Source organism: Chrysemys picta, chromosome 5 (genome assembly GCF_011386835.1).
Source record: "Chrysemys picta bellii isolate R12L10 chromosome 5, ASM1138683v2, whole genome shotgun sequence".
In the NCBI taxonomy this organism is placed as follows: domain Eukaryota; kingdom Metazoa; phylum Chordata; order Testudines; family Emydidae; genus Chrysemys; species Chrysemys picta.
In genome coordinates this window covers 50,642,167-50,930,524 of record NC_088795.1, presented here as the reverse complement: position 1 = coordinate 50,930,524, position 288,358 = coordinate 50,642,167, and the positions used below count along the sequence as shown (strand labels likewise).

The window sequence follows — 288,358 nt, the reverse complement described above, 5'->3', positions numbered from 1 at the left end:
GCCCATTGTTCCTAACATGGTAGCTACAAAAAGACTTTGAACTTTGCTTTTCATTTGCTTTGTAGAACTGTTCGGAATGCAGTAATGAAAATGAGTAGCTGCAAATGAGTAGCACTTCATCTATAGAAAGTAGATAAGTGGGCTATAATCTTTGTGGTCTTTTATACCCTTGGGCTCCATAAAAACAGTGCTTTATTGATTGTCCAGTATTCCCTTTTCACAGATGCCATATCATACAACCAGACATGCCAACTGTAATTCACTTTTACATTATTGTTGCCTAGTATTTTGTGCAATATTTTGTACTTTCACTGTCATGGGGAAAATAACGAGTGTCTGTTTAACTGTAGAAAGTCTGGTAATTGCAATTTTCTGTTTGCAAATAACAGTAAAAAAATTATCTAGGGAATAATATTATGTCCCATTCAACTGAATTATCCATCAATGTCTTTATACAGACTAAAGATAAAATAAATAACGCGGCCAGCTACATTAAGCTAACAGCTCTTCTAATACTTCAGGAATAATGTTAGGAATTATTTAATGTGACTTGGAGCATTTAATTAGGTCACTTCACAACCCAATGAATGAGATTACTGGCTATATTTCACAGGCATAGTCATGTGCCTAGTTAGCTATTAAACATTATTTTTAACTCACCATAACATTCAAGGCTTCATGGGTTTATTCTCACCTATCAGAAAATTCCACTTCCTTGTAGTAATGTATTGCATACTGAGTCTACTGTTTTGCATTAGACTGTCACAGAACCATAAAGCTTAAATGTTTTAAGTTTGCTAAGCCTTTTTTAAGAAAAAAAACTTTTCCCTGCTATGAAATTCTTACTTTAATTAAAAATTCCCACAATGTTTTTGCTATTAAAGCATAACATATTAGCAAGTGTGTCTGTTCAATAAATGCAGGACATGGTTCTTCATTATAGCACACATAATGACTCCTCCCTTAATTAAAAACTCTGCTTTTTTAATACATCAACTCATTAATGTTTTACTTGCAACTCCAGTATTACAAATAGATAACTTTTCAGAATGTTTGCATTCCTGCTTTTTAATTATTTAAATTAAATTCAAGTGTATTTAGTCTAAAATTACTTATTAGTATTCTAAAGTCATGTGGAAACTCATAAATAGGAGAACAGCAATGTTAGAAGTATTTATCATGTGATTATTTATTTTAAAAAGTGTAAATGACTCACAAATATCTGAACATGTTAACGGAAAATAACTAAAAATAAAATCACAATCATTAAAGTGAACTACATATTAAAAAAAAAAAGAAGCCATCTTTGCATTGTCGTAATTCAAAGATCTTTGAATCAAATTGATGTCATACTCATGTTCTTCCCATTAATTTAAGTGTTCATAAAAGAATGGAAATTTGAATTTGTGTCATTTTGTTTCAAAATCTAGTATACTGAATTTTCAAGGTCTGGTATAGTCTGGTATATAAGACTCCAGCTGTGTCCCTCATTTTGCGCTGTTCTTCTAGAACCTGTCAGCACTTGCTGGCATCATCAAAACAATTTATTTCTTTATAGTCTCTGTCCTCAAGCCTCTTACAGCTGAAATAACTGAATAAATACAGACCTGTAGATGTTTTCTGATGCATAAGTCCCATTCTTATTCCACTTAAAACTAGCCTAAAGGGGTTTGCAGCAAGTATGTTAGACTTTACCTAAGGTTTTAATAGTAAAAGAACATCCATATGTCATTTTCCAAAAGCAGATAAGGCACTCAGCTGCATTCTTTAATGCAAATCCCTCTAAAACCTTATATGCTATTAGTTGTCTGCTAGTTATTTGATGAAAGAGAAAATTAACTTTTCAAAGAACAAGGCAAAAATAGCAACTGAGTCTATTACACCAATCAATCCAATATTCTGCACAATGAGATAGTGTTTCTTTCTACTCATTATGCTTAGCAAAAGCAATCAACAGAAGCCTGAAATGATAATTCTACAGAAATGAGATCTGACTAAAAGTAGAGATCGGCAGGTATTGAAATAATCAACTTATTTCTGTAAATGTTGTACAGTGCAAGTGTTGAGTTATTTGGCTGAGCACTGTGGACTGATTCTCTTCTTATGTTGGTATAAATCAGGAGTAATTCCACTGATAATAAATTGGTACTACTGTAAAAGTGATGTAACTGGGATGAGGCTCAAACCCAGAATGTTCAGTCATAACAAATTCCAAAGTGAAAATGAAGGGTCTGATTTTCCCACCCCCCTTTACAATAATGGTATTTGAGTGTCACTTCAGTGCATGCAGTCACTTGGGGGCAAATCACCAATGTAAATGAGAGGAGAATCGGGCTGTAAAAGTATGTTAGGTTGGTTCATATATACTGTAGTTAATATTTTCAGAAATATTAAATTATCAGGTAACTGTAGTACTGTGGCATCCAAGGTGTTGTAATATCACACTACACTTAAAATGCAAAATCAATATGATATCTCATTTACCACTGTTTGGTATTGTTTACTAAATTATTACTTTATCACAATCAGTTTTATCTCTGTGAGACATTTGTATGTACTTGGTCACATGCTGGCAAGTTTCACGAGGGTCAGAACCAACCAGCCTGTTGTCTCAGCATGTTCAAAGCTAATTTGATCAATAACACATCTACTTCTAGCACGTCACATACCATCTGCTAAATATAGAGTGGGACGGAAGGATTCATCAGAGAGAAAAGGCAAGAGGCTAAAGCTGTAGTGTATGCAACTGTTGTCAGGTATAGGATAACTTGTTTTCTGTGTACTTCATCTTTAACCAGAGAGCAACTTCCCCTACACTCCCTAGTTGCAAAGAGATGCCATTTTGTGTACAGGTGCATCCTGCTAAGGAGAAGAAATTTATGCTATTTCCTCTTTCACAGAGACATTACTTTTGTTCTTTCTTGGCTTTTGTTTTTCTCATAAAATGCTTCTACTCAGTAAAGTGATTCTGTTTAAAAAAAAGGGGGTTTAATGTATGTGTGTTGGTGACTCCATATGAAATACGTCCATGAGAAGATGTTTTGTCTGATGGCCAAACTCAGCATGGAATCTGAAAGTCAAGCTGAATCCTTTCCTTTTTGCACATCATCAATAACACAGATTCTGTAGGCCAAATTATGTCCTTAGTTATACCTGCACAACACTGTCTTCAAATGATTCTGTATGAAATCTCACTACCTCAGTATAGTTATACTGATGTGACTGATCCTTGAAATAGAATGTAGAAAACAATTTTGTTAATACACAAGAAAGAATAGAGTTAAAATGACTTCTTAGCTCTGCAGACCAAAACAGCAAAATAGTAAGCAACATTTCACTTTGTCAGTAGAGTGGTCAGACCTGCATCTGAAAACACAGGGAGATTTGATTAATAAGAATGAGCCATTTGCACACAGTCACATTTCACAGTAGCACTTCACTTCAATATAAGAAAGGTCATTCTGCCTGAATATGTATGGGTGTTCTTTATATATTGGAAAAATATATATATAGTGAGAACTATGTTGATGAAACTAGGATTTAAAACAGTAAAGCGCTCAAAGAGGTCTCCTCCTTTAAAAAGACGGAAACCAATAGGGAAAAAGATAAAATTACTGCTTATGAAAAAATATGGGAGGATTACTTGCTTAATGAAAAAGAGGAACAATTTAGATCATAGTTTCAAGTATTTTGGGACAAATGCTGTAGAAGAGGTTGGCAAGGAAATAATCAGATATTTTATTGCTTGTGAGAAGTGTAATTTACAGTACTGAAAAAATCATGCTTTTCACATGAACCAGGTGAGATGGAGCATAAGAATTTAACAAAAATGCTCAAAAAGGATTAAATGCCAAAAAAAACTTTATAGCTGAAAGGTATGTGTTTCATCTAAGAAACCAAATAGAGAGGGAAAATGTTTCTGAATACATAGCCAGTCATTAAAATTTCCATTACTTGCAATTTTGATAACATTTTGCTAGAAATCTTAGAGGTTTCACTGATTTTGGAAGAAGATGCAATGAATCCATGGGCTTTTGAATCATGTTTAATCACAGGAACTCACTAAAGGAGGAGAGTTCACAATTCAAAAATGCTCTGCAATTAGCAACTCTGCAAATGAGATTCCCACAAGAACAAGGTCTCAATCTAGAGAGAGAGAGATGGCTCACCATGCCCTAGATGACATCAGTAAACTGCGTGGGTCTGTGTTGTCTTTGCCTGGGGACATCAACCAGTAGCCTACTAGCAGATCTAACAATCGCTAATGTGACACTGGTGACATTCTGTTTCATTTTCTCTCTCTCTCTCTCTCTCTCTCTCTCTCTTCAGGTTCCTTTTTCTCACAAGCTCACCCACATCCCTCCTCAACTTTTATTCCAAAGTGATCCCATTAAGCATTATAATTAAAATAGTTTATAAGCAATAAGTACACTATTTTAAAAGATGTATATAACTAACCAGAACAATCACATGATCATATTGTTACATTCTACTTCCTATTTTCTCTCCAAATTTTTTGTTGTCATAATTTTTCATGTAATGTCAATGGTGGCTGTTTGAAATTGCTCAGAATATTGGAAGTAGTCCTGGCAGAGATTAGTCAGCAGAGTGCAGAAGGAGGTCAGTGGTGCAGAATAAATTCAGCTCTTTACAAAAATGCAGGAATAAAAGAATGTTTTCCATAATATTTATAGAGGACCAAAAATGTACAATACATCAAGGTATGGCCTCTGCCACAAAGGGTTTTTAATCTGAGAGAGATTAATGATGCAATACATATCTAGAGAGAGTCTATGCTTATCTTTCTTCATATATATGTTGTACAGTACATGTATAGTTTAATATAATGTGATAAATAGTTTATTTTGCATATTTCAATGTTTCAGTAGCACTAATCCCAATTATTCATCTTCATGGTGATGACTTCTAACATTCCAAATCTTTTTATACAGCTGTCATTTTAAAAAAGAGAGAAAGAGAAAAGGGAGAAAAATAAGGGACAGATAAATGCTCCCCTCACCCAACTGTACAATTTCCCTAGACCCCAAAATTACAATGATTTGAGGTGCAGGATGGGTAACAATTAAGTTCTGCACCCGTGACAGGTTTAAGGTCAGATAGTTTGTGACCCTTTAGGGCCTAGAAATAGGAACTTTATACCATTGGAATGGGAAAAAGATACCCAACCTAAGAATAGAATATGCATCACTTGCTTCTCAGACTGACAAGTTCTGAGAATTTTTCTGTTCCATTCAGGTGCTGACATCATGCCTATCACTTTAGTATGTAATACCTCCCACAGGCAATATGATTAGAACCTATTGGGCCATAAAAATATACACAGAAAAGTTGTTTAAGGTATTCTTATAAGTTTCTAAAACGAATAACTAGAGCTGTTTGAAAATTGGGATGTGTTTTTTTTTTTTCCCCAAAAAAGTCATTTTTTTAAAAAAATTGACATTTTTTGAAAAAAAAGAAAAAAGAAAATACACTTGGTTTTACCAACTCTATAAATTAGTCATAATTTTCTTGCCATTGGAGGTTTGTACAACTAAACTCAGAGTAACTAATCTACATGGCTTTACAAGAGGAAGAATACGAAAAATAATATCAATATATAAAAACTCACTAAAATATTTCTACCTTTTTTTCTGTAACATATGTGGCCTATACAGAATACATGATGTGGTGGTGCAGTATAAAAAATATACAAACTCTCATCTTGGCTGGCTTGTATAAATGTAATGGGGAATTTCAAACAAGTTCACATAAAGCTTTTATACCCTACAATGTACATGTTCTTCCTGGTACAATGTGCCTTCTTAAAGTTTCTATAAGTTCCAGAGAAATTCCATCTCTATAGTGGGAAAATTCATTATCTGGTAGAATCTTACAAATCAGTTTGTGTGTGTGTGTGTAAACACACACACGGAATGAGAGTTTCTGACAAGTCAGATTTTATCAGAAAACAGGACTCTGCCAAACTATGTATACTGTGTTAGTATACCATACTAAAGGCGTATGAATAAAAAAAAGTGTTCCTTTGAATAACATTTGCTATTTTGCTCATTTATTACTTGGGAATTATTACAAGCTCTGTGATTAACCGCAGTTAAAAGGAATAGCTTCATTGGAAATGTTAAACATTTTTAGATTTATGTTGTCTGTTAGAAACCAAATAATTATACCCATAGCTTCCTCTCATTCTGATTCCTTGTCTCCAGCTCTACAAAAATCACAAAAAAATAAGATTATGAAGGGTCTGCCTAATCTCCATTCTCTCACTGAAGTATGTAGTTTGAAAGTGATGTTTCTGCAGTTCCACAGCTCCCTAACCAACCATCTTTTCTTCTTCTTCCTGGCTCCTCTATAATAGAAGTACACATTTTTCCAGTAGTGCACTTCTGAATCATTCAGTACATCCATATTCTCACTGAAGAAGAATTTTGACTGTAAAAAATATAATTGAAGCCAAAGACCAAATCCAGCCCTCCTACCCCTTTCTGCTGATATGGGTTCTGGACAGATATGTGTGTGAGGGAGAAAAAAAAATCCCCCTTTGTTACCGGTTGCGACATAGGAAGGATGTCTGTACATCCTAGCAATTCATAGCTACCCAAACAGCCCTTTGAGCTACTGCAAAGCCGAGTTACTCTGAGACGGCTTTGCTTAGGCTAGGGACTGCATTAGGGGCATGCTTGCTTCAAGACTGGCGAGGAGGTTAATTCAAGATGACTAATTGCTATCGCCACGCCTGTGCAACCTGCTGAGCTGCATCAAGCTCAGTGCAGCCCAAGAATGGGGTTCTTATGTTTCTACTCTAAAGTTTGTTTCTGATTTTAGCATGAATCAATAGTTAGCCTGCTGGATTCTAAAGCTGACAGTCTGAGGTCAGTCATTTCAAAGCTATATAGTAGTGGGTTTTTTTCTGGATGCTTCAGGAATATGCTTTTTCAGTTAATACATATTATAATTTACTTCCTTTGTACGAAAGCTGAAGGAAGCTTGTCTTTATGGAGAGTTGCATTTTAAAGCAATTGGGAAAGCCAACTGGCAGCCTGTTCATAGTAGCCATTCCAATTTGCTAGGCCAGCAGCCAGCTGTGTCAGATTTGTCTTTCAGGGGATTAATGTTCTATAAATAGTTGATCCTGGGGCAGGTAATTGAAAAAAGTTGACTTGCTTTGGTTTTTGGACTTTGGGCTCCTGTTCTGGTTTTAACAGCCTATAGAAGCAGGGCCAGCGCTTCCATTTAGGCGACCCAGGTGGTGGCCTAGGGTGCCAGGATTTGGGGGGTGGCATTTTGCCGCCCTTGGCGGCAATTCGGCAGTGGGGAGTCCTTCCGCGCTCCGGGTCTTCGGTAGCAATTCTGCGGCGGGTCGTTCACTCGCTCCGGGACCCGCCACCGAAGTGCCCCGAGGACCGGGAGCGCAGAAGGACCCCCCGGCCGCAGAATTGCCAACAACGACCGGGAGCGTGGAAGGACCCCGCCTAGGGCGCCAAAAACCCTGGCACCGTTCCCGTATAGAAGACAAGCTGGCCTTACAAATATCACATTTTTGGTTAAAGATTTGAACAGATATGACAATTGAGCATTGGGTAGTGGGCTAGAGTCTTGAATGTGGTACAATCGCTTTGCATCACCTCCAATGCACTTTGGCCATAAAGCTTGTACAAACAGTGGAAAGACCAGTGCAAATGCTGCCTTACACTGACATAGAAACAATATAAGAGCTCATATGCCAGACACTGTTCTTGTTGCCAGCAGAGCAGAGGATAGGGGGACATGGTTGAGATACACGTACATTATGCTTTGCTGATCCTGCACTATATTTTTTATTACTTTCCCTTATGTTATAATGTAAGTTAGAACTGTGTCATGCTGTCTATAGTGGTTCACAACTGTGAGCGCTTGCCTCAGAGCAGATTGTCAAAAAGTAGAGCAGAGACCCCAAACTGGTGGTCTGTTCTATAATTAGATTTTACCAAGTCAGTAACAAATGTGAACTCCTGGATCACTGTACCAGTCTTACCTTGGAGTCACAGACAGACTGGAGTGCCCAAGGGCACTAGCTTGCCACACAGGCAAGCTGGATTTAGTGATAAATGGTCACTTGCATCAAAGATCACAAAACAGTCAGGTTTCTCCCAGTCCCAAGAGATCAGGCACTTACCCAGGCTTTAGATCTAACACCAAAGAGAATGCTGGTAGCCAATCCTATAGTAAACGAACTAAGGATTTATTAACTAGGAAATTAATTATTTACAGGTTAAAACAGGCAACATATAAGCATAACTGAGTTACAGTCTGTGGTTCCAAAGTGACAGAGATATAGTAATCTGTCCACTGAATTTCTTTTAGGGCTAAGCCAGGGTAACCTTGGGGAATCTCTGCTTTTATTTCTTGGCTTCAGCCCTTTTGAGAGTCCAAACAACAAAGGGCAAACTATTTCTTCTTGTGAGTATCTTTATATGTCCTTCCCACCCAGAATTACGAGTCCTCCTGCATGTAATGTCCTCGTGGGTGCAAGGGCAACAAACAGAAGGTTGGGGGTTTTTTTGTTTGCTTTTCTTTGATTGTTTTGGTTCTACATTGTCCCATTTAGTTTTGATACCCCTCCTTGATGGGCAGAGGGAACCATTCCTCCTGCCTGATCTCACAAGTTCAGAGCAGGCATTTTTACAATTATAAAGCAAAACTTTGATATTACTCTATGGCATGGAATGTAGACATTACAAGTAAGATTAATGCATGCAGCAATTTGCAACCATTTCATAAACTATAAACACTAAATGCATCCTTAGAAATCTAACATCTATCTTGAACAATACTGACCTACAGGTGAGCTAGTATGGTTTCAGGCTCTGAATTTGTCAGTGCTCAGCTGATACCTACAGACTTGACAAAAGCTGGCAGAGGTCTTCCAGCCTCACAAAGAGCCCTCAATCTACTTTAACATAGAACTGCACCAGGATCAGGACACTGCAAGGGGGAGCTTTAACCAACCTTTGTACCTGAATTACACACTGATTATTTTAGTTAGACCTAAGAACCTGGGCCCATGTGTTCTGTGTCCTAGAGATGCTGGAGATCTGTATACATTGCAGCTGGAAGATATAATTTCCAGGTTAAGGAAACATACTCGCTCTACCACTGATCTAGCTAGCACACTAAAAATAAGTGTAGCTGAGGTGGCACGAGCTATGGGATGTATTAGCTGTGCAAGTATGTACCACGGCTCTCAGATGGGATTGTACTTGAGATGACTAGCTGCACACTTCTATTTTTACCACATTAATTCGATTGGAGTTAGCATGGGTATGTCTTCTCAAGCTAGAAATTACACCTTCCAGTTCCCATGTGGATGTACCCTAACTGTCATGTCTCATTATTGACCACTGAAAGCTGAAAAGAGCTGCATGGAAGAATGTGTTGAATTACTTGAATACATATGAAAAAGTTAAATTTGCTGGTTTGCTGAATATCGCAGTTTCAGCAATTGTGGTCAAAATCCTATAATTTTGGAAGAGGAAAGATATAAAATAGATGATGAAATAGATAGCAAACACAAAGTAAAAAGTTTCAGAGTGGTAGCCGTGTTAGTCTGTATCAGCAAAAAGAACGAGGAGTACTTGTGGCATCTTAGAGACTAACAAATTTATTTGAGCATAAGCTTTTGTGGGCTAAAACCCACTTCATCGGATGCATGCAGTGGAAAATGAAGTAGGAAGATATATATACACAGAGGACATGAAAAAATGGGTGTTGCCAAACTAACTATAATGAGTAATCAGTTAAGGTAGGCTATTATCAGCAGGAGAGAAAAAACAACAACAACAACAACACTGATAATCAGGATGGCCTATTTCCAACAGTTGACAAGAAGGTATGAGTAACAGTAGGGGAAAAAATTAGCATGGGGAAATAGGTTTTACTTTGTGTAATGACCCATCCACTCCCAATCTTTATTCAAGCCTAATTTAATGGTGTCCAGTTTGCAAATTAATTCCAATACTGCAGTTTTTCATCAGAGTCTGTTTCTGAAGTTTTTTTGTTGGAGTATTGCGACTTTGAGGTATGTAATCGAGTGACATGGGAGGTTGAAGTGTTCTCCAACTGGTTTTTGAATGTTATAATTCTTGATGTCTGAGCTGTGTCCATTTATTCTTTTGCGTAGAGACTGTCCGGTTTGGCCAATGTACATGGCAGTGGGACATTGCTGGCACATGATGGAATATATCACATTGGTAGATGTGCAGGTGAACGAGCCTCTGATAGGGTGGCTGATGTGATTAGGTCCAATGATGGTGTCCCCTGAATAGATATGTGGACAGAGTTGGCAACAGGCTTTTTTTGCAAGGATAGGTTCCTGGGTTAGTGGTTTTTTTGTGTGGTGTGTGGTTGCTGGTGAGTATTTGCTTCAGCTTTTGCTTACTGTCTGTAAGTGAGGACTGGCCTTTCTCCCAAGATCTGTGAGAGTGAGGGATCGTCCTTTAGGATAGGTTGTAGATCCTTGATTTACACACACACACAAAGTAAAAAGCAATTCCAAAACCGTATCTCTAAAACAAAAGGAGCAAGAAACATAAACAGTAATTATAGTGATGTATTCTTTCTTTCCCTTCACCCAACTATCAGCAGGTTGTCTCATTCTGGCTGCAATCCATGGTGAGGGATTGTCACCATGTGCCCTGGGCGTCTCATAATGCTTTGTGGGTATAGATCCTAGTCTGTGATGCTCATAACCATCCTAAAAGCATGCAGGTGGCACCTGGAGTGTCTTTGTCCTAAACCGCCCTAGTTTAGCGGTTCTGACCCCAGTAGTTTGTCTACAGCCCCACTCAGCTTCCACCAGCCTTGGTTACAACTAGCAAGGTGACCTCAACACACTCCCGGTCCTGAATTTTCCCAAAACCATGTGTTCTGTAATGTCCAGCTCCTTCTGGACAGTTCAGAGAAATTATAAGGTCTGTTTGTTCCTCCAAGGGCATCATCTTATTAACTTAAGTGGGGGTAAATACACTGTTTCATTTTAATATTGCACTGAGTTTGTTTATAGTTAAAAATAAACCTATGTCCTATTGTTAATACATTTGTTTAATTAATGCCAGGTAAAAAGAATAATGTTAGAAATGGTGAGAAGCAAATAAACATGAAAACACATATAAAAGTCTAAAACATAATCTAGGAAGGTATAGGCTTTGTTTAAGATGTTTATCGCACCTATTCTCAGTTCCCAGAGACATCAAACTCCAACTTTGTTGAGGGACCTGTCTTTCTCGGTTTTCAAGATATCTGTTCCCTTATGTCTGTCTAGTGATGAATGCCAAAGATACTTCTGTTTTTGCTTATATTTTCCTAAGTTCAATGACCTTGCTTCAAGAGGCAGGATGATCCGATGTTGTTCTTCCCTTACTGCAGGCTTCCCATCCTCTTGTATATAAACAAAGCTTTGATAATTTTGATTGCACCATGCTTAATTTAATAGGACTGATAAATATCTGCCTTTTCTCCTGTTTCTCCTTTTTTTGCTACAGACTTTAAAGCATAATATCAAGTATCCACACAATGTTTAATATCATTGTTAAAGGTATGTATTATCACCAGCATGTCATTAGCTTTCTGAACAGACCTCACTCTGTGTATGCTTATAATACAGTAATATTGTATTAAATCTGATGATTCAATTGCTCATCACTTGAGGTTCAGCCCCCCTGTCTGTATAGACCAATACATCCTTGCAATATATTCTTCTGAAAAGTAAAACCCAGATCATGCTTCTCTCTCCTGCTGGGGCATGGACACCATGCTTCTTCTCCCTGACTTGTTAGTATGCGGTTTGTCTTCACCTCTTGTTAGCTTGATGTCTGTTTATGTGATATTGTCTTTCCAAGTACTTTGGAAGTAACTCCCAGGTGGGGAAAACATGGTCCTTTGTCTAATGCAGACCTGTTAACCAACTCCCCCGAAATGCATAGTTTATACACTTTTATCTCAATTCTAGAATATATTCATAACTCTCAATACATACCATGTACATACATCACACAAGAATGTTAATCAGTTATTTATTTTTTAAATGATCCCTCACAAGGCATATTCTATACAAAGATTATTACAGTAATATGTAGGCTGTGAATACAGGGGTGCTTAGTGTCACAGAGGTACATAATATTTTAAGGCATTGTTGAGTCAGTCCCACATAAACTCCCTTTTCACCTTTTCTTTTCTTTAAGCCTGGGGACTTCAAAGAGTAGCAAATAGGTAGAGGGAGTGGAACTGATATGCTTATTAATATACTTAGGTTTAGATCATCCCTTTCCATGGAAAGCCTTTCAGGAGGATGATTCTGAAGGAGGAATAATCTGTGTCCCTGGAAAAATTTTGCCTGAATTCTTCCATTGGCAAATTTGCTTCCCTGTAGTAAAAGTGGGATGATTGTTGTTCCGTGACTTGACAGGTCTCATGGTGGGCATCTGCATTAAGATCATATGTCTCCACATTACATCTATTGAGTGCTCCCCTTTAGCAACATGGCTTTAATGTTAGGATCTTTCTTGTGGCTGCCTTGATTATCTCCTTTAGCATTGATTCAGCAGTCAGTTCTTAATCAGGAAAGCCCTGATGCACATGCTTAAATTTTGTAAGGTGTTTAAGTGCTTTGCTGAATGGAATGAACTTAAGTGTGTGCTTAAATGCTTTCTTTTAAAGAGGAATTTTGCAGCATGTATTTATGTATCACATAAACAGACCCATCTGCAGAAAAGTATTCATTTTTCCTGTGGATTTTCTGTAGGATTGATAGGAGGATGAGGGGCATGGTCCCTGTCCCAAAGAGTATAGAATCCAAGTATAAACTCTATTTGAAAGAACATTAGTGACCAGACCTAGCTATATTTTTCCCTATTAGACAATATAAAAATAATATTGTAGGTAAATAAGGGCTCATTCATGGCTATGCCATAAGACATCTAATTGGGGCAGCATATAGATGTGCTGCCTCTTGGAACCGACTGTAAAGCAAATTATGATAGAGAATAACAATTATTGTTCTCTCCTTATTCACATGCACAGTTAGGGGAATGTAGCAGCTCTGCATAGCTGTTTCCTCTGCACTGTATGGCATAGGTAACCAACATTTGTATGAAAGGAAGTAACTTGCCTTCCGCTTTTTCCCCAGTGCCAGTGGCCAGGAGAGGTCATAATCTGGCCCTTTTATTTTTTTATGTGAAAAATAAAACTGACCACACTTACTTTTCTATATATCCCAATGTACATAGCTAAGTGATGATCACTTTCATTTGTTCTGTCTGCTACTTGACTATCAGATTAAAAGAGCACCCTACTGTCCTTTCAGACAGCCAGTCATCTTTGATGACTAGATTTGAAACCTCAGAAACTGGCCCCAAATGTACAATGGTGCTTTCATCTTCTTTCCACAAATATATTGAGCCTGAGAAGAACTGATCCCTGAAAATGGTTATCGCTTTGATTATTTTCTCCTATGTTTGCCATCTCCCACTCCTTTTTATTTTGCAGCATATTTAAATGATGCTGTTTAATGTGACCATATGGTCTGATTCTGAGCTCACTTATGCTAGTGTAAAGCAGAAGTGATGATGTGAAGTAATTAGAGTTATACTGAATGAAAATCTGTGTAATTGAGACCACAATTAGAGCTTTACTGATTGCATTTCAGATGAATGGGGGATGTGTAGCATGCTTGAAGTCTGTCACTATAAGGATATGAGATACAGTAGCTCAGGGTGTAAAATACCCAAGGACATTTGTGTGTCCCATTAAACTGTATCATGAATTCATGATAGTAAGACAATCTTGAAAAACAAACAAAACCAGACCCTAGGCTACTGAAACTGGGAAGCCTTAGGTCATCTTATCAAGATGCAGCCAGATACAGTACTGTGTGAGGCAGTCAGTAAGGCTGTCAGTCTTCTTAATGTTATACTGAAAAGAGCTGTTCATGCAAGAGGTGAATGTCTGTAAAACAGTCAGTATGATGACAGTTAAGAACCAAAAATTCATTGGAAAGATGCCAATGGGTATCATCATTGCCTGCGTGAACCCATTCTTTATATAATATAGACAGACTGGGAGAATGCAAGATGAGGGACCCTTGGCTCTTTGCAAATATTGAAAGTTAACTCATTGTGGTGGGGGGAGAGGGGACTCCCCACATAGTGGCTGCAGTCTGTGGCATCAGCCCCACCTAATGGTTATGGGGTAGGGGAACCCAGGTCTTCCCACTCTACTGGGTTCTGACCCAAGGGTTTTCTTGAGCACCGTAAAGAATTAGTTCACTACATGTGGCTCAGTTAATGCTCTTCCCTGACCCTCTTCCTACCTTTTCTTGGAGCTTTTCTTAGCTGGCTCTTGTCCCCAGAGATCTGGTCCATTGGTCTCAGCAGGGTCGAGAGTCCTGCCTCCACGCAGCAGATCTCCCCTGGCATAGTCCCTCTGCAGCAGCAAGTGCAGGTTGCTTGGTCACAATTTCTCTCTGTGCCCACCATCCAGTTGTGCTAAAGACTCCCTTTTAAGCCCCTCCTCTAGCTGGAGCTTGCCCAGCAGGACTGTCAGGGAAGGGCTTCCCGAGCCTAGGGTTATTCTTTGCATGGTGTCAAGTATCAGGGGGTAGCCATGTTAGTCTGTAGCCACAAAAACAACAAGAGTCCAGTGGTACCTTAAAGACTAACAGATTTATTTGGGCATAAGCTTTTGTGGGTAAAAAAACTCAGTTCTTCAGATGCCTGGAGTGAAAGTTACAGATGCAGGCATTCTACAATGACACATGAAGAGAAGGGAGTACCTCACAAGTGGAGAACGAGTGTTGATAGGACCAATTCAATCAGGGTGGATGTAGTCCACTCTCAATAGTAGATGAGGCAATGTCAAATCCAGGAGAGGCAAAGCTGCTTTTGTAATAAGCCAGCCACTCCCAGTCCCTATTCAAGCCCAAATTAATGGTGTTAAATTTGCAAATGAATTTTAGTTCTGCTGTTTCTCTTTGAAGTCTGTTTCTGAAGTTTTTTGTTCAAGAATAGTTACTTTTAAATCTGTCATAGACTGTAGGGAGATTGACGTGTTCACCTACTGGCTTTTGTATGTTACCATTCCTGATGTCTGATTTGTGTCCATTTATTCTTTTACGTAGGGACTGTCTGGTTTGGCCAATGTACATGGCAGAGGGGTATTGCTGGCACATGATGGCATTGGTAGTCGTGCAGGTGAATGAGCCCTTGCTGGTGTAGCTGATGTGGTTGGGTCCTCTGATGGTGTCACTAGAGTAGATATGGGGACAGAGTAGGCAACGAGGTTTGCTACAGGGATTGGTTCCTTGGTTGGTGTTTCTGTGGTGTGGTGTGTAGTTGCTGGTGAGTATTTGCTTCAGGTTGGGGGATTGTCTGTAAGCGGGGACTGGCCTGTCTCCCAAAGTCTGCGAGAGTGAGGGATCGTTTTCCAAGATAGGTTGTAGATTGTTGATAATGCGCTGGAGAGGTTTTAGCTGGGGTTATATGTGATGGCCAGTGGTGTTCTGTTATTTTCTTTGTTGTATTAGGTGATTTCTGGATACCCGTCTTGCTCTGTCAATCTGTTTCCTCACGTCTCCAGGTGGGTATTGTAGTTTTAAGAATGCTTGATAAAGGTTTGTAAGTGTTTGTCTCTGTCTGAAGGATTGGAACAAATTCGGTTGTATACAACTGGTTGTTTACAACCGAATTTGCTCCAATCCTGGTTCTCCACTTGTGAGGTACTCCCAACTCTTCATGTGTCATTATATAATGCCTACATCTGTAACTTTCACTCCATGCATCTGAAGAAGTGAGTTGTTTTTTACCCACGAAATCTTATGCCCAAATAAATCTGTTAGTCTTTAAGGTGCCACCAGACTCCTTGTTGTTGTTTTTTTACGATTATTCTTGCATCCTTAATTTTCCAGTATGCTGTCTAGTCACCTCATCACACTAATTTACAGAGGCAAGTTCAGAAGTTGTTGATACAAAAAATTAAAAAAAGTGTTGCAAGAAATGAATATTCATACAGAGAGAGACTTGTTGCCTGATTGTTCCTGGCTCCCATACAGGCATGGTATCACTGTCTTTGCAAAAGAAAAGGGGACGGGGCATGGCTTATACTCTGTTTTGGTGATACAGGGTTCTATTCCCTGGGAGCGCTTTCTCATATAATCAACTGATACATTTGTAAGAATTTAAAGAATTAATCCTGGGTAACATTTTACTATTGTCATCAGTGAATGCAGTTTTTCACTATGAACACAATAAAACAGTTCTATGTTCCATGGGCTGTATCTTGGTTTATTCCCTGGGATAATTTTCACCATTTAACACAGATTGTTTTTTCATGCAGAAATTTAGCTGGGGAAAAAAATGACTTCAAACTTTAGCAGACAACAGAAAAAAATCACAATCAAACTACAAGATGTTAAATGTTTTAACAAAAACAAGGAAATCCATGTATCAAGTTTTGATTTGGCTGGTAATGACTTTATCACCCCATCTTAATCTCTTCAGTAATTTCTTACACTGCAATGAATGCTTTGGTTATACCATACAGCCTGTTTGTAATTCTGATGGAGATAGTTTAGATGGCTTGCAAGATGATCTCTTATGTCATCAGTATGAATCCATCTTACGTTTGCAATGAATGAAGTTGTTTACATTTGATACGTTGGGAATGTTGTTCTAGTGAAATATGTTCTTAGTTTTGCTCCTGATCTTAGTCCAGATATCACACTAACAAAAGTATACTTGTAGACAGTAGTCTTGTTTGATAAGTAAACAAAGAGTTTGAGAGTTGAAATGCCTTAAGGGACCTTCTTCCCCCTCAAGGTGGACTGTCAAATTATGTTCTCCTTTCCCCCTGCATTATGCAAAGAAGAGAAGAATTTGGACCATTTGCTCCAATTGAGATTTAAGGCACCTTGTCAGGGCAATGTGGAAATGCTTGCACTGCCACCGTCTATGATGTATTAATTCTGTGATTGAACTGAGGCTTGGCTGTCCATTTAGTTAAGCATCTTTCTAGTTCCATATCTTAAACTGACAGTTGTTTAAATCTTGAAAATATTTCATTTACAGTTCTTGTTCTGTGCACATGTTTAAATATGCTGGCCAAGATCCAAGATGGGCTCATAGCAAGACCGTATTAGGAGAGGCAGGGAACAGCTTCTAGCAACCTTTATACTTCCCAAATGATTGGCCAGCTCTGGTCTAGGTCTGTGACTGAAGTAAGATAGAGTCATTTTGGAGCTTCTTTAACTTACACCCACAGCCCCCAGAGGGCCATTCTGGCAGCTGGAGATCTTCAGAGCACGGGGGTGGTTTGGCCTTAGATATCCCCCCTGCACCAGGGGAATCCTTATATTGGGGACAGATTCTCTGGCTTGATAACTGCTTTGCACCGCCAAAGTGGGTCCCTGAATTGTACCTTCCCATAAGATCACTAAGCTATTATACATGTACTACAATTCACACATAAATGCACTCCAGTGTTCAGTTCATAACACTGAGGACCACATTTTCAAAAATAGTGATCTGATGTTCAGACACTACAAATCTGTGAAGCACATCATTGTTTTGGGTGGTTGTATTTACAAAAGTGTCTTTTGTATGAACAGTTACCCAATTTAGGTGCCCTATCATGCTGATTATGCATACAATCAAGCGTGCATGTTTATTCACAGATTTTGTGCCTTGATTAATTAAAATTTGAACAAGAATGTTTTACAACTGGAAGAGTGAATAACCTTAGCAGGATATTAATGGTGCTCCCACAACACTGTCGTATTGGCAGCATAATTATTTGTGGTTTATTTGTGGTTGTATTAAAAGGTGCTCTGGAATGTTTTACATGAAAGTGTTCCAGCATTTGGCTGGCTCTCATAAAGTTGCCAATGACATAAACATGGGGGGGGGGAGCCACAATATTTCAAAGAATACTCCATGTTACATATGTTATATGACTTTCTTATTCACAGCTGTGATTTATTAAAAAAATAAATTGTGGAGAAACTCATTTTCATTATAGCTCATTTATCATCTGAAAACCCATTTTAATTTTTTGCAAAGTATTCTAGAAGCTCTACCAAAAAAAAAAAAAAAAAACATAATTAGATATACAAGGCTTCACAACACAGTTACTTTATACTGCAACTGGCTGGCTCAGCTTTCCACCTACCTCAGGCTTTTCATTACACTATCATAAACTATCACACACTGAACTGTGGGTGGTAATTGATTCTTCCACTTTTTCAAGTATCAAAAGTGATTTGCATAGATCTAATATGGATCTAAAGGAACTATTCATTGCTTATATCATTGCATACCAGCAGATATAATTCACTATTAAAATAGTAATTTAATTTTTTGATTAAAGATAGATTGATAGAATACTGGAAATGATCAAATTCTATATAAATTTGATAAATCTCTATTTAAGGTAGAACACTGAGGTTCTCCTTACTGAGCAGTACTGATTTATACCTTTACAGCTGGATTTGGTGGTTTGTAATGATAATACTGGTGAATATTTCCTAGGTTATTCTGAATCAAACTTCAGCATAAGGCCTTTTAAATAGGTCTCTGCTCATAATACTATTGAATGTATGTTAACAAGTTGAATCTAGTTTAGGATAAAATTATGTGAACGGTTTACAAGATCAGACTCCAAATGAGTTTTCTAAATTATTTTTCAATTTGGTATGTAGGATTTTAGTTACACACCTTACAATCAATCCAGTGGAATGTTCACATGTATAAAAAGTGTTTACAATCTCAGATCTTTAAATTATAAGCACTTTGGAATAGGGAATTTCTCTTTCTCTTGTACTGAACAGTGCTGAGCACATTGTCAATACCAAATATATAATACATAATGACCAAGATTTTTTAAAAGTGAATGACTAAAGTACCATATATGGTACCTATATATGTGACCTGACCTTCAAAAATGCTCAGTGGCTAGCATCTGTCCTTTCAAAATCAGGCCATTTATTTAGGAGCCTAAATATGAATTTAAGTACCTGCTCTTGAATATCTGGGTCAATAATCAGTAATGGAGTTGCTAAGGAATGGAGGTCAATGAGGTACAGTGGTGCAGCATAGTAGCTTTTCTCCTTCAGAAGCATATGATTACAAGCAGGTTTGGTGACAAATTTAAATGAGTTTATTTATCTCAGTATACATTTTATTGAATGTTCAAAACATCACAATATTTACCAAACTTGGCTCTGGAGAAAGCTATTCAGGGAAGTATCATGGTTTATTATTGCAGCAAGTTATGACTGATATGGCATTGATTGATCTGTTTAGAGAAGTACACAAAAGGCAACGACATTCGACATCTAGTTTCTAAGCCATGATTCTTTAGTACTCAGGAGTACTAAATTTATATACACAATAATATGGTCTCTTCTCCCACCAATTCAATGGGATTTAACCATACAATCAGGGCCAGATTCTTCAGTTCACTAAGGCCATTTTGCACTGTTCAAAGTGGCCTTACAGCTGTTGAGATTCAAAGCAGAGAATTCTGATTTCATGGATGGAACCTCTGTTAGTGTGTAGAACTGGAGGAAGTGGCACAACCATATTCTATGCAATTCTTCCACCATATGGGGGGAGGAGGGTGCATATCAGCTGGATGGTATTGAGATATGGGATAGGGTGGAACTAAACTATAGGTGAAAGTGACTTTATACCAGAAGCATAAGTTGGAGAAAGACCTTTCCAGTTCTTAACTATACCAGGACTGAGCAGCTCTGAATCAGAGAGCCGTAACCAGCTTCCTATATCCATCACTCTCTACTGAAGCCAGATGAACTTGATAATCAGACGCAAAATGTTTCTTTTGGATCATCCCTAAATATATAAATGAGAGGTATCTCTAGAACTGCTTATCTGTCTCACAACTGAAGAAACATTTTAAAATTGTAACCAATATACATATGGCCTGTGGTGGGAGAATAGGGCTCTTTGTCCCTTTAATGTACTCTTCAGGATGTCAAGACAGTATTAAAATTAATTCAGTTAACTTAAACAGTTTTTGGTATCTATTAATAAATAAATACATGATTTGCTTTTTTGAACATCAAGATGAAAGAATGCTATGTCTCAGCTAAGACATCAAAGCCTTGAAATAAGTATGGAGAAGAAATAGAACACTAATTCTTATTGAAAGCAATGGTATTCCTAGGAGAAGCGGTTCTTCTAAACCAGCGGTGGGCAAATTATGGCCCGCGGGCCGGATCCAGCCCGCCAGTTGTTTTAATCCGGCCCTCAGGGTCCCGCTGGGGAGTGGGGTCTGGAGCTTGCCATACTCCAGCCGGGGAGCAGGGTCAGGAGCAGGGTCAGGGGGTGCTCCTAGAAGCACCGGCATATCCTCCACTCTAGCTCCTATGCATAAGGGCAGCCAGGGGGATCCGCTACATCTGCTGCCTCTGCCCCAAGCACTGCCCCCGCAACTCCCCTTGGCCGGGAACCGCAGTGCATGGGAGCTGCAGGAGTGGGGCCTGCGGATGGGGCAGTGCGCAGCACTGGCTACCCCTCCACATAGGAGCTGGAGGGGGGACATGCTGCTGCTTCCAGAAGCTGCTTGAGGTAAGTGCTGTTCGCAGCCTGCTCCCCTGAGCCACCCCCTATCCCCCAAACCTCTGCCCCAGCCCTGATTCCCCTCCTACCCTCCAAACCCTTGGTCCTAGCCCAGAGCACCCTCCTGCACCCCAAGCCCCTCATCCTCAGCCCCACCTCAGAGCCTGCACCTTCAGCTGGAGCCCTCACCCCCCATTCCCCAATCCCCTGCCTCAACCCTGATCCCCCTTCCCACCCTCCGAACTTCTCATTTCTGACACCACCCCGGAGCCCACATCCCCAGCCAGAACCCTCACCCCCTCCTGCACACCCAGTCAGAGCCCTCATCCTCTCCCGCACCCCAACCCCAGTTTCATGAGCATTCATGGCCCGCCATACAACTTCTATACTCAGATGTGGCCTTCGGACCAAAAAGTTTACCCACTCTTGTTCTAAACCATATGTTGTTGACATTAGCTTGAACAAAGGAGAAACCCATTGCTGAAAATCTGAGAAATGTAATTTGAAATGTTTGTTTATAATTCAAATATATAGGAAATAATTTGACCCATTTGCTGGTATGTTGCACGTGCCTATTTCAAGGCAGATAAAGATTGTTGAACTGTGCTAGAATATCTTGTAACATTTCACTAGAGTATAAAATATAATGAAAGTACTTTAAACAAAAATATCAGCTCAGGATCTATTTTGTTAATTTGCATGAAATTATAGATTGTTTTTAAATTTATTTGGCATCTGCACCAGCATTAGAGTTTCTAATGCTGCTATGATAGATGAATGCCTACTGTAATGGATACTTATTGCTGCTCCCGAATAAAACCCACTGGAAAATAACTGATGTGATGAACAATGCAAGTACAAAATGGTAAATTTGCACCTGTATCCGGCTACAGGATGATAGGAGCCATAAACAACACAGTTTTGACATTAACTACCTGATTTGTATTTGTAATCAGACAGTTGGATTATTACTTTGGTCATGCTTTATATTGTTTTTATCCATATATGGCTTATAAGGGGTTAATAAATTATTAATAGCTGTTATAAGCTGTTGCAGACATGAGTAGTATGTGTTATAGATGGTTATATACTCATTTAGAAGTGATATAGATGTTTACAAGCTACAATTATAAATAATCTGTTGACCTGTTGGTTAACCAATTTATATGAATTCCATTTATTAAAACATCTATTCATTATTTGTTAACCTTTTAGAAACCATTCAAAGTGGAATCTTATTATGGAGTGTGACCATTAAAATTTATCATTTGTAACTGACCAGATATATTTAGAGATATTTATAGATAAACAGATATATTTAGAGTTTAGGTTTGGACCTTATGCAATGTTTGTATACTCTCTTTGGGACTGGGTGAGAATTCCATCTTTTTCATTATGTATGTGTTTATATTATAATATAGTGGGAATATATGTAGCTTATGTAGTTGAGTGCAAAAATGCTGTCATAGATATTCAATTCATATATAGGATATATATACAGCAGTGCCTGTCCCAAGTTAAAACAAAACAAAAAACCCACACACTGAATTCTATAAACAACTGAACTCTGTCAATCTTACATGGAGACAAAGCAAAAGGGCATTTCAGTAATCTAAATGGAGTGAAACAAAAGCAAAAACAGGGCAACATCAGCAACAAAGAAGCTAGGGTGACCAGATTACAAGGGTAAAATATCGGGACGGGGGCGGGGCCAAAAAAGGGGGCGGGGCCAAAAAAGGGGGCGGGGCCAAAAAATTAAGGGGCCTGGGGCATTAGCAGGCCCCGCGCGCTGCCCTCCCCGCGGAGCCTCCCACCCCCTGGCCCGCCACGGACATATGCGGGGCAGCGCGGAGCGGGCAGGAGCCGGGTGGGTGGCAGGGGCCGAATCCCCGCTGCTGCCAGGGAGCCCCGCGCCTCTCCCTCCCGCTCGCGGCTGTGGCTCCCTCCCGACGCGACGCGCCCCCCCCGCTGCCCCGGGAACATGCGGCGCGCGTCCCCCGCGCCTAGTCTCCCTCCCGCCGGGAAGGAGCAGCTGGATGTGCGCCGCATGTGCGCGGGGCAAGCGGGGGGGGGGGGGGGGGGGCGCGTCCGGCCAGGAAGGAGCCGCGGCCCTGAGCGGGACGGAGAGGCGCGGGGCTCCCCAGCAGCAGCGGGGATTCAGCCCGCGCCACCCACCCACCCCCCGCCCGCTCCGCGCTGCCCCGGCCCGGACCCACCGCGCTGCCCCGCGGGCTGCAGGGCTGGAGCAGCCTCCAGGCTGCACTCCCGGCCCCGGGTGAGGCAGCCCGCGGGAAAAGAAGCCCTCTGGCGCGGCGGGGGGGCTCACAGCTGAGCCCCCCTGTCTCCCTCCCTTGCCCGCCCCCCTTTGCCCGCCCAGTGCCCGGGTGCTGGAGCTGACTTACCAGCTCCAGGATCCAGGCACCGCCGCCGCCAGTCCCTCCCTCCAGGCTTGCACCGCCATGCTGCAAGCCTGGGAGGGAGGAGGAATGCTGGGGAAGAGGCGGGGCCAGGGCGGGGATTTGAGGAGGGAGCCAATGGGGGGAGAAGGGGGCGGAGCCGGAGCGGAAGGGAAAATTTCTTCTTTGTCCCGCGTCCCGACCAAACATCGGTCGGGACGCGGGACAAAGAAGCAAATATCGGGACAGTCCCGATAAAATCGGGACGTCTGGTCACCCTAAAAGAAGCAGCAATACACAATAGAGTAGTCTAGTAGGAAGAGAATAATGTATTTTGTCGTATCAGGAATTCATTGATTGATATGCTCCATTAATTAAATAACCAATGGAACTGAAGCAGTGATGGGTAACTTTATGTATAATTATTTAAGTTCCAAAAGAGGAGCTGGTAGGTACTGAGCATTTTTTCAAAATAAAGTGGCTAGATCTTCTAAAATACTCACTTAGAATCTCTAATAGTGGCAGGGATGGGGGGTGGGCAGGGGGGAAGAGGGATCAAGAGAGAGAGAGAGCATTTTTGATATAGGCTATAAGATAAAATGGAGTCCGTAAAAGACCAAATAATGAAACAACTCCTCCCTTTCTTTTTCTATCCCCCTTTTTCTCCCTGCCAAGATTAAATTAGAGAAAAGTGAGTTATGCAGCCCATGTTCTAATACTTGTCAAACCTTTTATCTGTTTTTTCAAAAACTCATTAGATAGACAAAAATGATAATTAATAAGAGAAGTTAAAGATGTGTAAATTAAGTTATTAAAAATTAGATATCTGCTTAGCACTTCAGTAGAAATGTAGGCAGCAGTAACAAATCTATATTGTTTGATAAAAGTAGATAATTATTTCACAACTAATTACTCATGTAACATTTGGGGCTAGAAACTTGCTACCTAGATATTTGGTAGCTAAGGAGGTGTACTTTTTCTCTTCAGCTTTTAATATGTTGAATTTCTCTATATTCTGTCACAGGAGCCAAAAAGAAATGGTATGATTTGATATTGAAATGATATGCAACATAAATGACGTATGTAGTACCATTAAGCTAAGCCATGGCTCTGTGTTTGTAACCTTTGTTCTTCATTCCCCTTGCCAACTACTCCTGTTTAGTTTCCCCTTGTCTCATTTCATAATCTCATTGATTTATATGGACCTACTTACATACATATATCCTTGCAGATTGGGCCCTTAGACTGCAAAATCTGGAGGGTACAGATGCGCTTTTTTATTTTTAAAGGTTGTACAGTGCCTACAATTTGTTTATTCAATGAAAATAATGGTAATAGTGTTGATTTGTGGTAGCAAACACTGTAATTCTCAAAGTCATTGGAGGTTTTATTCATTAATATTTTCAAAGCACTTTGAGGTCCTTGGATAGAAGATGTTATAGAAGCATAAAATATTTGCTAGGGTTTATGAATCATCTGAATTAACCTGTTTCTATATATGGCTATGTCTTTTAAAAAATACAGTTGAAATTTGCAGTTTTGACTGTTTTACTTTGAGATTTTGGGTTTCTTATGTACCTGAAGCTCAAACCAAAACTTATAGTGTGAAATAAAACATGGATTGAAACATCAAAAAAATCATATTCACATGAAATCCTGTGTAGCAAAACCTCCAAGTTTCATCTCTCTCTAAAAAGAAGTCAAAATATAGCTAAACTTCAGTCACTGTAGCCAAAGCAAAGTCAGTGTCAGGTATTTTTCTGTAGGAATACTTGAAGGCTATATGAGACTCATACTTTCCTACATGAGAAGGGTCTCTGGGGAAGGGAAGGATGAAGTGAGGCAAATCTCTGCTCTCAAACCTGCATGGCGAAATCTGCAAATCTGAACCTATTTATTCTTCTATCCTTATATGCATCTTTATTAAGCCAATTATCTTCATTTTAATTTCTAAACATGCCTTTTAATACAATACTTAGCCCTTGTATAATCTCTTTCATATCTAAATCAGATTGTGGTGATTAAGTAACAATCCCCTTTTCACACATGGGAAACCTGAGGCACAAAGAAGTGAAGTGACTTGCTCAAAGTAACATAGCAAATCAATAGAAAAGTCAGAAATACAGCTAGGTCCCTGAGTCCAGTTTATCCTCTGTTGATTGAGATCCTCATAGATAAAAAGAGTGAGATGTCTGAGATGAAAACTGTATGTGCATTTGGGAATATTTTCCCCCCAACGGAATGGAAGGTGTAAATGAATATGTATTTGTTTAAAATAAGATTTCAGTGAGGGGGGAGAGGACCTTGCTTTAAGAATAGGAAAACATTCTAAGTCAAGAATCAGGTTTCAGAGTGGTAGCCATGTTAGTCTGTATCAGTAAAAAGAATGAGGAGTACTTGTGGCACCTTAGAGGCTAACACATTTATTTGGGCATAAGCTTTCGTGGGCTATAACCCACTTCATCAGATGCATGGAGTGGAAAATACAGTAGGAAGATGTATATATACAGAGAACATGAAAATACCAACCAATACCTTACCAACTCTAATGAGACAAATCATTTAAAGCGGGCTATTATCAGCAGGAGGAGAAATCACTGTTGTAGTGGTAATCAGGATGGCTCATTTCAAACAGTTGACAAGAAGGTGTGAGTAACAGTAGGGGGGGGAATTAGCATAGGGAAATTGTTTTTAGTATGTGTAATGACCCATTCACTCCCAGTCTTCATTCAGACCTAGTTTGATGGTGTCCAGTTTGCGAATTAATTCCAGTTCTGCAGTTTCTCATTGGAGTCTGTTTTAAAGTTTTGTTGTTGAAGAACTGCCATTTTTAGGTCTGTAACTGAGTGTCCATGGAGGTTGAAGAGTTCTCCCACTGGTTTTTGAATGTTATAATTCTTGACATCTGATTTGTGTCCATTTATTCTTTTGCGTAAAGACTGTCCGGTTTGGCCAATGTACAAGGCAGAGGGGCATTGCTGGCACATGATGGCATATATCACATTGGTAGATGTGCAGATGAACGAGCCCCTGATGGTGTGGCTGATGTGATTAGGTCCTATGATGGGTGTCCCTTGCATAGATATGTGGGCAGAGTTGGCAACAGGGTTTGTAGCAAGCATAGGTTCCTGGGTTAGTGTTTTTGTTGTGTGGTGTGTGATTGCTGGTAAGTATTTACTTCAGGAGTGATAGCTCAGTGGTTTGAGCATTGGCCTGCTAAACCCAGGGTTGTGAATTCAATCCTTGAGGGGGCTAGTTAGGGATCTGGGGCAAAAATCTGTCTGGCTTTGAGCATGGGATTTGACTAGATGACCTCCTGAGGTCCCTTCCATACCTGATATTCTATGATTCAAGTTGTGGGAGTTGTCTGTAAGCAAGGTCTGGCCTGTCTCCCAAGGTGAGTGAGGGCTCATCCTTCTGGATAGGTTGTAGATCCTTGATGATGCACTGCAGAGGTTTTAGTTGGGGGCTGATGGTGATGGCTAGTGGCATTCTGTTACTTTCTTTGTTGGGCCTGTCCTGTAGTAGCTGACTTCTGGGTACTCTTCTGGCTCTGTCAATCTGTTTATTCACTTCCGCAGGTGGGTATTATAGTTTTAAGAATGCTTGATAGAGATCCTGTAGGTGTTTGTCTCTGAGGGATTGGAGCAAATGCGGTTGTCAAGAAGTTAGTTCTAAGCAATGGCATCAGTAACTTCACATCTTTATTTAAAATTCTCTGTTCATACTCCTGAAGAGTTAGTGAAAAGTACAAACTTGTAGGCATCTTCACTCAGTTATACTAGTTTTCACCAAAATAAAGCCAGTAATGAAAATTCCTGATCCCCTTTTCCACCTTTCCTGATTTCACTCAGATTTACTCTTGGAAATAAAAGAATCCACGAAGTTTCCAGGTTCTACACTAAGGAAAGTACAGTATCTGACAGATCCACTCACCACAAATGTGAACCTGAATGGCTGCTTTCTGATTGATTGGACCATAGGGGCTAGATCCACAAAGTAATTTAGGCACCTAACTGCCAGTTTAGGGGCATAAATTCAACATTAGGCACCACGAAGATCCTCAAAATCCCTACTCATCTTCCAATTTACCCTGGAGGTGACTAAATTCCCTAGGCACCTTAGTTTCTGTTGGTCGGCATGGGCAAAAACTAAGCCTACATCCAGATGCCACTGAACTGGTTGTCACCCTAGCTCATGCCTTAACCCTAGAGGGATTTGCAAGCTGGACATTCCCCCACATCCTTGCCTGCAGGCCAGATCTGCTAGGTTGTCTCAGAGCATGCCTACTAGATTGGCCCTCATACTAAAGACAGAGGGGAAAACAGATTTAGAATTTTCTGAGCTAAGGCATGTGCATGTATGTCCCAATAGCCCAGTGGCTGGAGCACTTACCTGGGATGTAGGAAAACTGGATTCTAGTCTCTGTGCCTATTAATATTTATGTATGTATACAATGTGGAATGACTTCACCAGGAGAAATCGAGAGAACCCTACTCCAGAATATGAAATTGCATGTTGGCTAGAGCACTGAGCTGAAAAATGGGAGACCTACTTTCAAATCCTGTTCTGCATGCCAGGGTTCACAGGTGAGGGGTAGAATGTAGGCTATGTCCCTTTCCTTGGCATTTCCTATTCAGTGTGTTGGCTTCTGTGAATTCCATTTTTAAGCAACCAAGGGTATGTCTACACTACAAAATTAAATCGATTTTATAGAAATCATTTTTTAGAAATCTATTTTATACAATCAATCGTGTATGTCCCCACTAAGCGCAGTAGGTTGGTGGAATGCATCCTCAATACCGTGGCTAGCCTCGACTCACGGAGCGGTGCACTGTGGGTAGCTATCCCACAGTTCCCACAGTCTCCGCTGCCCACTGGAATTCTGGGTTAAGCTCCCAATGCCTAATGGCGCAAAAACATTGTTGTGGGTGATTTGGGGTACTTGTCATCATTAGCTCCTCCCTCCATGAAAGCAACGGCAGACAATCATTTTATGCCTTTTTTTCCATGCAGAAGCCATACCACAGCAAGCATGGAGCCCAATCAGATCAGCTCACCGTCACTGCTGCTGTTGTGTCCTGGGTACTGCTGGCAGCAGACGATGCAGTAGGTCTGCAAACCACCGTCATCCACCACTTCCGCTGCAACTCTTCTCTCCTGCTGTTGTAAATAAGTTCAGTCTCAATTGAGTAAATGATGACTGAGCTCAATAGAGTAAATGAGCTCAGTCATCCACCGCTTCTGCTGCAACTGTGCTCTCCTGGTGCCATGAATCCACCTCGCAGGTCCTCTCATAATTCGGTATAAATATCTATTCTCGTGGCATCCGTCTTCATCCATCACTTCCACTGCAACTCTGCTCTCCTGCTCTCCTGCAGATGCCATACCACGGCAAGCATGGAGCCCACTCAGCTCACTGCTGCTGTTGTGAGCATTGTAAACACTTCGCACATTATCCTGCAGTTTGTGCAGAACCAGAACCTGCAAAAGCAGGCGAGGAGGCGACGACAGCACAATCATAATAGTGATGAGGACATGGACACAGACTTCTTTCAAAGCATGGGCCCTGGCGATTTGGACATCATGGTGGTAATGGGGCAGGTTCATGCCATGGAATGCCGATTCTGGGCCCAGGAAACAAGCACAGAGTGGTGAGACCGCATAGCGTTGGAGGTCTGGGATGATTCCCAGTGGCTGTGAAACTTTCGCATGTGTAAGGGCACTTTCATGGAACTTTGTGACTTGCTTTCCCCTTCCCTGAAGTGCAAGAATACCAAGATGAGAGCAGCCCTCACAGTTGAGAAGCGAGTGGCGATAGCCCTCTGGAAGCTTGCAATGCCTGACAGCTACCGGTCAGCCGGGAATCAATTTGGAGTGGGTAAATCTTCTGTGGGGGCTGCTGTGATCCAAGTAGCCAACACAATCACTGAGCTGCTGCTATGAAGGGTAGTGACTCTGGGAAATATGCAGGTCATAGTGGATGGCTTTGCTGCAATGGGATTCCCTAACCGTGGTGGGGCAATAGACAGAATGCATATCCCTATCTTGGGACCGGACCACCTTGGCAGCCAGTACATAAACGTTTCAGCAGGAAAGGTACATGACTCTCGCATCTTCAGGAACGCTGGTCTGTTTGAACAGCTACAGGAAGGGACTTTCTTCCCAGACCAGAAAATAACTGTTGGGGATGTTGAAATGCCTATAGTTATCCTTGGGGATCCAGCCTACCCCTTAATGCCATGGCTCATGAAGCCATACACAGGCTGGACAGTAGTAAGGAGCTGTTCAACTATAGGCTGAGCAAATGCAGAATGGTGGTAGAATGTGCATTTGGATGTTTAAAAGCAGCCTGGTGCAGTTTACTGACTCGGTTAGACCTCAGCTAAACCAATATTCCAATTGTTATTGCCGCTTGCTGTGTGCTCCACAATATCTTTGAGAGTAAGGGGGAGATGTTTATGGCAGGGTGGGAGGTTGAGGCAAATCACCTGGACAGTGATTATGTGCAGCCAGACACCAGGGCAATTAGAAGAGCACAACAGGGCGAGCTGTGCATCAGAGAAGCTTTGAAAACCAGTTTCATGACTGGCCAGGCTACGGTGTAACATTCTGTTTGTTTCCCCTTGATGAAAACCTGCCCCCTTGGTTCACTCTACTTCCCTGTAAGCCAACCGCCCTCCCCCCTTCGATCACCTCTTGCAGAGGCAATAAAGTCATTATTGTTTCAAAATCATGCATTCTTTATTAATTCATCACACAAATAGGGGGATAACTGCCAAGGTAGCCTGGGAGGGGTGGGGGGGGAGGAGGGAAGCACCAGGTGGGGTGGTGGAGGAGGGAAGGACAAGGCCACACTGCACTTTAACACGTATTGAATGCCAGCCTTCTATTGCTTGGGCAGCCCTAAGGGGTGGCGTGGTTGTGTGCCTGGAGCCCCCCTCCCCCCTCCCGCGTTCTTGGGCATCTGGGTGAGGAGACTATGGAACTTTGGGAGGAGGGCGGGTGGTTACACAGGGACTGCAGCGGCGGTCTTTGCTCCTGCTGACTTTCCTGCAGCTCCCCCAGATGCTGGAGCATATCAGTTTGATCCCCTAGTAGCCTCAGCATTGCATCCTGCCTCCTCTAATCGCGCTGCCACCACCTCTCATCTCGCTCGTCCCTCCTGTCTTAGTGTTCATTTTCTGCTTTCCTGGACTCTGACATTGTTTGCCTCCACACATTCTGCTGAGCTCTTTCAGTGTGGGAGGACTACATGAGCTCAGAGAATTTTTCATCGTGAGTGCATTTTTTTTCACCTTCTTATCTGTGCTAGCCTCTGGGATGGAGATGATAGAGGGAGCGTTGAAACATTTGCAGCTGCAGGAGGAAAAAAAAAGGAGAGTAATATTTAAAAAGACACATTTTAGAGAGCAATGGGTAGACTCTTTCACGGTGAACCTAGCTGTTAACATTACAAAGCACATGTGCTTTCGGTACAAAGTCGCATTTTGCCTCTTATATTGAGGGCCTGCTGGTTTGGTCGAGAGATCACACATGCAGGGCCGGGCAACAGAATTCGGCTTGCAGGCAGCCATGGTAAGCCACAGTCTTTCAGCATCTTCAACCTTCATAACATGTGGGAATGGTTTCAAACAGCAGCACCCTCCTTTCCCATAACAAGCACCCGTTGGGTTGGCCATTTAAAAGGAGGGGCTGTACTGGCCGCGAATGCATCCCAAGTCTTCTGGGCAAATTAATCATTAAACATGCTTGCTTTTAAACCATGCATTCTATTTACAAAGGTACACTCACCAGACGTGCCTTCTCTGGTTTCATGGTCCATGAACCTGCCTTGGGTGGGTTGGGAGGGTATTGGCTCCAGGGTGATAAACAGTTCCTGGCTGTTGGGGAGAATGGTTTCTCCACTTGCATGCTGTTGCATGCTGTGCGCTATCTTCCTCCTCCACCTCCTCATCTTTCTCGTCCCCAAAATCTTCATCCCTGTTGCATGAAACTCCCTCCTTGCAGGTGTCCACGGACAGGGGTAATAGCAGCCCCCCCCGCCCCCCCGAATTGCATGCAGCTCATCATAAAAGCAGCATGTCCGGAGCTTTGACCTGGAGTGGCTGTTTGCCTCTTTGGTTTTTGGTAGGCTTGCCTGAGCTCCTTAATTTTCATGCGGCACTGCTGCAGGTCCCTGTTGTAGCCTCTGTCCATCATGCCCTTGGAGATTTTTTTCAAATATTTTGGCATTTCATCTTTTGGAATGGAGTTCTGATAGCACGGATTCTTCTCCCCAAACAGCGGTCAGATCCATTACTTCCCGTTCAGTCCATGCTGGAGCTCTTTTGCCAATCTGGGACTACATGGTCACCTCTGCTGATGAGCTTGCCATGCTGGCCAAACAGGAAATGAAATTCAAAAGTTCCCGGGGCTTTTCCTGTCTACCTGACTAGCACATCTGAGTTGAAATTGCTGTCCAGAGCGGTCACGATGGAGCAATCTGGGATAGCTTCCAGAGGTTAATACCGTCGAATTGCATCCACACTACCCCAAATTCGACCCGGCGATGTCGATTTCAGCGCTAATCCCCTCGTCGGGGAGGAGTACAGAAATCGATTTTAAGAGCCCTTTAAGTCGACAAAAATGGCTTCGTCGTGTGGACGGATGCAGGGTTAAATCAATCTAATGCTGCTAAATTATAGTGTAGACCTAAACTCGTAGTGTAGATCAGGGCTAATTCTCCCCATGCAATGTCCTGGGAGATTGGGTAACTAATTCAGGCTGAGGATTCCAAAGGGAGGCAAGGTGCTTAAAAGGAAGGTGTTGCTATGCTTCGCTCCCTTTGTGGATCTAGTTGTAGGTAATCAATATACAATAATGTTCCAGGTTTTAAAACCGAAAGATTTTACTAATGAAACCAGACTTCTTTAAAATCAAATCTTATAAAATCAGTGTATGCTGAGAAAAGTACTTATTTTTGGTATTGTGTTTGGGGGGGAAATGTTAACCTTTAATTAGGCTCATAATTATATCTAAGAGACAAACTCATCTCTCAGTTCCACCAATGAAACCGAGACAGAGCTTGAGTTTGGGTCTATGATGAGGCCAATAAAGATGATATTTAGTGTTAAAAACACATTATCAACACTGATTAGATTTTAATCAGCTAATCAATTCTGCTAACCGTGTCATTTGAGGACTCCTATGAGCTGATTTTAAAAACAAAAACTGATAAATCTTATGGTACTTCCAATGTTACTTTACTCCCTCTGAGATGTTCTTTCCGTGTAGTAGTTTCTCCTCAGCATTTGTATTTATCATATTATTTTACAACAAAAATTTAACTGAACAATCACTACTTTTGGAGAAAGATCAGGTCATCTTATTTTTAGTTTTATGGAGTTTGAGACCCATTTTCACATGGCAATATATTTTCAGCATATTCATTACAAATTCTTAATTCCCTTCCCCCTCGACAAAATTTGTCTCCTTTCAAATGATCTCAACATTAAATTGAAGCCCAGTGAAATCTAATAGTCTGGTTCTGAACCTGGGAGACATTTAAAGAGAAATTGGAAACTCTAATGATCTGCTAACTTTCCTTCATTTACGTTACATTTGCAAATTTAACATACCATACCGTTAATTTTCTGTCTGCTGCTTTAATGTTGGCTGTTCATTATCAGTAGCATTAAACTGCTGTCTAGCTGCATCAATATACAGTTAAAATTTCCTAAATGAGCACAAATGAAGTAAATCAGTTTATTTTACCTGATATTTATGTTGCAATCAAAATTCTCAGAAGCGGTTCATTGCATATTTTCCCAGAGACGTTTATAACAATAAGATCAAATAAAATGACCCATGTATGAACAAGTCATATCCATCACTAAAGTAAACCCATTGAAGTTAGTGGATTTCTACTGAAGATGAATTTGGTTCAATATCCTTTAATTTATTTTTATACTTTGCATGATTTTTTCTGATGAATGCAATCTGATCAAGTTATTGAGTTTAGCCTTCTTTTCTTTGTTTTTACTTTATTTCACAAGTGGCATCATGTAAAATATGATGTACAGTTTTTCTACTTAGAGTTTCTTCCATTTTGAAAGAGAATTGCAGTGGTATATCCCCTATTTTAAACAGGGGATATTTTTTAAACCAGCAGAATATTTAAAAACAAACTTATTAAAGGTTGTGATCCTGAAAATACTTATGCTTGCCTTCAGTGGGACTACTCAAGTTCTTAAAGTTAAGCATGTGCATAAGTGTTTACATGATCAATAGATAAATGCATCCATTGTATGTTTTATGAGCAAAAGGAGCAACTGTCCTCCTCTGTGCAGAGCAGCCACAAAGGGTAAACTTTGCCAGTAAGGTATGCAAGCAGAGCTATTTACTAGACAACAGTGCAATGTTTCAGAGTAGCAGCCGTGTTAGTCTGTATCCGCAAAAAGAAGAACAGGAGGACTTGTGGCACCTTAGAGACTAACAAATATATTAGAGCATAAGCTTTCGTGGACTATAGCCCACTTCTTCGGATGCATATAGAATGGAACATATATTGAGGAGATATATATACACACATACAGAGAGCATAAACAGGTGGGAGTTGTCTTACCACCTCTGAGAGGCCAATTAATTAAGAGAAAAAAACTTTTGAAGTGATAATCAAGCTAGCCCAGCACAGACAGACAGTTAGATAACAAGTGTGAGAATACTTACAAGGGGAGATAGATTTCAATGTTTGTAATGGCCCAACCATTCCCAGTCCTTATTTAAACCGGAGTTGATTGTGTCTAGTTTGCATATTTGTTAGTCTCTAAGGTGCCACAAGTCCTCCTGTTCTTCTTAGTGCAATGTTGGAGGTCAAGATCCTGAGGTGTTCCCCTCCCCCCCCCCCCCCCCCCGTTTCAGGGAGTTCACAGTGATCCAGCTCTTACAGCTGAAGTTACAGACAGGTAGACAAGCCTAACTGTAGTGACGTAGAGAGGGGAAAATATGAAAAAAAAATCTCAAAATCATTTTAATCTACTCTGGGACCACAAACACTAAATCATAATTGTATGGCTATTCCACAGTTTCACTCTAAGACAAAGTTAAGGTTGTTTGGGTGTTTAAACTATGCATTTCCATGATTTGTGACAATTAAAGTGTAACCTTAACTCTGAACTTCCTGGATTTGTAATGCTTGGTTAATTGGGATAGTTACAGCATCTCCATAATGTGTTGAACTTTAAGTTACTGATACATACTATCCAACTTTATATAATTACTTATTAATTAGTGCCTAAAGTACAAAAGATATTATGAATAAAAGTTTATGTGCATCTGTCAAATGCAACCAATGCACATTTGCTCATTCAATTGGGTAACTGTGTAAATACCACTTTGCTATACAAATATGAGGACTATACAAGTAAGATGATCTGGCTATCTTAAATACCCACATATACACATGCTGAAAATTTTAGTTCTGAAGACACTAGGACATGTTAATGGATATCTGTTAAATAGCTGTTTACTCTCCTATTATTTGTATTCTGCTGTTTGAAACAGAAAAATACTTGGAGAATTTGAAATGGCAAAGTCGAGAAGTAAAGTAAAGCTGAAGTGGCTCTACTGAAATCACTGGAAGAAACTGAAAGCAGAATCTTACTCTAGGTTTTTATTTTTACTATTCACGGACTTGTAAATCTGCAGTTGCAGCCCATTTATTTCCAAATGCTTCTATTTCAACATAATAGTTTTAACGATATTAGAGAGAGAAGCTGGGTGAGGTAAATATCTTTTATTGGACCAGCTTTCCAGCTAGCCAGAGCTCTTTTTGTCCTTCTATGTCAACATTACATTTGTACTAATCCATACATGAATTGCTGGAGTAATATTTTAATTTCTACCTTTCTTTTTTGCTTCCATAGTTTTACATAAGAAATTGTACATTGCCTCACACATCAACACTGCATGCTTGAAAATATCAGAGAAATTACTATTACCCAACAACCCTGGCTGTTGGAAAAATGATTTTCCTGGTACTGGAAATTGTATCAAACATGAAATATACTGTGATCTTATACCAGTGGTGGAATAACTCTGCATTATTTAATAGCATAACTGAAAGCAGATGTAAGTATTTTTTTTTAAATCCTAGTGATGGAAAAGTAAATTATTAACAAATAACAATTCCTCCTTAAGGATTAAGGAACTCACAAAGATCACTTAAAATTAGAAGCAGATACACTGCTTGTGAAATGTCTTAGCAAATAAAAGATGAAGTTTATTTCTACTTAAGTATTTATAAGGTGCCAATTACCAGCAGATACCAGTCTACTAACGAAACTTTAATGATCTTACAAAATATTAATGCCAGGAGAATAACTTTGTGCATCCTATATACATCAGCAAATGTGGTTGCACTGAGATTTATTTATTGAATGCCATATTTTTCTAGCAGCAAGTTAATATATCCTATGACTGGGACAATGACATTAAGAGAAAACAATATAATTTTCTCAAGAGCCAAATTATTATCTCAGTAATACAAGTATAAATTAAGATCAAAGTGGAGTTACTCTGTGTTAACAAAAATATAACTTAAAGCAGAATTTGGCCAGAACATTTTAAATCCTTGTCCTGCAATCTGACCCAGTGGGGCAAAGCCCTCCACTGATGTGTGAAGTCCTCTTAGCTCTACTGGGAATTTGAGTGGGCATAAGGGTCTGTCTATGTAGATCACATTGACAGACCAGGAGCTTAGTTTGTACCACTATTTTATTAAGATTGTCAAAACTCAGACAGTTAAAAGTTTGGGTTCCATTCTGTTAAGAAACTTTTAGTACTTCATCCAAAGGTTAAGTAATATATCTGTAAATTGTCACTAGAAATCTCAGGAACAGACTTCCGATGAGAAGTACTTCCTGATTCTTGATAAGCCAGAAATATCTCAAAAACGACCACGTCTTATACTTATTCCACTGGTCTTTGGGATATTCTATGTGAACCTTTCTCAGTCTTTCCCATTGAAGCAACTATATAATAAATAATTAAATATACATTGAGCCAGAGAGAGATCATGGGGATGCCTCTATAGTACAGTGGTTATGGTACTCACCACTCACTTGAGTGGTGGGAAAACTCCTCCTCATCAGGTGCTTGAGGGAATTGAATCAGGGTCTCCCATATCCTGGATAAGTTCCTTAGGTTATTGGGGGCAAAGCCATCTCCTCCTTTCCCTCTCAAACCTGGCCATTTTGTGCAGTCAGCTAAGTGTTGCCACTCCTGTAAGAAACAGCTTAGTTGCCTGTCTCCAGAAGAGGGTTCCCAACTATGGAGATAGGTGCTTCCCTTCAGCCTTTACTTAGGCACTGTTATGAGGCTTGGGGGACAATCCAAACCAGTGAGCGGTCGTCACCCTGTGCCCTATAACTCTGTGAACCTCACAATGCTTTTCTGTTGTTGCTCGCAACCTGAGATGCTCACAATCAGCCTATAAACCTGCAGGTCACACCCTGAGTGTCTGTGAGCTAGACAGTCCTGATTCAGCAGCTCTGACCCCAACTGTACTTATTAGCTTGATGGATCTGTTTATGTGATATGTAAATATATTCTCATTGTCTTTCCAAGTTCTTTGGAAGTAATTCCCAGGTGGGGAAGCACAGTCCTTTGTCTGATGCAGATCCGTTCATCAACTCCCCCTGGCATGCCTGTTCCAACTGGAGTCTAGTCACAATTCCAGCACTTATCCACAACTCTCAACACCCTTTGTGCACATACACCATGACATCCCACAAGGCACACTTCGTACAAAGACTACCATAATACTTTGTAGTGTGTGAATACAGGGGTGCTTAGGGTCACAGAGACCTGACTCCTTGAGAGGTGGGAGTGGCTTAGGACATGCCTTTCACCTCAGCATCTGGTATTGGCCAGCTTCAATGGCTTCTTTTACTGTACTGGCTTTTTTTTTTTTGGTATCTCAGTCTTAAGCGCTCATCTCTCCACAGGCATTATATAGGAAGTCTGTTTGCCTAACTCAAGATTTATTAATTCCACTGCTTGGGTGGGTAGGAGCCTAAAATTGGCTTCTGAACATTGCAGCATCCTAAATTGCTTTGTAGATTTGGACCAGAGAGACTAAGTGACTTGCCCAAGTTCACACAGTCAGTCTGTGGCACGGCAGAATATTGAGCCCACATTTCCTGAGTCTCAGAGTAGTACCCTAACCACTGGACCATCCTTTTTTTCTCTAACTGCAGAAACTCTTTAGTTTCAACAACTTCATAAGCCCTAGTATTTAAAAAGCGAGTGTCTTTTTTTTCTCTGATTTCTTTTTTCTTTTTTTCCCCAGTAAGTGAAAAGTCTTTGGTTCTTTTTTATTTGTAGGAGATTTTTTTTCAACTGAATCTATTGCTGCTTGATTTCAAGCTTTACAGCTCAACAGCAGCTGCCTGGCAATGCAATTAGCAATATTTTCCTTCACTCCCATGTTGGCTAAATTTTAGTTATAGAAGTTAGAAATCAAAAAAGCTTGTTGCATCATCTAATCTTATCTAGTGCATCTCTAACAGTCCTGTGAGTTACCTGAACAGATATATTTCCAGTTCAGCACTCAAAACCTCAGGTAAGTGTTTCAGCACTGGAGATGCTCTTTGCCTAATGTGGTGTGTGTGTGTGTGTGTGTGCGCGCGCGTGTAAGGCAGCACGATGGAATCTACATAAGCCTTGATAAATCTGCAGAAAACAATTCCATGATGTCATGATTGTTAATTGAATGTGTAAGAGAGCATATTGCATTAATTGTACCATAGAGGCAGGATGTGCTCAAAATGGAAATGTCATGTTTTTGCATAACATACTTAGAAGTTATTTCTTTCCATATGTCCAGTAACACTCCTGCCTCTCTGCCTGTAATTTTATTTATATAAATGTGTTGATTAAGGTTCAGTTTTGAACAACAAAGTTCATATTCAGAGATGAGCATCCTTGGAATTAGTGCTTGTAACCAAAAGTTCAGCTTCCTGTTACTGTCTCTTTTGGAGGCTAATGCCTAAAACTCCCAGCAAAATCTAGCAGCTGATATGAGTGAAGCCACAAAAGCATTTTGTTTATTTTTTCTAGTTTGTTATAAAATCAGTTCTAATGTCAGAGCTTTCTACAAGGTTTCAGATATCAAAGGGAGACTGGCTTCTAAATAGACTGATATACAGTAGAACCTGACACTTACAAACACCAGAGTTACAACTAACTGATGAACCACATATCTAATTTTGAGCTGAAAGTACGCAATAAGGCAGCAGCAGAGACAAAAAATAAATAAATAAAAATAAAGCAAATACAGTACAGTACTGTGTTTAAACACAAACTACAAAATACAGAAAGGGAACGCTCTAAAATATTTGACAAGGTTAGGAAACTATTTCTGTGCTTGTTTCATTTAAATTAAGATGGTTTAAAGCAGCATTTTTCTTCAGTATAGTAATGTTTCAAAGTTGTATTGAGTCAATGTTGAGTTGTAAACTTTTGACAGAGTAACCATGTTTTGTTCAGAGTTGCAAATATTTCAGAGTTACAAACAACCTCCATTCCCGAGATGCTCGTAACTTTGAGGTTCTACTGTACTTCATGTGCAGTATAATCATGACCGATTCAAAGTTTTGTTTCAATATGAAAATTATAGTTGGTGTCCAATGTAGAGATTTTGTTTTGTACTGACAGATTCGTGGAGAAGTAATTTCTAGAATGTGGGTTGAGTTGGCTTAGTTTCATACTCTATTCTAGTTTCCAGTGATCTCTGAACTTTGCCTTTTATGATCTGACAGTATCACCAAGTAGCATGTCCCTGTTGCTTACGCTAGAGAACTTAAGTGTGTTTTGTGGTAGATGAGCTGCCTGTCCCTGCTCTTTAGAAAGACTGTTTAAACATCATCTTAGTGGGAAATGAGCTCATCTGGGATTCCTGCTGCTCTCAGTTATCCACACAGGTTTCAATTTAATCTTTTGCAGATATTAAGCTATGTTCTCACAACAAATGCCAATACAGCTTGCTTGAGATTTTTTTTGTCAAATATTGGACTCTTACAGTTTTATCTTTGAGAGAACCCTGTGTTTGAATGCTTGGCAAAGTGAAAAGGAAAACATATACATAATTTTATTTTGATGTTGGCATGTCTGCTGTAACACATCTCCAATCCAACCCTACATTTGTTAATTAGGCTGAGAGTGATGGATAGCTCTCTCATGAGCCACTTGTGGACCACCTAGGTTTATGACTGACTGACAAATTTCCTTAACCTTAGGACAGCCCAGTATAAAAATCTATTTCTTACTTTTATTTATTTTCATTCCTATCATTCATTACCAAATGAGCACTTTCTTCTCTCTTCCCCTACCTGTGAACATTTACAATATTATGATCTATTTTAGTCTCAACAGTCTAAAAGCAACTGGCCAGATTTAAGCTTGGTATAAATCCAGAAAAATCAAAGGAAATGCACCAGGAGTGAATTTAACCAACTGATATTTTTTACTATGAGCATGTACCTCTTTGGTATTCAACCGATCACTGTTCTCAATTTTTAATAAAGAGATGTACACAATATCATATTTTTGTAAGGATTTCACATGCCTCAACGTTATTTGCATAATTAAATACTGCTTGCCTTTATGGGTCAATCAAGGATGGAAAAGCCAGACCCTGCTTTTCTAGAGCTGCACTCCAAGCTCTAGTTATATGTGATTGGTTGGTTCTAAAGGAATCCACATTCTCTGTAGTATATAATTGAGTTACCCGAAAAAGTGTTTTAAAATAATGTCTAAGTATATCCACACAAGTCAGTAAGCTGCCCTCACCAAACATTTTTCTTTAAGGGCTGATGTGCTCTTTGCTTTTAAACATCACAAAGCTGGCTCTTTTGGTTTTTAATTGTCCTCTTCTTCTAGGGTCAGTGTTTCAAAATGTCTTTCTTTTAAACTCAGAAAAATAAAAGACTTTTATTGGCTTAAAATGGTACTTTCTTGGAGTCTAATAGCTTACGTTTCTCTTATAAACACATGCATTGAAATCTATTGGCCCAGCTCCCTGGCCTCCCAAGTTCCCAGGACTACCCAACTCCCTGAGATCATTTCCAAAAAAATATGTTGAAATTTCAATCTTACAAAAAAAATTAACTTTTTGATTTTTCATTCTACTTTGGGACTTTCCCCCCTCACATTTCTAAATCTTTCTTTGGTTGGAAATTCCATTTCCTGGCCAGCTCTTCCTAAAAGGCTATTTCAGAAAAGATCTTTTATACTATTTTTAAGCAACTCTGACCAGACGCACCATGTGCTCATACCCTACACACTATTGTATTAATCTTTGTACAAAATATGCCTGCTGAGCTATCATTTGAAAACTAATAACTCCATTGGTCAATAATATCATGATGACACATGTGTAGCATCATTATATGTAAAGTTATGAACATAAGCTGAAATCATGACTGAAGCATGTTTACCAGATAAGACTGGGGAAGTGGATAAACTAGTGTGACTGATGTGTGGCTGGTAGGCTGCAACTATACGGAGAAAACCAGGGTATTATCTGTGTGCTGGAAGGCTGTTTGTGAACAGCCCAGGTGGGAGATATAGCAGCAAAGCATTTTGAGGCACCCAAGGTTGCAGGGCAGGGTGACACAGCCCCTCACTGGTCTGGATTGCACCCCAGAATGTTATACCAACATAAATGAGTTCTCAACCAACCCTTAAACTATAAGTTTTTAATAAAAATAACCTCATATTTAAAAAAAAACTATAAGGAATTGTATGTATTCTAGGATAAAATAGAACAAAAGATTTCTGTCAATTGGAAAGTCCTTTCTGTTGGGAAGCCACTATGATGTGGTAGGTATTATCCTAGCAATGGCTTTGCAGCCAAAATGTTAAGGCTTGTTCTCTCTTTCAGCTATCCAAGAATAAATGAGATGAATTACTATTTAAACCAGAGTTGTCAGTATTGTTGTTTGTCTGTAGGTGTGCACAGAATACAGGTGTTATTCTGATGATGCCTTCACGGTTTTACAGAGGATTATTTTAGTTTGTTTGATATATGCTTATTTCCATAAAGAACACAGTTACTGGTTTGTCCTACACACTATTTTTATATTGTTTAGCTGTTTTATTGTAGGAACTTGAAAAAATGCATATAATTTGCATACTTATTTCTTTTTTGGATCAGCATGTATTATTACTAACTGTAATCACTTCCTGAGCTCCATCCTCTGAGTCCCATCCTCTCTGCAAATCTAGCATTCGAGAAACTCCCAGACCAGTTCCTCTATTCTACTCTGTTTAACCTTGAAACAGACTTTTATAAAACTGTTTCTATTTATTTAATTTCAAAGGTAAGAGAGAAAGATAATCTGAGAGAAACAATGCAGACATATAGATATATGCAGAAGGAGAGGTGGTGGGGATAGCAGTCGAATGTTCTCCAGCAACCTCTGCCAAACCAGTCTGAAATAGACATGTTCAATTGGCCTGCAGGACATGTGGCAAGATTTATCCATTTTTGACAGCAAAATCGGACAAATGTCTGGTTTTTCTGGGCTACTTCCTATCACAATCTGGAGAAGGGCTCTGATGTCCAGGAGTCCACCGGCTCCTTGGGGTATTCGGCCACTGTCAATCTCAGCAGCTTCTCTCTGGACTCGGTCTCCTCTGGGGGCAGGGCACTACTTGGTTTGGTCACAGGGCCAGAGATCTACAGCAGGCAAGAGGCATCTGTCTCCTCCCCTGGCTCCCCTTCAACTGAGCTGGAGGTCCCACCTCCTATACTTCCTGTCCCTCCTCTCATCTTCTAGTGCAGAGAGTAGTCCCTCTGCCTTCTGATTTAGAGAGAAGCTACTCCGACTCACTGCAGTATCATACAAATGTATACATAAACATCAGAGATAGGCCCTTGAATAGACTCCATGAGTCCTCTGGGATAGTTCTTGTGGTAAACAGATAGCAGGAGAGTTTCCTGACAAACCATGTGCAGGGTTGTCTATTTTCTATTTTTCAGTAAGGCAGAGATGGTGCAATGTGATTACAAACTACAAAATACAATAGAGTTTTACTAAACTATTTTAGAAGCCTAGTTTCAGAGCTACTGAAATGACTATGCCACCTGCAGTAAGGTCTATCCTCCAACCGCCTGAAGGATTTCCAAGTAATTTAGATAATCTCACTGTTCTTCAGGACATAATTTGTTTTATGGCCACTGGGGTGAATAAATTTCAATTTTCAAATGAATAACCTGTATTAGTGCCAATGAGCAAAGACTGTACACATCAACCTATTAGCCATGATCAGCAGTGCCACAACTGAAGATAAGAAGCTTGTTGTAAATGCACACAGAATGTAGAATGATTACTCATTGATTCTTTCAGTGTAGCAATAAGGACTTCTGCCCCTTCCCCCACCCCTCCCAAAAAACACACCCTTGAATATTCCCTCCCAAGTAATAAAACTGTTTTTGACATATGTGTAAAATAATCATATTTTGGTGAATCCCTTAAATAATTCCACATGGGTTGCTCCCTTACAAATTATGAGTTTCTAAAGCCACACTCAAGCAAGTATTCTTCCTAAGCCACTGTGTTGTTTTTAATTTATCTGTCATATGTGGGACTTTGTAGTGGTTACGTCAACTGAAAGAAAAGAAAAAAGAGTTTGTGGCATCATCTACAGATGAATGTGTATATATTTTAAAAAACTAGCCATATTTGTATATATTTATTTAGTATAACTTGTTCTTTGCAATTTTTTGGTTTATACTTTCTATTGTTTATATAAAGCTTATTGGATGTTCAGTAATTTGAAAATTATGCGTGTGTTTAGGAAGTGAGTACAGTATCCACTATTTGGGTGGATTACCCATTATTTCCCAGGAGGCACCACTGTTAAAATAGCAGTTCAAGTAATCTAGATCACCAGTGTAAGGAGCTCTGAGTTCATCGGGGAGGCCCACATTTGCAGAATGACCCAGGACGTGAGGAGTTAAAGCACACCCCACAATTCTTGTGTTTGTTCCCTTCGAGGCAGCAGATGGGATTATGTAAACTTACTGGAAAAATCAGATAAACTAGCAATGCTGATATTTTAAAACCTTATATAAGGGTGAGCTGGGAATAAAACAGGCCAATTAGACACATGCAGCCACATTGTAACTCTTACGGATATAGTTATATTAGAAATGAACTCGGCCATATATACTTTCTTAAAGTGTTTTTACTAATGTCCTGCCCTGCTGTGCATGACAGATTGCTTTTAAGATATCCATAATTTATAACTGATACAGGGGAGAATTAATGTTGAAAACAAATTATGAAAATTATATATGCAATATATCCTTGAAAAACAAACTCTGCAGTTTTCAGATTGACCCCTCCGTCTCAGACAATACAGGTGAATAAGCATGGCCTTTTGAAAAAGGGACATATGCTTACCTGTGTGATTTCAATAGTGTTCTACATGGATGCAGAACTATGCTTCTGAGCTACATGATGTAGGATCAGCCTATTGGGTAATAAGTGAATGTTTCCTGAGAAATATCCATTGTGTGCAGCCACCTTTAAGAGAACTTATTAAATTGCAATAGAAAAAAAAATCAACCAAACTGTATTTATGCAAAGCAAGAAATAAAGTCCTTAGCTTTGTCTATGTCTATTTTCCTTGACTTCTGGCAAATCCCAGAGATAATTTATAGTCTCTATCCCCACCAGATTGACACATCTGCTGCTCCACTGCAGAAAGGGATGTGAACCCGTCAAAGTTTAGAGGGAGAAATGCTATTGATAGAGGTACAAGTATTTAAAAATAAGAGTTACCATTGGTTCAGTTAGCCTCATCTTCAGGATATTCTCTGAAAAATTCTTTTTCCACTTTCTCTTATACCTAACAGATTAACTCTCCAAAGTCAAAATATGAAAAAAACAAACAAATAAAAAAGAAGAAATATTATGTGGGATAGAAAAATTCTTTCAAACCAACATTAGCTTTGAAAAGCTAACATTTTGTTTCTCTAACATGCTAGAAGTTGGTTGGTGATTTCATTTTTATGTTTTTTCTTAAAGAAAGAGTCAATGAAAAGTACAAAAAAGGAAATGACTTACAACTTGCATGTTTCTAAATACTACACACTTCATGGGATCTCCAGCTTCACAGGATCTCGAACAGAACTATGGAATTATGTTAATTTACAACTTGTCAAAGCTGCAAGACTAGACAATATAAAATTAGGCAATACTACATAGACATAACATATTAGGGTGGGGGAAACCATCATAAATTAGGAGAAGACACTCATGGATAGGGAGAGGAGGAAAGGAGGGGCCAATTGGGGGGTGGAGAAAGAAAGGAGGGCTTATACAGAATGGAGGTCTGGCATTCTTTGAGCCATCTCAACATTTTTATCCAAATGTATCTAAAAGCAGGGTCCCAATTTCTTCAGATTAATATAATCGCTCTATACAGTGATAAACTAGTCTTTCTTTGCTGCTAACTCAAACATAAGTTCTGGGCATAAGCCTTTCATTTTTTGTAAAATCATGTACTTGGTGATCATTAAACCCCTCAAAAATGAAGGTCTTTTGGGATGAGTTAAACATAGCTTATCAGGTAAAGAACCTAATATATATAATTTTGGCTGAGGTTTGGCTTCTGAAGCTGAACACTATTTTAACTCTTGTGTCTACCACTTCCCACAGCTGCCTGACAGTAGGACAATCCCATAGCATATACATCCATGTTCCTTTTTCATTGTTAAACAGTCAACAAACATGAAACCCCTGCAGTGTCTAATATATTTTGAATACATATTTTGGATTATATCAAGCATAGCCTGAGATCCCCAGAAGCATTTTTAACATTAGACAATATGCTCGGCCACCGGGATTCTTTTAAGGGCTGTGATAAATCCCCATCCCAAATGTCTATAAAGAACTGAAACGGTAGCCCTGGTCATTGATCAAGGACTAGAGGTTTTGTTTGTTTAAAGTTAATAAGATACTAAACAATGATGATCTAGTGGACAACATTTATGGAAATTTCCAAAAAGTTTAATCAGGACTCACATAAACCTTTACTGTGGGAAATAATGTGATGAGAGGGAAAGTCTAACATGATGGGTAAAAATCTAGATTGATGAATAGATGGGATTAAAAATTTGCTAGGAAACAGAAAGCAGAGCAACATTGGATACTGAAGAGATATTTATAATAACGGATCAGTATTCGCATGAGTATTATTATTCAATATATGATATGAAGGAAAAAGTGGACAAGCTGTTGTTGAAATTGGCTGACAATACTGACAGTAGTTGTTCCAGTTAGTAAACACTACAAAGGATTGTAAGAAACTCCAGATAGACAGAAACACATTGGGGATTTGGGTGGCACAATGTCAGATGAAATTCAATTTGGATAAGTGTCAGGCAATGCACATTGGTAGAAATAGTCTAAACTTCCTGCTGATAGGCTCTAAGCTTGTAGAATTTACAGAGGGGAAATGCTTGGTGTAACTGTAAGGAGTTCAGTAAAACCCATAGTACAGAAGTATAAACAAATAAAAAATACAGATAGTATGCTTGACTGTATTTAAAAAAGCATGGATTCCCTTATATTATATGCATCTTTATTTAGCCTCCAAAATCTTCCTTAATGGTTTTCACTGTGAAAAGGATTCCACAGCAAAGATAAAAGATATGTTTTTCAAAAAGTCCCTAAAAGACTTAAGAGACTTTCACATTTTACCATGCTTTCCCACATACCACCTGTAAGAGTGCTGTGGGACCAATATGTTTGGCCTAGCTTTGGGAGCCGATAGAGTTGGGGAATCAATTTCTCTGCTATCCCACCCAGTCCATGCACTTTCCCTTTATTCAGATCTCAGACCTATAGATAGTCCCCCAGGATGAGTCCCCTAACTTTTTCAGATGAGAGAAAAGGAAGGAGAGAGAGCCAAGAACAGAGGGTTCATCTCTTAGGGAAATGATCTGGTACATTATTTTTTGTTGAGTATATGGGGCAACATAAAAGGATGGAAAAATCAGTTTTTACTATGCTCATCATAATCTTAAATATCTCATTCAAGTCACTTCTAACTTGCTTTCCGTGGTGCATAATCATAGTTGTTTTGTTTACATATTATGGGAGAGTTACTGTGACAGTACCTCTAAATCACTTTTGTAGTCCTTCTCCCCCAGCCGCACAGGTGTTACTTGGGAAAGGCATATTATCTTCCCTATGGAAGCCTTTTCAAAGAGGGAAACCTTTAAGGAAAATATTAGTGGGAGAAAAGTATCAGAGGGGTAGCTGTGTTAGTCTGAATCTGTAAAAAGCAAAAGAGGGTCCTTTGGCACCTTTAAGACTAACAGAAGTATTGGGAGCATAAGCTTTCGTGGGTAAGAACCTCACTTCTTCAGATGCAAAAAGTGAGGTTCTTACCCACGAAAGCTTATGCTCCCAATACTTCTGTTAGTCTTAAAGGTGCCACAGGACCATCTGTTGCTTATTAGTGGGAGAGTCCTTACTGGAGCAGCTCCTGAGCATGTGAGGTGTTTCTGTCCCACAGGTTTTTTTCTCAGGAAGCAATTATACATCCTTCTCTTACGTGCTTAATAGACAATAACTTACTTAGTATTAAGTACCACATACAGTGTCAGTGCTACAAAAACAAATAATTTTCATCATCTGGGTTAAAATTTAGTTATTTTATTGCCATTTGGGGAAAATGGCAAAACTAAACTGGCAAAGGGTAATATTTTTCTTCCTTTCCACAAAGTTAGTAAAAATGTAACTTAATGTTTCTGTATAATTGTATTCCAGAGCCAAACTGTTTAAAAATATGCATCATTCCTTGCTGTAGTTATAGTCCTACCTCCTTTATGACAACCAGGAAAACCATCTACTGTTCATCAACTACACAAATGTTATTTATAGTTTCATAACTCATTTTTGTTTTTATGCTGATTTTACAGAAAACAAAAACTTGCACAGCTGCTCTTTGGAAGATAAAAAGAATTAAAATTGCTGTAGCAGACTTGTGAGCTGAAATGTTTTCAGATGTTTAGCAAATCAAATTGCATGGGGAAAGGGCAGGTTTTATTTGCTGTGGATTGCTTGCCTCTAGAAATATTGTATCCTGTATTTATTCTTAATTGATTAGCTCTTCTTCACAAGAAGCATATTTCCCACTGGAAAGAGCCCTGGAATCCAAATATAGGATTTTTTTACATACCATAAGCACCAGGAAGGGTGTATACAATGGGGACTCTAACAAGGCAATGATTCAAACAAGGCACTCATAACGCTATGAATCATAGGAATCATAATGCTATGCTTTCTCCTACCTCTACAACCCACCTTCTAGTATGGTGTCTCACCCAGATACATACAGCTATCCTCAGATCAAGAAAGAGAAGTCTAGTTTATTTTTACAGTGGCCTTTGCATAGTCACACCTGAGGTGATGAAGGTGCCAGTGCTCTAAGTGTCCAGAACCTTCTGTACAGCAGTGCCCATTGGTGCCACTTGCATTCTGGAGGGTTTTGAGGATATAAAAGAGGAAGTGGTCCCAAACACTCCTCGGTTCCTTGATTAACTGGTGAAGGGGCAGTGAGCTTGGGTCACACATAGTGTCCTCAATGCTTTCTTCAATAGATTTTTTTTTGTTTCCCTCTTTTTCTGCCCTTTTGAGGCAAATTTTGTTCATGGTTTGTCAGGTTTTTTTTTTTTTTTTTTTTTTTTAAGTACAGGAGGAGATGCCTGTCCAATATGGGCTTTGTTTGAACCTCCGGGAGGTGATATTGCCACCTCACACATGGGGAGAGGTTCCTCAGGTCCAGTGGACTAAGCTGCCAGCTTTGAAGAGTGTCCCTGTTTTGTACCCTAAAGGAGGGAGGGGCCCCAATGGACACTGCTTGGAAGCTTATGGCACAAATGAATTCATCCTGCAAGTATGAATATGCAGAAGCTTATCTATTCTGGTTACAGGTAAGCAACCTTCCCAAGCCTGATGAGTATAAGCCTGTCTGGGTGTTCAGTATGCAAAGCGGTCAACTGGAAATTATTATCACATATGGAATCAAGTATTGTTTCAGTCAGCATGAGTTGCCATGGCAAAAATAAATGGGAGGGGGGAGTGGAGAGGAAGGAAAATGTGGCTATGAGAGGTGAGAAAAGCAGAGGAATGGGGAGAAAAATAAAAAAGTCTTAAGCTTGTTATATATTTTCTCTGCTTCTAGCAGACCTCTTTCCAAATTGTACTTGTCGGGACTAAGTTCCCTACTTACTCTATGCAGAGTTTTACCTTAAAAGAATAGTGAAATAGCAATGTTTTTTGTTCGGCTATCCTGAAAGGTGGAATGGAGACAATGGATATGGTTTAATCAGGCAGCAACTTTATTATTAGATGTCTGGAACTACCCAGCAGATAAAAGTGTACAGTGCAGGTAACTCCATGTTCATTTCAATATCTACCCAGGGGCTTCTGCCAACCCCTTCTTATTCTATCCTTGTCCTTGCCAAAACATTACTAGGACCTTAGCATCCTACTTTCCTGAAATGAGGTTAAGGTGGGCTACAAAGGAAGTGGAGGGATTGGCTCCCTGACATAGACTCATAGACTCTAAGGTCAGAAGGGACCATTATGATCATCTAGTCTGACCTCACGCATGATGCGGGCCACAAAACCTGACCCACCCACTCCTGGAAGAATTCTGTCCCTTGACTTAGCTGTAGAACTCCCAAATCATTATTTAAAGACTTCTAGTCGCTCAGAATCCTCCAGCAAGCGACCCCTGCCCCATGCTGCGGAGGAAGGCAAAAAACCTCCAGGGCCTCTGCCAATCTACCCCGGAGGAAAATTCCTTCCCGACCCCAAATATGGCGATCAGCTGATCCCCGAGCATTGTGGGCAAGATTCTCTAGCCAGACCTTCTGGAAAAATTCTCTGTAGTAACTTTTAATATCCCATCATTGACCATTGTTATCGACCTATTGACTAAAATCACTGTATCCCATCAAACCATCTCCTCCATAAACTTATCAAGCTTGATCTTAAAGCCAGAGAGGTCTTTCGCCCCCACTGTGTCCCTCGGAAGGCTATTCCAAAACTTCACCCCTCTGATGGTTAGAAACCTTCGTCTAATTTCAAGCCTAAACTTCCCGACGGCCAGTTTATATCCATTCGTTCTGGTGTCCACATTAGTACTGAGCTGAAATAATTCCTCTCCCTCCCTGATATTTATCCCTCTGGTATATTTAAAGAGAGCAATCTTATCCCCCCTCAGCCTTCTTTTGGTTAAGGTAAACTGGAATGCGTTACCTAGGGAGGTGGTGGAATCTCCTTCCTTGGAGGTTTTTAAGGCCCGGCTTGACAAAGCCCTGGCTGGGATGATTTAGTTGGGAATTGGTCCTGCTTTGAGCAGGGGGTTGGACTAGATGACATCTTGAGGTCCCTTCCAACCCTGATATTCTATGATTCTAAACAAACTGAGCTCCTCGAGTCTCCTTTCATACGACAGATTTTCCATTCCTCGGATCATCCTAGTGGGCCTTCTCTGTACCCGTTCCAGTTTGATTTCATCCTTTTTAAACATGGGAGACCAGAACTGTACACAGTACTCCAAATGAGGTCTCACCAGTGCCTTGTATAACGGAACCAGCACCTCCCTATCCCTACTAGAAATACCTTGCCTAATGCATCCCAGGACCGCATTAGCTTTTTTCACGGCCAGGTCACATTGCCGACTCATAGTCATCCTGCGATCAACCAGGACTCCGAGGTCCTTCTCCTTTTTCCGTTACTTCCAACCGATGCGTCCCCAGTTTATAACTAAAATTCTTGTTAGTTATCCCTAAATGCATAACCTTACACTTCTCACTATTAAATTTCATCTTATTACTATTACTCCAGTTTACCAGGTCATCTAAACCTCCCTGCAGGATATCCCGATCCTTCTCCGAATTAGCAATACCTCCCAACTTTGTGTCATCAGCAAACTTTATCAGCCCACTCCTACATTTGGTTCCGAGGTCAGTAATGAATAGATTAAATAAAATCGGACCCAAAACTGAACCTTGAGGAACTCCACTGGTAACCTCCCTCCAGCCTGACAGTTCACCTTTTAGAACGACCCGCTGCAGTCTCCCCTTTAACCAGTTACTTATCCACCTCTGGATTTTCATATCGATCCCCATCTTTTCCAATTTAACCAATAATTTCTCATGCGGTACCGTAGCAAACGCTTTACTGAAATCGAGGTATATTAGATCCACTGCATTTCCTTTATCTAAGAAATCTGTTACTTTCTCAAAGAAGGAGATCAGGTTGGTTTGGCACGATCTACCTTTCGTAAAACCGTGTTGTAATTTGTCCCAATTGGCATTGACCTCAAGGTCCTTAACTACTTTCTCCTTCAAAAATTTTTCCAAGACCTTGCGTATTACAGATGTTAGACTAACAGGCCTGTAGTTACGCGGGTCACTTTTTTTCCCCTTCTTGAAAATAGATACCACATTAGCTATTCTCCAATCAAACGTTACCACCCCCGAGTTTATGGATTCATTAAAAATTATCGCTAACGGGCTTGCAATTTCCCGCGCCAGTTCTTTTAATATTCTCGGATGAAGATAATCCGGTCCGCCCGATTTAGTCCCGTTAAGCTGTTTAAGTTTGGCTTCTACCTCAGATACGGTAATGTCAATCCCCACTCCATTATTCCCATCCATCTCCCTTCTACTATTCCTCGGCCTTTCATTAGCCTCATTAAATACCGATGCAAAATATTCATTTAGATATTGTGCCATGCCTAGATTATCCTTAATCTCCACTCCATCTACAGTCTTAAGCGGTCCTATTTCTTCTTTCTTTGTTTTCTTCCTATTTATATGGCTATAAAAGCTCTTACTATTGGTTTTAATTCCCCTCGCAAGGTCCAACTCCACTCGGCTTTTGGCTTTTCTCACTCCATCTCTACATGCTCTGACCTCAATAAGGTAGGTTTCTTTGCTGATCCCCCCCCAACTTCCACTCCCTGTATGCTTTCTGTTTTTTCTTAATGACATGCTAGTCATTGGAGCCCCAACCCCTGCCCTCTCCCACTCCCCTGCCCCCGTTCCACTCTTTTTACAAACACCTCCTTTAAGTCATTTACCAAGCCATTTATCTGGTCACTGTGTCATGGAGTATCTGCCCTGGACATCTGTCCACACTTATGTAATGAATTGCGACATAATAGTCTAATTCCCTTCCTTACTCACCATAAAAACTCCCCCCTGAACCTGCTGTGGGGAAGGCGAAAAACCCCACTCCACCTTGGCCAATCTGGTGGTGAGGGAAAAATTCCTTCTGTGCCCCTTAAGAAAGGTGCAGCTGATGGAGTGCCCACAGCAAGTCCTGACCAATTCTGGTATTTTACCATTTCCAAGGGGAGGGAGAGTGGGTGCTGCTCTGCCTGGTCCAAGGAACATAGGGCTTCTCCCATCAGGCTCGCCACTTATCAACTCTCCAGCTTTTCCAATCCCTAGGGGATAAGTCAGCATCACCACGCTGATCCACTCTATGTTTGCAGCAGCTTCTGTGACGCTCTCTCACACCCCAACCATAAAGTGCTATATCCCGTTCCATGGCAAGCCAGACAACGCTCCCCCTCCCTTAAATTGTGGTGCAGTCATTATAGTGGGTAATGGGGAAGAGTTGTTATTTATTCTAACAAAAGCTTTGCATTTAAGGAATTTAGTAGACCAGCTATCATTTGGTGGAATTAATCTGAAAAGTTTTTGGGTCTTGTGAGCTGAGAGGAATTACTCAAATTAAGGTAATTGACAACTTAATAAAAGGACATCTAGCAATTATGTAACACTTTACATTTTCAAAGCATTGTGCAATTAATAACTGACTCTGAACTAGGCACATATTAATATACCCATTTTACAGATGAGAGCACTGAGGCAGAGAAATAAGCGACTTGCATAAATCTACAAAGAGAGTCAGTGGCAAAGCCAAGACTGGAACTGGGGGAATTCCTCGCTCCTATTCCCAGGCTCAGTTGTCTGGATCAACTGCTTCAAAACTAAATTTATGTTTTGAGGGAGAGGGAATTATCTGATGGAAAAGTTTGTGAGTGAAAACAAAACAACTTACTGGAGAGTTAAAGGGAAGGGGGGGACAGGAAGCAAATTTGGTATTGTGGGTGACATACAAAAAGACTGGCTTTGATTCAAAAATGGTTTCTGAGTTCATTATGGAAGTAGGCCCATTTTCTCTTCATATTCTCAAGTGCACTCACTTCCATGATTTTTTTGGTGCCAGGGTGATGGGTACTGTTTCAGCCATCTCTTTTCACAAATTGATTTACTGGAGGACATTCTGTTTCATGAGATGCACCTAGCCTGCAAATCACATCTGAAGAAGAGGAGGAGGACAACATAGATTCCAGCATTCTGTATATGAGAATATCCTTCTAGTGATCTATGACTACAGGGGTGAAATAGATGTCAATTTTACCCTAAAGACATGAATCAAAGATTGCCAACACATAATATACACGTTAAAATATACCTCCTGATTCTGTAACATAACTACAATTTAGCTAGGTTTTCTCCCAATGTGGGTGTAGCAATACTTCTTTCAGTTTTCAAATTCACTTCACATCCTCCTCAGCAAGAGGTGAAAATACCAGATAATTGGGAGTGTTGGGTTCATCCTCATTAACACAACTGACTTTTCAAGAGACCATTTGAAATAAATACAGGATGGTAACTAAACTTGCAATTAGATTCTTGGTGACAGAGGTGAGAATAACATCTGCTTCTCTACATTTATGATTGCTTAAGTGTAGCAGTGAAGCATATTATCACTGCAAGTTCATAATTCTGTCTGCTGCTGCTTACAAAGACAAATATCCTTCCACTGTTGTACAGCTTGGCATGGGATAGTGCAACATGTGCCATTTTCTAGTGTAGGAAAAAAATCAATTTTTTTAGATTTAATAGCAGCTATGTTTTTGTTGTCAAATTTATTATTCCTAGGACAATGTTATTTATTGCAGCATATTGGTTTAGTTATTGTTTGAGTAGGGTTTTTTCCCCACCTCTGAACTTGGGTCTGTGTATTTTGGACATTGATGAAAGTAGGAAAGTGCCCACAGATTTTCCAATATCATTGTTCCTATTTGTTTAGGATGGCTGGATTTAAGCAGCTTTGAACAACAAAACATAGACCTATTTCTACATAAAAAATACTTCATTAAGGTTACATGCATGTAGCAGTGGTTAGAGTGCATATTACCTTTCCAGGATGTTAGAATTAAACAAACCAGACTGAAACATACAAAACCCAGGAATGGAATTTGTTGGGATTAGCCTCTAATAATTAATCCATTGTTGAGAAGCATTGGGTATAGTTTACATTTAATATTAGTATAAGTCAGTCATCAGGTTAAATGCAAGGTGCCTTTGTCCAGTTCATTAATTCACGTGGTTTAATGTTTTAGTGTTCTTGGTTTATAGGCGCTAGACAGGGCGAGGACTGGGAAACTCTGTGCAATGTTCTATAAGTCCTCTGTTTCATAATTTGAACATTGTTCTACTTAATGTAAACTAAATGTCCTTCACAGATCTTCAGATCAAACCTTATTCTGATGTATACAGCTTCATAATGAATATAATATTGTTTTAAAGAAAATGTGAGATAATATATATGGTAACAGGAAGCAGAGGCACACATGCATTTTATGAACACAGGTTTACTGAAAAACACAGTTGGAAACTGTGCCTTCCTTTGTAAACTGAGAAGAGCGTTTTGTTCTTTACTTGTTTTTCCTAGTCATTTCATGCAGCAACACATTTTCAATCACAAGTGGAACATACTGTAGAAAACCTTGCCTTGCCTTTTCTTGAGAAATTGGGCTAACATTCTCTCCTTTCTCTGAAAATTCCATTCCTCCTTGCTTTTTGGTATTTCAGGTGGTTATCCATTTTGCATTCCATATCACTGAACATCTTGTCTCTGGCCCTCTTTCTCTTATCTTGCTGATTGAGAGTCTTGCTGATCCACAAGAGTCCTGAGTATGAGTATCGGGGCCGTGGTTGCCGTGGAAGTGTTTGACAAGACAATTAAATAGATTTATTTTGGGGGGGGGACATCCCTCCTCTTTACATTCTGCTTCTAGACAAGTCCACAGTTTGAAATGTTTATGAATCTGACTTGCCTTCATTCATTCTATGCTGCCCTATTCAGAAGCTCCTTGTAAGAATTTCAGATTTCCTCTATTTAAAAAAAAAAAAAAAAAGTAATGCAAGGCCTGGGTGGGAAAAAGTAAAAGCCCATTAGTAGCAAGACTGTTACCAGTTTTGGTTTTAATAGTATTACAGACTGGGGAAGCCTGGCAGGATGTGAACATTTTGGAGATCCCAGACAAGAAGATATATCAGATTTCCCAGGATACTGATGAAATCCCATATAGCTATGCCAAAAGAATTGTGGTTGTTGCTAAGCCTGTAACCCTTTAATAATGTTTTAAAGAATATTTTCACAGATAATTAGAATCACTAGTTGTATCTTTGATTCCACTCCCCCCATACAAACTCCTTGTTGGATTCTATATTGAATCACATGTGGTGGTAATGAGGAGGAGGAGGAGCAAATGTCATTTATTCTGTCCTCAGTTGAAGCTAGACTCTTCCCTTTGATAGAATAGCCTCCCTTACAGTATTATTATTGGCCATAACCTGGAAATCCCTCCCTCTTAAGCTATAATTTCTCCCATGATAATAATAAAAGATGGCAGGGGGTGCTTAATAGGCTGCAGATCCGATACCTGGCCTTGCGTTACTCCCTCTCCAGGTTGTTCCCCAGGTCTGTCCCCCACCAGGTGCTTAGAAAACTCAACCAGGATGCCTGCTAGTGCATTTGGCCTCATTGGCTGATCCTGGGCTTCCAAGATCATGGAGCTGCCCCCTCTTCTGCTGTGGTCTTCTCTGGTGCTGTTTCCATATCCTCTTCCTCCAGTATAAACATCATACTGTCTGTGTTCAGATATGTCATCATGCAGGGCAGTGGGTTCAGTGCTCTGGGTGGTAGTGAGCACTCAGTCAAACACCTCGTAGGAGAGGCTTTTAGAGGGGTGTTGTGAGACCTATTATAACTTTTTGGTAGAGGGTATTTAGGTGCTTAATGCACTCCCTAAATTGCACACCAGGCTGTTGATGCCCACCTCCACTAAAATCTTCAAGATGATCCCATATATGTGGATATTTCAGATGCTTTTGCTAAAATCATGACCCTTGTTTTGTTCACACCAGAGGTAAACCAGAATCCTGGTGTGATCCTCCAGCCAGCTAGCAGCCCACTTGGTGATGGGCATCTGGCTGTCTGACAGAGCTGGGCTAACCTGTGCAGAAACTAGAGCAGGCCACATGGAAATGAAGGGTCAAACACTGAGCAAGGATATATAAATCAGGTGGTAGCTTCCAGTACACAGAGTGTTATTAGGAAGTGAGTAGGAAGAAGGGTCAGAAGATACAGGGAATGGCACAGGAGAACTATCTAAATATGAACCTAGATACCCAGGCTTTTGCTACATTCACACTGTAGAGTGGGCATATATGGAAGTGCTCACAGAACAACACATATTTTGCCCCATAACCCTAGCTAAGGATACCAACTAAGGTTCAACTGGTGCCTAGATGCATTTCAGGGCTTTCAGTGTGGGGGAATGTGGATAGAGGGGTTTGGCTACAACACCTGGCAAGCCTGAGTATAGACATACTTTAAGTATGTGGAGAGTAGGAAAATAAACCTCTTTGAGTCATACAGTGAAATATTCCTATGGCCCACAAAGTACATAAACACATGCTTAACTTAGTTGTTACATTGACTTGTTAGGAGCTACTCACATATTTATAGGTAGTATGTACAAAATGTCTTGTTGGAATGGGGTTATGGTTCAGAGGTTCGTTTTGTGTAGGATCCAACGGGGCTTACATGAACTGCCTTGAAAATTTCAGGAGCAGAAGTGTTTTTTTCTGGCATGTCCATTCTCTTTATAAGGCTGCCTTCTTTTCTTAACATCAGATTGAACATAAGCATCCTTATTTATATGTTCTCATTTTCTCTATTTGTTCCCCCTATTTCCTTCAGTCTTTTAGGATCCCAGGACCCTTTAATGGTCAAAATACCTTTAGCAGAATATAGTTTGTTCTAAAAGGATAAACTACAGGTTTAGATGATTTGAAAACTATCCAAACTGCTTTCTTATGTCAGTGTCTCTCAATAAGATAGGGCCTTTGTTATAAGCTATTTCTAGCTGTTGTGGCTCCTGTCTGCCCTATGGTCTTTAGAATGTGCCCAAGCCTCCTCAGCTCTTAGACAATGATCTAATGCATCCAAGCTTTGTAGTGCACTTCTAATGCATGTTAAATACTGCAGAGTTGAGGATACTTAGGAAGATGTCAGTAAACAGAAACAGTGACAGTGCCCAAGGCACTCTGCATAAGAGGTAGGTAAATTATTCCAAACCAAAAGGTCCTATAGTAGAGAGCCTGTATAACTTGTCTTTAAAAAAATTAGACTGAGCCAGAACCTCAATTTCTCTGTGGCAGCTTTGCACCACTCTGGTTGTACTAAAAGGGAAATCCTTGGATGCTGTAATGTGCCTGATGGAGGCAGAGCGGTTGAGGAAAAGGGAATCTAGCCAGGCCATCCATCCATTTCAGCAATCCTAATCTGTTCTAAGAGATCAGAGTGCTGTTGAGCTAACCAAGCACTGGGGAGTGCAAATGATACCTTTGCACACAGTTCCCATCCTAACCTGCAATTTACTCTACAAATCTTTACTTTAGAAGCAACTTTCCTGTACAGACGTTCTTGGCTCATATTGTAGAATTTTAGAATAGAAATGTAATTCTCTGTAGAATTCTATATGAAATGGTTCCAAAATTCTTTAAAAGATTACTATTTTCTGTTAAATTTTGTAGAGCTTTTGTATATGTTAACTCATGGCATCAATAGAACTATTTGCATAACTAAGAACTATAAATGTGTGAAAGGGTTTGCAAGATTGCTCCAAAATGCATTTAATAAAGTAATTAACCCTAATTACTAAAATTTGAGCACTGTAACTGTCAAGGAAGTATTTACATAGTTACATAATTATTAAAATTATAATTAAATAGGATAATAGGATCATAGTACTTGGAACTTGGAAAACCCAGTAAATTCAAACCATTTTGCCTACAAGGGCAAGATGCTTTTCCTCGCTGCTCCTCACACCACAAAGGTTGTACTGTATCACATTTTACTGATTTAGTAGACAAAAGTCTAAAAAGCAGCAACCTTTCTAAGTGTTTTCTTTTTGAATTTAAACAGTTACCTGAAAAAAAGGTGTTAAATTGAACATAGTAATCAATATTAATTCCCAACTATTTTTTTAAAAGATACTACACAGAATAGCATTTTTCCCCTTACAGTTATATTGTACCACAAATTGTTAAAGTGCTATAGTACATAAAAAGGAATAAGTAGACAGAAGCTGATAATGTTTTGAATTCTGAATTCAAAAGCATTTGCAATATTCTATCCACATTTTTAGTTATGTGTTAATATTTTTTCTTTGGTTAAATGTCACAAAATTTAAAAGATTAAAAAGTACTTTAAACTTGTTATACATTTTTCTGATATTTAGCATATCCCTGTCATGCAAAGTATGTTTATATGAAGTATAGTAGTTATAAATACAATAAGAGAACAGGATGTGGTTGCCAAAATCTGGTAAAGAAATGGGATATATTAAAATTTAAAATGTATTCAAATGATTGATTTGGATAGCTTTTGTTAAGTATTGAAAACAGTGGGTCAGATTCTGATCTCAATTTTAAATCCAGAAGAATACCTTTAAAATAGGGTTGTTCCAGATTTACATCATTTTAAATTACAGATTAATATGTTCCAGTATTTCAAAGCACATTAAAATACAAGGGATGAATACAACCCCTAATTAATTAATAATTACTAGGTGAATATGTTTTCATAATAAAACACATTGGTGATTATACCAATAGACTTTATCCCTGTCTTACAAAGATCTCTACAAACCAAGAGCAGCTCTGCATTCCAGTGGCCCAATCCAATTTGTCATTGTCTTTCCATTGACTTCAGTAGAATTTGTATCAGGACCCATGAACCTATTCTTGTAGTGTGAAGAGGAGAGAGCAAACTGCTTCCAGAAACAGCTGGCTATCTACTGCCACCCAATCCCATTCCTAGCATGTAGATTCTGTTGGGGTGCCCTACAACACAATTTAACTTCTGTTCAGATTCACAACATTTGTGACTAAATTTGAAATTAAATTCAAGCATCTCTTGATTGACTAATCTTATTCTGAATCCCAGTTGTTTCCAAAGATGATTTTCTGTTAGGTGATATTAGTGGCACAACTGACATGACCTTTGTGACACAACAGATTCAGGAGAAGTGCAGAGAGCAACACCAGGAACTGTTCATGGCATTCATCGATCTAACCAAGGCCTTTGATTCTATCAATTGTGATGCCCTATAGAAGGTGCTGTGTAGATTTGGCTGTCCACAGAAATTCATTTCCATTATCAGACTACTACATTGTATCAAACAGGGCTGTGTCATTGCTCCAGTACTCTTCTCCATTTACCTTGCTATGATCCTGATTCTGATCCGTGACCGCCTTCCAGATGGAATTGGTATTGAGTATTGTTTGGATGGTCAACTCCTCAATCTCCAGACAAAATTCAAGATCACGGGAATTGGCATCACTGACCATCAGAATGCAGATGACTGATTTATTCTCACACACACAGAGGCCGACCTGCAAAGTACCCTAAATCGTTTTGCAGATGCCTATCACAGCCTGGGTCTCTCTGTCAACATCAGGAAAACCAAGGTTCCCTATCAGCACAAACTATTCTTCATACTCCACAAATCACCATCATTGGAGAACCCTTGGAAAATGTGGACCATTTTCCATACCTTGTCAGACACTTCTCCCAAACAGCCAGCACTGACACAGAAATTGAATACAGGATCCGCTATGCCAGCACATCCTTTGGAAGACTACTCAAACAAATCTTCAATTGTAGTTATCTGCAAACATCCACCAAGATCTTGGTTTACAAGGCAGTTGTCATCCCCACCCTTCTCTATGGATGTGAGACCTGGGTAACCTACAAATAACATCTCAAGCAGCTGGAGTGGTTTCAACAGCACTGCCTCAAGAGGATTCTCAGGATCAGCTGTGAAGACTGACACACTAACATCAGCGTTCTCTCTGCAGCCGACATCAGCAGTATAGAAGTGCAGGGCATGAAACACCAACTCTGCTAGGCTGGCCACTGTGTACGTATGCCTGACACTCGCTTCCCGAAGCAAGTACTCTTCTCTCAGTTAAGTCAGGGAAGAAGGGTTCACGGAGGGCAGCAGAAGCACTCCAAAGACCTACTGAAAGTACACCTTAAAAAGGAAGGCATCAACCCAACAAACTGAGAGGACTCAGCGCAGAACAGAACACAGTGGCGCCACACCATACACCAAGCCACAGCTCACTTTGAGGAGAACAGACGTACTCATGAGACAGAAAAGTGACAAAGGAGGAAAGAAAAGGCAGAACAGTCCAGCCAACAACTATGTCTCCTCCAAGATTACACCTGTCACTGCTGTGAGAAAACTGGCGGGGCACAAATTGGGCTCCTCAGCCACGAATTGGGCTCCTCAGGGCACGAACCCCCTTGGCAGACGTCATTCTCGCATCAATGGATAGCCAAAGTCTGATATTAATATTAATATTACTATAGTGAATGAAAACACAATTAAAATATTAATCTCTTCAGGTGGCTATTGAAAAGTGATGAATTCATGCTGTGTAGGATGTAGGCTCTTGCAGGATTTTGCTGAATTTCTAGGAGAGGAGATATAGATCCACCAAACTTTCTGATTAATAATTTTTTCCTGGTTGTTTTTCTAGTCATTAACAATGCATTATTCACAAACTTTTTAGTTCTGTATGAATTCTCCAGTTCCTGAGTTCAGTTCATCTAGAGAAATAGGTAAGATCTTTAGTTTAGGTTAGGGTATAATGATAACTGTAGTCTTTTCTGGGAACACAAATAGTTTCAAAAAGTCAGTGGAAAAGTAGGACAGTGTATATTTGTGGTGTTCCCCTTTACTCCCTTGGAAACAATTTTCATGTAATTTTATTTGTTCTTTCAATGTATAAAATATGTAAGAACCTCACTGCTTGCTGTTTATCAGCTGTCTGTCTGTAGACCTTGACAGCTTGCATTTAGGGGAAAAAAATCTAACCCAAACAAACAAAAAACTGTTTTGTCTCTGATAAGACAGATGGGTCACTTTTGACCTTTTCACAGTTCTCATTAGGATCTGTTCTTCTATCCTTGGTGGCATCTCCAAGGCAGAGTATCTTATCAAAAATCCACTCTGTTTCAAAATAACTCAGAACTGGTGGGCCAGTTTTTGTTTTTTTAATCAAAACATACAGTCTACGATTTACCACTTTCCCCTCAAATTGAAATTGATCTGAAAGATTTTTTCTCTTTGACAATATAACAATATATGATTTATAAGACATAAAGCAGGCACCATTACTTGCTAGCCTCCATTAAACATATTATTTGTATTCTGATACAATGGAAATTTATAGTTATATTAAGTATTTGTTCTTACATTTCTTGTCTTAGATAATATTACCTTACATCTTACCATATCATTTAATCTTGCTTATTATTATTGTTCACATTTTGGGTAGGGAGGGATTTTAGTATTACAGTATCAAAGCATTATATTTAACTCCATATGTAGTGGTAAACAACGTATTGTATATGCACAACCACACTTGAGCAACTTTTGCTGTGAGAATAATCATCACATGTAAAAGCTCAAGTACATCAGTGAATTAATCTTTTTCCATCACAATTTCTATATTTGGCAAATTTAAAATATTGGAAGATAGGTTTACTGGAGGAGGTGGGGAGGAAGGGGAAATGTTTCTATCCTATACCAGTGCTGCAGGTCCTGATTCTTGGCTCTGACCAACGAGCACCTGGCGCATCCCTGTATGGTGCAGATAGAAAGTGGCTTTAAGCCATATTTGCAGTGCCTTAATCCTGGGGTTGCTCTGTGATGGACAGATCTGTAGTGAAAGGCTCCTCTATTTAAAGCCAGACACCAATGGCCCCAAGAGATTGTTGACACTCAGAGACACTGCTGCATGGAGGATGGCTTCCAGGGAAGTCCCTATACTGGGATGATCCTCCTGGGGACCGTTAGGTCTGCTTTGTGCCATCTTTGCAGAGACATAGCAGTGCTGTGCAGCTCTATTGCAGGGGAGAAGCTGGCCCACAGTGTCACTCATCTTCCTTTTGGTGACAAACTAAAAGTACTGGTGGCTATGCCAGAAAGGAATAAAGGGGTCATGAGACTGAAAAAAAATGCTTTTGAAGGCCAAAGGGGACAGATTTCCTTAATATACTGTACCCCACAGCAGGAGGACAATTTGAATGAATAGTGTGGAATAGTAAGGAGTGATTCTGAAAGATGCTGAGCACCTTCTGAGAGGTGCTTGTGCCTTTATTGTCTATTGTCATCAGTTGAAGTGAGGGCGCTGAACATCACAGGGCCATTAATCCTCAAGCAGTAGGCAAGTTAAGAGAGAATTATAATACTTACCTTATCCTTGTGTGATATTAGGAATAGAAAGATATCCTCATGAGGCATCTGGCCTGCCTTAACTGGCTTGGAATGCCTCACTAAAACATTTTGATTTAATAATTTCAAGTCTAGATTTTGCAAAGCAGAATCTGCCTTTTGTAGTGTCAACTTAACCTTCCTTGAAATCAAGGTCACTATTAACCTTATGCAGTACGTAGGGTAGTCTCAGTTTGAAACTTCTGTGCTTTTCTTAAGATTGTTTCAAGACTTAGCCTAATTATCATTTCTGTAACTGAAGAAGATGTTTTCAAAAGAATTAATAATGCTAAAATGACCTGTCTTACAAGTGATACAAAATGAGATAATTCCTAAAATGGATAAAAGAACAGCAGTTTTTTACAGAATGAATGGCAGTGGCACAGTATAAAGAAGCAGGTAGTGGTGACCCTTTCTCTAAACCTTTTGCCCTGAAAATGAAAGCAGATCCCCAATTATCTTTCTGCCTCAGCATAAGCAGTAAGTATGTCAGAGCTTTAGGACATGAGAAGGATTCTGATTTTTTTCTCTCTTCACACTAGATTTACTCATTTTCCAATTTAAATTATCATAAGAGGCTAGAAGAAGGCATATATTTAAGTTTCAACTACCAAATTTGAAAAAAAAAGAAATGCAGTTGTAATTCATTGGTCTTGCTTTTGACATTTTAAAAGGACCAACAAAATGAAGCTAGTGCTGAATAACTTCTGTCACATTTTCCTTTTATAATTTTTTATGTGGCACCATTGAGGAGGATCTGCTGCTTGCTGCAGTGTCTGACCTAACCCAGATGTTAACATGTAAGACATAAGTACTTTATGAACACATTTGTCATCTTTGCTAATGTATTGGAAGAGCAATGCAATATGTTTTTTTTTTAAAGGTGGCTGCTATTTTTTAGCTGGTATATTACACTGATCTAATCATCATGCTTTTCTGTACATCAATAGACTGGGGAATTGTGCATTAAGTGATTATAATAATTTATTTTTAAAAGCAAACAAAGAAAATCAACAGATAAATAACCATGCAGGATTGTTTTTGAGTTTCAGCTGAATAACAAATACGTTTTTAAAATTTAGGGTTTATATTTTTCCAATGTGCATAAATACTATGCCCAAAGGGGCTTTAAAAACATATTAAATGTTTTGTATCAAGTTTAAGTGCATACTTAACTGTAATATTTGCAGTGCAGAAAACAAAAAAAAATCAATTTCTGTCTTAAATACCTTCATGCAGGGGCATTCCAACATAAAGTAAAATATGCACTCATCAGTAAAGAAAAGTTCTATTCTGAAAAGTAACTCTAAAGATGGCAATATGGGGCTGCATGTTTATAGGCTCACAATAATACTCTGTTCAGATTTGCATAATTTACAAATAAAATGTTTGTTTGTTTTAACTGCCAGAACTGAAAATAAATCTGGGATCCAAGAGTTAAGCTGGGTTCTTTCTTTCTCATATATTATCATCTTTAATAACAGTCCTTTGAGACAATTACTGAAATTATGTACTCATTTACACTTATGCAACCACATTATGTCCTCCCCAACTCTTGTGTGTTCCCATTATGAGTTGTGGATTGGCATAGATGAAATTGATTGAAATTTGTAAGCAATTGTGGTGTTCATGCACAAGAAGGAATGCAATTCTACTCTTTCTTCCACAGCTGTGTTATCTCTGCACAGCTAACAAGAGTGAAAAAGCAATTTGTGTCACTGACCATACCATGCCTAAAGTGGGGGGAACGTTGTCCAGGCTTCCTGAGGGAAGGCAGCAGTGCTTTATGGTGAGAGGAGGGTGAAAATGAGGTCAGAAACTGCTGCAAATGGTGAATGGTGGTCAGCTTTGTGGCGCTGACTCACCCCCTGGGAATGTGAGGGCGCAAGGCTGTAAAGGTGCAAGCCCTGGGTGTTGCCTCACAGAAGGAATTTAAACAATGAGGAGTCTGGTGGCACCTTAAAGACTATCAGATTTATTTGGGCATAAGCTTTTGTGGGTAAAAAATCCACTTCAGATGCATGGAGTGAAAATTACAGATGCAGGCATTACTATAGAGACTGGGAGTGGCTGGCTCACTACAAAAGCAACTTTCCCTCTCTTGGTATTGACACCTCCTCATCGATTATTGGGAGTGGACCACATCCACCCTGATTGAATTGGCCCATCAACATTGGTTCTCCACTTGTAAGGTAACTCCCTTCTCTTCATGTGTCAGTATATTTATGCCTGCATCTGTAATTTTCTGAAGAAGTGGGTTTTTTACCCACAAAAGCCTATGTCCAAATAAATCTGTTAGTCTTTAAGGTGCCACTGGACTACTTGTTGTTTTATGTGGATACAGACTAACACGGCTACCTCTCTGATACAAAAGGAACATAGGGAATGTCTATGCTATGAAATTAGGTTGAACTTATTTAAGTGGACATTTAGCCTCCGATTTTACAAAGTTGATGCTGTATATCCCCACTATGCACATTGCGTCGGCGGAGCGCATCCTCATTACCCTGGCTAGCATCGAGTCCTGGAGCGATGCACTGTGGGCAGCTATCCCACAGTTCCTGCTGCCGATTGGAATTCTGGGTTAGGCTCTCAATGCCTGATGGGACAAAAACATTTTTGCGAGTTGCTTTGGGTGCATATTGTCAGCCTCCCATGACGCACTTGTCTCCTCCCTCCCTGAAAGCAACAGTAAACAATCATTTTCATGCCTAAGCCTGGTTTATCTGTGAAGACGCCATAGCACAGCAAGCATGGACCCTGCTCAGCTGTACACTGTTGTGAGCATCGCAAACAACTTGCGCATCATGCTGCGGTATTTGCAGAGCCTAGCCAGGAGCCGACCAACAGAAGAATGTGACGCCATGCAAATAGCTGAGCTGGAAGCTATGGAATGGAGCAATTTGCACATGCTGGTGGTGGCAGCTGCGCTTGTTGACCCAGTGGAACACCACTTCTGGGCCTGGGAAATAAGCACAGATTCGTGGGACTGCATCGTGATGCAGGTATGGAATGAGGAGCAGTAGCTGCATAACTTGAATGCATAAGGCCACTTTCATGGAACTTTGTGAATTGCTTTCTCCAGCTCTGAAATGTATAAATACCAAAATGAGACCTGTTCTGACAGTTGAGAAGCGAGTGGCAATAGCCCTGTGGAAACTTGCAATGCCAGATTGCTACCGGGGAATCAGTTTGGAGTGGGTAAATCTGCCATGGGGGATGCTGTGATCCAAGTAGCCAGGACAATCAATTCACTTCCACTAAGAAGGGTCCTGACTCTGGGAAACATGCAGGACATAGTGCATGGCTTTGCCGTGATGGGGTTCCCTAACTATGGTGGGATAATAGGTGGAATGCACATCCCTATCTTGGCACTAGACCACCTTGCCAAAGAGTACGTAAACTGCAAGAGGTACTTCCAATGATGTTGCAAGCACTAGTGGATCACAAGAGCCATTTCATCTACATCAATATGGGATGGTTGGGAAAGGTACATGACACGTGCATCTTTAGGAATTCTGGTCTCTTCAGAAAGCTGCAAGAAGGGACTTTTTTCCCCAGACCGAAAATTTACCATTGATGATGTTGAAATGCAAATAGGTATCCATGGAGACCCAGCATGCCCCTTGCTTCCATGGCTCATGAAGCCATATAGAGGCAGCCTGGACAGAAGTAAGGAGCAGTTCAACCATAGGCTGAGCAAATACAGAATGGTGGTAGAATGTGCCTTTGGATGTTTAAAGGGGCACTGGTGCAGTTTATTCACTAGGTTTGACCTCAATGAAAGCAATATTCCAATTGCTGTTGCTGCTTGCTGTGTGCTTCATAATATCTGTGAAAGTAAGGGGGGAAAGTTTGTGGCAGGGTGGGGTGGTTGAGGCAGATTGCCTGGAAGCCCATTTTGAGCAGCCAGACACCAGGACAATAAGAAGAGAACATCGAGGCACACTGCATCTCCGAGAGGCTTTGAAAACCAGTTTCCTGAATAATCCAACACTGATGTGGCAGTTGTGTGTGTTGTTCCTTACCAAGCTGCCCCCTTTTTTGCATATACTGCCCTGTAAACTAAACCCCCACCATCCACAGTGTGCACAGTGAATAAAGAGCCTTTTGTCCTCAATTCATGCATTTTTATTGTGCTAATGAACACTGAACAAAGACAGCAATGAATAGCAAAGATAACCCGGGTGTAAGGGCCTGAAAACATGGGGGGGGGGAAAGAGGGGGAAAGGGGCAAGGACATGTAGCTTACTACAATTGCACTGTCTAGCAATCAAAGATGTGGGAATGAGAGTCTTCTGCTCCATGAACCATCCCCTGGAATTGAGTTCAAGGGATAATAGAGCTTCCTTCCCCCACCCCCCGCCCCGCATTCTAGGACATATGGGAGAGGAGGATATAGAACTTGGTGATGAGGGGAGCTGGTTCATCATTGGGTGCAGCGGGACTCTAAGGTCTAGCTTTCTTTCCTGCACCTCAACATGTCTATTTGCTCCCCCATAAGCCACAACATCTCCTCTCGCGTGTTACGCTCTTGTTCCCTGCATGCTTTCCTGCCCTCTTGGTTGGTGAGCATGCTCTTCGACAGTGTAAGCCTCTATGCATTCAACTGGACTCTGTCAGTCTTGGAGGAATGCATCAAATCACAGAACATGTCTTCCCTTGTCGGTTTTTTTTTTTTGCCTTCTAATCAGTCGAGGTTGCAGCTGCAAGAAAAAACATACATTGTTGAAAACAGAAGGTTAACTATTGCAATTAATGAAACACTTCACAGCAATAAATACATGTATAGAAATGGTTACCCATTCATTTATAATAGGTAACATAGCTCTGAACATTTCTATGCAGCATGCTCTCTTGAAAATAACGTGCATCAAAACTACTTGCTTTGTCATCACCATTTCTATATAGTACAGAGAACACACATGCTTAGTCTGAAATTTGAAAATGTTATGATGGGTTGCTTTTAATATAATATGAAAGTTTTAAATAATTTAACTATGCTTTCACATTTTTTCTTTCAGTGTTATAGAATATTTTTTAATTAGGACTAATGATGAGTTACTGTTTTCTTCAGGTAAATTGAATATTGAGCTAAGTCACAAATGGTTTCACATCAGGGTACATCAAAATACTTAGTTCATTTCTGTGATCTCCTTATATGCAAACCAATAACATGGACTGTGCCATCTTGACTAGCACTTAACAAACATTTTAACTTTAATGTTGAAATCTACTTAGTTGTCTTTACAAAGGTGCTGCTGCAGTTAAAAAATAACAAACAAAAAAGTCAGGTTCAAGGCCCCATTGTGCGAGGAACATATATGAAGAAATGGCTCCTGCTCTAAAGAGATTGTAATATGCTTAATAATTGTTGTTCCTACACTCCTCTATGGATGCAAAACCTGGGTGACCTATCAACAGCACCTCAAGAGTTTGGAGAGGTACCACCAACAATGTCTCCAGAAGATCTTTTGCATCAAGTGGCAAGATCGCTGCACTAATGCCAGCATCCTTGTTGAAGCCAATATCACCATCATTGAAGCAATTATCCTCATGCAATAACTTCCCTGGGGTGGACATTGTGTGCAGATTCCAGACTCTTGCCTCAGAAAACAAGTCCTGTACTCTCAGCTCACCCATGGTCAGAGATCCTGTGGTGGTCAAAGCAAATGCTGCAAGTGTATCTTCAGAAAACTGATGTGGTCATCACAAACTGGGAAGAGCAAGCCACCAACTGATCCCAATGATGCCATATCCTCCAGCAGACAGTGGCCCGCTTTGAGGAAAGCACCTTGCCCTCAAAGCTGAAAAGAGAGAGAGGGGGAAGGAAAAATAAATAACTTTCTCCCAGCAGGCCATTGGCCTGCCACAAAATGTCTGTACCTACTGCAGGCAGATTTTCAGTTCCATAATTGGACTCATATCAGGACCCATATGTAAATCTGTGGTAGATATCATCCTCGAATCGAGGGATCGTCAATCAATCAATGTATATCACTAAGCTTCAACATCAATTTTAGATGGCATCCTTGTCTGTATTCTCTGTTTTTAAAACTAATGTTCTTACTCTCATAAGATACGTAAACAGATGCATAATAGAACTGCACTATGATGGAAAAGTTCTTCTGAGGCCTTCCCCAAACCTGACAAAGCTTTTGTCAGATGAAAGATATTTAAAAATGGCATTGATTTTGTTGTTTGCTGTTTTTGAATTTATAGACCAGAAACTGATTTCACAAAACATTGTACATGCTAATGAATGTGCTTACATAGAAACAGTCTGTCAATCTAAGGATTGGGATGGAGGAAGTTTTCACATCTGCTAGCTATCCTCCATTGAATTAAATAAGTGATTGTGGAAATAGAGTATATAGTGATATAAACCTGGATGGGGGCCAATAGCAGGTAACAGCAATTTTGAACAATGTTAGTGAATGGCACTAAAGTATAATTTTTCAGCTCTTTATTTTCAGGGTCATGCAGAAAAATTATAAGCAATTAAGATGGAAATTAACTTTATTTATTTTAAAATAGACATCTGGTTATTTTGATTTAAAGTGTATAGAAATGGGAATTTCCAGAATGAGTAACAATAATTTTTTTGTAATTAAATGACAATGGAATTGTAAATTGTAACTGAGTAATGTTCTGCAACTAAGCAATAAATACCATAACAAAACAGAGACATTTATGGAAAACAAATATGTGAAAGACAGATGGTGTATTACAGAAGCTGTAAATGACTTTCTGTATCTGATTGATGTGCCCTACTCAGTGAAGACCACACATTCCTAAATGATCACTAGAAGACCATTGATTGGAAATCCTAAGGTACATGATTAGAATGAAGCATCTTACATTTGGCTTCTTTGTCACTGAAAAAATGAAGCTGACTGAACATTTCCACCAAATCCACTTTGCACTTAAATTCAAAATTTGAGATCAGTCTCATTTGCAAACCTCAGCCTGTGATTGCAAAAATATTCAGAAATATGGACTAAAGTTCATACAGCTGGGGAGCTTTCAAAAACTCTTTTTCCTCAGCTATCCCCCTTGTTCCCCACAAACAGCCATCCCTACACTTAAGTCCCTGGACTTCTTTCTTAACTTATGTGACTTCAGAGGAACACAGTATCCTGCTAGTCCCTTCCTCTCCATTTTAGAGCTGAGTGACTTCTAACTAGAATCTTTACTCTTTGCTCTTCATGAAGCGCAGCAGCAGGGAAACTCAAAAATCAATGCACACTTATGAAAAGTGGTGCACAAAGATTATCAACCAAATTATTGTACAGAATCAATTTGTAAACTGAACCGTGCAGAATTCACACAGATTTAACTGCAGCAAAAGAACACTGTGAATAATTAGTAGTCAACTCAATGGCAGAACCATTTCATCCATATATCTTATTCATGTGGTCCCATCCAGAAAATCCCTTAAGAAGACACTGACACTAAAAACAGCATATGTGCATCTTTCTACCAGTTGGTTAAAGCAACCTATCAGCAAAAGTAGTTTGTGATAATTTAGCATAGTTCAACATAGCCATGAAACTATGCAGGTTCTTATGGCCCTAATTCAGGCAAATTTATTTAAGCCCACTCTGAAGTCAATTTCTATCATTCAAGCATGTGCTTGAGTCCCATTGAGTCCAGTGAACATGTGCTCAAAGTTAATCATGTGCTTATGTCCTTTACTGAATTAGAGCCTATACTGGTGCACATCGCCGTAATATCTGTGCTTGACCCAACCGTACCTGCTGAATCATCACATTGTATATGATGATGACCCATTTGAGTATAAACTGCTCCATATCATGCCTGTTGAGCAGGACCTAGAAGGTAGCATTACATTACCACCAATCGCTCCTGACAAAGCCTTTGATAGGGTTACCGGATACTTTGAATGGTGTTTTCTTAATGACAGTAGAGCATCATTGGGATAAATCCTCCATACTACACTCTTCTATGAGTAGTGCTATGAAATGCAGTTTAAATTCATTCAGAAGAATTTGCATTTCAGGATGTTTAAATAATGTTTTTAGATAAAAGTCAGTCCCCTCCTCCCGCCCAGAATTTTCAAGTGAATAAGCTTCACTAGAATGAATATGTACAAAAAGTGAACCTTATGTTCAAATGCTCAAATGTATTCACCAAAAACAAAATGTTGTAGTGCATAACTAACTAAGAGGTTTGAAATTTTTGAGCTGCAACTTTTACACTTTTGTGCTGTTGTTGGATAAGTGAGGGAATAGAAAACACAATATGTAACTAGCACAGAGTGAATATGAATATACAAATCGAGTTGTTCAAAAACAATCAGAAGACTAAGAATTATACATTAAGAAAATGTATATGTTTACTCATTCTCTTTTGTCTGTTGAGCCTTGATAAAATGTAAAATCTCAGGCCAGATTTGCATTGATTAATGAGCTGCATAACAGAACCACTGCCCATGAATGTCTTTGGAATTGGATATTGGCACATTTTAAATCAGTATCTAGTGTCAGGCAAAAGTGTGTCTTGGCCCCTACACCCTTTTATCAGGCAACTGATTTTATAATACAGCATTCCGTCAGATCCATAGGCATTAAAATTGGTGATCTCTTGCTCTCAGACCTTGACTATATGGATGACGTTCTTCTAGTACATGTTTTGCAAGGCACTCCAGGAAATAGAGGAGTTGTCTAAAGTTGGCCTCCATGTTTCATGGGCAAAGACAAAGTTGCAAAATCTAGAATCAGGTCCACCCACGAATAATGAAACTGTCAAAGCAGTCTCCAAACTTTGCTATTTGAGTTCTATACTTATCAGTTTCTCCAGTTCTAACATAGAGGTTCTCCACCAGACTGGCATTGCAGCCTCTGCCATAGTTCATTTACAATGAATATGGAATTAACATCATCTCGACACAACAACCAAGTTCATGATCTATTTGAGCTATATTCTCTCCATATTGCTGTCCAGTTGTGAAACATGGGTACTATGCCGCTCAGACTGGGCAAAGCTGGAGGCTTTCCACACAAAATGCCAACATTGTATATTGAGCATAAAGTGGAATGACTTAATTTGTAATGCAGATGCTTATAGTCACTCTGGTCTACAGACTACAGGGGCCATTGTCCACAGATGGTGTTTTATGCTTTTTAATATGTCACTAGAAAGCCACAAGACTTTCCACTGAACCCCATCCTCAAGGTAGCTTGTGACATCTGGGATAAAATATCACCAACCTAGGGTGGAGGAGACCCAGAGGCAGGCCCCATATCACATGGGTGCATTAAGTCAGTTCCAACATTGGACTCTCAGCCCATCAAGCCCTTGTGTCTGCACAGGAACACACCAAATGGCAAACAATCGCTATGGCCCACCATTCAACTAAGCATTGAAGAAGAGAAGATTTGCCTTCAAGATTCTTTGTGAAATTCCTAGATGGCACAAAACCAGCATAACTTCTTTCTCCTTCATCATCATTCATTCTCCCTAACATAAGGGACATAAATAGGTATGGCTTGGGAAACAGGGGCTATATCTCTGTTGTGCATTGGTGGTAGCTGAATAACACAATGGCCTCCAAGTAGCTGAGCCAATTGGTCTAGTTTAGAAAACATAGGTGCAAATCCTGCCCCAGGATCAGGAGTTACAGCTGACCTCTCTATGGCCCTTGGAATTTCTTCAGCTTCTCCCAGTGGATTCTGGGTCCAGCAAAGATTCTGAGTCAAGATTGGATCCAGCATATTTTGAAAAGAACATTTCAAAATAATACCAACCAAGTATTCCTTAGAGGTAAATGTTATTTCTCAATTGCTTCACTAGCTTATGGTGCCTCAATGGGAGAATAATACAAATTTCTCACAGGACATTGGAAAAACTAACAATGATATAGAGACCTTCCTTGACTTTTGAATGCTGACATAGTGTGTTTGGAAAAATCAATAACATGTGTCCAGGATATCAGTATGATATCCTCTGCTACTCTTTGGGAAGAAGGAGCATGTGCTTGATACCTAAAAAGCAAAGAATAATTTCATATAACAGGCAGGGAATGACTTTGTCTTGATTTAATCTCCAGCTGCCCAGATAATATATTGCATTAATTAAAATCCTATTTTTAAACTCTTTTTTTTTACTCTCTCCTATTTATAAAAAACCCTTCAAAGTGAAATTGAAATGTTTCTTCATTGATTTTTTTCTTCTTCCAGTGCACGCACACTGGTTTGCTAATGTAAGTTTGCTTATGGCAAGTAGCACTGACTTTTTTTCCTTTTATTTTAAGAAATAAATGACATTGAAACACTTGTTTTCAGGAACAAAATTACAGTATTTTCAAAGGGATCTAATAAAAAGAAAAAGTAGGCCACATTTTTGGGCTGTCAGCATAGTCAGTTTCTCCTTAAATACCCATTTAAGGCTTTGATCCTGCAAACACTATACTTCAATATTAAAGTCAATGAGACTACTCACATGTATAAAGTTAAGCATGTGCTTAACTGTTTCTGGATTTGGGGTCTATAAACCTGATCCTGTCACCCTTAATCACACTGAGTAGTGCTTTATTACTTCATTTTTCACCATTACAATGTGTGAAATCCTGGTCCCATTAAAGTCAATAGCAAAACTCCTATTAACTTCAATGGAGCAGGATTTCACCTTTAAAATCAATAGGTCTACTCGCCCGTTTAAAATTAAGACAGTGTCTAATTACTACTTTAACAAGAAAACAAACTTTGTGGATGGGGGATGCAGCAGATGAGATATATCTGGACTTTGGGAAGGCTTTTGATATTGTCTCCCCTGACTCTCATAAACAAAGTAGAGAAATACAGACTAGATGAGCCAACCATCAGGTGTGTGCACAACTGGTTGGAAAAACCATGATCAGAGAGTTATTATCAATGGTTCACAGTCAAGTGGAAGGACATATCAAGTGAGGTCCCTCAGGGATCTCTCCTAGGTCTGGTTCTATTCAATATCTTCATAATGGATTTGAATAATGGCGTAGAGAGTATACTTACCAAGTTTGTGGATGATACCAAGATGGGAGGGGTTGAAAGTGCTTTCCAGGATAGGATTAGAATTAATAATCTTGACAAACTGGAGAAATGGTCTGAATGAACTAGGAAAACATTCAATAAAGACAAATACAAAGTGCAACGCTTGTGAAGGAATAACCAATTGCACAAATACAAAATGGGAAATGACTGCTTCAGAAAGGATCCGGGGGTTATAGTGGATCACATGGTAAAACTAAACCAACAATGTAATACGGTGATTTAAAAAAAGCAAACATCATCTTGGGATTTATTAGCAGGAGTGTTGTAAGCAAGACACAAGAAGTAATGTTTTTATTCTACCCAGCACTGACAAGGCCTTAACTAGAGTATTATGTTCAGTTTTGAGCACCACACTTTGCAAAAGATGTGGTCAAATTGAAGAACATCCAGAGGAGAGCAACAAAAATAAGTACAGGTCTAGAAAACATGACCTACCAGGAAAGATTGAAAAAATGGGTTTGTTTAGTCAGAAGAAGAGAAGACTGAAGGGAAACATGGTAAGTCTTCAAGTATGTTAAAGCTTGTTATAAAGAAGATGGTGATAAATTGTTCTCCTTAACTACTGAGAGCAGGAAAAGAAATAATAGGCTTAAATTGTAGTAAGGGAGATTTAGATTAGACATTAGGAAAAACTTCCTAACTGTCAGGGTAGTTAAGCACTGGAACAAGATACCTAGGGAGATTGTGGAATCTCCGTCATTGGAGGATTTTAAGAACTGGTGTGATGGGGCAAAGCGGCCCCACACTGGTACCGCAGGGGTTAACCCTTCCTTCCTAGCAGAGGAAGCCATGCCCCAGAAGCTCTGCTGGGCATGGTCCAACTGGAGAACAGGTATAAAAGCCTGCAGAGCTGTTCAGTCGGGGCTGCCCGCCGAAGGAGAAGGAGGCACGCCACCAGCTCCCAAGGAGGGACAGCTGGCGCACCAGGATCCAGAGGCCAGGCAAGCCAGGACGCATGCTGATGCCCAGGTGGAGTACATCTCAGGAGGGGAACAGACCAGAGGACCCCCGAAGCGGAGAACTGGCATTTATGGTAGGAAGTGACACAGGGGAACATTAGAGGTAAACGGCGTTAGAGCTGCACAGATGCTCAGCATGTTGCAGGCGGATCCCCGCCCAGCTAGTGGCAAGGGGAACTTGCCACTACCAGGGCCCTGGGTCGGGACCCGGTGGAGAGGGCGGGCCTGTGTCCCCCTACCACCATCCCCACACATACACCAAGGAAATCCTACGGACTCTGTCCTCTAGGCCACACTACCCTGTCTGAGAGGGGGATTATGTGGATGCTGGCCATTGGGCCACACTGCCCAGATACTTGGGGCGAGTTACATGGACTCTGGCCACTAGGCTGCACTATCCTGCTTGTGAGGGGTATTGTATGGACTTTGGCCATTAGGCAACACTGCTCCAATGCAGGGAGCAATTTATATTGACCCTGGTCATTGGGCCACACCACCCAGACGTTTGGGGTGAGTTACCTGACTCTAGCCGCTAGGCCCACTACCCTGACCAAGGGGTGATTGTGTGGAAGGAGGCCATTAGGCCGCAAATGGCCACAACAGGAGTGGCGAGGTTTGGACACCCCATCCCACTCCTGCCACAAAGGAGCGGTGCAGTGCCAGGCCTGCCACAACAGGCTAGACCCCTGTGATGGATGTTCTAGATACTACTCCAAAATGAATGTGTCAGAATAGCAACCAATTACTTTCCTTTAAGCCTTTTTTAGTTAGGCACATTTATTTTATTTGATGATAAAGAGATGGGAGGTACAGTCTCTGGCAAGAGATCATTAACATTTTAAATATCTCTTCTTCTGCTGGTTTATTTTTATTTTAATTATTGTCCCAAAAGAGGCTAGAAGAGCAGTCTATTTTTATAACTACATTTTAGTCTACATTTAGAGTAGAGAATAGGATCTCCTTGTTATTTGGCTTTTACCAGTTGTTTGGTAGGAAAAGCTAGGAGATAAGTATAAAATGTGACATGGCGTCATTTAGTATTTCAATTTTTAACCTAGATTCTCTAAGGTAATAACTTTATATTGATCTACAAGTAACGGTGTTAAGGTTAGATAAAGCTTGAAAAATACTTGTTACCAGGCCTACTTCTGAAATTATAGCTCCTTAAGATTATGCACCTATTTTATTATAACGCTATTTCCGTTTTGAAGTAAGAATACACATATTTTCTTTGGTTTTTCAACATACATCCATTTTACACAGCCTATGTTTTCAATTGATCCTTGAAGTTCTTTGGTTTTATGTTAAAATACTGGGTTTAAATTCTCTAAATTATAATAATAAAGTTCTAATTTTTAACTCAAATTAAGCCAAAAAGTGGGAAAATCAAGAGAGATCTCTATAGTTCCATGTAGGATATTAGGCATTTTTTAACACATTTATACCAGTGTTTAATCACCCTGACAGTTAGAAAGTTTTTCCTAAAGTCTGACGTAACCCTCCCTTGCTGCAATTTAAGCCCATTGCTTCTTGTCCAATCCTCAGAGGTTAAGAAGAACAATTCTTCTCCCTCCTCCTTGAAAAAAACCTTTTATGTACTTGAAAACTGTTATCATGTCCCCCTCAGTCTTCTTTTCCAGACTAAACAAACCCATTTTTTTTTCAAATCTTCCCTCATAGATCACGTTTTCTAGACCTTTAATCATTTTGTTGCTCTTCTCTGGACTTTCTCCAATTTGTCCACATCTTTCCTGAAACGTGGCACCCAGAACCAGACATAATACTCCAGTTGAGGCCTAATCAGCGCAGAGTAGAGTAGAAGAATTACTTCTCGTGTCTTGCTTACAACACTCCTGCTAATACATCCCAGAATGAAGTTCGCTTTTTTTGCAGCAGTGTTACACTGTTGACTCATATTTAGCTTGTGGTCCACTATGACCTCCAGATCCCTTTCAGCAGTACTCCTTCCTAGGCTGTCATTTCCCATTTTGTGTGTGTGCAACTGATTGTTCCTTCCTAAATGGAGTTCCTTGCATTTGTTCTTATTGACTTTCATCCTATTTACTTCAGACCATTTCTCCAGTTTGCCCAGATCATTCTGAATTTTAATCCTATCTTCCAAAACTCTTGCAAACTCCTCCCAGCTTGGTATCATCTGCAAACTTTATAAGTGTACTATCTATGCCATTATCAAAATCATCAGTGAAGACATTGAACAAAACTGGACCCAGAGCCGGGACCCCACATGTTATGCTCTTCCAGCATGACTGTGAACCACTGATAACTACTCTCTGGAAATGGTTTTCCAACCAGTTTTGCACCCACTTTATAGTAGCTCCATCTAGGTTGCATTTCCCTAGTTTGTTTATGAAGCACCTTCTGAATTGCCAAGCATGGTACTGTAGGTGCTCCCTGCCTCAGTCCACCAGTGGTGGCCATGAACTAGGCATCAGTCTAACCTGAGCTCAATAACACACTCAGACTGTGGCAGTCTGAATATTTAAGTACAATACAGAACAAAACTCCACAGCAAACACCTATTTGCAGTGCAGAGACTGAGGCTGAAGCTTTGACATTGGCCTATCACTAAGGAGCTTTTCTCTGTCTCGGTCTCAATCTGAACTGCTCTAAGAAGCAGGCAAGTTTTCTTAACTGGCCAGCTGGCTCTTGATTGGTCAGTGTCTCTTCCTGGCTCTTCAAGGGCTCTGGAAGACTGTTTTGATGGTAACCTGGATTTTCCTTGAGCAGGGGGTGTCAGGGTGCAGAGAAGGGCTGACAGACCCTATCACAGGATGCTTAAGTTTATTTCAGAGCAATCCTTGGTCTCAACCGAGGAAAGAGCATGTTCTTCAAGCCCTATTAATAACAATGGGACTACATACCAGTAGTAATTCCATTTAAGTCAGTAGAGTTATACCATTGTAAGAGTGGTATGTGAGAAGAAAATTAGGCCCAAACAGTTCTGGTTCTTAGTCCCCTTTTTATTTTGAAATAAAGTTTACATTTCATTAAAAGACAAAGCAAGGTGATTTTCAGCTATCTTTGAGCAGAAAGGACTTGTGAATGCAAGGGATAGCAGTTGCATATCTGATGTGGGAATTCTCTATTACTGTTGCTTGGTAAATATGCCCTTAATCTAAATGCAGTATCTACCCAATTCTAGTTAGGTTTGCTGATTACAAATCCATTTGGGAAATAAAAATTCATAACACATAGAGGTTCTGTATCTGCTGATGCCTTAGCTTATGTTTATACCCATAGTACTAATTGGTCCCTCCATCATTGTGATGGACAGGAATGTTTACTTCAATCAGTACAGTGATGTAAGCACATTATCCACAAGTTGAGCATTATGTTCTATGAACTTTCTTTCCAAGCTGAAACTCCTTCCCCATACTAACTTCCCCTAATTGTTCAATTTTGCAGTCTATGATTTTACTTCTGATGAAGATGCTCTAGAATCCTGCATCCTCACTGCTGTGACCATAACTTATAATCAGTTTTCATTATTTGTTAGCTTGTTACTATTCTCTTTATATTCTTATCTGTACCCCTCATCAAGTTATCTGAATAGACCAGTGCATCAGTATTAGGACAGAGAGAGCATTAAACAAGTCTTGCCACCAAGGACCTTTGTACAGAGTAGACATCAGATCTTGTTCACCCAGGTCAAGATTCTGTCTCTGCTCAGCTGTTTTATGCTACTCCAGTCCAGAGATATAAAACTTCTAGAAAATGGTGGCTTCTTAACCTCTTTCATTAGGCTCTACACCACCCCATTCCTAGTCATAGGCAGCCTGTCTGGCTAAAAAGGGTCATGACCCCCTGTGCTCTGGCTATTTTCACTGCAAGAATGGTGCCTCAGGGCATGGCAAGTGACAATTAATGTCAGTCAGACTTTAGCTGATCAAAATTACATAGCGGACAGAACTGGTACCTAATCAGCCTCAGAATCTTGGGACTGCTTAAGTGCCATACAGCCACCTGTGCACCCTTCCTCAAATCACATTGTATTAAGTAGAGCATAGATGCAGTTCAGACTCTGACACCTGAGACCAAAGACCATTCAAGGCTTTCACAAACAGCAGTTCTAGCCTTGCTAAGTTGGTAGTAAGGGAAGAGACGAAGGGGGATTCTTGGGCTTGGTCTATACTTAAAAGCTAGGTTGACGTAGCTACATCATTCAGGCATGTGAATAACACACAGGTGGCATATTATATTGACCTAATTACCAGTGTAGATGCAGCTATGTTGAAAGAAAAGTGCTTCCATCAATGTAACTATCATTGTTTGGGAAGTTTATTCCTACACTGACCGGCAGGAAAAAAGCCCTTCCATTGGTATAGGTACAGTACAGGGATATGCTGGCATAGTTACGGCGACATAGCTATGCTCTTATAGTCTCCTTAGTATAGACCTACACTTGGTTTCCTCCTCCACACCAACCATTGGAACTGGCTATACAGATGAGAATGCTTGCTAAACCATTTCAAATGATATAGCTTAGGTTGCTTTGGCATGCTTCCTGTGGCATTGTGTTTATCTTGGGAAAATGGGCTGATTCATTGTTGCCCTGCAGCTGTATAAAGCAAGTGGTAAAATGCTACCCTTTTGATTTGGCACATTTTACCCCCACGTTGCGGTCTTTTCTCAATGGTGAAAATGGTGACAAAGTTCAAGTTAATTATGAATCTAACACATCATTGTCTCTGTACAGGACTCTTTTCTATACATTATTCCCACTTTTCAATATGCTGATAAATAAATCAGCTATCCTTCCCTAAAAACCTCAGCTCCAAAAGGTCTTTACTACAACTCTCCCTCTACTCTGATACTGAGCAGATTCTCTGTTTGTTCTATTATGTGTACCTTTCTGCTTTCCTTTCCACAGATCTTCTATGTGTAGGATACTCTAAACTGGACAAAACATAATTTCAGTGCACTTCACTTTTCAACATCCACTTACCCAACCTATTTTTTCAATCATAACTTTTTGACCTTTTGTTTCAACAGAGTTTTGTACCCAACTTTGAATTTCACCATTAATAATTCTTACAAGTTCTATGCCTCCGCCTTAAAGTCCAAAGAGATTATATCTGCAGCTACATCCTGTCAGTTTTCATTGTCACTTCTCACCAGTTCTGATAGATCATTATAGAATTTTATTCTGATAATTCACATGATCAAACAAAAGCAGAAATGATGAGCCAGAAAAATTGCTCAATCCATTGTTAATGTTGTTGATGTTTTTGTCACTTTGAAGATATGCATTGCTAAGATTTATGTCAATAAAAGAACACACTATTTTTCAAACTCTAAATAATCAAATGGTATTTACTGCAGAATACCATATTCATTACTGTGTATGAATTGTGAATTGCTTGCTTACATTGTGATTAGAGAAAGAACCATTCTGATCCTGAATTAAGATATGTAATTTACCAAACAAATATTATGCATGCATTCAAGTATCTAAATAATTAAATATAGCTATAGTTTTTAAAATATTGAAAACTGATTTTTTTCTTATATATGACTATGTGAATATCCATGGTGAGTCCCTTCAAATGTCTCACTTGATCATCATGAATGTGAACATATTGAACTTGACTTAACAAGTGCCACCATGCCACAATGTTCCATCTATACAGATCTGAATTAAAAGCAAATATTACCTCGAGGCATATGTGTTCTATAAATCCTACATGACCATGACACACATGTCAGAATTTAACTTCTGCAACGCTGCCACCTTCCTTGACATGTTCAGTGGTTCTTCTGATTCTCTACTTGGTTAACTATACAACTCTGACTTCTAACATTTTATTCAGAGCAGATGTCATACAATGAATAACATAGTACCTCATTTGCATTCGCCTTTATTCCAGAAATATTTTACAGTTACAGTTGATGACATTTCATTATTTCTGTATTGTGCTGTCATCCAGAAACTTGCCTTTTGGCACAGCCCAAAAATCTTTAAATGAAAATCTCTGGCTTAGCTATCTTTTTTTGTGCATGTAAAATATTCATATTGTAAGGTAATTTCACATGGGTTTACTTTGTATCTTCTATGGAGGTAAAATGCCACATTTATTCTGCTATTAAAAAAAAAGACACTAATTATAATGTTAATGTAAGCTACAGAACCTTGCAGCAATTCAGCACTCTCTTATCTCAGAGACTCCTTAATCAGTGAAATACTATAGAAGGCTCTATTTATTATTGAAAACGGAGGCACTTATATTGCTCTACTTCCATGCATATATCTCCTGTTGAGATCAATGGAAGCTGAGTGCACAGTTCTAGGGCAGTATACAGCCCTTTGGAAGCATCTCTGTTTAATCCAAAACTCCAACATCTGTTATAAACAAAAGGCTAAAGCCCTTAAAAATGTTAGGTCAGTCTATTTACAATCTCATTATATTTCAATATCAGCTGTGAAAAATAACTATGACTGAATTTTTTTTTTAAATTACACATTTTCTTTTAGCTTCTGTAAAGACTGGTGTAAAGACATGGTGAAAATGCTTAGTGGGGCTTTATTAACATGAAAAGATATTCAAATCCTTATACTGGTACTGAAAGGACATTGAAAAAAATCACTTGAATATCAAACAAGAACCTTAACAACAAAAGCTAAGATGGATGCACACAAGATCCCAGCACTTGCTCCTCATCTAGCTCAGATGTCATGCTTCATTATGTGCTAGGTAGTGTGCAGTGGTTTATTGTACTTGAAAGTATGTTGATCACATCAAAGGGACAGTGGTTCTTGTTTGCACAGTCATGGAGGTCATGTAAAATGATATATGACTCAAAGCACTGCTTTGCAGTGCTGCCCTGCTCATTACACAGGGTGGGTTGCTAGGCTCTTCACTCTTGTCCTCCTCTGTACTGAGCAAGATTTTGCCTAATATATGGGGGTAACTGATTTTTTCCTCTTGTTTTTGTAGTGTACAAATATGATGATTTGTTGTGAAAACTGGATGATATTTTAAAATAAAATTAATTTTAAAAACATCTTAATTATGTTCCATTCTACTTTATCTCCATGTTTTCCTTCTTGCACTATTATCCTGAGGGCCTGTAAACATAAAATCCAAATCTTAGCCATGGAAACAATTCCCTGATATATCGTGAATTTTCTGTTTTTGAAGTGAAAACTGTTACTAATTTCCCTAAATAATTAGGAGGGGGAGATAATCTCACACTTTCAATCATATTTTTTCTTTCTTTCTTTGATGTCCTCATTTGGTGTATTGGGGAGTGAAAAGAAAGCAGATAAACAGTTATTGTTTGTTTGTTTTCAGATAAGCAAGGAACAAATCCTGCCCCCAGTTCTGTGAGTGCACAGGCTCCAAAAGTGGCAGAATCAGTTGAGCTGCATTGCATGCAATGGGCGTGGCAGAATAGTTGGGCGAATAGTCATGCTGGGGCAAAGTGACAATAATTTCATAATGCAAAATAGACACTGTTGGCAATATTTTTAGGTTTGCAAAATACTCATACAAAACTCAAAAGTAAAAACAAAATACCAACAAATAAACAAAAACAAAAAGTTGCTGATGTCTCTACTGCCAGCTTCTGAATCAAAAGTAAGGAGACTGCTCTGAATGAGTTTATCATGAAACACTGAAGGAGGATCATTAACATTCACTCTGAACAAAAGAACATCTTTGATCATGTCAACATTCATTCAACCTTTTTTTTCCTGTCAAAATATTATTAATCACATTGAATTCTTGTTCCACTGGCCTTTACGTTCTTGGTGAACACAGTACTAATTCTAACTGGTTTAGCAATGCATCTTGAAAGGCTATTTTGTAGTTACTTGAAAGAGAGAGAGAGAGAGAGAGAGCATTTTAATTGATGAAAGGAAAACCTGGACATTTCAAATATTCCAAAAAAGTTCTCAGGTCACTGAGACTAGAGCTGATGGAAAACTGTTCCATCTGAAAATTTTCTATCAGAAATGCTGATGGAAATGAATTGAACCATTCTGCAGGAAGTGTGGTTTCTGTTAAAACTTTTCATGGAAACATGGTAGGTTTCCTGTCAACTTGCTGACCTGTTTGACTCCTTGGCAGCTTGCCTGAACTGAGGAGTTTTAGACCCGGGACTCCCTGTGTTCCCCAGCCCCAAACCCCTTTCCCCTCACTCCTTTCCTCCCTTCCCAACATTTCATGGATACTTTATTTTCTTTTTGGAATTAGTTTGAGTGCCTTCTGAATTTCCTGCTGTAACTCATTTTACATTTCCCCAAAGCAATCTCCCCACAAACAGAGACAGATGTTAGCAACATGCCTATATTTCATTTTCAGATTGCTGCCTAGGGCAGCTTCTGTACCTACAATGCTTGGTTGTTGCACAAGTTCATAGGAAACAGCCTGCTCCATTGAAGTCACCCAGCTTATATGAATACTTGCTGACTACAAACCCTCTTGGATAATTCATTTAGTGCCTAAGTGTTAGGCATTTTCAATATTGTTTTCCAAAAAGGCATGGGTGCCATGTGGTGAATGTCAAGGCATTGAGTTTTTTGGGGCCCAATCGACCAAAATATAAGTAGTCTACCTTAAGAAAAACTGTTTTGGGGGAGGGGCTAGAATCTCAGAAATCCCTTTGTCAAATGCCCCCAAATTTGGATCACTAACTCTACCATACACCCATGCCACATACCACATTTAAAGGCAATCTGAGTAACTATGCAGATTTTAGAACACTTAGATGTGTAATATTTTATACAGAAATGGTTTCTCAGCCTGAACTCTAATGGAGTTGGTACTCCCCTATAATACAGTTTATTAAAGGGACAATTTGTGTCTGCTTGAAAGAGAGACTTGTATACAAAACGAAAAAAGTAGTTTTGCCCACCCTTGGATTGGTAACCTGAGTCTGTCCAGCTCTTACAGAACTAACAGCTTTGAGATTTCACAGAGATAGATAAAGCTTTATACAGAGCTGTATAAAGGGTCCTTGCTCAGCTCCATAATTAATATAATCCTTCCTCTGGGAGAGGCTTGTTTTATAAAGAGTTCATCCTTCATTTTGAATTCTTCCTCCAAGCAGATATAGCTTCTTTCCAAAGAGGAGCCAGAAGCATGTAAGAACAGGTACAAGTGGAAAAGAAAGAACAAATGCCAGTATACTGTTCAGTCTTCATATTCTTAAATTATAAAGTAAATGGGAAGGGGGGGGGCAACATAACTTTTTTAATCAGAGTTGTCTGTGCTTCACAATGATAAAGTTCTTGTAAATATTGTTTTATAGAACAAACTTATTTTGTACACAGGTGTGTCTTCCTAACTCCTTTTTTTGCATAGTAAAAAGCATTTCCATTTCCATTGCATCTTTCATCTCAAGAAAGAGCTTTATAAACAATTATCACATCCAGTTTGTAGGTGTAGAAACTGAGGAACAAAATGATTGAAAGGTGCATATTGAGCCAAAAGAAGAGTAAGGAATCAAACACAGGAGTCTTGTCTCTCTTTGTTCCCTGCTCTACCCATTCAGTAATACTTCCTCACTCTTAAACTGAAATGGTGTGTTAATCTGCCCTAAGCCTTAGGGTAAACAACCTTAAGGACAGTATAATTCTTCATGAAACTGCAGAATCAAGATCTACAACTTAGAAGTGAAAGGGTATGTAGAAATATGGGAGGTGAGTGTGGCTTAAAGCTGGTGTTTGAATCTTAAGTAAGAATTTCATAATTTTTCAATATGTGCTGTAAGAACCTAAATTTTCAACCACAGTTTTGTATTAATTTTTTTTTTCTGCTGAGATTAATTTACACATCACTAGCTAAAGGACAGATATTCTTTGGGGTAAATAATGTAACATTCATTTTAAAAATATTTACAAATATATAGTTGGTGGTGTAGAAAAAGACCCCAAAGAACTATTAACTTGATAGATCATAATGGCTATTTAAAGATTATAGTCTGTTGTGTAAATTATGCACAGTGTACAATATGAGTTGTTAAATGTACTCTATTGGGAATTTACTTTTAGTCCTAAAAATCATATGAAAGTAAAATTAACAGTCTGATTTAAAACCACAAAAGACAGGAAATGTAGAGTTTAAGCTGGAAAAAGTAGTCTAACTGCCCCTGATTAAGGGAGATTCTACAATCCTTCTACTTCATGTTCGCAGAGGAAGAAAAAACATTAGTCAAATGCATTCAATTGACCTTCACTTTGAGTCTAATTATGGCCTTAGGTCTATGCATCTTTTTTGTCTCTTTTTTTAAGTTTGACAGCGGTAAGTCAGTTCAGCACTGTCCTCTGCAATTGAAAGGAAATGGTTGATCTTAAAACAAAACAAAAAATATTTTGAAGAGCATTAGTGACTGATGCTACGTTTGTCCTGGTGTGTAAAACAAAGGACAAAGGGCCAACCCCCTCGCCAGGTTTCAGAACCCAGGCTCCATCTAAGTGTGAACATCTGCACTGCTATTTTTTCACACTCTAGTGTGAGCTCAAGTCAATTGACCGGGCTCTGAGAATAGATTTTTAGGGTCTTTTTTGAAAGTTAGATGTACCTACTATTTCAGATAGTTCTTTATTTGTCTCTAGGGCTAACAGAAAAGAGCAGGATACTTTCTCAGCTCCTGCACTGTTTTATTCTTGTTCTGCAATCTTTCTTTCTATCTTTGAGGGATCAATTCAACTCCTACTGATGTCAAATAAAAGACTCCTATTGATTTCAATGGGAGTTGAATTGGAGTTGGTCAGAAAAATGTAAGCATCTCAATACAATCTTTCCTTCACCCATCACACCAATAATTGAGGAAGCTATCACATTTGAAAAGGACCTTTTCTCTAGCAGTGAGTACTAACTTGAGACTATGTGCCATGGTAGCCACCAGGTTTTCCCATAAATACAGAAGAGGAGGTATTTGAATAAGAAAGGCAGTGGTCTTGCTTACTAATGTAAAATCTTTCCTGGGCTGATACTCTAGAATACTCTATCTCTAGTCAAATTCCTCCTGAAGACCAATTTTGCTGACATGTCTACAAGAAATAGGTCAGACACTTATTTCATTTTTGCTTAGAAACACATGTACAGATATTCCACTATTTTGTGACTGGCCTTTACTGAGTAATCATAGAATCTTGTTGCTCTAATTCCTGTCCTTTCTCTCTCTCCCCCCACGCACTTCCTGCAGTAGGTTTGTTACTTTTCTCCTGTTGCCTCTGAAATAAGACTAAGAACTTCAGGTCAGGGATTATGGCTTCTTAGGTACTAATGACTTGTGTTATGGGTCATTGAGGTTCCTTTGTGTTGCAGAGCATATGTGCAAAAGGATGTTAGGTGTCCAGGTTCATCTTTCTAGGCCACGTGATCTAAATGAGGAACTTGGTCTAGAGGTTTCCTATATGTAAACATGCAGGGACTTGAGAGTCGAAAATGGACACAGACTTTAAGCGCTCAAACTTGCATGAAGACTTGTAGAAACAGAGATATGCAGACAGCTGCTTCTGGGGACAGGAAAAAAAGGTGCTTTTCTGAGGTTTATGCAAGAGGGAGGGAACTGTGTGAAATTTGTTACACCCTGTTCAAAGAAAACAGACTTGCACATATTTTATAAATAAACAAATTTTGCAAAGAAAATAGCTGAATCTTCAGCACCCATTTCTGCTTGCAAGGCCCTGAATCCTGCTATCTCTCAGCAAAGGAACAACAACAATAATCAGTTCAGAGATTCCGTGCCCAGAAGGCACCATTGTAATCATCTACTTTGACCTCTTGTACATAATACAGGCCATAGAACTTCCCCAAAGTAATTCTGAGAGCATACATTTTAGAAGAATATCTAGTCTTGATTTAAAAATTATCAATGATGGAGAATCCACAACCACTCTAGATACATTTTTCCAAATGTTAATTACCCTCAGTCAAAATTTTAAACCTTATTTCCAGTCCGAGTTTCTCTAGCTTCCACTTCCACACAAAATTACTCAAGATAATTAAGTCCAATGCTGACGGTGAAGAGTTACAAAGGGGCCTTACTAAACTGGGTGACTGGGCAACAAAATGGCAGATGAAATTCAGTTATGATAAATACAAACTACTGCACATTGGAAAACAATCCCAACTAAACATACAAAATGATAGGGTCTAAATTAGCTGTTACCACTCAATAAACAGATATTGGAGTCATTGTGGATAACTCTCTGAAAACATCTGCTCACTGTGCAATGGCAGTCAAAAAAGCTAACAGAATATTAGGACCATTAGGAAAAGGATAGATAATAAGACAGAAAATATCATAATACCACTATATAAATCAATGGTATGCCCACACCTTGAATACTGCATGCAGTTCTTGTCATCCCACCTCAAAAAAGATATATTATGGAAAAAGTCCAGAGAAGGTCAACATAAATGAATAGGGGTATGGAATGGCTTCCATATGAATAGAGATTAAAAAGACTGGGACAATTCATCTTGGAAAGCAGATGATTCAGGGGGAATATGATAGAGACTATAAAGTCATGAATAGTGTGGAAAAAGTAGCAAAGGAAGTATTGTTTACCCCTTCACATAAGAGAAGAACCAGGGGTAACACATTGAAATTAATAGGCAGCAAGTTTAAAACAAACATAAGGAAGTACTTCTTCACAAAGTGCATAGTCAGTCTGTGGAACTCATTGCCAGTAGATGTCATGAAGGCCAAAATTATAACTGGGATCCAAAAAGAATTTGATAAGTTCATGGAGGATAGATCCATCAACAGCTATTAGCCACGATGGTCAGGGATGCCACCCCATGATCTGGGTATCCCTAAGCCTGTGACTGCCAGAATAATTGTACAGTTCTGTTCATTCCTCCTGAATCATCTGGCTTTGGCCACTGTCAGAAAACAGGATACTAGGTTAGATGGACCATTGTGACTGACCTTATCCAGTATGGCCATTCTTATGTTCTTAAACTTTACGGTGAAGCACAGAGAGAGAGTAGATTTGGACATACTACTGTTCTACTTATTCTAGTACATTTCTTCCATCAGTTTTAGAAAAAAATGGCTGTGATTCTTTACCATTCTCACATCACAAAGGACATGCATGCTGTTGTTTCTACAAGTTGATTGGGAGGCACAATTCCCCTGACCTATTTTCCCCATAAATTACAGTCATACACAGAGCTCAAACCATTAAGGTCTCCAACACAGCATACATTACACCTGGAACTAGGAGTTAGCACAGTCTTTGAGGGGTAGATGTAACATACCCCATGTAAAGCGCAGTATTATGTGGGTGGGTAAATTCTTCCCTTGATGTTTCCAAATGGTCTTCAGGTGTAGTCTCATTTTCAATGTACTTCAGCAATCCTATCTGGATATAGCTTGAATAATTGTGATATGAACCACATCTCAAAGTAACAATCATCCTTTAGCAGTAAAATGCAGCTGGGAAAAAGCATTTCTGGTTTGATGCAATCAGGTCATCCTGAAGTCAATGAGGATCCAAAAGTACCATTAGTGTGCCAACTTATGTACAACAGGCAGTCATATTTCTCCATTCAAAGGGGCATTATCCTTTCCACTCTCTCATCTGATTATTTCCCCTGTCACTTCTATCCTAACTGGATTCATCTGACAACAAGCTTGTGTGGCAGTTGGTGTCTTGTCTAACACAAGGTACCTCAAAATCAAAATTCATGAATCTATGAGGTAAAGAGCCAGCATCTGTAGCTGAGACATACATCCTCTGTGGATCAGGCACAGAGAGGGACCCATAATACATACTTCCCAGTGAGTTACATTTGCTCTCCTTGAAGCCTCAGTCATGATCAGGTTCTGGGAAAGGTTCTCAGATAGTAAAGGGGTGTAAACGGGGGGGAAGGATCATGTAAATACCTATATAGATTTAGATATAAAGTATTGTTGGATGATGTATTATATAAAAGTGATATTGTAAGTCCTGTAATACCTTTAATGTGAAGAGTTCAAACGAGTTCTTAAATGTTACATGAGAAATACACCTATAAAGTAAGTAGGAGGCATTATTCCCATTTTAAATAGGAGTAAACAGAGCCACAACTTGCCTAATGTCATACAGTGAATCAGAATCCAGGAGATCAGCCTTGTAGTGTAACTGCTACCAGGAACTGCTTCTTGCTATCAGCACTATAGTGTGCAATGCACGTATGGCTGTATGTTTTGAATCTTAGATTTAGTACGCATTGGTGTATCTCGTAATAGTAGCCTTTCACAATATACTGATCTCAGTTTCATCTTTAAATTTTAAAATATATCATTATATACACAACCAGGGCCGGCTCTGGCTTTTTGGCCACCTCAAGCAAAAAAAAAAAAAAAAAAAAACGGGGCGGCCAGAACGGCAAAGCAAACAAACAAACAAACAAAAAAACCTGCGGCGGGTGCAGGCGGACTGGCTGAGGGGGTGGGGTGAGGGAGAGGGAGCAGGCTGGACGGGCTGGAGAGAGAGAGAGAGAAGGGGGCAGCCAGGGCTACAGCGGGGGCACTGCCACGCGGCCCTTCCAAGTGTGCCGCCTCCTGCCGCGAGGGCTCCGCTCCGGTTGGTGGGGAGGGAAGGAAAAGGACTGCCCTGGTTCTCCGCACCGCCACCCCCTACAGGGTGGCCGGAGCGGAACAAGAAAAAAAAACAAAAACAAGCAAACAAAAAAAGCGGCCGTGCCGCCCTAGGATTGGGCGGAATGCCGCCTCCAACAATCTGCCGCCCCAAGCACCAGCTTGCTCAGCTGGTGCCTGGAGCCAGCCCTGTACACAGCAAATAACAGAATTCTGTGTAAAAACATAGTGCATTCTGCAACTTTTACTGAACACATATTCCAATCTACCCTTTCCAATTAAATTGGGAGTGGAAAAGTTTAGTTCGTATTTCTTTTCAGTCATTTACCTAAATTAATAGCCTTTACAAATAAAAGTAAGTTTGGATTCATTATTCCTCTGCCTTGTGCAGCCTTGTGTAATACATGATCAAAAAAGTTTTTCATTGAAGTGTTGACAGTGCTTTATATTAGCTGTACATAAAACCTCTGTGGTTATTATACAAAAAGAAAAGACAAATGACAGCTGGTGTCAACACTAAACAGCTTAGGGCAAACTATTTTCTCAATACCTATGTAATTTAATTGAAATGCAATATTTCATGAATATTAGAAAGTGAGGCTTTATTAGAAATGGCAAGGAAAAGTGAATGCATGACTGTTTAGAGTAACAAGCAGCACAAATTTATTCATTCAGTACATCAATGAATTATTTAAAACTCAGCTTAAGAGCAAGGTCACAGAATAATTTTGGCAAGTACACACTTTTGCATGATGCATTTCCATAATTCCTCTGCATCTATAAAGTTAATCATAGCTTTAGTATATAAGCCTTCTTCATGTAGTAAATAGATCTAGAAAAAGGGTTCAAATTAAAATCTAGGAATAAACCAAATTATTCACACTACATACAGGACACACCATTGGGGTAATTTAGAACAGATATATAATCAATCGCATTACCAACTCATACAAATATTTCATTAACTAATAGCACCTCTTTAATATAACTTTATGTATAAAAACACATGATTGGCCTGGAAAGATTTCATTAAATTTGCAAAATTAAATCTGTTATCCTAAGTCCTTTCAAGAGGAGAAACTTTATGCTTTGAAGAGTGAGAACTAACTAAGCAAATTCCTGACCCCTTTGGGAAGGAAGATGTTGAGTTGCTAGGCTGCTGGAAGCATTCCAGGAAATTTGAGCTGAATTTAGAAAATGGAAATTGGAGCTTAGTTGTTTTAGAACCAGACTGAGTCATAACACTCCAGTGGACTGCTAAAAATATTCAAGAGCAAGCTAAATATGTGTATATTTTAATGCATTTTCACTCATATTATATGGCTAAAATATAGTGAATGCTGCTTCATATTAATTAAATAACACTCCTGCCTCATGCCATATCTCTATGCCCCATTCATTATCCAAAGTAGAGGTTATGAATTGGGGGAGGGTGAAAATCTTCATGGGCAACCATATTCATGACCAACACACACACGAACTCCAGGGTAGTCTAGATTGTAATAATTCTGATAGATGGCTAGTTTAAAAACCCTGGGTTGTTGTAAGTTGATTGTTACAGACATTTTTGATATTGTAGGATGTGCCTACCACTGCTAATATATGAGGCATTACTTGTTGAGCTGTAATGGATATTGCAGCAAAGGAATTTGAGTAGTCATGAATGAAACTCAAAAGGGTTGGACACAGGACCAGCTCTTGGTAAAAATGACAGATTGGGTACTGTGATACTCATTGTTGGCATATGTTTCTAAGTGACCACATGCCAGCTGGGATTGCTGAAGTACACTGCACGTTGATCACTCACCCTATGCTGGCTCCACATCTACTGAGAAAAGCCAAAGTAATCTGAGGAGAAATGGGTTAATTACATTTTCAAACATGAAGATTTGTATTTGAAGGATAGGATTGGCCTACTTTATTTCCTTATAGTTGGCCCATCTCTGCTACTGAATAGTTCTGTTTGGTCCATATTCATTTTGAACTAGATTTAATTTTTCGTAGAGATATTTTGAGCCTGCAATGCCAAGTGATTTTAAAGTTATTCTTTTCATAGTTTAATTCTGTACAGTACATTCTACGCACTTTCTTTTCAATGTTTTTTTCTTTAGAATATTTTCCCTATAGAAGAGTGCTGTTGAAGTTATAATTTCAAATAGAAGCCCCTTAATTTTTCCCACTACTTGGTGATATTCTGGGTGGAATTCCAAGAATATGTGCTATTTTCTAAAATAATATTTCAAAGAGTGGAGGGGAACACTAATGTCCTTTCCAGAATTTCCTAGTCTCTCCACAAAGCATGTCGCAGTATACATAGTATTTGGTAAGTTATTCCTGAACATGTTTATAGCTGATGCATATAGATATCATGCACAATCACTACACTATCATCAGATGCAATTGAATTGTAAATCCTTTTGGGATTCCCTGAGTATAAAAACAAATTTGATTTTATTCTGTTCTTAATACAATTTTTACTATCTATAAATGCATCATCACTTCTTACAGCAATTAGTTTGTATATAGAATGAATTAACACCCTTACTTTTTCTAAGCTACGAAGTAATTGTCCTTTTGAAATGTCAGAAACACAACTGTATCCATCAGGCTTTATGGGTGGGCTAGTGAAATGCATCCTATGACTAAAACTATTTAGCATGTACATATTATATAATGAGCTGTGATGCATTTCTGTAACATGCTTGTTGACTCACCACCTGGAAGTAAATGAGGTTATCCTAAACAAAAAGCCAACAAACCCATAATAACATACACCCTTCTACAGTTGGAAACCTATGCATTTTGTTTTTCAAAACTTTTTGTTTGTTTGTTTGATCTTTGACTCAGGTTTATATAAGTCTTAATTTCCTTCGCCCCTCCCCCCAATCTGCTTTGCTCATCCAATAGTGAGTAATGTGGCATGTGTTTGAATTTTAAGTGTGAGGTTTATACTGTTCATATATTACTTACAGTAGGTTGCATTGAGTCTGTAACACTTCAGTTAAGGATTTTATAAAATAATAAAATAAAAAGTATTATGAATGAACAAAGTACCTGCTATTAATAACTTTTCTGCAGATACTTCCATGGTCTGAGATACAATAGTATTGACAGAGGTAATATCAATATAAAAATTTCTTTTTAATACTTGCTTATGAAAAACTCACATTAATACTCTAAAATAAAGATCATCTTTCCCAAACCCAGTGGAACAAAAATTGGGTAATTCTAGATCCACCTTAAACTATATTACATAGCCTGCCTTGTTCAATGACTTTAAAAAAATATAATTTAGAACTTTATGAGAGGACAGCAAACATCTTTTGTTTGCCTTCAGCTTAATAGTTTGTTGCTGACTTTCTCTTTTCATTTAGCTGTAAGTACAAAGAAGCTGTCACTCTGATGTGACATTTTGACTCCAGATGTTAGAAAAACATCAGTAAATTATGCCTACCATACATACAAAATCATTGCTATCTCAAGCTATCTGATGTCTCCAGAGAAAGGCTATTTTAACTCTATTGCTGCCAATGGGAAATATATATGCAGAAACAGATTTCTGCAAACTCTGAGTATGTTGCAACTGTAATACCTTGCTTGGTATTACAAGCATGTGGTAAAGGAGGTGAAGATAATCAATACACATGTCTTATCATTCTAGAATTACCACTTGGGTGTACTTACCTGAGAGTATCTTATCCTCAGCCAATTGGTCTGATTTTGTGCTCTTGAAGGTCCCTGTTGAAGTAGTTCAAATAATATATAATGGTGCCAGGCAGGCAAGATGCCTATTCTGCCTGCCCATACACTAAAGACTAAAAGAACACAAACCTTGCTAAAGTAGTGAAGTCTATTTTTAGGATGTGTTTTTTTGTTTGTTTGTTTGTTTTTTGCTTTTTCTTAAAAATGATCACAAAACACCTCACAACCTATGGCCCAAATCATCTGTCCTCCATTTGTTCATGGACACAGATCATCTACTTAAATACCCACATAAAGGAGACCTCCTTAGCAAGAACCAGCACCTTCCTCAATGAATGTTGCAGTCAATTGTCTTGGTGGAACTGTTTCTCTTCCTCTTCAGGCTCTGCAGATTCATGATGTGTTAGAGCAATGGGATGGAAATGAGCTGGGCAAGGAAGCGGAGTGATTGGGTTGGGAACAGGTGGTTTTGCATCACCCAGTGCTCCAGACCTGAACCTTAGGTAATAAAGGTAATATAGCCATGTGCTATTTTCCTTTCAACACAACTCTCCTGATGCTTACCCTAGGGCAGCTGCATCCACAGAGACTCCTTGATAGCATAGCTCTGATTAAGTGCTGCTGGGCATGGCTAAGAAATGGGGAGCCACTGGGGCCCAGGATCAGTGTATTTGTCTTTGACCTCCTGAGGAACACTGGGTTCTCCAAGGTCTGGGCACAGGTTCCATGGCCATTTTTATAGAAGGAAAAAACTTCACTTCACTCCTGACAGGGGAATCTCCATCAGAAGATACCGGTAGAGTTTCCTGCCCAAAAAGAGGGATCTCACTGTTTTCCCCAAAGGAAGAAAAAAAATCTTTGCCTTGTCCAGACATCTTTGGGACAGGTAGCAGCAATCAGCTGGTGAACAATATATGGCACAATGTTGTTTGGGAGAGAGAATACTGGCCAAGGGCATTGGGGCAAAACACTATACTTTCTCACAGGAAACTTCTATGTAAATGTAGTTTACACAGGACCTTGCAGTTTAAAGTCTCATTTGAGGATGCACACACAGAAAATTGTAAGGAATGTTTTCTACATTAGAAAAGTGACTTGACCTTGAGTTACCTGAACATGTGATTTCAGAATATGCAAATGTGATATGGTTCTCATAATATTAATATTTCAAACATGATACTGAGGATAGCAAGTCTTGTGTATGTATGTCAATAACTTGTGCATTTATATAAGTAAAACAAATATGGATTCATAACCATATAGAAATGCTTAGGCATATGCATGTGGCTTTTGTTATGGTCTCTGAAATATTCTGAGCCTTCTAAGCCCAAACCCTTCTCAAGCATACAGCAGACCGATCTTATGGTGAGAAAAAACACACCAATAACAGAAACAGAACCCTAGGCATGGTAAATGAAAAGGTGCTTGCTTGGTAATGTTTTTTTGAAGCGAAACCTATACAATATATTTTTGTGACTTTGCTCAGTATTTAAAGCATTCGTCAAAACCTTTGGTAACTAAAATTGGAAGATGCAAAGGAAAGAAAAATGAGAATGTGAAGGGGCATTCACCCCACACTTGCCCTGAAAGGATGAAGCCAGATTGAGAAGAGGATAATTAACCCCACAGGCCACAGCTGAGAGGATTTAGGTGGCTAAGCAATCTCCTGACTGTGAGAGGGAGCCCAGCTGGGGAAGAATGAGCTGGGCTGAACTTATAAAAACAGAAAATTGTCAGGCGAAGGGGGCTGTTTGGGAAGTCACTTCCTGGGAGAAGGGAAGAGTGTTTGGAGGCTAGAGGGTCAGATGACCAACAGTTACTCTCTGTGTGGGTGTAGTTAGGAGGCTGGCAAACCCAGAGAAGGTGGTGTGCTACAAGGTAGGGTTAGGTAGTAAGGTTTAAAAGGGAACAGACCTTGACTACTGATTAGAGGGTCTCTCAGCCAGAACCTGGGGTAGAAGGCAGGTCCAGGTTCCCCTGCCAGCCACTGAAGGAATGGCACTATGTAGCAATGAATGGGAAGGCTACCCATGATTGCTAAAGGATCACTTTGGTATCCCAGAAGGAGAAATTGTGTATAGTGACCTAGCTGGAAGGCTGAGTCATGAAGAGGAAGTAACTTGTGGACTAAGAGATGGACTGCAGACCCAGAAAGAGAGGGGCAAAGAGGAGACACAAAGGGGTATTAACCTTGTGAGTTGTTCCCCAGAGTGACTAGGAGGAGGCCCCAGCCTAGCGGTGAGTGGAGCACCCCCTCATACACCTATCCGTTCTTTCAATATATAGTTCCCATAGCAATGTATGTGAATGAGGCAGTGATATAAGCTATCTACATAAAGATTCCCAAGCATCTGTTGTTCAGATATTCTGTATAAAAGAAAAATGTTCATATCTCAAAAAAATAAAAGTTCATTTTGGTAGGATGAAGGACTGTCTGTCTCCTGTCTTAAACTATTTTTTTTCACTTGTACTTCAAAGGCCCTGAATCACAATGCCTTTGCCTGCAGTGATGTTTTCCCATAGTTTTCTTTCCAGTGATTCTTAAAGCATGATAATGATACTCTTTCAGTCAGCAAGATTTGGGATTGTCATTAGAGTGACATGCTTCCTGCCCTTTGATCTGAACTTGAATCCCCAATAGGTATGGTCCTGTTCTACCACTAGACCACAGGTCTGGCTGACTAACATTCACTTTAGTCTCAATAACCCAAATGGGAAAATTGTGTCTTTAAACATTGCCTACATTATATAAGACTACTGCGCTAATAAAGACTAAAAAGAGTTCAGTTAATATGTACTTCAATGTAACTGGAGTTACTTGCTTAATTACCATTAATGCTAAGAGAGGGGGTTGTGTAAATTCGCTCTTATCGATATAAGAATATTAAAAAGACAGTTATAGAGGCTCTCAGCTGGTATTTGAATGACCTTGATATGTATATTTTCAAGTTACAGTGACTCTTTGATGGCTGTTGTGCTATATACTAAATTGAGACAAGCTTCAGAGAGGTAAATTGTATAGAGATGTGTAAATAATTGATTGCTCAGTTTGCTGTGCAAACCACAAATCTTTCTTTGGATCAGCCCCATATGGACCCCCCCAATGGAAAACAAATCAGAAACAGCTTAGTTTCAGTTTGAACAAAAAGTCTGAAACATTTTGTTTAGATTGTGGGCATTTTTAGTAAAAGCAACAGAAATCTGGAAATACTATTCACAAAATTGAAGGGGGTGAGGGGTTGTCCCCCTTATAACCAATAGCCCTTTTGTTGGATTGCTCTCCTACAATGTGGGAAAGTGGGTTCACATCCTCTTTATACCTCATTTGGAGCATGGAATTGAACTTGGGCCTCCTGCATTGCAGTCAAGTGCCCCATCCACTGGCTTATAGGGTATTCTGGGGGTAGATCTCTCTCTTGTTTCAACTGTTCCATGTTGTAAAAATACTGAAATACTTATTGGGCTCGGGAGAGGAGAGAGACTCTAGAGCCTGGTAGTTAGGTCACTCATCTAGGATGGAGAGAGTCCAGTCTCTGATTCAATGCATAGTTAATTAGCTACACAAAGTAAAACAACTTCAACAGAGAAATTGACACCCACCCCAGAAAATTCCATTGCCCGGTGATTAGGTTACTCACCTGCAATGTGAGAGAGCCAAGTCCCTAATCTGTTAGGTAGAACGGGAAGTTGAACCTGTCTCCATCCCAGATGAGTGCTCTAACCATGACACCATTGGCTATAAAGGAGGCACTTCCTCCTCTTCAGTTTTGTGATTGGCACCTCAGTCCCCTTGTGAATCTACACTGAGGGGAAAAAAATAGGCCAAAACAATTTGGTGAATGTAAATAGTTTTGGATGACCCACAACTGCATTTTTTGTCTATTAGTATTCATAAAGCAAAGACTATCCACCAACTTACTTATCAAGAAAACAAAACAAGCCAGAACCTGGAAAAAAAACACAATGGAATTGTGAGCTCTCACTCACCTTTTATAAAATTAAACAAAATTTCCAGTCCTATTTTGCCCAAAGAAATAATGTCTTTGCCCAAAGAAATTGTAAAAGAAATAATGAAAAAGTTTCCCTTATATCAGTCTATTTTTTGTGTACAAGGTAATACTCTATGAGATATTGTACTCTTATGTTTTATCATTTCCATTAAAATCTTGGGCCTTGGTTTGTCCAATAATTTGTGTCTTTATCAGCTGAAGTAGTACTTTGACTCAGTAATAAACCACTGGAATTTCAAATACAAAATCCTCATTAGTATGGTTAAACTAAAGCTACTCAGTAGAATGTGTGTTATATAGAGCTAATTATGGTACTCAGTAGAATTATTTTCTATTTTCTTTGTTAGAAAGGAGAATGCTTGCAAAGAGCAGGAAACTTCACCTGTAACCTTGAATAAGTTTTCTAAAAAATCGTTTTGTCCAAGGCATTATAAATGTATGCTGCCTAAAGTATTGTAGATCAGTCAGCATGATATTTATGTGTATTGTGTGTGTGTGTGTGTGTGTGTGTGTGATGTGAGTGTGTGTGTGTGTGTATATATATATATATATATATATAAAAAAATCAATAATAATGCCATTCTATCCGACGACTAAAAGAAATCTGATCAACTTCTCCAAAGGATTTTAGGGTGTTCAGGGAAAAGTCTATTACCTGGCTTTGTTAGAAGGGAAAATGTGGTATGCTTCTGCCGATTATAAAATCACATTTAAACTAATGATTTAAAAATATGTTTGCTAAAGTGAATCCCATAAGTTTAGATGTTTTTAGGGATCAGGTGCAATAAATGGCATCATAGGTGTAGTGTAACAAAACTTCTGTCTTTGAAACAATTTTGAACCTTTTGTCCCCCTCAAGTGTAGCTTTAACAAGTGGTCATATTTTTTTTGGTGAAGGCTAGTGTGCTTCAAGCACAAAGCCCAGCTCAAACAGGTGGGCTGGGGGCTAGTGTGCTTCAAGAAAGATGATATGCTGCTGAAGACGGTGTGGAGCAACTCTTAAGCTGCTCTGTAGCCATTATTGCAGTCATGAGACTCTAGGGGACTTCATAGCCTCAATACACCTTCAGGGTGTTGTGGGGGGGCTCACAGGATTTGCAAAGAATTTGATTCTCTGAGTCACAGATGACCCATTTCTGCCTGACTCTTGAATGCAGGCAACCAGGAAGTCCAAAGAGTTGTTTCTCCTTAATCCTTGTCCACTCTCTTTGAAAGAGTAATGGAAGCACAACTGTTCAGCTAACAAGGGATTTGTCAGAGGTGCAAAGGCAGAGAAAGATTTTTTTTTCCCTTTGGGTTTCATTGTTATGGGGCTCTTAACTTGGCCTCCTATTTTGTGCATACCAACTTGTGAAGACAAATAATTGTGTACCTCATTTGTGGGGAAAGAAATTGACAAGTCCTCATTCGGCCATCTGACCATTATTTCCAAGCCCACATTAGAGGTACAAAGATGAAGGCAGCTCTTAAAAATTAGCGTTAAAATAAGTTATCACAAGAAAAGACATTTCAGGTTTGACCATTTCTTCTAGAGTCCATGTCAGCAGATAGATATGAATGTATTTTTCAATAACAAGAACAGCTTTTACCTACTCTGTTTGAAAGGATTTTGTATTTGCAGAATTAATAACTTATTCTGGCTGTAATTTAATAGAGTAAAACCTAGTGAACTATAACATGAAGTCAAAACCACAGAAAATGTATCTGAGAGCAACAGTATGGTCAGGCTGAGTCTGTGTGTGTGGATGTTACAGTCCTTTAAACTGATCTAGAATGATTGATCCTGAGAATCTGCTTGAAGCATCCATCAATTTCAGTTTTCCAGTTAGCTGGAGAAGTCAACTGTATTCTGTTTCTTTGAATAAGTCCAGTGGATTGACTGAATTCATGGACCATTAAGTTCTAAAGAAACTGCTTTTCTTACCCCCAAAATTAGGCTGGGCATAATAGGGAAACTATTTTCCCTCTAGTGCAAATAGGTTTAATGTACCTATGCTCCTGTCTAAAATATTTTGCTGACATCAAAATGTAAATATGATTGACTGGCCTAGCTAGTATCTAAAATGTTCAGGGATATATTCTGAAAACATTGCATGGGAGATTCATGCACTACACAAGTGTGTATTGATTCAGGTTTTGTGTAGGGAAGAGCAGTGTTCTGATTATTTACACTTGTCACTTTCAGTCAATGAATACTTAATCCTCTGTAACACAATCTGCTGCCATTTAAAGAGGTTATTTATGACTTTCATGACTGCTTAGAGACATTAGATCAAGGATTCTGACTCCCCTTTTTATGCTCTCAGAATTCTCAGAGAGCAGGATGTGGAGAAGGTTTTCATTCAGAACACAACTTTTGGACACTGGTGGCCTCTGATTTACCTGTTGCAAGGAGATGTGTCTTAAGGGCTATTAGTTATTGGCAGAATCTGTACAATAGAAATGACAACATAATTGCAGAAGGGACACACATGGTATTTTTTAACCATCCTATAGCACTACTATTTAATTCCATGGGAGGTTCAAAGAGTTTATAAAAAGCTTATTGTCTTCTGTTTAATTTCTGTAGGATTTTTTCCCTAAAGTGAACTATCAGCACATAGAATGTGGATTACAAAAGTAATGCTTTAAGTTATTTATTTAGCGTTTCTGAATTCTACAGATGGTCATTTGTATGTAGTCATGAAATTTGCACGAATACTTGTCAGATTATATGTTATGTACAAAAACAGTTGATTAAAAATTCAATTTCTGTTCTGTGGAAAATTCCAGTGTTTTGGCATTTTTTGTATCTGCAGTCAGAACAAACTGTAGAAATATCAAAATATTTTGTAGAATGAAAAGTTCTGAATTTTTATTTGGAAATGTTGAAATGTATAATTGTGATATATTTGATCAAAACAAAACATGACATTTCTGAATCAAAATAATTAATTTCAATTTGTTGACCTGAAACATTCATTTTTGTGTTGTGTTGATCTCGGCATCTGTCTGAACTGTCACAGTGCCAAATAAGAATTGTCATTCCAGGTCATGCCTCCATTCTCCCCTGTGTACCTTGCTCCTCTCAGGATTACATTTCCAGTGAGGCACCATGGTTTCTTAATCACCACGTTGTCCCATGGGAGTCTAATGGGAGGTAGGAGGGACCTGGAGCTACAACTACAACTCCCATGAGCCATCTCAATACCATAATACTTAATCCTGCCTTGAGTGCGAGATCCCTTCCAGTTCTATGATTCTACTCAAGTGAACACAGGTTCAACCCAAAATATTTTGTTGTGATTTTTCAGGTAAAGAAACAAAATGTTTTGATTTCATTTTCCCAAAGGAAAATTCTGCTGACATTTATCTTAAGATAGATTTTTCAATCTCATCTCATTTTCCAATTAGAAAATGTTTCATTGCAACATTTTTAATTAGCCCTATTCACTGACTTTGTTCTGTGCTTATTCATATATGTTTTTGACATCACTACAAATAGCAAATCATTTTTGATATATGTATTGAAACTTGCTGGGTTCATTTAGGTTTTCACAAGTACCCAGAAATTTGTGGAATACTTGTGACTTATGAATAACACAATACCTATGTATAGTGAACCAAACTTAGCACTTCTATGCACACAAATATTTACACTTCAGATCCTTTGCTATTTGATCCTATCCAGTTTTAAACAGCTTTTCTGTAACTAAGAGTTTTTCCACGATGTAAACACACAGTTCAAATGTGTGCATCATCACTGCTCTGCAGAAATGTGTGAGAAACTATTCTTTAGTCATAACTAAACCTACCCCTTTTTTATGCTGGCAAATGCAAAGTATATTAAAATTAGTACCATTGTGTTTGGAGGAATAGTCTATAAGAATTTGTATGTGCATTAGAAGTATAGCAGCTTTTTACTGAAAGACCAGTCAAGATTGAATCTTCTTTTCTCTAAGTTTTACTTCACTCTCTCCAATACACTGAGCGACAAGATGTTCAGCCATTGAAACATGAGATAAGCATGATATGTTGTCATAATACTGTATGCCCTCATGGTAGCTCCTGAAAGAAGTGCTGGGGAGTGTGTGTGGAGCTGGGGATTAGCTAGAAAGAGTTGTATTAAAGCAACCATCTGGCACAACCTGTCACTCCTGGGTGCCTCAAGGCAGGAGTGATTTGCCATACCAAACATCGCTATCCGCATTTCTTCAGCACTGCGTTTATCAAGACTGGTAGTAATCTCCCTGCTGAAATTTCCTCTCTGCTCAGGTTCAGCAGGGAATGATGGGGGATGCTTCCTCTCTGGGTATATGCACTTGGGCAAGAAGGGAGGGGGTGCTGCTCTCAGTAAATCAAAGTAAATGCTGGTGTCCTAGCCTTTAACCTATTTCTGCGCCTGCTTATCATAGGGCATTGAGGTAGGAGGGGATTTTCCATAGTAACTGTCCTTGCTGACCCCTGCTTTTGATAGAGAAGCATTGGGGTAGGAGGCACCATCATTACTGGTACCTGAGTTCAGCAGGAATTCACCATGATAGTAGGAGGGAGATTGTGATGATGTTGACTCCTGCCTGATGCTGGCCATTGGTGCATCAAGGGAGGGAGGTTGTGCCACAAACTTCAAAGGTGGAGCATAATTTCTCAATCTGAAGGCACAGAACTCCTGTTTAGCATAATACGTCAACCATATCTACCACAGGGAACCCATCAACTGGCTTTGTGGAAAGGAACAGACAAAGCTGAGTTTAGTGCATTGGCCAATGCTCCAGCTGACAAACAAGAGAGAAACATAGGAAAGAGAATTGGTCAGGCAACAAAATCAGAAGAAAACAAAAAAAAGACTGAAAATAATCTAAGGCTGCCTGAGGCAACAATTACCTTCTTAAAAAATGTTTCTGAGAGTGGGATAGAATAGTGAGACAAATGATGAAATTAATATAATTATGAAGCAAGGCTTAGGAGATTGTCAAGGTTTTAAATTAATTTTTCTTTGAAGTTTTATTTTTAAATGAACATAAAACGCAGTAAATATAGTCAGCAGAGTAAAAGGCAGAAATGATACATTAGATATATTTGGTAAAAATGCTGATAAGATAAAATGATGGAAAGAATAAGATGAAAAGGATGGGGAAGATGAGCAGGAAAAGAGTAAAAATACCAGGAAAGAGAAGAGAGAATTTCAAGAAGAGAAGTAGTGTAGGAGTGAGGTTTTAGCCTAACCACCTTTGGCCAAACCACCTTTAGTTTCCTTTTAAAATAGTTAAGGCAAACTTGATAAGGAATCATTTTAGTTTAATTCAGAATTAAGAGACCATAGCAGAATGTGGAATAAAGACCACCTTTCCCCTACCCTCACCCTTACTTTTTAAAAAGGCTACTATGAATCATCTTCACATGAGAGAACGGTTTTGCTGCACCCCTCTTAGAAGCCAATCTAGAATAAGGGGAATGTGTTATTTAAAATTGGTTGGAAAGTGGGATGGCGGGGTGATGATTTCAAATATTAACACACAACTCATTTGAACAGTGGAGTTTGTTTAATTCTGTGTTTGATAAAGTTTTAGCTCTCTAGAAATACTCTTTAGAAAATAGCACCTTAGGCCTTGATCTTCCATCAGAGGCACACAAGTAGAGTCACCACCCTGCACTTTAAACAGTGGGGGAGCGGGGTTGTCTGGCTGGCTGGGAGAAGAGGGCAATGCTTTCTGGCTTGGGGGAGGAGGGGAGACGTAAAACTGCTGGAAAAGCAGTCAGCGTGGTGGATGACTCACCACCTAGAAATGAGGGGTTTAAAAAGGTCAGCCTGGGCCTGGACCCTCCCCTCATTCACTCGGAACAGCCTGGGCAAACAGAGGCTCTGGTGCATGACTTGCTGCAGGACCACGTGCAGTCAAACGGTGAGCGGGCACTGGGACGTGTGGGGAGGAGGCAGCCAAACTAATGGCTTGTGCTTCCTTGTGGTAGATGTTCAGTGCAGGTACTCCATACATTAAAGCACAAAGAACAGATAAATGGCTTAGAAAGAGGAGAGCTGCTTGGTAATTAAGTGAATTGGGGGCAGTTGGGGACTCCTCTGATTCGTACAGCAGGGAGCCAACCCCCATCATTATAGTCCGCCTTAACCCCTCCTACGAGAGGGGGGGGGGGTCGATAAGGTCCTGGCAAGGAAGTTGCTGGAGGGACCTGGATGAAAAGGGGGGGAGCTGGTGGAACCCCACACCCACCCAGAATTGACTGGAATTGGAAGGTCCCAGCAGTGCAACTGCTGGAGGGATGTGAACAGAAAGGTGGCAGGGGGACTGAAAAAGCGCACACACCCCAGTGAATTTCGGGGGGGTTTCACCTGCACTGCACATTTTATCTGCCGGGTTAGTCCTAGACATCTAATAATAAAGTTGCAGCCTGATTAAACCCCTATCTAATGTCTCCTGTCATTCTTTCAGCATAGCCAGATAATTCCTAAGTCAGTAAGGCTACTCATTCCTTTTATTTGGATCCAGTTGCAGGACTGGGGCCTTAAAATTTAAATATAGAAGACTTGTGGTGCTGATGCTTCTTTTTTGAAGGATATCTTTGGGTTCAATAATACCATTAGTGTGATTCTTAAGTATTTTAAAACCAGAGGGTTTTAAAATGAAGCTAATACCAAGCTTAAAAAAAAGTACTTTAGAGATGTGCCAAATTTTCTTCTAAGTAGAATAAAGACTAAGCAGACCAACTCTGAGATCTGAAAACAAAGCAGGCTTTCCTACCCTTTCACTTTTACCCAGGGAACAATTGGCATATCTATTCCCTTCATAACACACAACAGTTCACAAGTCAGGATGTGATGTTGCATACCTTGTAAAATTGAAAACTGCATGCTTTAAAAAAATATTTGAAGAATTCATTATGAGTTCTCAACATAATTAGAAAAAATACAACAGCTGAAATGAGATTGGGGAAACAATTCTCACTGCACAGATGTTAATTTTCCTTTGAAAAACAAAAATTGATATTCTGACGATCTTTGATGGATTTGAGTCATAAGAAAAGTAGAAATTCCCATCCCAGAGTTTGTTCTTGAATCAGTAATGTGTAGCTAAAATTTCTTGCTATCTCAGAAAATAGTCTCTTTAATTATTTGAAGACTAATAGGAGATACTACATCTAGGCATTTTATTATTGCTATTTCAGATGAGGCTTGGACGAGGTTAAAGAAAAATACAAGAAGATACCGAAAGACAAAAAAAGAGTGGCAAATCTCTTCCTGCACTATACTAGAAGGAGTGGGTTAGGAAAGGGCAAAATGACAATATACTTCTGTCTGAACAGTATAATATCTTAAGGGTGAAGAAGCAGCAAGGTGTGAGCTACAAAGGTCTGCCCAAATGTCAGCAGTCCAAATAAATATTATGAGAAATTAGTGTGACATGATCTACTGAGGAGAAATGTGGAAACATTGAGGTAAAGGTCCTGTGGCTATGAGTCTGCTAATGTTTTATGGAATATTCGTTTATAGGGAGTCCATAATCACTTTCACAACATTGGAAAGTAAAGCTTCTTTATGATACCCATTCTCAATTTCTTCTATTCATTAATTTGAATGCTTTACAAGAAAATAACACCTCTGAGATTGCTAAATGATTCTCTTTCCTTTTTATTGAGGTACTGAGAGATTGTGACTTGCCCAAAGTCACACACAAATCTACGGTAGAGATAGGAATCAGTTCAGGGGCCAGGTCCTGGCTCCATTCCAGATAAATCAGTTCCAGCAACAAAAACAGGTGGATTTGGCATAACTGGGTGTTGTGTGATTTTTTTTTTTGGTGGGGGGGAGGGGGAATTCCCTGGCAGAAGGGGAAGCCTTCACGTAGTATAGAGACAGTATATCCAGCTCTATGCCACTATACAAGCTCAGCAGGTGTGGTGTGGCTGGAACACTGCTATTCTTTGAGAATTTTTGGCTACCAAAGCAACTCTTTTGGAAGTGATCTTACTACCCTATAATGCTTTTCAGAACTACATTGGCTCCTGGTAGGCCAAGGTTCAGCAATAAGTCACATTTTGTGGTCTCCCCTCCCACTAAGTTTCATCATGCTCAGAAGCCCACAGGTTATGGTCCTAGATCTTCTGATTCCCATTTCTATTCTTTACACACAAACCATTCTTTCTCCAACTTTACTTTATCTCTACTTCTCCCTCCACTTTATTTTCTTATGTGGGCCTTTTATGTGTTCCTAGTTTATTCAGTTACATTGCTTGGGTGGTGTTTCCATGATCCCTAATGTTACTTATAAAGCCTTTTAATATTTAATATTAATAAGATAAACAAGCTATAATTCCATGTCTAACCTTAAAAAATATCATTGAAATAAATTTATGAATTTTATTTCTGGCCATAGTGGAAGTTCTTAGGCTACCCTGACGGGACTGAGGTTTTTTGCTTGTTATTGTGCTTATCTGTTATGGTTACAAGCACTCAAAAATCATTACATAAATCAGTCTTCCTTTTGTAAAGAGTGTTTATGCAACAATGCTCTGCTAAACCACAAAATATTTGTTTTTTCTGTAGAAACCACTAGTCATAACATGCAGATTTCACAAAAGAAGCCCAATGTTTTATTCTTTAATAATGCAATGCAGAACCATAATTAGATGTGAAAAGTCCAAATGCAGTTTTCTCTTTATCATGTTTGTGTCCACCAGATCAAAAAGAAGGAGGCCAAATATGTGTCTAAATGTCAGATTCCCATTCAGCATCACAGCCCCAAAACCAGTAGGAGTGAACATGCCCATCAAAGAATAGATTCTTTAAAAGAAGCAGGATAAATACAATTAGGAAGGAGTGTTTTTAATGTGAAGTCGTCATGATATTATTTTAATTGTTTACACCAATGGCTTCCTGCCCTATGTTATGGATAAATGTACAAATGCTGTTCTCCCTCTTGCAGAAAAGCTCTTAGAATACCATCAGGAGGCATTGTTTCTCTGTCCATTTATTAAAGTAAGGAGTAAACAAAGCTTTTACCATTGCAAAAGGTCGAAATATTGGCATCTAATGGAGTTTAGGACCTTCCAAATCTAGCATTGAGCTCTTCTCTTCCTGCTGGTCAGTGGAACAGTTTTCCCCCTTATACAAAACAAGATAAACCCCAAAAGGTAACATTTTTTTATTATCCCATGTACTGTTTATGAAAAATTATTAAACAGCATTTTGCATAATACAGATGTACTCCTTGTCATAAAGAGTTTACAGTGTAAAATAGACAAAGAAAACCAACTATCATTCAGGAAAAGCATAGTGAAAAGAAGTTACTGATGAAGAGAGGAAATTCTGGAGAGTGTGTTTTAAGGAAGAATTGGGAAGAAAGACAGAGGATTGAGGGATAGAAAGTGGGAGTCTCTTCAAAAACAAGGAGGTGCATAGCAGAACATAGAAGAAATGGAGAAATATGGGAAATTGGTGAGCAATTGGAGGCATATGGGAAATGAGTTAGAATATAAGAGAAAACATAGACATAGATGAGCTTGTGTGTGCACAAAGAGCCTGAATATGATTTGGAAAGGATGAGGTTGGGGGGAAGAAGAAAGGATTAAAGGAAGGCTGGGACAAAGCTGAAGCAACAGTAGAAGAAAATTAGTAACAGCAGTAGTAGTATTTCAGTAGTGCCAATAGGCTCCAACAAAGACCAAGGGCTCATTCTTTCCAAGAATTAATACCAAAAAACATAGTAAGAAATAGTCAAAAATTGCAATCTAAACAAACAATACAAAGGATGGGAGAAATAAAGTGTTGTTTCTATTTTACCAATGGGAAATTGAGGCCCGAAGAAATTGTGACTTTCCGAAAACCGGGAGTGGAACCTAAATATTTTGTGAACTGGAGGTCTGAGTGATGAGCATAGGGGAGGCTAGAAAGGTCATATTAGAATGGGCAAAGGTTTTATACAGTGGCATAGGGAGGCAACAATGGATTTATCGCTATTCTCCAATGGTAATAGTTGAAAGTTGTAGCTAAATGGCGGGCAGCTGTTGTGGTTTCTGTTAAGCTAACACTTTGACTTAACCCATTTAGATCTATAGCCTAAAAGATATTTCCTTTCATATCCCATTTTGCAGCTTATTTAATTACTATTTTTAATGCTAAACACAAATGGCACCATTTTCAGTCTACTTTAACTAATTTACTAAAACTGTTTCCTCCTTCCTTTCTAATCTGTTTAGTTTCCTGATTCTTTCCCCCTTTTATCTGTTTTCTTCTTTTAGATATCTATCTTCCAACTTTCCTTTATCCTGAAACTGAGAGTGTATGCTATACCCCAAATGCTCTGCTTCATTTCCTGTAGCATCCCCTTACTCTAACTCTACTGCCACAAGCAACAGAGGGTCCTGTGGCACCTTTAAGACTAACAGAAGTATTGGGAGCATAAGCTTTCATGGGTAAGAACCTCACTTCTTCAGATGCAAGTGAGGTATTTACCCACGAAAGCTTATGCTCCCAATACTTCTGTTAGTCTTAAAGGTGCCACAGGACCCTCTGAAGCTTTTTACAGATTCAGACTAACACTACCCCTCTGATACTCTACTGCCACAGTTATTTTCAGCCAACCTCAACTTTGTCTCTGAATTTGTGCACACAATTTTCCATGCAGTCATGTGCATACACAAAGTAAATAGTTACACTTGAATATTTAAACAACTGATGCAACCATATGCATGTATTGTAAGATTAGAGGCTGGTTAATAAAGCTTTGTCTCAGGCTAACACTCCAGTTGTCAGACTGTTATTCTGCTTGTATATTGTAAACTACATAGTGTGGACCAAATTCTGCTCTTAATTATACTGCTGCAACCCTATTCACTTTAATAATTTGGCCCTCTGTGCCTCTAGTGTGAATTAATTTATTATGAGTTGGTGTGATCATTCTAAAAATAATAATAATAATACTTTGTGAATGCAACTACCAGGGAAGTGGGAGACTGACAAAACAAGAGAGAGAACCTTAAATTTTACTACTTTAAGGAATAATTTAAATTGTACTTTTAAGTTTTTGTTATCTGCAGTTAGAGTGAAGATATTAGAGAGGCAAAAAAAGCCTGCCTTGTTCTGAAAGTGCAGAATAAGTAATCGCATAAACTGAACTCTGAAAGATGATGTTGTACCATTCAGCCTTGGTCGCAGTGCACCACTTTCAGTGCCATCCAGAGTGGAAAGGATCAATGCAGAATGAGTAACACAAAAGCGTTTGACTAGCAAATATAAGATATGCCTTCACCATAATGTTTTTTCTTCTCCTTCAAGGTGGAAAAGCATGTTAAACTTCAGTATTAGATTGCCAGAAAATGGAGGCTTAAGGCTCTGTTTTAATTTGTGGCATGTAAATGTACAGTAAACAATAAACTACTAAATGATAGACTCTCCCTGTAAGGGCCCAGTACAACTCTTCTAAAGTCAATTGGGAGTTGGAGAGCGCTTATAAGTAGGCTTCACAGAATTCAATTGTTATATAATTTTGATGGCTAAGACTGCTGTCTATTTAAAACCTTTTTATTGATAAATTTATATTTTCACATTTTGTATGAAATTATGGGTTTTGAGCTCTTTATTTTTTTCATTCAAATCTTCACAGTTGCGGGAGATTATGAAGGGGTCAGACAATTCTTTAAGGACTCTGAGGTTCATAAATGTAAAGTGTTGTAACTATTAAAACACAAATTGCCAAAATCATATATCAAAATGTACATAGTAATTATCCTTAAATCAAACTCTTATGTTCTCAAGTTACTTCTATCTTTCTTTCCCGATCTGTAAATTTTGATTTATTGATTGAAATATTTCTTGTTGGTTTGTGTGTATGTGATGAAATCAACATTTATCAACTATTACTGACACAAATCTAATTCTTCCAAGCTAATTTATATGAATAATAAAAATCCACAATGTTATGTCATATGAAAAACATTGAATTGATGAAGTAAAGCTGCCCAGTACTGAGAGCTACATTCTTTCTTTCATTATTTCTTCCTTCCTGAGAGAGCGAGAGAGAATAGTTTGGAAGCTGTACTCATGATTTCTAAACCCAAATATTAAAAAATGGTTAGGCCCTAAAAAAATGTTGAGATTAGGTTAAAAATCATAAGATTTAAAAAAAAATACATTTAGTTTCCTTTTTTTAACCTTCTGGCTTTTAAATTTTAGGGTACACATGGGTCACATTTTCAATTTTTTCTCCACAATTATGAGGGCTAGAAACTTACCTAAAAAAGAAAATGAAAGCTGAGATTTTCACTCATCCATCTGACTCCAGGAGCCACCAAAGTGAGGATCATGATGATATTTCAAATATTAACACTGTATTTATTTACTCAAACATCTGTTGCAATTTGCATATTAGTTTTGTTGTAGCTGAACCCACAGTTGCAGAATTTTTCATACTTTAACCATAGTTCAATTGACTCAGCAAGTTTAAGGTCCCAAGTAGTTTTTATTAAGAGGAAAAGCACCCTTGACAGTAGACCAATAAAACTAATAATTCATGTTTACAACACTATACTAAGTAATGTTCTCTTGTGATTTTTTATTATAATTTAGTGACAAAAATATTTATGAAAATTCATGCAACACATGTTATATATTTGTTCGTGTATGCACCCCCCTATACTTTTGTAAACCCCCCCCCCACCAAATGGTGTGTGGGAGGATGCATGCCACTCTCACCTCACAACTGTCACACAGCATCAGAACCAGGATGTAGAGCAAAACTCCTATGACTCTATCCAGTCCTTAATTCATTAGATCCCAGTTCCCTACCCACATCCATAGCTAGCAAGAGACTTGCTACTTGGTCATGTGCTCTATAAAGTCAGGATAATGCCACCTTGGTTATAGATACTTTTAATCCTGTATACTTTTAGATTCCATCATACTACGTTATTGTCCCCATTTTACAGAAGACTGAGGATCAGAAGGACATGTCTGGTGGGTACTGTGGCCTAATGGTTTAGGCTCACGATTCAACTTCTGTTTGTGATACTAATTTCCTTTGAGATTTGGGGTGAGCCACATGCTGTGGGAATTGCCAGGTTTGTAAATGAAGGGAAGAGATACCTTTCTGATTTAGGAACTGGACCGGGACAATAGGGACAAGTCAGTTCCCAGCTCAAATGTAGATACCTTGAGCAAGTCATTTAACCTTTTTGTAACCTCAATTCTTTTTTTTTCAAATGAAATAATACTTTCCTCCCTCTCAGGGGTTTTGTATGAAGTTTGGCAGTCACTTATTTGTTAAGGTGAGATACAGGGAAGAAGAAGGCTGCAAGAGTCTCATTACTAAGGCATAGGAAAGGCTTATGCTGCAGCAGCAGATTTTGTACATGAACAATTGAATGGGCGGGGGGAAGGGTTAAGGAGCGGGGGTAAAGAGAAGAGAGAATCTGTGAATATTCAACATGGATTGTGAATCTGGGTGTCAGGTAGGAGCTGAGGGAAGAGGGTATGGTTTTGTTGGGAGACAGAAGTAAGGAAATGAAGTTTTTTACCATAATAAATGTGAGTTACTGTCAGACATTGCGCATGAGGTATCAAGTAGTCTGAGATCTGAATGGAAAATCAGAGGCTGGGGCTGGAGAGAGATGTTGAGGGGGAAGTCGTGTGGAGACATTGGGTAGATAAGGTCATCCAATGATAAAATATGAAAAGGAAGGAAGGAAGGGGGATAGACCAAGGACCAAATCTTGAGGAAACATAGGAGAGCATAGTCATGAAAGATAAAGGAGAGTGAATGCATATAGAAGATTTATTGTTTGAGTTAAATAAAAAAATGAATAGCACTCTAAATATACCCTGTACTCTTAAAATATATTACAGTCCCTACTGAGGAAATTTCATGTTATAGTCAAACATGTTGCACTCAAGGTTTCATTACAGCTGTATAGTTCAGATAAAGAGATCAACAGTTGAAATTTAATTTAAAAGAAAATCTTTATAGTACAGTTCGATCCCATACCACCCAGTTTTTAAGTGTAAACAGCAGAAGTTCAACGATCAGACTCAATACTTTCTACCACTCTCATATCCCCAAATCTAATCCTGGTTTCCGTATAAATTCTGCAGCTATTCCAATCGTGAAAGGCTTCGACAGGTGCTGTATTCTGAACTGTTTCTCTCAGATTTAGGGTATAACTTTAAATTCACCTAAAAGGTTCCACTCAGTTGGAAAGGGCTCTCAAGAGTCCAAAATATACATTCCACAATTCTGTTGTGAGGTGTTTGTCTAAGTTCTGATTTTCTGGTGGTTACTGCAATCCAACAATTTAGCAACAAAGAATTGTAAACAATTTGAAAAAATAATAAAATAGGAGAATGGGTGAGAAACCTGAAGGTCAGTTTCTGAATACAGTCAGCTTCATCATAATGTGCATAACTATTCATCTAATGCTATAGATCAATGCTAGGAGTCTGCATTTCTGATTATTCTCTTATGTTGGCAAATTACCTGTCATGCCATAAGTAACATAAGAGGAAACGGGATCTGATGTGATAATTTTATAATGATGAATGAAAGGGCAATCTGAAGAACCTGCATATATCAAAACATATGGATTTGCAAATTGTGAAAGAGAAAATGGAGAATTAAACCTAGGGTCTTCATAATACTTTAAGCCAAACATATCATCTCAAGAATTCGTAATGGAAAAGGTTATTTGCAATGTGTATAGTGTTTCTAAAAGTGATAGCATTTTTTTCTTCAAAGAAAATATCTCAATAACATCTTATTGTTGAAATATTAATCAAGAAATTGTACCGTATTACCTTGATGATGCATTAAATCTAGGCAGCCTGTATATTAATGGTGCAGATAATGTTTTCTAAATGTCTTTCCATGACATTTTAAAATTAATCTGCAAAACAATATTTTTGTTGCTGTTAAGCAAAGATGAAATAAAATGTTTTAATTGATTACTTGGTCTGGCAATAACAATACAAGCAAAGAGTCTGCCACAGAGAACACATCTATCAACATCCAAAACTCTGGCCAAAAACATAAAGCAAAATGTAAAATGGGTTGTCAACTAGCTACTCTTATTCTGAAAATAAAATGGTCTTTAAAAGTCTTCAAAATGGAAGCCAAAATTAAACTACATAATTGACTGGATGGGGGACTATGACACAGTCCATTATGATATTATGAACCATTAGGTTAATCTTGAAATATTAATATAAGTACTTAGAATTTTATAAAGCTTTTTTGAAACCTTATTCTAAAAGTTCTTTGCTTGCTATACCTCCTTTCACCTACTACCTGTATGTCTTTTATCTCAGGTTTTAAATATGATCTTTTTATAACTTCCAACGACTGAATGAACCCTTGTGACATGAAAATATATAAGAAAAATAACTGACGACTAGATGCATGATGCATCAATGTATTCCAGATGTGTTTGTGTGTTCTGAGCAGCATAACCCATGCTAGGAAACAGAGTGCCTCTGGTATGCTGGAGCTGTCATATGGTATATAGCTGGTGTAGCCTGCCAGTGCCTTCCCCTCCACTTGATTCCAGGATATGTGGGTCCTGCCAGAGCATATTGCATTCTGCCTACGATCAGCTCCTTAGGGACCATAACCAGCTAGCTTAAATGAGAGCTGCCTCTAAGGTATTCTAACCTTGCAAATCCATCTGGAGAATCAGTCATCATAAATTTCTTTTTACCTTTTTATTGAGCATATGTGCTTGATTTAAGAAAATATTTCAGAAACACCATCCGGTCTTTATTTGAAGATTTCAGAATTTGAAAATACCTCTTACTAGCCTATTCCAGTGGCTAATCACCCTCACTGTTAAGTGTGTGCATCATTTATACTTTGAGTTTGTCTGGCAACAGTTTCCAGCCATTGGTTCCTGGTTCTTTCTCCACTAAATTAAAAACATCTAGATTTTATTGAGCTAGTGTATATTTTGAGAGATTATGGTGAGAGGCATGTTTGGCTTCTAATAAGAATTGGACCACAACTAACAGTATACACTTTTCTATTGCTAACTGCCTATACACTTAGTAAAAACTGATTTTAAAGATTCTGTACTAGTGCCATCTGTGATTCCTACTTCTGGCCAGCAGGCAGAAGAAAATAGGCTTAAAATGGAGCCAAAGGTAAATAGGGTTCAAACTCAATAACTTTGGGTTACAAGGAGAGCCTTAGCCTTTGAAATATACAACATAAAGAACAGTCTTCAACTATTTATAGTACTCTATTATAAATTTTATAATTTATCAATATGTTCTATGATTACTATTATTTTTTCCTTAGGACACACCACTATATAATCTCCTATATATGTGTGAGTGTATATGCATAAAAATTTAGGAGATTATCTATAACAATGTAGTATAGTTCTAAAACAGCCAAACCACTGCAGGGAAGGGTGACCATTTTTTCTTGTAAGTCTATAATATAGTTTTGATTTTCAGGATATCTTTGAACTTCAGCAAAAAATAATTTAGTTAATTATTTCATATATGTTTCAAGTGGCTGAGTACTGCTGATTGGCTAAGCAATGACGGAGGCACAGCATAATAGTCTAAAAATAACAAATTTGTAAACAAGGAGGGATTGGAGTTGTTAGTGTGGCAATCTATATATATTTAAGTCTTTTTAAACTTAGAAATCAATCCCTCAAGACATCTGAGCAAAAACAATCAGGGGCATATCTAATTTGCTGTTCACTATCACCCCTTAGAGATCTTTCATAGCAATACTATTTCCCAAATTTCTTCCTAGCACTGAAAATGTGTTTCAGAGCTATTTGTATTGGCTTGTCTTCAAAGTTAAATCTAATTTTGTTAACTGCTTATGTTTCTGATCTATCTAGATCTATTTGTATAATTCTTTCTACAACTCTTTCCAGATTAGTATCAATTGCAAATGTCATTAATACGCTGATAACTCCATGTTCGAGGACGTTAGTATAGATGTTAAAAAAGACCGAAATTGACACTGATCCTCCAAGAAACCCAGCAGACACCTTTGCCCAGCTTGCTATTTATAATTTTTCTTTGTTATATCTTTTAGCTAGTTTTTCAATCCACATGACAATATACCTATCCAAGCCAATTTGAATTAATTATCAATCATTGCAAAGTGTCTGCACTGCAACATTATCAAGACATTCTTCGCAGAAACAGTCCCTCAAGCAGACTACAAAAAATAAACATACAGGCCCAAGTTTATCTTAGAAGATTATGAATAACATTGTAAACTGCAATGATACACTCTGGTATTGCCCCCTAGATTTTCAAAACATCTGCAATATACTGTATGCTATAGGCAATCAGAGCATGCTAGCCTCATTCCACCTGCTTTCTTGATACAGTTTTAATTACATTAATTCTTCATTTAAAAACTGCATTGTGTGTTTTTTGACATGAACAGCTTTTTCATGTGTGAGTTCACTTAGATAATACTGAGCGTTTGTGGGTCTTCAATTATTCATGTACTGCACCTTTGTTTTGTAGATGATCATTAACATAATGAAAAAGCAATGGAATATGAAGGGAGTTTAAAACACAATACTTAGCAGAACATTCCTTTTTGAATGCAGTGTGCAAACATTAACTAGTTCTCAGAGCACCCCTACGGAAAGGAAGTAAAATATAGTGATCTCATTTAACACATGGGAAACTGAGGTTTGGAGTAGTTAAGTGACAAGCCTAAGGCCATAGAGTGAATCATTTCCTAAGCTCGGGTGTTCTCTCTAAACTGGCTACTAACCCAGGCTTTCTCTGCTTTGTTGAGGATTTCCATGAAGAGAAATGGATAAATACTAGTTATCTGAGGTTAGCATCTTAGAATCTTTTGTTTCTTTCCATTTATGCAGTGCATAGTCAGTAGTAGAAGGGCCATATTACCATGAAAGAGGACAGAGGGTAAAGGAAAAACAGAAGAGCAAGATTACTAGATTTTATGGCCCTCCTTTCAATTTACCCACTGCATAGTTTTCTCTCTCACATTCATAGTATCTATAAACTGTGTTCTAAATGGCTAAGAAAACAGACCCACAACCCTATTCATTTCCTGAGATCTGAGAGAACTTTCTTGGCAACTTCTGTAGGTCTCAAGTCTTCCCAAGGTTTGAAGGCTACGTTGCCCTTTCTGGGTATCCAGAGGAGGAGGATGCAGTGTGCTAGTAGATCTAAAAATAGCATTCATTTAAGTAGCTCAGCTCTCTTCTCCTGAATTTGTAGTACTGAGAAGAGTACCAGATGGCAATTAGAGAGAAATATTGAACTACTAAGGCAGGCTTAACTTTGTTTCTTCATTTCAAAATAAGTGCCACTCATAACCAGATTGTGCTCTCAGTCCATACAGTTACCATTTTTTGTGATATTTCCTGCGTCTATAATGAGGAGTACAGCTAGGATTTCTAATATATCTAGGCCCAGAATGAACTTTATAAATGCACACACTGTACTGCTCATGATTCAACATGCTACATGAGATTTCTCAGTTTCTGCTGGAATACAGTATGACATTCTGAAGTCAAGAGGACTGGGAGGTACTAGATGAATGGGCAAGTAAAGCAAATATGGATCCAATATCAGGTGGGGGATGAAGGCAGGAAAGGTATCATCCTAGAAATTACCATTAAATAAATGTATCATCAATCCCCGGCAAAAGAATGAAATAAGTATCCAAAAAGTGTAAACATCCTGGCCTAAATTTTCAGATGAGTCTATAGCCATGTCTTTGGCCAGTGCAGCTATGCCAGCAGAGTCTCCACTGAGCACAAACTGGTAGAAGGAGTTCCAAATGGCATTAACTATATCAATAGAGGCACTCTTCTGCCAGCAGCTACAGTGGGAGTTTGTAAAGCAAAATCAATCGAGACAAAGCAACTAGTTATTTTTTTATTGAACTGTAACACTTAATTGCTTGGGCCCATATCCTGTAAAGACTTGTGCATGTGCTTAACTATACTCACTGCAAATAATCCCATTGACTTCAACTAAATCAATGGGATTACTTGCTGTGTATAAAGTTAGGACAGAGACCTCGTCATCCTATTTGTTTGTGCAACAAGCAATCCCACCAGTGACTCAGATTCTTATTTGGGCATCTGGGCACCATTGTCACAAATATTAAATTATATTAATAACGGGTGACAAACATAGCAGATACAATATAGCTGAAGGATTTGATATAGTGTCATAAAACTTCAATCTAATTTCAATTAATCTTGTCTTGCATATGAGCAATATCACATAGACTGAAAACGGGCTGAGGGGGGCCATAAGTCAAGGTAAATGGAAAAACAATAAGTCCTCAAACTGAACACATCTACTGGAGTTCAAGAGACTGTTAGGCTCAATCTTTTATGAACATACTCTTTCATTATCCAGAAATAGGGTAAACAGTATGCAAATTTCATGTCCCTGCTCCAAAGCACAGAAGTATTAGAGCATTTCGAATGAAAGGTCTGAAGGATTTTTTTTTTTTAACCTGGGTGAAACAATGTATTTTCTTTGGCCTCATTCTTAAAAATGACTGAACAATTTTGGCTGCTATGTTCAAAAAGAAAAAAAGAAAAAAAAATCAGGCTGAGGCAGACACCCAGGATTGGCAGAAAAGGATCCTGAGAGGCATATCTCCCATACCCACAATTTTGGAAACAATGCAGAAATTAATATTTCCTACATACCTTCATCGATAATAGGAAAGATTTTTTTTTTCATTTTAACACTACTATCCTTTTGTTCAATACTGTGCATTAACATGTAGGGTTTTTTTTAATTGTAATAGGAAAGATGTTTTATACAATAATTGGTAGCTCAAACACAGTTAATTTGGCAAAATTGAATTGTGCTGAAGGGAAGTTCTGGTTCTGAAATTTACAGTTCCTGTTTAAAAAAACAATCCCTTAAAACATAGATTGTGATCACACTGTTAATAAATAGGTTTGTGGGATGGTTTTATCAAATAATGTGAACAGAAAAGAAGCACTGGATGCTGGAATCCTATCACATTATAGAGAAGATCATTGCAATAAAATTAAAATGAGCACTTTCTATAGTACAGCTGGCTAAGCATAGTACAGTATATAGCTTTTGGAATCTGTAATACTGTAGCATCTGCTTCTTTTGCTGTGTTCTTTTTATTTTTATTTTTTTCAGACAATTATCTCAAGTATTTTATTTGATAAGGTAGATCTGCAAGACGGGGGAGGGGGGGCGAAATGGCTAGAATGTTGTCAGGCTTACTAAAGCAGATTTTTTTGCACAGCAATCCACTGACTGTAAGAAATACCCCAGAAATTGTGCATAGTGTGTTGCAGAAAACACATCAAAATATTTACTTTTTTGTCCTTTGTTCCCCAGTCAGGCTGTTTTCTTTATAGTGGGGTACTTCGTATTTAAAAAATAAAAAGATATTACTTCTCCTAGGTGTGTTGGAGTAACTCTCAAATGACTGGAACTATTCAGATGCTAAGTTTGTTGCTTTTAATCATTTTTTTGAATTTTAGGGGAAGATACTTACTTGAGAGGGGCAAGTACCCGCGGCTACTGAGTATAAGGGTATCTCTGCTGTTGGTGGCTTTGTGAATCTAGCCCTTCATTTCCTTTGCTTTTATTTATTTATTTTTAAAGACGTTTAAAAATGCCCAAAATCAAAATGAAAATTTGGACTTTTTCTGACCTTTTCTGAATTTTACTGCCTTTCAGAATTTTCCAAAAATCCTGGGGGAAAAAATGTTTTAGTTCATGTTGAACTTACTTTTTTTCCAATTTTTGGAACTGCCAGAAAACCAAAAAATCAGTTGTTCACACAGTTCTATTTCTAACCCTCACTATAGAAGGTTGACGTTAGAGAGATTATATTAGTGTCTCTGATTCATATTGAAGCTATCCATAATCCAAAAATAATGCAGGGAACTGAACTGTAAGCAGATGAATGGATTTAACAAGTGCTACAAGGTGGTAATTTACAACAAGGTAACAAGTCTGAACACACACCTGTAAACCCAACCAATCCTTGTACCCACCATCATCCTGGAGTACTCTTTTTAGATACTGTAACCTGTAGCCACTCTAATTCCTATGGAATTCAATGGATCCCTCATCAAAAATCCTATAGAAAAATAATTGTTCTCTGTTAAATTCTATAGAATTTATGAACCAATCTGTGGTTCTATGAATTAATTCTGTAGCAGACATAATATATTCTAGAATTTTTTTAAATGCCTAGAAAGGATGTAATTATCAATTAATCCTATTGGTTTTTAGAATTTTGAAGGACCCCGGTTGATTTTCCCTGTTAAATTATATAGAAATTTCCCCTCAGGTTTACATTAAATTCAATAGGAAATGAAATCACAGAGTGGGCATAGTGATCAGGCCTATAAAAGAGCATGCCAAGACAAATGTCTGCAAATACAAGGGAAGTTTTGTATGTAGATGTGCTACAGGATAAAGCCTTAACTTTAGAGTTGAGACGCCAATGTGGCATTGGGATCTGTTTGAGTGTCAGGGTGCACCTATTTGTTCCTCACTGCAGGACTAAGATTTACTAGTGCAAGAAATTCAAACTAACACAGAAGACGAAATCTGAAAGTAGCCCAAAGTAACTTTATTTTTCTTATATTGCTAGTCAGTGTTGTGCAGGGATGATAATACTCTCTGTCAGCAAGAGAACAGTAGCTTTGAACATCTTCATCAGCTATATGATCTTTGATTCTTTTTCCAGTACAGCTTTCCATTAAAATTTCATTATCTTAAGCAATATATTTACTTCCATGCTCCAGCCATTCTTTCTCATTTTATCAGGTGGGAGTAAAAAAAACGCAGAAAGCCTGCAACATCAGAAAATAAGTTATTAACTCAGACTGTGATGGGCTATCTTTCTGTATTTCCTACAGAGACATGTACAACCAAAGCAGAATTAATCTTGAGCTCCTAAAGTATTCTACCTTTTCCTAATTTCTGCAGATTTGCTTCTTACAGGTCTGTCACATCTTATGCGCATTTAACATGTGCAATTTCAGCTTTACGCGGTCGGCAAAAAAAAAAAAAGGAGAAAAATAACCATTTTAATACTGTACTTGCAGTGTGGGCGATTTCGCCCGCCATTCAACTCAATGTAATTTTGACTATATGCGGTTTTCACTTTATGCACTAACCGCGGAATGGAACCCCTGTTGTTGACCGAGACAGGAAACTAAAGCAAAAGTGGCCCAGATATTTCGGTCCTAAGTTCATCCCCTACCCGTATCTATCACCGGGGCTTTGTATAAAAGACTTCACAAAACAAGGTACAACAAGGTTTTATTTAAGGGGAGAATATGGCAAGGACCCCAAAGGCAAAATAAACAGAGCAAAATAACCAACAAGACAGGCTGTAACAATAGGGAACAGTACAAGTAGACTCACAAGATCACATTACCATCTCTAGCAGCCTTCTGCCTCTTAGTCTGGCGCAGCACAACAGGTCACCGGATCCCCTGGATGGAAGTGGAGACCTGAAGTAGGGATGATCGAGCTTCTTCAGGTAAACTGACGAGTCCTACTCACCCTCTACCCTTTACCTGCGTCGTCGTGAGTGTAGTATGCGAATCTCCTAGATGATGTAGTGAGTGCATGCAAGTGAGAAGTCCCCTAATCAGAAGAACCCATGTGGGGTGAATGGCCTACCCTTGATTGTCTGCTCTGCACTCTGCCACTCAGACGGGCAGCTCCGATCTGATCAGAACACCGCCTTATATAGACTTCCAGTTACTGGGCAGATTATATGATTGACAGCTCTCTTGTTGCCGCCGAAACCAGAAAAAGGGCGCCAAACTAGGGTGGGGAAGGAGCAAGAAGGCTCACAAAGATGGACGCCTAGTTGTCCTTAAGAGGATCCAATATGGCCACCAGATTATTTTGCCTCTACACTGTGTAAGATGAGACTCGCCTGTATTCCCTTTCAGCAATACACTTAGAAATGGTTTTGCTGAGACAAGAATGTTAGAGCTGAAATTAGACTTGGAAAAGGTAGACTGAGATGAGTGGATGAAAACTGATTGAAATCAGCTCAGAGGCAAAGTGGAGGGTTAAAGTGAGGCCTGGTCTACACTACGAGTTTAGGTCAACTTTAGCAGCATTAAATCGAATTAAGCCTGGACACGTCCACATGACGAAGCCCTTTCTTTTGACTTAAAGGGCCCTTTAAACTGATTTCTTTACTCCACCTCCGACGAGGGGATTAGCGCTAAAATCAGCCTTTGCGGGTCGGATTTGGGGTAGTGTGGATGGAATTTGACGTTATTGGCCTCCGGGAGGTATCCCACAGTGCTTCATTGTGACCGCTCTGGACAGCGCTTTCAACTCAGAGGCACTGACCAGTGTGACAAGGTTCCTCCTCTATCTTGGTGAGTCCTGCACTTATTGGCAGATTTTCTTGCCTCAGAGATTCACCATGTGGGTTGGGGAACAGCCCAGAGACCTTCCCCTCTGGAAGAACCCACAGTCCAGGTCAATTGGGAGGTTTGGGGGGAACCCGGGCCCACCCTCTACTACGGGTTCCAGCCCAGGGCCCTGTGGACTGCAGCTGTCTATAGTGCCTCCTGTAACAGCTGCATGACAGCTACAACTCCCTGGGCTACTTCCCCATGGCCTCCTCCAAATACCTTCCTTATTCTCACCACAGGACCTTCCTCCTGGTGTCTGATAATGCTTGTGCTCCTCAGTCCTCCAGCAGCACACCCTCTCACTCTCAGCTTCTTGCGCCTCTTGCTCCCAGCTCCTCACACTCCCAACACAAATTGAAGTGAGCTCCTTTTAAAACCCAGGTGTCCTGATTAGCCTGCCTTAATTGATTCTAGCAGCTTCTTCTTAATTGGCTCCATGTGTTCTAATTAGCCTGCCTGCCTTAACTGGTTCTAGCAGGTTCCTGATTACTCTAGTGCAGCCCCTGCTTTGGTCACTCAGGGAACCGAAAACTGCTCATCCAGTGACCAGTATATTTGCCCTCTACCAGACTCCTGTACCCCACTGGTCTGGGTCTGTCACATCAGGTAGACAGGAAAAGCCCCGCGAACTTTTGAATTTCATTTCCTGTTTGCCCAGCATGGAGAGCACAGGTGACCACGCAGAGCTCATCAGTACAGGTAACCATGATGAAGTCCCAGGATTGCAAAAGAGCTCCAGCATGGACCGAATGGGAGGTACGGGATCTGCTCGCCATATGGGGAGACGAATCAGTGGTAGCTAAACTCCGTAGCAGTAAACGAAATGGCAAAATATTAGAAAAAGTCTCAAAGGCCATGAAGGACAGAGGCCATAACAGGGATGCACAGCAGTGCCGCGTGAAAATTAAGGAGCTAAGGCAAGCCTACCACAAAGTCAGAGAGGCAAACGGAAGGTCTGGGGCAGAGCCACAAACATGCCGCTTCTACGTGGAGCTGCATGCCATTCTAGGGGGTGCAGCCACCACTACCCCAACCGTGTGCTTTGACTCCATCAATGGAGAATCATGCAACAGGGAAGCGGGTTTGGGGTACGCGGAAGATGATGATGATGAAGACAATAAAGATAGCTCACAGCAAGGAAGCGGAGAAACCGGTTTCCCCAACAGCCAGAATATGTTTATCACCCTGGACCTGGAACCAGTAACCCCCGAACTCACCCAAGGCGTGCTCCCAGACCCTGAGGGCACACAAGGGACCTCTGGTGAGTGTACCTTTGTAAATATTACACATGGTTTAAAAGAAAGTGTGTTTAATGATTAATGATTAATTTGCCCTGGCAATTGCGGCCAGTACAGCTACTGGAAAAGTATATTAACGTGTATGGGGATGGAGTGAAAATCCTTCAGGGACATCTCCAGAAAGCTCTCCTTCATGTACTACCAAAGCCTTTGCAAAAGGTTTCTGGGGAGGGCTGCCTTATCCCGTCCGCCATGGTAGGACACTTTACCATGCCAGGCCAGTAGCACGTAATCTGGAATCATTGCATAACAAAGCATGGCAGCGTATGGTCCTGGTGTTTGCTGGCATGCAGACAACATCCATTCCTTATCTCTCTTTGTTATCCTCAGGAGAGTGATATCATTCACGGTCACCTGGTTGAAATGGGGTGATTTTATTAAGGGGACATTCAGAGGTGCCCGTTCCTGCTCAGCTGAACAAAAATGTTCCCCGCTGTTAGCCATGCGGTGAGGGGGGAGGGGTGAAGTGATCATCCCAGAGAATTGGGTGTGTGTGTTGGGGGGGGGGTAGTTGGGTTTGTGCTGTATGTTAACCCGGAAACCGCAGCCCCTCCTTTTGCATTGCAAACCCATTTTAAATGGCCAACCCAACGGGTCCTTGGTATGGGAAATGAGGGCGCTGCTGTTTGAAACCATTCCCACATATTATGAAGGTTAAAAAATCCAAAAGACTGTGGCTTACCATGGCTGCCTGCAAGCCGAATTCTGTTGCCTGGCACTGCGTGAGTGATCTCTCACACCAAACCGGCAGGCCCTCAATATAAGAGGAAAAATGCGACTTTGTAACAAAAGCACATGTGCTGTGTAATGTGAACAGCAAAATTTAACATGAAAGAGTGTACCCATTGTTCTCTAAAATGTGTCTTTTTTAACCACCTTTCCCTTCTCCTCCACCAGCTGCAAATGTTTCTCCTTCGCAGAGGCTAGTGAAGATTAGAAGGAGAAAACGGCGGACTCAGGATGATATGTTCTCGGAGCTCCAGATGTCCTCCCACGCTGACAGAGCACAGCAGAATTCATGGAGGCAGTCAATGTCAGAGTGCAAAAAAGCACAATATGAACAAAAGGAGACGTGGCTGGCTGAAGAGAGCAAGTGGCGGGCTGAAGAGGATAGGTGGCATCAGCTTGCTGACAGAAGGCAGGAGTCGATGCTCTGGCTGCTGGAGCATCAAACTGAAATGCTCCAGCGTATGGTTGAGCTGCAGGAAAGGCAGCAGGAGCAGAGACCGCCGCTACAGCCCCTGTGTAACCAACAGCCCTCCTCCCCAAGTTCCATAGCCTCCTCACCCAGATGCCCAAGAACACGGTGGGGGGGCCTCCGGTCACCCAGCCACTCTACCCCAGATGATTGCCCAAGCATCAGAAGGCTGGCCTTCAATAAGAGTTAAAGTTTTAAACTGTAGTGTGTCCTTGTCCTTCCCTCCTCCTCCACCCCTCCTGGGCTACCTTGGCAGTTACCCCCCTAGTTGTGTGATGAATTAATAAAGAATGCATGAATATGAAGTAACAATGACTTTATTGCCTCTGCAAGCGGTGCTCGAAGGGGGGAGGGGAGGGTGGTTAGCTTACAGGGAAGTAAAGTGAACCGGGGTGGGGTGGGGTTGGGAGGGCTCATCAAGGAGAAACAAACAGAAGTTTCACACCGTAGCCTGGCCAGTCACAAAACTCGTTTTCAAAGCTTCTCTGATGCGTGCCGCACCCTGCTGTACTCTTCTAACTGCCCTGATGTCTGGCTGCGCATAATCAGCGGCCAGGCAATTTGCCTCAACCTCCCACCCCGCCATAAATGTTTCCCCATTACTCTCACAGATATTTGCAAGGCAAGCAGCAATAACAATTGGAATATTGCCTTCTCTGAGGTCTATCCGAGTCAGTAAACTGCGCCAGCGCGCTTTTAAATGTCCAAATGCACATTCCACCACCATTTGGCACTTGCTCAGCCTATAGTTGAACAGGTCCTGACTCCTGTCCAGGCTGCCTGTGTACGGCTTCATGAGCCACGGCATTAAGGGGTAGGCTGGGTCCCCAAGGATAACGATAGGCATTTCAACATCCCCAACAGTTATTTTCTGGTCCGGGAAGAAAGTCCCTTCCTCCAGCTTTTGAAACAGACCAGAGTTCCTGAAGACTCGAGCATCATGTACCTTTCCCGGCCATCCCACGTTGATGTTAGTGAAATGTCCCTTGTGATCCACCAGGGCTTGCAGCAGCATTGAAAAGTACCCCTTGCGGTTTATGTACTTGGTGGCTTGGTGCTCCGGTGCCAAGATAGGGATATGGGTTCCGTCTGTCGCCCCACCACAGTTTGGGAATCCAATTGCAGCAAAGCCATCCACTATGACCTGCATATTTCCCAGAATCACTACCCTTGATATCAGCAGATCTTTGATTGCATTGGCTACTTGGATCACAGCAGCCCCCACAGTAGATTTGCCCACTCCAAATTGATTCCCGACTGACCGGTAACTGTCTGGCATTGCAAGCTTCCACAGGGCTATCGCCACTTGCTTCTCAACTGTGAGGGCTGCTCTCATCCTGATATTCTGGCGATTCAGGGCAGGGGAAAGCAAGTCACAAAGTTCATGAAAGTGCCCTTACGCATGCGAAAGTTTCGCAGCCACTGGGAATCGTCCCACACCTGCAACACGATGCAGTCCCACTAGTCTGTTCTTGTTTCCTGGGCCCAGAATCAGCGTTCCACGCCATGAACCTCCCCCAGTAACACCATGATTTGCACATTGCTGGGTCCTGTACTTTGTGAGAGGTCGTGTCCATGTCAATTTCTTCATCACTCTCATCGCCGCGCTGCAATCGCCTCCTCGCCTGGTTTTGCTTTGGCATGTTCTGCCTCTGCCTATACTCCAGGACAATGTGCGTGGTGTTCATAGTGCTCATAATTGCTGCGGTGATCTGAGCGGGCTCCATGATCCCAGTGCTCTGGCGTCTGGGCTGAAAAAAGGCACAAAACTATTGTCTGACAGAGGGAGGGAGGGGTGAGTGACAACATGGGTTACAGGTACAGGGAATTAAAATCAACAAAGGTGGCTGTGCATCAGGGAGAAACACAAACAACTGTCACACAGAATGCCCCCCCCCCAAAGATTGAACTCAAAACCCTGCTTTTAGCAGGCCGTTGATTTCACGGAGGGAGGGGGAAGCAAATGAATATAGATCAAATCTGGTCCATCTATTTTTTACATCTTAAGCTGGCAGCAGATGGTGCAGCATGACTGATAGCCATCGGCATCTTCTGGGCGCTTGGCAGAAAATGATGTACTACAACTGCTGACCATCATCGTCAAGATGGTTCAATAGGCCAGGAGACAAAACATGTCTGCCCAGGTGCCTCTGATTGAACTCACTGAGGAATACGACCATGATGGATACCAGTCGTAATACACCATCCACCGCCAAAAGGCAAGGAGCTGCTGCTGTGTAGCAATGCAGCCCCACGTCTGCCAGCACCCAGATAGCCGATGATGGCTACCAGTCATACTGCACTGTCTACTGCCAAAAGGCAATTAGCTCCTGCTGTGTAGCAATGCAGTACCACGTCTGCCGGTACCCAGATGACATATGGTGACGGTGAGCTGAGCTGAATGGGCTCCATGCTTGCCGTGGTATGTTGTCTGCACAGGTAACCCAGGCAAAAAGCCGCGAATCGATTGTCTGCCGTTGCTCTGACGGAAGGGGAGGGGCCTGACAACATGTACCCAGAATCCCCCGCGACACTGTTTTTGCATCATCAGGCATTGGGATCTCAACCCAGAATTCCAATGGGCGGCGGAGACTGCGGGAACTGTGGGATAGCTACCCACAGTGCAATGCTCCAGAAATCGACGCTAGCCTCGGTACTGTGGACGCGGTCCGCCGACTGCTTCTATAAATTCGACCTAATTTCATAGTGTAGACGTACCCTGAGAGCTTATGTTCATTCCAGTAAAGTTGATGTGGTTCAGCAAAGGACTATGGCCATATCAAAGATAAGAGTAAGAAATCAGAGGTATTATGGGGTCTCAGCAACTGAGTGATAGAACAAAACTGTTCAAGAGAAAGTTAATTTGTGTGTGTGGGTGGGGAGGAAATGAGAACCAAAATGAATGACAATTAGAACATATTCAAATAGTCTCCAAGGAGAGAGCTCTTAAAGATTTAAGGCCTTGCTTTTGCAGTAATGGCATTAGATGGATATTAGGGAAAAGATTAACCTCTTGAAAATGAAAGTGAAGAATGGGATAGACAAGGTAAATAAATTGCAAAATTATCAGTCAGACCAGGATTATCTGTGCCACAATAAATGTATCCTTATATCTTGTTATCCAGAAGCTGTAAGTGGAAACTTGAGTAAAATGAATTCAGAAAAAAATGTTCTACTATCTTTGTTTGACAAACAAAATATGTGAGGTCTAAATAAGGCCATAAGAGAAAAATCTCCATTAATCTATGTGATATTTCTCTATGAATCGTTGAACTATCTGCATTTTATTCAGAATCAAACTGTCTTTTAAAGAATCCCTATCCAAAGTGCCAAAGTAATTGTATTTTTTTCGTTTGTCTTAACTACTCTGTTTTTAGTAAAATAGAGTGGGCCAGAATTCCCCTTCCATGAATAAAATCACTTTTTTAAAAATACTTTCCATCCTAAATTGGGACAAAGTAAAAAATATGCATTTTTTTTTGTGGAAGGGCATTCCCAGAAAAAAAAAGTTTCATTCTTGCTCAACTATCTCTTATTACAACTTTCTCTCCCTACTTATCCCTCCAAAAAACCAGAAATAAACCATAAAACATAGATATGCCATGAAATATTTTTTTCAATGGAGAATATACTTTTCTTCTTTTAAGAAGCTCCTCTCCATTCATATTTAAAAATCAATAGCTTTTGTCAGAACCTAAATCAAGTAAGTTGTATTATGCATAAATGATTGGGGGTTGCTAGAAGCCACAAGTGTTAATGAATGGGTCATGAAAAGTTATCTTTATTCACATAAGATATTGATGTGATAAATTTCAAAAATCTCTACCACGTGTGCAAATATAACAATAACTGGACTAATTACAAAATAGCATGTAGTTACAAAACTGTTTTGGGATCCAGTTTCACAAGGTTTGTGGGTTCATACACAGATCTGACCACAATAGGTAGGTTATTACCAATTTTCCCATTACTGGTCACTTCAGTGTCCCTGGGATATCATTCATCAATAGAACTCCTACTGAATGGCAGCAGAGAGTCAGAACTGACTCCAGACAAGAGAAACAGCCTGCTACTGAAAACAGTTGATGGTTGCAACTGGATATCTCCCTTTCTTCTTCTACTGAACAAACCATTAAAACACTGACCTAGAACTTGCATTATGCAGTACCAACTACAATAATCATCTGATTCCAATCCAAATTATGTGACCTGCCATTTGGAGAGGCTATAAAGAATCTGATAATGATTGCAAACTCCTTGAGGTCAAACCTCATGTTTCCTCTGTTCCGAACATAGTCAATGCTGAACAAATAATAATGGTACATGTTGCTATACATAAGAAGGGGTGAAAGGAGATAATTTAAGGCATTGGTTAAGCATTTGTTTCTTATTCTTGCTTTACTTTTATCCGTGGAAAAAAGTGTCCTTTGAAAAATATAAAATAGATTGTGTTCATAATAGTGCCTTTTTATCCATGGTATCCCAAAGTCCTGTGCAAAATTGAAAACTGCTTGTGCTATGTCTGTAAAGCATTTTTCAACTACTGCTGAGCTCATAGTTCTAGGCATTAAAACTTGTTTTAAGGGATCTGGGGAAAGTATTTTTAAGGCTTACTAGGGTTATCCTCTATGTTTCAAGTGCTAGCGTGGAATTTTTTAACTTTCTTTTGAACAGCCTTCAGAAAGGTGTTTTGAAGACACCTTGGTTTAAAATTTACCCCGTATGACCATACCTCTGACACTACAGTAGCATTTCTAGTCTACTTCATACTTCAGTTCCATAGTGTTATATCTGAATATAAATTTATAATCAACTATAGTTCAGCTATAATAGATCAGATATGAATAGTAGGTCTGGTCAAAAAAAAATCTGTGGAACAAAAATTTTGAGGCTTCTGAATTTTTCATTCCAATGCAAAATGAAAATGAGACTTCTAGAAAATTTTCATGAAAAGAGAACAACTCACCCCAAAATATCCAATAGCCTGGTGGTAGGGCACAACCCAGGTTCAAATTTCTGCTCTGTTTGATTCCAAGCAGGTGCTAGAAAGTGGGTCTCTCTCCTATAACCTATGATTGCAAATAGTCCAGTTGCCCATGTTAGATGGTGGCCATTAACAATTGCCTCAGAAGTGTGCAACACCTCTATTAGGCACAGACATTGTGTGGTTGTCTTGCACACTGAAACTTAGTTGATAGAATCTATCAATTTTTGTTATACCTACTGTAACTGCAGATGTTATGCACATAGATCTTAATCCTTTTTTTAAAATTGTGTTAACTGACTTGCTTCAGTAATCTTTTAAATCAATTTCAGTTTTTGTAGGAAAAAGTAAAAACACAACTTTTTTCTTTATCTATACAATAGGACAGGGGTTGGCAACCTCTGGTACGCGGCTCACCAGGGTAAGCACCCTGGCGGGCCGGGCCAGTTTGTTTACCTGCCGCGTCGGCAGGTTCGGCCAATCACAGCTCCCACTGGCCGCGGTTCGCCGCTCCGGGCCAATGGGGGCGGTGGGAAGCCACGGCCAGCACATCCCTCGTCCCGCGCCTCTTCCCGCAGCCCCCATTGGCCTGGGACGGTGAACTGCAGCCAGTGGGAGCCGCGATCGGCCGAACCTGCCGACGCAGCAGGTAAACAAACTGGCCCGGCCTGCCAGGGTGCTTACCCTGGTGCACCATGTGCCAGAGGCTGCTGACCCCTGCAATAGGATAACTATCCTGGAATCTTGTCCATCACTCTGAACCCTAGAATGTCTGTTAAGATAGCATAAAGCTATAGAAACTGCTACAAGCATGGCTGAAAGCTTTTTGTTGAGAATATCACCAGATTGATTCATCATCAGGTTTTGTAATCTGTCTGCACCCACTCAACCATTTTGTCTTTACGAGTTACATCCTGCAGTGTATAGCTAGAGTAAAGCATGCAGCTATGTCATGCAAAGAGTCCTAGACCATGGTAATATCAGAGCTAACTCAATCACAACTTTTCCTCTACTAATTTACACACACAAACTTAATTGGTTGTATGAAGGAGACTGCAGAGATGGTGGACTACTTGGCCCAACTGCATCAGCACCCACACAAATCAACACAACTCTCCCAGCACAACCTCTCCTAGAAAATCAATACAACCATCAGACATCAATCTGAAGCCTTGAATGTCTGAGTAAGTGTTGGGGGCGGGAGGGGAAATGGAAACAGCTACAAGAATGGTTGAGACTTTTTGCTTAGAATATCACTGGCATTTGCAATCTGTTACCATCCAATTTTTTAAGTTCTCAGCCATTTTGGGCTATGTGAATTTATGAACTAAACTCATGCTGTTTCAACGACTAGTTACTGCTAAAACTGTTGCCTTTTTATTTCATTGTGTACTTTCTTGTTGTATTATGGGAGAAGATAAATAGGGTGTCTGTAATTCCTTCTTTGTACCATTCATTATTTTATATACCTCTGTGTCAACTCTTATTCTAAACTACATAGCTGTAATCTCTTTAAGGAATGGAGAATTTGCTTATGTTTTTTTTCCCTATGTAGCTGTTTCTGCTCACTCATCTGCCAGAAAAAGACTGTGTTTTCCTTAAAAATGTGATAGTAAACACCATCTAATATTTTAGATAAGTGATCTATGAAGTATGAAGTGCTCTGGACTCAGGAAATTCAGTTTATGCTGTCAGTGATCTTTGGATGTGAAGGCAGAAAAGAGAATCATCATCAGAGAGGAGGGATGGTTGAGTGATTCTTTCAAATGCCAGACAATGTCTTTTTGTATAAAAGGCTCCTCTCCAGGAAGCTGGCAAAGGATGATAAGTAAAGTTTCCAGTAAAGACAGTGGACTTTGTCACATTTGATTATAAAAATGTAGGGAGACTTACATTATTACTTCACTATCCTGGAAAATTAATTCTTTTACTAGACTATGGAAAGCCATTTTAGAGGAAGATGAGGTTGCTGCTTCAGTGCTCAAGCTTCTGTCTATTAGTGAAAGATGTACAATAAACTTATACAGAGGAAAAAATGTTTATTAATTTCCTCTTTCTGGGTGAAGCGTATTCTAGATACATGGCAAATTAATGCCTCCTGAAATAATTTACAGTGTTGTCAGTGATCCTAACTTTTACTATATCCTATGCACTATATCCTTTCATGTCTCTTCCCCTCTATTGTTTTCTTTATTCCTTAGTTGCATTTTGTGTTTAAATTATGTTGCAAACTCTTTGGGTAAGGAACCAAACTTGCTATGTGCTTTTATATACAAGACAATGGGGACATGATCTTTGACTGGATCTCTTTGGGTACTAGCAATTTTTCTTTAAAGTAGATAACTCCAGTTTTAATTTAGTTTCCCTTTGAGGGTCTGGCTGGGTTTGAAGGGAAACTCAGGGCATAATACTGCAATTACTACTGAAGTGGAATTTCCACAGATTTCTTTGGGTGTTTCGTGTGTCCAGAATGAGGGCCTCAAAGTGAAAATCTAGATGTGGAAACCTATTACAGAGCTGCCCGGGGGGGGGGCCCATGAGAGTTTTTTGGAGCCCCTGGAGCGGGGTCCTTCACTCGCTCCCAGGGCCCATGAAAACTCTTGCGGGGCCCGGGCCCCCGGAGCTTCATCCGCTCCGGGTCTTTGGCGGCAGTTTGGCGGCGGGGGGTCCTTCTGCTCCGGGATCTGCCGCCGAAGTGCCCTGAAGACCCGTGGCGGGAGGGTCCTTCCACCCCGGGACCCGCCACCGAAATGCCGGGTCTTGGGCGGCAGGGGCCCCTGCCGCCGAAGACCCCAGGCCTCCTGAATCCTCTGGGCGGCCCTGACCTATTAGGATCAAAATCAAAGAAATTTTGCAGAGCTCTTATGTAGTTACAAACAGGAAAAGGAAATGTGTAAATATAACCCTATTTTCACTGAAAGGACATAATCTGGAATCATATCAAATCTGGTTTTATAACCCTTAAATAACCCCCTCTGATTTGGACCTAAAATACTTTCTTAGTGTCCCTTTAATTTTGCTGAAAAATGTTTGGTCTGTTTATTCAAATCACACTTTCTGTGCAGATGAACCATCAGTGGGTTAATGCTTACCTCTCTATAAGTTATTGGGTAGCCAGTTTTGGGGAAGTATTTGAATTTCCTGTTGGCAGATCAGAATACCTCCAATACTGATATTGTCAGTCTAGTTTCTGGAGGTGGAATATGGATATGTACATTCTGCAACTTTCACTCATCATGGAACGTTTCACATGCAATGAGAAGCAAAGCAGAGTTAGCCATGTGAGAATCTCTTCAGCTTTCTCTCTCTGCTTCACTGCTTCTTGTCTCAGCCCATGTAAGTGATACCTTCTTTTTGAACATCAAGACTTGAGTGATCAGATAATAAAGGGTAACTGTTAATCAAATGACTGTGCAAAGAAAACAACAAACTTCCATCAAATATTATTTTAAACAGATTTATTGTTATACTCATTTATTTTCTATTCTGAAGTAGAGACATATAGATTTTCCAGGTTTAAAACACGCTTGCATTTTTTTAAGCTGAAAAAGTATTAACAGTTTGTTTTTAACAGTCAGAATAAAGAGATGCTACAATAGTATTTTTTAAAGATTGTTTAAGAACAACCTGAATATCAAACAAAACAAAAATAAACCAACTTTTAGAAATTATAAAATCTGCTGAATGACTCAAGGATAAAAAGCATTTTAAAATTGACTTTTAGGTCATCCTTTCTTTGTTTTGATTTTTGAAGGTGCTTGAAATTCATAGTTTGCTAGTTCTCATTCCACTTGATGTCCCAGCATGTACTAAGGTGGTGTTGCAATACCTACTGTTAGACCCGCAATAGAGGTCTCCCTGTGGGATGGGGAGCAGGCAGATATCAGACACACTGTTGGTATATAATATTCTAAATGCTCTTTATTGATTACAAAACAAACCTTACTCACTCCACATTCACACCCCAAACATACTATATCAGAATCTAATGGTGAGAATGGTCCTAAATGGCAATCGAGATGCCTTCTGATCATAAGATTCTGGGAGCCAGCAAAAACCACATCTATATCCACATGGGGCTCTGGATCAATAAACGACTCCTTTTGCAGAAATCATAGTCCATTTATACTCCATTCCGTCTGGTCATCGGTTCTTTGCCTTTGTTTACTAGGCCTTCTACTCACACAATTCCAAAGAGACAATCCTGGGCAGGCTGCCATGATCCAAGGTGTGCCATTTCCTCCAATTCTGATACGATTGTATATCAGTCCAGCTGGTGTTTCTTTTTCTGCTGATTCTCCATATTTTTCTCTGAACTTAACAAATTGTTTTTGCACGAATAGTTCTAGATGTTAAGTTCTTGCTTTGGTTGCCAATTTGCAATGCATGTATTCATGTCAAGCACGCGTCGTTCATATCAGTCCTCAATGATCTAAACATATTACATGGATATATGAATCACAATGTATATTGAGATATATATATTTCCCAACATCCCCCCTCCCGATACAATAATTAACGGCATTAATCATGTATCACTTTATAATTTCGCAAGCAATTCAATTTTATGTATCACTTGCTCCAAAACTTCTTGTTGCTTTCTTATTTGGCAATATAAACATAGCATAATAAAGGTTAACAAAATCATTAATGCAAATAATATGACAATGGGAAGTAGCATTAAATTTAGAAAAGCTATGAGACTGGGAGACCATCCTTTAAAAATATCATACCAATGAGAAATTGCCAATTCTTCTTCTCCTCCTTTCCCCAATTTTAATATTTGACCATTGTGTATCAAAATGTTATTTTTTCCCAGCTGAGCAGTCTTAGATACATCTTTTGCATATTGCCTGGTTTTTATTGTTTTCATCAATCAATTTTTTCCGTTGTTCCCAATGTATCCCCAAATCAAAGGATCAGTTCACATCTTTTGATTCCCAAACAATTTCCTTTTTTAAGAATAGAGGATCTTGGTAAATAATTCCATTAATAATGACTTCTGTTACATTATATTTACATGACTCAATTGCTCCTTTTTCTGTCATACTTCCCCAAAACACATGTTTTTCAGTGGTTACCACACAAATATACCTGTTGCCTAAATCAAACGTTCTTGTGCCATTAGAGGCTAAATATTGCATGGTACATTGTCCGCTTAAATGCTTCAAATGACATCCCTCTAGGGACCAAGTTAGTTTTGGGCACACCCATTTACTTCATCCCCACTCTCCACAGTGGTTCGTTAATTCTACTAATTTATACCCCCCCTTTTTCTTGAATCAAGTGCGTCCCATTTATTTTTATTTGCCATAACTCTTCATTAATATTTTTGCAACACCCAGGCCATTACTGCTTTTCTTTGCTTCCCTCCTGCAATTTGTTGATTCCATATATATATATGTTTCCCTCCTGCAATTTGTTGATTCCATACATATATTCCATATATTGCCCATTACTTAACAGATTAACCATTCTTTCTATTTATTGGATCCCATAAGTTTGCATTTGTACACATCATATTGCTAGTACAGTTTTATTGTCAATCTCAGACACACCAAATAGATTTACATTTAGAGACCTTTTCAAGGTTTGGGTTTGTTTCAATTGGAATTCCACACTTCTTATTCCTTGTTCCGATAATGCACCAAACTTTTGTGTCACGTCTGTATAGGCCCCAAAACCTTACCCAAAGCTGACATTTTCCTTGTAATGTCTCAATATCCAATAAGTTTAAAGCTCCAGCACCAATACTACCTATGACATATTCCCCATACCTCTCATTTCGTATAGTCCCATCTCCCCATTGTTGTTGCCATGCATGAAATAGAGGCAAGGTGTGTGGCATACACTCTGGGTGTAGTGCAGTTATGTTTACCTGTGCTCCTTCCAACCAGATTGTTTTATCCACAATAGTTAGGGCTTCGATTACTTCTCATGTCCTATATGGGTGCTCGTCTGCCATGATTCTTGGTGTAATCTTGTTTACTGGTATCTCATTAATAAACATAAAAGACCATATCCACGAAAATATATTCCACCATTAATTTTCCTAAAGTAACTCAATCTTCTTATTATGAAGGATTTTCCATTACACCATATTCCCATAATTTAAGAGCCACTAACTCATTCCATCCCACAAGGGTATTAGCCAATTCTTGTTCATTAGTCACATCTAGGGTGACTACATCAAATCCCAAAAGGTACAGTTCAGAATACTCGTATTCAGATTGTTCTCATCATAACTAAACCTAAACACTAGGTGATCTTTTCCCCTTAGTATGTACAAATACCTCCATTGATCTTCCAAATCTGTTGGCTTTAGATATTTCCATATCACATTTTTGCCATTTTCCCACCATATTTCAAATTTTACCTCAAAAGGTTTTTCTTTACATCTGGTTTTGTTTGGTCCTGTTTTTTCCATTCTGTCCCACAAATAGTCAAATGTATTATTCCATACCTCCAACCTAGAGGTGCTCCCATATGTATATCCATGTACCCCTACATTTCCCCAAATATTCAAAAAACATAAAAGCCAAAAACCATATTTCCACCCATTTTGAATTATGAAAATCCTCAATATTGAATCCATGGCCATTATTCCATAGGAATAATGTCCAATGCTTCTGGCCATATTAGTCTAAATACTTACTCTAACCCCTTCTATCTTTGCTCTAGCTCTGATATTATTTTTTTTCTTCCTAAAATATAATGCACCCAACTTCTACTAAGCACAAAATGTAAAGCAAAGTAAACATAAGCAATAAATCAATTACAAAAATTGTAGCACTGTATCCAAACTCCAAATCCAAGGTCCATACAGGATAATCTCCGGTGTAATTGGGCATTCCTTTCCCTCTGTAAGATAAACTAAAAGAAAAAGAAAGGAACATTATATAATCTTTAGGCCATAATTTCAATTGTGATGTGTGGACCCGCTTTCCCTTTTCCCCTTATTAATCTGCACTACAGTAGGTGAAATTTTATTAATGATGGAAAATGGTCGAACCCATGTAGACTCCAGGACATATTTTCAATATTAATTTCAAATACATTACTCTATCTCCAATTTTCTATAATTTACTGTCCTGAGCCACATGAGAATCCATATAGTTGCTTGTTTTTTTCAGTGGCATCAGTCAGTTTAAATTCCATTTTCTTAAATTGCATCGGTAACTCTCTTACCCACTGGGTAACTGATACCACCTCTTCTTCTTCTGGGTACAATAAAGGGCTCTACAATCTGATTGGCCTTCCAAAGAGAATTTGATAAGGCTGGTAGCCAGTACTCAATCGATCATTACTTTGGATTGCCACCAACACCATTGGCAATTTATCATCCCAATCTTTGCCAATTTTTTTGCACTACTTTGCGTAGAGCTTGCTTAATAGTTTGATCCATCCTTTCTACTGTCTCTGGCGATTGAGGATGATAGGGGATATGTAGTTATTGCTTTATTCCTAAAGCTTTTAATAAACTTTTAATTACTTCTCCTACAAAATGTGGCCCATTATCTGAATCAATTACTTTTGGAGTTCCATATCTACTAAACACTACTTCCCACAACTTTTTAGCAGTGGTCTCTGCAGTATGATTTCTGGAGGGAATCTCCTCCACCCATCCAGAAAAGGAATCTGCTATCACTAATAAATATTGATTCCCCCTTTGGGTCTTAGACAATTTATCAGTATAATCAACCTGTATTCTACTCCCCACAATTCTTTGCAACAAGGGTCCCGAATTCGGTGGTCTATTCCTGTCTGCTGCACACCTTATGCAGTTTTTAACAAAGTTTTCTATGTCCTATCGCACCTTAGGCCATATTCCAGCATGCTTTACCTTAAAGAGAGTATTCTCTGTTCCTTGGTGGGCCATAGAGTTACACAGGTTAATAATTTCTTCTCTTTGAAGTTTTTCAGGTACCCACTTTACCTCTTCTCTTTTCTTATTCACCTCATAGCCATCTTGTATATTCCAGTTTCCCCATCTTTCCTCAGGTTTAACCTCCTGTTTATGGCTTGAGCACTAGTAACTACTGTCCGAGACCAATACAGGTTCGAATGAGGATTCGAGTGGAAGAGGAAAATTGAGACAGAGGCAGATTGTAATTCAAAACATGTGGCCGTTTATTAATGGGGGATGAATCACAACTTGGGCTGGGGAGGAGCACCTATACCAACTAACAGTACAAATTCAATTGGAATGGGAATAAGTAACCAACCAAAAATATCACCAGAGCAGTAATATAAAAGAGTCTATGTACACTTAACAACAAGGAATCAGATAATTTACAACCAACTATTTACTGAAAAACCAGAACAAACATACAAAACTGAGTAAACTGTAACAATTCGTCCTCTATACATTATACATGAGACTTGGTACCAAGTAATAAAGAAAAAAGGCCTAACAAACAGAATATCTACAAAAATTAATATGTACATACCACACTCCAGGCGCAGCTGACCAGCAGTACAGACACCAGGGACATGATGAGATGTAACTCGAGATGACACGACACGAGCCGGCTAAATCCGGAGGAGATCCTGGCTGAAAGGTGATCAGGCCTTCCAGCTAACACGTGGACACTCCAGCTGTTTTATGCGAGGGACATTGTTTTGTTCAAAGACCCTTGCTCGTGCTAGCATCTAATTGGTTCCCCGCTCCTACATCAACCAGGCTCCGAGCTGGTGCCTTCTACGTAAACAGACACTGCACCCGGCACGCTAAGCTTATGCACACGGCATGCTGGAATTGTAGCACACGGTACCAATGTGACCCACAATTGACCAGGCGGAAGGTTCGAGAATGGTCACATGGCCCCAATGTGTTGCACACAACACCAAGGCGCTGCACACGGCATCAAGGTGCTGCACACGGCACCGATGTGACCTTCTGACCGACAATTGGCCATCCAGATGCCATGACAGAGCATAGGGCTGTGACAACTACCATAACTCCCAAAGGTTCCTTTGCTGCTAATTTAGCTAAAGCATCCAATTTATCATTCCAATATTTTTCATTCCCTTCTCACTTTTGATGACCTTTAATATGTCTTACTCTTAATTTTCCTGGGTGTTTTTTCAACTAATCATAGATAGATTTCCAGTTCTCCTTTTGGACCATTTTTTTCCCTCTCAGCTCTTTCCCAAGGATTCTTTTTTCAAACCCCAATCCAGTATAACAGTCCTTGTACCACAAAGTCTGACGTCATATAGACATAAAGACAGTCTGCAACATTATTTTTCTGTTTAAGCAGATCACTAAGAGCTCTGATCTCTGCTCCCTGAGCTGAAGTCATACTCATAGAACCAGAAATAGTTTCCCCATCAATTTTTACAGTAGCACATCCCATATATTACTTAGACTTCTAATGGTATGAACTACCATCTGTAAATCAAACCTCTTTTTCTCGGAGGCTTAACACTTCATCTATGGGGGGTGCTTCTTCAACTAATTTCGGTTTGGTTTCTGGAAGTGGGCATTCATGCTCCTCTCCTTCCGTCAGGAGGGCATATGGTAACATCATTGCTTGTTTGTTATTCTCATAAGTAACATCTCTGCTAGTTAACATCAAGGTCCATTGGGCCATCTGTGGGGTCCCATGTGGAGCGGATAAAGCACACGACCAATGTGGTTGCAAGCTGAATCCGAATCCTGTTTATTACAAGCTTTCTTTTATAGTTTTTCTCAACATTACATAGCACAATTAGGCTATAATCACACATCTACAGATTGGACAAGAAGGAGAATCATGTGTTTATCACATGTATAGCCCCACACCGATTGGTTTAACCGTTCCTTACATAAGGCCATGATTTATCACCTTATTTACCTCATCTTATATAATCCCTAGACCACCAGGGGGCCTTACATAAGGCCATGATTTATTACCTTGTTTACCTCATCTTATATAATCCCTAGACCACCAGGGGGGCCTTACATAAGGCCATGATTTATTACCTTGCAAGTGTCCCATCGTGACCCTTACCTCCTCATGGAACTTTCCATTAGGTTGGTGTAGGGATGATACATCCCCACACCTCCCCCCTTTTTCTTAAATAAGGAACTTTTTAAGAAACGTAATATTACGTAAATGCCCACGAAAACCATTGGGGTGTAAATAAGGATAGCCAATAAGACATGTTTTAAAGGGATCTGATGGGGTGGCCATGGACAAGCAAAAAGGGCTTTTTGGCCAGTTTGGTTTGCCCAGGTGACCCAAACATTTTGTCGTGGGTTAACAAAAGGTACAGAGTTTGGACATACAAAGACCCCTGCTCCTATAATAAGAAGTCCGAACAAATAGAAGTACAGCATTATCAGGTGTCTTGGCTGTGAAAAACAACAAGTGCAGGTTCGGTGTCGTGGGGTCGTCGTCCGGCTTCTGCGTGGCGGCGTCGGGCTCTTTAGCAATTTGTGTCTTGAGCCACGGCCGGAGGGATCTTATCCGGTGGTTTTTTCCTATATGTCCTTTCAAAGTTAGATAAGCCTGGCTCCGCCATTCTTTCCAACCTATTCCGCAACTGCTCACCCTGCCCCGGGAACTCCGCCCAGAACTCTGGGGTACAAACATCATTGGTGACAGGAAAGCCGGGCTGGTTCAGGGCTCGCAATGTGTGGGACTGCGGGGGATGGCTCTTACCGGCCAAATGGGACAACTGATTCAGCAGGTCCTGTAGCTGAAGGCCCTGTTTGTACATTTCCGCCCGAAATTCTTGTAACTTATCCCCTTCTGGGCTCGAGACCTCCATTTTATCCGCGGGGTTGTCCGGTAACGGGAAGATACTAGGATCAGCTTCAGGTGCACTGGGGATGAGTGGTATGATAGTGTCCTTACCCCCAAAGAACTCACGGGCTCCCACCGGCAACACATAAGGCGGCTCCTCTTTTGCCCGAAAGAGGTCATTAATGGCCGACTGGACCTTGGCTTCTGCCGCAAGCGTCTCTATCAGTTTTTTAGATTTGCACCATATTTGGCTTAATGATACGGCCTCCTTGTTACCATGAGAGACTGACTCCCAGAGGTCAGAGCCTAGACTTTCCCAGACTGCCTTATCAAAGACAGTATTAGGAATAACAAAAAACCCGCGTCTTTGCCCCCATTTCAACGAACGGGACAACACGTCAGAGGGAAGCTTCTCTCCCCGCTTTTCAGCGATGCGTAATAAAAAATTATGCACCATCTCCTCTTCTGCAGACAAAGCAGAGCCCATTTTATTAAATGCAGCTGCTCACCTGTGAGCTCACGAACGTCTCTCTCGGACGACCAGGAGCCGGTATCCTCCAGTACCTCCTGCCACGGCTGCCACCTCCGCCTTTTCTCACCGAACGCTTCAGTCGGCTGTGAGCTCATGAACGTCTCTCTCGGACGACCAGGAGCCGGTATCCTCCGGTACCTCCTGCCGCGGCTGCCACCTCCGCCTTTTCTCACCGAACGCTTCAGTCGGCTGCCTCGATGTCCAAGCCGAATCACGTCGGGGTCACCATTTGTGGGGTCCCATGCGGAGCGGATAAAGCACACGACCAATGTGGTTGCAAGCTGAATCCGAATCCTGTTTATTACAAGCTTTCTTTTATAGTTTTTCTCAACATTACATAACACAATTAGGCTATAATCACACATCTTACGGATTGGACAAGAAGGAGAATCATGTGTTTATCACATGTATAGCCCCACACCGATTGGTTTAACCATTCCTTACATAAGGCCATGATTTATCACCTTGTTTACCTCATCTTATATAATCCCTAGACCACCAGGGGGCCTTACATAAGGCCATGATTTATTACCTTGCAAGTGTCCCATCGTGACCCTTACCTCCTCATGGAACTTTCCATTAGGTTGGTGTAGGGATGATACATCCCCACAGCCATCCTGGTATTTGATACTCCTTTCCCCTACAGTTTACCTGATAAAATATACTTCAGGGGAGAGTGAGGTTTTTGTATTATAGTAGGGGCTGTGTCAGTAGTCAAAGCAAAAGTTTCGATGGCTCATACAGCAGCTAAACATTCTCTTTCACAGATCCCAAACTGCTACTCCATAAGGGCTAATCTTCTAGATGTGTATGCTACTGGTATTCACTTCCTGTCAATTTTCTGCATTAGTACTGCCACTAGACCCTGTTGGGTAGCTGCCAACTTAATCACAAACGGCTTGTTTATTTCAGGGAATTTCAGTGTCCTCCCCCACACTAATATGTTGTCTACATATAAGGTGACATTCTCCCAATCCTCTTTGGATAATTGATCCAGCATTTGCACCACATGTTGGTGCACAATAGCTGGAATGCAGTGTAGGCACTGGGGAATTCTTTTAAATCAGTACTGCTGTCTCTTAAAAGTAAACACAAAGTGGGTCCAAGAATTGGGATGCAATGGGATGGCGAAAAAACAATTTGCTAAATCTATGACAGAGAACCATTTATGGCCCCCAGGTATTCTTGCCATCACTTGAGGTAGATCTGCCACTATTGGTGCCATGTGGGGGTAGCTTTATTAATTTGTCTAAAATCCACTGTCAATCTCCAATCTTCTGAGGCTTTTAATATGGGCCAAATTGGGCTATTGTATGCGGAATTCCCCTTTTTAATCACTCCCTGTTCTAATGATTCAATTTTTTTTTAAATTCCTGCCCCTGCCTACACAGGATATTTATATTGTCTCTATGGTGGCATTTCTTCCCTCATGATTTTAATACATGATTTGATTTTACCACATTCTGCCTTATTCTTAATCCATACATCAGGAAACTCCTTTACCCACACATTCCGTTGATTGAGTACAATCTCCTCCACTGCTCCTGTAGCATATATTCTTGGAATGTACCTGCTGTCAGGATGCTTTCCATCCAGCAGGGCACACACCAAAGAACTCCATTAGTTAAATCCAAAACAAAGGATTCCTCCTCAAAAACGGAGTTCCCAGTGTTACTGACTCGGCCACCTGATCTGAAGCATTTGTTCTTTACAAGAAAAATCCCCCCACTCTCTCTTTGAAATAGCTATTTCTATTGGAGGATACCTTTTTCCTGTCACTCCTTCCCCAATAAAGGAGGCTGCTGTAATGATATCTGACACATTTCGAGTCAAATCACAACTTTTCTTTACACCAGCCTCACTATCCAATAGGGCATCTTTGGATCCATTATCTCCTACAATGACAGTTGTCCTAGGCCTCCCATTTGAATCCCATCTTAATCTAGTTACCGTCTCCCATTCCTGAGGGCCCATTTCCAGTCTGAGCAACTTGTTATCAGGGCTTCCCTTTAGAGCAGGTTTCTCTGAATCCTCAGCTTGCATAGCTGCAATATTTTTCTGCTCCTTTCTTCTTCCATCCTTTGCATTTTTTTGATCAGTTCATCAGTACGTCTCCCATTCCATTTGTCCATATCTACTCCCCTCAATTTCAAATACCTCCACGCGATATTCTAAATCATATTTACTCCCTTCTGGGGCTCATTTTGATTATTCCACCCTCTACCTCCTTGGGATAGGGTGTTTTGTCCTCTATCTGGGCCTCTTCCCATCTCTCAGTATCCTGATTTATAAGCACTCTCATTTGAATATGTTATTGCTTCAACAAAAGGTACTCTGAGTTTCAATCCTTTTACCTGGCTTCCCCCTTTCATCATTCATTGGCATACTATCCAGTGCATCCAATTAATTCCTTATCTTGGGCTGCTTGGTTCACCAAATGAATAGACATCGTTAATAAATTTCTGTCCAATCCTTCAAACACATCATTCCAAAATTCCCTCTGATTCAAACCAACTGCCATCAAAGAATCAACTGTGACATGTCTGGCAATCTCTGCCCTGGGATTAGTCACCGGTTGTATTTCCAGGGCTTTGGGACAGAGCCTGGAGCTGGAGCGCGGAGCACCTCCGGAGCAGTGGAGCTGCAGGTTTTTGCCTGGAGCTGGAGCAGAGGCAGAACACAGTTCCAAAGCCCTGTTTATTTCTCCAGCCAATAATCCCAATGTTATTCTCCTTAACAGGTAATCCCTGGGTGAATCTCCGGGCGTCATGTAATCTGTACTGGATAACACCTATCTCTTTCCCTAACAACATAATAAATCATGGTATCATTTGGTGTGCTTCTGCATTTTTCACTCAATCTACTACCTGTCTAATCTCACCAGTGATAGCTGCCCTAATTAAATATAAATCAATCTCATAGGTTAAATTCTCTGTTCCTCCTAACGCTGCCCACTATACTAGCCATGTAGCTAAATTTTTCATATTCACTGGGCCTAATGACTTTACCATCAACTGTAAATCTGATGAACTCACAGGGATTATTTGTGCCTGCTCTGACTGTATCTCCCCCGCTGCATCCTTAGTGGTTGATCTCCATTCTAGCACTGCTACAGATTTTTCTGGCTTAGGTTCTTCCAGCCAGTTTCTTCTTTCTTCCCTCAATTTAGTATAAAGCCCCTCTCAAGGTTGGTCAAATTCCCTTCTCTCTTGACCCCCTCGCAGATCATCTCCATACCAAATATCATTGGAATCCAAATTTCTGTTTGACACACAACCGCAACTTGCAGCTCCTGTATTTTCACTTGCTTTTTCAATGCTCTATAGTTTTCTGGCATGAACTGTGAGAAACGCTTGTGATCTCCTCTTCCTTTTCCTTAGCCAAATCACAAATTAACTCTAATTCCTAACATTTGATGATCTAATTTATCTTTGTTTTAATCTTTTCCAATCCATCATTCTTTTATCCAATTCCCTATTTTGTTTCCCCATTTGTTATAACTGAGTTTGCATTATCTGTGCCTGCCTTACTTCCCGCTGCAAATTTTCCTGGCAAGTTTTAAAAGTCTCTTGTAATATTTGTAACTCTGCACAGACTTCCTCCTTACATGCAATTGCCTTTTTTACAGCTTGCCACAACTATACTATGGCCATTTGTTTTTTTATTGGCCTTAGGTTTGTACAGCTGTACATATTTCTCAAATATAGTTTCTAAGGTATCAAATATTATTACATACAGTTCCACTGCACCTTCCAGCCAAGGGCATGTCCCAAATTCAATAATCTCCTTCTCTAACAGAGAAGGGGCTTTAAGTTGAGTCCACTGTGGTGCCTCTTCCACCCCTTTACTTCTTTTGTTAAACAGTGTTTTAAACATTACAATAACACCACATGGTATCTCCCCACACATTTTTATTTTTCCTCACTAATTTCACAAATAAGGAGTCACCCTTATTAGTCTTAAATAAGGACTCCCCCGACTCTATGAGACTCTGTCTTGAAATCCAGCATTCCTTAATATCTCTCCCTGCTCTGCATTCTCCACCACATGTTAGACCTGCAATAGAGGTCTCCCTACAGGATGGGGAGCAGGCAGATACTGGACACAGTGTTGGTATATAATACTCAATGCTCTTTATTGATTACAAAACAAATCTTACTCACTCCACTTTCACACCCCAAACATACTAACCCCCCAAAAGGTCAGAATGTTCCCGATGGTCAGTCAAGATCATAAGATTTGGGGATCAAACCACATCTATATCCACACGGGGGCTCTGGATCAATAAACAACTCCTATTTGCAGAAATCATAGGCAACCATTTATACCAGTCCATTCTATCATGTCATCGGTTCTTTGCCTTTGTTTACCAGGCCTTCTACCCAAACAATTCCAAAGAGACAATCCTGGGCAGGCCGCCATGATTCAAGGCATGCCGTTTCCTCAAATTCTTATACAATTTTATATCAGTCTAGCTGGTGGTGTTTCCTTTTCTGCTCATTCTCCATATTTTTCTCAGAACATAAGATTGTTTCACTAATAGTTCTTGACCTTCATTTCTTGCTTCGTTTGCCAACTTGCAATGCATGTATTCATGTCAAGCATGTGTCATTCATACCAGGCCTCAATGACCTATAACATATTACATAGATATATGAATCAGTGTGCGTGTGTGTGTGTATATATATATATATATCCAAACATTACCACAGAGCTTAAGCACAGCATGCAGCCAGTCTTCAGGGCCAGGCTCAGGCAGGTTCCATTTTGTTGTCAGTTTGTGGCACCATTGAAAACAGACTTTTCCCTGTATGTATTCAATTGTAAGAGCTGGAATAAATAAAACCAGGGTCCATCTTTTATACAAGTTATCTCCCCACTTCTCATCTACACACACAAAAATGTCTCCCCTCCAAAAGCAAACAATTTTGATAATTTGTATGAAAGGTCAGATACTATTGTGGGTAGGAATCCATATAAATAAGCACCAAGATAAACTTCACAGTGTTAGAGTCTGGATGGAGTTTTATCTTGAATCCATTTTGTTAATGTCAGTGGAATCCAATTTAATTAGGACCCATAAGACTGTCAACTTTTGTACCAGTTTTAAGTGTTTTATAATGTTGTGGACTACTGTCCATGAAGCACTGGGCCAAGGTCACAAAGTCATGTAACACAGACCACCAAACAGACATCAGATGATAAAGACTTCTTTTTTATCATATTATAAAATCAGTCAATATTATCTCAGTTTCCAGTTGGTTGTAGAAGATATAATTTTGAATATTTAATAGCAGAACCAAAGTTGTGGGCAAGGTTGGCATACTTGATTGATATGTGTTATCTGTTGTTGCACTGGTGATTCAACAGCCTCTTATCTCTGGTTTCTATTTCCCTTTTGGGTCCTTTCTTTACAATTTGTTAGCCTGTTTAACTTCACCCAGTACTTGCTGAATTCTTTCCAAACTTCCCAGGCTTATATTCTACATCTTTATTTTTCCCTTTTGTGTCTTCACTTCAGTCCTAATTGCAAATATAACTAAACACTATCACTATTGCTTATGCTTCCCTAGTGGTACATCTCCAATCTGCATTAGTGAAATCAAATTCCAAGCAAAGTTATCTGCATGCTTTCAACTCCATTTACCATTATGAACAGAAGTTGTTCTCAATCTGTTGACCTGTAGAGACCTTCCTGGTTTCATGGAAGGTATAGGATGGGGAAATCGGGAAAAGGCAGGTAGCTCACAGAGATCTCGCTTCTTATGAACTGATATGCAGAATGTCAAAATAGGAGGTTTGCTTTTGTAAAGAAATGTACCAATACCATGTTTACAAACTTGAGCTACAAGTGGAGTAATGGCAATATATGCCTTCCCCACCCCCTCTTTTTTTTTTTCTTGATTTATTTATTCATTTGTGTCTTTTTTTTTTTTTTTTGGTTGAATTGTGGAGATGGGGCTGAAACAAACCCTACATCCAAACTCTACAAAACTGTATGGGAGTAAAAGCATTAAAAATGTGTTTCTGAAACAAACTTGGAAATAACCTGTATTGGTAATGGGTCCTGAATCCAAATGCCTTGAATATCTAGGTGTTGAAAATTCATATAGCACTGCTGAATTTTGCAGCTTGACCTCATCTTCACTTTCTTTATTTCCTCAATTTAATTTATACTCAGTATTGTTTGCCTTTCTATGTACAGCACTTAAAGTATATAAGCATTGCTTCTATTGTTAATACAATATTATAGTATTGGTGCCCATTAATTGAAATCAATATATAGTCATTAATATTTAGTTATAAATTTAGTTATAATTTTTTTCTGATTAAAATATTACTTCACAATATTAACCTAGGTTTTATATTGTGGCCAGTATATATTTTTCAATGGCTGGGGACCACTGTTAGAAAATTGTTGTAGGCATATTACTATTTAATTCTAATATTCCCTCTGCCTTATATACAATATAGTCTCTTAAACATGAAATCATCATAATTATCTGTCTCCTCCCCGCAACCTCCGGCGTTCCATAATTAAGGATCAGAGATTAGCTTAATCTCTTAAGGATTTTTTTTAAATCCCCCAAACTAATGTTTTGAATATAATAATAAAATAAACTATTTCCTTGCCCTTTTAATTTGGAAGCATTCTTTCTTCAGTGTGCAGATGCAAATTTACTAAAGATTCATCTTAATTGTTTTTAAACACAACTATAGAATGCCCTATGCCAATCTAGTTGAGAATCTTAATGTCAACCAGTTGGGCAGTAATGGTTTCATCAAGAAGTCCACCAAGATTCAGTTTAGATAAAAACACTATTATGTATTGTTTATTTCCAGTGGTCTGGTTTATATTCCCCCCACCAGCTCCTGTCCATACGCATTCCACCAAAAGCATTCCCTAAAAGAGGCAGGCCCAGAGCAATCCTCTGCCACTGCCTTTTCTTCACCTCTTTAATATAGATTACCTATAATATTTTTATCATTAAATAGACATTTTCATTAGCTTTCTGTAATCTCTGAATAGTGTTGATCCTCTTTCTTTAATGTTTCCAATATTCCCCTTGTAGCTGTTCCTGTGTCTCATTTTTTTTCTTTCAAATGTAATTGCCATTGTTTCTGCCCCATCATCTGAATTTACTTTAATTAGTGAATAACCTTAAACAGAAAAAGGTTTTCTTCTGCAATTTTAGGTAGGATTACATTTTGGCCTATTCTACGTCCCCCACTTAATGTTTTCCATTGAGCTTATTAGCTAAACTGAGTAAATTGTTTTTCATTAAATAAGAACTAAAGTAAACCTTCTCCTAAAGCTCATATGGAACTAAACCAAGCAAGATTCAAAGCCTATGAGAACAATTAAAACATAAAACATTTCAATACCAACATTTATTTTAATGCAGCAGTTTACCTTTACATTTGCAACAAAATGTAAGTAAAATGTAACACAGCCAGTTTCCTACCATCAACTTTTGCATTGTTTTGCATTGTTTGCTCAGTCAATGTATGGATTGTTCAGGATTTGGTTTTGTGCTCTGAGGCAACAGTAAAATTACCACGTTATTTCATTCTGAGAACCATTTTTTGGTGGGACGGTGTTGGGGGCATGGAATTTTGTATCTATGTACCTTCTCACCTATGTAAGTGAGAAGCTTTGAACAAAAATATAACACTCAAATATATTACAAGACCTGAATTTTACAATTTTTATAGGTTAGGAAAGTGGTTCTGTCTACAAATGATGGGGATTTTTCATTTAATATACTTTCTGATGAAAAATTGCTTTCCTCAAAATGGAAATTTCCACCAGAAATGTTGGCTTTTGATAATATTTGGGAGGGGTAATAGAAAACTGACAACTCCGTAACTGACTTTTTTGCTTTCCAGCAGCTGAAATCTAAACGAAAAAAAGAGTTTATTTAAATGTTTTGGTTTTGAGAGTTCTTTGAGGTTTTTTTGTAGAGAAAACAAACTCTTAAAGAACAATGTTGCTGAAAACAGAACATTTTAATTTGATCAGTCATTTTAATGGAAACAATATTTCCTGACAATTTCTAGTCCTTGCATATAAAGGACCCTGTATGTACTAACTTGCAAAAGTAAAGAAGGCTTTCTCAGACAGGCCAGGGCACTTGCTCTGGTATGCATGCTCTGAACTGCTGCTCCAAAAAGAGCAATATGCACCTCTGTATTTGGTATGATACTGATTATAGTAACTACATGGGAGGGAACCTGAGTGCTATTCTACCAGTCCAACAAACCATTTACCTTCTGGGATCATTAGGCACATGATAGGGAAATATTTCCCCATCACTTCTTTCAAGTCTTGTTGGTATTTTGCCCTATTGCTCCCTGGGGCTTAGGGGCAAAGGAGCAAGAGAAACATTCTTTATGCCTGTTCCCTGATTGACTATCTATATAACAAACAGCAGGATTTGGCCCACGGTCCAAGTTTTCCAATATAGCTCTGTTGTTGCACTTCAGTTCTGACTTTAAGGGATGCCCATTATATAGACATTATATATTTTTTTTCTTGGATACTCTGTTGAAATCCAGTACTTTTTTACTTATGACCAAAGAAGAAATAGAACATATGGTAAAAGTACTGATGTGTGAAAAAGTTAATTGACTACTCTGCCACTTCATCTAGCAACCATTTGCGTTTATCACTTATTTACAGCATGTTAAGGAGAATTGGATGCAGAGTGTCCTACCTAAAGTGACTTTGGACATACTTTTACATTCTTTCTTCATCCATACCAGCATATGGGTGACTTTCTATATTTACGTTTGGACCACATTGACCACACATGTAAACATGCATTAAAGGGCAAGTAGCTAAAGGGGGGTGGGGGAGCCACAAAATAATCTTTATCTGTAATGTACTCTGAGTCTTCAAATCTGATACTTACAAATAAAATTAATAGATAAGTATGAAAATGGACATTACTTATGATGAACATGCTTGCTTCATTAAAAAAAAATCAAAGCTTCCTTTCTTCCCTTCTAAATACCTGATAAATATGCAGCACATTTTAAAAAGTGCTTTTATTATTATATAACATACATTGTTCAGATTAATTCGTTTATATAATAAAGTAACTATGAAGTTAAACGGGAATGCATTTTTTTTTTCATGAAACAAGAATACATTTGAATATTGTTCCACAACTATTAATTTACGAGTAACCTCTGATCACATTATGCTTTCCAGATTACATGAGAGGATGTGCTCTGGAAGACAAAAGGGATCTTTCTTCCTCAAAGGGCAGAATGAGAATACTGATTTCATTTCCTTGAATACAAACCACTCTTAGATTGGAGAGTTAACAAATCAAATCTACAATAAACAGGGCAGTTAAGGAAAGGCAAGCAAAGGCTTTACCAAAGACCTGTTTAGAATTTAAGATGAATCCCAGGCATGTGCTATCTATCTTTTCTTTGCCTGAATATATATATTAAAAAATTATATCAAATGACAAGTGTTTGTCTTAGCTGTCTGTCTTTAGCTGAAATATTTAATGACAAATGTGGTGGCAGTGTTTTCTTGATACATTATGATTTTGTACTCACCATTGACAGCTCCTCTAAACAAGGGGTGCAACTTAATGGACTAAAGCACATAAATGTTGTGCCATTCAAATCTGCAGTGACAAAGGGTTTACTGTTAAACACAGTGCTTCTAAACACAGTACTTCAAGTGAAGAGTGAATGAATTAACTTCAACAGGAGTGCCATTTGCATCTATTTAAAATGGGAAATGATAGTACAAAGAATAAGAATTCATACTTCCAAGAAGTTATATTCTTGAGATTGGTGTTCAGGAGCTAAGCCTGGAGGAGAAGTATAGTTGAGAATAAAGATTGATATATCATACTACTGATGTATTTATATTGTGGCAATATAACAATATTTACTCTCTGTAATGTAATGATTCAGCTACTGAAGAGTGAAATGCTTTCTCAGAACACACAACTGGGCCTAATTCTGTAGTGATTTATATCCACAAAAGTCACTAGGTATATAATTACTGAGAATGCCCAACAAAATGATGGCAATAGTCAGTGAGTTAGGTAATTGAACCTAATTTCTTGCTGGAGGTTGCTGGGAATGTTTCCTGTAAGCAACTCTGCCTTCAAAACTACTTATGAGAAAATATGCAGCATGGAAGAAAAATATCACCATCTTTTTTGGGTCATTTATACACAGATTTAAGCTGTTTTAAATTCAACATTGTTTTTTCCCTTTTCCAATCTTAGGGAAAAGTTATTTGTCCTGATTTTCATTTTGTCTTCCTTGTTGATTAAATCCAAATGAGAATTAGAGAAAGACTTATTGTGAAAATCATTTTAATGTCTAGCCAAAAAACTTACGACACTCATGATCATATTTCTACTTCACCCAAAATGAATAAAGTAAACATTCAATGTACGGCTTTATCATTCCATTACCACCAAAGTCCCAAGACCTATATGTTGTTAGGTGACTATCTCCTAAGACTGTGTGGTCATATTTTCAAGATTCTTAACAGCAGCTGTTGGGTACTGAGCCTGAGTACTTGGATGTCTTGCCTTACTACAAGCCTGTGGCACCAAGTCTTCATTACAGTTGTTATCAGTGCTAGATAGGTTAAAGCTAACATGGCTGCGCCTACTCATGCTGCAATCACACCTTCGCTTGCAGCATAGACACACCCGAAGTATTTAAATGGGAGCTGAGCTTTATTTAAAAACTGGCTGCAGTTGTGGGGTTTGAGCATTTTTTTGAAAAACTGTCCCTTAAGTTTGTTAGTCTCTAAGGTGCCACAAGTACTCCTCGTTCTTTTTGCTGACCCTTGAAGCTTTCTGTTGATAACTCTGGAAAATGTTCAGTGCTCTCAACCTCATTGGTCCCTTACTCTGGATTTATGAGCACACAGCAAAACATTGACTTCCATATAGGCCCTTGGGACAGATGGAGTGGGTAAAAGATTACTAATATTTCTATGCTCATTTTTAGCCCTATAAGTTCTCAGCTATAACAATGAATGTAGTATAAATGCCTAGATAGCCATTGAGACAAACTCTAGACTCCCTGTTCCCCTATAAATAGAGTGACCATTTCACTGTGAGAAGAAAAGATATGCTTCTTCCAATAGAAAATACTCAATTTAATTCTTATCTGTTATATCTGCCTTCTCTCAACATTTAGATAGCTGTGGTGATTTATTTTACTTCCTATTTATAATAGATGTTGTACAGACATCCCCACTCAACAAAGCCATTGCATCCGTAACCAGACTTGAACCTTTTTGATTATTTAAGTTGTGCTGGCAGAAACTGGCTCTGATAAGACAATGCCAATAGAATGTAGTCATAATTTGATTTAGGCATTATTTTGTTTTGAGTTTTGCAAAGTGCCTGACCAGTGCTCTTGGTGCTTTCAGAATAATTAGAATAACTAAAACCACAATATCAATAATTGATATGGGCTCTGGAAGCAGAAATTGTCATGGTAGGATTGTCATTAGAGCTGGATGAATTTCTTTGTCAAAACATTTTTTTTAAACAAGAAGTGATTTACAACTAAACAGAGGATAGTTAAACTCTAGAACAAATTACCTAGGGAGGCTGTGGAATCTGCTTAATCCATTCTTAAAAACCTCCAATGACAAGCACCTTTCAGGGATGGACTAGATAATATTTAATCCTGCCCCAGTGCAGTGTAGATGGACTAGAGGACCTATCATGGTCCCTTCCAGTCACATTTCTATGATTCTAGGAAAATTATTCCTGATCAATTAAAAAGTTTCTACAAAAATCAAAAATGAAATTTCTTCATTTATTTGGAAATGAGAAATATTACAATTTGGCTGGCTCCAAGAAATGGATGTTGACAGGTTTCCTTGCTCCTGTTTCTCTTCTTTACTTCCTCTTGTACCTCTTCCCCCGCACCCACCCACAGCAAATGCTGTATCCTTCCTCTACTTTGCTCCAAGTGTGAACAGCAAAATGGATGAAACTGATGCATCAAGTAGTGGACAAAACAGAAGGCATTTAACAGAAATACTAGCACATCTTCTCCAGTGCATCACTGATTACTAATATTTATTTGTCTTGTGATAGCACCAAAAGGTCTTAATGAAGACTGAATCCCATTGTACTTGGTGCTGAACAAACACATAAGAAGACACAATACCTTCCCTAAAGAGAGATAAGTGCCACATGAATCACCAACACCATTTCCTGGACAACCTATGTGATCGGTGGAGTTATCCCATCCATGTAACCCCATGTGACAGATATTGAAACTACATACATTATCTTTTGGGAACATATTGAAGTTTTCGTATTTTATGTTTAAAGCACAAAGTCATTATACTGAAGTGGGCCAGACACTGAGCTGTAGAATATCCATAGCCCCGTCTATCAATAACGTGTGTTTCTGGCCATGGAAGGGGTGAGGGGAGGCCGGAGGAAGTTCCAGCAGAATCTGGAATCACTCATTAATGCAAAATCCCAGCTGGCTTGAACTCCTGGGGAACCGTGGAAGGGGTGGTCTTTACCTGTTTTCGGGAGGTTGGAAGACAAATCAGATTTTTGGTATAAAAGGCTGAATTCAAACAGGGACTTCTTTTTGATTCAGCAAATGGTCAGGACCCTTGATTCTAGGGTGGCCCCAAGACTTGCAGAATGATTAGAAAGATTTTGCACTACCAGAGTCTATGTGAAAGATGAGTGATTCCTGGTATGTTTAGTGAGCTTTTAAATCCTTTTATTGTTTGTTTTTCTCTGTGATGCTTTTGCCCAATTTGAAAGAGTTGTGTGGTCACTACTAAAAAGTCATTGTCCTCAGAGAGAAAACAAAACACTGGTGCTGGCCATTAGGCAGATTGGCTTGCTGGGGATCTCACAGTGAAGTGCAGAAAGGCTCTACTGCCTTAAAATCCCTGCCTGGAAAGAGAGAAGTGTGGGACTCTGCCCCAGAGACATGACTGGGAAGCCTGAGATGTTAAGTGGGTGCCCTTGAGGTACAACAGAGGATACAGGTTTAGTTATGCTGAAACTGGCACCCCAGATTGTGAAATATGAAGGGGGGTAAACCTTCAAGTCGTTAAAAATATGCAAGAGTGAAAGAGACCATACTTTAAATAAATGATCTAGCCATAATAAGGCCTGTTAGAAATGGATTCTTATGTGAAACAGCCAGCGAAGCAATGCATTCTGTGAGCCATTCTTTTACAACTTATGTTGGAGAGACAGGTAATGAACAGTTAAAAGACCTGTACATATTTCCTCCAGATAGAAAGAAAAAGTCAGCAGTGAAAATGAAGCAAGGGCGAGTAACTGGTATGGATGCCATCAATGTTAAAAGGGTCCAGGGCCTTGGCTGTAATGCAGCATCATGATGATTTAAGATTCTTAATGATACAACACAAGGTCAGGTGCCAGAAGATGTAAAGTAAATAATAACAATTTTGTTAAAATGAACAGTAAGAAGTCCTATAATTATTGTGAGATTTCACATTTAGGTCATGTAAATAAGTTGCATAAAGCTCTGAATAATAGAGATGTGCATACACGAAGAGTATATTGTTTTTGTATTTTGTTTTTTTTAATACAGGCAAAATACAGCTTGTGGTTGGCTGCATCGGGCTATGGAGCTTAGGCAGCATTGAAAGCCACAAAAAACAATACTGTTCTCTGTGTTGGTTCCATAAAGCAGAATTTGATTTTGAAAATGAAAGAATGTTCAAGGTTATTCAATGTAATATAACCCCATGACATTAATTTAAGGTAAATATTGTGGTTTTTATATTGGATTGCTATAGGCATAAAAATGGACAAGATTTTCAAATGCTCAAACCCCACAATTTGGGGCTAGATTTTTTTCAAAGGAGATCAGTTCCCATTTAGGGACCTAAACAAGGTCCAGATTTTCAAAAGGGATCTCAACACTCAGTATACTGAGCTCTTTCAAAATTTTAGCCTCATCTGTGGATGCTGAGTTCTACTATTATTTTTAACAATGTGTCAGTGCTTTCTAGAAGCTGTCAGTTGAATAGGAGGTTTAGACCTTTATTTTGTAAAAATCTAAAGAAAATACCCCCCAATCCCCACACGCACACAAAAAGAAAAGACAACATGTAAACTGAGTAGTAGTGGTAGTGTTCATAGTGGCTCGATGAAAAATGGCTTGATAGTGATTTGAGCTCTTATTATTCACTTCTTTCACTAGATTCTCATTGCTAAATTTAGGGTATGAAACAAACTTGACTAAACCTTAATGACTGCCTTAGCAGTGTTTAGGCAGAATAAGTGCACAGTATGTGACACAGTCAGATGCACTGATCCATTGTTGACGCAGGAGCAGCTGAGGTCACTCTTAAGATTTTGACTTATGGTGCACATTTGAAGTTAGGTATTGTGGTGGTGCTAGTACCTCATCAGCCCTTTAGGTCACGGGGGTGGGAGGTGGCACAGCCTCTCTAAACCCAAGTCTGTGTTCTAAACCCTTCTGTAGTTTGCACAGGGTGGCCCAATGGCCTGAGTCCCTCTTCTGCCCCTTGCCGATTGAGGTAATGTGGCCTAGCAGCCGGGGTCTGTACAATGCGCCCCTAGGGCGGTGCGGCCCAATGCTCAGAGTCCACCTAATTCCCCTCCCCTAGTGGGGTAAGGCATCCTACCAGCCGGAGTCCATATAAGTCCATATAAAACTTGTTTCATGTTGTCATAGGTTTCCTTCATATGGACTGCATGACCAACTGGAATTGATGGCAAAACATTGCCATTATGCAGTAAAACAGCTTTAAGACTCGTTTTCAATGAATCAATGAACAGTCTCCACTCATCTGGATTGTGAACGATGTTGAGGGCTGCCATCACACCATCGATGTTGTTGCAGGCTACAAGATCACCTTCCATGAAGAAGAATGGGACAAGATCCTTTGGACGATCACGGAACATGGAAACCCTAACATCACCTGCCAGGAGATTCCACTGCTGTAGTCTGGAGCCCAACAGCTCTGCCTTAATCTTGGGGAGTTCCAAATCCCTGACAAGGTCATTCAGTTCACCTTGTGTTATGAGGTGTGGTTCAGAGGAGGAGGATGGGAGAAAATGTGGGTCCTGTGACATTGATGGTTCAGGACCAGAAGTTTCTTCCTCTTCCTCGTCTGACTCAAGTGAGAATGATTCTGGTGCATCAGGAACCGGCAGTCCTTCTCCGTGGGGTACTGGGCATATAGCTGATGGAATGTTTGGATAATGCACAGTCCACTTTTTCTTCTTTGACACACCTTTCCCAACTGGAGGCACCATGCAGAAGTAACAATTGCTTGTATGATCTGTTGGCTCTCTCCAAATCACTGGCACTGCAAAAGGCATAGATTTCCTTTTCCTGTTCAACTGCTGGCGAAGATTTGTTGCACAAGTGTTGCAGCATATGTGTGGGGCCCACCTCTTGTCCTGATCTCCAATTTTGCAGCCAAAATAAAGGTGATAGGCTTTCTTAACCAGAGTGGTTATACTGCATTTTTGTGATGCAAAAGTCACTTCACCACAAACATAGCAGAAGTTATCTGCACTGTTCACACAAGTACAAGGCATCTCTGCTCACTTTGGCTAAACAGAAATGTGTCCCTTTGCAAAATCAAACACTGACAAACAAGAAAGCACGACACTGTATGATTTCTAGAGCTGATCTAGGGCAATTTGTTCAGCAGAGTGATGTAAAATTTGTTATGATTGCATCATCCATGACTTCTAGGAATAACATGATGCAATTCATATCATGTATGACAATACATGCTTCAGATTCCATCATTCATTGTTTTGCCTAAAAAGCAAGTACTGTCCAAACTGAGTCATAGATTTATTCATAGATCCAGTCAAAGATGTATTTTAGTCATTTCTGGTTTAAACTGAGATCCCTTACCTTTATAACTCACTTATCCTCCGCCATTCCCAAGTCAAGGGTCGTATATATTGACCCAAGAGCGTATCTTGAAAACTAGAGCCAATCAACCATTTTAAGCATCATTTTCGTTCTCAGTGACCCAGAATTAGTAACGTTTGACTACATTTATTTCAGAAGCATTTTGGCTGTAGAGCAGTGTAATCAGTGGCATAATCTGTGCATTGTGACACTTTCTCTGGATTTTGATAGCTAGACATCATAAAGTTGTAAGATCCTGAGAGCTTTAGATAAATCTGAAGGAAAATGGCACCTACATTGTTATAAAAATTTGCAAGAGGTAAGAAGTATTTGTCACAATGAATACATTGATATGTCATTCTGATAGTTAAATGGGGGATTTTCAAAAATGCCCAAGAGATTTAGGAATAGAGCTGGGAGAGAAACTGCTTTCCTTCCATGCAAAAATTTTCCCTTTCCACACTGGGACAAATCAGAGAAACTTCAGAGGAGCCAAGGTACAGGTGTAGAAGTCTTTCCTCTCTATGATTGGGAGTAGGGACCTGAACTCCCACTTCTTAGGTGAGTGATCTAACCACCAAGATGTAGAGTCAAGCTCCCATTGCCTAATAAATTAAATATTTATGCTAAGTGGAACTATGCCAACAAGAAAGATTGAGAGCAAGTCCTATGATTAGGAAACTCCCCTGGGAGAGAAAGGTTCAAGTCTCTGATTTGCAGCACTCTAACCACAAGGCTGCTGGATTCTCTGGGATCTCTCTCTGGTTTTCAGCAGAACTTTTATCCTAGAGCTGAGAAACTTTCCTGTTGGAAACTTTAATAAAAACTGATGCTTTTCCACACACAATAATTGGTTTTAATTAATTGGCATTTTATGTAGAGGGGAAATTTAATCAGAAAATTCCAAATAGCTCTATTGAGGAATACAAGTCCCATTGACTTACATTGGGATGTGGGCTCCTAAATCCCCTAGGTGTGTTTGAAAATCTCCCCCAACGTTCTGAATTAAAACAAATTAGGGAGTGATGTAGGGATCTTCGTGTTTGTGCCATCCTCCCACTTCTCTGTAATGCAAGCACTGTTTTAATTACAATGGAAATTTCTGAGGCTAGTGCTGGAGGAGACTATCTTGTTGAAGAGCACTATTATCTCTAACATTAGCCAAGTGTAAATGCAGTGGGAAAGCGTGTAAAGCTGTTTTCAGCTGGAGCTGTCAAAAACATACACATTAACTCTGAAACCTACTTGTGCTTCCATATGTTTATTAATCTTAGTTCTTGCTTGTAACAATTTGGTTAGCATGGACTGAATCTATTGATACTATTAGGAAGAAGTGCATGGAACTCCCTACCTTAACAGCAATTTCGTTCTCTAAAAGTCCTGAGTTCCTTCACTCAGGAAATATCCAAGTGTCGTGGGGCTTGTTGTGTGGTTTGGGTGAGGTAAGAAAGGCCTCAATTGTGGGGTGGTGGTGCTGATGAAGTATTGAGTTTGTCAAATTTGAACCAATAAGCAAACCTGCACATGTTGGCCCTATTCAACTGCTTTAATTAACATTTTTTACATCCCATGCATAAATAAGACGTTTAATCTTTACCTAATAAAATTGATAGTTTTTCTTCTGACTGAAGCAATAGCCAAGGGCACCTTCTGTAGAGCTGCAGTACACTTTTTAAAAATTGTGTATTTACATGTTCTGCAGGGTCCTGCCTGTTTGCCCCCAACTGAAATGTTGAGTTCAGAATTTCCACGGGGGGGGAGGGGGGAATGTATGAAAACCTGTAAAATATAACTTTCCCAGTTGACACTGAACATTTCAAATTTGACTGTGATTATTTTGCACAGCTTTGTTCTTTTAGTAGGCTCCCATGTTACCATTGTCACATATGACTGCCAATGACTTTTTCTGTCCTTTAACTTGTATTCAGTCATCCTGATTATACTCCATGCATGCAGAGCTTTGGGGGTATGAAGTAGAAAGGACCGTATATTCCAATATCTTTATGATACCTCCCAGTTAGGCATTGAGGAAAGAAATATATGGGCCCAGGAAAACCTTGAACATTTGGGGAGGGAGTGTACTAATTAATTGATTTTTCAGAAATACTGAGACCCTATTACAAATTTATGGCTACTTGGCGTTGCTGAAAATAAGACCATTTAGTTAGGTGCCAAAATCCATCTTTAGGTGTCTGACTTTAGACACACAAGTTTGAAAATGTTGTAATACGGTCATAAGATTCTTTTTATATTGTACTTGGAAATATGGCCTATATTTAGTTGTCATACTTTTTGGTTTCCCAAACCATTACACCAATAATCCTTGATCCTAAAGATGATCAAATAGTAAAAAAGAGGTTTGAAGAAGTGAGGTTCTTACCCACGAAAGCTTATGCTCCCAATACTTCTGTTAGTTTTAAAGGTGCCACAGGACCCTCTGTTGCTTTCTGTATTTTTAGTTGTGAATCAATGGACTTAAAAATTAAGAATCTTTCACAGCATCTAAACACAGTGGAATGCAAAAAAGTATCCAATTTTTGTCCAGGTTCTTGGACTTTCAGATCCAAAAAATATTCTGAAAGATATGTTACTGAAGCAATACTAATGAGCACTGCTGTAATGGAGGGATTCTATAACATTCTTAAAGGAATTCTTAAAATATCATTGGGATTTATGAGTAAAATAACCTGTTAATTTAAATATGTCCATTTGAGATTCATGTTATGACAAACAAAGAAGAAAGTGTGTTGCTTAATTAGTATTTTAACATTTATGGCCAGTTTTGCTAATAAATGTAATTACTTTGCATTTCAGATTACTCCAGCGGGAAATAATCCACCCAACCAAACATTTTTCCATAAGAGTAAAATTAAATGATAATTGAATAACCCATAAGCCTGGAAGTCTCTCTTCTAAAGGAATAGGATGAGCTTGTTTCCTCACAGTAGGAATTCATTTGTTTGCTTGGTATAAGAAGAAAAGTGTTATGTGCACATTTGACAGAGTAACATTAATTTATTTTTTGATACTGTACTTATGTTTTCAGTTTGAAGTGAAATTTTTGAAAATAGAGAATCAACTTTTTTATGATGCTCCCTCATGTTTGTGTGAAATTCCTCTGACTCTTAAAAACAGAACTAAATTACTTCAGTAATTTTTGTAGTTTGGAGAAAGCTCATTAGCACCTTGTAAACTGTAACATTGCCAGTGTTGTAACCTCATTTCCAGAGGAGTTATCATAGCTCAAAAACAAATCCCTGGTGCAATTAAGAAGTAAAAGAGTCTGAATATTTTGAATTATGAGAGTGTTACATAATAGAAGATGTGTTCTTTCAGCTTGTGATGCGGGGCTTTTACACTGATGGAAAATCATATTAGTTTTGTGTGAACATTCATCAGAATAAACGGAATGGTATGAGGTCTTACAAGTAACGTGATAGAGGCTCAGGGTGGGATTCATGGGGGGGACTTAGGTGTCCAATTGCCACTTTAGGAGCTGAAGTTCAAAATTTAAGTCTTCAAAACCCCTGCTTGACTGCTTCCTATGCACCTGTTTTCACAGGTAAAGTCCCCTAGGTGCCTAATTTCTGCTGCTGAGCATACCCAGAGCAGCCTCAGTCTTGACATCACTGAGCCTCTTGCCTAATTGGTCCAGTAAGAGAGAAACTGACTCTGTAGTCCAGTGGATAGGACACTTACTTCACTGTGGGAGACCTAGGTTCAAGTCCCTGCTCCAGTGACTGCTTTTATAAAAATTGGAACAGCTTCAACAGGAGAGACTGAGGAAAAAATCCACCCCTGTGGATTTGCAATATCAGGCAAAGGAATTTGAACCTGGGTCTCTCCTCTAACCCCCCGCTTCAGAGCAAAGACCAGTATGTTGTTTGTATGCTACTTAGCACAATGGGGTCCCAGTCTTGGCTGGATCCTCTGGTCCTACTCTAATGATCGGTAATAGCCATTGTGATATGGAATAGCCAACATGGATTTATCAAAAGCAAATCATGCCAAAACAATCTAAATTTCTTCTTTGGTAATGTAACTAGCCTATTGAATGGGGAAAACAGCTGATAAGATCGGTCAACAGGTGGAAAGTCTGTATTCACTAGTTATCAATTTTTAACGGTCAAACTGGGAGGATGTATCAACTGGGTCCTGCAGAAGTCTGTCCTGCATCTGGTACTATTGAATGTTTTCATTAATCAATTGGATATGGAAGTAAAAAATATGCTTATAAAATCTTTGGATGATAGGGGTTGCAAACAATTTGGAGGGGAGGATTAGAATTGGAAAATTGGCCTGAAATCCATAAGATAAAAGTCATTAAATACAGATGAAAAGTACTCTACTTAAGAAGGAGAAGTCAAATGCACAAATTCAAAATGGGAATAATTAGCTAGGTCGCAATATTGCAGAAAAGGACCTGTGGTTATAGTGGATTACAAATTGAATATCAGTCAACAATGTGATGTTGTTGGGGGAAAAGGCAAATGTCACCTGTGATATATTTACAGGAGTGTCCTATGTAAGCCATGGGAGGTAATTGTTCCACTCAACTTGGTACTGCTGAGGCCTCAGGTGAAATACTGCATCCACTTTTGGGCACCACACTTTAACAAAGTTGTAACCAAATTGTAGAAATTCCAGGGGAGAGCTTTTAAGGGGTTATAAAAATCTTTAAGGAAATATTGTTATGACGAGGACAGTGATCAATTGTTCTCCACTTCTAGTCCTGCAAGTTCAGGACTAGAAGTAGTAATCTTAACTTGCAGAAAGGGAGATTCCAGTTAGATATTAGAAAAACCTCAAATGATGAGGTTTCCACAAATGCCCATCAAGGTAACTTGCTGGTGGGCTGCGAGACTGTTTACATTGACTGTCTGCAGGCATGGCCACCTGCAGCTCCCAGTGGCCATGGTTTGCTGTTCCCGGCCAATGGGAGCTGCGGGAAGTGGCAGCCAGCACGTCCCTAATGCCCGCACCGCTTTCCGCAGCTCCCATTGGCCAGGAACGGCGAACCGCGGCCACTGGGAGCTGCGGGTGGCCATGCCTGAAGATGGTAAATGTAAACAAACTGTCCCGCATTCTGCCAGCAGATTACCTTGATGGGCCGCAGATTGCCCACCACTGGTCCAGGTACACTTAATCCTTCAGCATAGTTGATCTCTCGAGGTTCCTTCCAACCCTACATTTCTATGATTCTACTATACAAATAGTAATATAGTTTCAACAATCTGTTTCTGTAAGAGACAGAAAACATATACCCTTTAGGTATATGGGACTATTCATGTAATCAGGACCATAGTTTGTAGTCTCTTTGGGGCAGGAGCCAAGCTCAGTACCTTACTTTATTAATTACCATTATTTTATTAAGTGATACTTTAACAAAAAAAAATCAGAATTCTATAAATGACTGGTCTTAACAGTTTTGATTAAACGGGGTTCTGATATCTAAAAGATTAGCTGTGTCCCCCAACTTTGACTGAAGTGCTGATCCTAGCTGGACATCAGTCCTCTGGAGCTAAATAACTTTGCAGGACTGAGATTTAGGTTCTGTAGAGCTTAAATACTTTGCAGGTGTGAATATGTTATACAGCTGAGTCCTACAAAGCTCCTAAGAATAATCTGGCAGAAGGAGGTGGTCAATAGTAGGATAAGTGATGATCCTGTATGCAGTTTCCAAAGCCTGTAGGGTCAGCTTCCACAGTTATTGGAACCTCAGTTATGCAAAGAGGAAGGATGTTCCCCAAGATAGTGAGTTGGTCAGGTCTGTACTGTACATTTTATTATTTCCCTGTGGATCATAATGAAAAGGTTTAATATGAAGCTGAGTATTTGGCAATTTACTTTCCTCCTCTGAACATATCACAATGTATTATTTATTTTGAATTGTAATACTAACTATTAAGTTAATGAATAAAAAGCCCAAGACAATACCTGAACTTTCTAAATACTTTCTCAATTTTCCCTGTGAAAATAATGCAACAAGGAAACTGATATTAGAAAATCAGATTAAAAACATTAATGATGGTAAATATTTAATTATTCTAAATTGCTATAGATTGGTACAGAGTCTTCATAGGGATACTTTTTGTCCCTTACCAGCATGAACAGTTTACATGAACGGAAATAAGTAACCTGTCTAAATATGCTGACAGTATCAAAATATGTCAGTGCACACTGAGTCACAGATGTTTCTGTAATTCTAAAATTCAAATAGGCTGTGGTTATGGATAGTAAACAAAAACCTTTATATCCAGGCACTACAATGAAACTTGTTTTACTATTAGGCAATGGCACTATATTTGCTAAATGTTTATAAGCTATTTGGGAAAATACTGTCTTCACATAAGTAAGCATCTAAGGTGAAATCTTGTCCATTGTACAGGAATATGGCCATTAATTTGAAGGGGTATTTTACACATACTCTTTTTCTGTTGTGCTATATTATACATGAGATCATACTAGATTATCACAATGATCCCTTCTGGTCTTGGAATCTGAATCTTCGCTACTCCCTCGCTTTCCTCCTGATAAGAGTCTCAGGTGGGGCATTGAGTTAAAGAGGTCTCCAGAGACCATACTGCCACCTCTTAAGACCCAAGCCAGTTCTCCAAGAAAGAGTATTTCATTTTTATCACGTCTGCAAATTCCAATTTCTGTCATTTCACCAATCACTTAATTATTGAATCCAGGGTTGGGTCTGCATTCAAAAGACAATCTGAATCCAATAATTTGGAAGTTGAACATTTTTCTTTGAAAAATCATTCCTCTCCTCACTTTGAGATTCAAATAGTCTGTCTTAGGCAGGCCAACTTACAGGGGAGAGGGCAAAGGGGGCAATTGCCCAGGGGCGCAGGTGACTTAAAAGGGCCCGGGGCCCCCAGCCGCTGCTGCTGTGGTAGTGGTGGTGGCAGCCGGGAGCCCTAGGACCTTTTAAATCACCCGAGTGGCCTGCAGGGCTCCTAGGTGCACACATGGTAGTACCAGCAGCAGCGAAGGCAGCTGGGTGGGGATGTGGAAGCCCTGGCCATCATAGGCACCAAGTTTCTAATCTGCTGGGGGTGCTCCGCCCAGGCCCTGCCCCCACACCACCCCTTCCCCCAAGTCCTACCATTGCCCTGCTTCTTCCCACCCCTGCCTTGCCCTGCCCCTTCCCTGTCCAGTTCCACCACCTCCCTCGATCATGCTACTCCCTTGCTCCTCCCCCTTCCCCTTCCAGCACCTCCAGATGCCATGAAACAGCTGATCCATGGCAGTGAGGTTTGCTGGTAGGCAGGAGGTGCTGCGGGGAGGGGGAGGTTCTGGTGGGAGGGTGGGAGCTGCTGGTGGGTGCTCAGCAGCCACCATTTTTTCCCGTGAGTGCTCCAGCCCCAGAGCACCCAGGGAGTTGGCACCTATGCTGGCAGTGCCAGAAGAGCGCACTGGCCAAATGGCAGGTGGACCGCGTCTGTGTGGGCGTGGCTCGTGCATGCACCAGCCGACGCATGTGGTCCGGCTCTGCACCCATGTGGTGACACCATGCTGGGCCAGCAGCAGCATGGAGCCCGACTCCAACCTGCCCTGCATGAATCAAACCTCAGCCATCCCTTTCTAGGGGGCCCACTGACTGTTCTGCTCTGGGGCCCAGAATTGCTGTCGGCAGGCCTGGTTTTAGGCTTATGAAATCTTGCCAGATTGGGGAAATTGACAGGACTGACCTATTCCTTGGGCATACTGTCCAACTCCCAGTTACCCTACCATTCTTGACAGCCAGGATCCTGGGTTCCAGATCAAAGAAAACCCAGTTCTATGGATCAGAGATGATCAATCCTAATTGTTCAGTTCCCATGACTAGAGAGCATTCTACAATTCAAATACTTGACATGTTTTCTGAAGGGGAAGATATTCCACCTCCCCAAGACAATTTAGAGCATCAAGAAGAAGAGTTGGAGGGTGATTCTTCCCCTGATGAAAATATGGGTGTTGCTTCTGCATCCTCCCCTTCAGAGAACAATATCAAATATCCATGAATTAGTGGACAGAATGATGACAACTTAGAAATTAACTTCAGTGGCTTTTTGAAAAAGTCATGCACCCAATTTTTGACATTTTAGGTAGCACCTCAAGAAATAGTCTTTACCAACTTTAGAAGGACTTTGACAACCAGCTAAATCAGTGTGATCCTAATGTCAGCTTGTTTCGACAATTTAGATCAGGTTCCCTTTGAGGAATTCTCCAGTTTATGTACCTCCTCTGCCTAACTCACTCATTGTAGCAGCAACATTTCAAAGTTCCAAGCCTGGTCATTTACATTACACTTATGAGTGAGAAGGGGGAAAAATAGATCCCCTTTGAAGAAAGTTCTTTTCTTCAGCAAATTACCAAGTGGCAATGTCAAGATACCAATTCCACCTTTAGGAAAAGAAATCACTTTTCACTACAAACCTCCCCAAAAATCAGCATAAGCTAAGCTAACAAATGTTGTCATTAAGGAAGATCAGAATGTTGCAAACATGGACTTAGATTTTTGTTGATGCATCTGGCACTGCATCCAGATTAGTTGCTTCTGCTATCATGCTTTGCAGACATGTGTGGCTAAAATTTTCCTCTCTACCTCTAGAGATTAAATCTAGAATTGAAGACCTCTGTTCAAGGGGAACTTATTTAGTGCTAAGATTGAAGAAGTGTTAGCAAAAATGAAAGAAACTCAGTCTGTAAGATTTTCTGAAGGGTTGTAATGGACTCAGAAGTTACCTGTTCCTATGTTTAGATATCTTAGGGAGAGCTACCTTCCTTCACCTTCTCTTTTTTACACAAAGAAAAGTCAGAAATATCAGCACCGTTTTTAAAGATGGGTACTACATTAGGCCTTCTCCAGTCTTCCATGACCTCTCCTGTCATTCATGAATAGTATTGCCAGTGACTCTGATATTTCTTCAACTATTGTACTACTAGGGGTCACTTGGAGACTAATTAAGTGTCTACATGGGAAACAAATATTTAATAATGGGCTCTTCAATCTGTCAGAGAAAGGTATAACATGATCCAATGGCTGGACGTTGAAGCTCCACAAATTCAGACTGGAAATAAGGCATACATTTTTTAACAGTGAGGTTATTTAACCACTGGAACAGCTTACGAAGTGTTGTGGTGGATTCTCCATCACTGACAATTTTTAAATCAAGAATTGATATTTGAGAGAGAAGCTATAGGAATTATTTTTGGAAAGTCCCTATGGCCTTTTATTCGGGAGGTCAGACTATGGTCCCTTCTGGTCTTGGAATTTATGAAAGGGAGAACAAGCTGAATATGAGTTTATGCATCTTTGAGCAATATTACATTGCTCATGGATCTCTGTTCAAATGAGCACCAGATTAATGGGATTGTGCTATCATCTGTGTTAGGTGTCTTTCCAATTCATGGAATCCCAACCTTGTGGACTCCTGGCAGAAGGGCTTATGTTAGCTCTAGGAAGGAAGAACATGCAGTAAAGCTCTGCACTCTTTAACCAGATGCTCTAGGCTTCTGTTCCCTTCAATCATGTTAGTAGAGGGAATATATAACTCTAAAAGTACTAGTTCTGCTGCTGCTATCAAGACAGGAGTTCATCACTGAGTAAAGACTCCACAATGCTGAAGTGAACTGCAGATAAGATTATGACACTAGATGTTAGAGTTGGGGAACAATTCCATTCCTAATCTAAATATGAATGCTGGGGAGAATACTCATCTCAATAAGCATATAGGTGACTTTATAAAGATTCAGTGATATAAACAAGAAGCTGTTTTTTCAAATGTCTTTTAAATAGACTACTTACAATGGTTACCAATGAGTGAAAATCCACTGGATGATTGACACACCAGTATATTCCTTTCCAAGTTTTCTGCCTTCTTTCTTTGGCAGTGACTTTTACTTCACATATGGAGAAACTTAACAAAAAAGGAGACTTCCCCAGTTGCCTGTTTAAAATAAATGAGGTATTTATTATTTCTTAACTGGGTAATTAATTGTCACGAACAGCAGGAGTTGTTTTCCTTAACTCATAATACAGTTTTATAGGTGCTGTTGGTAACAAAGACTCACACTACAGGCCCCTTTTGGGAATGAGAGGAACATGAAAGCTCTTTATTCTAATTATTTGTCAATGTCTTATGCAATCTGGTTTTACTGTCTAGGTTCAATACATAAAACAGAAATAAGATATTTCATTGGAAGATGAAATGGCTGAAACTCATTTGGAATGTGGCCACAGGTTGGTTGATTTGTTTGTTTGTTTTGTTCTTTTTTTAAGTACCTGAAGTTACACTCTAAAGTCCATATTTTGGGACCTGTGAGTGACCTGCTTTTCAGAACAGCTGTTCACCCAGCAGCTTTCATTGTCTTCTAAGGGGTTAGCAATATTTTAATGAGCTGCTGAGTGTTGAGCTGTTTTGAATATCAGGCTACTTACTTGATTTCTATATATGGACTTAGTATTTTCCTTTAAGCTCTTCTATTTTGTAAAAAAAAATTGTCCCATGTCCTTAATGCTGAAATTGACCCTGATATGGCTGGTAAGTGCAGACATTCTTCACCACTTTACTGCTATATTGCAGATGGTAGTGAATCGCGGGGAAGGTCGGTGGAATGGCTGTGCAGGATGACCTCCCTGAGTACCAGAGGGGTCTGGGCAATAGTCTTGTAGAGAGTAGAGACATCAGTAAGGGAGTAGCCATGAGATCCACCTTCATATGGATCTAGTAGTTCTGCCAAACCATGATGGTGGCAGAGAGAGAAATTATGACTGCTATTGCATTCCATAGGCTGGAGCAGCAGGAGCAGGCTGCAAGAATGCAAACCTTCACACTGTCTAGTCCCATGTTGGGTGTGTGTGAGGATTTTTTTTTCTCTCCAAACCCTTCCCCTGAACTTCACCCACCTAAAGTTTACTTTCTCAGGTTTCATGCAGGCAAAGTGAATTTCATCCTAAGGACTAGACTGCTACCTGCAAGAAACCTTTCCTCTTTCATTGTTGCTATTGTTTCCCATCCAACCATCACAGCAGGGTGAAAACTCCATAGGATACTTTTATCTGAAGCACTCTTTTTGTTTAGCAGAAATGCATGTTTTGTTTTCTAGGAATTCAATACCATTCATGTGAACTTTAGGGATACCTGATGTCTTGGAGCTTGAAATTCTAAGTGTTATATATTTGGAACAGGGAAAAGGATTTTTTGGAGGGAGGGAGGGAGGGAGGGAGGACAGTTTGAGGGAGAAGGAGATCAAACAGTAAAATAATCATCAGGATAGAATACTTGTAGAATTTATACCTAAGAGATTTATTTGGTTCCGCTAAAATTGAAAATTTTGCTTGCATTGCTATCATTAGAGTGATAATTCAACTAATTTCTATAGAATAAAGGAATGGTTTATAAAATAATTACTAACAATGAGTAGTATTAGGTTACAGCACTCCTTTAGGGCTTGCTTCAAAAGGATTACACGAGAGAGATTTACATTAAACACATAGAAAGCAGGGCTTTTGAAACAGCACCATGCTTTTTAAAATGATATATCTCCTTTTTCCTGAAAAATAAGTGTCAATAAAATAATAATAGAATAATTGTGACAAATATGTTTAGATATCAGACATACAATGAAAATGGCAGGACAATTTATTTTTAGAGGGAGGCAGGAAGTGTGATTAGTATCTACCACTGAGGCTTTGGATAATACTTGATAGGGACATTATAAATTATGACTAGAGTATGATTTAACAAAATACTCTGAGTAAGGGGCGTCATGTCGCGTTGCTGTCCCCAGAGAAGACTAGAGAATGAATTGTGACTCTGCAAATCACAATTCATTTTCTGTTCCCTTTCCCATTCCTTTTCTCCAGTGGGGAATAGGTATAGATTAGTAGCAGATTACTTCCCTCTCCTTGACAGCTCAGCTGCATTGCCTGTTGCAATAGAAAAGTGTGTGTGTGTGTGGGGGGGGAGGAAATAAGTCAAGTCTACACCCACTTTCATCACTACCTGTTAACTTCTCTTTTAGTATTATAGATAAGAGAAGTTAACATTACTGTACAAAGAGAGTAGTTTTCTAACATATGGTTGCAAAGCAAAGAAGGGACAGTCTATGGAGAGGGTAAAAAGTTTTCCTTTCATTTGTTTTCTTTATAGGACAAACTGTGGACTGAGTCCTGCACTTCCTGTTCCATTTTCACTTTGACAAAACTCCTGTTCTCAATACTTTAGGCTCAGTTCCTGCAAATGCTTGCACACCTGCTTATCTTTATTCATGTAGTGTAGTCATAGCCGTGTTGATCCCAGGATATTAGAGACTAGGGGGTGGAGAAATACCTTTTACTGGATCAACTTGTGTTGATGAGAGAGACAAGCTTTTGAGCCACACAGAGCTCTTCTTCAAGTATGGGGAAAGGTACTCCCAGCCTCACAGTTAAATGCAAGTTGAACAGAATGTTTAGCATAAGTAGTTAGCACATATTCTAAGGGAGGGCTCAATATTGAGTGGCCCATTAACGACTCTGCAGTCATAGGACAAAAAGGGGGGGATTAGCAGGTTACAAACTGAACAGAGACATTGGATTTATGACTTATTACAACAATCTGTAACCCACTATCTCTGTGTTTATGGATGTGAATCGTCCCATTTAAGTCAATAGCATTGCTTAACTTTACATGCGAGCATACTTCTAAATCCAGGATTGGGGCCTTAGTTACCCTTCCTCAATTCCTTTTAAAAAAAATTTTTAAATTTTAATTTTTAAAGCACTTATCATCCTTTAAGAAAAAAAATGCAGGGGTTTAAAAGCTCACAAAGAAAGTACTGGCTTCCATAACCATATGGTGTATATGGAAACCACATGACCCCTCAAAATAAAAGGGGTATGTCTAGGTAGCAAAAGTTGTGCATGGGTAGTCCACCTTGGGGAGCTTGGATCCGAGCTATGGTGGAAACAAAGAAGACACCATAGTGTGGGCTTTAGTGTGCTACTAAGGTGAGTATGTACCCAGGGTCTGTGCCAGGCCCTTGTTCTCTGTGCTGAAGCTCGGGTTGCACAGTCTTCACTGCTTTTGTTACCTGCTCTAATTAGACTCAAGCTAGCCATGTGTGTAGCACTTGGCAGCATAAACATACCCTGTCTTGAAAATTCCACCTATAATTCCCTGTCATTTCTCCTTGTTTTGGAGATATCATATAGACAGTATTAAGATATTAGATGAAGAATAATGAAAAGTAGATAAACTTAAATGACAAAGGTACTGTATTCATGCAAAAGTCCCTAGTAACAAGAAAAATGGAAAACTGTTTTAAAAAGTATTTGTTTTAAACTAGGGCTGTTGATTAATTGCAATTAACTCATGCAATTAACTCAAAAAATCACGATTAAAATATTAAATATTTAGGATGTTTTTCTATATTTTCATATATATTGTGTTCTGTGTGGTAATTGAAATCAAAATATGTATTATTTTTATTACAAATATTTGCACTGTAAAAATGATAATCAAAAGAAATAGTATTTTTCAATTCACCTAATATAAGTACTGTAATGCAAACTCTTTGTCGTGAAAGTGCAGCTTAAAAATGTAGGGGTTTTTTGTTACATAACTGCACTCAAAATCAAAACAATGTAAAACTTCAGAGCCTACAAGTCCACTCAGTTCTACTTCTTGTTCAGCCAATCACTCAAACAAACATTTCTTTGCATTTGCAGGAGATAATGCTGCCCACTTCTTGTTTACAATATCACCTGAAAGTGAGAACAGGCATTTGCATGGCACTGTTGTAGCCGGCGTCGCAAGATTTTTATGTGCCAGATGAAGCATAAAGGGACATATGAATGTTTAGTACAACTACCATTCCAGAGGACATGTGTCTATGCTGATAACAGGTTCTGCTTGATAACCATCCAAAGCAGTGCAGACCAACGCATGTTCATTTTCATCCTTTAAGTCAGATGCCACCTGCAAAGGTTGATGTTCTTTTTTGGTGGTTCAGGTTCTGTAGTTTCTGCATTGTGTGTTGCTCTTTTAAGATTTCTAAAAGCATTATCCACACCTCATCCCTCTCAGATTTTGGAAGTCAATTAATCATGATTATTTTTAATTGTAATTAATTTTTTTGAGTTAATCGCATTAATTAACTGCGACAGCACGAGTTGGCACTGAATGCCCTTTTAGGGCTAACACATGTTGACCTTGGGGTGTCTACTTTTTGTTTTCTTAGCTCTGGCCTCTTAAGCATTCAAACCACAAAGAAACAACAATTGTCATGTCTGATATCTTTATTTCCCTCTTCCAGACTCTAAGATGATGGGATGTGCTTTCTTTCACATAGTACCTTCATGATTGTAAGAGGCCCGTTGCACCAACCTTTGTGGTGTGATGTTCTACAAGGGCCCACTTAGTCTTGATAGTTCTTCTGGATGGGCAGGGAAACCAGCTTTCCTGCCTAGGTTCACAAGGTCAGAACAGGCATTTTTACAATTATAAAGCAAAATGTACATATTACCTCATTGTTTGGGATATAGAAATTACAAGTAAGATTAATGCATGCATCAATTTACAAGCATATTATAGTCTAAATACTAAACACATTCTTAAAGTTCAACACCTATCTTAAACAATATTAACGTATAGTCGAGCTGGTCTGGTTTCCAGTTATGAATTTGTCAATGCTCAACTGATACCTACAGATTGGCAAGAGCTATCACCTGGTTTACCAGCATCACCCCCTCTCATAATCAATTGCTTACACAGGAGATATCCTTGCTTCTAAGTCTGGGAGCCACAGAACCAGTCCCACTTCAACACGGGAAAAGTGTTCTATTTGAGATACTTTCTGATACCTGAGAAAAATGGAGGTTGTGGGAGAGGCTAGACCTCAAATAGTTGAACAAGCATGTCAGATATCTGAAATTCAAGATGTTTCCCCAAGTAGCTATAATTGCTTCACTGGAATCAAGGGACTGATTTGCGACCCTCTGCCTCACAGATGCCTACCTCTATGTAGTGATTCGTCTTTCCCACAAAATAATTCTTCTATTCATTTTCAATCACTACCAGTAACAGATCCTACCCTTTGGACTGTCATCTTCCCCAAGGGTATTCTCAAAAGTCATGGTAGTGTAGCTGCCTACTTCCTCTATATAGGAATAACTGTATTTCCCTCCCTCAATGACTTTCTCCTAAAGGATTGGTCATATCAGGAGGTGTGCTCGGCAGTTCAAACAACAGCATCACTATTCCAAACTGTAGGTCTGCAGATAAACCGTGAGAAATCCATCTCACCTCTGACTCCATACTATTTTTCTTTCAAATCCAGAAGCACTCCTATAATGGGGAGAGCTTATCTCCCTCTAAATAGGTACCTTGCTCTAAGGAACTTTTAAACAAAGAGTGTAGTTCAGCTCTCAAGTTCCAGCAAGGACATGTCTGCAACTGCTGGGACACATGACAGTCTGTGGGTTTTTTTTTTTACACAAATACCAAATTACATCTTCAACATCTCCAGGGTTTCTCAGGACTGTTTATGTATCCAATAGAGTCAACAAGCAGGTATCTGTACCCAGTCCTATAGTCACTCACCTGGTGAATGAATCCATACAAAGTTTGTGCAGGAACACTGTTCAACCAGAATCCCCCCTACAGTCATATTAATATCAGATGCTTCCTTATTAGGATGGGGAGCACATAGACTAAGGCAAATGGTTCCATATCAGTCTGTTGGAATTAAGGATAATCAGAAATTCTTGCCAATACTTTCTTCCCCTAATCATAAACTAGTGCATCATATAGCCCTATATAGGCTTGTTACGGGGCACAAGGATGCATAAGGAGCATGTGTGGGCTGATCAGGCACTGCTACCAAAAATCTCCAATCAAAGGCACAGAGGGGAATGAATTACTAAAATGGAGCACACACAGGGGAACACATCTCAAACTCCAGTTACTACCTAAGATGAGTAACCTCTCCTTCTTAAAAGGAATTGGGGGTCATGGTAGAAAATCTACTGAACATAAGTTTCCAGCTATTGCTAAGTGGGTGAACACAATCCTTGGATGTATAAGTGGGGAACATGAAGTAGGAGTAGAGAGGTGGTATCTCTGAGAGCCTTACTGGAATACTATGTTCTGTTCAATTCATTTTCCAAAAAGGATTTTGAAAAATTGGAAAGGATTCGTAAGAGATACAAAAATTATTTTACGTCTGAAAAACATGCCTTATAGTGAGAGATTGAAGAGGTTCAACCTATTTAATTTATCATAGAGAAAGTTAAGAATTCTGGGTTTACCAATACCTATATGTAAATTGGGGAAGAGATTTCTGATAGTTGATGGATCTCTAATCTAGGAGAAAAAAGCCTAACAAGGTCCAGAAGTTATAAACTGAAGCTAAACAAATTCAAACTAGCAATAATTCACACATTTTTAACAGAAAGGTAATTTAACCACTGGAACAATTTATCTGGGACATGATGTATTCATCATCACTTGAAGTCTTTCAATCCAGATTGGATTGCTTTCTAAAACATAGCACAAACAGAAGTTATGAGATTGATGCAGAGTTTTCTTGATGAGGTTCTTTGGCCTATGTTATGTAGGAGGTCAGACGAGGTCATAATTATCCCTTCTAGACTTAAAAATCTATGAATCATCACACATAATGTATATCTCCCACTCTAATCTCTATTTCAGCCAAGCAGAATCTACATAAAACAGAAGGGAGACTGACTTGAGAGATAAGAGTTAGAACAATTTATCAGTACAATTGGATGGAGATAATCAAAAGGGCAAACTGAAATATTAGGGTATTTAAATAAGGAACATAGAGCACAGTTGGAAAAATTATTCTAACACAGGGGTGAGCAAACTTTTTGGACTGAAGGGCACATTGGGTTTGCAAAACTGTATGGAGGGCTGGGTAGGGAAGGCTGTGCCTCCCCAAACAGCCTGGTCCCCACTCCCATCCGCCCCCTCCCACTTCCCGCCCCCTGACTGCCCCCTTCAGACCCCCCGACCCGTCCATTCCCCCTGCTCCTTGTCCCCTAACCTCCCCCTCCCGGGACTCCCTGCCCCTAACTGCCCCCGGGACTCCACCCCCTATCCAACCCCCTGCTCCCAGTCCCCTGACTGCTCTGACCCCTATCCACACCCCTGCCCCTTGACAGGCCCCCTGGACTCCACGCCTATCCAACCCCCCCTGCTCCCTGTCCCCTGCCTGCCCCTAGGACCCCCCGCCCCTTATCCAACCCCCCGGCCCCTTTACCATGCCGCTCAGAGCAGTATGTCTGGCAGCCGCACCGCCTGGCCGAAGCCAGACGCTTGCTCGGCAGGAGCGTGCAACCTCGCCACCCAGAGCGCTGTGGCGTGGCTGCGGGGGAAGGAGAACAGCAGGGGAGGGGCCGGGAGCTCAAGGGCCAGGCAGGATGGTCCCGTGGGCCGGATGTGGCCCGTGGGCCGTAGTTTGCCCACCTCTGTTCTAACACTTCAGGGACTTAAGTTCACAGGCTTAATGTACTGTTAACATTCCCACTACCATGGGAAGGCATAGTTTTTAGATGAGCTCTTTGAACTAACACTAACTTTAGGACACAAACAAATGCTAAAAGACAGTAGATAAAAAGAAGACTTAAGACAAAACAATTCTTAGTAGTGGATGGTGAATTTGTAGTACATGTTACGAAGGCAGCAATAGACGAAATTAGCATACTGTTGTTCAAAAATTAGACAAGGCTTTTGATAAACTTTTTCCCCCAAAAGGAGAGAGAACTAAAATTAACAGTAAATATCGCCACCTACTTAATTTGAAGGACTCCCAAAATTCCTTCCAAGAAGAAGGCTGAGAAAACGCAACAAAAATGGGTCAACAAAAGGAATATATTTTCAATTTTTAATTGTACTGAATAAACAGAATTTCATTAAAAATGAAAACATGTAAATAGCAATTCTAGTGATAATTACTATTTTTACCTCTGAGTTAGCCACAGCAGAGACAGCAACCATCAGCACATGACTGATTTTAAAAGCATATCACATACACATTGTACTTATGTGCTATCTATCCCAAGGCCTTGCCCTGGTGGAAGCCAAAATAATGTTTCTCTTTCTCGACAGGATACATAGCTTCAAATGCTGGTATTATTTTGTATTCAGATTTATATTGGTCACATGATTTGTTTTTTAATCTTTTCTGAGAGTTAGGCAATAAGAAAGCGATAGCCTTGTAAGCAATAAAGTATTCATTTCCAACCTCTACTCCCAAATCAGTGATAAGGTATATAGTGAAATTATGAAAGGAAGACAAATATCCTTGCAGTTAGCCAAATGTTCTGTGGTCTACATAGATCACCATGGCTATCTACAATGCATAGATAAGCACAGTAGTTGAGTTAAAAGCTGTAAACTGTATGTGCCTCTTTTGTTCTGTATGCTCTGAAAGGTGACAAATGTTTTGGAATTTTTATGTGCATATTTGAAAATAATCTACAAACATCCATAAACCCTGATAGTACTATAACTCTGTATTATTGATCCCCTGGCTAAGAATATGTAGAAGACTGATTATTTTATATGAAATTCAACATGTAATGTAACTAGATTTTATGGTCTGGATTTTATTAAGTAGAAGGCATGAAAAAGTCAATATTTGCCAACAATTACCATGGATATCCCCTATTATAAATCTAGGGGGAGCCTGCTGTACCCTCAGCTGCTGACTTTTAAATCCATCTCTTTATTACTAAACTGTATCCTTCCATCCAATCCCAAATCTCAGCTTCTTTTCTTGTTTGTCATGAACATGGCCAAAACTGAACTCCTCATCTTTCCTCCTAAACATTCTCCATTTACCTTATTTTTTTTATCACTGTCAATAACCATACCCCCTTCCCATCATTCACACCTACAGTCTGGAGGATATTTTTGGCTTCTTCCTCTCCCTTTCCCCATGCATCCAAACTATTTCTAAACCCAACTGCTTCTTCCTCCTCAACATCTCCAATATCCATGCATTTCTTTTCACTACCGCAGCCAAATCTCACCCCCCTATTAACTTCTGATTTGATTATGGCAGCAATTGCCTCTGTTCTCCTACAGATGGTAAGTAAAATAAAGGAATTTCTACAATTTTCAGTGAAATGAGGGACATGCTTTTTGCAATTTGTTTTCAACAAGCAAGATTCTTAAATATGTATATTGTCGTTGCATATGATGCGATCATTTAATTTTCCATGCACAACTAAGCAATACAATGTTAATGGATGGAGCAGATTGCTCCAAGTTCCCTCTTTGCTCTGTTCTCAGCATCTTGCTCCACAAATGGAGGAAGAACAATTAATTGCTTTGGTTTGTGGAGTACTTGGACTACTTTTATCAGAGATCCTTGTGCAGTTTTGCAAAGGGATATGATCCTTGTCCAGCCCCATAAGTCCAAACAAGAGCCTTCATGATGTAGAGTGATGTTTAAACAGCTCCTAGAAAAACTAAAATCTGCACATGAGCAAACAACAAAACACCATTTAATAATCTTTTAAATACACCACGGATAGTAGGAATGTATTAAAGTTGTGAATCAGTGAGAATTTTTTCATTTGCCTTTTGTTAAACTCTTCAGTTTTGTAATCAGTTGGAAACAACTGACATGCTCTATTTTGCATGTCATGCAGAGACCTTTGATTTCATAGATGACCCTCAATACTCAGAGTAAAATTATAAACACAGACTATTTTGATATGATTGTTCATGGCTATATATTGTAGTTGACCTGCAATGAATAAATGACACTAAGGTGAATTCACTGTATACAATGTCTCTGCTTTTGTATCCTGCTATTGTTAGAGGTTATAGTTTCAATATAGTGTTAAGTGGCTTTTAGTAATGCTTTTGAAAATATAGTGGAACTGATAATTTTCACAGATATCTGAGATCTACTGTACAGAAGCAATAACAAGACAATTATTTGGTTAATTATGACAAATATTCACTTTTTTCCAGATGCTGCAGAAATCCTTAGCTATTTATTTAATATTCATCATATTGAAGATTTTAAAATAATGAAGTGATTCAGGATGCCTTGATTAGAACTCTTAAGTTTATCACGTTGTGCATAGGTTCTTCTCTATTGCTGTTCAGTTTCCCTGTCTTGCCTCAGTTAATAGAAATGTGGTTCTCCTTGAAACAAAGCATGTTAGCCTGCAGCTCTGGGCCCTCTACTCCTCTGCTTACATCCTTTCCCCTCTGAGCAGTTCAGAGAAATAGGCAAAGAAAGGAGGGGAGCTACCAAGGAGTTAAGAGTACATTTCAGATGTAGAAGGCTGAGGAGCGAGGAAGTGGAATGGAGCCACTACCTTTTTTACAGGAGGGTTGTTTGGGAGGAGACATACCTTGAGCTTTTGGGTTCTTTCTACTCTCCCTCCACATCTACTATACCTTCTGTCATAAACAGATAGTTAAGGGTTAATATCTCTTTTACCTGTAAAAGGTTAAGAAGTTCACCTAGCCTAGCTGACACCTGACCAGAGGAACCAATGTGGGGACAAAATGTTTCAAAAGGAAGGAGGGAAGTTCCCTTTGTCTGGGTCAGTTTCAGTTTTGGCTGAAATGGAAAAGATCAAGGAATCAGCTCTTATCAGAGTAGTGAGTATTAGAAAAGGAATAAATAGGTTTTGTTTATTTTCTTTTTGTAACTTGTCTTGTGCATTAGGGGAATAATCAAATTGGGTATTTTTTGTGTAACTAAGTTTTTGCCTAGGGGAACATCCTCTGTGTTTTGAATCTGTTGTCTGTGAGAGTAGCTGGTATGCTAATCTCTCCCAGAGGTTTGTCTTTCACCTTTCTTTTCTTTAATTAAAAGCCTTCTTTTTAAGAACCTGATTGATTTTTCTCTGTTTTTAAGATCCAAGGGGATTGGGTCTGGACTCACCAGGAATTGGTGGGGGGAAAAACGGGAGATGGTTAAATTCTCCTTGTGTTAAGATCCAGGGGTTTGGATCGGTGTTCACCAGGAAATTGGTAGAGGAGTCTCTCAAGGCTACCCAGGGAGGGAAATGTTTTTTTGGGGGGAAGACGGAGTTTCCCAAATAACTCATAAATCATTTGGGTGGTGGCAACTAGACCAGATCTAAGCTGTTAATTGAGCTTAGGGATTCACATGCAGGTCCCCATATCTGTACTCTAAAGTTCACAGTGGGGGTGAAACCTATGACACCTTCCAGCACTAAAAAGGGAGTCTTTTGACACTTGGCAACTTCACTCTTTTCAATGCTCTAGAAACGATAAAATCAAGGTTGAATTCCAAAAATTTAATGTTCAACAATTAATTTGTTGCCCAGAATGTTAGACATATCAACAGTTTCAAAGTGACCTCTTGGCCTAAGAATTTGTTGTAGGTTATAATGTAGAAAATTGTTATTACACTTTACTAATCTGCAAGTCTGATGAGTCTCACCAAAAAATGACTGCCTCTTTCAACTTCTAAGCAATCATTTAATAGATAACTATAGTAAGGTCTCATACTACTGACTCAGTAAACCTCAGGTTGGTGTGTGATTGTACTGATGAGTTGGACAGACAGTCTCGGTTCTACTCTACAAATATGAAATATCACAATAATATACTGAAACTATTACTTTCAATAATAGGAGTCTAAATCAGGTATTGTTTTACCATGATTTCACTTTGCTGTAATTCATTTTACCTTAATTAAAAAAAGCATACCAAATTATTCTGCCAATGTATAATATTAAGCTTCATATTGAGCTTCACCTGGAAAGAAAAATACCCTACACTGGAATATAGAATATGCAAAATAGGATGATTCAGTTACCTTTCACTGTTGTGAAATCTTTGAGTATACCAAGAAATGTGTCAATTATATATATCTTTGCAAAATATTGATTGAATGATGTGGTACACTGCTAACATTGAATAAAAGGTTCTTTCAAAATTCCTAAGGGAAATACCTCCCATGGTATTTTCTCAGTATATTCTGATGAAAGCAAGAGGCAAGGAAATGACAGGAAGACTGAGATCAATCACTGGGAAGCTACATTTGAAAACTCTAGCGAGAAATTGAGTTAGTCACTTTTCTTTCTGGTTTGTGCTCCTGATTCTGTAGTCAAATATTCTTATGTTTCTGCTCCACAGAACAGTAGAGAGTGGCTTCTGGTGTTTCACAAGCTTTCATCGTTTGGTAGAATTAGAGCACAATGTTCAAGAGTTTTGAAGAAACCCCCAAAAGTTGGTTCATTCTCACAAGTTTAATAGTCTGTCAGACACTTCGTGAATAACATATTTTGCAAAATTCGCAAACTTCACCTGAGGAAAATGTACATAGTCCTAAACTATGCAGCAAATGATGAAATGTAAGAAAATGTTTAGAATGTGAACACTGGATACCGATCTTACTCTAATGTGAGTTGGGCGGGGGGAAGCGTGGGGAGGGGACCTGGTTGGGAAAATCACAAAAAGACCAAGGGCTGTGTTCTCTTCTCACTTGAACTTATATTGGTGGATGTGACATACCAGAGTACAATCCAGACCAATAAACTGTTGTCACCACTGCCCTGAAACCTTGAGTGCCTTTCTGACACACACCTGGGCTGCTCACAAACAGCCTTCCAATATGCAAGCCATACCATACCTTGAGTGTCTGTGTAGGTTCTGCTTGCAAGTTACACCCTGCTCTCACCAGCTTTGGTTATACTGCAGGGTGACCCCAAACACACCCCCAGTCTTAGATTTCCCCCCCAGAAATGTATGCTGTGAACTGCCGTGCCCTCTCCTAGGCAGTCCAAATTATATTAAATTCATTATCCCTTTAAGAGAGTTAATATGCACACAACTTGTCATCCCAAATGGAGTTACCCAGGCATTTCAATTTAAACACACTGGGTCAGACAAAACAAATTTAACTAGAAAGAGATTTTAAGTGAGTACAATTAATGAGGCAAATGTCAATAATGGTTACATGAAAAATAAAATAAGACCTTTATCAGTTCCTAACTTAATAAACTATACCAGGTTCAAGCAAAGTTTCTCTCTGCATGCCTTCAGCAGTCTTACTGACCAAACACTATAGGTCAGGACCCTTCCCCCAGAGTCTAACGAATGATTCCATTGTCACTTCCGGTGCAGTGAATGCAATGGGCATGGATGTAGAGATATCTTTTGAGGTGTTTGTCACTCTTTTTTATAGTTTCAGTCGCCCTCTTAAAAATATTGCCAGCTGGGGACTATGGAACAATCTGTGGAAGGATGTTCCCTGCTGTTTTCTCCTGCTTGAACTTAATTTGTCTTTTCTTCCTGCTTGATGACTTTTTACTGCTTAAATACAAATTAAACAGAGTGCACATTCCTTTGTTTAGGGCAGACTGGTTTGCCAACTTCTGTTTGCGAAGGACTGTGGTGTTAACACCATACAGGGAAATATTATAATACAATGTTGCCACATATTTTATCAGGACTATGCTGACCAGCAAATTATAAGTTTTCAAATGATACCTTACAAGGCATACTTTGTACAAAGATTATTATGATAGTATGCAGGATGGGATACAGGGGCACATTCTGTCACAGTGTCGTTTCCCCTTTTCTCTTGTTTAGATCTGCTTTGGAGAGCGGTATATGGTACATTTTACCACTACAGAAGTTATGAAAATCAGATTTGTTGAAAGAAAATATTTGATACACTATATAGAAATTAAGCGTATTTGGAACATAAGTCCCTTGAGAGTGGGGGAAAAGGTAAATTTGAGCATTTTTGTCATTAAGAAATGGTTACTACAAGGAGTCGGTCTTACCCTTTACCCCTCCTGTCAGTTACGCTTGGGTACATCAAGAGTTACTCCATGGAGTTACTCCTTGAAAGTTAATAAAATTACACTGTGACAGAATGTACCCCTGTATTCTGGATTGTATCCTGGTATGCCACAGGTACCTCATTTGCAAATGCACCAGGAATTTGATAGAAGTCTAATTGTTTTTTGAAGCTGAAAACACATCTGGCATAAAGCATGGAAAACAGCTTCTGCTTGCCACTTATTTATGTGTAGGGGTTTAGGTCTGAGCATCTGTGCAAAATCATTATTAACTATATTAAAATATGTATTTTATGGGTATCATCATTCAAAATACATGTGATGGTCATGGGTTCAGAGTGGTTCTTGTTTTAATCAATCCAGTTCATCTAGCCCTGGTTTCAAGACCTGAAGAGAGTTTTTCATCAAGAGTTCCTTGACAGGATTAGAATACTATCCTCCTAGATATTATTGTGCACTGTTTTCTGATGAAAAACACATTTAAATAGTATAGCAGTGAAACTCTGATTTGAGTAATGAATGAGCTGTTGGAGTGGAGGCCTTCACTCCTGTGAATTTTAGTAAGAGTTACACAATTTTTCATTGAGTGCAACACTCTTGTAGCACTCTTAAAACAGTCATCACTCATCAGTGTTCAGAAAACATAGTCATTTAAAACAATTCAGATAGCCTTGGATGTGTGTGAGAATAATCCCTGGATTATTGCTGAATTGCTTCTGTTATCTGCAGTTAAATCACACGTGAGGTCCTGGGCAATCATGCAAATTGGAATTAACCAGACATTCCAGATGGTTTTTTGTATGTTTGTTGGAAATGTGCTATTTGAAGACCAGCCAATTTTTTAATGGGTTTCTGATGGTGGTGTTTGTGCTTACTCATGGTAGTTTTAGCAATGGTGAAAGAAGTGCTAATGCTAGGCCCAAAAGTAGAGCTAAAGATGACCTCTCTTTCCACTTGTTTTAAAATTAACCCAATATTGTGTAAGGGAAAGATATTTAATTGTTTGACTGCTTGTCTTTGTATTAGAGGTAAAATATGACTTCTCTTGTCTAATCTGATTACATGCTTTAATGCAAATAAAAGGCTCAGCAATAATTATCCAAAGATACTTTGGAAGCAAAACCATTTTTGGGGTATGGATACAGATCAAGGGCAGTAATCTGTTACTTTCTCATAGTATATTTTGATTATTATAAAATGTCATCACTTGCTATATTGGTGCACACACACACAAAAATGAATCCCAACTTAATCTTGAATTCAAATACCCATAAACTTTGTTTTTTGAGGTTTTGTTGCAAAATCTGTATCTGAATTGTATGGTTTAAGACCCTCTCGAGTGGACAAGTTTCTTAATGGCCTTGAAACTTTTTTACTTCCATTGGCTGCAGGGATGATCAACGATAGAATAGGACCAATTCTCACTGTCCTGCACCTTCTGTAATTATATGCACCAGTGCAAAGTGGTAGTATTTTACATCCATGTTGTACTGCTTTATAATAATAAGACAAGCCTATGACTTCATCTGGAGAATAAATGTATGCCTAAACACAGAAACTCTTAAAAAAATATTTGTGGAAAAGCATACTGGAGGGGAATTTGTTATGGAACACCTATCGATGGATCTCATCCACAGTCTTACTAAAGTAATTAGTAATGTTTTCATTCTTTTAGTCAATATTTAAATATTAATGAATGGAAAAATGTTCTCTAAAACATTAATTCCAAATATATTTAGAAAGGTAAAGCTACTTGCACTGTGAAATAAATCTGGCATGCATTGCAGCAATGCACTGCAGACTTATTTAAGTATCATTTGTAAAAGTAATGAGAGAGGGTCTTCTGAATTTCTGGCACCTAGAAAAAGGAGTATTGAAAAAGCTGATTTTCCATTGGCCTATTCAACAATAATATAGTTCTTTCTGAGAAGGGATAGACACATCTTGAGACAAGCCCTCCAGCTTGTCGTCTTATATTACACGGCTGCACCAGTGAGTACTTAGGTGAAGAAAGTGACTGAGGGAATTAAGATGAGTTTCATAATTGATATCGCTTCACAAAACAGGTCCAAAGCAGATTCAAATCCACCCCACATTAGCACTACTTCTATCCAAAATCCTGTGAGTTGTATGATCCGGTTTTGTATGTATTCAGCCATATAAATTCAGGTCCAATGCCACTGAAGTTACACCAGAGATTAATTTGGCTCTGGGTGAATAAATATAGAGCACAGTATTTTAACTCTATTTCTTCAATTCTCTCCCCAAAAAGAAATCATCTACCACTGGGCTCCAAAACTATCTTGTTTTTTTGGGGGGGAGTCAGGCCAATGTGATAGGGTGGCTGAGAAAAGGGAGCATTTGGATGGAGAAAAGGAGCTTGGCACACATTCATTGGGAAGCTGTTCCAGGCATAAGTGGCAGTATGAAAGAAGATGTACACTTGGGAGTAGTTGAAGGAAACAAAAGGGAATAATCAGAAGAGGAGTAGGCAAGCTGAAGAGATTGATGTAGTGTGGGAATAGAGGCAGAGGAATTATGAAAAGTTTTGTAGATAAGTAGGAGCTTGAATTTAATTAAGAAGAAGAGGAAACGCCAGTTTAGGTATTTCAGAAATGTGCTTCACGGTCAGGATATTTTCAGGGGATGATGATGAACTAGAGATTTGGTAGGAGAGGAGGAGATTGAGGTGATTAAAGAAGGAGTTCTCACTCTTTGTTTTGTAATGGGCAATTGAATTGGAAATTTGGATGTGCTAATTTCCTTCAAGGAAATATAAAACAGTTGAGTATTGTAGCACATTTTTTAGATAGCAGAATGCCAAGCTATATGTCAATAACTATTTAAAGTACAGTTCTCTTAATTATGAAAGGTCTAAATCAAGACCATTCATACCCTAGGACAATGGTTCTCACACTTCATTGCTACATGACCCAATGTGGGGAACCAAAGCCTGAGCCTGCCCGAGCTCCACTGCTCTAGGTGGGCGGCCAAAGCAGATGCCCATGGAGTTCAGCACTGGGCAGGGGGCCTGTAACCTGAGTCCACTGCCCAGGACTGAAGCCCTTGGGTACTGGGGATCAGGCTTTGGTCCTGGGCCTCAGCAAGTCTAATGCTGGCCCTGGTGACCCCTTTAAAATGGGGTCGGGACCCCAAAGTTTGAGAACCACTGCTGTAGGATAAAAATAATGAGGAGTCCTTGTGGCACCTTAGAGACTAACAAATTTATTTGGGCATAAGCTTTCATGGGCTATAACCCACTGATGAAGGTCTCTAAGGTGCCACAAGGACTCCTCATTGTTTTTGTGCTGATACAGACTAACACAGCTACCCCTCTGAATGTTGTAGGATAAAGTCAAACAGTTTCACTTTTTAGCTCACAAATGTGAATTTTTGAAACTGTCTCCAGGTGAATTCAAAATAATGCAATTAAAGTCAACTATTAAACATTTATGAACAGAACAAATTAAAATCCTCCAATAATAACTCTGAGCTATCACTAGTGTTCAGTCGTTTTCACTGTCAAAATGCCATCTTTCTTTGTCAGCAGAGGAAAGCATTTAAAATTCAGAACAAACAACTGTTCTTTATCTACTGAGATAAAAAGAAAATTAATTTATGCTCAGCAGCTGTAATAGCTGTACAGTTTGCTAACATTAATTACTTAACCAAGAGGTGTAATCTGGAGACTGTGATTTTAAAAGGTGAGTTGAGCTGGCCTATGATGTTCTCATGACTGACACTTCCTCTCAGGTATCTGACATTGCCCAGTCTCAGGTGGTGTTGTGGTATAGCAACATCTATAGAAAGCTATTTCTTTGATTATTTTACTTTTTAGGGCCACATTGTAACTCATCCTTGCAAGGGTGTATGGAGAGAAAGGAGCATGCAGGGAGCTTTCTCCCACCTTGCAAACCCTCTGCTTATGGGATAATGCAGATTGCTCCCTCCATCCACTCCCATAGTATCCAGAGCTCTATGGTTGCAGGATGGAGATGAGACAATGCAGCTCTCCACACCAGACAGAGCACTGAAGAGAGCTGGAAGTACAGTCCTTCCTGCTGCCTCTGTGCTTACGCATTTCACACCATCCTGTACTCAGGGATGTGCCTGAGAGAGAATTTGTAATGTATAAAATGTATAAAATCGTATGTCTCCAAATCTTCACAGGTAAAAGTATTTTGTAACCTGGACAACATTCAATAGTTGTTAGAATGGTAAACTATTTTATTCTCCTCTACTTTGCCAACAGGAAGGACAACAAGCTACTTTACACTTTCCTGTTCATAAGGCAACGCCTTTGGGAATGATTTAACAGTGTGAACAGCCAGTAGATGCATGGTGTTTTGACTAGATTTTCTACTGAAATGATCTACTTTGTCTGCAAGTATGTAAGTATTACACGGGGTCACTATTCAAATAGTATATTTGCCATTTAATGTCTGACATAATTAAATTAAGAAATACCTGTAATATTATGGAAATATTTTCAAATGGTAAATGTTGGCGGTTAAAAATACTTGTATGTTTTCATTTGGTTGGATGAAGTTAACACATCAAGTATTTAGTTGACACTAGCATATTGTACTTATTTGATATAGGAAAGCTGTTACATAAGCTAATGTTTTTTATATAAGGAAACTTTTTGAAATTAAAAAACAAAAAAACCTCTCATTCTGAATACATTACAAATTAGATATACTTGATGATAAAACTCAATTTTCAGATGACAAAATTCAACCCTCGCACAAAGGAAACTAACAAGTCTTATTGGCTCATTAATAAACTTTTTCCCACTCTGCCATTCCTTAGGCTATTCAATTCTACAGTGGTTTGCAACAATGTCAGTTGTTGGCAGCTTAAACATTTTCCAACAGTTGCTCTTCTCAAAATTTTCTGTTTTTTTTTTCTCTTTTAATCCCCATCTGTGTTAGATCCTTATTTAACCTATATCTTTTATCCCTCATCTCTGCTCTTTGGGGAGATGTAGTCATCAAAATCAGACTTGAGAAACCAAGTAATGGCAAGTATATGGGCTCACATAATAAATATAGTGAACCTCTTCCCATTGTTGGGAAGTCTCTGTTGCATGGGACTCATTTTTCTCGTTATCTGTGTAACACATAGCAGAAAACCTTACTCACTTATTGGTTACCTCTTTTGAAGCTTTGATTGCTATCTTCGAGGAAGGAGGATATTAGCGTATGTCTAAGACACTGAACTACTTAAGAGAAATTCTGTGCATACCACAGCATTGTTTAGAATCAAGCTCAAACATGGGGTTTCAACTCTTGGCATATCTCCCTCCACTTTCAACTTTAAGGACTCAAGTACGCTTACATACTCTGTGTCAATCCTGCAAGTTTGAGTACCCACAATTCCCAAAGAAGTTAATGAGAGTTGAGGGTCTTTGGCACCTAGACACTTGCTGGACTAAGAAAGACCATAATTCCTAAGCTTTTTTCTCCATTTTGAATCTAAAATTATTTTCTTCCTTTGCAGTTGTCCAGCTACTCACAGGAAAGATTATTTTTAAAGTTATTTTAATAGCCTGATGGTAGCCAATAGCAGAGTTTAGTTTCAAATTGTTCTTTCTGGTCTGAAAAATTGTTCAGTTCCCACTAGGGAAAGTGACTCTTCTAACCTATTGTACAGGCCCATTCACTAGCTACAGCTTGCTAATTAAAATTCCCCTAACTTTAATCTTATGTTAGGAAATGTATTGCTCTTGGCTAGTATTTTTTGCTGAAATGCTCCACCTTGTCTACAACTGTGTCAGACTCTCTTAAAGACATTCCAATGAGAAGGGCTCATAGGGGCTTCTTTGATTAAGCATAATTTATAGTCAAGATACCTCTGAGGATTACTGACTGCCTTTCTGATAAAATACAGAAGGGATAGTTTTTCTTAGAAGTTAGGCTTTTCTCTTTTTGTAGAGTATAACAGTTGAAATTTCAAAAGTCATATATTATGTGGGCAATATGGCAATGTCAGAAGTTTCTATGTTTGTTTGTTAGTTAGATGTATTGTAGTTCTAAAACCATTATTTCCAAGTGCTAAAGTTAAAATTAAAATTCACCTTTTGAAGATGAAAAAATGAATAACTGTGTTCCTTTTTCTCTTGTGTTTTGTAATCATATGTAGTGTTGTTAATACTCATTCATCATGACATCTATCCAAGTGTCTGAAAGCCCATGACCATCATTTATCAAGCATCTCTTGAATCACTGGGAAGATTGGTATTAAATCCATTTTACAGATAGGTATACTATGGGAATAATGTATAACATCCTTCATTTTGTTGTTCACTCTAAGCCCAAGACAAGGATTCTGAACCTAATTTAAGAGAAATTGAAATTTCTCTGGTGGTACCTTTTTGACGATATCTTGGTGTAAAACGCTACTAAGCAGAGTTATTCAGTAAGTCAGAGTGTCACAAGCAGTATTAGTATTTTTCAACTCAATCCCTTGAAAATGAAATGGGAAATTCTGACTACGTGACTTTCATTATGTAGGACCAGGCTGAGCTATGTAGCAGCTGGAGAGAGAGGAAGAGATAAGTGACTACTCTTTCAATATTAATGTCAGACAACTCTTGAGGATTTCCCTCCCCAGTGACTCAAAAAACATCTGTCTGCTGCTAGCTTGTTGGCAAGTAAAGCACCTGCCAAGCAAAGCAGAGCTGTGTGGTATTTCAGCCAATACTGCATAGATATTCAGTACATGCCAGATGACAGTTGGTTTTCCTTAGGATTTGTCTACATGGGGAAGTTGTTGCAGAATAAGGTAGGATGTGAATGTAAAGCTCAATAGCAATTCCACGCTCTTATAAGAGTGTGTGTGGGAGGGGGGAGAGTTGTGTTTTAGCTTAGTCCACTTCCACAGTGGTTTAAGCAACACCTTGCAAAGTAGTTCTTAGTGTGTATTTGGAGTATCTACATGGGGATGTAGTGAGGAGTATTTATTCCACAATATCTAATCTGGCCTATTTCCCTGTGAGGATAAGCCCTTAAAGATGAATCTGTAAATATTTTTCTTTTCTCATTGTACATCCTTTACAAAAACCCAAAAGTATTATTATATGTTCTTCATTCTATAGCTGTTGATAGGACATAAATTGGTCTCATAGTTTTGGTAATGAATTAGAGAATAAAACATTGCATTTTTGCGAGTTATTGACACACAGAAGATGAGTTATCTACAGGTAATTTGTTGGTGTTCAGTAGAGCTGGGTGAAATCTTTTGGACTAATAGTTTGTTTGCTAAAAAATGACCCAAAACTAGTTGCAAATTTGACCCAATAGTTTTGGCTGGGTAAGTGTGTGTGTGTGTATGTCCCTTTACAACCTTTTCTATAACCACATTTAACTCAGTGATTAGGGCACTTGCCTGGGATGTGAGCGATCAAAGTTGACTCCCACTCTGGAGCAGGGAATTGAACTCGATCTCCCCACTATCAGGTGAGAGCCCTGACACCCAGCTTATTGGCTATTCTGGGGTAGGGTACTTTCATTTCTTCTGTTAAAGCTGTTCCACTGTGTGTAAATACTTAAACATTCATTGTAACAGGGACTCAAACCCAGATCTCTCCCCTCCACCCCAATTGAGCATCTTAATCACTAGAATAATAAGTATCTCTGTCTCTTGCTGACCCAGTAAATATTTAAGCATTGATATGAAATAGAACAGCTTCATCAGGCTAGATTGAGAGCAACCCACCCTGGAATACTCTATAGCCATTGGGTTAGGATGCCCATCTGGGTGTGAGGGGAAATTTGAGTTCACAATCCCTGCTCCAGAGTGGAGAATCAAATGTGGGTCTCCCACATCCCAGCTAAGTGCCTTAACTACTGTGCTAAAGGTTAAAAAGGGGGATGCACACAGAGTGTGATGGCCTGAAATGGACTGTTCCAATTTGCTGACCCATTCCAAAAGGGTTTGGTAACAAATATTTCCCCTGATTTTTAAGTTTACTGGCTGAACTGAAAAATATTTTTTTGCCCAGTTCCAGTATTCACAGCCAGTTATTTTGTCTCCAGTCCATATCTAATTACAAGTTACACTTATATTATATAGCCTATCAATAAATTTTGCTGAAATGTAACTGAGGTGTTATAATTTTTTTTTGTTATTCACTGTCTTTTGCAGCCATTTTCAAAGATTGGCTCAATGTCTATCAGTAAAAGTAACCACTGTATTCTGAACTTGTCATTGTCACAGCATGTGATGGTGTACACTATTATGGTCACCACTTTTACAAACCTATGTAAATTTTGTACAAAGTAAGCCTTTGTGGGGTATCATTTGAAAATTCATAATTTGCTGAACATTATTGTCCTAGTAAAATGTGTACCAATCCTGTGTGTACATTTGTAAGTTTCTACTGTATAATTTTGTTATAACATGTTCCAGAGTTAGAAAGGCAGGCTCAAACCTGTTCTTCAGAGATAAGACATTTGTAACCGATCCTGTCTTTAAGGCATCAGTACTTGTAATCACTTAAAATCTAGCTTTCTGTAGTTAATAAACTCGTTATTGTGTTATCTTAACGAGTGTGTTTATATTAAAGTGTGTACGAAGCTCCATTTGGGATAAAATAGGGTGGTGCACATATCATTTTCCTTTAGATGAAATGACAGACTTTCTATAAGTAGTGTACTAGACATTAGAAGATACATATTTCTGGGGAGACAAGGCTGGGACCAAGAATTTGCAGATATTGCCCTATATGTAATTCATGAATGACTGGTCAGAATGCTCATGTATTTAGCTGGCAGTGAATTTGTATGCTAAAGGCTGTGTGAGAACAGGCCAATAGCGGACGCTCTGCAATAAAGCAGTGTAAAATGTACCCCAGGCTGGAGAATGAACAGCAGTGTCCCCTTAATAGGTCCAGATTGTACCCTATGGAATGTCATGCTGCCTAATATTAAGTTGCATTCCTCTCTGCCGTGTGACAGCAGTATGTACACAAGTATAGTGTCTGCTAACCAATGAATTAGTCACAATGGGATTATATACTCTACTCACTGATCATATTTTCTTTGATCAAAAATAATAATCAGGCAGTTTACACTTTTTGCATAAAATGAGTCCTTAGTACTTTTAGAGCTTTACTGATTTTCAATAAACTATTACTATAACTAGAATGTAGGAAATGATCATATTTCATGAATATTTACTTCAAGGAGTTAACTTTTCTATTAAAATATAATCGTACCTATATATATATATATATATATATATATATATATTTAACATTTTCTTGTCAGACATCCATTTCTAAGAGAAAAGCTGCCAAACTTTCCATGTGCTTGACCATATTACCTTTAGATCATCCACTGATGGTTGTTTTACCCTGAAGATGGAAATGGTCAAACATAATTAACTGGTATACTGTATTTTCCTCTCCCCACAATACCTTTAACCAAGGTAAATAACTCAGTTATAATAATGCAGAAGCATTTGATTTGGGTTTTCAAAAGTGCTGTGAGTTAACCTAACAGTAGAAGTTTTACCATTGACTTCAGTGGGAGGAAAGTGAGGCCAATGGTGAGCATATTTCAAGTCATGATTTTCAAAGATATCAGGGATTCTTAATACTGGGTCACCAGATGGTTTTAATATATTGGTTGGATAATGTATGCAAAAAAGACCATTTTTGTCACCAATCATTGAATAAATTCTCTAGACATTGTTTTAATTATTTAACATACTCAACAGATGGTTGAATAATAGCAAATAAATTATTTGCCATTTTTTCCCATTAATCCTCAAATATGTTACTCAAGGAACTCCAAAGAAAAACCTGGCACAAAGGCTGTAACTTTAAAAAATAACACCCAAAGGATGGTCAATAACAGAAATATACATCCTTTAAAATTATGGGTGGCTATAAGCAATCATTTTGACAGTTAGACATCCTTTGAACATTTGATGATCTTAGGTCATAGGAAGCAGCTACTAGGTTGATTGAAATCATTTGTCCCACCCATATCTAAACACTAGGCTTGGACTATAAATCTCTATCCTCATAAAAAAGCCACTGAACAACCCCTGGTGTCTACTGATGAATATTTCTGTCCGATGACAATGAGTTGTCTAATGCTACCAAAATTAATTGTGAGTTAGAGATTCTTCTCCTTTAATTTCAGTTTGGAAACTGGGCTCAACAGTTCCCCCTGTAAAGTCAACATGTCACCAGATGCTGCTAGCAGCTGCTCACCTGGCATCAACACAAACAAAATACACTCATACCCAGGACAGAATTGGATATCTGCATTCAACATGTCATAGCTGATGTCTGAAAAATGTACTCCATCTGGACAGAACATCCCCAACAGATACTGACATTCTAGAGTATTTTAAGGTATCAACAAAGAACTTTTTTGCTTCCCTGTTTTATTTTTGGACTTGTTTACATTGATAGCTGAGGAGGTTCCCTTCATATTTGCTAAGGCAGCATGATGGCGTGTGCCAACTATACTACTCTCACTCAAGGGGAAAAAAAAAAGATATCTGGAATTGTTTCAGTCATGCTTGAGTTGGACCAAAAACCACAATTCACTGGATTGTTATTACCTATATTAACAAGGATCATCTGGAGCCAGAAGGCACCACTATCTTCCACAAAACCAAGGGTGTGAAGTTGTCCCATCTCTTGTTCCTCTGCGAAACTTACAGATCTCAAAACCCACTTGTGTTCCTGTCTTGTGCTGACTAGTGAATAATGCTTTTTTCATATGATCCACACCTGCTTGGTAAAATATTAATAAGGTGGGGATAGAAATAAATTAAATATTAGCAAACACCCAATCAAGTTATTTAATTCCTAATGTAACTCTTTAAAAATATCTTGATAATTTATACCTAGTGTCTGATTTCTCCATACTGCAAATCTGTTATAACAGCTGTGTCTACACCCATTCTAAAGGAGTCTATTTGAAAAAAGGTGTATGGAGTTGTGAGTATCCACATATGGAGAGGGAAACCTAAAATTACTAAGGTCCTTGGAATGTGGCTAAAACCTGAAATTAAAGGACTGTCCCTTGCAATAGCTAAAACCAATAGCATCCTGTGATAGGATGATTATCCCACAATGCCTCCTGAAGGGGTTAAGGTGGCACAGATAGGGCCCATTAGCCTTATAGGTCTCACCTGGTATAAAGTCTGGCTTGACTGAGAATGACTAATGTCTGCAAACACCCAGCTGTGGGAGAAGCAGGCTAAGGTATAAAGCCAGGAAGTTTGCCCTAGAAAGGGGCTGCAGTGTGGAATCTGGCAGTCACTCCCTGGGTTTAGAGAAGGAAAAGAAGGAAAGCCAGGGGAAGTGAGAGTAGCCTGGGATCCTATCTCTGAGTGAAGGTTTACCAGAAGAATGGAGAAGGAAAGCCTGTGGAACAGAGAGTAGGAAGCAGCCCAGAGAAAGAACAGTGGGGTCAGAAGAAAGAGATTTGTGCAGACCTTGACCACTGATTGTAGGGTCCCTAGGCTAGAACACTACCAGCCAGAGGGTACAGAGGGGCTTTGATACCCTGGAAGTGGGGATTATATAGTGCCCAGCCAGAGCACTGAGTCATGAAACAAAGCACCCTGAGTCACAGAGGGAGAGGCCAGTGGTGAGAGAATGGGGATACCTGACTGAACAAAATCTGATTCCTCAGATACAGCCACAAGTCCCAGCAGTGAGTGTACCCAGTGACACTTGATGGAGAATGCAGGCATGACAATAGCCCCTGATAAAAGGGGAATGTGAGCGACAGTAGTAGCGAAGTTTAGAAAGAGACAGTGGAAATACCACATACAGTCATCGTTTTTGGAGAAGGCCAAAGTACCCTCCTGAGGTGGACTCCAGAATTTCTGCTTCCCTTTAAGGGGGATGAAAAACAACCCATTGGGATCCAGACACTGCTTATGCAGGTCTTGCAGAAACAGCAGAGACAGTGGGAAGCACCGTTATAAATGCAGAAATATTTAATGACGCTGGTAGAAAAAGCAGTCATATTGATTTAAATCCTCTGAGAAGTGATCAGGGCCTGAAGAAGCTGAGAATGGAAAAGAAGTTCTGGGACCACGAAGCCAGAGGCCTAGTTGAGTGTTTTGCCTGTTGGCCGAAGGGACGCATGAGAAGGGAATGTCCCTATATATAATGGAACATGAAGGCTTGCCTGAAAGTGAGAGGTACTGGAACGTCCCAAAGAGTCCAAACTGGCGAGGGAGGAGGAAAAGGAGAGGCCTGCTTTTCCTGTGAAGAAAGGGGACATGTGAGGAGTCATTATCCTTACAAGAAAAAAGAAACTAGCCACAAAAATGGCAAGGCATCAATAAAGGACTGGAAGGAAGTGCCAGAAGCCCAGAGCACGTGCACAATGGTCGTAAAGAAAGCCAATGTAAAGATAGAGGTTAAAGAGAAATTGGAGGGAAGAAAGAGTACCCCAAAGATAAAGTTAAAGGATACAGGTACAAATATGGAAAGTGACCATAATTATGAGAGAAAGGATGTTGGGAGAGTGTGTAGAGCATGCAGGAAAGCTACAAAAGAAGTTAATAGCTACAGATCAACTTTGCAAGTGGCTTTGTAAGACTTTGCATTCCAGAGAGAAAAGTTTTGGGACACAATGGAGAAGAAGGGTGGACTGGTTTTCATGGTGGATGACCTACAGCAGGAGCTAACCTGTTGTTAGACCTGGCAGCTCCAGAGTTGGCACCTGTGCCCCCAAGGGTTACAGATTTTAGGGAAAGGGTATGTGATTGGGTGTCCACTCCACACAAGGCCTGAGTAGGAAACAAAGGCCAATTAACCCTGTGACAGGTTTCACTTTGAGGAGAGTCAGGGCTGAAAAGCTGTAATTGAAACCCAGCTGGGCAGAGGAAGGCTGGGTTGGTATATAACCAGGACGTGACGAGCCAGCAGGGGCTGCAGGAAGGAACTCTTTAGTTACTCCCTAGAGAGAAGGAGATTGGTAAACAAGGAAGAGTCCTAGGAGGGGAGTAAATCCTGGGATTCTGCATGGGAATACAGACTCTGGCAAGAATCTGAGAGTGTGAAGTAGCCAGAGGGAACAGAGAAATGTCCAGTGGTAAACCAAGGAACCTGGGGTGTGTGGGAGAGGGAAGGTAGATAGTGACTTGGTCTGGGAGCAAGTAGACAATAGTTGATGGACATAGGGACCCTGGGCTGGAACCCAGAGTAAAGGGTGGGCCCAGTTCCCCTACCAGCCCTGGGAAAGTGGCATAGTCTGAGCAGGGGAATGGAAGACTGCCTGATCATCCAGTGAGATTTGACACCCCAGAAGAAGAAAAGTACAGTAACCTGGCTGGAGGGCCAAGCCATGAAGAGGAATCACCCTGAGTTATGAAGAGGGAGCAACTGAGTCCAAAGAGAGAAGGAGAAAGCTAGGGCAAGTGACTGGTCAAGAGCTAATCCCCAGACACAGCCACAAAGAGGCACGATAGGAATGGGTAGTGAATCCCATCTCAGTTCTGTAAAGCAGTAAGTCAGTTTGTCACACGGAGTACTGATGTTCAGGTTGTTTTAGGGTTGAATTAAAGAACCTGAATGCAGCAACACGTCATGCAGGATCCCTCAAGCACTTCCTCTGGGTGATAAATTTAACCCCTCACTTCTGGCCTATTATGGAAAAGTGCAGGTCCAACTCAATGCACACAAGCTGAAAATCATCATTCCTCATTGCATCCAGGTTGCACAATACCCGTTGCTGCCAGAATTACCTCATCAACGCACAATGGTGCAGAAAAATAAAAGGGGAAAATGCTGTTTTGAGGAGAAGATCCCGAGTTCTAGATCAACTTACATGCAATGGCCATCAAGTCCCTCAAAACCTTGGAGTGACAAGGGCAGTGTCAGTTCCCTTTATGGACTTTTGTCTAGCCCGCTTTTCCATTGAAAATCTTATGAGACATTTGTCTTGTCCATGTAGGAGCTATTTTTTTTGAGACAAGATGGAAAAGGCCAGAGCATGTGACAATACGGTCACCGGAACAATAAGGCATTCAACCTGTTCTTCCATGGTAAGCCAAAGGTTGTCAAGCTTCTTCTATCCCTAAAGTAAAGAAGCTTGAGTGACAGACCCAGACCAGTGGGGTACAGAAGTCTGGTAGAGGGCAAATATACTGGTCACTGGATGAGTAGTGTTCTGTTCCCTGAGTGACCAGAGCAGGGGCTGCACTAGAGTAATCAGGAACCTGCTAGAACCAGTTAAGGCAGGCAGGCTAATTAGGACACCTGGAGCCAATTAAGAAGCTGCTAGAATCAATTAAGGCAGGCTAATCAAGGCACTCAGGTTTTAAAAGGAGCTCACTTCAGTTTGTGGTGCGAGTGTGAGGAGCTGGGAGCAAGAGGCGCAAGGAACTGAGAGTGAGAGGGTTTGCTGCTGGAGGACTGAGGAGCACAAGCGTTATCAGACACCAGGAGGAAGGTCCTGTGGTGAGAATAAGGAAGGTGTTTGGAGGAGGCCATGGGGAAGTAGCCCAGGGAGTTGTAGCTGTCATGCAGCTGTTACAGGAGGTACTATAGACAGCTGCAGTCCACAGGGCCCTGGGCTGGAACCCGGAGTAGAGGGTGGGCCCGGGTTTCCCCCAAACCTCCCAATTGACCTGGACTGTGGGTTCTTCCAGAGGGGAAGGTCTCTGGGCTGTTCCCCAACCCACATGGTGAGGCAAGAAAATCCGCCAATAAGGGCAGGACCCACCAAGATAGAGGAGGAACTTTGTCACACTTGTTAAACATTCCCTGCAGGGCTGACTCATTGCTACTGACTGCTACACCTGCAAGTTGCAAAGGGACTCCTGGATCCCTACCAGCTGTCCCTCTGCCTCTGGCATTAGCTGTCAAAATCCCTGAGTCTGCAACTGAGACACAGCATCAGCATTACTGCTATCAGCTCCTGGCATGTGGCAAACCTGAACACACACACACATGGCTGTAGTCAAAGCAGAGCAAATTTCCTCATGGCTTTCATTATCCTTGGGGACCCTAAATGTCTGGTGGTTGATAGTCTTGCCACCAGACCAGAACATAACCCTGCAATTAGCTAAGTGATCCCACAAATCACTATTGGTGCTAAATCAGAGTATTTCTAGGAAGGTTGTGTCCCCTTTTACTCCAGCAGACATCCAGCCTTCTCACCACCACTGAGCACAACATCCCTGTAAAAATAAATTGTGAAACTTAAGCCTCCCACTACACCTTCAGATCTGCAGCTGCAGATCCAAGGAATACTTTTTTATCTCATCTCCACAGAGGAACTCTTTAAATCTTTCTGAATTTTTCCTATATGCCAAGATCCTTTCTTATTTACCTCATTATCCTTATATGATGGAACTAGAACATCTTACAACCACTGGAAAGGAATGTATATACACTACCATTCCATATGCAAAAAAAAGTAACGTATTTTTCTTTTGGTATTATAGAGGCTTTCCAACGAAAATACTTACTGTGAACCAGCAGCCTTCTGGCCAATGTGCTTTTTGTATTATGTGAATGTAGTTGAATAATTAGGTATAGCATACACTGAATGCAGCCAACCAAGTAAGGATTGTGTGGGGCAACTAAAGTGTATTTGCTGTTTCCTCCTGGGCAGCCTTTGCAATGCAGCACCCTCTCTAACTGAATAAGGAGGTATCCCTGTGCAAGGAGGAAAATATCTGTCACTTCTCCCTGTTACACATTTTCTTGGTTATGGAATGGTGCATACCCAAGGGATTTCTTTGTGTTGGGTAAATAATTAAAATAATAACCAGATACATAGTCTATCTGCGTGAGCTGGTATAATACGTGGTAACTTGCTCTTAGCCTCAAGGGGATTAAAATAAAAAACAAAGGTCATGTTGTTTGATGTTTACTTTCTTATTAACTTGTATTATGCCCCTATGGCAATGGGCACCTAAGACAGAACTCATCAAATTGTCTAATTGGTTAAGCAGGTGAAGCAATTGTAAAAACAGTGCAGATATCTGTGTTGAATATATTTATTTGGTGAATTACAGTTGAAAAGGCATCAAGTGTGTTAGTAATATTTCCCTGAATTCCCCTGCAGTACAAACTGAATGTACTTCCTCTCCTATCCTAAAGTATTAAATAGTGCATTGCCATTTCAGCCCAGAGTTGGACAAGTTCCAAGGATGGGGTATGGGCTTCATTCTCCTTTCACTTACCCAAATATAACTCCATTGGCTCCTCTAGAGTTGCTCAGGATTTACCTCAGTGTCAGAGAATCACATTTGAGAATTTAAGGTATATGTTTATATTTTCTACATTATAAGTATTTACTACAATTATTGGTAGGGAGTACTCTGTAGGAAGATACACCTCTACCCCGATATAATGCTGTCCTCGGGAGCCAAAAAATCTTACCGTGTTATAGGTGAAACCGCGTTATATCGGACATGCTTTGATCTGCCGGCGTGCTCAGCCCCGCTCCCCGGGAGCTCTGCTTTACCGCGTTATCTGAATTCATGTTATAACGGGTCATGTTATATCAGGGTAGAGGTGTAACAGTATCTTTTACCAAAATTAAATTCCTTTATAAAAAGACCTCATAAACAGTGTATACAGTATGTTATATAACCTGCATAAATACTTTTTATGATTTTAAACAGACACTGAGCTGACATAGTTAAAAGGTTCTATTGGTTTGAAAGATTCTACCAGTACTGGAAAATTTTCCCATTTAAAATAGGGAATTGTTTGAGAGCAAGTAGTATCTTTCAAACCTATTGAACATTTTAATTTCACCAAATGTGAATATGTGTATACAAACACATATATAATTATAGACATATATCATAAAAAGTAGACAATATAGCTTGGATATTTTAAATATATTTCTCTAACTTTTAATATTCAATTCTAGACAGAAGGTTCATATTCACTTGAAACTCTGAATCATGAATGTTTCAGATTTGTCAGTCTGTAAACCTTAAGAATGTCTTTAAATAACAGCTTTAGATCAAAGACTGATTTCTAAGCATTTCCACCTGGAAACAGCTTGCTTCATATGATCAAAAAGATGTTTATATACTTTGATTCTTTGGGCCACATCAAAATGCCAATATCAGTCAAAACTAAGTAATATTTAAGAATGGGAAACAAGGTAAGTTTTGCAGTTCAAAATGTTCATTTTATGAGGACAGTGAGACAAAAAATAATTGAAGACGTATGGACATATTTTATTATACTTGCCCTATTCTCACTCTCATTGCTGGATAAAAGTTATTAAGCAAACATTTTGATAAAACTCATGAGAACTAACATTTAAGGTTACGATAAACTTAGAACCTCTTAGTGACAAAGAAAAAAGTGAAACATTATTTAGAAATAATTGAATTGATCTGTTTTACACAGCTAGAAATAAATATCTGGGGTGGATCAGATCTAAAGTAAAAGCTGCACATAGAAAAACTGAGACAAATTCTGCCCTTGGAAGACTATGGAAGGTTCCTCTTGAGCGCAATGGCACATCTGAGGGTGGAATTTGACTTAATGTGCCTAGAATGTGAAAAAGAAAGTGAAACAAAGAAGGAAAGATCATTCATTTTGCTAACCTACAAGGCTGTCACATTGCTCACCACTTTTACTCATGATGAGCAAGCTCCCAGAACAAAAAGCTTTCTGTTTTAGCCTACTTGTTTCAATGAGATTTTTTGTCAATATTTTGTCCATAAAATGGTTCAAATTGCTCAGTCTTTCTGAGTGAAATAAAGAAAAAATGTTTTCAGATTGCTCAACTTTTTGGAGCTCATTGTCTAAAGTACAAAAAAACATGGAATGCTTAAGGATTCACAAGTCAAACCGGCATGCACATTTCAAAAAGGATTGGGTGTTTCTTTTTTTTTGGATCTGAAGAACCTACATAAATTAGGGTTACCATACGTCTGGTTTTTCCCGGACATGTCTGGCTTTTCGGCAATCAAACCCCCGTCCAGGGGGAATTGCCAAAAAGCCGAACATATCCGGGAAAATGCTGGCCGGGCACTTCCCCTCCCGCGGCTGCTCTGCTCCTCCCCTGACTCTTCGGCTCTGTTTAAGAGCTGAGCTGCCCGAGCGCTATGGGCTTCAGGCAGCCCCCTTGCCTCCGGACCCGAGCCGCCGGCCGGGCACTTCCCCTCCCGGGCTCCGGCGGTGCAGGGTCTGGAGGCATGGGGGCTGCCCAAAGTCGGTAGCGCTCGGGCAGCTCGTCTCTTAAACAGAGCCGAAGAGTCAGGGGAGGAGCAGAGCCTCCGGCCGCGGCAGCTCTGCTCCTCCCCTGACTCTTCGGCTCTGTTTAAGAGCCGAGCGCTACGGGCTTTGGACAGCCCCCATGCCTCTGGACCCTGCGCCGCCGGAGCCTGGGAGGGGAAGTGCCCGGCCGGGGACGCAGGGTCCGAAGGCATAGGGTCTGCCCGAAGCCCAAGCGCTACCGGCTTCACGGTTTGCCGGGCAGCCTCCAGACCCTGCGCCCCCGGCTGGGCGCTTCCCCTCCCGGACTCCAGCTGCGCTGGGGAAACGCCGGCCGGGGGTGCAGGGTCTGGGGGCTGCCCGGCAAACCGTGAAGCCGGTAGCACTCAGGCAGCCCTTTTCGCGTGGCTGGGAGTGGGAGGGAGGAGGGGGCGGAGTTAGGGCAGGGTTGGGGCGGGGAAGGGGCGGAGTTGGGGCGGGGCGGGGCCAGGTCCCCATGGAGGGTCCTCTTTTTTTATTTGTCAAATATGGTAACCCTAACATAAATATCAAATATATGTAGCCTGTAGAGCTCGCTATGCCTTGCCCTCAATAATAGAATCAGTATCCACTAGAGAAGAAGGTAACAGAGAGAGTGACAAAACATTTTTATCATCTAAGTCCTCCTTTCAGAGTTATCAACGGCGTGTTTTGAAGAAATTGTATGTTTGGCCTGAAATAAAAACAATGTGCTATAATGTATCCTGATTATATAATTTCTTCATAATATGGTACATCTGCTGGTGGTTGTTTTTTATATTGGTAAGTTTAATAAATACATTCTTAACAATGCCCCATTTTTTGTATATCTGCAATGGGCACAGAAACCAGCCACATCTCCCATTCTAGGAATTCTCTAGACATTAAAGAAGTGCTAGTTGGGCATAGAGCTTATTTAGCCATTTCCTCTGCTGCCCTCTTACAAAGGGGATGTATTGGAGTTATAAAAGGGGTTGGTCAAAATACATTGGATAGCCCCAGGTGACAAACAACTTCCTGGTAGTTGTTGCACTTGGAAGAGTTTAGAATAAACTTCCAGCTGTTCTAAACTCCACTGGACTGGGACTAGTGTAAAACCAATCTCAAGTTCAGGGAGCAATAACTGGTAATAGACCCAAGGGAAATGTGGCATGGCAGAAGATCTCATATCTTTTTTATTAGAAGATACTGTAATGTCACATTTTCATTTCTTGCTGTTAATTGTTTATTATATAACACCCAAATGCACATGAGGTATTTTAGAGACAAGTCCCTCCCCTAAAGTGTTTACAATCTATAAAAGATAACACAAAGAAGATGGAGAAGGGAAAATGATGTAACTAATTTTATACCCGTGGTCATTTGTCCTATTATATTCCTGGGGGAGAGGGGACCCTCCTGATTCAACATTTCAAAACCTATCATGGATATATATATATATATATATATATAGTACAGATATCTTTATTATATATGTGCATCATACACACCTCACTGTGTGTGAAGGGGGAAAAAAAAAGTTGTCAGAGAAGATACCTGGATGCACTGAAGGAGTGGTTGGTGGTGTTCAAGAAAATAAAAGTGAGGCGGGGAGTGTGTGAGAGAGAGCGGGGGTGGAAAGCATGTCCCTGTATTTCAAATATATGCAAATCTATCTTAGACACTTGTAAGTAGAGCTGGCCAGGAAGCCAAACTTCAGTTCCGCAAAATTTTTCAAGCTTTCAGAAAATATTCACCCTGAATCATGACAAAAAACAAAACGGAAAAATGTTCATGGAACTGAAATCCCCAAAACAATGAAATGTGATGTTTCCAAAACAAAATATGCTCCTCTGGCTTCCCAGCTGGTGGGCTGCAGAAGACCAGTGACACTAGAAACCCTAGCTGCTGCAGACTGAAATGCACATAATTCTTGTGAGCTTCACTCCTGACCACCACTGTAAGCCAGCAATGAAACAGACCTGATTATTGTTGTCAAGTGTTGAGCAGTCAGGGATTGTGGGAACCTTGGGGGGCCCTTGTCCTCAGTAGCCCATTTGCCAGGTTGACATGGAGTTTTTGGTCTGGAAGCTCCTGATCCTAAGTTCAAAGTCTCCCAGCTCAGCCAGGGCTTCCAAGTTCACTGTTTCCATTCACTCTGCCTGGCTAGCTGAAGGGGAGGCTGGAAACCTTGGGACCACTGGCTGTGCGGCAGCCTGCTTGGCAGGCTACTGGGGAGACTGAGAGATTGGGAGGCAAAGCTCTCACTCCTTCCTCACTGCCAAATCAGCTGTCCAGGGGTGTGAAAGCCCTGTGGTCTTCAGCAGCCATCCCCGTGGGCTGCAGAGGAGCTGGGGGGAACACAGGTTTACATTGCAGGTTTTCCTAATGATATTTTCTAATGGCCATTAAAACATCCTGCACACACATTCTAAGTTCTATAGTGTCTTTATTTATTGTGCTTTTGCTTCTGGTACATTTTCTGCACACAGGTGGGGGAAGTGCAGAGGAGAAGGGTGGAGATCAGAGAAAATTAATTTAATGTTGAATGAACCATAAATGTATCCAGGTACTACTAGTAGTGCTGTTTTGAAAGAAACCAATTTTTTTATAAACTACTTTATGCCACATGGTGGGTTTTTAAAAGAGACTTGAAGTCATATATTATTTCTTCCTAATCTTTTCTCTGACCTCCTATCAGGATCTGATTTTATTTGGCTGGGTAGATAAATCATATTTCTTCTCTATCATTACAATATTATATGAGTATTTGCTCAACTCAAAAATGTGGTGATATATCAGCATTTATTATTTAAGCTGAATGAGAAGGTTTTCACTTAATCTGTTTCCTTTCTTTTGTTTCACAAATATAGTTTGATTATTTTAGCACTGTTGATGATTGGTAGAGACTTGGTGGAGTCACCTTTCATTTTTAAGTATCTGAAATATATATGACTATTTCAATGATTCAATAGAGTTTTAGATCCTGGATGCAAATTTTATAAAGTGAATTGATGACCAGATATAAAACCATTTTATTTTATTGATGAAGCTGATGCAATAACTTGTGCTATTCTGCACAAATTTTCATTTTTATTTCTGTTGATTTCATCTTTGTACTCAAAATGTCAAATGAATAATAATTCTTTATTGTACTAAAACCCGACACAAGTAAAGAAGGTTTCAATTAGATTTTATTACAGATACAGTAGATACAAATACCCCAAAATGAGATTTTGCCTGAAAAGAAAGAAAAAAAACCCTCATGTGATTGACATTCAGTCATAAAACAACAACCTTTATACTAAAACTCACCCTTGAATGTCACTGCTTGTTTAAAGATCTAGAATTTCTACTTTCCTTACTTATGACCTGATCATTTTAACTAATTATAATTGCTTAAAAACTGCACCATTAAATAGATGTTAAAAGCCTATGTTCTCAGGGAACATCCAGGAATAGTACTTTGCCAAAACAATAGGCAAGACATGAATACAGGTGACTAAAACATCAGAAAAATAAAACAAACCTAAACCATCTCAATCCTGTCATAAACAGTAAAGGAAAAAATGATTCATAATAAATTCTACTCCATCAATTGTTGCAATCCTAGGTTTTCATAGTAATCAGATTACATGTTTAGGAGAAAATAGAGTTCCCTCAATATTGTTAACACATCTAACAAATTGCATTGTTTCAGTGTACTAATACAGCTAGTTCTCTTGCAAAGAAATATAAAACCTTTCACTAAGGGATGGCTCAGGTGATTGTTAATGGGTTATAGAACAATTCAACTTGAAATTGCTGGTTAAAAACCAGCACCAATCAGGAGTGAACGAAAGATGATACCATCTGTTCATTTTCCTTTATTAATGAGTATAGTGGACTCGATCCAGTTCCCACTAGACAGATATCCATAGCAGGAACACCACCACAAATGGTACTAATTGCCATACTTGTTGGCAGCCTCACAGAGGGGCCAATAACTGAATGGGCACAAATATTGAATTACCCGAAAGAGATGTTCTCTCAAGGTCAGGGTTTTGGAGCGTTGGTAGGATAGCATGGACACGCCTGCATTACGGTTGGCCATGTTCGCTGTCTCTACCTGTTCTGTCAGTAGAAAGAAGACTTCCCATCTCCAGAGCTATCTGCCTGAAACCTTTCAACAAGTACTGAATTCTCCCATACAAGTAAACATAAACAAAATGCCCTTTCATGGGAGGGTTGAGGTGGAATGCCTCCAATAGGTCTCATGGCCCTCAGTTTTCTTTGTAGAGCAAAAGTTTGACAGTAACCTGTGCCAGAGTAACTTATAGTTTGCTGGGTGTGGATCTGAGCTCAAGTCCTTGCCATGGAGTGGGAATTCAAACCTGGATATCCCACTTCTCAGCAAAGGGCCCCAACCACTGAGTTAAAAGTTATAAGGGGGGGAAAACATGCATATGATTTTCTGAAGTTGGCCCTGAAAATCTCTCTCCAGCCAAAACTCATCAGATCAAATTTGCAAGTAGTTTTGAGTCAGCTGAAACTGCATTTTTTTATGAATAAACTGTCTGAAAAAGTTTGCCAGCACTATCTAGAACACCTGTGCCACTAACTCCATCAAGGTCACTATTCTCACCAAAAGTAGCATCTTCATCTGCAAAAGTTCATAAATTCTATAGTTGTTCAAATAAGAATTGGGTCTCTGACACAGAGGCTCATTTGTGATTCACTACTTTGTATCAGCAACTTTTTGTTAGGCCTGACCTATTCACTCCACCTCACATACTGGTGTCATGATATTTATCTAAAATATGTCATTGGAAAAATAATAACTCATGTATCATTAATATTCTTTTATATATGCAGTGTAGATTAAGAACTATGGATATATGACAGAATTATGACTAAAGTTTGTTTATACTAAGGATATTGGGGGGGTTGGTAAACAGGTCTGCCCTAGACAGAGATGTGTTTGCTTCTCTGACCATCCCAGTCCTCAGACAGAGACAATGAAGGTTTATTTACATATCAGGTAAACAAAGCTATCACACTAACAAGTGGGGGAAGAGAGAGTATGGTGTCTATGCCCCAGTAGGAGAGAGAAGCTTGGTTTGGGTTTTAATTTTCAAAGTCTACATTGCAAAGGTTTAATGGTCTATAAAGATAGGGGGCTGATCCTCAACTGATTGTACACAATATTACTGTATTATGAAAGTGCACAGAGCGAGGTCTTTTTTGGTGATTAATATTATTGTGAAATGGATGTATTTACACTATATCAGGAAATAAATATACTTAATGATATTATGCCTTAAAGCCTGTGACCAAACAGGGAAAAGTAGCGTCTCTTCTGGAGAGGAGAGAAGGCAGCCTTCTACCTGTCTCTAATTAAATGAAGCAAGATGTGAACAAGAATAACGGAAACCCTATTTATATAGAAATCAGCAGGGTATAAAGCCCACAGGAAGGGGGAAACAACATGAGGTCATCCTGCCTGTTGAAATAAGGTTATTCAGCTTTGGAAGATATAAGCAAGGACAGCAGTGATCTTTGGGATTCATCTATCGCTAGACAGACAAAATGGAACAGAATTCTAGCAAGCTGAGAAAGATGGGTCATTCAACCAATGGGTGGGGGGCTGAAGTCCCAGGATTTTTTACTCATATTTAGTTTCCAATTTATGCAAAGGTCTTTCACCTAAGAGGACAAGGGAAACTAGCCCCTTGTGCTTATATGGAAGGTTCTGACTGAGGGAAAGTCAGCCATGGATGAGAAGAAGGAAGTTTTATGAGACATTAAACCTATACCTTTGCTAGATTAAGTTTTAGACTTTTAGATGTGTTTTCTCTTTTATTTGCTTGAAACCATGTCTAATTTTATTTGGCATCACTTAACCTATGTCCTGTTAATACATTTGTTTGATTTTTTGCTATAAACCAACTCAGTGCTGTGTTTGCAGGGAATGGTGTATTTACCTAGTTGAGCTAATAAGCTGTGATGTGCTTTTGTCTGTTTAAGGAACAGACAAATATTCTTATTTCTCTGACCTGTCTAGGAGAGATATGAACATCGCAGAGCTCATGGTTTTGGGAAAATTCAGGACTGGGAGTGTGTTTGGGTCACATTGCTGGTTGTAAACAAAATGGTGGAAGCCAGAGTGGGGCTGCAGACAGGCTGCTGGGGTCAGAGCTGCTGAACCAGGGCAGTCTAGCTCACCCATGCTCACGGTGTGACCTGCATGCTTGTAGGCTGGCTATTCGCATCCCAGGCTGGGAGCTATATCAGCAAAACCGTGTAAAGCACCCAGGGTTTGCAGAGCAAATGGTGACACAACTCCTTACTTGTCTGGATTGTACTGTGAACCCCATGACAGTGTTCTGCATCAAATATAATACACACACACACACACACATACACTGTGATGCTGGCAGATCAGGTGCCAACTCATGCCAAGACCTTACTGACAAATGCATAACTGGGAATCAGTCTGGTTCATCTGTGTGTGTTTAGTGAAGCATTCATCAAGGGTGTCCTCTGTCTGGGATGTTATATGGTCTTAGTTTGGAGCCATTCCTGCATCTCCTCAGAAGCCATTGAATTGGCCTCTCTGTGCCAGGGATGCCAGCTCCTTTCCCAATTTGGCTGTCAGCTTATGCTGCTATCTCCGTTTTTATCACATCTGATAGTGACAAACAAGCACTTTGTGCTTGTGTATAAAACAGGCAGCTTCTGCCTGTAACAACTGGGCAAAGAGCAATTTGATCATACTAGGCTCTTGGCAGTGTAGCAGTCCCCCTTTGTAGCTACAACAATTGCAATGGGGAACCTCTGGAGTTAAGATATTGGGGGTCTTTTTCAGATCAGAAAAATATATGCTAAGGAACTGGAAAGGGGCTGAGGAGAAGGTACAAAGCCACCTGCAGAAATGGCACTGGCTTCTTGCTGAACTCTTTTTGGGGATGAGTTTTACCAACAGTTTTGTGGATTCAATGTTGTGGCAGTGCCTACTGGGTCTGGACCCTCCCCCAGGCCTTTTGGGCTGGAAACATTCTTAATGGTTTTCTAACCCGTTACCACTGATTGTGCCCTGTTTTCTTCTTCCTACCATTAGATGAAGGGGGCTGGGGCTCATTAATTTAGTGAGCAGGGTGGCATCCTTTCACCTCCAGTTGGTTTAGCGGTTGCTATGACTTGACTCTGATGGCCAGGAAGAGGGGCTTTTTCTCTCATCTGTCCACCACAGGGAGTGGTAGCTTTTCCTAAACACTGTCCTAGGGTAGACCTGCTCCCTTCCAAATCCTCAGGATCACGTTAGGGAAGGTGACCTGTTCATCTCCTCATTCTACAACAGCAAAACCTGAAACATTCCTCTAGTCTTGCTGCAATATTGCCATTTTACTTTAGTATAGGGCTGAGAGATTTCCTCCATGCTTCATGGTGCGAATAGGACATCCCCAGGAATGGGGGGGCTAGGGCAAGTTAATATGACATTGTTGCCTTAAACTGAGATGATAATATATTAATCTAGTTCATCTTTAACTTTTGATTACAAGGAGCTAGGTTCTGTTCTTGTATCAGACATCATCCAGTAAACTAATACACCATTTGTAATTAAAATAACATTCATACTGACTTATATATTTAATTCTAATATTTAAGGGTAGCACTGGTGACACGTGGCTAGCTCTCAGCTGAATCACAGAACTGTAGGACTGGAGGGGCTCTCGAGAGGTCTTCTAGTCCAGTCCCCTGTACTCATCACAGCAGCGGCACAGGAGGCAGCAAACAGGGCTGCTAACAGGGGAGTTTGAGTGGGAGTCTCATTGGAGGAGAAGGTATCTGTACTTGCGTCTGTCTTTGTAGTCCTTGTGTGTGTAGAGGCCTGTAGGGGCAGGGTGCTGGGAGGGACGCCGAGCCCTGATTAGGGGGCGGGGCTTGGCTGAGTAGGGGGCCTATAAAAGCGGCTGCCCAGCCAGGCAGCGGCACAGGAGGCAGCAAACAGGGGAGTTTGAGTGGGAGTTTGCAGGGGGAGGTGGCAGGGGGAGGCAGGAGGGCGCGGTGTGGTGTGTGCTCCGTGTCCCCAGGTGCTGTGGGCAGAGACTGCAGCAGCCATGAGCCAAGCAGCAGTGAACAGAATGCAGATGAATGCATGTGGAAGCTGCGGTATGTATATAGTACTAGCAGGTGAGCTTGAACAGAGGTATGTGTGCATGAAGTGCTGCCTAATAGCATTACTGGAAGAAAGGATTAAGGGGTTGGAGATGCAGGTAGATACCCTGGTGGAGTTTAGAAGGGGGTTCGAGCAGCTGATGGAGGAAAGGCATGGAGGGGCTGAAGGGGAATGCTCAGGGGTGCAGGTGGAAGCAGAGGCTGAGGACTGTGAGGGGGGAATGTTAGGGGGAGAACAAGGGCAGTGGAAGCATGTGACCATGAGAAGCAGGCCAAGGAAAAGGAGGGCTAGTGAAGGGGAAATAGAACTCAGGAACAGGTTTGGGTGTTTGGATAACGAGGAGGGGGGCAGCAGGTGGTGACTGAAGGTGGGAGGGTGTGGAAGAAGAGAAGAGCAGCTAGTCCAATAGAGAGAGGGGAGGAGTTGATGGAGACAGCACCAAATCTGGGCCCCGGCACAAGAGGGAGTATAAGGGAAGATATGAACAGACACAGGTTAGGACTAGAGGGACCAGAGGAAAGATTAGTAGATCGCACTGTCGCCAGGCGACGGCAGGTGTACGTGATTGGGGACTCCTTACTGAGGAGGTTAGACAGGCCTGTGACCAGGGCGGACCCAGAGAACAGAAGGGTGTGCTGTCTGCCGGGCGCAAAGCTACGCGATGTGGGCTCCAGTGATCATGAGCTAATTCGGTTTAAACGAAATGGAAGGATTAACAGAATTAAATCAAAGACTAGGGTTTACAATTTTAAAAAGGCTAATTTTAATAAATTAAGAGGACTGGTAAGGGAAGTGGATTGGGCAAACATATTAATGAATCTAAAGGCAGAAGATGCCTGGGATTATTTTAAGTTAAAGCTGCATGAGCTGTCAGAGGCCTGTATCCCGAAAAAGGGAAAACGGTTAGTAAGCAAGAGATTTAGACCGAGCTGGATGAGCGACCATCTCAAAAGGCGATTAGGAAAAAACAGAAAGCGTACAAAGAGTGGAAGAGGGGAAGGATCAGTAAGGAAACTTACCTTACTGAGGTCAGAGCATATAGAGATGGAGTGAGAAAGGCCAAAAGCCGTGTAGAGTTGGACCTTGCGAGGGGAATTAAAAGCAATAGTAAGAGGTTTTACAGCCAAATAAATAGGAAGAAAGCAAAGAAAGAAGTGGGACCACTGACGACTATAGCTGGAGTGGAGATTAAGGATAATCTAGGCATGGCACAATATCTAAACGAATATTTTGCATCGGTGTTCAATGAGGCCAATGAAGGGATTAGGAATATTAGCAGCGTGACAGAGGGGGATACAGGAGGGGGTATTACCGTATCCGAGGTAGAAACCAAACTTGAACACCTTAACGGGACTAAGTCGGGCGGACCGGATGATCTTCATCCAAGAATATTGAAGGAATTGGCGCGGGAAATAGCAGGCCCCTTAGCAATAATTTTTAATGAATCTTTAAACTCGGGGGTGGTACCGTTGGACTGGAGAATAGCCAATGTGGTTCCTATTTTCAAGAAAGGGGAAAAAAAGTGACCCGGGTAACTACAGGCCTGTCAGTTTAACATCTGTAGTGTGCAAGGTCCTGGAGAAAATTCTGAAGGAGAAAGTAGTTAAGGACCTTGAGGTCAATGGCAATTGCGACAAATTACAACATGGTTTTACCAAAGGCAGATCGTGCCAAACCAATCTGATCTTCTTCTTTGAGAAAGTAACAGACTTATTAGATAAGGGAAATGCGGTGGACCTAATATACCTTGATTTCAGTAAAGCGTTTGATACGGTACCGCATGAGCAATTATTGATGAAATTGGAAAAGATGGGGATTGATATGAAAATCCAGAGGTGGATAAGGAACTGGTTAATGGGGAGACTGCAGCGGGTCGTATTGAAGGGTGAACTATGAGGTTGGAGAGAGGTCACCAGTGGAATTCCTCAGGGTTCGGTTTTGGGACCCATTTTATTTAATCTATTTATTACTGACCTCAGAACCAATTGTAGGAGTGGGCTGATAAAATTTGCGGATGACACAAAGCTGGGAGGTATTGCCAATTCAGAGGAGGATCGGGATATTCTGCAGGGAGACTTGAATGACCTTGTGAATTGGAGTAACAGAAATAGGATGAAATTTAATAGTGAAAAGTGTAAGGTGATGCATTTAGGGATGACTAACAACAATTTTAGTTACAAGCTGGGGGCGCATCGGTTAGAAGTAATGGAGGAGGAGAAAGACCTCGGGGTCCTGGTAGACCGCAGGATGACTATGAGTCGACAATGTGACGTGGCGGTGAAAAAAGCTAATGCGGTCTTGGGATGCATTAGGAGAGGTATATCTAGTAGGGATAAGGAGGTGCTGCTTCCGTTGTACAAGGTACTGGTGAGACCTCATTTGGAGTACTGTGTGCAGTTCTGGTCTCCCATGTTTAAAAAAGATGAACTCAAATTGGAAAGGGTACAGAGATGGGCCACTAGGATGATCAGAGGAATGGAAAACCTGTCGTATGAAAGGAGACTCGAGGAGCTCGGGTTGTTTAGCCTGACCAAACGAAGGCTGAGTGGGGATATGATTGCTCTCTTTAAATATATCAGGGGGATAAATACCAGGGAGGGAGAGGAATTATTCCAGCTCAGTACTAATGTGGACACAAGAACGAATGGATATAAACTGGCGGTGGGGAAGTTTAGGCTTGAAATTAGACGAAGGTTTCTGACCGTCAGAGGGGTGAAATATTGGAACAGCCTTCCGAGGGAAACGGTGGGGGCGAAGGACCTGTCTGGTTTTAAGATTAAGCTAGATAAGTTTATGGAGGGAATGGTTTAATGGGAACATGATTTTAGTCAAACGAACAGCGTGCAATCACTGGTAAATAGTATAATGGCCAATGAGGGTCTGGCTGGAGAATCTTGCCTACATGCTCAGGGTTCTACTGATCGCCATATTTGAGGTCGGGAAGGAATTTTCCTCCAGGGTAGATTGGCAGAGGCCCTGGAGGTTTTTCGTCTTCCTCCGCAGCATGGGGCGGGGATCGCTAGCTGGAGGATTCTCTGCTAATTGAAGTCTCTAAACCACAGGATTTGGGGACTTCAACAGCAGAGTCAAGGAGAAGGGTTGGGACGGCTTTGTGGCCTGCATCATGCGGGAGGTCAGACTAGATGATCATAATGGTCCCTTCTAACCTTAAAGTCTATGAGTCTATGAGACTAAGTGTTGTTATGTAGACCATTACTGACAGTGTTTGTCTAACCTCCTCTTTAAAATCTCCAATGACAGAGATTCCACAACCTCCCTACACAATTTATTCTGGTGCTTAACCACCCTGACAGTTAGGAAGTTTTTCCTAATGTCTAACCTAAACTGCCCTTGCTGCAATTTTAGTCCATTGCTTCTTGTCCTATCCTCAGATGTTAAAGTGAACATCTTTTCTCCCTCCTTGTAGAAACCTTTTATGTACTTGAAAACTGTTATCATGTCTCCCCTCAGTCTTCTCTTCTCCCGACTAAACAAACCCAATTTTTTCAATCTTCCTTCATAGGTCATGATTTCTAGACTTTTATCATTTTTGTTGCTCTTCTCTGGACTTCAACTTGCCCACATCTTTCCTAAAATGTGGCCCCCAGAACTGAACACACTACTCCAGTTGAGACCCAATCAGCGCGGAGAAGAGCACAAGAATTACTTCTCGTGTCTTGCTTAGAAACCTCCTGTTAATACATCCCAGAATTACGTTTACTTTTTTGTGAAAGTATTACACTATTGACTTATATATAGCTTGTGATCCACTATGAGCCCCAGATCTTTCTGGATTACTCTTGTGTAGACAGTCATTTTCCATTTTGTATGTGTGCAACTGATTGTTCCTTCCTAAGTGGAGTACTTTGCATTTGTCCTTATTGAATTCCATCCTATTTACTTCAGACCATTTCTCCAGTTTGTCCAGATAATTTTGAATTTTAATCCTATCCCCCAAACCACTTGCAACCCCTCCCAGCTTGGTATCATCCACAAACTTTATTGCTCTCTGTGCCATTATCTAAATAATTGACAAAGATATTGAACAGAGCCAGACCCAGAACTGATCCATGTGGGACCCCACTCATTATGCCCTTCCAACTTGACTGTTTACCCATGATAACTACTCTCTGAGAATGTTTTTCCAGCTTATAGTAGATCCATCTAAGTTGTACTTCTCTAGTTTGGTTTTTGAGAAGGTCATGAGAGACAATATCAAAAGCCTTACTAAAGTCAAGGTATACCACATCTACTGCTACACCCTGATCTCCTGTTACCCTGTCAAAGAAAGCTATTTGATTGGGTTGACACAATTTGCTCTTGACAAATCCATTCTGACTGTTACTTATCACCTTATCTTCTAGAGTCTGCAAATCGATTGCTTAATTATTTGCTCTATTATATTTACAGGTACTGAAGTTAAGCTGAAATACTCTTTGTTCCCAGAAAATGGGGTAACAAGGATAGTGGCACTGCAAGCTTCCCAGTGTCCATCCATAAGAGTGAATAGTTAATGCATTTCCTAGGCCTCCGTGGAATTCATGCATTCCAAAAAGGCTTGTGATTATTTGAATATTGTCACATGTCAAATATGGAACAGTTCTGTTTTTACAGTGATTTGAAGGGAAGGGAATCATGAAGACCAGAAAGCTATCCAGTTCTTTTTTGTTTTTTTCAGAACTAAGCTCCAGAGCCCTGAATATAGCTAAGCTACTAAGAACTTTCTGAGAGTAGGAAGTATAGATATACCACCAAGGTTATGTAAAGTTGCTCCTCTGTGGTTGCTGAGACAGAGGAGACTGAATTCTCCACGCCATGCAGATGACCAATAACTTTAAACTCCATTTTGTGCTCCATATTAAGTTCTTTTTTAGGCTGCCTATGAGATATAATAAATCAGTGCTTCTCCTAGATGCCTTAGCCTTTCCATATGTACCTCCACTGGTGGCTTTGCCAGTGTTCCCACACCTGGTGTAATTTGTGTAGCCTGAGTTGCGCCAGTTATTGTCAATGTGGTGGATTCTGTTCTATTATATAAAAAAGCATCATATCTGCATAACAAGACGTGCAGCCAACATCAGCCCTACCATGGATGCTTCAGACATGAAAAGGGGAGAGGTTTTATTTGGGGGTGGGGGCAAAACCAACTGCTCCCTCCCCTCCCTCCCCCCGCCCCTGGAAATCACTGACAAGAATAAATACTTATTGTGCTGCTAAAAGATTTAAATAAAATCTCTTAAAGGGTCATGAAAAGAGGAATATTTGAACACACCTGGTTGAAGCACATTTGGAAGATAAAAAAGGGTTGTTCAAAATTAAGGACCTGTCTTCCAGTGAGAACCATCATGGCAGAAGCTGGATGAACAGCAATACTGTATTATTGCCAGGCATCTTTCCAATATTTTCTTAATTTTCATAAAGCCTGCTTGTTTACATGCTTATTAAATTATTTGTTATTCCAACATTTTTCTGCCAATCTAGACTGGCAGGGAATAAATGCCAACAGCTCACTATCATTTTAAAAAGCTGGAAAAAAACTCAAATTATTATTGCTTAATTTGGCACTATATCATGGGGTTTACATTAGCATGAATAATACCAAAATGTATCCAAGACAGATGCATAAGCTTTAAGTTTCTGATAAGCAAACTCTTGACAGGACTATTCATACTGATGGCTGCAATGTAGGCTACATATTGAAGGGATAAGTGTTGTAAACTGTGCTGTCATATTTTACCAAATGGGGAAATTATGTGCATGGATCCTTCACTGTTGCTGTGGTAACACATTCAGACCAAGCTTCTGTATAGAAGCATTTAATGTGCTAACAACCTTCTATATTTTAGATGGTTCTACTAAAATGAGATGATTCAATTAAGCAGTTTTTACAAAGCTTGTATTTTCCACTACTATAGATTATATATTGTGTGATGTGATATATCGGTGAGAATGAGTATGAAGATATGATTATAGTTGCATATATTTATGCAAAATGGCAAATTTTACTTACAGGTTTAGAGCAAGCTAGTAATCTCGTTACAAGTATGAGGAGTGTAGGAAAGAAGAAAAGGAAAATGATAGCATGCAGAAAGCAAGCTGTATGCAAAGTCCAATGGGAGCAATATATTAACACAATTTCAATTTATTTTTAATTTGTTAATTAGTTTGATTAATTATAGATCATTACAATTATAGGTTAATTTTATATCTTAATATTGAAGCATTCTACAAATATATAGCTATGCATACGAGTACCTGGCCTAGGCCATAAAGATAGAATGTGCTAGTTAAAGTGTAGGTGTACCACTGCAGTATTTATAGCATAATTACCAACACTTTAGCACTAGAATTATTTCAATAGTATCAACAAAAATGTGTTATCTTTGATGCTATAGACCCAGTTACCTTGTGACCATTGTTGCTGGCATTTCTTTTATAACTTTTGAAATGAATATTAAACTAAATATTATAATGTATAACACATCTAATTTTCTATTCCAGTCTATACACCAATAAAAACAATGTTCAAGACATCATGTAAAAAACTTTAATTTCCCATCACCTGTCTCAAGCAGATGCTATTTATCTAAGAGGATTGCATTGTTTTATTTTAATGTCTCTATAGAACTAGAAGACCTTCTAAAATATGTTTTCTTATATAATAGTATTAATTTGTAATTGTTATGTTTAGACTGTTTAGACCATGTTAAAGATATATTACCATATACTATGCAATATTACTTTTAAAGGAATAGTAAGAAGAACTGTTATAGTCAAATCCTTGTCAAATGAAATGTGTATGTAAGGTATAGAGCCACTGAAATCATTTGGATTGTTTCTGTGTGAAGAAGGGCAGCAAGATTAGGTTACTATGTTTAGTTTAACCATTATTTCTCATCTCTCTTTTTATGAATAGAGGGTACAATCCTTCAAACACTTATGGCTTCGAGTAATACATTCTACCATAAATAGTCCCACTGAACTGAAATTCTTTTAAAGGATTTTGGGAAGACATTGTTTGCTCTCTGTGTTTTCTGTTATCACACACATTTGGGCCACATATGTCACCATTTCCCTGAGCTCTGTGTTCTTTACATCTGTGCAAAGCAAGCATGAAACACTACAATTTTGCTTTGGTAGCATTTGAACCTAGTTTTATTCAGCTTGCACTCATGTAAAGGACTACACAAGGTGAAAGGCGACAGCAGACCTGCATATGCATAGTTTGATTTCCATATTTCGGGGAGAAGCTTCAGCCAGGCCAATGGGTCAGTGGTGGGGGCAAATTATGCAGCTGCCCAAGGCTTGCAGGACTGGGCTCGCCATGGGGTCACTGCTGGCCCATGGGGTTGGGCATGGTGTTTGTTCTGGTCTCACACAGGGACCCAGGGAGGGATTTGAGCAGGGCAACGGGGTGTCTAATGTGCAGCCAAGAGGGTCTGGGAAGCCACAGCTGAAATCCACCCAGCCTCCAGTGGCTCAGGGTGGGGCCAGGACTGCCACCTTTTGTGTGGATTTCCGGTTGATTCAGAGCCAGCAAGTTGCCAGTTGTGCTGTGAGCTGCCCACCCATGGAGAGAGGCAGCAGGGACAGCTGGGTGCTGCAGGGAGGGGCCGCTGCAGGGAGGGAAGATGATGGTAGGCCTGCCTGGGGGAGGGAGGGCATGAATTGAACTGTTCAGGGGACTGTTGAACCTTTCATTGTGCCCCTCACTATCAACTTATACAGTTTGGGGGGCAATGCTTCCCATGGTCTATCCTCCCCACAAACTACACCCATGCAGGCCTGGCATATTGGTGATGCTGCATCTTATTAGGTCTGTTGCTATTTCCAGTGATGCCATTGTGAATGTTGTCTTTCAGTTAAATGTGAGAAAGATTGGGTCCAAATGCATGAGAGATAAGACTATTAGACATGCTGAATTAAACCTTGTTTGTCTCACTGAGTCAAAAACTATAAACATCTCTATATTTAACATCAATGGCACTTAAACAAGAGAACTGTGATCTGGATTTGTGAAGTAACTGGGCAACCTAGATTTATTATATGAGTAAAATAAGTAACTTGCTGATTTAAATGGCTAGTGTAATAATTTAATCTTTAAAGAAGTGTATGAAAGATACATATATCTTAGCTCTTAGCTTTATACAGAATTTCATATATATATATAATTCTGTAAAAGCTAATTAAGATCAAAATACATAGTCTCATGGTTTTTAAGAAGGACCATTATGATAAGCAGGCTATAGAACCTCAACCAGTAATTCTTGTATCAAGCACATAACATCTGCTTAAATTATAGTATAACTTTTAGAGAGGTATCCAATCTTCACATAAAAAGACATGTAATGGGGGAGGGATAGCTCAGTGGTTTGAGCATTGGTCTGCTAAACCCAGGGTTGTGAGGTGGCCATTTAGGGATTGGGGGCAAAAATTTATCTGGGGATTGGTCCTGCTTTGAGCAGGGGGTTGGATAAGATGACCTCCTGAGGTCCCTTCCAACCCTGACATTATATGATTCTAGATAAGTTGTTTCTGATTTTTTTTAACATGCCCCATGAGTTGCTGACCAAAGACCTGGAACAATTTCTGGACCATTATTTCTGTAATGCAGGGCTGGCCTTACCAAGAGGCGAACTGAGGCGGCTGCCTCAAGTGCCAGACTGCGTGGGGGCACCACTCAGACCCAGAGTGTAGAAAATTATGACTGCTGTTGGTGCATATGTATTCTCTCTGCTCTAGATGCATAGAGATGGTGAAGTGCTGTGCTGGAGGAAGGAGGGCAAAAGAGACATAACAGGCAGGCAGGAGAAAAGGTGAGTTGGAATAACAGAAAGCAGCAGGAGTCGCAGGGGGAGAGAGGAGGAGGAGCCTCTTTTGTACCTCTCTAGCACCCCCAGGAGCCTGGACTGATTAACACCAGCTTCTCAGGGAGCTTCCTGTTTCCTGCTGCTTCCCTGAACCCACTTGAGGAGTACAGGCAGTCAACTGAAGTAGTAGGAGCCAGTTAGGCCCTTAAGACAGTGATATCTTCCCTCACTCAGGCCCTGCTACCAGACTGCTTATTTGTCCCATTCAATTGAGTATTGAGAGCCACTATAGATGGCACAGAACAGTAGTCATGAGTGAAAGAAGAAAACGCCCCTCTGGGACAGCATTCAGAAAAAGCAGCGTGGCACTTCCGATCAGCTGTATGTGCCAAACAATGGAAACTTCCTTAAAATTGTGGAGCTGATGGCTGAGTTTGATGCTGTACTCGAGGAGCATCTTCAAAGAGTTACCACCCAAGAAATGTAAACACACCACTACCTTGGAAAAACCATTCAAAATGAGATCATACAGTTACTGGCAACAAAAGTCAAACAGAAGATTGTGGCAGATCTGAAGTCAGCAAGATATTACTCTGTTATTCTGGACTGCACACCTGATATCAGCCATACGGAAGAAATTACTTTAATGGTGCATTTTGTAACAACAACAGAACTTAGAGAAAATGTCCCTGCAATGGTGACTGTCAGAGCATTTTCTAGAATTTATTGACATTGATGATACTACAGAAGCTGGTATGACAAATGTGCTTCTTAAAAAGCTGGAAGATATGGGAATTGCTATAGCGGAAATGAGAGGTCAGGGTACGATAATGGTGCCAATATGAGAGGAAAGAACAGAGGAGTGCAGGATCCAAGAGTTAAACCCTCGAGCTTTTTTTTTTGTCCCGTGCAGTTCTCATTCATTGAACTTGGTGGTCAGTGATGCAGCATCAGCTTCTAGTGAGGCTGCTGAATTTTTTACTGTAATTCAAAGCATCTATGTATTTTTCTCCGCATCATCTCATCAATGGCAAATTTTGAAGCAACATCTGGGGACATCCTCTCTGACACTGAAACCACTGAGTGCCATACGATGGGAAAGTTGAGTGGAGGCGATGAAGCCTATCAAACACCAGATTGGGAAGATAGATGATGCCATAGTTGCCATTAGGGAGGATAATGCTATGACAAGAACTGTTTGTGGGAGAATAGTGGCAGAGGGAAATGGAATCACAGAAACTTACATAAATTCAAATTTCTGTGTGGCTTAGTGTTGTGGCATGACATACTGTTTGAAATAAATGTTGTAAGCAAGAGACTCCAAGGTGGTAACCTTGATATATCTGGAGCAATGGAACAACTGGACAAAGCAAAGTCATACCTATAGTCTTACCGGTCAGATGAGGGATTTCAAAATGTTCTGAAGAGTTCACAGAAGTTGGCAGAGGAACTTCACACTGAAGCTATTTTTCCAACCATTCAGGAATACAAGAGTCACGGAAGAAAGAGACATTTTGATGACAAGGCACAGGATAATCCCATAAGAGACCCCAAACAACAATTCAAAGTTGAATTCTTTAACCAGGTGCTAGATTGTGCAAATACAGTCAGTTGAAGAATGTTTAATGTAGGTCAAGGAACACAGCAGTATATTTGGGATGCTGTATGATATTCCAAAACTCCTCACTATACCTGAAGAAGACCTACACCAGCAATGCAGGGCACTAGAGACAGCATTGACACATGATGACATGCACAATATAGATGTGAGTGATTTAGGCGATGACCTGAAAGCCGTTTCATGATACATTTCAGCAGGATCAACTCCAAAGGCTGTTCTGGAATATATGTGCACAAATAAGATGACTACCCTCTTTCCAAATGCTTTTGTTGCTCTGTGCATACTTCTAACGCTTCCTGTAAAAGTTGGCAGTGGAGAACGCAGGTTCTCCAAGCTGAAGTTAATAAAAACACATCTACTCTCCACAATGACACAGGAGAGGCTGGTCAGCCTTGCAACCATCTCAATAGAGCATGAGCTGGCCCAGACTGTGGACCTTCAGGAAGCAGTTCAAATCTTTGCAACCAAGAAGGCAAGGAAAACACCACTTTGATTATTCAAACAGATAAAAATTCCAGTGTTTACTATGCAGACAAGAAACGTGACATTTGCTGTTCAGGCGTTTGAAAGTTAAGTGTTACTTAAAATTTTTGAACAAAGGCATTTTAAGTTGTTAGTTCTCCTTTATTGGGGTAGGTAGCAGAGCAGTACTGTCAAGGCTGTATCCCCACTTTGAACTTTAGGGTACAAATGTAGGGGCCTGCATGAAAACTTCTAAGCTTAACTACCAGCTTAGTTCTGGTCCCGCTGCCACCATTCCCAATGGATTCCCTCCCTGGGAAGCCTTGAGAAACCTTTCACCAATTCCCTGGTGAATACAGATCCAAACCCCTTGGATCTTAAAACAAGGAGAAATTAACCATTCCCCTCCTTCCTCCCAACAACTCCTGGTGAATACAGTTCCAACGCCCCTGGGATCTAAAACAAGGAGAAATTAACCATTCCCCCTCCTTCCTCCCACCAACTCCTGGTGAATACAGATCCAACTTCCTTGGATCTAAAACAAGGAAAAATCAATCAGGTTCTTAAAAAGAAGGCTTTTAATTAAAGAAAAAGGTAAAAATCATCTCTGTAAAATCAGTATGGAAATTAACCTTACAGGGTAATCAAACTTAAAGAGCTCAGAGGACTCCCCTCTAGTCTTAGGTTCAAAGTACAGCAAACAAAGATAAACACTCTAGTAAAAGGTAAATTTACAAGTTGAGAAAACAAAGTAAAACTAAGATGCCTTGTCTGGCTTTTTACTTACAAGTTTGAAATAGGAGAGACTTGTTTAGAAAGATGGGGAGAACCTGGATTGATGTCTGGTCCCTCTCAGTCCCGAGAGCGAACGCACTCCCAAACAAAGAACACAAACAAAAGCCTTCCCCCCCCCCAAGATTTGAAAGTATCTTGTCCCCTTATTGGTCCTTTGGTCAGATGCCAGCCAGGTTACCTGAGCTTCTTAACCCTTTACAGGGAAAAGGATTTTGGAGTCTCTGGCCAGGAGGGATTTTATAGTACTGTACACAGGACAGCTGTTACCCTTCCCTTTATAGTTATGACAAGTACCATTAGAGGAGTAGAATAGGTAGAAGGCACAATTGAGACCTTTCAAAGTTTTGGCCCAAGTGAGGGGGCATGGGGGCATCATTTGAGCTCCCCGCCTCAGGTGCCAAAATGTTGTGGGCCGACCCTGATGTAATGGTCTCAATTATGCCAAATACACCTCTATTCCTGCTTGATATTGTGGTGTCTTAAAAACTGTATGTTAAAAATATAAGCTACCACTTTAAATTCTCAGGAATTTTTGTTGTCCTGCTTGCTGACTAGGGGGCTCTGTAGAGAAGCATTGAGGCCTTCTGCTGTCAGTATTCAAAGAGTCAGCCTAGAGCAAGGTGGTTGAGTTGTGCCTTGCTGCTGTAGAAACCCCTTAACATTATACAAATGTATTTTTTTAATATTTTTCTCCCCCCCCCCCCCCACACACACACACAACCAAAAAAAAAATCATCTTTGTATGCAGGATTTATTTCTCTATCTCTCTTTTTTGATTTTGTGTATTATTCATCTGGATTTTAAGAAATAAAGTAGAGTTACTTTGCAATGTTCCAGAAAAAGTTTCATGTTTTTTTTTTTTAATTAACTACCCTGTTTGTATGCTGTGAAAATAATACATTCTCCTTCTTATACCGCTGAGGATTATGTTCACCCTCTTAGCAACTGTATCACACTGGGAGTTCATGTTCAATGGATTATCTATCACAACCTCTATATCCTTTTCATGGTCACTGTATTCCAGGATACAGTCTCTTTCCCCCCTCCCCCCAAATCTTGAAAATGTGACCAACGTTCATTGTTTTTAGATATATGATCTTACATTGGACTACATTAAAACCCATGTTGTTCATCACATTATATTGAACAATACAATACCAGTGTAAAATATTTTAAACCCTTTAAAACATTACAATTGCTTTAAAAATGCTAATAATATTTCATGCTCGGTGTAGAAAGGGCTAACTGGTACAAAAAAACAAAAACAAACTATAAATGAATAGTTTTAAGCACTGGCCAGAGAACCCATGTCTTTTAGGCATAAAGATGTGATACATCGAGATACACTCTGTAAGTATGCCTGTCACAGAGAAGAGGACAGCATCCACTGACTTCTGTGACTATTGATAGAAGAGGTGAAGGTGGGAAGGAGAAGGATCATGGCTGTCACGGTAAAAGGTATTGGGTAGATGTTGGGCAGGAGCAGGTCTGGGGTTCTACTTGGTAAAGGAGAAAAAGGCAAGGGTTAAATGGTAATGTAGTGGACATTGACCAAAGTGAGAAATAGAAAAAAAAAAAAGAATAGCAATGGGTGGGAGTGAGATTGGGGTACCTACTAATGAGTTTAGGAGGCAAATGGAATAGGAGCCATTAGAGGGTTGGAGGCTTGAGTTGGCTCATGTCATGGGCCAGGAATGAGGGACTGAGGAAAGGGGAGCAGTGTAGGGGACAACTTAAAGAGGAGGAATAGTCAGCAGTACGGCTGCCTGGAAAACAAGAATTCAGTTTTACAAATTATTGTGAGTTTTTGTCATTTATTTTCATTCCACATTGGAATAAAGCCTAGATCTTTTTAATTATTTTCACAGAAATACCATGAGTGAAAGAGAGACAGGCATACTCGTGCCTGGTTAGCTAATAACCCAGTAGTTAGGGCACTCACTTGCAGTGAAGGAGATCAGGGATCAAGTGCCTGTTCTGCCTAACTCAGAGCCAAGACTTCTTGGGTCATGAGTGCCCTTATCACTGGCTTATTGGGTCTTTTTTGGGAGGGTGGGGAAAGAGTGCTCTTTCTGGATTTGGCCAGAAATTCCATCTTGTACCTTCCCATTTAGCATTTTGTGGTGACAGATACATGTATGTGAAAAGTTTTGACAAACTGTCTTATTTTCATTAAAAAAAAAGTAATAAACATTCAACACACTCTAGTCAGCAGGGCTCTCTGCTGAGTAGAGGTTGCAAAGCAGTTGGGATATTTCTGCTTCTGAATCCTTTTTTTCTTCCCAGCTCACTCCACATCAGGTTGTCCTTCCTCATGGAAAAGTCCTATTGAATATGAGAGGGATGAACACAGTAGAGTTCTATAGAAGTTAAATAAAATCTTATAGAAATTACTCTTGAAACCTTTATAATATAATGGATGATGCCATCCTGTCTATAACACATATTATAAAATTAATTGATGATGGTATGACTCAACTGACAAAAGAGTTACAAAAATATCCTGAATCTGGTATGTATATTCTGGTTCACCAAAGAATGTCATGCAAGGTCTTAAATAAAAGCCAGGCTCACACTGGTCATTAATATTATGAAATATATGTACAGATACTATGTAAGTTATATATGTATGCTTGTGAATATGTTCTAAAGTCTGTGTCAAAGCAGAGTGTCAAATCTGTCAGACTGATGATGATTGTTCACCATTCGCTCAGTCGATATGTAAATTAAGCATTGTAAGCCCACACAAGGAAACCCTGTTTATATACCAAGTCAATGTGGGGAGGGAGAGATGTGAAATCAACAGGGAGGCAACAAACAAGAGTATACATTACAGAAGACTTTCCTGACTCTAAGTATGGGCAAAGAACTTAGGAGGATATAAAGATAAGGCGCCTAGGAAGTAATCTGACAGTGTGATTACATTAATGAAAACTGGATCAGCAGAGAATCTGCCCTGGCTAAGTGACTTACCCCTTGGGATTAGAATAAGCCTATATCCGATGACATTGGTTTTCACTAACCATTCATCATAAAGTCCAGTGTCTGGGTGGTGAGCCAAGGGCTGGAATGCCTAAGGAGACAGTATTTTTGACTTTTTGTTAACCAGAAGTTTATTCTATCCTTAGATTATACCAAGCCAATAACAAAAGTAATCACCAGTTTGGGGGTAAGTCTGTCCTATTTTTTATCTGTCCTGAATTTGGCTTTCTCAGCTGGGACCCACAGAGGCATGGTGACACGTGATTCTGCATCTATTGTAGTCAGTGGCAAAACTCCCATGACTTCAACGATTGCAGGTTCTGCTTAGTCTGCATCCTGACAATCAGAGTTCTCCTCCTCTTAAAAAGGGATGATTATATTGAAACTCATGGTGTGAAAGCAAAACTAACAGACAATCAACCAAGCAAGTGAAGGAAAAGCCTACATAAAGATTAAACCTTTTAAAAAGTCAATGAGTTGAAAACAAACAAAAAACCCTCAGATTTGTTTGTCATAGCATATTAATATTAATATTAATAATAATATGAAGCAGAGTTTTAATTCTGTAAAATAATCAGTGTATATAATATGAAAGGAGGGAGTTGTTCACAAATATGGCCATTAAAAATGAACAAACCCTGCTGGGAAGCAATGTGTGAATATTAAATGACTAAAATAAAAAAGCTTTATTTTCTCATCACAATAAACTAATTTATTACTTTTTAAAAGCTGATGATCCACATTTCACAAGTTACTGTTCTTCCAACATAGAGTATAGATTTTCTCTGTTTGTATCAACCATGGAGAAAAGCAATCTGAGTTGTCTTATGTCATGTTAAGTGGATGAGAGAAACTTTTTAAAATGTTTGACTTTTTGCTGGGGGAAAAATTGTCACATGCAATGCTGAAACAGAAGAGTAATGCTGTTTGCTAGCTATTTGATATCTCACTGAACACTGCAGTTGAGCACATCTTGAGATATATCTGTAACAGGTGATATGTGAAAAAATGTCTGAATATATCCTATACTGTTAGGTTTCTTTCTCTCTTTTTTTTCTGATTTAAGTTTGCTTATCTGCTTAACCTTCCACATTATAACAGTTTTCACTGACTGACATTTATAGGCCTACCCAAACCAATAATTCAGACAATAAGCTGTTCACAAGTTTAGACACAACCCATAATTCTGTATCTAAGTTGCTGACTGTTGTCAGATGCTACCAGTGTGGTGATCTGCTTTCTCCTATGTTGATATCACTTGGCTGCATGTGTGTGTTCCCTCTGTGTGCTGCCCCAGCTCAGCGCAGACAGCTGACACAGCAGACCCGAAGAGAACCCCCAATAACCACAGAGTCTAGTAAGATGCAAAGTCACGTCGACTAGGTTTATTGCGAACTTGGACACAATTGCAGTTCCCCGTAGATTACTTAGTCTACCGGGCTTACTACTAATAGATGCCTCTTGGCAATAGACCCGGCTCAGTGGCGGGACTTTCCACTGCCCCCGTGGCCGGACAAAGATACCACCCCAAGGATACATTCTTATACACAGGTACAAACAAGTTACACATCACTCCTGATGTACTGAGGTGCAACCCCTCTACGTACCAAGGTGCCGCCTCTCACCTTGTACAGATTGGTTCGATCAAAACAACTCTATCCATCATTTTACCCTTTTGCCCCTGTCATTGGGATGGGTGGGCCTGTTCCATGTTATCTGTGGAATGTTCCGGTATAGTGTATGTTCTGATATCTGGTGTCCAGTACCTTTTAGGTATGTCTCTTTTTGCAGCATCAGCCCTTTCCTTGCCAGCTTCTGTGAGCAGGGCCTGCCTCTGGCTCACAGCTTAACTTTGCTCTATGTTAGCAAAGTCTTGACCATTTCTTTAGTTCAGGCCTCGGGCATCATACTGGGCCTTTATTAGGGCCTTCACTTACTACTTTGACAACTATTTTTTTCCCCTAGAGATAATGGTATAGTCAAGAGTCAAGAACAATGCAAGTCAAGACAGCCTTAAAAATATACATTAATATGTTAATCCTTCAAGTCAGTTCTACATCTGTATTGTTTATTGGGGAGAGAAATAATGACATTTCTGGATTTCATCCAGCACTTTAAAAAATGTTCTTAAAACATTGTCCAAATGTTACCCGAAACTACCACACCCCATTTCAGAAACTTCTGAGAGTGGAGAGCTAATTGTCCTGCCTAGCAACAATGACCCAGACACAACTCATTCCTACCCACCCCACAATGGATCTCGTGAAGAGATATCTCCCTATTAAGAATGTGGGTATGTTCAACAGGTTTCCTCATGATGAACTCATTCTCCATGAGACCAGGTAGTTGGGGCAGCTGCTTTGCAAAAGACCATGTGCACTGTGTGGGTTGGAAGAAGCTAAGCCCAGAAGCAGAAAGCAGTCTGTTTTTCTTAACTTTGAAGCATTTTGCAGCAGATTAATGATATTGTTAACACTCCAACAGGAAAGCCCTGGCAGTATTAATTATAGACAGGGAAAATTGGGAGGGAAAGCTAATTTCTTTTATTTTAATTGTATACTTTGAATATTTAATTTTAGTCAAACTATTTTAGATAAATTGTTTCAACTAGTATAATTTGCCAACTTTTATTTTATTGCAGGGGTTGGCAACGTTCGGCACGCGGCTCGCCAGCACATCGCTTGCCCACGCCGCTTCTCGCCGCCCCTATTGGCTTGGGACGGCGAACCGCAGCCAGTGGGGGCCACGATCGGCCGAACCTGCCATGTCAGCAGGTAAATAAAACTGGCCCGGCCCGCCAGGGTGCTTACCCTGGCGAGCCGCGTGCCGAACGTTGCCGACCCCTGTTTTATTGTGATAAGGGGGAAAGTCATTTATTTTGCTATTTTCAGTTTGTAGTTTCTTGTGATGCTTTTATTCTAATCTATATACATAACTGAGTGGTTGGTTAATCACTTAACTGACTAGCTAACTGAGTTATTTCAGCAGAGGAGGAAGAATCTGCACGGATTGCAGCTGAAATTTTTCTACCAGCAAGTGGAGGGAAGATGTTGCTTTTAACTCAGCAAACTGTATAACTGGTGATCAAAGACTCTGAAGGCTTGTCTTCACTACCGGGAGATCGATGCAGGTGCAATCAATGCAGCGGGTGTTGATTTAGGAGTCTAGTGAAGACCTGCTAAATCGACGATAAAGCACTCTCTGGTTTGTTTCCCTGTTCTCGGGTAAGACCAAGTATACATAGACCAGGGGTTGGCAAACTTTCAGAAGTGGTGTGCCAAGTCTTAATTTATTCACTTTAATTTAAGGTTTCGCGTGCCAGTAATACATTTTAACATTTTTTGAAGGTCTCTTTTACAAGTCTATAATATATAACTAAACTGTTGTTGTATGTAAAGTAAATAAGGTTTTTAAAATATTTAAGAAGCTTCATTTAAAATTAAATTAAAATGCAGAGCCACCAGGACCAGTGGCCAGGACCCAGGCAGTGTGAGTGCCACTGAAAATCAGCTTGTGTGCCGCCTTTGGCACATGTGCCATAAATTGCCTACCCCGGACATAGACACCTGTTATTAAAAACCTCCACTGATGGGGATTCCACAACCTCCCTTGGAAGTCTATTCCAGTGCTTACCCTTAGAGTTAGAAGTATTTTCCTAATAGCAAACCTATATCTCCCATGCTCCAGATTTAAACCTATTACTTCTTGGCCTACATTCAGTAGACATGAAGATCAATTGATCACCATCCTCCTTATAACAGCCCTTAACATATTTGAAGACTGTTATCAGGTCCATCCTCAGTCTTCTTTTCTCAAGACTAAACATACACACTATTTTTTTATATTTTCCTCATAGTTAAGATTGTCTAATACTACTTGCGCTACATTGATGACATCTTCATCATCTGGACCAATGGAAAAGAAGCCCTTGAGGAATTTCACCATGATTTCAATAATTTCCATCCCACCATCAACCTCAGCCTAGATCAATCCACACAAGCGGTCCATTTCCTGGACACTACTGTGCTAATAAGCGATGGTCACATAAATACCACCCTATACCGGAAGCCTACTGACCGCTACACTTACCTACATGCCTCCAGCTTCCATCCAGGACACCCCACACGATCCATTGTCTACAGCCAAGCTCTAAGATATAAAAGCATTTGCTCCAATCCCTCAGATAGAGACAAGCACCTACAAGATCTCTATCAAGCATTCTTAAAACTACAATACCCACCTGCTGAAGTGAAAAAACAGATTGACAGAGCCAGATGAGTACCCAGAAGTCACCTCCTACAAGACAGGCCCAACAAAGAAAATAACAGAACACCACTAGCTGTCACCTTCAGCCCCCAACTAAAACCTCTCCAGTGCATCATCAGAGATCTACAACCTATCCTGAAAGATGATCCTTTACTCTCACAGATCTTGGGAGACAGACCTGTCCTCGCTTACAGACAACCCCCCAACCTAAAGCAAATACTCACCAGCAACCACACATCACTGAACAAAACCACTGACCCAGGAACCTATCCTTGTAACAAAGCCCGATGCCAACTCTGTCCACACATCTATTCAAGTGACATCATCATAGGGCCTAATCACATCAGCCATACCATCAGGGGCTCGTTCACCTGCACATCTACCAATGTGATATATGCCATCATGTGCCAGCAATGCCCCTCTGCCATGTACATTGGCCAAACCGGACAGTCTCTACGCAAAAGAATTAATGGACACAAATCTGACATCAGGAATCATAATACTCAAAAACCAGTGGGAGAACATTTTAACCTGTCTGGTCATTCAATGTCAGACCTGCGGGTGGCTATCTTACAACAGAAAAACTTCAAAAACAGACTCCAACGAGAGACTGCTGAGCTGGAATTGATATGCAAACTAGACACAATCAACTCAGGATTGAATAAGAACTGGGAATGGCTGAGCCATTACAAACATTGAATCTATCTCCCCTTGTAAGTATTCTCACACTTCTTATCAAACTGTCTGTACTGGGCTAGCTTGATTATCACTTCAAAAAAATTTTTTCTCTTACTTAATTGGCCTCTCAGAGTTGGTAAGACAACTCCCACCTGTTTATGCTCTCTGTATGTGTGTATATATATCTCCTCAATATATGTTCCATTCTATATGCATCCGAAGAAGTGGGCTGTAGTCCACGAAAGCTTATGCTCTAATAAATTTGTTAGTCTCTAAGGTGCCACAAGTACTCCTGTTCTTTTTGCGGATACAGACTAACACGGCTGCTACTCTGAAATCTAATACTTTTATCATTTTTATTGCTCTCCTGGACTCTCTACAACTTATTCAGATCGATATTAAAGTGTGGCACCCAAAACAGAATGCACTATTCCCACTGAGGCCTCACCTATGCCAAAATTACCTGCTATGTCTTACATATGCCACAACTGCTAATATATCCTAGAATATTAGACTTTTTTGCAACTGCATCATATTATTAGCTTCTATTCAAGTTATGTTCCACTATAACCCCAATATCCTTTACTTTAGTACTACTGCCTACCCACTGCTTCCTCATTTCACATTTGTGCATTTTTCCCTTCTTAAGTGTATTTTGCACGTCTCTTAATTGATTTTCATCTTATTGATTTCAGACCAATTCTTCAATTTATCAAGGTCATTTCAAATTCTAATTCTGTCCTCCAAAATGCTTGCAACTGCTCCCAGCTTGGTAACATCTGCAAATTTTATAAACATATTTTACATCCCATTATGCAAGTTATTTATGAAAATATTGACTAGTACCAGCCCCAAACCAGAACTCTGCAGGACCCCACTAAATACAGCCTTCCATTATGACAGTGAATTATTGTTAGCTACTATCTGAGTATGGTCTTTCAATTAGTCATGCACTCCCTTTTTAGTAATTTCATCAAGATCACATATTCCTAGTTTGCTTAGAAGAATGTCATGTAAGACTCTGTCAAAAGTCTTACTAAAATCATGATATATCATGTCTACTGAATTCTCCCATCCACTAGGCCACTAACCCTGTCAAAGGAGGAAATTAGATTGGTTTGGCATGATTTGTTTTTGAAAAATCCATGCTGGCTATTACTGATAACCTTGTTATCCTCAAGGTACTTACAAATTGATTGTTTAATAATTTGTTACAGTATCTTTCCAGGTATCAAAATTACATTGACTGGTCTATAATTTCCCAGGTCCTCTTTGTTCCCCTTTTGAAAGATAGGTATTCTTGTTGCCCTTCTCGAGTTCTCTGGGACCTTACCCGTACTTTATGAATTCTCAAAGATAATTGGTAATGAATCCAAGATTGTTTCAGTTAGTTCTTTAAGGACCCAGGGTGAAATTCATCAGGCCGTGCCACTATTTACCTAAATAGTCTGTAACTGTTCTTTATCTATTCTGACTTTCATTTTTTCCCCCTTCTTGTTAATAGTAATTGTGTGAAGCATCTGGTCACAATTAACCTTTTAATGAAGACTGAAGCAAAAGAGGCATTACACATCTTAGACCTCTTGGTTTAAGCAATTAGTTCTACTTCCACACTAAGTAATGCACCTACATTTTCTTTCATCTCTCTCTTGTTTGTAGTCTATTTATAAAATTAGGTTTAAACTTAAATAAGGCTCATTTACATGGGAAAGTTTTATTAGGTATTTATAGTTCTACCTGTGTGGACACACTTATTGAGTATTTTTTTTTTTTTTAGGTTTAGCTTAAATCTATTCCCAAGTGTCATAAGCTACACAAAAAAAGGCACTCTTTTATACCTGAATTAGATAGTTGACATGTGGGGGTTATTCTAGTATAATAATATTGGGTTAAACATATACCTTAAATTATACAAAAACAAAAAACAAACAAACAGAAAAACCTTCTCATGAAGATAACACCTAAGAATGTCCACACCAGTATTTGCACCATTTTATAAAATCTGTTTTAAAATCAGAACTTTAGTTAAATCAGTGCAATTTTCTCACTAGGACTATAACAGGGTTTAAAAGAGAACTAGATAAATTCATGGAGGTTAAGTGCATTAATGGCTATTAGCCAGGATGGGTAAGGAATGGTGTCCCTAGCCTCTGTTTGTCAGAGGGTGGAGATGGATGGCAGGAAAGAGATCACTTGATCATTACCTGTTAGGTTCACTCCCTCTGGGGCACCTGGCATTGGTCACTGTAGACAGGTAGACAGGATACTGGGCTGGATGGACCTTTAGTCTGACCCAGTATGGCCATTCTTATGTTCTTAAAAAGCCATGAGTGAAAGGCCAATGAGACTTGTGTACCTAAATCACTTAGGCATTTTGAACATTATTTTGGGTCAAAAGAAAAATGTAGTTTGACCAGAAATATTCTGCTTCAGGCATTTAAAAAGGATTAGATTAAAATACAGCGGTGGCAGCTGCAGCAGCAACCCCCCTTATAACTTTAACCCAGAGGTTAGGGTATTTTCCTGAAATGTGGGAGATCATGTTCAAATCCTTTCTTGAAATTAGGCAAAGGGGAAGTTGAACCCAGGTCTCTCACATCCCCCATACATGCCTAATCAATGGGCTAAAGATTATGAGGTGGTGTGTTGTTGCAGCTGCTATCACTGTTTTGTGAATCTAGTCCTTTAAAAATGCCCCAAATGATATTTCATTTAACATGAAACTGTTTTTTTTTTCAATTCACCAATTTTTTTAAACTTTCAGATTGTTCTATCCTAATTGATTAGCAGTTCAGATTTTTTATTTCCAGTTAACTAGAAAAAAAATCAGTTTCTTGGCCAGCTCTTTTTCTGTAACACTATAGTCATATAGCTTTCTTTCCTCAAGGAGGACTTTTGTCCTAGACACTATGAGGAGGCCTCAGAACCCATGGGGCAATCCATTTTCATCCAGATGGATCCTTGGACATCTATACAACTTCCAGCTTCCTTCAGGCAGTACAATTAACTCAGAAACCATGCTGCTGCCATTGGCTTCTCTCACTGTGACTTCTCCTAGTGTGTACCCTTCCATGAGGAGAAATTAAAGTAGCTCTAAGCAATATTAAAATCTATAGCATTTACCAGTGGACAATCTACTGTTTCCTGAAGGGAGACTGCCACACAACGTCCTTGGCTCCTTCCCATTTTGACTGACCCATCAAATTCTTATAAAGCCCCAACAACACAATGTTTGTGCACAGACGCTTGTGTGGGCTGGTTGAGGAGGAAGCATGTTTCAGATTCATTACTACACTTTTCTTCATGCACCTTTCTTCAGTTGTAAATGATTAATATATTTACAAGAGTTTATATCTCTATATGCTGGGAACTATTCTTACTGTATTACTTTGGGATTATTGTAGGGTTTTTTTTAATTGCTGATGACATTTTGACCCTACTGTCAATAGTTGGGTAGTGAGGGCCAAAGGGGATTAGTGAAAAGAGATACTGCTGCACCAATATATGTATATAGTGTAATGTTTTAATATAATTTTCATGATGATATTAATCAGATTTAGGAAATGAGATAAAAGGTAATATGGCTTTTGTATAAACTTCTGACAGCATAGTAGTATAGGTATCATCACAAGTAGATGCAGAGCATTAGGTCATATTTTCACTTTCAGATCCTTGTCAAATTACAGGCTGAAACGTTATAAACATTTTGCTAGCTTGAGTGAATTTTTTCACATTATTGATTTAAATTCTTGGCATAAGGAAAACAATTTTGAAAGTACTATTTGCAGTATGTGTGAGACTATCTTTCAACATGTAATCATGTTGGATTATTATTTTATCTGGATAATTTACCCTGCAATTCTTCAGAATTAAACATTTATGGCAGGTAAAGCAAAAACTGAGGCAATAGATCTGCCATACACTTCACTTTCTGTATCATAATCATCTTGAACTAAAAGTCCATGGTGAATGCTGTATTTGTCTGTCTGTCTTCCTCTCGTGGTTGCTATGATATTTTTGAATAAGGAAGAGTCTGATGGAATCCACAAAGTGTAAGAAATGGCTATATCAGATTCCCCTCCTCATTGTGAAATCTGAAAGATTCCTTGTGACAGATTTGGCAATTCCCTGCAATATAATTGGGTGACATTAATGTATTAAATTTATGTATCATTGTGAGTTATGGGTTGCATGTAGTTCCATGGGCGAGGGCAACTACATCTATACTAATTCAGAATGGATTCTCCAGAAACCAACAGACAAAGAAAGGACTTTTGGATAATTACCCTGAGTTTAAACTGGCTACTTCTAATTCAGCAAATGGACAGGGCCTTCTGTCCAAAGGGGGCCACATTTCTTCCTAGGGAGAGTTGGAAACTGATGGGTGACCTTTGGTAAGCTTTTAAGCATGCATATAGGAACTTTCATTGGTTTAAATAATTTCTCTGTAATGCTTTCACCTTAAGAATAAATGCGCTTGATCATAAAGAACCATGTGATATCCCATAACGGCTGGCAATTACATTTAAGGAGAAAGCAAAGTGCAGAGACTGGCTTGCATAGCCGGTCTGGACTTCTGGGGTATCACAGTGTAGGCAGGGAACTGTGGAGCCTGGAAAAAAACCCTGCTTAGATGTGGGAGAGGCGTGTGTCTCCATCCAAGAGAGGTGTTTGTTGAGGATCTGGAATCCTAGAGTGCATGCCCTCAAGTGACCACAGAGGGGGGGAATACAGTTCAGGGCAACTGCACCTATTTGACATTTGTTTTATGATTCTGATCTAGATGTTATTCCTGTGGAAAACTTTAGTCAATCAGATACTACAGGCTGTAGATTTTGTCTTGAATCCACAAAGGGTCTTAGGCATTATGAAGTTTAGCATCACAATGCCTAACATTTAGTCACCTAGAAAATCTCAGGAACAACACTGTGATCCATAAAGCCTGAGTTGGTGCCAAGGCTCCCTATACAATGAATGGGGAGAGATAGGCACCTCAGAATGCAAGCCACAAAACCCAACTCAGTAAGCTGAGAACCGCCTAAACTAGTCAATGGGAGATGCTGATGAGAATGTGTCCTAATGCCCGCCCCTTTCATGGAGACAGGCATCTAAGTTTGGACTTCAGGGAAGTGCCTCTGCTAGAGATGCACAAACTGGAGGAAGACAGGCATTCCATCACCTAAATTGCATGTGGGCACTCCAGTAGGCATGCTCAGAGGCTGCCTTGTTCCACACACAACTGCTGAGGAGAAGGTGGACCTCCCTGGTAACCTTTAGTATAGCAGTTAGCGTACTCACAAGGGAAGTAGGAGACCACTGGCGCAAGTCTTCTTCTGCCAGATGAAGAGAGAGGATGTGAACTGTCACCTTTCAGGTGAGTGCTTTAAACACTGGGCTATAGAGTGATTTTCACTCTTTTTGAAAGTAATTTTAGGCCTAATTAATATTGAAATATTTTAATTATTTCATCAAAGAGGAACAACTTCAATGGGAGAGATTGAGGGGGAGGATGCATCAGAATATCCTAAGTGAGTTTAGGCACCTACAACGTTAGGCGGCAGCTGAGTGGGAGTTTTGTGGATCACAGTGGTTCTTGAAAATGGGACTTAGTCACCTAAATCTGGGTGTTAGGCACCTAAGTACCTTTGTGGATCCAAGCCTATATTCCTACAGTGTGTCTTGGGTGGGGTTCAAGGTGCAAGGTTGGGCACAATAATTACTCTAAAATGCCACTGTCACATTTCAGGGCAACTGGACTGTATTCCTCCTCCAAGGCCCGGCAAGGGCACACACTCTAGGCTTCTTAACCATCACCTTTCTTGGACGGAAACCCATGTCTCTCTCCCTCCTGACAGGGGTATTTCCAGACTGCACAGCTCCCTGCCTATATTTTGAGCTCACTAGTAAAGTCAGGCTGCGTAAGCAGCCCTGTTTTATTTTACTCCTCAGAGACAGTACACAGTGTAATTGTCACTGTTAAGTTACCACACAGCACATTTATTCTTCAGAAACAAATTTAACATATTAAAAACAATAAAGGAACCTGCATGTATGCTAATAAGCTTAATGAAGATCACAACCTCATTCTACCAAAGACTCTGATTGGTCCTTCAAAGCTGACACAGAGGTTTTACCTGTGATCACAAGTTCATCACTTCTTCAGTTGAGAACAAGTCCCCTCACCATGAAAACAGTCATTCCTTTATACAGTTTGTCTTTGAACTGTCCTCATGTAACAGGACAAAAGGACCCCACCTCAGGATGAAGCTTCAAAGGCTGAGTCCATAGATATGAGTTTGCAATCCCCTACTCTCAAGTACTTCCAAGGAATTCCAGTTCCCATGTATTGTCCCAAAACATCATTCATGTCTACTACATTGTTCAACACAGTCTTTTGACACTCACAGTATTTTCCAGAGAGTGCATTAATCCTCTCTTCCTCTTAAAGAAGTTCCATACAATCACATAATAGTACATAAACATTTGCATTTGTAATGGAATGGACTCCTAAAGACACTTAACATTAATTCAATAAGATTTAACTTAATTCAATAAGGTTTATCCAGGATATTGAAGGATATTGTCATATCTGTCACAGCGACTACCTAGAGAAATGTATTGTTATTAAATAACATCAAATAGAGCAAAATAAGGAAAACTCTTTTTTAGAAAGGTGCATTCACTAGGATTAATGATTTAGGTACAACATTAATAATAATGAAAAAAACAAAAACAAAACTCCAGTTTTGTCAACAACATGTTTTAAACAAAAGACTTAATATTGTAATTCTTGATTCCCCCCCCCCTTTAATCCTCTCATATTGAAAACCATATTTACTTTGGATAGAATTATGTAATATTATTTGATCACGTGAATTGTTACTTTTGTATTAATCATATTCACTGACAAGAACCATAATAGAGGGATTAAGATAAAATAAAAATGGTTTGTATGCTCCTATGTCATTGGGTAACTGTGGCTTTGCAGCTGTAGTGATGGATCAAATCTCCTCAAATTGACTAATTGGTGGGTTCTGGTGTTGTCATTTTCCCTGACAATGTGATATTGAAATATCTCTACTGTTCTTTTTTTTAGTTCTCTCAATTTACCACTTTGGTGTACATTTCATTACACTGCTAGCTTTATTTCATATTATTTTTATCTGGATTTATAGGATGAGGTGTGGGGTGGTGATGATTGGGAATGAGGTTATGCAATTAGCCACTAAAAGTAAAGAATATATCAGTGGAAGAGCTCAACAGACATATAGCTGAAAAACAAATATGGTGGAAAACAGCTGTTGAAGAATTGGTCAGAAGTCTTGAAACATGTTCTGGAGGTTTCTGCAGGCCACTCAGCGCACACAGCTTGTGTAATGTTTTTGCTAAGTAGGCATGCTAAGTTATAGCATGTCATCATTGGTCAGAATTTGTTTACAGGTGCAATAGGTGTGCCCAAAAATGCAAATGTCTGCAAAAGCCCATATTTATTAAAGTGCACATTTGTATCCACAAATTGGATTACAGCATTTATTAATCAACTTTTGGTCATACTACAATTTTGTTTCCTTGTGCAATTGTAATCTTTTTTGCAAACACAGCAATTGCATTCAGATTTGAAAATCTGGCCCTGATATATTATTCCATTCAGTACATTTCCTTCTGTAGATTAGACTTCAGCTGAAAGATTGAGTTGTATAACTAAGTAGCAATTATAGGTTTAGAGGGAATTTTGCAAGTAGTTCCTCTCCCCCCCCCCCCCCGAGTAAATAAAATGTTTTTGTATAGTGGTTTAATGACAAGATTAACATTTATTCACCAATATACTGGAGGGTGTGCTCAGGGACTCCTAGGAGCCCTTTGTGAAAATTCTGACACCTAGCAGAAGGGAGGGTTACAATGAATTTCCTGCTTCTGATTGAGTTCACAGCTTCTTTGGATACCATTAACTCACCCCTAACACACAAGATTTAGCAAAATATTTCTGAGAAGCAAATTGGTGTTAGGGTTTGGGTTAGATTGTACCAAATGACTTGAACAGGACATGCATGTGAATGAGGCCAGACATGGATGGATTTTAAGTGACAGATCACAACTTTATTAAAATGTAACATCATAGTTAGGGAAACCCTATTTACCCTTATCAGGAATTTTGGCAGGTCCAGAGTGGTGGTTACAGGACATCATATATCCCATAACTCGGGGTAGACTGTTCATTGCCTATCCCAAGGATTAAGCTTGCTCTGTTGAGTCCTCTCATTTTCCTTCCTTGCAAAGGGGATGGAACATACCAAAGGAGGACCCTGATTTGCAACAATTCTCCCTTTTGCCCATAGACCTCAGGTCCACCAGCAAAATCGTGTATCAGAGGGGTAGCCATGTTAGTCTGGATCTGTAAAAAGCGACAAAGAGTCCTGTGGCACCTTATAGACTAACAGACATATTGGAGCATAAGCTTTCGTGGGTGAATATAAAATCATGTGTCTTATTTTCTGGTTGCTAGCTCTTTGGCCTTTTATCTTAGCTGGACACCTGCCACTGGGAGATCCAGCAAATAGATTGGTTGCATCCTCCTACCCACACTGCCACCTCCTTAATCTAAAGCCTGTCTAATCCAATTTCTTACATTCTGGAGCCAAATGTCTGCCCCCACATCTCACAAGTGCACTCCTTTGTCCCAGGAAAACTCACACTGTTTGTACTGTATGACCCAGTACTTGATCGCTGAACCATCGGCTTTCATAAAAATTCTGTCAAGTATCAGGGGGTAGCACTGTTAGTCTGTATCCACAAAAACAGCAAGGAGTCTGGTGGCACCTTAAAGACTAACACATTTATTTGGGCATAAGCTTTTGTGGGTAAAACCCACTTCTTCAGATGCATCAGACCCATGAAAGCTTATGCCCAAATAAATCTGTTAGTCTTTAAGGTGCCAACAGATTTGATAGTCCCTTGTAAAAATATTGATGGTGTATCAGTTTGTCATTACAAGCCATACAGAATGTATTGCAAGTGTATTTGAATGCCCTTAGGCTATTAAAATGTATATTTAATATTCAAAATATAACTATATACCGTGGCGCGCAAACTTTTTGGCCTGAGGGCCCCATTGGGTTTCCAAAATTGTATGGAGGGCCAGCTAGGGTCTTGTCCCCGGCCCCCGCCCCCTATCTGACCCCCCCTCCACTTCTTGCCCCTGACTGTCCCCTAGGGATCCCTGCCCAATCCACCTGAGAGACGGAGTAAAGGTGATGCACTCAGGGAAGACAAACATTCCATAACATTAGAGAGTCTGTCAGGGTTAGTGGATGATTTGCCCAAAAGATGTAATTGAGGGATAGAAGCAATGCTATTTAAAGCTGAATTTTGGGGTGCCTTTTTTGGTGCTTTCAGGGTTAGTGAACTAATGCCACAAGCAGCCAGGGAGAGGCCCAGGCAAGCATTAGAACTTACAAATGAGTAGCGTCTTTATATTTATATTTAAGGTATCTAAAATGGACCAAACAGGAAAGGGGGCAACAGTGATGTTAAAGGAATGTTCAGATATATGCCTATAGCCTCTAAAAGTAGTCAGGGCCTTTTTAGAGACACAAGGTCGATGAGGTAATATCCTTTATGGACCACCTTCTGTTGGTGAAAGAGAGAACCTTGTGAACTTACGCACAGCTCTTCTTTAGGTTTGAAGAATAGCTGCAATAATGATGAAAGCATTAACCTGTATAAAAAGAAGAACAGGAGTACTTGTGGCACCTTAGAGACTGACAAATTTATTAGAGCATAAGCTTTCGTGGACTACAGCCCACTTCTTCGGATGCATATAGAATGGAACATATATTGAGGAGATATATATACACACATACAGAGAGCATAAACAGGTGGGAGTTGTCTTACCAACTCTGAGAGGCCAATTAATTAAGAGAAAAAAAACTTTTGAAGTGATAATCAAGCTAGCCCAGTACAGACAGTTTGATAAGAAGTGTGAGAATACTTACAAAGGGAGATAGATTCAATGTTTGTAATGGCTCAGCCATTCCCAGTCCTTATTCAAACCGGAGTTGATTGTGTCTAGTTTGCATATCAATTCCAGCTCAGCAGTCTCTCGTTGGAGTCTGTTTTTGAAGTTTTTCTGTTGTAAGATAGCCACCCGCAGGTCTGACATTGAATGACCAGACAGGTTAAAGTGTTCTCCCACTCCTTTTTGAGTATTATGATTCCTGATGTCAGATTTGTGTCCATTAATTCTTTTGCGTAGAGACTGTCCGGTTTGGCCAATGTACATGGCAGAGGGGCATTGCTGGCACATGATGGCATATATCACATTGGTAGATGTGCAGGTGAACGAGCCCCTGATGGTATGGCTGATGTGATTAGGTCCTATGATGATGTCACTTGAATAGATGTGTGGACAGAGTTGGCATCGGGGTTTGTTACAAGGATAGGTTCCTGGGTTAGTGGTTTTGTTCAGTGATGTGTGGTTGCTGGTGAGTATTTGCTTTAGGTTGGGGGGTTGTCTGTAAGCGAGGACAGGTCTGTCTCCCAAGATCTGTGAGAGTAAAGGATCATCTTTCAGGATAGGTTGTAGATCTCTGATGATGCGCTGAGAGGTTTTAGTTGGGGGCTGAAGGTGACAGCTAGTGGTGTTCTGTTATTTTCTTTGTTGGGCCTGTCTTGTAGGAGGTGACTTCTGGGTACTCGTCTGGCTCTGTCAATCTGTTTTTTCACTTCAGCAGGTGGGTATTGTAGTTTTAAGAATGCTTGATAGAGATCTTGTAGGTGCTTGTCTCTATCTGAGGGATTGGAGCAAATGCGGTTATATCTTAGAGCTTGGCTGTAGACAATGGATCTACATTGCCATGTACATTGCCATGTACATTGGCCAAACCGGACAGTCTCTATGCAAAAGAATTAATGGACACAAATCTGACATCAGGAATCAAAATACTCAAAAACCAGTGGGAGAACACTTTAACCTGTCTGGTCATTCAGTGACAGACCTGCGGGTGGCTATATTACAACAGAAAAACTTCAAAAACAGACTCCAATGAGAGACTGCTGAGCTAGAATTGATATGCAAACTAGACACAATCAACTCCGGTTTGAATAAGGACTGGGAATGGCTGAGCCATTACAAACATTGAATCTATCTCCCCTTGTAAGTATTCTCACACTTCTTATCAAACTATCTGTACTGGGCTAGCTTGATTATCACTTCAAAAGTTTTTTTTCTCTTAATTAATTGGCCTCTCAGAGTTGGTAAGACAACTCCCACCTGTTTATGCTCTCTGTATGTGTGTATATATATCTCCTCAATATATGTTCCATTCTATATGCATCCGAAGAAGTGGGCTGTAGTCCACGAAAGCTTATGCTCTAATAAATTTGTTAGTCTCTAAGGTGCCACAAGTACTCCTGTTCTTCTTTTTGTGGATACAGACTAACACGGCTGCTACTCTGAAACCTCTCATTAACCTGTATATGTCTCAATCCAGCTAACTTTGCAACATGTTCTTTTAGGTTTGAGAGAGACATAGCAGCAGCTTCAGAAGGCTTTGAATTCCAGAGGTTGCTGGCTATAGAGCAGTGGAAATCTAGTGAGAATAACATCAGAGCCACTTCTTGGCTAAACTGAAGTTTCCACCTATGAAAGTTTCCAGAATAGGCATGGATTTGAACTAATCTTCTTTGCTTATGGTTGCAGGATATATCTAACCAAGGCCAATGAATGAATTTGTGGGCATTCTTGAGTACGGTACGGGTGTTCTTATCTTCCTTAATGATTTAATGGTATCACCAGTTGCTCCTATGGCTATGATTTGTGGGGGATCAAATTACCAGCAGATCTTGCAGCCCCTGCCCTTTTTCTTAAACTCTGCAGGCTAGGGGATGCACAGGGAATCCACATGGAGGTGATAAGGATTTGGAGGAGGTTTTTGGAACAAATTGATAAACTAATGATTAATAAGTTACCAGGACCAAATGATCACCCAAGAGTTCTGAAGGAACTCAAATTTGAAATTGCATGACTACGAACTGTCGTCTGTAACCTATCATTTCAATCAGCTTCTGTACCAAATGAGTGGAGGATAGCTAATGTGATGCCAATTTTTAAAAAGGGCTCAAGAGGTGACCCTGGCAATTACAGGCTGGTAAGCCTGACTTCAGGACTGGGCAAACTGGTTGAAACTATAGTAAAGAACAAAATTGTCAGACGCATAAATGAACATAATATGTTAGGGAATAGTCAACATGGTTTTTGTACAGGGAAATCATGCCTTAACAATCGACTAGAATTGTTTGAGGGGGTCAATAAGCATGTGGACAAGAGGGATTCAGTGGATATAGTGTATTTAGATTTTCAGAAAGCTTCTGACAAGGTCCTTCACCAAAGTCTCTTAAGCAAAGTAAGCTGTCATGGGATAAGAGGGAAGGTTCTCTCATGGACTGGTAACTGGTTAAAAGATAGGGAACAAAGAGTAGGAATAAATGGTCAGTTTTCAGAATGGAGAGAGGTAAACAGTGGTGTCCCCCTGGGGTCTGTACTGGGCCCAGTCCTATTCAACATATTCATAAATGATCTGGAACAAGGGGGAAACAGTAAGGTGGCAAAATTTGCAGATGATACAAAACTATCAAGATAGTTAAGTCCAAAGCAAACTACAAAAGGATCTCTCAAAACTTGGTGACTGGGCAAAAAAATGGCAGATGAAATTCAGTGTTGATAAATGCGAAGTAATGCGCATTGGAAAACATAATCCCAACTATATGTATAAAATGATGGCGTCTAAATTAGCCGTTACCACTCAAGAAAGAGATCTTGGAGTCATTGTGGATCGTTCTCTGAAAACACTCAAAGTGCAGTGGCAGTCAAAAAAGCAAACAGGATGTTGGGAATCATTAAGAAAGGGGTAGATAATCAGATAGAAAATATCATATTGCCTCTGTATAAATCCATGGTACTCCCACATCTTGAATATTGCATGCAGATGTGGTCACCCATCTCAAAAAAGATATATTGGACTTGGAAAAGGTTCAGAAAAGTGCAAAAAAAATGATTAGGGTTATGGAACAGCTGCCATATGAGGAGAGATTAATAAGACTTGGACTTTTCAGCATGGAAAAGAGATGACTAAGGGGGGATGTGATAGAGGTCTATGAAATCATGACTGGTGTGGAGAAAGTAAATAAGGAATTGTTATGTACTCCTTCTCATAACACATGAACTAGGTGTCACCAAATGAAATGAATAGGCAGCAGGTTTAAAACAAACAAAAGAAAGTATTTTTTCACACAACACTCAATCAATCTGTGGAATTCCTTGGCAGAGGATGTTATGAAGGCCAAGACTATAACAGGGTTCAAAAAAGAACTAGATCAATTCATGGAGATCAATTCATGGCTGTTAGCCAGGATGGGCAGGGATGGTGTCCCTAGCCTCCGTTTGCCAGAAGTGGAGAATGGGTGACAGGGGATGTATCACTTGATGATTACCTGTTCTGTTCATTCCCTCGGAAGACAGGATACTGAGCTAGATGGACCTAAAGGTCTGGCCATTCTTATGTAAGGTCTTCTTTTGTAGGTTGCCTAGCTCCCAGGATCCCCAAAAACATATTTTGGAACCCTACGGCCACACAAGAAGTGACAGGATTTGCTAATAAAGGTTATTAGATTTGGAAAAAAAACCAAAGTCAAACCCTCTGTTAACAGAACCTTAAGGTTCATATTTTATCTGGTGCTAATTGCTTCATTTCTACTCTGGGACTACTTAACTTCTTCTTCCCTTCCCAGAGTACTGTGTGTCTCTCTCTTCAGACTTTCAGCTGGACTTCTTTACTAGCTTCATCCCCAGAATTGCCCTCCACTCTTCTTTCCAACTCTTCCATCTGATGTGAATATCCCCAGCTGCTCCCACTACCGCACACAGCCATCTATCCCATTAGATTACTGTGCCTTTCACCTTGCTGGTACTTCACATATGAACACACCAAGCCATGTTCCTTGTTCTATTCCTGTATCTCAGTCCTGTTATTTCAGGTGATATTCCAGAAAGTTAATAAAGGCCTGGTCTACACATACAGTTGCATGAGTTTAACTGAAGGAGTGATTTTAACTGGAGCAGTTAAACCAGCGCAAATTTGTGTGTGGAGAAACTGATATCAGAGTATCCACACAAGGGTTGTTTTACTAAATCAGTTTTAAACCCATTCCAGGCACAAATTCTATATGTAGACAAGCCACTAGGCCTAGGTTATATCTGGACGATGGGTTTTTTTGGCTCCATTTACCAATGTTTTAACATGAGTGCACTTGTGTCAGAAAACCTGGGAGGATACATGGCTGTCAAGGTCTTTAACACCAAGTTTTAATACTTCTTAGAATAGGTCTAACAATCCAGTGTTGTGGGTCCTAAATATATTGTATGAACATCTGAGTGGAAAAAAAAATACTGGGTAAGGATGACAGAATCCAACTTAATAATAATAATGGTGCTAATAGCTTGACTAAAAAAAATGTTTAACATATGTTTTGGCAGTTGACAGCAGGTGGCACTGTCATATGTGGAAGATACTAGGTAGCTGGAGCCGTGCAAGGATTAGAACAGCTTGCTTTCTACCTTGTGTCTGAGTGGAGTGAATTCTTGAGGCAGAGTTGCTCCGCAGGAACTGGACAGTGATGTTGAATTGAAATTGAGCTTTCCTGCATGTTGTTTAACACTACCTCTGTTCAAGGACTGGCATATATATATATATATATATATATATATATATATATATATATATGTAAATGAAACCAGTCACACTTAGCATGTACTCACAATCTGAAACACTGATTTTGCTTCCATTGGGAAGCCAATGTGCAAGGCCTTGGAATTCTGCTACCACATAGACAGGAGCAACACATTTATTATTATAAAGGTCATTCTTTTGACTACAATAAAAATAAAACATTGATGTGGCTTATTACTAAGACATTGCCATTTAATTCTACTTATGATGATTATAGATCAGGGTCTATTCATATGAGGAATTAAATAAATAAACCAAATAAAGTCAAGTATAAAGGTTAAATTAGACAACTTCATGGAGTCAGAGTTTTAATTAAAATACTATGAACAGGGCATTTATTACTATTAAATCATTTTAGGAAGCATTTTTCCATTCTAAAGAGCTAATTTGTATTTTTACAACTTGATTACTATACTATGATGGAATTCTAAATCTGCACAGCATTAATTGTCACAAAATTAAAGAAAAAGGCTAATATTTTAACTGTAATGTTTTTGAAGTAGTTTAATACTATTGATTATACATTTTTCTTCTATGTATTTTAAAAGGGCTTAAAATAGTCTTTGGAATTAGAAAAAGCAATCAGGAGATTTGAGGTCTAGTTTGGGATCCTCTTCACAATTCTCTACCTTTGTTTTCTTCCCCACCTTTTGTCTCATCTTTTTTAGATTATAATGTCTTTGGGGCCCTTAATATATGTTTGTTCAGTGCATAGCGCAATGGGGGCCTGATATTGGTTAGGGCCTGTTGGTGATATATTACACAAATAATAATTACAATAGAACACATGCACACACCTATATTTAGATATTAATTTACTATGCACTATTGAATAGCTCCACTACCATCTTCCCAGAAACTTCTTTCTCCAGCACTTATTTTAGCATTTCAAACATCTTCCAACAGCCATCATTATATAAAAAAAAAAAAAAACTGCTTTACCACAAACCTGTTTCATCTTCCCACCCAACCCCAAATGTCACCAGTCTAAGGCACATAAAAGGCAAAATTCAATCATGGGCTAGTGATAGCTTTACTTTACATAAAACCATCCTAACTTTAAAGTCAGGCATATCATGTCCCTGCAGGGGTATAATTGGAAGCTTTGTACCTTTTGGAAAAGGGAGTTTTGCAGCCTAAAATAAGTTACTTCAAGCCCTGAAAGAGCCCAAGGCATCAGATTTAAATTTAGTTTGTTTTTCTGACTTTCTCTGAGACCTCTGGAACTGGACAAAGGATATGTCTACACAGCCAAAAAAAAAAAAAAAACCCCACAAAACCCTGTAAGTCTCAGAGTCCAGTCAACTGACTTGGGCTTGTTGGTCTCACGCTATGGGATTAAAAATAGCAGTGTAAATGTTCACACTTGGGCTGGAGCCCACTTCGCTGTGTCTCAAAGCTCCAGCCCAAGCAGGAATGTCTATGTTGCTATTTTTAGCCCTGTACCACATGTCTGGGTCACTTGAACCAGGCTCTGAGACTTGCTGCTGCAGGGTTTTTTTGTTTGTTTGTTTGTTTGGTTGGTTGGTTTAATTTTGTTTTTTCTGTATAGATGTACCCTGAGATATCTGGTAACTAAGAAAAAACAGAAGATATAGGCTTGATGCAGGAATTACTGGGTGAAATTCAATTACCTGTGTTATGGATGAGGTCAGATTAGATGACCATAATGGTCCTTTCTGGTCTGAAAATCTATGAATCACTGAATTTATCCTGCCTTACCTGAATTCAATGGAAGGAGGATTAGGCTAAAAAATACCTACTTATACAGATGAAGGATTTCAAAAATAACCCCAATTCTTTTTTTAAAAAGTCTTGAAAATGTTTGTAAACCAGCTTTTCTGTAACATATGTGGCATATACAAAATACAGGACGATATGGTATGATATAAAAGTATCTAACAAGCTCCTATTTCGGTATACCTGAATAATTCACTTGTAGTTTCACCACTTGTGAGTAATATGATCATCTAAAACTCCTATTAATAAAAATTCTATACCACACTCTTTCTCTTCATATAGCAATGCACAGAAAAATGTATTTTGGAATAAATAAGATTTATTTTCCATCATATATATTGCTGTTTCTTGACTAGCAGATTCTTTTAATAAACTAGTAAGAATATTTAGAGGAGTAAATGCCACAGCCTTGCAACATATTTTTTATTCATTTAACTAAAAAAGTAATTGTTTAAGTTTTCACTAAAAAAAAGGTTGTGGTTTTGGATTTTTTTGAAACACAAGACACTAGAAACACCAGTTCATGTTTCCATTTTAATAAATCAGACCTTCAGAGTTCTGTTTTTACTGCTTAAGAGTGTGGGAGTATTTAATGTTCATTTATATTTTGCTCCAGGCAACTTCTGTGAGTTTATCTCCTCATGTAAAGAACAGCAGAGCATTTCAAGTAAGTGCGGTTGCTATAGTGTTTGGTGTAGAAAGTTTCAACTATATATATACATTTTCCCCCGGAGCTTCCATCAGATAAGTAACGTCTGGGATAAAGCTAGATGCAGGAACAATAAAAACAGATTTTCATTGTTTATATTTTTGATAAAAAAATACATAGTGTTTTGCTTCTTCCTGGTTTAATTAACTCTGATTTCCTTTTGAATTTAAGAAAGGACTCATGTGCCATAGCATGCTTCAGAGAGATGACTGAATATATAAAATGTACACAATCAACTCTATAGATATTAGGGAATATTTTAGAGCTAAATTATTTTAAAGCATTTTCTTTCATCACATCTTGGAATTTTTTCAGAAAAAGATTATACGGGTTAATGAAAAATATTTCACTTGGCCAAATGTCACTTCTAAGTGCAGGCAGGGTCTAAAATTATGAAAATGCTTTACTAAGAAGTTTTATCTGAAGATGCTATCAGACTGATGAAGGATGATCAGAATAAAGCCGCAGGCGTAAACACTAAATTACCTGAGCAGTCTTTGTCCAACATTATTTTCAGTTCAAGCTAGAAACCCTGTCACTGATGACTCATAACCCTATCACCCAATCTTCTGTTCATTCATACTAATCCCAGGGGAGAAATCAAATCTCAGCTGCAAAGTCAAGGGAGATACAAACATATTCTTTCTGTCTTATATGTAAACCAGGCAAAGTTTATCACTGTACTGAGACCTCATCATTCTGAACCTTTTGACCAGATTTATCAGGCTGATGGAGATTTGGTGAAGCTTTTGAGAGTGCCATTAAAATGCATGTCCCCTCAAATTAAAATTACATTCTTTTCTTGCACAGAAAGCGAACACAAAGTTAGTAATAAAACTGCCTTCTATTAAACTAGATTGCTTATGTCAGAAATGCACTCTTCAATCTGACTGCCTCTGAACTCATTAGGTTTTATCAAACTTGAAGGTATTGGAAGGAAAAAAATAATGGATTTTAAAGTAAAGCTTAACACTGGGATAATATGTGTATAGAAAGACAGCAGAAATGGGTCAGCACATACACTATGCATTTATGAGCCATATATAAATGTTTCAGAGTTACAAAATTGTTTGGAAAATGTGATTAACCATTAAAGATTCTAGACAGTCAAATTAATTGACCTGATTAGAATGTTACCTATATCATGTTAATCATAAAAAGTCCATAAAAACTAGAAAGAGGGGAAAAAGCAGGAAAACTACTATCTTTGGTGTCATTTTCTGTTTTCCAATATTTAAAGTATTTTAATATATTTGAAGTACTGAAAAATATATACATTTCACATGCAAAACTTTTAGTCTATATAGTATGGGCAGTTCATTGATTTTAATGGGATTTTGGATGCAAAAGGGAATACAAGATTAAGTCCCTGGAAAAAAAATATTTCCATACTGTCTAATTTCTAATTTTAACTTAGAAATTCCTGAGTTTTTAATATTTGCTTATAGTAGATATAACATTTAAGGAATTTTGGGCCAGAGTTTTAAAGGCACCTAAAGTGCAGATAGGCCTGCAAAAAGGCATAGTTGACTAACTTCCATGAAAGTTTGGTGCCTAGACACCAGATGGGATGTTAAATTGTATCTATCTGCAACATTAAGTCCTTCAATACTGTAAATCTGGCTTATTATCATTAAAAAAATTGATATGTACTTTCAACCATAACTCTAGGTTAGCCACGTGGTTTATTTATTAGGATTTCATCGTGGTCCCCTCCACTCCTAATATTTGAAATGTTTATGGCCTGTATTAGGAAAGCAGGAATGGGATCTTAATCTAAGCTGTGCATAGCACTGGCACATAGGGAGCCACAAATTCCACATCGCATTGCAAGCAAAGGAAAGGGAAGCAGCAGGGAGGATTGTGGCATTTCAGAGCTTTGTATCATCTGTTTGTCCATCTGTTCAACTGGCTTCCTTACCCTAACCTCTAACTCCAGCCTCTCCCGTTTTTGTGTCTCTGAAGTCAACAGAAGACCATAGACAATGTGTCTTTCTATAGTCCTCATGGGTTGAGGCAGTTTTTATATCATGCAGATTGGGCCTATGGTTCCTAAGGACCTGCTTGTGATGCATAGAGCTTTAAGAACTATGGTGACAATGTGTATTTACTGCATCCTTGAAATATTCTGGATGCAGTTGGTTGAAGTATAGATTTTTGTTGTTGTTGTTAAACAAAGGGCTCTCTTGCCAAGCTAAATTGATTCAGTTTGTATATTTTTATTCTGTGTTAGGATTGTAGTTAACTGAAACATGCTTGGCTGCTTGGATTCTGGGAGACATAACCCTATTAAGGTCCACAGCAGATGTTATTGCCTTTAAAGCAGTTGGCAAAAAGGCAAACCTAGGCACAGGAGCAAGGTTTAAGGTATGGCAATATCTTGAAGATAACTGGAAGCCAGAAGAAATGCGGGATTCTCCAGAGCCCGAGGAAACTTGTGAGTATTATGCGTCCTGCAGGCTCTCTGAGCTGGGAGTAGGAGAGATGCCCTGTGGAACTTAGAGATCAGTAGGACCATAAGAGTCTTCCTGGCTGGAGAAGCTGGAGTTCAACTGCTTAGGTTGGTCTCTGCTAATATGCTGATGATGATGGTTGCCGTTTCCTCACTAGTCACTTGTCCACATGGTAAAACAATATAGATTCCAACCACCCCCTAGGCTTTTATGGACAGTATAACAGCAATTTTGTAATGGTGTTTACAGAAGTGAATAGATTCCATGTTTATCAGTCTTTTTTTTAGACTCTCCCTCCCCCTTCTTTATTTGTTTCTCCTTGCTGGAATCAAAGTACCAATGCTATTACGGTAGATACTACAGATGCTACTACATGTATCACATTGAGGTGAGGGGGTTTGAAGATTCTGTCCTTTGTCTCGTATTGGTTATATGTGTGTGAAAATTCTGCCTCCAACCCTTTGCATAACATAGTTTGAGAATTTTGTTGCCACTGGTAGCTGTACTGGTGAAGAGTCTCAGGCCAGCAACCCATCTTATGCATAGGGCTGAAGGTCAACATGTATCTCCTGGTGGCACAGCTGAATTAGTGAGATGTTCAGGGAAGAAAACAATTTTAGAAAAAAAGTAATTGTTAGGAACTCTTCCTGCTAGTACTTGGCAGGAGTGAAGGAATAGGATTTAGCTGTGTATCTGGGTAGGATGGGCTTGCGGGCGGGGGGGGGAAGGGGTGATATGAAAATCACTGACACACCTCGCTAGCAATCTGTTCACAGTTTGAAGGCTACCTTTGCAAGTAAAAGGATTAGAGAGGTATATTTAACAAACAAACAAACAAACAAACAAACCTGAAATCATCAGTCTCTCTGCATTACTTGGTGTCCTTTAAAGGCAGAGTTTTGTTGCGCTAAATAACCAGATATGCAAAATTTGAAGTGGATGTCACATTTCTGGTGATATTATGGGTGAAGGATGAACAAGCTGAGGCTTATAATAGAAAACAAGTCTCAAACTCAGCTCTGGAAAGGCTACTGTCTCTGCATAGTTAATTTAAAATAAAAAGCAAAGCATATGCAGTAGGTCCTTCATGAGTTTTTTCATTTTCACCTGGCACGTTCAGTAGAGGACTTTTATTGTCAACTGAGTGGCTAATCCTATGTTCCATATACTGGCTGATCTCCCTAGGGGACCTATAATTAATTTAAAATGCCAAAGACTCTGTTCAGCAAAATTACTTTTCACCTTCCATACTGTGGAAGATTATGAAAGCTCTGTAAATTGCTGGAATATGATCTGCAGGATTTAGGACCATGCTGGAACCAATTGTTTATAGCAGTACTCATGTTACTTTCAGTTTCAGTCTGCTGGCAATTCAGCTGACACCCCAAATAATTTGAGAATGTTCTCTTAAACAAAACAGATAAATTTATTTCAGCAGACTGGTCATAAAGTAAATGTGGGAATAAAATATTACAATTATTTTTAAAGCTCTTCATGTGCTTTTACCATCAATAATTTTAAATTCCAGAATGATACACAGGGTTTTTTTGTTTTGTTTTTTTAATGAGCACGGTAGCATTTTAGGTCCCATAGGTTTCTGTTCCACAAGTCGTGAAACCATGCCTCATCACTCAGAAGCTGCTGTTTTGGATTCACTTTTTTGGAATGGAGAAGGAAAATTAACGGTGGGAGGTGGAGAATAGATAGACGTTTGGCCACTGGACAGTGGCATCTAGGAATTATAAATAATACTACTAACCAGTAAAGCATGCATTTATTACACATACAGAATGAACAGAGAAGAGGAAAGAAACAATAAGTTTAAGGTAAAGTAAAATAAAATGCTTAGATGTCAGAGGAACAAAAACAGGGTTCTGAAGAGGCAAGTGAGTAGGGGGCGAGATGGGAGTGGGTGTGGTGGAGAGGTGAACTTGGATTTGGAAGTGAGGAAACAGTGCCCTAAAGGAGCACCACCAGAAACCAGGACCTTACCAGCCCAGCTGGGACATCCAACAAACTCCCCAGAAGGGCTGCTAGTAACAATGATTTTTTTTCTCTACCTGTGGTTTTTTTCTGTGGTTCTTAGCAATGTGGTCTCTGGACCATTGGGTGGTCTGTGAAGCACTTACTGATGGTTCACAAAGAGTTGACTTTCCTCTTTGACTTCAGGTGTTAAATCTTATTAAATACTTTCCTAATATAACTTTTCAATGCAAGTTACTGCTGTAGTGACCACAAGACAAGGGTGAATGAGAAACATGAGATTCATGACATCATAAAAGGTGGGGAAGATGATCTCAGTGGTCACAAATGGGAGAAGAGTCTATGTGACAAACTTTTTATGTGGGCCACATGATGAAAGGGTTCAAGAACCCTGTTGTATTTCACATATTTTCTCCATTCAGAAATCACTTTTTCATGTTACTAGTAAAAGCTAGATATTTTTTACTAGTAAAAAAAAATAATTGCATCCAATTTTGTATTTACTTATCATGATAATATTATTCACATTTAAAATTTGAAAAAACAAGTCTTCTCCGAAGTCTCCCAAATGGAATTGTTTTCTGTCAACCTGCAGAAACTCCTGTATTTCTGGTATGCATGTTAAATCCCTAAGATGCTGTGCATGTGTATGCTTTGGACAAAAATAGTAAGTGTGTATATATAGTTATAGCATTTGAGTCTTTTCAGCATCTCCCAGAGATAAGGCACATTTGTCACATTTTGAAGGGGATCTCGTTGGCAAAGGCTTCAATCATGCAGAAAGCTGTTTTCAAATTTCCATAAAACAAAGCAGACACCATTTACATGATAAATTGCTCCAAGACAAAAATCTTAGCTGACTACCCAAGTGCTTGATTCTGTTATCACTGATTTGTCCTTCAGTCTTCAGCGGAATGAAAATGAAGGACCTGCAACTAATTGTGCCAGGAAAACAGAGCTAATTTGCTCATACTGCCAAAAAAATAAATGGATTGTAAGCCATTAGACTTGAACGTAAATCATATGATATGCAATAACAAGCATTATTAATGGCTGTGTTGTCCTACAAAGAGCCTTCGAATGATATTCTCCAGTAAAATTACATCTTGAAAGTTCTGAGGAATCTCCTTAAAAACATGAAGAAAAGTATGTCAAATTCAAAACTCAAAAGTGGTTCCTACTCTCTGCTTTTGAAAGTATAAACATTCCAATTTGTATTTGTTTAACAATATTTATGAATCTCATCAAATGTTATAATGTCTTAAAATAATGTCAAGATTGTATGCTTCCCTTTAATCTTTATTTTCTTTACTCATTTCAATCTTTTTCAATCCATTCAAAAAAGATTTTCTTTTAAAGTGCTATGCAATTTGTAAGTGGCTTCTGATGGCATAAAAATAATGTTTAGACAAGAAGTTTTCGAAGATATTTAGTTAAAAGGCAGGCTAGTTTATTGAACCACATTCTGAGATAAGATCTAAAAGCTCTCGAATACTTCAGAACCTTTTCTACACCTCTTCTCTACAATCATGTTTTTTTCTTGTTTTTGATGGGGTCCTGGGGCTTCTGAGTATGCATAAAAAAGAAAAAAATCTTTCTCAATTTTACAAGTCAGGAACAAAATGCTATTTTTTTTAATCCTTCACATTTTCCTGTTCAGAGAACAGCATGTACCTCATTGAGGTATCAAAACATTATTTAAGGACTGATTCAAAAAACTGTTGAGTGTTACTCATGTTTGGATAGTATAAGATACACAAGGATTAGTGAGTTGTGGGAGGTGCTGGCTTCTATGAAAGCCAGGATTCCATATGAGAAAATTAATAATAAAATATTGACCCCAGGGAGACCAGGAGGCTCAAGGCTTGGGTTGATTAGGACATGTAGCAGAATGAATGACAGACACAGGGATGTATTTTAGTGTCAGGTCACAACTTTATAAATGTTATAAGGGAAATGGACACTATGCACCCATCCTGCGCTCTCATGTACCAGACAATTAACAGATTGCAGCATGGAGTTACAGGGTTCTCACCGTATAAACAGTCACTCAGGGTAGACCCTCTTCAGTCTCCTCCTAGGACTCAGCTAACTTCTGAATCCTCTCTCCCTCCTCCCAAATGGGGTGGAGGGTGGGGAGGGAACGTAGTAGTTACTAAGATGGAGGTCTGCCCTTCTTCAGGCATAAGATCCACCAGCATGATCCTAGGTCTCATTTACATCTGAGAACTGGCCGTTTTATCCTTTATCGGCTCTGGACATAAATTGAGGCGAAATAAACACACTTATGTTTTTTTGTGGACTTGTCTGCACTGCAAAGTTAGGTCAGCTTAACTATATCACTCAGGGCTGTGAAAAACTTCATGCCCTGTGCAATGTAACTAAGATGACCTAAGCTCCAGTATAGACAAGGCTATGTCAGTGGAAGAGTTGTTCCATAGATCTAGCTACTACCTCTTGGAGAGATGGCTTTACTACAGCAGCAGAACAACGCCTTCCATTGCTGTAGTAAGTCTCTACACTACAGCACCGCAGCTGCAGCTGAGCTGCTGTAGTGTTTGTAGTGCAGACATACTGTTAACATTGAACCTTGAAATCCTATCAGTTTTAATTCAAGTGTTCCAGAAGAGTAACCATGGCTGCTAGCACTGCACAGGCACCATGTAATGAAGTTCCCAGATCTGGATCAATCCTGCAAATGTACAAAACTTTGGTGCAGATCTATGCATGGCACCAGGTAGGGTTAGGGCATGCACCCTTTTGCCCTTTCATAGAGAGTTTGAGAGCACAGTAGGGTGAGTGTTTTTGTCCACCCAGGAAACATAGCTTAAGAGCATGCAATGTCACTTTAGAATATAATGAGCAATTGAATTAAGGCCTAATCTCTGTAAAGTTGTGACATTTAGCACAAAGTTAAACAGCTTTATGCTCAGGATTTGGCACTGACAGTACATATGAAATACCCTTAACTGGTTCGAGTCTGTCTGTAAGAGGATCCAGGTTTCTGACCTGTATAGCAATACAGGTAATATATAGGTTTCATAAATCTTGAACTTTGTCTCAGCATAAAAACATTTTTGAATCCATAAGCAAGACATGGACTTAATGCAGGCAGTGGCAAGCCCTATTCATCAAAGTGCTCGCATTCTAGGTAGATGAATTTTTCAATGCTCTACATAATACTCTCCCCACCTGCATCAGGGGTTCTGGTGACCCAGATCTGAGGAATCTTGGTTTTCTGCTGTGAGACTTTCAACCCTATAGTGCAGGTGGTGTCTTGGAGGTCAGGGCTGAAATCCCCTTGATTCTGACACGTGGAGTGCCAGGTCTTAATATCCAGTTGATAGCTTGGGACAATAGGCACAGGTCAAAAGCTGTGAACCAGCACACACTTTTACACAAGTACCAGTATGAAGATCACATACCAGATTTAGCAGAACATCTGGAAAGCCAGCTGCTTTCAGTACAAGCCAAAATACTGACCTGTTGACTGAATCAAAAGCCACTTTGATGTTGAGATATGCCACATAAAACAGGCTGTTAATTGTCTCAGTGCACACAACCAGAAGCTCCAAGGACAGCATCTATTGTCAACTGCCCAGTGGTTAAATCTGATTGCTGTAGATGATGATGTCTGTCAAGGAATGGCTGCATCCTACCAAGCAGAATATGAGTGAAGACCTTTCCAGGGACTGATAATGATGAGATAAGCCTGTAGCTGCCACACTCAGTGTGAGATCTTTTGCCCTTGTACAGGGACACTATGATGCCGCCTTTCCATTATACTGATATTTTGTCTGATACCCGCACTTTTATGAACAGTGATACAGGTTGATGCTCAGCGGTTACAGGACACCTTCTGAGAAGCTCATATCAGGTTCAGCAGCACATCCATTCCTTCACCTTTGGGTGGCCTTTTGTAATTCCTCAAGACATAGAGGATCAATGTTTATCCCAGGGTCTTCAGCCAAGTGGTTTGCTAGGTCACATAGCTCTGAACAGTCATCAGCAGGTACATGGTTAAGCATGATTTCATTATGTGTGCTCCATCTGTTCAGGACCTCATTCATCAATGAGCAAGGAAAGGCATCTGCTTTTGTGATGGGGTTGTTAGAAGGCTGTTTATGGCTGCCAGCCAGGAGCGTGATGGCTCTGTAGATTGTTATGCTTTAGTCCATCCTCTGTTCCATCAGCCAGGGATCTCACTGTCACTTTCAGCTGTTTATGTTCTTGAATATCTTCTTGATTGTATCCTTGTGCCTTTACACTAATAAATTTAAGGCCTCTTCAGAAAGCCAAGGTTTCTTGTGCAACAGTCTAAAGCTGGTTGTTTCAGTGGCAGCATGAGATATAGTGTTACTTATACCACTGAAATCTCTGAGCAGTAGCAGCGAGTCATGTGGCAGAGTTGACTAGACTTTTGCTGCAAGCTGCTGGTGGTACAATGCATCCTTTTCCACAAGTGATGCACCTTCTGTGGATGCGTAGCCCATAACAATAGATAAGTGTCCATGACGATGGTGGATCCAAGCATAGAGTAAGCATGGAGAGATGGGGTTAAAATCTGTGTACAGGTTGTCTAATAACAAGTGCCACACCTAGAGTTCAGTGTGGACTGCTGGAGTGAAGGAAGGTTGACTAGTCATTCCACTGTGACTTAATCACTTTGTAGCAGATAGGCTTCTGTGATGCCAGTGATCATGATCTTGAAACAGGTGAGGTCTTTGAGTTCAGTTGTGACATGGAACATGCCTATAAGGTCTGGTCTGGACTATCAGGAAGTTGTGGTCATTGAGGCTTCCCTAAGCAGGGTTTTTGTCATGCTTGTCCTATGCGTGGAGAACATACCTCTCCGTCTGGAGTCAGTAATAAGAGGGGCTTTAACCTGATGTTGCTGTCAAGGTCTGTCAATGCTGGTTGCCTCTTCATTATCCTTTGCCTCTTTGCATCCTCCCCTCTTCTTTCTGCCAGATGCTCTTGGTTCATAGGGTGGAATAAGATCTAGGTCTTCATTATGGTCATTCATGCTCTCAGGTTTTCAAGTCCAGATATTCTAATTTTGAATCTTCCTGAAATTAGAATAAATTTCTATATGAAGAAAGCTTGAACCCATATGGAACATTCAGTTTATTTACACTATCAGTGATATATTATCCATCCTCAAAATATGGCTTAAGTAGAACATAAGTCAGACACAGTCCTGTGCATGGGGTGAATTTTACCTTAAGTACACATTGTTTACTTATGTTTCCCATTACCACCCATAAATACATGACCTAATCGTATTGCTTGATGAGGCATTCATCTTAATTAAAATTCTGGTTGTGACTTCTTCTGTATGTAAGTACAAATGTTCTTAGGTTTTTTACCATTCTTGCATTCTACAAAAAAGGGCATACCTTCTGCTAAATGAGTAGGACCAGACTTTTACTGATCCAGTTTTTGCTAGCATGTTTGCACTGACATTATTCCTTATTTGCATGTACAAATAAAATAATTTCATGTGAAAGCATACAATCGAGGCCCTAAGGTGAAATTTTCTGAAGTGTTCAGCATTGGCCGGACAGTTCCCTTTACAGTCAATGGTAAAACTACCATGAATTGCAATGGGAACAAAATTAGGCTAATACTGCTGAGTATTTTTGAAAATCACATTCACTCCTAGCTGATAGTGTTTTCACATTCAAAATCAAGTGTTTGAACATGCAAACAAATGCACTTGCAATTATTTTGTTGTCAAGAGAACTGAGAATGTCTGTTGAAAATCTGGGCCATGATGTTCACAGGTTACATCAGTGTGACAGTTTTGAAGGTTATAGAGGCCGCTAGTCAGAACATAAGTAAATCAGAAAAGGTGTGTGGCAGTCATACATGTCCACAAATATCTGATGAGATTATAAATTTAGTCTTTGTGGAATAAGGCTCACTAAAACTCATGGTGAAAAATTGCTATGGTTCTTAGTGAGATTTATGGAGATAATTTAGTAGGGACTCATTTTTTGTTAGCTTTTCAGGGAAAAGTCTTAAGTACTCTGAATTATTCTCTATAATATAGATAGATGATAATACTAGTGTAGTCTGTATAAATAAAATACAATTTCATCTGAATGTGGAGAAAAAATTGCAAAGAGATGTCTGAATGTGCTTTTACTGTCAAACTATTGATGGCTCAAGTTGTTTGCAAAGTTCATCTCTCCCAAATTAGAAAAAAATATACTCCAAACCCTTAATCGTTTGTTTCCAGCTTCACTGATTTCATTCCTATGGTATCATTCCTGATATGTCAAAACTATTTCTGAAATATAATGATATTAATACCATATTTCTAATTTTTGCTGGAATCACAAGACATGCTAAAGAGCACATACAATTCAGATTGGCCCTCTAATGAATTCCAACTTTTTAAAGATTAATGTCTACTTTTTTAAGCTTTTATCTTACAAAGTTGGCTCTATTCAGAAACATGACAGTAAAAATGACATTGTGAGCTTCCATGTTTATTAAATAATTTCCACATCAAATGTGCAAAGTTTACAAATACAAGGTTCTGTTTTCTGTCAACCCTGAAAATTCCATCAGAGATCAAAAAGATCTTCTTGTTAAAAATTACCATTATGTAACCCTTCTGCAGGTGGAGTCAGCAGCAACAAGGGCTGGATTAAATATCTAGGGATTCCTTTTAGTAATACAAAGCAGAACTGGCTACAGCCTCCACCCAATAGACTGGAAAAAATACAACCCCAGGGCACCTCTAAGAGGGAATATTTCCCTGCATGCAAGCAGGGAGTCTATGTATAGCAAAGAAAACTTGAATCAAAAGAGAAAAGGAACCCAACATTAGTTTGTGAAAACATAACCATGATTCAAAGGCATATGACCATGAGAAAAACACCCACCTCAAAGTACACTGGGCAGTGTCCCTTGCCTCAGTTTCTCACTCTGTGGTGTGAAAGGCCAACAAACAAATGTTCCTTTAACATGCCACTCACCTCTCCCTCCACTGCACCTAACTTACAGTTGCTGTCCTTGGTCAGCAAAGACCGAGAACTCAGAGATGCATTCATGTGAGTTTACCTCCCACTCCAGGGCCAGGGGATGCCATCAAGCAATGCTTCAGCTGCTGTGGCTGCTCTTGCAACTGGCTTATGGTTGTCACCATTCACTCTTCATCAATGCCTGCTGCTGCCACCATGGGCCACTGAGCCATCATGCTCTCCTCTTCTGCTGCACTGTTGCTTTTCTGTTGCCACCTGCCTCTCTATTACACCCTATGTGATGCCACATCTTGAGGTCCATCAATTAACTCAGCTCTCTGTGATTTCAGCTCTCAGTGGGGAACATCACTGCTAGTGCAGGCTATTCAGTCTCTGTCACTGAAATGCTGTCCCACATCAGGTCTAAGGTTTAGACCTTACGGCTGGTTATCAGTGATTGACAGACAGACATAGCACATGGTGGTTGTGTGTATTCATGCTTCCCTACACAGCTCCTCAGTCCTTGCTCACAATATCCCTAATATTCCATCTTTGTGGGGTAGTTTGTTGTGATAGATACAGACAGACAAAGAGAGAAAGATGTGAGACATAAAGGCATGGATAAGACGAAAAAGTTTTCACTGAAAAGCCACATCATGGCTGATTCCCACTCTGACATTTGAGTGCAGAAGGTGGGGGCCCACAAGGATTCTAAAAATTAATACTGGCCACTCAAGGCTGGTATTAAATTCCCAAGGTTACAGCTTCTCTCTGAACTTGGATTGGCAGATGCTGCCACCACCCAAGTGTAAACCCCCCCTTGGACCCAGAAAGGCACATTGGGAATTCCTCCCTTTGGGGTACCATCAAGCCTTTTCACCCCCAACCCCCACCCCGGGGAAGAGTTGTGAAAGAAAACAAAGGAAATCAACTGTTGCCACCAACTAATTATACAACATATTCACAAACCTCTTAGGTCACAAGAAAACCTAAGCCTGTTCTTAAAAAAAAAGTTAAATTTTATTAAAAACAAAAAATAAAGAAAATACATCTGAAACTTAGGCTATTAGATTTAAAAAGAGCAAATATAGTGCTTGGTGCACTGGTGCCTGGAGCCGCCCCTGCTCTCTCTCCAACAGAAGTTGGACCAATAAAAGATATTACCTCATCCACCTTGTCAAGTCTATTCCTGACCATCCCACTCTATTGGGCCACATGAACTGGTCTGACCAGAGGTGGAGTGGAGTGGAGACAGAGGTTTGGGACTGATAAAAGGGGAAACCTACCCCCATCTCTCCTCAGTTCCCATGCTTTTCTGAATGTAAATACCCTGGCTTGAACTGTGAGTCTGAGTCAAACTTAGTCTGCATTTGAAGACACGGGGTTTGCAAAACTCTCATAATTCATAATTGTAGTTTTGCTGTCTATCAACTATACACCATAGACAGATTAACTAATCCATCTCAGTAAAACTGAAACCTCTGAAATCTCCAGAAATACTGAAATCTTGCCTTTTTGGAATTTGGGCTAAAGCGCCTAAAAGTTCTCATTCAGTCCTGAGACACACTAGAAAGATTTGGGATAATGTTAACATGCCAAACACACATCTGATTGCCAACCCCACAAAAGAGCTCCTCAGCTTCACCACTACCCTAGAAACAATGGTTCACACTTAACCATTTCAAAACATTTCCTAGCAGATGAGAGACAATGGAAGATGAGAGACAATGCACAATGTGATTGTGGACACCACTTGGAAATTATAGACCACATTGTACATCAGCACCTGCTTTGATCATTTACCTTTGGCATCTCAGACTTACACCATGCCACCAAAGCTATTCATTGGTTTGTTAATCTAGACTTGGTTAGTTGAATCTTGCTAATCGCCTCTCTTGCCATACAAAAGAAGAACAACAAAATTTGTAGAATATTTGGCATCTCTGCCTCCTCCCACATCTTACCATAGAATCATAGGACTGGAAAGGACCTCAAGAGGTCGTCTAGTCCAGTCCCCTGCACTCAAGGCAGGACTAAGTGTTATTCAAGGAATACCATGAGCAGTACAGTTAAAAAAATGAGCTAAAGTAAAATATTCTCTAAGAAAATAAAGCTCTCGATGCATTTCTGTTTGACACTTAAGTAATTCAGGATAGTAATTCTGAAAGTGTGGACCATAAAACACTTCCATGCTGCCTGGGAAGCTACTTTTGACACTATGGCAGAGCAATGATGAAAAATTGAAATGAGTTCACCCCACCATTCTAGAAAATTTCACCTGGGCCTGGCTTTAATGAGAGCTGCCAGAGCTTCCTCGTATGTGTCTGCTTCTATGGGTTGCTGCACAGGAAATGAAGTTTGTTAAAGAGTCTTTCTTTGCGTTGTAAAGTCAACTGATATCAGATTTGCTGTTGATACTAAAATTGGAAGGAAAAAACAGGCCTAGGAGGGAAAACTTAACAACAGAGTGATTTGGGAAAAAATGAAGCTGTGGAAAGTGCCAGCAACAAGGTAAGAGTCAGCTTTAATAAATATAAAATCCTGCACGCAGAGTAAAAAAAGGAGGGGGGGAAAACAGCACAGATGCAAAACTGGGAAGAAAGGGGGAACCCAAGGAGCAGCCTCAGCCATCACAAAGTGAGAGGGTTTTTTCACCATTTATTTAATTTATTCATTTACTTACTTACTTACTTACTTAGTCTCCTTAATATTACAGTAACATTACTTTTCATTTAATCATGGACCACAAAGAAAATGTTGGATTGAGAGGGGGTTGGTTCATTAGGGAATCTTTGCTTTGGAAATGGTCTGCCATATGAAGAAGTGCAATATATAAGTCACTGATGTACATTCAAGACGGTACCTTTGCCATTCATAATGGGAAGAGTGAGCCTTAAAAAAGGCAAATTATTTTTTGCAAGCATATAAAAAAACTGTTGAAATGTATGATAGGATCACACTTGTGGTCTTATTATGAACATGGTTTTCTTTGTATGCAAGTGAAGGCTGGAATTAAGCATCTTGACATTTTGAAGTATGTTCAGATTTCCTCTCCCCCCCCCCCCCAAAAAAAAATAGCTCTAGAAATTGAGAGGGAAAAGTGGCATAAAAAAGGGCATTAAAAAGTGGCATAAAAAAGGGTGGGTGGGAAGGGAAGTAACCTGAACCTCCTCAAAGTTCATTTGAGAAGTGTTTGTTTTTCAAAAAGCTTCAGAAATTGAAAGACGAATACAGGGAATTTATTACATATTCATAGATTGCAGGCAAGAGCCACAACTATCAAACATTTTTCACTCTGCAAGTCAGACTGTAAAGTTCTCTAACTAATCCTTTTCAAATTTTGGCTACTCTGTATTCTATTAATTCTGCCATTTTAATTTAATTCTCTGCCCATTTTTCAATGCCACATCACCACCTCTCTCTTACCCATACTAAATAAGAATATTTAGCTCTCCATATACAGTCCTGGAGTAACCTTGTAGTATTGGGGGAGATTTCGTGTCCTCTGACATTCAGAATAAGTGAAAAATATGTAGCAACTACTGCTGCTGCTAAAAGCAGTAAAGAAAAGATTATGACCCCTATTTCCAATGCACAGAAACATTTTTCCCCTTTAAAGAGCTGTTAATTACCTTGTAAATAGTGCTTGTACTCACCGATTTTCTTTTTTTTATCTGACAGCGTATGAGTAATGTGTGTAGAGCCAAATTCTGCAGTCCTTAATGTTTCAAAACTCTGAGGTCAATTGATAACTGCAGAATTTTGCCCAAAGGCTTTGATTCTCCACTACCTTGCATTTTTCATAATCATTTACAGCTTTGTAGTGACCACAAAGTGTGTGTGTGTGTGTGTGTGTGTGTGTGTGTGTGTGTGTCTGTGTGAGGAGAGAGAGAGAGAGAGAGAGAGAGAGAGAGATGCTAGCATTCTGTTTTTATATTGTTTTACACCTACTGTGCATTCACTTTGTACTGATGTAAATTACTATAGTAAAAAGGTTCAGAGCAGTGGAGAATCACACTTCTAAGATTTATACACCTAATACAATACCAACAAGAAGAGAGAGAATTCACAAGAGAGGGTGATGTGTCAATCTCCCCTTTACTGGATATTTGGTGTTCTCTTTGACTCTTCAGGCTTTCTAGTGGTAGCACATTTTTATTCTGGGGAATAAAAGGAAAATTGTTCTGTTTAAAAATGAATGTTTTATTTTAATAAACATGTTCATACCCATGTTTAAAACTATATGCATTTCTACATACATTCTGAGTATTAAAATATGTTCATTTGTTTGCAAAATGTACAGGGAACTACTGTTAAAAAGTAAAGGAGGCTATTGCTGTTTCTAAGGGAAGGAAATTGTATGTTTTGTTTTGTTTTTGTAGAATTCCATTCTTGTTCACAATCACTGATATAAAGCTCTCCTGGGATTTTGTGTGGTGAGTGGGTGGGTGTGTATGTATGCGTGTGTATGTGTGTATCATAATACTGGAACAACAGAGTCCGTAGGAAAGATATTTATGGATTTGTTTTTATATATATACATACTCCCACACCGACACACACATATACACACACACACATATATATATAAACAAGCAAATCCATAAATATCTTTCCTGCAGACTCTGTTGTTCCAGTATTATGATCCTGATTCTCTTCTCTGCTATGGCACAGCTCAAAATCTGAGATATGTTTATCAATCAAATCTGCCTCCTTATAATAAAGGTGCAGGCATGTTACAAATTGATTCAAGTGAATGTAAAGGCCACAGCAATTTCCAAAAAATGATATTCGAGCTTTTTTCTACACTGGACACTTATCTTCCTCAGTTTCTCCCTTGTAGAAAATAGGAGGCAGCACAAGGTAGTTTAATGAGAAAACAAAATAATCAAAGTAAACAAGTGAAAGTGCTTAGGAAAATAGGGTCCTGTATGGGTAAAATAGATAAGTGAAAGCCTAAGGGACTTCAGCGTGACCACTGAGTTATTGTCTTAGGGCCCTGTTCTCCATATGCTGAAGTCCATGGTGAAGTTCCAATCAACTTCAGTGATGGTAGCATGGGAATGTTAGGGAGGCTCAGTAAAGGCAAACTGAGGCTAAGATGACTAGGTTGCACAGAAGGTTTGTTAGTTTTTGCTATATATAAAATAAAATATCAAGAGTGTGAATCAACTTTAACAATTAAAAAAAATAGCATTAAAAGAGAAAAGAAATCTCATCAAGATAATGAAATATCACCTTTTTTTTAGTGCCACCTGTGTTTATATCACAAAGCAAACCGTTTTCTTCATCCATGTGTTCTAAGACTCCTGGTGCTGTCATATCTAATGCATCTCATTTCCTCCTTCTCTTCCCCACTTCCAAATTATGAATGCATCTGGTCACACTTTCAATCTTTTTCTCACTTCTACCTAGGTGATGATGGTAGCCCTCTGAGAGCCTGCAAAAGGCGGCTGGTGGGCAAGATATTTTGCTGTTTAAAAAGACTTGCAAAGCTCACAAGCATACAGAGAGCTTAATTAGTTTTTCTTTATCTCTGTTTCTGTGCGTTTCCAAGTCTCTCGATGCTGAAATATATGCTCTCTCACACACACTAAGAAGAAGAAAGAACTACATTCTGAATGATCTCATTTTGAACATCACCTTATGGTTTCAGCAGCTCTGTTGGCTCTGTGCATGGAGCAGTGGGAAATGTTTTGGCAGCTCAGTGGCATGATTTTCAATGTGCTCGTCAATGTGAGCCAAATGGGTGAACAGCTGGGAGCTCACCATCTTGGAGAGGATTGCTTAGTGGAGTTCATTTCTTTGGCAGACATGCTGTAGCATTATTGAATGATCCCTTGTTTTTTCTTTTGTTTTGTGGTCCTGATGAAAAGAATATAGGAAAGTTTCCACAAACAACTCATTTTAATATAAAAATATATAACTGAAATATTAATTACATACACAACCTTACAGTAGAGATGTAACAAAGAAAAAGACCTAATAGGGACAATTTTCCTTTCTTCTCCTTGAAAAAAGATACATAGAATTGCCCTGAAGCTCAGCTACTTGTGCAATAAAGGCTGTATTGTGCAGGTTTCCAATAGGCTCATAAGAGAGTAAACAACCCTGATTCACTTGACAGAGAGGAAAGGGAATTGGTTTAATGTAGCATCCAGGTGGCTGATACTGACATTTTAAAAGATTTTTCTTTCTGTTTCATCTTTTCCTGTTTTATCTATCATGTTTTTGTTTGATTTTATCCAGAGCAGAAAAAATAATCTATTTTAATTTATATTGTTAGCAGCACATATCCCATTATGCTTTTCTTGGATTCTTTTTCCTGGAAGAATACTCCAGACAGAAATAGAGTGGAGAAATTCAAGTTGGGAATGTATGGAACATTCTGAGACCGTTCAAACATTAAATTTATTCAGAAATAGCACCCATGTAACACTGGAAAGTAATTCTGAATTGACAACTGATGGAGATACCTCCATCAACAAATGCTTTGGTATGTTTTGGGCAGATTTCAATGACCAGATCCCTTTTAGCAATAGGTGTTCTAGTTGATGTTAATCGTTTTATAAATATTTTTATTTGTTCAATAGAGTTGATGAAAAAGATTGTGTCTAATTGATTTTAGAATTAAAATAATAACAATGCTCAGCATTTATATAAAACTCTCTGTGTGGTTCTTGTTTGAGTGCTTGCTCGTGTCCATTCCATTGTAGGTGTGTGTGCTTGCCACATGCACCATTACCAGAAGTTTTTCCCTGAGTGGTATCCGTAGGGAACTGGGTCTGGCCCCTCTGGAGTGGCATGTGTATGCACCAGTATAAGGGGTGCCACCAGCTCCCCCCTCCCTCAGTTCCTTCTTACCAGCAGTGGTAACATCTCTTGTCTCGGCAAGCTTTCCTATCTCAGCTGTGTCTAGTAGTGAATTTGTTGCATATAGTTGTAAAAGTTGTATAGCTAATAGTTCCCTTACTGTTAAGTTAGAATTAGTTAGTCCCGTATGGGTCTTAACATAGGAACAGGGTATGCCCAGTCCCCGGGCTTCAAGCCTTGTGACTGCTGCAAAAAATCTATGGCAGTCAGTGATCCTCATAGAAGGTGCCTGAAATGTTTAGGGGGAACCCACATGAGCGACAAGTGTTGCATTTGCAAGGCTTCAGGCCACGGACCAAAAAAGTGTGGGATATTCATCTTCAAGAACTCCTTATGGAGTCTGCCCTTGCACTGGTCTCGAAGCCGATGAGATTGGACTCTGCTTCAAGCACCGCGGTGCAGCGTGTGCTGCCAGCACCGACCAGAACTGGCACCGAGCCCCATCCCCATTGGCTAAAAAGCAAAGAATGGCTGGGAGAGGGTGTTCTTCTACATCTCATAAAGGGAAGGAGAGAGCCTGAGGAGAGCAAAGACCTGCGCAGGGCAGCTCTTCCCCTCTGGACGGTGGCCAGGTGCCAGCTCTTATTGAACTGTCGAGCCCACTTCCAGACCCGCCCGCCACCCCGGGAAGCGGCAGAGGCACTCAGCACCTAGTGGTGCCATCCACGCTGGAGGTGTTTCAGGCCACTAAGGACATACTGTCCATTTTAGTGCCGCCAACGCCGGCCAGTGACGTGCCCCATTCGAGGGATAAACCTGCCCTGGGACCCTTCAAGTGGTCTCCATCAGTGCGGCTCCACTCCCTGCCACAGGGGGTGCCATGCCAGCGCTCGTCTGAACAGCACCACCAGCCCCCAGATGCAGATAAGCTTTACCTGCCAGACTTCCTTGCATTAGTCCCCGGACTCTAGACAACGTTCCTTGGGGTCCCAGGATGGATTGCTGGCAGTCTGGTGCAGACCTGCAGAGGCATGTCACCAGTCCCCAGAGCCCCGGTGCCAGGATAGCCCGAGTCGGTCTCCCAGTCCTTGGCATCGCTCTGGAGGGTTGAGACACCCATCCCTGGAGCCCGTCACTGGACTCTGGATCACCAGTATAGGTCACCGTGAGCACAGCAACAATCTCAGAGACGTCGATCCTTGTGCTCCCACTCCCAGTTTGCAGAGTGGCGCCTCTCTCAAACCATGAGGCGTCGATTGCCGGGGCACTGTCACCAATCCGCGGAACACCTCTGCTGGTCATCGGAGTCACGGCACTGAGGGCCACTGTCCCAGTACCGGTCCCCAACATAGGTCAGCAGAGAAAGCTGATGGGAACAGGGTAAACAGGCACCCTCAGTACTGTCCTGGTCCCCCAGACAAGTCTCTCCCTTCTTGGGCTCTGACAATTAGGAGGAAGATGTGCCTGAAGGCCAAGGTCACCCACTGTGAAGATCAGCATTCCCCTCTGGTCCACCTGGCAACTAAGGAACCTCTGGGTTCCCCCATTGGTGGAAGGAGCAATGGTCGGTCTCAGGGGCATCCGAAAGACAGTTGACGATGGTCTCCCACCTGCCTCTGACTCGGAGTCAGAGCAAGCTCCCCAAGGACAACCCACCTCATCCAAGGCTCCCCTGGCAGAACAGTGGCATTGGCAAACACACCTGTACCTGTCTCCTCCTCATCTTCGCCCAATGAGGTGATAGCAGGGCCTTCTCATGCGGTCCCCCAGAATGATGAAAGGGCCCACCAGGAGCTTTTGAAGAGGGTGGTATTTTAATCTGGGGCTGGAAGCCAAGGAGCTGGAGGAGCCCTCAGACTTCCTGTTCAATATAGTAAGTGCAGCAGTCCCCTTCAGAGTGGCATTGCCAGTACATGAGGGAGTGCAGAAACTAATCAAGGCCCTATGGAAGACACCCTCCTCCCTAACCTCTCATCTCCAAGCGGGCGGAAAAAAAATAGTACATCCCCGATAAGGGTTTTTAATATCTTCATGCTCACCCTGCCCCAAGCTCACTGGTTGTGTTGGCAGCTAATGAGTGCGCTAGACAGGGCCAACTGGGATCGCTGCCTAAGAATAAGGAAGCAAAGAGGCTTGAGCTCTTTGGTAGAAAAAAATATTTTACATCCAGCCTCCAGATGAGAATGAGCTTAGTTGCTATCATTTTAATATTTGGCAGTCCATGGCTAAGTTCATGGACTTGCTTCCAGAGAAGCACATGAAGTAATTCCTGGCTATCCTCGATGAGGGCATGGCTGTGGCCAAGAAAGCCCTCCCAGCAGCCTCAGTTTTAGCAGATACAGCAGCCTGGACCATGGCATCAGCTATTTCTATGAGGCGTGCAACCTGGTTGCAGTTGTTGGGCTGGTCAGTGGAGGTTCAGCAGTCCATCCAGGATCTCCCATACGATGGCCTGGCACTATTTTCAGAACAGACAGTAAATTATATGGTGTAAAAGTCTCTAGGGCTACCTTGTGCTCACTTGGCCTTTATACACCGGGGCCTGCAAGGAAGCAGTTTAAGCCATAACAGTCCCACAGGTTCAGGACCCAATCTCGATTAGAGCCTTCCGCAAGAAGGGCAAGGGCTATAAGCACCGGCAGAGCCATTAGCCCCCCCCTCTTTCCCAGTTCACTTGATCTCTACTCACAACCAACTAGGTAATAAGCAGGCATTTTGAGGGTGCGCTCGAGAATGACCTTCCAGCCTGTGTCCTGGATTCAGCATCCCTGCTTTTTTTCCAACTGTTTCTCCCCCTTCCTTCCTGCCTGGGCCACTATAACATTGGACCAGTGGGTCCCCAGCACAGTAGCAGGAGGATATACCTCCAGTTTATTTTTATCCTCCCTCCCCATCCCTCTTCAGGGACTCTTCTCACGAGCATCTGCTTGCTCAGGAGGTGCAGGGCTTTCTGCGGGTGGGAGCCATGGAGGACGTTCCTCTGCACTTGAGGAGGAATTCCTCTGCTATATTTTGATGCCAAGGGGGTCTATGCCCCATCCTCAACCTGCAGAGCCTGAAGTATCTCAAGAAGTCGAAGTTTTGCATGGTCTCCCTGGCCTCCATCATTCATTCCCCAGATCCAGGAGACTGCTACGCCACCCTCAACCTGAAAGATGCTTACTTTCACATATTGATATTTCATGGACACCGACGATTCCTATGTTTCGTAGTTGGGACTGCACAGTAACAATTCACAATGCTCCCTTTTGGCCTAGCGATGGAGCCAAGGGTATTTACGAAGTGCATGTCCGTGGTGGCAGACGTCGGGATATCCAGATCTACCCAAACCTCAATCACTGGCTCATCAAAGCCGCTCTAGGTCCAGCACAGTGTTGAGATGTTGTGAACCACTTGTTAATCTCTGGGCCTGTTGATAAATGAACAAAAATCAACGTTGATCCCGGTCCAATGGATAGAATTTATCGGCGCGATACTCAACTCTACCCAAACCAGAGCATTCCTGGCAGAGGCCAGGTTCAGGGCAATGTCAGATCTAATTGCCAGTGTCACTGCCCATCCAATTACCATGGCCAGGGTCTGTCTCAGACTATTGGGGAACATGGCAGCATGCATGTACATTGTCCAACATGCGAAACTCAGGCAGCGTCCCCTCCAGATGGGGCAGCCATCGGTCTACTCCCCGGCCAGACATCACCTAGAAAAGGTCATCATTATCCCACTGCAGGTATTTACCTCCCTGCAGTGGTGGTGAAACATGATTCTGGTGTTGGAAGGTGTGCCATTCGCAAGCCCATGACCCAGTCTCCCTGATTACAGATGCATCTGACCTCAGTTGGAGAGCGCATCTCGGTACACTGCAGACTCAGGGGTTATGGTCTCGAGAGGAGTGAATGTTACATATAAACATCAGGGAGCTCAGAGCCCTCCGTCTGGCTTGCAGTGTCTTCCTTCCGCAACTGTCCGCTCGGGTAGGGCAGATGTTGACGGACAACATGGCCTCCATGTTCTATGACAACAAACAGGCTTGTTTGTCGGATCTCTGCCAGGAGGCCTCCATCTGTGGTACTTCTGCATTCAGCATGCAATCCACCTGAAAGCCTTGCACCTCCCCGGTGTCCAGAACATGCGGCGGATTGCCTCAGCAGGTCCTTCTTTTTTCACTATGAGTGGTCCTTTCATTCAGAGGTTGTCAGGATGCTCTTCCAGTGGACCTGTTCACCACCAGACAGAACAGATAGTATCATCAGTTCTAGTCTCTCCAAGGCCTCAGCAGAGGCTCAGTTTCCGATGCTTTTCTCCTATCATGGTCAGGAGACCTGATATATGCCTTCTGCCAATTTTGCTCATCAGCAAAGTCCTCTCAAAAATCAAGAGGGAGAAGGCAAGGGTCATTATTATTGCCTCATCATGGGCTCGCCAGCATTGGTTCGGCATGGTCATGGACCTGGCCGTAGCAGCCCCATGGCCACTTCCCAGCCGCCCCAACCTACTCTCAGAGGATCACGGTCATCTCCTGCATCTGAACCTCACCTCTCTCCACCTCGCAGCTTGGATGCTGCGTGGCTGACTCCAGAGGAACAAGCCTACTCTAGTCAGGTACAGCAGGTTCCTTGGAGAGCAGAAAGCCTTCCACCAGAGCAACTTACCTGGCAAAGTGGAAGCATTTCTCCGGCTGGGTGTTAGAGCAGAATATCTCCCTGACCTAGTCACTGTGAACATGGAAAAATTCAAGTATTTTTGGCATATGTTTTATGAAAATTAGAGCTGGTCTAAATCAAAATCCTGTAGTGTGAAAAACATCAAAATCCATACATGGTATCATTTCCTGCTGGGCTCAGCCAACAGCCCAGGTTGGAACAATCTCAAACACTGAGATAATTCAGATCTGCAACTAAACTTTACAGCTCATCCCCATCTTCAGTAAAAATACAACAAAATCTTGTTGACAAACATTTTTGTCTGTGGAGTTTTATTGGTTTTGACTTATCTCTATACATGACCTTCAGTTCTCCGTCTAGTTTAAACGAAGCCGGAAAATTATTAAAAGCAGCTCTTCCTTTCCCAAAGATGTGATGAGTTCTTTTGTGTGTACAGTACCCCATCTCATTTTAGTTTTAAACATGATGAAAAAAATCCCGACAGTTGCATCTTCAAAAATGTGTAAGTTTTTGACACAAGTAAATTTACTTTCAATTAAAACCCAGAGACATGGTTCCAAAAGAGGTTAAATAGAAATAATAGAAGAGGTTAGAGAAAAATTAAAACTGAGCCCTATAAGATCTCAGACTATATCTACAGCAGGCATTGTAGAAAATTGTGTCCAGTCAAGAGTGAACTTGACTTTCTTTGAATAAATCAATACGTTCTGTAACATGATAATACTGCAGGATGATAAAAGGCAAATGTTGATAGTCAAATACTGCACACTGATAGCTCACTTAATCCAAATCCAGCCCCCAATCCCAAACTCAAATAGCTGAGCCAAGGAATGAGTTGTACAGGGGTTGGGGGGAAGGAGGAAGTAGAATGGATGAAGTAGCATACACTAAGGCTGCAGCAAATTTGGCCGGCCTTGTCTCCTCCACGTTGGCAGTCCATGCATGCTTGTGCACTGCTGTACAGGAATTTGTGCAATCAGGTCTGCATGGAGAGTAAAATTCATCCTTACAGAGATGGCCAGCACAAGAATTTCTCATCTGGCATATTATTTTGCATTTTCCAAGCTGAATATAAAAAGAACAGGAGTACTTGTGGCACCTTAGAGACTAACAAATTTATTAGAGCATAAGCTTTCGTGGACTACAGCCCACTTCTTGCATCCGAAGAAGTGGGCTGTAGTCCACAAAAGCTTATGCTCTAATAAATTTGTTAGTCTCTAAGGTGCCACAAGTACTCCTGTTCTTTTTGTGGATACAGACTAACACGGCTGCTACTCTGAAACCTGTCAAGCTGAATATGTCACTGTTAGTTTCTGTTTTCTAATATTTGTGTCCCATTCTATGATTTAGCTGTCCTCATAATTTAGTATCCTATGCAAATGTCATTAATATGCTCCTATCCCTTCTTCCAGGCCTAATTCTGATACCTAAATCAACTCACTTGAAACCCCCCTGCAACTTAGTACATGCCATTTCCATTGCCTTTGTCATAACTATAAAGGGAAGGGTAACAGCTGTCCTGTGTACAGTACTATAAAATCCCTCCTGGCCAGAGACTCCAAAATCCTTTTCCCTGTAAAGGGTTAAGAAGCTCAGGTAACCTGGCTGGCATCTGACCTAAAGGACCAATAAGGGGACAAGATACTTTCAAATCTTGGGGGGGGGGAAGGCTGTTGTTTGTGTTCTTTGTTTGGGAGTGTGTTCGTTCTCGGGACTGAGAGGGACCAGACATCAATCCAGGTTCTCCACATCTTTCTAAACAAGTCTCTCCTATTTCAAACTTGTAAGTAAATAGCCAGGCAATGCGTGTTAGTTTTCCTTTGTTTTCTCAACTTGTAAATGTACCTTTTACTAGAGTGTTTATCTTTGTTTGCTGTATTTTGAACCTGAGACTAGAGGGGAGTCCTCTGAGCTCTTTAAGTTTGATTACCCTGTAAGGTTAATTTCCATACTGATTTTACAGAGATGATTTTTACCTTTTTCTTTAATTAAAAGCCTTCTTTTTAAGAACCTAATTGATTTTTCCTTGTTTTAGATTCAAGGGGATTGGATCTGTGTTCACCAGGAGTTGGTGGAAGGAAGGAGGGGGGATGGTTAATTTCTCCTTGTTTTAGATCCAAGGGGATAGGATCTGTGTTCACCAGGAGTTGGTGGAAGGAAGGAGGGGGGATGGTTAATTTCTCCTTGTTTTAAGATCCAAGGGGTTTGGATCTGTATTCACCAGGGAATTGGTGAAAGGTTTTTCTCAGTGCTTCCCAGGGTGGGAATCTAGAATTGGGAAATGGTGGCAGCGGAACCAGAGCTAAGCTGGTAGTTAAGCTTAGAAGTTTTCATGCAGGCCCCTACATTTGTACCCTAAAGTTCAAAGTGGGGATCCAGCCTTGACAACCTTTGTTTACCTTCAGCCACCTTTAATCCATGTGTCCCTGCTCATATGCAAACAAGTTTGAAATAATTTGGATAGGAGGATGTTGTTAGAAGGATTTACATACAGTAAAGACAGCAGGACCCTATCTTGTTCAGTGTCTAAATTGTGTAACTAAAGGGGATAGGAAGATTATCTATGCTCCTGCACCACGGAAGTCCCAACAGTTGGGGCCGGGGGATTCCTGTAACATTGCCCCCTTCCTTTTGCAGATAAAAGAGTGGGTGACAATGCCTGCAGGGGGCAGAAAATGCTATGTTGGTCTCTGTACTGTCCCTCTTGTGAATCATAGTGCAGGTGTTTCTCCTGCAATTTCCAGTGCATATGCCCCCAGCCTCTTCCTGGAAGGAAACCTGTTTTTTTTTCTTTGTTTAGTTAGAGACTTAAAACCATATTCAGAGAGGATATCCATCACTTCACGTATAGTGCTAATACATACAATATACAATGATATTAAGGAGTAGTGTGTTATTAATTTCCAAATGCTATATTACAAGACTCATAGACTCATAGACTCATAGACTTTAAGGTCAGAAGGGACCATTATGATCATCTGGTCTGACCCCCTGCATGCTGCAGGCCATAAAACCGTCCCTACCCCTTCCCTGGACTCTGCTGTTGAAGTCCCCAATCCTGTTTTTAGTGACTGCAATCGGCAGAGACCCTCCTGCTAGAGATCCCTGCCCCATGCTGCGGAGGAAGGCGAAAAACCTCCAGAGGCTCAGCCAATCTGCCCTGGAGGAAAATTCCTTCCCGACCCCAAATGTGGCGATCAGTAAGACCCCGAGCATATAGGCAAGAGTCTCCAGCCCGACCCCGTTAGCCATTATACTATTTACCCACCATTGCTTGGCTTTCCTTGACTACTATGTTTTACCATTAAACCATTCCCTCCATAAACTTATCTAACTTTATCTTAAAACCAGACAGGTCCGTCGCCCCCACCGTTTCCCTCGGTAGGCCGTTCCAATATTTCACCCCTCTGACGGTCAGAAACCTTCGTCTAATTTCAAGCCTGAACTTCCCCACGGCCAGTTTGTATCCATTCGTTCTGGTATCCACGTTAGTACTAAGCTGGAATAATTCTTCTCCCTCCCTTGTATTAATCCCTCTAATATATTTAAAGATAGCAATCATATCCCCTCTCAGCCTTCGCTTTGTCAGACTAAACAACCCAAGCTCCTCTAGTCTCCTTTCGTACGACAGCTTTTCCATTCCTCTGATCATCCTAGTGGCCCTTCTCTGCACCCGTTCCAGTTTGAGTTCATCTTTTTTAAACATGGGAGACCAGAACTGCACACAGTACTCCAAATGAGGTCTCACCAGCGCCTTGTACAACGGAAGCAGGACCTCCTTATCCCTACTAGATATACCTCGCCTAATGCATCCCAAGACAGCATTGGCTTTTTTCACCGCCACGTCACATTGTCGACTCATAGTCATCCTGCGGTCTACAAGAACCCCTAGGTCCTTCTCCTCTTCCGTTACTTCTAACCAATGCGTCCTCATCTTGTAACTAAAATTGTTATTAGTCATCCCCAAATGCATCACCTTACACTTTTCACTATTAAATTTCATCTTATTTCTGATACTCCAATTCACAAGCTCATTCAAGTCTCCCTGCAGGATATCACTGTCCTCCTCCGAATTTACAATGCCTCCCACCTTCGTATCATCCGCAAATTTTATCAGCCCACTCCTGCAATCGGTTCCGAGGTCAGTTATAAATAGATTAAATAAAATGGGTCCCAAAACCGAACCTTGAGGCACTCCACTAGTAACCTCCCTCCAACCCGACAGTTCCCCCTTTAATACAACCCGCTGCATTCTCCCCAGTAACCAATTCCTTATCCACTTCTGGATTTTCATATCGATCCCCATGTTTTTCAGTTTAACCAATAATTCCTCATGGGGTACAGTATCAAACGCTTTACTGAAATCCAGGTACATTAGGTCCACCGCATTTCCCTTATCTAATAAATCCGTTACTTTCTCAAAGAAGGAGATCAGATTCGTTTGGCACGATCTGCCCTTCGTAAAACCATGTTGTAATTTATCGCAATTGCCACTACCCTCCAGGTCCTCAACTAGTTTCTCTTTCAGAATTTTCTCTAACACCTTGCACACTACAGATGTTAGACTAACAGGCCTGTAGTTACCCGGATCACTTTTTTTCCCTTTCTTGAAAATAGGAACCACATTAGCTATTCTCCAGTCTAACGGGACCACCCCCGAGTTTACAGATTCATTAAATATTATCGCTAACGGGCCTGCTATTTCCCGCGCCAATTCCTTCAATATTCTTGGATGTAGATCGTCCGGTCCTCCCGACTTAGCCCCATTAAGGTGTTCAAGTTTTGTTTCTACCTCGGATACGGTAATCCCCCATCCCGAATGCCCCTCTATAGTGGTGCTAGTATCCCTAATACCTTCATTGGCCTCATTAAACACCGATGCAAAATATTCATTAAGATATTGCGCCATGCCTAGATTGTCTTTAATCTCCTCTCCGGCAATAGACTTCAGCGGTCCCACTTCTTCTTTCTTTGCTTTCTTCCTATTTATGTGGCTGTAAAACCTCTTACTATTGCTTTTAATTCCCCTCGCTAGGTCCAACTCTACACGGCCTTTGGCCTTTCTCACTCTATCTCTGCATTCTCTGACTTCACTTAGGTACATTTCCTTACTGATCCCTCCCCTCTTCCACTCTTTATACGCTTTCTGTTTTTTCCTAATCGCCCCTTTGAGTCGGTTGCTCATCCAGCTCGGTCTAAATCTCTTGCTTAGTAATCTTTTTCCCTTTTTTGGAATACAGGCCTCCGACAGCTCATGCATCTTTAACTTAAAGTAATCCCAGGCTTCTTCTGCTTTTAAATCCATTAATACGTTTGCCCAGTCCACTTCCCTTACCAGTCCCCTTAGTTTATTAAAATTGGCCTTTTTAAAATTATAAACCCTAGTCTTTGATTTAATTCTGTTACTCCTTCCATGTATTTTAAACCGAATTAGCTCATGATCACTGGAGCCCAAATTGTCCCCTACTACCACTTCCTCAACAAGGTCCTCACTACTTGCTAGAATCAAATCTAAAATGGCCTCCCCCCTCGTCGGTTCAGTTACCACTTGATGGAGGAATTGATCAGCAAGCACTTCTAGGAACATCTGAGCCCTGTTATTGCTACTAGCGTTTGTTCCCCAATCTATATCCGGGAAGTTAAAGTCCCCCATAATTACACAGTTTCTGTTAGTAATTACTTCTCTAAACACATTAAATAGTTCCTTATCCATATCCTGGGTCGATCCCGGCGGTCTATAGCACACTCCAAGCACTATCCCCGGAGAGGCTCTAGTAGTCCTATTACCCAGTGTGAGTATTGCCCAGACAGACTCTGTGTTATCTAATCCATCCACTATTATTTCTTTACAGTTTATTTCACTATTGACATACAGGGCCACCCCCCCACCTTTACCTTTGTTCCGGTCTTTCCTAAACAGCGCATACCCCTCCATACCTGTGTTCCAGTCTTGACTGCCATTCCACCACGTTTCCGTTATTCCTACGATATCCGGTTTCAGTTCCTGGACCAAGAGCTCCAATTCCTCCATTTTATTACCTAGGCTTCTGGCATTGGTGTATAAACACCCTAATGTATGTCGTTTAGCCCGTCTCCCATTAGCAGCACTATATGTTGCGGGCCTCCTTGTGTCCGTCCCCCCTGTCCTTCCTATGTCCAATCTCATCTCCCCGGCTATGTCTCCTCTCATTTTACTCACCTTTTCCATACTGGAATCTGGCGTGGAGATTAACTGTGCATCTCCCAACCGTCTCCCCAAACTTCCTAGTTTAAAGCTCTTTTGATTAGATGAGCCAGCCTCCCTCCCAGAAGTCTATTTCCTTCCCTACTCAGGTGAAGCCCATCCCGCGAGAACAGGTGTCTGTCCCCGAAAGCCTCCCAGTGGCCATACATCCCAAAGCCCTCCTTATAGCACCACTCCCTTAGCCAACTATTTATTCTCACAATCCTATCAGCCCTTTGCTGCCCTTCCCTTGGAACGGGCAGAATCCCACTAAAGATAATCTGAGCCTCTATCTCCTTGAGCGTCTTCCCCAGCCTGGCATAATCTCCCTTGATCCTCTCTAACGAGAACCTAGCCGTGTCATTCGTTCCCACATGAAGGATTATCAAGGGGTTCTTACCTGCTCCTTTTAGGATCCTTTTCAACCGCAGGTCCACATCACGTATCTTTGCGCCCGGGAGACAGCACACCCTTCTGTTCTCCGGGTCCGCCCTGGTCACAGGCCTGTCCAATCTCCTCAGTAAAGAGTCTCCAATCACATACACCTGCCGTTGCCTGGCAACAGTGCGATCTAGTAATCTAGTCTCCGATCCCTCTAGTCCTGACCTGTGCCTGTTCCTATCTTCCCTTATGCTCCCCCTTATGCCTTCCTGAATCCTCCCGGGGCCCAGAATTGGTGCTGTCTCCATCAACTCCTCCCCTCTCTCTCTTGGACTAGCTGCTCTTCTCTTCTTCCTCACCCTCCCACCTTCAGTCGCCACCTGCTGCCCCTCCACCTCGCTATCCAAACACTCGAACCTATTCCTGAGTTCTATTCCCCCCTCACTGGCCCTTCTTTTCCTTGGCCTACTTCTCACAGTCACATGCTTCCACCTCCCATGTTCTCCCCCCTCCATTCCCCTCTCACCGTCCTCTACCTCTGCCTCTACCTCTGCCACAGGGCATTCTCCTTCAGCCCCCCCTTGCCTTTCCTCCATCAGCTGCTCAAACCCCCGCCTAAACTCCACCAGGGTATCTACCTGCATCTCCAGCCCCTTAATCTTTTCCTCCAGTAACACTATCAGGCAACACTTCATACACACATACCTTAGTTCCAGGTCTCCTGCTAGGACTATATACATACCACAGCTCCCACATGTCCCCATCTGCATTCTGTCTGCTGCTGCTGCTTGGCTCATGGCTGCTGCGGTCTCTGCCCACAACACCTGGGGGAATGGAGCACAGAACACACCGCGCCCTCCTGCCTCCCCCCTTACCTATTGACACCTATTGAGCAAATATCCTGCCCACAGTATGAGGGGTGTAGTGAGGAGGTCAAGCCTGTTGAGAGTTCCTGTTACATATGAGGGAACCCTTTGCTACCTGGCATTGAGGTGCTCTTGTGGTCTCAGATGGATCAGCTTGTTCTTCTGCTGCACACACATCAAAGAGCATTCATGGGCACAGAATATGGGTGCTACTGAGCAAACAAATGTTCTGAATAATTTGTGTACATTGAAATGTCAAGTCAGCTGACTACAAAACAGTTTGAAGTCATTTTCAGAAGCACTGCATGAGACTGGTTCTTTGCAAACAATTCTCAGTATATCCACAAACTATATATGATACAGATGACAAACGGTGGCAGCTGAACTCCACATGACTGTAAACTGTTAACAAATGGCTGAATCTGTCTTGTACAATACTATGTATTTGTTATGCAAATGCCTCTGCACGATTTGCAGGATCAGAGTACGTTGTTAGATAGGGAGCCAGGGTGTATTTTTGTAAGAAGCCAATTTGATCATTCATTTGAAGTTTTGATATTTCATCCTGCTGCACTGAATAATCAAAGTATAGGGGTTTTGTCAACAGATATAATGCAATTGGGGCTAATTTGTGCCCTGGGTTACATATGTGTAACTCCCCTTCAAGTCCTTTTGCCAAATAATTTTCTGCACTTTTGTATGACTGACATTGGAGCTCTGATCACTTTTTGTGACAGATGACTTTTATTTATTATTTTATCCGCAGTTTTTTTTCTAATTGTGGCAATATTATATCATTAAAAGTCACATACATTAAAGCTCACTAACTAACCCATCCTATATGGGTGACTTCATTTTTAGAATGTATAATGGCTCATAATATGTTTCTTTCTAACACTCTTTATTTTAACTGGAGTAATTTAAAATAAACCCCAGTATCATACTGTGCATCCCTCCATTTGATTCCGATCGGCTTGTTGTTTTGTCAAATGTTACAAGGGTTTTATTCAATTTAGTTGAGCAAGAAGCTTGAGCAGACTAATTTAGGGGTGCTCAGATCTGAGGATTTGGTATAGGTGTATATTTATTTTAAATGAGCCAGTGATAGACCCCTGATTTAGTTCCACACCTGATATCATTTCAGAGATATCTAGGATTTCCAACTTTCTACTTGCACAAAACTGAACACACCTGCCCCGCCCCTTCCCTGATGCCTACCCCTTCACTGAGGCCCTGCCCCCACCAACCTCAACCCCCCTCCCTCCGTCGCTCGCTCTCACCCATCCTCACCCACTTTCACTGGGCTGGGCGGGATTGAGGTGCAGGAGGGGATGAGGGCTCCAGCATGGGACTGGGGATTAGAGACTTGGGATGTTGGAGGGGGTTCTGGGGCTGGGGTAGGGAGTTGGGGTGTGGGAGGGGGTGTGAGGTGTGGGTTCTGGTAGGGAGTTTGGGTGCAGGAGGGGTTCTGACCTGGGACAGGGGGTTGGTATGCAGGTGGGCGTGTGGAGTCTGGGAGGGAGTTCAGGTGTGGGAGGGGGTTATGACCTGGTGCAGGGAGTTGGTGTGTGGAGTCTGGGAGGGAGCTAGGGTACAGAAGCGGGTTCTGACCTGGGGCAGGGGGGTTGGGGTATGGGCTTTGGCTGGGCAGCACTTACCTCAGGCATCTCCCAGTTGGCAGCTCAGCGGGGCTAAGGAAGGCTCCATGCTGCTCCCAGAAGTGGCCAGCATGTCCAGCCTCTAGGTGGAAGCACAGTCAGGCGGTGGTGCACATTGCCTGCATCCACAGTCCCTGCCCCTGTAGCTCCCATTGGCCATGGTTCCCAGCCAATGGGAGCTGCGGAGCCGGTGCTGGGGGCGGAGGCAGAGCTTCCCTGATTGCCCCTAGGGGCCACAGGGGCATATTGGCTGCTTCCGGGGAGCTGTGCAGAGCCAGGGCAGACAGGCAGCCTGCCTTAACCCTCCTGGACTTTTAACAGCCTGACTGGAGTGCTGACTGGAGCCGCCAGTCAAAAACTGGACACCTAGCAACCCTAGAGATATCTAGGATTTTAGTATGGGAAGACTCAAAATAAGGCATATTATACAGTATTCTCTCACACATGATTTATCTCAGATTATTTTATTTCATTTTAATAATCCTTCATTTTTGGGTGGTGTTTGGTAATTCTTCTTACTGTGTTTTCTTTATTCTTCCACAACGTGAATTTTTTTTGGCTCTGTATTAGTATTTTAATATTACTACTCTTGTGCATCCTTTACCTTTCTTCCTGTGGGATTGAAAGTGGTATTTTAATTTTCTGAGCAACAAGGAATTGTATCTCCTTGTGACGGGGAGTCAACCCCCCACAAAACCCAAAGGGGTGAATTAGGCCAATTAACCTATAGACTGCACGTGGAGGAAAGCCAGGGCATTCTAGGGCCTAATTTGCTGGTGAAATCCAGCTGGGAAAGGAGATCAGCTGGCCTGATAAGTCGGAGGGGCTGTAGATAAAGAAAGAGAGGTGAAGGGACAGCATGCAACCATGGGAGTAGGGCATTGGCTTTGTGAGCTATTCCCCAGAGCGGCCAAGTGGAGGTGCCATTGCAGCAGTGAGTAAAGACCTCCCGTCACACTTTTAGAAATTTAAATTCAAATTAAATTCCACTGTTTCCTTCTGCTTACCAAGGTAATTTTATATCTCCTTTCCAGAAATATGCAGTCTAAATAATCTGGTGTTTAACTAAAGATGCTGTTAATATCTTAAATTACAACAGAAATTCAATTATAACAGGAAAAGATTAAATCTTTTCCTTGACATTTGGGGCCTGTCACATTGACAGAAAGCAGAGAGATCCTAGGATTTTCCAGCCTAACATAAGAATAAATTATAATAGTATTAATAATCTTTTTTGCAACAATATTGATGTTGATAACACCATAGTTCTCATCTCCTCTTTTGTATTCATACTGATCACTCATCTTCAAAGAAGCTCACTTATAGTATCTTGCATTATCCTATTATTAACTAAATAGTGATAACATAGGCTCTGATCCTGCAAACACATATGAATTCAATGGGATTACACACGTGTAAGGTTAAGCATGTAAGTATGAACATTTTTGCAAGATTGGGCCCTAAACTGCAAGTGTTTTGTTAGTTTTTGAAATATTTGGTTCTAAATGTTAAATGGAGACTATGTTATTTATTGCTAATGTTTCTAACTTATTTTGAAATCTACCCATGATATATTTGTATATATGATACTAAAACATCATCCAATCCTTATATGTCAGCTAGTCCTTTCTTTCTACACTCGTATCAAATCATACTTGCTTTACTCATCTGAGTAGTTTCATTAATGTGAATATTCAGTAAGTAAGTTGAGCGTAGTATATCAGCAAATCATTGTCTTTCATTTTAGAAGGTAAGTTTCTCTTAATTTAGAAAATATAGGATTCTTTGAAAATTTCCCCTATAATTGACTTACAAAATAATTCACATCTCTTTTGCTCATAATTTTTATGTGACTTCTTCCCTCAATGCGACTTTCATGCATGTATTGACTTAAACGGTGGTTGTGTCTGCTTATGTCTAGGCTGAACTTGATGCAGTGTTGTCTGTCTTTAAATAGCTTCTTCAAATAAAATGTATGACATGGTATTTCATTTCTTTAGATAAGCAACTTGCTAATTGGATATTTCAATGAAAAAAATTCAGTCTGTCCATGTTAGGTTTCTTCAAATTAAGTTATAAAGTTGTCTTCTTCAAGTGTGTCCTTGTCACAAACTAGATGTTTTTTCCAGAATAGTGTGAAAGCAGTGGCTCTTTCTATCACTAGAGCGAAATCCTCCTTCATACAGATCTCCCCAAAGAGTTGGCAAACAAGCAGGTGGTCCCTGTTTGCACCTCACCTTCCTTGCATATATTTGTGTCATTAAAGTAGCCCCATTTGATCATATTAATTTTTGATTTGCCAACTTGTGTGCGCAGGTGGTACAGGCATAGCTACATTGACCAGTCTGTATTGACCCCTCCGGGAAAGTCCTCCTGGGGTTCCAGATCTATTTCAGTGTCTCCAACTACGTATAGTCTTTCCTTCCATAATCTCAGTCGTGTCTTGCCAGTTGTCATATCTAAAGGCACGACACTGTTTAGAAAACTTTTTTTGTGGTTTAAGGTGTTTGATTACTCGTGTGTGACCATATAATGGATGCCTTGGCCATTCCCTCTGCCATGATTTTTCCCTTTTGGCTTGTTACTCTTAGATTAAAAGGGGTTGGGGGGACCTGTTAACCTTTCTATAGTGGTTACAAACCAAACCCCAAATCCAAGCACCTCTCAATTTGAGATGTGGATTTGAGTTCAAATTTCATAGCTCAGGCCCATCTCTAAGAGAGTACCCTTAAAATAATTGGTCTAGTAAAAGACATCTAAAGGGGTCAATGTTACCTTCATTTTCATTTTTGTCATGCCTTACCCATCACTTCCAAGCTGGTATGACTACATTTATAAAAAAACAATGTTTTTATTAACACCTCCAGACAAGCTGACCTAAAGCAGGCTTTCAGACTATCTATAGCACAGGAGTAAATGAATGCCACCTTGCACTACTTCAGGATCAGAAGGTCAACTTTTGATTGTGAGTTACATGGACTTCTTGTACAGTGGTACACAGATTTAAGTTCTGACTCTGCAAAGAGAACACAGGGACAGATCCTTACACTTTTGTGAAGTCCCACTGACTTCAATGGTTCTACATGTGGGTGTATCAGTCATTCTGCATAGCTCACCTTGAAGTTATCAAGTTCTTCATAGATATAAAAGATGTAGAGACAGGGTATACACAAAGACTATACATATTTATGATATATTTAGCTCAGTGTTTCTAGACATAATAGAGCAGCGGTTCTTAATCAGGGGTTCCTGTACCCCTGGGGGTATGCAAAGGTCTTCCACGGGGTACAAAACTCATCTAGATATTTGCTTGGTTTTACAACAGGCTACATAAAAAGCACTAGCGAAGTCAGTACAAACTAAAATTTCGTAGAGGCAATGACTTATTTATACCACTCTATATACTATACACTGAAATGTAAATACAATATTCATATTCTAATTGATTTATTTTATAATTATATGGTAAAATGAGAAAGTAAGCAATTTGTCAGTAATAGTTTGCTGTGACACTTTTGTATTTTTATGCCTGATTTTGTAAACAAATAATTTTTAAGAGAGGTGAAACCTGGGGGTACGCAAGACAAATCAAACTCCTGAAAGGGGTACAGTAGTCTGGAAAAGTTGAGAGTACTGCAACAGAGTACTGAAAATGCAACAGATAATTCAAACTGAGATCAAAATTCTTGCTATAGTTTATTGCTGAACTAAAGCAGTAAAAATAAATCTAAATGTTTTGCTGTTCAGTCTACTTACTGTTCTTGTGGATATGTTAAAGCAGCTGTCAATGAGAATGAGGGAAACAGTTAACCACAGTATGAAAACAAAAATGTGCTGATGTTCTGAAGCCTATAACACTTGAAACTATACAGATGTGTTGCCAAGCTTGAAACTGTATTGCAATTGTGGCTGTCACAGGTCCATTCAAATGAAACCTGTACAGGTCAATTCATTTAACACTTTTCTAGTATCTGAGAAAAACAGCATATGAACATTTTCTGAAAATGAAATCTTTCAAGTCTAAGTTTTGCATGAATGATTGTGTATCCTTGGCTATGACACATAGGCCTATACAAAGAGTCTAAACAAAAAATAATACAAATAAAATCCAACGTTTCATATTTTGTACAACCCTCCCCCTCATATTTTGTTATAAAAAAATGAGAAAGAAAAATATTGTTTTAAAAATTGACTTTTAAAGTATGTTAATTAATTATTGGTATTGCTAGTGCTGCCACTGCCACTACTTATCTGTTATAGCTGTTTTCATGTGTAGATCTCAAAGGACTGTAAATATCATTATGCCCATTTAACAGGTGAGGTAAAGAGAGGTGAAGTAACTTTCCCAAGGTCACAAAACAGGTCAGCATCAAACCTAGGGGAATATATCTTTGCTGTTCTGAGTTCCAGTCTAATTAATGCCTGAATCTGGAAGTCCCCACATCTTGAGACACTGACTCATATTTATTTGCACCTTACTCAGTGAGGGAGACTCTAGACCTGTGTGTGCAATCATTTAGTAGGAAATCACAGAAAGAAAATGTTCTGTTTAATCAAATAATTTGGACAGCCAGGAGCATTGAATAGATGTGTAAAACTGATATACTATGAGATATAGTTATATCATTAAAGAATTAAAAGTTTTATTATCTTATGCATAAACATTAGGTGGGTCAAAATTTTAGAAGGTTCTATATTATATTATATTACTCATGATTTCACATGATTCCATTTGTAGAGCAGAAATACAATAAATCAGAGATTTTATTACAATTTCACCAGAAAAACACTGATAACGGTGGTTGTAGACATATATTTTAAACTGCACAAAATAGAATTATTTCAGTCCTCGGAGACAATATCGTTGCCTTAAAAGGATATTTAATTTGGTTAGGAATTGTAATTTTAATTATATTAAGCATTAACAAAAATAAAGAACATAGGTTTAGCCCTGAGATATAAGTTTCAAGAAAAAAAGTCTGGTCTCAATCCAAAAGAGGAAGGATCTATATTCTCTCACTTCCAGGTAAGAATGTACTCTTGAGACTTAAATGGACATATTATCTATCAACCCTATATACAGATTATATTTGAAACGTTGAGTATAGTTCCCATAGTAGCATAGCATTTTTAATTTTGAATGTTGCTAGTCACCAAGCAGCATTTTTCCATATCAATTTGAACAAAAGCAAAACGAAATGTGTCCTTTTTAACATACTAACCGCAAATAAAATTGTATGTTGTGTTTATGCAACCACACATATGAAATATTTAATTTTAAAAACATATCTATTTGAACTCAATAGGTTCCCCCTCCCATGGGTTATCCTCTCTTAGGAATTCCTTGATGATGCATTCTTCTCTGAAAGATGCACAGCATCCAGGATGCTACTGGAAATGAATTATGATAGATGAATCCCATCCCTACAGAAGGCCTATACATAGTTAAGCCCTTCTTTGAAGATATTATGTGTTACTTAAGTCCTCAAAAACAGTTTAATTGGAATTTAAAGAGTACCTGTATAGGCCCCTTGCACAGAAGTGGATTTCACTCAGAAAAAGCAAAGGGGGTTGTCCGTATTCTACACTATGTGTATTATGAATGCAAGTTCTATTCTGTAGATATTAAAAACAAATAAATAATAAAAAATCATTGCCACCATACTCATGAACAGCTTTGACAACATTTATCATCATCTGAAATGAAATTCATTGTCAACAAAACTGGTGTAATGGAATCTGTGACTAATCAGTCTCAGATAGCTATGAGTTAAACTGAAGAAAGATATATTTCATATATTGGCAAAGGAAACTTTTAGGGTTTATTAAGAAGCCTATCTGTGGCTTAAAAAAGACTAATATCCTGCTAAGGAACAAGAGAATTTTTTCAACTCATCCATATATGTCAGGATTTTTGTGTCTTTCAAGTTCAATTGCCATTTCTATGGGCTTTGTCATAGAGCTGATCCTACACCACTTTAAGTCATGAGAGCTGCATAATGGATGGCAATGAACACAGGATTAAGTCCATCGTGTTAAGTGAAAATTACATTAATGCAGCATTTTAACATGCAATAGAAGAAAAAGACAGGAAGGACTAAGATCCTCACCTTCCCAGCCTTTATGCCCTATAATCACACAAGACTAACACTAGGGCCATAAAGCTGGACATACAGGTCATATTTATGCTATTTGAGCGGGTTAGCACAATAAAACATGATGAAAAAGGATTAACTCCAGTTTCTTTATTACACTGCTGCTATTGGAATTTTCTCTGCTGCACTGATACTAAAGTTATTAGTTAGTCAATTTTGTGAGAATTGATTGTCAAACATCCCCTTTTCCCCTAACAAGTGATTATAACTAAACATTTAGAGAGGGCACCTATGGTGAGGAAATCACCAATTTTGGTCTAGAATTTATATCCATATTATTTAAATTACCATTTGATTTAAATAAATTACCAATAATAAAGGGTTCATTCAAATAATTTAAGACACTCCACATTTTCCATAGAGATTTTTATGGAGGCACTTATAAACAGCATGATGTCATCAGCCACCACTACTAATAGTGGCTTATAGTACTGGGAAGTCCTTAACCATTGAAGATAATATTCTTATAAATGATATGAACTGTTTCATGTTGATTTCTCTGATCACAGAAAATCCATGTTAAATGAGGTGCTATAGGTCTAGATAAAATGTAGAGTTGCCTGATTGATAGAGAAAAAAAACATTCTAAATAATAAATATCCTGCCATTTCTTTTTGTGTGGAAGGTCAAATAGTTGAAAACAACTATCCATTAAGATCATGCCAGTGCTTTACAAACCAACAGTGATGAAGTACCACATGAACAAGAAAGAGCTGATTAGTTTTTAGTATTGTTGTTCATGTTCATAATGATAAAATCAGCAACTTCCTGTTTTGTTTTCAGTGGTTTATTGAAAATCCACATACAGAATGATCTTGCACAAGTCTACATGTGGAACATAAAGAGCATGCTACTTGGGGACCAATCTTGCAAACACTTATGTAGGTTATTAGTTTCACTGGTAGAGGGAGGAGTAGTTCCATTGAATTATCTGACTCAAGTTATTCGTATGTGCATGTGTTTACAGATTGGGCCCTTGTTTTTAGCAGGTTACTCCATATGATAAGAATACTAAATGTACTAGCCTTTATGTTAAGTCACCCAAGTGTGTTTAAAACCAACAAAAACAAAATAAAAACAACACAAAGAAACCCACAGACTGTAGCTGAAATTCTTCTTGCTGTCTTCAAGGATACATTTTTTTTTTTGACCATTCATTTGATTAGGACTTTAAAAATACTGTTTTCGCTGGTCAGGATAGAAAACCAGGGGTTGGCCATAGATAGCAAGTATTTTTGAATTTATTGTAAATTGATCATATTAACTGTCATATGGTAAATGCTGGTGATTAGATATCATAGAGAAAGGAAATAGTTAAGGTAAAAGAGAGACAAAACACAGAAATACTTCTTCTGATGCAAGTTTTCTAAAAGCCATCTTTATTGTAACTAATAATTTGGGTTTAAGTACTATTTAATAGTTATCACCCTCCCAAATGAAAGTTTTATGACATGAGAAGTTTGATAATCAGTCATCATAAAAGGGTAGATGTGAGTACTGGCTAGTTGTAAGTCCTGATGTAAGCTAAAGAAACGAAATATAATCCTGTAATCATGGAAACTGATAATGCCGAGAGAGAGAAAACCAAAGGGGGGAAAATGTTGTTTCAAAATTTCAACCTTTGGAGATTAGTTCAGCTGAAAGAGCTCTGTCTGGTTTATTTTTTATAATGCACAAAAAATTTCAGTGGGGCCCTCAGGGTGCCTCTGTTTGTATTATGGGGTGTCTCATTCACAGTTCATCCAAGATAGAACTGCTGAGCTTCTCTTTGTAGTCTCATCGCCACCTGAAATAATACAAATAGAAGTACCCTCAGGGCACTACATACAATACATTTATAAAAGCCAGCCATCCTTTGGGGTATGAAGAAAATGTAAAAAGGAGGAAAGAATTTGTTTTCCTCCATGGTAAATAAGAGCCAAGTATTTGGCAATTTATATTTTTGAAGTTGAGCTTGTCATTTTCTAACAAGTCGAGACTTTGTACTATCTTTTCATTCCAACAGCTAAATGATTGGTCACAGCCTGAGAGATGTAGGTTGTTCCCTAGGAGGTTTGCCTGTTCCTGTACACAGAGAACATTTTCTGAGCAATTTACATTTTCTTTAATAAGAAACCAAAAGCTTCAAAATAAAAGGCTGAGGAATGCCAAGAAAGATTCATAAATTGAATTTTGCACCACTGAGACAGCCTTTAGAAAATTAGATTTAATAATTATTTAATGTTTGCATAGAAAATAAACTTTGAAGAATACTCCCTGAATGTTTCCATTCTTTGCAGATATTTTTACCTTTCTACCACCATAAAGAAGCTTTGTCTAGTGATAAGAGTGCCTTTTCACTTTTACAGGGTGGAATAACCTTGATATTTTTCATATTATCAAATAACCTTTATTACATCATCAAGCAGAGAGATGTTGCCAATAGTTTTAGTGCAGAACCATTATTTTCAGAATAGGAATAGAATAGTTTCTCTACTACCGTATCTGAAACAATTAAGAATAACATTTTTTTTTACATTGGAATGCCCTTCCAAAATACAGGGAGAATATTTTATACTGATAGGAACTATGAGAGCACTTTATAATATGAGTACATGATTTTTATGGGATTCCTAGAAAACTTTATTTTGTTTCTGGCATGTTTTCAGGGGTCTTTTTAATACTTTTTTGTATTTAATAGACTGATTGAGTGGGTTCAGCCTGATAACCCTGGTCACATTATTTTCTATAACCTTATCATACATAAGAGAGCTTGCAAACATTAATGGCTGGATCCCAAGCTGTTGCCAATGAGCATAGCTCTAATTATTTACATCCATTGAGCATCTAGCCCTATAACTCCACCTTTCCTCATTAAATGTTTAATAAGTACTTAAACTTTCTTACTGCACTCCTCTTTGTGGACATTTCAGAATATTGTGTGCCTTTACACCACAGTGCTTCACCAGAACTGGTCAGCTACATACCTGCTCTTGTAGCATGACTTTAGTGTACAGACTACTGTAATACAAATAATAATGGGATTAAACATAATCTGTATTTTCTTTGTTATAATTTTACCTCTATAATGTATAGTATGATCTCTTTAATTGCTCATTTTTCTTATTTGGTAATTAACCCAAGTTGATCATAATGAATTAAACCATACCATGATCTGATCTCAGACTCTTACACCTTGCAAATATCACAGAGAGCTGGCTACTAATCTAACCATATTAGCAAAAATTAGGAAAGTTATATCTAATGAAACAGGAACATATCATGCCACTATATAAATCCAAGGTACACCCCATCTTGAATAATGCATGCAGTTCTGGTCACTCTACCTCAAAAAAATAAATTAGAGTTGGGAAAATGTACACAGAAGACCAAACGAAAAAAAAAGATTAAGGTTATGGAACAGATTCCAGGCAAGAAGAGATTAAAAAGACTGGGACTGGTCAGTTTAGAAAAGAAACAACTAAATAAATAAAGAAATAAAATCATAAATGGTGTGGGAAAAGGGTGGGGGATTAAAATCACAGTGCATGATGCTGTTACTAAACATACTGGTGAAACAGGCTCCTGCTTAAAAGATAATAGAAACATGGCTCAAATAATTAATACCATGGTGATGAATGCAGTGAAAATATTTACATAGATATTGCTTCCACAACAACAGAAATTTGGTAAGCATAGAATCATAGGACTGGAAGGAACCTTGAGAGGTCATCTAGTCCAGTCCTCTGCACTCATGGCAGTGCTAAGTATTATCTAGACCATCCCTGACAGGTGTTTGTCTAACCTGCTCTTAAAAATCTCCAATGATGTAGATTCCACAACCTCCCTAGGCAATTTATTCCAGTGCTTAAGCACCCTGACAGTTAAGTATTTTTTCTTAATATCCAATCTAAACCTCCCTTGCTGCAATTTAATCCCATTGCTTCTTGTTCTAGCCTCAGAAGTTAAGGAAAAACAATTTTTCTCTCTCCCCCTTGTAACAACTTTTTACCTACTTGAAAACTGTTATCATGTCCCCCTCAGTTTTCTTTTCCAAACTAAGCAAACCCAATTTTTTTTCAATCTTCCCTCATAGGTCATATTTTCTAGGCCTTTAATCATTTTTGTTGCTCTTCTCTGGACTCTCTCCAATTTGTTCACATCCTTACTTAAATGTGGTGCCCAGAACTGGACACAATACTTCAGTTGACGCCTTATCAGCACAGAGTAGAGCAGAAGAATTTCTTCTTGTGTCTTGCTTACAACACTCCTGCTAATACATCTCAGAATGTTTGCTTTTTTTGCAACAGCGTTACTCTGTTGACTCATATTTAGCTTGTGGTCCACTATGACCCCCCCCAGATCCCTTTCCGCAATACTCCTTCCTAGGCAGTCATTTCCCATTTTGTGTGTGAGCAACTGATTGTTCCTTCCTAAATGGAGTACTTTGCATTTGTCCTTATTGCATTTCATCCTATTTACTTCAGATCATTTCTCCAGTTTTTCCAGATCATTTTGAATTTTAATCCTATCCTCCAAAGCACTTGCAACCCCTCCCAGCTTGGTATCGTCTGCAAACTTTGTAAGTGTAGTCTCTATGCCATTATTTAAATAACTGATGAAGATATTGAACAGAACCAGACCCAGAACTGATCCCTGCAGGCCCCCCTCATTATGTCCTTTCAGCATGACTATGAACCACTGCTAACTACTGGATGAGTAATGGATAGAGATTTAACCAGGGAACATGGATCCAAACACCCACAACATTTGGTGTGTTCAGAGTCAGCATTTTGGTTTGGACTGAACCATCAAATCTACACAAACATAAATGAAATGGTTTACAAAAGCAACAACTGTTTGTCACCTTTCCAAAAAATCTTTACCTTCCCTTTCCTTAGGGGTTTGTGTGTTGATTTCTTACCAGGATTTCAGGGAGAAGGAGGAATCATATCCTGAGACCTCTTCCAATCTAGGTCCCACGTGCTGTTCCATGATAGTTTCCAGTTGGAAGAGTATCAAAAATAGATGTGATAACAAAAATAGATGGTGTATGTGGTCTACAGTATATCATAAGGAGAGCCGAGGTAAAACGAGTAGTTCTGCCTCACTGAGTCAGTCCTTATGTACCCTGATTACAGTTATACAGGTGAGCTTGGAGAGTTTTGGCTAACAATACAAACTCTTTCCCAAATGTACTATAAATTGATAGTTTCATAGGCTACGTATTTCACACGAATTAAATCAACCTATCATTGTGAATCAATTTTTGGACTAGCTGAGAAAAATGTTTTTTGTGTCTGAGGAAAAGAGCTTTCTGAATGCATTATTTAGGGTATGAATAAAGGCCTGTATTCCACAGACCTTACTTCTTACTGAGAAGTATTTTCTCCATGCCTTAGGGCAGTGTTAAAAGAAAATTAACCCTTTCATATTTTCCATAGTATTTTAGGTGGAAATAAAATGTAGGGAACTTTCTAAATTGTATTTATATGAAATCTCTGGTGTTAATTGTGGAGGAAACGCGACATTTTATACACGGGAGCCCAGCACATATAGGCAACCCACAGTTGCTGCCACTTCTTTCAGACATTGGCAGGCAATTTATTGTCGACACCATTCTATAGGCATCCAAAGTATTCCCAGACTGTACTTAAATCCTAGCAAAAATGGTTACTTGAAGAGCTTGGTGATTTTAGTTCACTTCACAGCAGTGAACATTGTCTTAGGATTTATTATTTAGGCTTTTGATTTATCATTGTTCAGGTATGCATAGATAGTGCATTGTCTCATTAGAAATATTGCCTCACTCTATGGAGAATAGCCATTCTCTGGAGAAATACACATGCATCTGCCCCGGTGATTAAACAATAAATAGAGTTGAGGTGGCTTTTTGAATTTCTGAAGTACATATTCTTTCCATCTGGGATCTTTGGTCAATCAAACCAAAAGCGGTGTTTTTGAAAGACTTAACCCTTTGTGATAGATTTAACCCTTTGTGGTATAGGTTTAAATCTTTCTTCTTCTGTGTTTAGTTTACTTTATATATGGAAAAAATATTGGATTTCCAAAACACCTTTTCATTTAAAACTCAGATCAATGCCACTGGTGGTGAGATAGAAATGAAGGTTACTTCTGCAGTTTGCACTTTGAGATACTACATTTTTTATGTGTTGTAATTTACTTCACAGCCAATTCCCAGCACAAAGAGACAAGCAGGGCTGAATAAGATGGGATCATCCACCTTATATTTCCTTAAGTGTTTCTTTCTTCTGTGTGAGTAATCCTCCATGAAGCACTGAACCAGACAGCCACTGTGAGTTGCCATCCCCTGGGTTTTTCAGCATTGATTTATTAATGCCTGGTTGGGCTGGCTAACGAGGGCCATTGTCTTCCAGGTATACCCTAACACTGAGCTGTGACCAAAGAGTCAATTATTTGTCCTCTTTATTTACCTCCTCTGGCCACACACATCAAGACTCCTGAGGGGTAGAATATTATATTGCATTCAGGAATGCAACCGAAGAAAAAACTACCAAAATCACACAAGCATCTTCATTTAACTTGAGTGCAGTATCATTCTGAATCTAGGATGCCAGTAATTTTCACAAACTCTGTGGTATTCACTCTGGAATATGGATCTATACACAATATTTTGTTTTTCCTGCGTCGGAACAAAGGATGTGACAGGATGCTGAACATTTTCCTGTTTTGGTGGTGTGACTCAGATAATTTTAGGTGAATATAGAAAAGCTATGAGTGAAAAAAGATTCCCTACAAAAGGTGTGTCAGATGTTCAGTTCAGATACATCCAAATGTTCAGATTCTTATCTGAAAAATGTGTAAGCCTTTTGAAGCTTGGTTCTCATTTCTTTCTTGCTCCCTTTCTCTGCATCCTAAATTTATTCCATTCCTCTTACATTTCTGCTCACTGATCATTCTTTGGCTAACCCTTTTGCCTTAAACAATGATTCTCAACCTTTCCCTATTTACAGCCCCCTTCTATTTAGCAATATGGAAGGGAAGGGCAGTTGTCACAAAGTCACCTATTCATGATGCCTGAATATCATAACTCCAGACTGAAAATCTAAGATTTGAACCATCTGACACTCTCTTCCCTTCAGCTGCTTTTCTTTCTCAGCTCACCCTCCAAGTTGTTTACAAAGTTTTACAACTATTTGTTTGATTTCACTAGGTCAGAAAGTCTGTACAGGAATTGCTGCTGCCTTAAACATTTGCACACTGTGTCTTGTTTATGTCTGAGACACTTCAGACTGCACGATGCATCTGTAAACTGAAGAACCACAAGGAGACACAAAATATGAAGTCAGTAACTCTTACTTGTAGGCCTAATGGGGCAATACTGTGCAATACAAGAAAACTCATTTTCATGGTAAATCTGATCTGTCACTGAGAGCTTACGGCAGGCTTTTCACTCATTCATCACATGTGCATGTTTATACACTCCTTTTTGGCTCCTCAAGAAAATTGTTTTGTTTGCCTGCCTCACTCAACCTCTCTGCTCCCATGATTTAGTGCTCACTTTCTAACTATGGAAAGTCCTAAGAGGTCAAGTGAATGCTGGAGACCTCAGGCACAGATTTCACCTCCTTGCTCTGTCTCCTATACTCTGCTCTGACAGTGTCAATGTAGGAAAGAAGTAGTAGAAAGGTAACATGAAAGCATAGTAAAGTGGAGAAAGAAAAGCAGGTTGGGATGTGGGAGGAAGGGCGTAATAAGGAGTGAGGCAAAAGCAATGCAGAGCGGGATAAAAAGTTAACTAAAAGCCAAGGAAGAGAAGAGGTGGATAGGAGTGATTCAAAAGAACAGTGGATATTTGATAATGATGGAGAAATACACAGAGATTGGAAGAAGTGGAGAGGGGATGGGGGAAGATGTTTGAGAGGCAGGGTGTCCTCAAAGTTTTCAAAATCAGAGTAATCCGCATACCTACATACCTAATCACAAAGGTACCTTACTTTTTAATTCAGCTTTCATCCAGCACAACTAGTTCTATTAGTTGTCATCTCCTGTCTGTGGAGACTCCCTCCCTCATGAGTTTGTACTTTCTTAGTTAAAGATGTTTCCTGCTAAGTATTTGCTCAAGTGAGGCAGCCTCATATGGTAAAAGATGTTAGGCAAATGCAACTGTTGAGCAAGGAAAAATAATTAGAAAGGATGGGGTATTGGAGAGTGTCATTAGGGATGAACAAGGAGACTGATTTGTGGTGTTGGGTGATCTTATTTGAAAACCACAGTATTTGGAAAGATAAGGGGTAGAAACCAGTATCAGGACAATAGATTCCCAAGCCAAACATAATCACTGGGATTGCAGAGGAGATTAACATTACTGAGAGTATAGAAACTCCTTTCCACGGGTCCCTTCTCTTCTGTACAGGCCCCTTATATTGACCCTTCTTCTCGGAGTAGGTGGTGGCCTAATGTCATTTCTTCTGTTCTACCACCCCTTCTGATATTGTAATGGTTAGCCAGATGATTTCTTCCTGGGAACCTAAGGGGGTTGGTCGTCCTACTCTTCTATTCTAAATCATTTGGGGAGGATTCAGCATGGTAGACCTTCTCCTGTCCCTCCCACTTAGAGCCATGTTCAAGAAAGCAAGCAGCCAACCCAATCTTCTAACCTGAAGCAAAAGAAGAATCACTGGTGTTCTTTTTTTTATGCTCCAATTCGCTGAAACACAGGAAGGGAATCTACTGGGATTTCTTTACGAACCTTCTCATAAATCACATGTGGGCTTTTCTCCTTTCAGCTCATAAAATTGATTATCAGGTGTGGGTCTTCTTGACTCCTTTGGTTGTCCCAGAGAATGGAAGGTCAAATGTCACAGCATATGAGCTCCTCTATAAAAGAATCAGCCACTTGAATTGAATACCTGAATGGCATGACTATTGCCCTGGAAATGGCCAGTATTCCAAAAATTATTTGATTTGCACATCCCTAGTGGGTAGTGACTGGGTTTGCTCTGGTGATAACAATGCATAGAGAAGTGGTGAGACAATCAGGCTAGGGTGTAACTTCTTGGAAGAAATGAATACAAGTCAAAACAGAGAAAAGATTAAGACTGGAATCCAGTTCTTTTGGGCT

General features: G+C 39.9%; 1 protein-coding gene and 2 long non-coding RNA genes across 3 annotated transcripts; 2 read left to right on the top strand and 1 right to left on the bottom strand.

Annotated features, from left to right (window-relative positions):
- Positions 1–65,927: 65,927 nt before the first annotated feature.
- LOC135984113 (uncharacterized) lies at positions 65,928–92,493 on the bottom strand. The gene is made up of 3 exons (XR_010602021.1): positions 92,019–92,493; positions 67,399–67,566; positions 65,928–66,465 (listed from the first exon to the last, which is right to left on the bottom strand). It is a non-coding gene; the product is annotated as an uncharacterized LOC135984113 (long non-coding RNA).
- Positions 92,494–93,797: 1,304 nt separating this feature from the next.
- On the top strand, positions 93,798–186,428 carry LOC135984112 (uncharacterized). Its single transcript, XR_010602020.1, has 3 exons — positions 93,798–94,274; positions 182,177–182,315; positions 184,069–186,428. It is a non-coding gene; the product is annotated as an uncharacterized LOC135984112 (long non-coding RNA).
- LOC135983855 (uncharacterized) lies at positions 120,085–151,857 on the top strand. Its single transcript, XM_065597425.1, has 3 exons — positions 120,085–120,713; positions 121,648–121,888; positions 151,803–151,857. The coding sequence occupies exons 1-3, from the start codon at positions 120,158–120,160 to the stop codon at positions 151,855–151,857; spliced, it is 852 nt and encodes a 283-aa protein (XP_065453497.1). The 5' UTR covers positions 120,085–120,157.
- Positions 186,429–288,358: the final 101,930 nt, after the last annotated feature.

What these genes read in the sequence shown, in the direction of transcription:
- LOC135983855 (XM_065597425.1), top strand. Translation starts at nt 120,158, where the DNA reads ATGATGAAGTCCCAGGATTGCAAAAGAGCTCCAGCATGGACCGAATGG. An exon ending in GGGCACACAAGGGACCTCTG is followed by an intron (nt 120,714 to 121,647) that starts GTGAGTGTACCT and finishes CTCCTCCACCAG; the next exon opens with CTGCAAATGTTTCTCCTTCG. An exon ending in CATCAGCTTGCTGACAGAAG is followed by an intron (nt 121,889 to 151,802) that starts GCAGGAGTCGAT and finishes TTTTTAATACAG; the next exon opens with GCAAAATACAGCTTGTGGTT.